General features: G+C 39.8%; 8 protein-coding genes across 11 annotated transcripts; 5 read left to right on the top strand and 3 right to left on the bottom strand.

Annotated features, from left to right (window-relative positions):
- Nucleotides 1–7769: 7769 nt before the first annotated feature.
- Nucleotides 7770–68526, top strand: PLPP1 (phospholipid phosphatase 1). 3 transcript variants are annotated; one of them, XM_021534311.4, is made up of 6 exons: nt 7770–8050; nt 35912–36063; nt 39395–39675; nt 54106–54163; nt 65812–65988; nt 68072–68526. In XM_021534311.4, the coding sequence occupies exons 1-6, from the start codon at nt 7993–7995 to the stop codon at nt 68195–68197; spliced, it is 852 nt and encodes a 283-aa protein (XP_021389986.1). In that variant the 5' UTR covers nt 7770–7992; the 3' UTR covers nt 68198–68526. The 3 variants fall into 3 exon arrangements, with proteins under 3 accessions (XP_021389986.1, XP_021389985.1, XP_085422562.1); XM_021534310.4 differs by lacking the exon at nt 35912–36063 and adding an exon at nt 23967–24121 and having other exon boundaries at nt 7829–8050; XM_085566436.1 differs by lacking the exons at nt 7770–8050; nt 35912–36063 and adding exons at nt 12929–12968; nt 23967–24121.
- On the bottom strand, nt 66977–110702 carry MTREX (Mtr4 exosome RNA helicase). Its single transcript, XM_021534309.3, has 27 exons — nt 110564–110702; nt 109729–109860; nt 108570–108636; nt 105809–105871; nt 105206–105318; nt 104305–104479; nt 103272–103362; nt 102759–102883; nt 101475–101573; nt 100561–100663; nt 100290–100421; nt 99031–99110; nt 98310–98420; nt 97561–97662; nt 96088–96213; nt 85296–85446; nt 83343–83515; nt 82989–83057; nt 78720–78848; nt 77607–77717; nt 77120–77308; nt 75923–76086; nt 74465–74570; nt 73195–73251; nt 72627–72789; nt 68960–69064; nt 66977–68643 (listed from the first exon to the last, which is right to left on the bottom strand). Exons 1-27 carry the CDS (start codon nt 110677–110679, stop codon nt 68591–68593), a joined length of 3105 nt encoding a protein of 1034 aa, XP_021389984.1. The 5' UTR covers nt 110680–110702; the 3' UTR covers nt 66977–68590.
- Nucleotides 110703–111032: 330 nt separating this feature from the next.
- DHX29 (DExH-box helicase 29) lies at nt 111033–139876 on the top strand. Its single transcript, XM_021534308.3, has 27 exons — nt 111033–111213; nt 113793–113866; nt 114679–114792; nt 115361–115490; nt 115896–116038; nt 116807–116932; nt 117362–117488; nt 117758–117919; nt 119364–119529; nt 120487–120610; nt 121022–121618; nt 122299–122442; nt 122537–122713; nt 123311–123451; nt 124772–124916; nt 125136–125256; nt 126233–126317; nt 126923–127011; nt 127649–127777; nt 128554–128629; nt 130259–130483; nt 132200–132336; nt 132951–133044; nt 133774–134076; nt 135345–135476; nt 137016–137112; nt 137817–139876. Exons 1-27 carry the CDS (start codon nt 111048–111050, stop codon nt 137870–137872), a joined length of 4080 nt encoding a protein of 1359 aa, XP_021389983.1. The 5' UTR covers nt 111033–111047; the 3' UTR covers nt 137873–139876.
- Nucleotides 139877–140141: 265 nt separating this feature from the next.
- CCNO (cyclin O) lies at nt 140142–142301 on the top strand. Of its 2 annotated transcripts, XM_085566435.1 has the most exons (4): nt 140142–141144; nt 141228–141413; nt 141559–141717; nt 141852–142301. In XM_085566435.1, the coding sequence occupies exons 1-4, from the start codon at nt 140902–140904 to the stop codon at nt 142035–142037; spliced, it is 774 nt and encodes a 257-aa protein (XP_085422561.1). In that variant the 5' UTR covers nt 140142–140901; the 3' UTR covers nt 142038–142301. The 2 variants fall into 2 exon arrangements, with proteins under 2 accessions (XP_085422561.1, XP_021390133.1); XM_021534458.4 differs by having other exon boundaries at nt 141559–142301.
- Nucleotides 142302–142446: 145 nt separating this feature from the next.
- MCIDAS (multiciliate differentiation and DNA synthesis associated cell cycle protein) lies at nt 142447–159837 on the top strand. Its single transcript, XM_085566438.1, has 6 exons — nt 142447–144365; nt 144689–144774; nt 145087–145159; nt 145544–145758; nt 145882–145992; nt 146416–159837. The coding sequence occupies exons 1-6, from the start codon at nt 144053–144055 to the stop codon at nt 146875–146877; spliced, it is 1260 nt and encodes a 419-aa protein (XP_085422564.1). The 5' UTR covers nt 142447–144052; the 3' UTR covers nt 146878–159837.
- Nucleotides 159305–166847, top strand: LOC144248193 (uncharacterized). The gene is made up of 7 exons (XM_085568031.1): nt 159305–159448; nt 159820–160114; nt 160205–160384; nt 160581–160651; nt 161839–161878; nt 163504–163767; nt 164838–166847. The coding sequence occupies exons 1-6, from the start codon at nt 159305–159307 to the stop codon at nt 163599–163601; spliced, it is 828 nt and encodes a 275-aa protein (XP_085424157.1). The 3' UTR covers nt 163602–163767; nt 164838–166847.
- On the bottom strand, nt 166543–170352 carry GPX8 (glutathione peroxidase 8 (putative)). The gene is made up of 3 exons (XM_021534466.4): nt 170128–170352; nt 169260–169521; nt 166543–167296 (listed from the first exon to the last, which is right to left on the bottom strand). Exons 1-3 carry the CDS (start codon nt 170332–170334, stop codon nt 167133–167135), a joined length of 633 nt encoding a protein of 210 aa, XP_021390141.1. The 5' UTR covers nt 170335–170352; the 3' UTR covers nt 166543–167132.
- An 11003-nt stretch (nt 170353–181355) lies between these two features.
- Nucleotides 181356–203194, bottom strand: LOC110472615 (granzyme A). Its single transcript, XM_085566437.1, is given in 6 exon segments — nt 181356–198662; nt 199435–199707; nt 200370–200464; nt 200467–200507; nt 202178–202322; nt 203037–203194. Coding segments are annotated over 6 exon segments (774 nt in total). The 5' UTR covers nt 203098–203194; the 3' UTR covers nt 181356–198503.
- Nucleotides 203195–243793: the final 40599 nt, after the last annotated feature.

The following is a 243793-nucleotide window of genomic DNA, read 5'->3' as shown; positions in this document are numbered from 1 at the left end:
TTATCTGCTAATGCAAATGTCCCAATACAGGCATTAACACTCAGAAGCATTATGTGGATTTTAAGCAATTCCTGGAAGAGTTGGGTCCCATAAAAGTTATTCTGACAGATGTAATCCTTCTCCTCACCTTTGCCAAGTGCTTTGCTCTGACTACAGGAGCCAGAGCACATCAAGTGAGACTCCTGCCTGCTTCCACTTCTTCTGGTGCTCCAGACACAACGTCCTTGCCTAGGGCTGACTTCACTCTTATGTTGTTATTATTCTGGTTGGGAAAGAAGAAGCAATATGGAGGGGAAAGATAAATCAGGAGATAAGAGAATATTTTTATGCTTTCTTCTGTACAGATGACTCATTTGAGACAAGTTTATTCCTCTTCTCTCTTAGGGTTAATGCCTCAAGGAGAACAGCAACAAAATTAAGGCTCTTTTTGCTGCTGTGGGAAATAATTCTTTCTCTCACCCTGTTCTGTGAGGTCTTTCAGGCAGTGGCTGTGGGTGTGCACAGCACACAACACAATTGGCTTCAATCTTACTGGGGCCTCACAGTATTAGTGTAATGAAAGTAAATACCAAGTGGTCAGGGTTAATTATCATCTGGACATTCTGTGCTCTGGCAGTAGATTAGAGGAGACATTGACTTGGGTTTTACAGCACTCAATCTGCTATTGGCATGAGGGTGAATCTATCTAGAAAGACAAAACAGCAAAGTAAAACCCCATGTTTTCTGCTCAGGGTGTAGAATGCAAACTAAGAGGAAGTGTAAGGTTTCAGTAACTGAACACTCTGTATGTTGGAGCAGCTCCAGATGTGGCTTTTTGCGTTCAACTCTGATGACTGTTTCAAGGAATCAAATACTATTTTATAGAACATGGAGAAGCAAAAGCTTCCATTAGATAATTATTGTATTAGAACCCAAATTCTCACATAATGCTTTGAGGAAGATTTCTACATAATTAATGTTGCAATCATCTGTTGATCTCCTGCATTCTTTATTGTGCTTTGAGCAGGAACTGGCTCTGATCATGCTCTATGAGAAATAACTCGGATGTACAATAAATAAATATGCTCTGCAATCTGTACTGAAGCAGGTTTCCTTTTTACTTAATTCTTCCAGTTTTAAGTTCTGGTGACAATTTGTCCATAGTTATTTCACTTTTAAAGGCCCCTCATAATTTATTTTTCTAGTTGCCATCACTTATGTGGCTAGGCTATTGTAGCTATATTATATCAGTAAAGGAGATATGCCCAAGGTTTAATTTTATCAATACAGTTACAATTTCTTGAAAAAACTTTAAAATTATATCAACTTGTGAATAAATTTCTTCAGACCTAGACACTAGAAAAGAAAATCTAGAGTGGAGAGGAAACAAAAGCAGCCTTATAGCACTGTGACTAACAGTGTTGCAAAAGGTCTGCTACAGACAAATTTCCATAGTCATTCTGGGTATTTTGGCTTGGCCTTAGCTTCAGAGTGAATTGTGGATGAATATGACTTCGGAGTATTGTAATGGCTCAATCCACTGTGTTAGGTAAGGGATCACTGGTGATTGGAAGACTTACATAAATGAAGATATGTAGTGCTGAAGGGCAGCAGTCAGGTGGTTCATTCTCCTAGCAGCAGCAGCATAAGCATTGGGCCAGGAAAAAGCCTGGATCTACCTTTTTTGGGTCTCTCTGCTTGTGTGTGCTCCCATGCTGTACTTCTAGAGGTACTTCTGCTGGCAATCCAGGCCATCCTCAAGTGCTATAGGACTGGGAGCTCCTGCCTGGCAATGGTTTTCATGTAGTTTGCTGCCTGATTGAAGCACAGGTGTCAGATCAGAGTGGGACTGCTGCTGCCAAGCAGGATGAAGCAGCGGGAACAGACTCCTTAGCTGCTGCAGTCCAAACACACAGATTTGATCAGCCAGTGTAGCACACCTAGACAGGCTTGCAGGGACACACATATTCCCCCAAGCTTATCTTCTCTCTGTTGAAATGGATATATGGGTACCCAAACATGCACAAAACCAGGCACAAGAGGCTGAATTGCCACTTTTAGGTGTGTGATGGGTCAAAACTGGTTGCCTTTAATACATCAGTGGCAAATACTTCTTATGCAATTGGTTAGCCTGTTAGAGGTCATCTCTTGAGATGTATGACTGCTGCCAGAGTTACCTCTGTTTTGCTAACAGTTTTGACAGGAAAGCATAATCAAGAAGGGAAGAAAAGGGAAATCAGAAGCCAGAGGACACAAATTCTGCAGCCTCTAAATCACTCCAATTTGCAATAGTCATAAGACCTTTTTAATAAAAGATTCACTCAGACATGAACATTTTGTGAGTGCCCTTGAGAGATTCTAACTTTCAGAGTCTCCTACTGCTTCAGAGCAATATTTGTAATTGAAACAAATAATGAAATCCAATGAAGAGCAAACTGGGAGAGTTTCTTAGCCCTAAGGCAAACTGGTAGAACATAGCTGATGGCCACACAGCTGCTTTTTCTTCCTATCCAAATAGCATCTCTGTATGCAAAATTGTCATGGGTAATGCTCCCCAGCCTGTGATAGTTAGTTCTGAACAACACAATTTCTGAACAGTTCTGAACACCAGTTCTGAACAACACCATTTTCACCATAAAAACAGTACCATCACGTGCCAGTACCTATTTAGTGTGAGTTGGGCCCACTTAATTAACTTGGGTAGACATAGCCTGAAGTGTTTTCTCTAGAATATGCTATATGATCCTCTGAGGCTGTATGATACACACCATAAAATATAAATAAAATTATATACTTGGAGTTTAATGCATTTTTGCTCATTACATGGGCATGAATATTAAATATGTTATTATGTTGCCTGGTGAGGTCTGCTTGATTCCTTATTTCTGTGGCTAATCTTTTGAAATAACTTTTATTTTCCACTAAAACAGATCTCTTGTGGGAATGGTGTACAACTTTGACCTAAAATTGCGGGAGCAGAACCCTTCACATATCTGAACTTGACTGTAGGTGACAACCTCAAGTCAGCCTGACAGCAGGACCTCCTGGGGAATAGTTCAAGAGAGATGTGTGGGGATGAAGATGACCCAAACAAGTGTAATCTGTATTTAAAATAACAATAATTAAAAGAGAGAAGACAGGGAAGTCCTCAAACTTTGTTTATTAGAAATATAAGTGTCCTTTATTGCTCACTGCCCCCTTATTAAAAACAAAACAAACATGAGACATAAAAGCAAAAGAAAGAAAACAACTAAATGGCCAGACCAAACAAAAGAAGAGGTATGAGTCTAAGATATTTTGGTGGAATCTAAATTCTGTTTCCTGAAATAGTCTGTGCAAGGGGTTTCACCTTTCTTAAGAGTTCAGGTCTCTCCTATAGCAGAGTATGTAATTTTGTTAGAGGCAAATCCTGTGTCCTGAATGATAAATTCAGGGAGACTATCTTGCAAACTCTTCTCCTTGTCCTCCTTACTCCATGAGTGGGGTTTTGGCAAATAAATTCAAAATAGCCACAAAAAAGGGTTGCAGAGTCTGAAACTGATGGAACATTACAAATATGTCTGAACTTTTAAATATCTACTATTACTAATGCATTTTGCAGTGTTACCCTGTGCACACAGACTGGCTGTGAACATACGAAGACCTGACTCAGTTCAAGTCCATCCAGCCAAAAACTGTGCAGCAGTGCCCAGGAGCAGATGTTATGGGAGAGTTTAAGAAACAGGCGCTATGGAATGACTGTTTCCCAGCAGTTCTTTATAAATGTGGGAAATCAGAAGAGGGATGTTTCTAAAACTGCCATGATCCACTGTTTAATTATTGACCTATCCTCTATGAATTCACCTAGTGCCTCTTTGCTCCTCTGTAACTTTGTGCCCCACAGCATCCCAAGGCAAAACTTTACACAATATTCTGATGTAAAAAGCCCTGTGGTCTGACATCTTGTATAAGTTTCCCTAGTTCTTAGCTGATACAAAGTACTGCATGCTGGTTACCCATTTAACCTTCTCCTGTACTTTACAAAGACTTTAAAAAGATTTGTACTTTATAAAGACTTTTCCTCTCTGTTTAAATGTTGAAGTACCATGTTCCGGTTTTGCTACATTGAAACTTGTTATATACCAGTTCTAAACATGCTTCCTTTTCTGCTTTACTTTGTGCTTTCTGCACTTCTACTTACCCATTTTGATGTGGGATTTCTGGCATTCAGGAATGTGTCATAATGAGATTTGTCACATTGCTCTCTTTCCTAATAGCATTCCAAGCGCTATGGTTGGAGTGGTGTTCTCTCTCTGAGCACTCAGAAGACAGCTTCCCAGAACTATCCACAGTGACCCTCTCATCCCTTTCCTGAGCGGCAACAGCTAATTCAGAGCTATTGACTCCCACCCCAGAACAAGCTACAGAGAAACAAGCCTGGGAAAGTCCCATCATTTACTGAAGCTGCTGATCCATATGAATGTTAATTGCAGTTAAGAGTCCTGTTGGGTCAGTACTAATTAATTATCACACAAGTACCACTAGAGACTGATGATAAACTTCCTGAGAGTTTAATCCTTGTACACACAAAACTTCTAAGAATGGTTGAAACACTGAAGATCACAATTTGTAGAAGAAACAGAAGAAAACAAAGACATTAATAAGGCTTAAACTTGGTCTTGGTGTTTGGTGCTGCTCACTGCCCTCTGTTAAACAAATAAAAAGATATCATTTTAAAAACAAGCAAACAAAACAACTAAATAACCATATTAAAGAGAAGAGGTGAGAGGGGAAGATATTTTTAAAAGTCTAAATTCTAGGGAGTAATATTAAGACTAACTTAACATGTAAATCTCATTAAGGGATATGAAACAACATAGATTATGAGCTTTGTCTGCTGCCTTCATTTTTGCTTGCATCCAAAATTGTTCTTTAGCATTTTTTTAACCATATGAGTGGTTCTGACTTGATCTCACTGGGTCAATATAGTGGCTAAGAGCAGTGGCAGTAGTTAGCACTTTATTATGAGGGACAGCTACCAAGCAAAGCCTATGCAGTAAAAATGCCATGAAGTTGAGAAAAACCACAATATCAGGAGATACTGAAACTTAGAAGCTCTGGTATTTGTGTTGTATAGTTAAAAACCCTGAACCTCCAACTAATGCTGAACATAATTTCTATTTGTGTTTATAATCAACCAACATCCATCCCCTCTGGAACATACTGCTCCAGATGCTCTCTAATAAAATGGCATCAGTTTACCCTTTCTGCCACCCTGGGCTTTGTTGCTACTGCAGACACCCTTTTATTTGTTAAAGGTACTAAAGTATGCAGGCTTTGGTTTTTCATTCATTCTTCAGTTTACACCAAAACATCCTTTTTGTATGGAATGACAACATATCTGAAGATGCCAGTAACATAGCCCTCATGTAAACCACGACAGTAGGGTTTTGCTAATCTGAATAGTACTTAAGTCTGGAAATGCTTGGGTTGGCATGCTTCCATGGTTAATACCTGCATGCATAAGGAGGCCTGGAAAAGCCTTCTGAAAGCCTATAACTGTGCACTGCTACCCAAACCCCCAAACAGTGCTCAGCTTGGGTTTTCCAACACCTAGCAAGCCAAGTGGTGAGAATAGGGTTGCAACAGCAAGGCTCATATCCCTTGTGCAATGGAAAATTTGGAGAGGAACCAGTGACTGCTTTCTTTCCTGAATTCTAGTAGAAGGTTGCAGAGATGCCTCTTCCCTCAGGCAAGCTGCATCTCGAGGGTGAAACAGAGATGTAGAAACTGCAAGACAATAAAGCATGATTAATTTCTGTCAGTGAATGCTGTGCTGCAACCCAATTTTCAGGTGTTTTTAAGTGTAATCACTATCTTGCTCACATTCTTCTGGGAAAAGATCCATTTCAATTAGTGCAATCTCTCAGGTCTCTAATTTACTGCATAGGGGTGTGGACCAAGGGGGCTATTTGCAGTTTAGCCTGAATAAGATTAGCCTGATGCTTTTGGCTTGAAGAAAGCAATTTTGGCAAATGTGTGTGAAATGTTTGCATTGCTTGTCCTCTGGGTTTTCTAACCACCTTGCAATTTTGGGGATGTTATCTACTCCTGACTTAAGACCTCGTGAACAATTCCCTGCTTTGTGAGGAGCAGAGCAGATTGCACAGTTTCAGCAGCAGTTCTCATAAAGATAAGCCCAGTTCTCCTCATTGCCAGGTTGTGCTCCAGTTTGTTCCATTACTTAATGCATTTTAAGACAACAGGAATTTCTACATCCATTAAACCATCCCAGTACAGTTGCACAGGAAAACATGCTCTTTAATTTACGCTGCACTTAAAGAAATAAGGTAGTTTTAATCTCCAGATTAAAGAAAATTAGGTAGTTTTAATCTCCAGAACTGTCCACTTTGACGTGTACCTAGGTTGATGCTTAGTCATTGAGATAAAACTGGGATCTCCTGTATAGTCTACTATGTAGAGTTTCCTTGTATATATTATGTGGAACTACTTTATGTACCTTTTTAGGCAGTAGAGTTGAAGATACAACATATTCACTGAGGCACTTCCACCTCAAGAATTTGTCTCTTGTTGATCCCCCAAACCTGTTATTCAGCTGTTAGGATATTGTACAAAGTGAAGCTGTTTCAGAATTAGGGAGTGCAATACACGAAAAATGGCTGAAAAGCTTATGTCTGGTCTTCTGTGGGAAGTGCCACTCATCCCACCTGCAATTGCCTTGAACAAAACACACATGTGCTCTGTAGCAGGAGCTACATGTTTGTGCCCAAGAGCCTTAACACTGGTGAATAAAATCATTGGGTTTGTCGTCAATGGTGCTAAAATAAAAATGTGGCTATGCAGAAAACATTTTCTTAGTGTCTTCTTTCCAAATAAAAAGTTTTAACATGGAAAAATATGCTTTGGGTTGGATTGGGCTGAAACTGTGCTTCCAGCTGTTTTGTAATTTTTTTGCAATTTTCCATCACTCTTCCAGCCCCACTACTCAGTCCTGATGAGGCCACATCTGGAGTAGGCTGTCCAGTTCCAGGCTGCTCAGCACAACAGAAACATGGAGCTCCTGGAACAGGTCCAGCAGAGGGCAACAAAGGTGATGAGGGAACTGGAGCATCTCTCTCACGCGGAAAGACTGAGAACTGAGCCTGTTCAGCCTTGAGAAGAGAGACACAGCCGAGAGGGGAACTCGTCAACATGTATAAATATATAAAAAAGGTGGGTGCCAAGAGGAAGGAGCCAGGTTGTCCTCGGTGCTTGAGCAGGAAGGTTGGACCAGATCCAACCAGAATCCTCTGGGTTGGACCAGACCCTTTCAACCCAGAGGATTCTGTAATTCCAGAAGTAGTAACAGCTTTTTCCTTGTATACTAATACTAATACTAATACTAATATTAATACTATCTCCCCGTTCCCCGCGGAGGACTGACCGTCTCCCTCCCGGACCCCAGCCACCGGCAGGTGAGGGCAGGTGGCGGCTCGGCGGGGCCGCGCTCGGGGCCGGGGCCGCGCTCGGGGCCGGGGCCGCGCTCGGGGCCGGGGCCGCGCTCGGGGCCGGGGCCGCGCTCGGGGCCGGGGCCGCGCTCGGGGCCGGGGCCGCGCTCGGGGCCGGGGCCGCGCTCGGGGCCGGGGCCGCGCTCGGGGCCGGGGCCGCGCTCGGGGCCGGGGCGCTGCGCGGCTCCGGTGCGGCGCGGGGCGTAGCGCGGCGCGATTGGCGGCGAGGGCCGGGGCCGGGGCCGCGGCGGCGGCGGGCGGGGCGTCGCTGAGGGCGGCCCGAGGCGCCGCCGCCGCCCGCCCTTCCCGCCCTGCCCCGCCGCCCGTGCCCGGCCTTAAAGGCGCGCGGGGGCCGCGGCGGCGGCAGTAGCGCAGTGCGGGCGGCGGCGGCTGCTCGGCGGTGCCCGGAGCGCGGGGGGGCCGTTCCCTCGGAGCGTCTCGCCTGGAGCCCCTCCCTGCCGCCTCCGCCGCGCTCCCGCCCCTCGGGCCGAGCCTGTCACCGCGCCTGCCGCCGGGCGCCGCCAGCATGTTTGACAGGACGCGGCTGCCCTTCGTGGCGCTGGACGTGCTCTGCGTGCTGCTGGGTAGGTCGGGGGCCGCGGAGGAGCGGGGGGAGCCGTCCCCGGGGCGCCGCGCTCCCCCCGCGCCGCAGCGCGCTGATCGCATGCTCGCCTCCCCCTTGCCGCCGCGCCGGCACCGCCCGGAGCGGGCTCCTGCCGGCCGCAGCCCCGCCGTGCCTGCCGCCCCTCGCCCGCTCCCTCGCCTCCCGCTCCGCGCCGCGCACGGGGATCTGGTCGCTGCCGTGGGCCGGGAGGGGATGGGAAAGCCCCGGGGGAGGGAGCTCCTGCAGCTTATCCACTGACATCTGTAGCTCCCTCTTCTCTCTGATGTCCTTACTCTTCCTTCCCTAACCACCTCTGCTGGATGAAAACCGGTTGTGGCAAAAGCCAGTGCTGGAGAGGTAGCTGTCTGGTGATACCTGCGCCCTGGGATGTGTTTGTTACCCCGAGTGGGTCGGTAAGCTGTCCTGGAAGGGGCCATCATCACGGAAACACGCCTCATCCATCCAGGGTGCTGCAGGGGCGCGACGGTGCTTGGCAGCAGGGCAAGGATTCAGCTCTGAGGCTGAGCTGAAGGCGGTCTCGGTGTCACCGAGCCGCCGCTGTCGCTGTAGTCGGGTACTCACTAGAGCGCAGGGTCTGCGCCCTCGTGTCCCCGTGCAGCGGGGAGAGGTCGGGCCGGGAGCGGTGCCTCGGTGATGGCCAGCGGTTGAACCGACACAGCCGCAGCGCACTGCCGCAGCGCTGCAGTGCTTGTCCTGGCCAGCCCAAATATTAGCTTCCCAGTGTTGCTTTAGTCTATTTCAGTCTGTTGAAAAGATTTTATGTCCTGCCATTTGTATTAAGTCTCCTTTTATGTAATGATACAGTGTAAAGAGCAATGATGTCAGTTACTGATCAGAGAAGGCGCAATTTCACTTCGTAAAGAAGTGGCACCTCTCAGTACTGGGAGCCTGGGAAGTGTCTTTGCTCTGGAGATGTACTTCTGGTCTTAGGAAGTGCTGATTTTGGATATTTGCTTCTTAAGCAAATATTGTCAGTACTTCAGTAATCTAAGCACTTTCTTGTCATGTTCAGTGGATAGTGTTTAGGCCTAGCTCATGAGTTTCTGCTTGGCTGAATTTTTTGACTGATGTTTGTATCATCAGTATAAACATAAGGGCATTTTTCTTTTGCCAGATGCTTCAAATAGCAGCGGTACCTGTAGCTAAATGCCATTAAAAAGCAAAATGACAATGAATGATACATTGCTCTGCGGTAATGTTGCAGGAGAGAGAGCTTTTGCAAAATTATAGTGGATCCATGTAATCCACTGGGAACAACCTTTATTAAGATCGGGAGTTTTATCAAACCCTGCTTTTGTGAGGATTAAGCTTTCATGCTGTCTTTATGGTGAGTGAAGCGGTTTTGTCTGTCTGGGTAACTGTCATTACAAAATCTTGTAATTAGACAAAAATTTTGCACTACGCATATGCAAATGTTCTGCATTAAGCATATGGGTATATTGTAAGTAATCTTGAGTAATCAAGGAAAGCAAAATACATTGAAAGTATTGAAAGTTATATGTAGAAGCATATAACTTGATGGCCATCCACCTGAAAGGATGAGGGTTTCCCTGTCCCAAGTCATTATCTGAGAAAGCAGGTTCTTGACCTTGCCCTGCAGTGTAATATCAGTTTACACACCTTTCCCTTCTCTCCCCCTCACCCTGTGTAGTATTTGGATCACAGATGCACTTATCTGGTGCCTCAGTGTGCTGGAAAATTGCCAGACTTTTTATTTTCCCTTGGGCTTGTTTACTTCCTGAAAAGTCTGAAAAATGCAGGCAGTGCATAATATGAAGTTTCCTGACACCTGCAACTTTAAACACATTGAGTTACAGGTTTCAGTGAAACTCTAGCTGAGATAAAAAGATTTTCCATTTGCAGAAAGATGGGAAAGATACTGGATGTAGGACGAAGTTCTTTTCCTCTTCTGCCTTACTGTCATATGGCTGAGACAGGGCCTGAGAAGAACATAGGTCTTACCTGTATCTAGTGGGCTGTTTAATTTTTTTACTCATAAAAAAATAGTTCCTGTTGATTGTGGACTTTAACTCTCACTTTTTCCCTTGCCCATCCCCCTGCCCGTGCACTTTGGTATCTGCTCAAATGACAGAGGTAACTGCCCAGATAAAGTGACTTGCTGGTATGGATAAATGATACCTAGTATCTCCACTGCAGAGACTACAAGGCCTCCAACAGAACTGAAGGCTTAAAAACTAGGAAGACCAGTTTCAGCTGGGGACTGAGCCTTCAGTCTTGGCGTGGTAGCCCATGCTACCACAAAAAGGGGTACCAGTAGCATCCTCAGAATCCCCAGGATAGCTCTTGCCACTTAATACAGAGCTTTTCTTTTTTCTCCTCTTTTTTCATGTTTATATCTTCTCCAAAGTAAGTGTAGATGGTGAAGAAGAATTACTTTAATTATCTCAGTAATGTTGGACTTGAAGCCCAAGTGATATCCAAGCATACCACTTGAAGTTGCAGTGATCTGACACACCCATGAGCTCACTGCAGTGGAAGTGCATGATTCTGACTGTGTGTCTGACTTATTCACTCCTGGTTTAGTCAAGCCTTTTTGGTGTGGTTTCAACTTTCCCAGCATAAGTTCTCCAAAAGAAAGGAAAGGAAAAAAAAGACCTATCCTGTGATTTTTGTGTGTGTGATTTAGAGAGATTTGTTGAAAGGTGTGACATGCTTAAGATGGAGCCGAGGTAAGAGAATAAGAAAGACATCAAAGAAGAGGAGGTGGGGAGAGGGGGGAAAACGTAGGATGTAAAAACATCTTAAAATTAGCCCAGTTTGGTTGACTGAAACTCGCATCTAAGTTTTTTTTAATTACCCTTCAGAAAGATCTCTCCCTCATCTGCCTTTTTACCCACTAAAGGAGAGAGAATTCAGGGAAAGCGGTCTTTAGTGCCCTGAGAAAATAATTCCTTCCCTCTTATCGGCATGATAATTTTCTTCATCTAAAAATAACACTGGTGTTCCAGCATTAAATTAGCTTTGTATTCTGCAATCTAAAAAAAGCAAAAGGTGCAGGTTTCTGCAGTATCTGTCCTCAGATAGTGTGAGGAGGCTGTGTCTGCATTCTGTGTGTGCTGATCTGCAGTGCTGGGGGTGTGTGTGTGCTGCATGTCCGCGTGCAGCTCTGCAGTGCTGCAGGCAGCACCTCCCTTACTCCTCACGCTCCAGTGGATAGTGCTCAGCTGCTTCTGGCACTGGAAAGCATGAGTGGCTTGATCTGCAGGATTTCTTTCTCCCTCATAGTTCTGTTACTTGGCTCCTAGGTTTCCTGATAGACATTTTATATAGCATAGAGATTGGCATTCTAGACAGTAGTAAAACCGTTTTTCACAGATAGATACTGAGGTTGGTTCTTATGGCTTATTACACTTCCAAACTGTCATGCAAAAAGCGACAGCTTATTAGCTTAGCTTAATTAGCTTGCAACTGGTGTTTTCAGTAGCCACTATATATATATACACACATATATATACTGTGCCACTCTTACAGGTTTATTGTTGGTTTCATTGTAGATCAGGTTCCTTTCATTAAGGCAGGTAAACAACACTTAAAGTACAAAGTTGGGAAACACATGGCAATATTCCTGCAATCAGTGGAAGAACTGTTAAATGCATTTATCTTTAGATCAGACTCTCACAAAGACTAAGATTCAAGGAAGCTCTGCAGAGGTGACCAGAGCAATAAGGAAAACACTTTCTGTCACAACTCTGGGATGACTTTCATCTGGTCTGTACTTGTTGGAATTAATGCCTAACTTAAGTGCTGGGGTGCAATACAGCACAACTTTATTTCTTCAGTCTCTTGTCTGTGCAGTTACTGACAAGCTTATTACTTGTGTATTTGTCAATATGGGATTGCTGATGTAATGCAAGAATATGTCCAACCCAAGATTAGAAAAACTGAAGCCTTCTAAAGAATTAAACCCTTGTTGCCCTGTTCACTTTTCTGCAATATATTGGAATTAGTAAATAATTACTTAAACTTAAAACTGCTGTGGAATATAGTTATGTTTGTGTAAGGATTTATTATTTTTTCTTCCTCTCCATGTCCTACTCTGTGACTGTGGGAAGGTGAGACTATGGCAGTCTTATTTATACATGATGATGATGATTATTTTCTTTCATGAAACTACTTCTGAGTAAGAGAAGGACTTACAGTTCTGCCAAACAGAAGGACATGTGAACTGAATCCAGAAATAGTAAACACTCACATTGCTTTCAGCTTGTTGTTTAAAGACTGCTGGAATGTTTTGTGATACATGACAACGTTTAAACAGCAGATGCATGTGTACAGGACACAGTGAATTTGCTTTTGCAGGGTGTGACCTGTGGGGGTAGGATGGCTGGACCACCCTGCACAGTATTTTGCATTCAGTGCTATTCTTCTCTCTTGGGAGTGTTTACTTGTGCTGCTGCTGAAGGCTGCAGTCTCTGTGACAATTAAGGTATTGCTGTGCAGTCAGGGAAGGTTCCTTCTATGTGGGTTAGCACTTCCCAATTGGCCTAGTTCAAATAAAACCTCCTCCGGTATTATTTGTGACTCACTGACATATGTGTCACCGTTCTTATTTTCCACATCATGTGGGTGCTAAATACTTTTTCTAGTGCATGAATACATTGTAAAGCTGTAACAGGTACATGTGAAAGAGCAGTTTGCCTTCCGTGACACTATCCACCAGGTACCATGACCTGATATGTGTTAAGTTGACACTCTCAGTTTTTTGGAAACATACTTGTTACGTGAAACTGGGAAAATCTTTCCTCTCCTAATTCTATCTTCTTTGCAACAGTTACTTTTTATTTTCTGCAACATAAAGAAAGATGCTTTACCAGAGACTTGCTCCCTCTTGATGAGAAGCCTGCAGAAAAACTTAGGTAAGAGATCAATTAGTTAATGAACACTATTCAAAGTCAGCAGTCTGGTTCATGTTCTGCTAGCTTTTGTTGTTGTTTATCTTATAGTAACTTCTGACACAAAACCAGCACTTCTTGCATTTACTTTTTTACAGCAATGGGTAAATCCTAGTTCACCTTCTAGTGCCTTCCCAAGACCCAAATTGTGAACTCAGGACTATATTATTTTTTCTTGACATAGTAGAGCAAGATGCTTATCAGCTCTTGGGTTCCTTACCAGCTGCTTGAGTCCTGGTGATTTTTTTTCCCTTAGCCTTAAACAGTCAGAAGGGCTCTTGCAGCTTTCTTACATGAGGGCAGTGACCTTTGCGAGGAGGGGCTTCTGACATTTTATTCACACTAAAATTAAATTATAAAATAGCTAATCTCTCATAGCTGCCTCCCCTCTATACTGCTTGAGTGCTTGTTTATGCTGTGTGCTGTGCTGAGCTGATGCAACATGTCTCCTGGTTTTAAAGGGTTAGGCAGTATGAACTGATACTGACTGAAAGCAGCTTGGTCTGAAGGCTGCACAATCACAGCCCTGGTAGGAGAAATAAAGAACTGATTACTGGTTGCCTGCTACTGCATAGTTTTATGTAGGAGCACTGTTGCTGACTAGATGCTGATGAGGGGATTAAGCTGTGGTAATCCTTTATCTGTGACTGTGTTGCAGCAGTGGAAGGCAGGTAGACCTGACTCTTGAAAGTACCCAATAAGAAGAGAACTTGAGCCTTGTAGTATGCCAGCTGACTCGGATTTAGTATCCCCCACAATTGATAATCCTCTTTCCAGAATTAGTCCAGGAGAATTAAAACAAACTCACCTTGGGAGGAGGAAAAGAGAAAAAAGTGCTGAACAGAAATGCATAGAAACCCATTGGCAAGACATGCCACCCACAGAAATATGGCTTTAAAATGAGCTTGATTTGTTGCTATATCTGCTTGGTTTGGTGGGGGTGATTCTCGTCCTTAGCCCCTGTCCTGCAAAAGAAGCTCATAATTCTTAGGTTTTATTCAGATAAAATAGTTGATTGAAAACAACTGAAAAATCTACAGACACTAGAAATTCAGATAATGGATGACTAGCAAACAGCTAGTTTTATGACAAGAATTAAAATAATTTAAAACTATTTTGAAGAAGCAAGATATCCTTAAAATACTTTCTGAAACTGTTTTGGTTTGTTGTTTTTTTTTTTTTTTTTAATAATCCATATTATTGCCACTACATCTGGAAACACTAGTCATGGAATGATAAAATGTGTTGGAATAGACCTTAAAAACCATGTAGTTCCAGTCCCCTGTCATGGATAGGGACATTCTCTACTAAAACAGGTAGTCACTTCAGCTGTAACAATAAATGTCTTAGCCCTGTCAGTGAGTAGACTTGTAATCACTTTACCAGCCAGAATACTTTAATAATGCAATTTTAAAATGAAAGAAATTGTCCTACTTATATTAAGGTTCTGATGCCTATCTCTTCTTGTTTAACAATTGTCTACTAATGACTTGACCCACTTTCTGTGAGGAATTTTCCTTTTTCAAGTTATGAGACAGATCTCAAAGGTACAGAATCAAAACTGTCTATTGATAAACCTGCGTTGTGTTTTTGGCTCTACTTTTGCCATGTTCTCTGGTCCATTCATCCTTCTCATACAGACAAATAGAGCTGTTAAAATCAAGACTGTTTGTCTTACTGTATGTAAGACAAAAATTGACTCAAGTAAACTTCTTTAACAAATTGTTATATAGAAAGATAATGTTTAAACTTTCTTGTGCACTTATCAAACACTTTCTGTTACCACATTGAGTTAGAGGAAATGACCAGTACAAGAACAGGCTGCTTTTGCTCTGTTATAGACTTTACTAATTCATCTTTAAGAAACTGTGACCAAGAAGTGGTCTAACTCAGAAGTTTGGGAAGGCACTTCAGTTTTACTTGTATTGTGCTTCAGCTCAATTTTGTCATCTCTCATTCATGTGGTGTCTTGATATTTGGCAATAGGAAAAGGAGGATTTTGAAAATTTTAGATTAGAAAATACACGTGTGTAAGGTCAGGACACCCGTCTTGGAATGTCTATCTATCAGATGCTGGTAAATGAAACAAAGGTATGGGTAAGCCATATCAGTACACTGTTATTTCTGTGGTGCTGCTGAGTACATAACAGATTTTCTAGAAATAGCCTAGATTTTAGTGCCTCCTCTCCTTTTTCTGCCTCTGCTAAATAAGCAAGTTTCAGAGGAGCTGTGTGGGGTTTCCTTGGGTCTCATATAATGTAGCTTCAGTTTGTTGCTTAGCCATGCCTGGTTTGGAAGAAGGGTCACAAATTTTTTGTGATCCCTTTCCTAGGAAAGGAGAAAACTACCAAACAGGAATTAGGCTTAGTTTTTGCCTTAGCGTAAAAGGAGTTTCTTACCATATTTCAGCACCTCAGGTGACTTCTGCCTCTCTTAGAATACAGTGACATTTTAACCTCAAATTAATATTAATGCATTTTTGTCCATTTAACTTAGTTCTGTTATTGCCAAAAAGTCTTAGGTTGATAAGTCACTGAAACTAAGCAATAGTTGAAATATTTTCTGAAACTGGAGTACTTGGGATGGTAAGGCAAATGGATATGTCTAAATTTGTCTGCCTTGTTTTCAAGCATGGAGAGGCAGTGAACTGTGCTTATCTTAAGCTGAAAGGGTGGTTTGGAAGCTGGTGGTGGAGAGACCTGAGAGAATAAACTGCTAATTATAACCAGGGAAAACTTCTCATATGCACCAAGCTCATGGCCCTTAAGGAGTGCAGAAGGCAGACAGTGAGATTGAGCCTGTCAAAAACTATTCTCTATTAAATTCCAAAAGTCATCTTAATCATCATTTTACTTAGTGTCTGCTTTCCTTGGTGTTCCACTGAGTGAGTTTTTTGTAGTTTTTGCTGAATTGTGGAAGCTGGGCTTCAATTTTATGTTCTTATGTAAGCCTATGCTGCCGTACTAGTATTCAGCTAAAATACTCCACGCCAGTGTGATGGCTTGGTCTAACACTAGTGGAGATCCTGGGAATGCAAGTCAGGTCACTATTTCTGCATGCAGACTCTTTTCATTCTTCCCATCTCTTCTTTAAATGCAAGAGTCCAGTCATCAACACTAGAAAATTGTATACCTTAAATGCAAAGAAACTGAGATCAGAAATTTAATGATGGTAACTGTTACTACAAATGGAAACAGCACCTGGTATATTATATGTACTGTAAAACTTTCTATGCTGTGGCATTATTCATTGTATTCAAATGTCAAAAGCAATGTTGTATAAATATTTTTTCCAGATTCTGAAGTAATGTACTTTTGGAGCAGTCTCCTGAATCAGTACAAAACAAACTGCACTGATAACTCAAGAATATATGGGGTATGGTCTCTTTTTCCTTTAAAATCTGTTTAGATTGAGCTTTTTGTAGGGTTTGTTCTTAGTGTACTACTAGATACTACAGAATACAGTGTCACATGCAAACGAAGTTCTGTTCTCTTAGACATGGTGGCATGCAGCAGTGTGTGCAGTGTAAAGTGACGTTGTGGGGTATGATGGGGTGTACAACGTCATGGAAATTCTGATTGCCTCTGTAGCACTGTTGACTTTATTAAAGACTGTTTAAATAAAATACTGTTATGCTTGCAGGATTCATTGGAAAATGAACTTTTAGGTTCCTGACAACTAATTGCCTATTATATTTCTAGAGACTGAATGGTATTTCAATTTAGGGTGTGTAGGCTGAAATACTTTGAAAGCCTCCTATTGTGCACTCCCACAAAACAATGATGAAAATGGGAAAATAGTTACAACTTCTGGTGTTTAAAAGAGAAGTAGTCTTGAATGACATTCAGAGTTGGTGTCACCTATGTTAAAAAAAAAGCAAAACCCTCCCTGTCTTGCTTGACAGTTCAGTTTCTTTGTCTGTGTTGCTGTCCTGGTCTGTAAGGTCTGTGATTTAGGTGGGCTGTGTGCAGAAATCTACATCTTTAGGGGCATGTACATTGTTTTTAATTCTCCATACAGTACCATGAAAGCCTTTAACTGAATTTGGTGCTGAGCACATAATGCAAGCAGTGAGGAAATATTTCATTTCCTCTACAGAGGAGGGGCTCTAGTGGGAGAAGTCACCCTTTGCTCTGGCTACAGCCAGCTGGATTCGTCCTTTAAGTAACAAACCCCTTGAACAGCACTGCAGTACAAAAAACTGCTGACCTCTCCTGTTCTATCCCTTCCCTGCTTGTGCCCCGATAATGTCTTTTAGCTGTTAGTCTGGGGTCTTTAATGTTTTCAGGTCTGTCAGTAATGGGGCAGTTGGCCTCAGCCAACTGGGTGAACTGCTAATGACTTCCAGGTGTGTGTCCATCCCTGGGCCAGCTTCAGCCTCCTCTTCCCCTTGTCCAGAGCGGAGCCCAGGGCACAGTCTTTACTTGCAACCTCCAGTTGACTCACTTGTCCTGGTGAATGCTCCTCTAAGTAATAGAGCAGGATAGGGTATATTACTGTCTTGTTTCTGCATTTTTTAATTTGCATTTGCACTTCCCTAAGTGCTCACAGGAGAGACAGTTGCATGGGTTTTAGAGCAACCTGTTTTAGTGTTTGTAAAAGTCAATTTTTAAAATTGAAATGTAGATATAAGGGAGAACACTCTTATCCATGCTAATGTTTTTAAACAAGAGTTTTGTCCTGTTCTAATTAATTTGGACTATAGATAACTGAACTAGTGCTCACATGTAGTAGACTGCTGAATGCAGAGAAACTGGAATATGTTGTAATTGTGTCTTAGTAAATGACTGGACTAGAATTTTCTTGTGTTGAGACTGTTCGAGCTCAGAGGAAGGTTTCATTTGCTTCCTGCCTTCATCACTCTTGCCTGGCATAACAAAAAGTGGCGAGGAACTTGTTCAGTTGCTGATCTGGCTTCTCTCCTGGCCAAATTATAGATCAGAGGACAAATAAAAATGTATGTAGCATAAAGTTGCAAGTAGAATTGCAGGAGAGATTAGAATGTTGTTCATGCTTTTAAATGCATGTATCCTGTTTACTGAAGCTTATCACAGCTTCTGGCATTATCAGAACAATCAGTTTGCTGGTATTAGAAATACTTCACATTCCTTAGTGTAGAAAAGTAAGATAAAGTTCTTTAAAGCGGCTAGGAGGTAAGTTGTGGGCTGCCCTGTCTCAGCTACTGCAAATAAATAGTTCACTGATTTTTCTCTTGTACACTCCTTACCTCTAGTTATCAGAAGTCTAAATATTTTCTCTTTATTTCAATTTCTTCTTCCTCTTGGTAGTTTTGTGTATTCCCAGAACCTCCTGTTTTAAGGTGTTGATTCTCCCTTGACTGTTCATAGAAAAAAAAATTCAGCCTGTCTCCTTTTCTGCAGAGAGCAGTACTTTTTACAGACGTTTCCAAACTCTCTCCAGAAGCATGAAGTTGACCTGAGTTTCTTTAGATCTCTTGCCTACTTCCTCACATCATCAGATCGTACACTGAAAAATAAAAAGTGAAGACAACATGGTTGTCCTGTCTGAAAATAAAAGCAAAAATACATGTGTAAGAGCAGGAGGACTTAAATTCTCTCTTGCTCTTGGTAGCAATTGACAGCTGCATAGGTTTAGCTTGAAATGACTCTGTGGGGTTATTAACAGTATCATCTGTCTAGTAAGAATGTAAGCTGTAAAAAGTACCTCATCTGTTTTGAGGATATAATTGTGTTTTGTGGTTTCTCTGGTACAGCTAGAATTGGTTTTTGACACTCCCTAACTATAAACTGTGAATTTCTTTACAAAACGTGAAGCCGATTTTGTCAGTATATCAAGTGCAGGGTGTGCTGATCATATTCTTCAGGGCAAGTGTAGAGAAACAAAAACCCTTCTCAGTCTTATGTTAGTCCTGTACAAGTTTTTTAATTAACACTTAGTTACGAGTTCATTGCAGCATGAAGAAAATACTTTGGTTAATAATCAAGTTAGAAAGTTCTCATTTACTGTAGTATTGCTTAGGAGTAGCTGCTGTTCTCCCAGTTCCCAGATATTAATTTGCTTTGTTGAAGAAACTTCCTGATTGAGGACCACAATAGGACTACAGAGTAATATTGCCTTGGAGGACTTGAAACAGCAACTCAGTGTGAGTTTGACTGCACAGAACCTCAAGTGGAGATTCAGTCACTTGCACAGATAAGGAGGCCAAATGGGTTAATTAACCTGTGTTTGCAAAATACAGTGCATTCCTTTTTAATGTTTAAAATTGTGGCAAAGAATGCACCACTGATCAAGATGCAATTTCATAAGTTGTTGAAGCTGATCTGTCCCAGTCTGTCCTTGTCCTTTATTCGTCACCCTTGGGTACATGTTCTTACTCTATCCTTTAAGCCAGTTCTTAGAGTAATACAGTTGGCCTGATGAGCAAGCGGCTCTGAGAAAACAGTGTTGTGTAGGTGTGGGTTTGTCTTTTTGGACACATGGTGTGAAAACTAATGCCAAGGCAAGAAAGGGGTAGTGGGAGATGGCCAGAGGTGGGAGAAGGACAGGACAGTCTAGGTTGTCTTGGGTTGTTCTTGAAGGCTGAGCCAAATTTTGTGAGCGCTGCTTCTAGCCGAGAGCTAGGTAGTACAGTATTGCTGAAGTGGTTCAAACTTTAAGAATTTATTTCCTTTCAGACATAAAACAATAATATTCTTTGCTGAGCTTAAATATTTATGGCAACTGTTGTAAAATACACTAATTGGGCTCTAAATGCTGTTCTCCTGTTTAAGAAAAACATTTAAGAAAATGTCCAAAGTTATATGGACACCTGGAAGTTTTCAGAATCTGACTTCAAGCTTAAGCACCCAACTCTAAAATTACCAGTGTGATAAATGCCACAGATCAGAACAGTAGTGCAGTGTTACACACATTGTAAAAAGATGATGGATTGGTACTAATCACTTTCATTTGTAAGATAAACATGAAATTTAATTTATTTTTGTTTAGTCTTTAAAAAAATTCACTAAAAACATAGCAAATCAACATTTTTTGATTAAGCAGTTTTCCTTTGGAAAAAAAAATTCACCTTCTCCCCTTGGGTACTGGTATTTTATTTGTAACATTTTCTTTCTGTGGGCGGAGGACCATTCTCACTTGGACTTCCTCCCTATTCTCCTACCCTGGACCTCCCTTCTTTCCCTTCTTACAGGCATTTGTCATGCTATGTCATCCAGTCAGATGTAATCAAATAGTTCCTGGAGGCTATGTGTATTACTGTGAATTTTTGTAGGTTGTCAGTGGAAACTACACTGCAACTGGCTTGAACCTACAAATTAGAGTTGGAAACTCCTTGTGAACTCAGAATACCTCATGTAACTGTACAAATGTGTTGTCCTGTTCTTGCCATTCTAGCCCAAAACTTAGAGGCTGTTCCCATCCCTGCAATCCCTGCTGAGTAATTCAAGTGTTGTTCTCTGTTTTGTCTCCCTCTTTACTGTGGGGTTTTTTGTCTTATTCATATGTATGAAACTTGTTTACCTTTCTTTTATAGGCAAAGGCTTCAAATCTTTGGAGTCTCTTTCCTGTTCAACTTTGTTACTACATCTGTAGCTTTCAGGGTTATAAAATCATAGAATATTTTGGGTGGAGGCAATCTTAAAGCTTATCTCCTTCTAATATGCCTGCCATGGGCAGGAACACCTTCCACTTGACTAGGTAGCTCCAAGCCCCATCCAGCCTGGTCTGTGGGTTAGCTAGAGTCTATTTGTGTGAGCACTGCAGAAGTCTGTCCTTTCTTTAAGTCACACAACACTGGAGTGACCAGGTTGTTTTTTCTTTATAATTAGAGGGGAGAGAAAGGTCAGAGGACTGCTGTCTGCTACTGTCTAGCAAAACAGCCCAGAATCTGTTGGTCACTAGTTCTTGACAAGATAAACTGCATAATTTTTACCAGAGAGTAGATGAAATCCAATTCTAATATGTTCCAATCTGAATTATGTTGACTTCAAGTAATAGTCTTTTTACAGCTGAAGGTCATGCTTTATAGGGTATGAATAACAACTAAGCCATTATGAGCCCTTAAGGTATAAAGCTCCCTGGTTCAGAAGAGCGCTTTGAGATTACTGCTGGTACTGGCTAAGTATAAAGGAAAAGAAAGTATAGTGAGCAGAGGATAAGGCATGAGAACTGCTCTACAATCTACAGGATTGCCTTTTATCCTGGTGGTCTTGCATGACATCTTGGTCACTCTTTGCTCCAGTTTGTAGAAACTGATATAACTGAACGTAATTGCATTCCTCAGAATTTCAGCTTAAAAAGCTCATGGAGGTGCTTCACACCTCTGATGGCAGTACTGGCCTGGTTTGTACATTAGTGGTGGGGTTTTTTTCTGCTTACAATGAAAAGTTCAGGACTGTTTGCTTACATGTACTACATCTCATATTCTCTCCCTGTAAAATCAGCAGCAGTAAAAACGATGCCACTGTTTGGGATAGGTTAATGATTAATGAATACCACTTCACAAAATCTTCTAGTTGTAGTCCACTGTTGGAAAGCAGTGCATCATTTAGATTGCAGTAAGAATTTTAACAGTGATGAAAAAAAAATGGCAATAGTGTAAGATGTGTAACCAACTTTGGGGTTTTTTTTGTGTTCTTTTAATGTAGGTGATACAGATGAGTTTTGCAGTCACTTTGAAACTGTTCTCATCTGCCTCCTTTATTTGCTGCTTTTCATTTTTCCCCCTTCCCAGGTCAAAAGTTCTTTATGTATTAGTCCTTGATATTAGACTGTAGCAGCTTTTTGTGGGAGATAGGTATTTATGTCTGTGAAGTATCCACCTATGCAAAACACAAGCTGCTGCTGAAGTTAATCATGAGCTTGTCATGTTTCCGTATGTAAAAATCTGGTGACCTGTTTGAGAAGATATGATCGTATCAAATAGGTAATGGGATTATCACTCTGTCATCCTGCTCGGTATGCAACAGCCAAGGTAAAGACAGGAAGCATGGAATCTACATTATGTTAGTGGAATCTTGCCATGGCCTTGAGAAGAGCTGAAACTTGGCTCCAGGCATGCAGACATACAGCAATCCCTGTGGTCAGTGTGAACTTTGAGTTCTTCAGTGTAGCTCCCTTCATGTTTGAAGGGCTGCAATTCTTTCATCTGCTTCTGTCTGCCACTTGGAATAGTCAAGCTTCAGCCCTTTTCTCATCATTAAAGCAGAAGGAAGAAGAGAGACTGTTGCGATGTAGTGGATTCAATAGTAATACCATGCTACATAATGAAAAACTTTGTGCTTGAAGTTGAATAAGCTTAATGCCATTTGTATTTTGGTTCACTTTTTCTATATGGTATGGTAAGCATCAGTAATGTGGACAGTTTTCGTGTTTCAGATGATTTGTGAAAAAAAATTCCCTCTGCTCCATAAGAGGATTTAAAATACTCCCCATCTGCTTCCTTGTAAGGAAGAGGAGTTGAAAGCTGGGGTCCTACCAACCATGTACAGTTTCATTATGCACTTCACAAGCCTTTGCACCGCAACTCAGCAGCCCAAAGAAGGGGCCCAGATTTATCACTCTATTCCTACTGTTTCACTCTTGATGTCTTTTCTTCTAACAAAGTACGTAGCAATAAGTATACTTTAATCACCTTTAAGCTACTTACCTGGTAGTCAACAGGTGTCAATAGAAATCAGAATCACTGATCATGTTAACTTTTTTGAGATGTTTTTTTTTTCAGTACAGTAAGCCATTTATATACGGAGTAGTTTTTTCTGCTTCAGTAATGGCACTCACCCTCTAATTTACATAAAGAATGTCTATTTGCAGAATTGTGTATTTCATGGATTTTCGGGAAAATGCAGTTATTTGCCCATTTTTACCATGTTTTAAAACAAAATTTACTTTTTGTTTTGTTTGGGGATTTAGCATTATGTAATTTACCCACTTTAATCTATTGGTTACTCAGCTGATCAAAACAAAGTGAGAAAGTGAGCATGGTGTTATTTGGCTAAAAGCTGGACTTGATGATCTGGGAGGTCCTTTCCAACCTTAGATTTTATGAGAAAGTAAAATAAAAATAAAAAGTTAGATTTCCTGATGTTATTGCTCCTGCAAATGTATATTACATGGCACATGGTTCTTATCAGAAATAAGTTAGACGTGAATATAATTATCAGAAGTTTGGATGGCTTCTCTTGAATGACTATCAGTGTAATGCAAATTATCTTGTAAGAGAGGGAATTGGTAATATATCACAGTGTGTAAATTCAGAGAGCTATAATTTGTACCCAGGTCTTAGCTGCAATATTAATAACTTGTATATTTTAATGCAGAAATCTTCCAAAGTGTACAAATGCTATGTAAATGCAATCTCAAAGTATAATCTCATTACCTGGAGATGCAATCCATTCAAAGTGTCCATTAGTGTCCCTGCAGTTTTTTGTTCCCATTACCTGCATGAAAACTACTTGCATGAAATTTATAACTCCCTAAGCATGACAAAACCTGTGTCTATTCTTTGTCTTATCTGTAAACACTGACCACATTATAGCATATATAACAAGGCTGGAAAATCAGATACAAGCTGTGGTTGTGGGGTAGTGGAAGAGGGAGGAGGAGCCTTTATTTTCTAAAAGGCTGCCTGTCCTTAATAACTGTTTAGTCATGTGAGGGGCAAAGGCTTTTTCTTGAATGTAATCTTGGTTCGGTGTGGTTTTGTGGCAGCTCGCCTTATGGATGGAAGGCTTTAAACTTTGTATTTTTTTTTAACATCTGTACCTGATGGATAACCTCAGAGTCCTTCTGAGGTAGTGTTCTGAAAGAGAAGTGTCTATAAACAGAATTTGGTAAGTGTGTGCATTGCATGATACTTAGGAAATTTAGTTATGCATGTTTGATAGCTTCCTCCATGCATGATTAGAAATGTTTTTTGTTTTTTTTTTTTTATTTAACCACATGTATTTCTTGTTTTTGTTTTTGTTTTCCTTCCCCCAACAGCTGGCTTACCCCTTGGTGTTCTAAACTTGGCCAAAATAAAGCCGTATCAGAGAGGCTTTTTCTGTAATGATGACAGCATCAAGTATCCGTTCCATGACAGTACCATCACATCCACTGTCCTCTACACAGTGGGGTTCACCCTGCCCATTTTCTCTGTAAGTAGCTAATATATAGGGAGCTTTGGTGATGGGAGTAAAATGTATGCCTTCTAAGAGCTCAGCACTATAAATGAGTTGAAGACCAGTCTATATAGGCAAAATCCTATATATATATATAGTCATATGCATGTTAAAGGTGCTGTTGATACTGTTTGCAGAGAAAGTCTAGAACTAATCTGATTGCTACTTTAATTTGCTTTAGGAACAGAAAAAAGTGTATTTAGACTAGGCTTTTATCACTGGAGGGGAAAAATGTCTTCCAAAATGTTATAGAATGATTACATCTCTTGTTCAGAATGGGTTAGTCTGCTAATTTAAACACGTGAGATGTTAAAACTTGGCACTGTTATGCAGTGTACGCACCTATAACTGGTGACTGTTGCTACCATATAGTTTCTCTAAAAATAAACCTAATTTTGACTTGGAAGCTTTTGTTAAGCTTGAAAGTAATGTGATTACTCATTAAAGAAGAGTGGGATAAAGTGGGATACAGAAACTGAAAATCTAATTGCTTGTAGAAAATGGGCTTGGTGTTTTAAAGACCATATGATTTTGACAAAGAACAATATAATTCTTCACTAGTTTTTTCTAACAATATTTGAAGCCTGCTTGTATCCCACTTTTTAGTGAGGCTTGAGCTGATTTGGAGAATCAAAATTTGACGGTGCAGAATAGTCGTGAACCTGAAGCTACAACTTATTTGTCCCTGCAATACTTGATCAAGCTATGTGAAAGATGATTATATTTTATTATCTGATAATTGTGTAAGATTAATTAATCAGTAAGAAGTACATGAAGTGGTTTAAGGATGGAAGACAGTAATTTAAAACAAATGAGCATGTAGAACTTCTGCATGCATTACTCTGGTTTTCCCATTAGTGCTTATTCATTAAAGCTTCCATTAGACCTGTGCAGTAAATAGGAGGCTGACATAACAAGTTATCACTGTTATAGTTTCACTTTTAAGGAAAGCTTGTCACTTCGACAAGTATGATATATATGTTCAGCACACCTTTGGGAAAATTTATTTTCCAATAGGTTTCCTGTGTATCTTGGTTGATATGGGTACAGGTGAACTAACAATTGCAGCTCTGAAGAAGCACTTTTAGACTTCTAAAGAAATGTTCTAGCTGCAGTTCAATAAACTGGTGAATTGCTTGATTTTTTAAATATTGTTCATTTTTAGATTTGAAGGTGTTGCTGTAATATAAAGTCAGTGGAGGGTGTGTTTTTTTCTTGGCTCTAAAGCCATGGAGAAACGTCTGACTTAGAGGTAATGCACATAAAAGCCTACACATTTAAGGAGTAACATGGGCTATTATAATTTTAGGTACCTTTGCAGTGAAAGTTACAGCTTAAAATTAGATGTCAGTAATTCTGATATTTTTCTGCTATGATACTTTTATAGGAGTTACACAGTGGGTTTTCACTGCTAGTCTTTGTGCAGGAGGCTGATTAGAACAACCACTTCTAGTCTCTGTTTTAAAACCTCCAGGAGAGGTTTTAAGAAAGAAAAAGTTCTAGAGCACAGTTGTTACTGTACAGTCTAATCAGGTAATTAGCTTTTCAGTCTGAATGTTTTCCAGACCTTAAAGCAACTGCTCAGTGTAGTTAACATGTTAACCTGGCTCTCTTAATCTCAGTTTCAGATGTAGAGAGCTCTTTATTCTCATGCAAGAGGTAAAAATTTTTCCATAGCTGCTGAAAACTAAGGGCTAGAGTAAGCTGTACAGCTAGGGGGTATGAGACATGGAATATTACAACTCTGAATTCAAAGTGGGTTCCAGTTGAATGGTTTATCTCTTCAAGATTGCCTTTATTCAAAATGGACAGGGAAAATTGATCAATCTGAGAATCTGAATTCAGAATGTTTTTTGTTTTGGTCTGACTCACTGGAGGCTTGAGGCTTTTTCCAAGGCGGTTTAGGTTTTTGGAGGTAGTGTGTTCCAGATTCAACACCCTCAACAGGAATACAGCTCACTCATGAAAGATTTTTAGGCAATAACTCTGATTATCCCACATCTAGTGAAAATTGTTGTGACATGAGACTTTACTGAAAGGGACAGAATCCTCAATGAAGGAATTTATGAAAAAAATTTCATCTAGAGTTGATAAATCACACTTTTGTACAGACTTTTCTTCTCTAATCAGACTACATGAAACAGAATACTCATTCCTAAGTGGTATGACTCTTTTTAGAGTTGCACAATAGGCCTGCTTGTCTTCAGAATGTAATAAGAAATGGCCTGAATATCTTGCTGTATAATAGTAATTATAATACTAAAAGGCTTTGTTGGGGGTAGGCCTGTAATAGAATATAAAATAACTTCAAAGAGAAAAAACTCAACCCCAAAAAGCCTCAAAAATACATAGATATTTTATTAATATTATTAATAATATTTATTAACTCTCCTGTACGTAAAAGAAACTAGGTTGCATGAACATGAATTTGTTTTTATGACATTTTATGAAGATTTACAAAATGTGTTAGAAACTCAGGAATATTAAAAAATAAAAAAATACTCTTATGAATCATTATTCTATTTGTAGCCTGAACCCTTTGTGTTGCCATTGCCACCTTTTACCAGGAAATAAAATGTTGAGAAATCAATGTTTATTCTTTTCCAAGTGCCACTTCTTAATATGAGGCTTCTCAATTTTCCAAATTGTTCTTTGTCTGGATGGGAGCCAGATTTTTTGTATTAGAATCTTTTGAGATTTAGGGTCAATCAAGTCTTGGTAGTGGTCTAGAAGACTGAATCTCTCTAGATGGCTTAGGCCAGTGTCTAGAACAGTGCATATTCATTAGATCTGACATTTAAGGAGCCCCAGGAGATCTTTCTGATACTTCTACCTTACCAAGTCTTTTAGATAGATAGTAAATCTGTGTAATTTAAAAGCCATGACTAGGCATTGTCCATAGCTTGCAGCTCTAGGAAGAGCTGGAAATGTATTTGGTCTGGCATTTTTGGTCTTCAGTTGCCAATATAAGACCAACTTTTTCAAGCTTAAATGACAAATTAATGTCAAAATATCTTTCCTGCCATGTCTATTTGTAGGTGTCCCGTTCAGTTTGGCTTTTCTGGTAACTTTAAATCCAAACTGATTTTATTTTTTTTCCCTTCCAGTCATCTTTTTTCTTCAGACTGCTACCTTTAGTGACATGCAGCTTGCCTTAGCTCCAGGGGTAGGTGAAATGTGGGAAGGGGGAAGCACAGAATAAGGAAAACCTCTCTGAAAAAAACATCCTTCTCACCAGAGCAAAAGAAAACAGAGCAACCTGAGAGTTTCTGAGTTTTGTCTGCTCCTTGTTCTAGGATTTCTGTCTGCTCCTTGCCAAGGCTTTGCTTGGCAATTCTGTCCCAGAGCTGAAGGCTCACAAGCCACTGGTCAGTTTCTATTACTTGATGGACTGATGTAGAGAGAAAAGTTCAGAACTTCTAACTCGGCCAAAGGCCTGCACTGAATTTCTGGGAGACAAAGCAGTTTTCCACAGCTTGTTGCTACCAAAACAAGTAATGCAAATGCTGATGTTCCTTACAGAGAAGTGTTCATTATAAAAAGAGTTTTGGTTAAGTCACTTCTCTGGGAACTTCACTGCTCTTGGGACCTTCTTTGAGAGAAGGGAACATGATTATGCCTGTAGGACCTAATTTCTCCATCTTGAACCCAATCAAAAGATATCTGGGTAGCTAGGTTATATTGATTTCTAAGTAGTTTAAATAACAACAAAAAAAGGCTGAATCAAAACATTACTAGGTTTGATGTGGCAAAATGTCCTCTGTATCATTATGACTTCCCAAAAGGGATCTAGGTAGCTTTGCTCCTGTGCCAGCTTTAACATTTTAGGCATTAGGCTTAATGTTTTTGAAAATGTCTGCCTATAGCATGTGCAATAATGTCTAAACTTTCCCTCCTACAGATTAGCACAATCATACTTTGGAGGCAATTTACTTATTTCTTTTATGGTAAAAGAAACCGATCTTTTAAGCTGTTTATGGAAGGGATGCATTTTGAAGGGAAACTTTTATTAGATTGACCAATATAAGCACTTACTGAGCTAATTTTATATGCCTTCATGGACAAATGTAGTTACTGCTGTGATGAGATTAATAAATCAGGGGATTAGCAAAACCTGTTGAAGACTGTTAATTGGTAGATGTGCTTTTCGCTTTTTCAGCAGGGTCAAAACTTTATGACCCACTGTTAGTTTTGCATCTAATTGAAATTAAAACTGTTGTTTGACATTAGAGTGGACTTCAACTTGACTCTTAAGTTTCAGGTTACTTGTAAGAGGTTTGATTATGATCTGAGCAAGACTGCCTCTTACCTGGTAAACTTCTTGAAAAGATTTTAACTTCATTGTGTTTTTTGTTGTCTTTATGGCATTGGAAACTTTTTTGGGCAATGCTGTTGAACTTCATAATCTGTCATAAGTTCTACTTGATACTAACTGTTCATCTTGTACTACTACAATCGGCATTATCTCTGAACCCAACCTTATTCTGAGGAATAAACTGCTAATTTTTTGGTTCTTCTTTTAAAGCCAACATAGTAATAAGTATCCATTGTTTTACTCTGTAAAGGTTTAATGTCAGGGTAATGCACTTTATTGAGTTGTTGAATTGGTGAATAATTCCTGGCTGAGATCAGTGCTGTGGGGCCAGATGTTGAGAAGTAGAAACATCTAGCTTTTGACTTCACTTTTTGATGTGTCTGTGGTGTGGGTGTTCTGGTGGGCTTGAAATCAGGTGAGAAAAGATCTGAGGAGCACCATGCCTCTGTTATTTTTACAAATATACTAAATACAGTTGTATTTTAAGTAAAAAAACTGTAGCAACTTGCTTGTTAGCCCTGTGGACTTGTATTTCCTTAGCCCTTCAGGTACATTTCTTAGTACAGTGATGAAGAATGCACATAGTGTCTGAGCGAGACAGTTGGCATTTTGACAGTGGGAGGAACTCCAGACAAGGTCCTTTAAAGTGCTGAGTTAAGCTTGATCACAGCTATGAGAAAGCAGTCATGCTGGTATAGAGGGGGCTTTAAGGTATGATTTAGAAGAGTATTCAAAAGGGTAAAAGGGAATATGGAGAAATGTAGGTAGCTGGAGTTGCAACTTACCTAATCTTGTAACTTAAGGAAAAAACCCCAAACCCAAACAGTCCATGGCATAGATTTTTCTTTCTCTTGGGTCTGATACACAGTTACTAATATTGTACTGTTGACATTTAGGACTGAGATCAGAGACTGGAGGGGGTGTCAAAAAAGGGAAGCAACTCAACTAGGAACCAGAGACAAACAACAGGGAAAGTAAGGCAGAGAGTGTTTCTTGCTGTACTGCCTTGTCTGTTTCCCTTCATCTGGCTCACATTATTGTACCTCTTTGTCTTCTGCCTTGTGCAAAGAAATTCTCATGCAAAGAGATGGTTTTTACCCACCTTTTCAGGAGAAAGCTGAATGTCAAAAAATGGAACCATTGAACTTAGTGATCTGTGGAGTGATGGTTCATTTCTTGGTAGGTGCTCTCCTGAACTCTAAAACTCCTATGGAAATGGAAAGTAGCCCTGTTCTTATACTGTGGAGAAGCCAAAGTCTTAACTTACTCTGCAAAGGGGTTCTGACACCCTACCAACCTTCACAGAATGTGAGCATTAGTATCAGCTCAAAAGTTTTAACTAAGCTTGCACAAAATGTGTGTTTTTCCAGGCAGTATTTCTAATGTTGTAATGAATACTGTGGATGTTTTTGCTGATGGAATTAGTAATGCAGTATCTACAGCATATTGGGGGAAATGTTAACTTCTACTTTGTATCTGAACTATAAGGAGACTTAAACTTCAAAATATTACTTAAGCTTTTTAAAAAATAAATCCGGGTATGACTTCTAGTTTAAAGCTACAGCAGTGAAGTTGGCAGTAAATAACAGCACAAAAGTGGTGGCAAGTTTTTTTCAGGTGCTGGGAGAGAAGACAACAAAATCTTTTAAATTTTTTTTTGTTTCAGAACTCTGGAGGAAGATTATTACTATCCACTACTTAAGCACAGATGTTGAAAGCTACTTTGTCAGAAACGTACTCACTGTTTCCTGGTGTCAGTCACATCTGTTCTTATCTTAATCCCTGTGATAAATGAGGAAAATGGAACTGAGGCCAAAGCAGCATTTTCTTTTAGAAAATATCATTATTTAGATGTGCATATTTAAATGTTTACTTCAATCAAATATTAAGAAACTAAATAGTTATGAGATTGGAGAAAGAATCCTGAAATGAACAAACAATTCACTTAACAGTGAGAAGTGAGCAGTAGGAGTAAGTGCTCCTTGTCCTTTGCAAGGAAGGAAGATGTCAAGTAGAGCTCTCTGAGAGTCTGCCCTGTTCAGTGTAGTCATAAATGCCCTGGAGGAGAGAGAGCATGTGCAGTGAGGCAGCAAAGTAGGGAGCTCAGAGCAACAAATACAAAATATGGCAGGAACAGCTGGTGAAATACAGCCTGGATAAATGCCAAGGATATCATATCCTTCCTGAGGAGAGTGGGAAGGATGACTCGAGGGAGGTGTACAATCTGATGTTCTCTTCGGGGTGGTAATGTGTCCAGCTTTAGTGGAGGGAACTTCATGCCCAGTGAAGAAACCTAACCAAGATTAGAAATTTGGACAGAAACAGACCTGTGTTATACAGGATATTTATGGAAAAAAACCTAACATAATCAGTCAGAAATAACTCCAGCTTATGAGGAAATCTAATCCATTATACTGTATGAGTCGCACTTCTGGACACGGGTATAGTAATTGTTTAAAATATGTTGTCTTATCAGTTGAGCTACTTGTGTTTCTACTCCATGTATTCTGGCTGAAACATTTTAGAGCCTGCATTTCTCCCTATACCTTTATTACTGATTGTGTTTGTAGTTACTTAATTCTTGGTTCCTTGTTGGATCAGTATTGCACTTTTTTTAATATCTACTGTGTATGTGCTTGGCTGATTTACAGCCTTTAGACTCTGTTGAACTATGCAAAACCAAACTCTTGTTTTTGAGGTAATAAGGAATGTATCCTAGCAGTCCTTCTCTGTCTGCACTTAAGACAGATGAAACCAAACACATAAATGCATTTGCCAATTCTGACTGAATACTATTTCAGAGGAAATTTATTGTCAAATGTGTTAGAAGCGTTAATGCCTTTGAAAAGACTTGCCTAATGGTCACACTATTATACTGATAAACAACAACCACAAGAAGTATATTATTTTCCCCCTGCTAGTTTGAACTGATGAGCTCCCAAGTCAACAGAGTTGTTTAACCTCAAAATGCATGACTCCTAAGTCATTACTGCACAAATCTCCATATGTTCTCCTGCCTCAGTCTTTAAGGGTTGTTTTGCAGGCAGAACTGGCTGGCCTTGATCTTCCACTGTATCAGAGTTGCCAGCTCTGTCAGCAGTACATCTGCTAGTTATTAATTAAGAATGCACATGCACTGCATAACACCAGCTTGTTTGCTTTATCCTTGAGATTACCCTACAGGTAACCTCTTCCCAGCTGTGTAATTCCTCCTCACATACATGTTGTCATTTTCCCTTTAGGCAATTTCCTCACTGTATTACAACTAGCTTAGAAGATGGAAGTGTACATCAGGGAAGCTTTTTGGAATTGTCATATGAGAAGTATTCAGTAGAGAGCCTGTACTGCTCCTCTGCTGTCTCCACTTCTTACATAAAAGGAGTACTTAAACTCTCAAATTTCTTCTGCTCTCAGGTAAAATGGAGCAAAATGGGTATTTGTAGGATAGTGTAGGACTTTTCTTTTAACTGTATGTGGTGTGTGGCTGTGGCAGATGAGCAGGATTTCTTCTCATAGTGATCTGCTGTTGAATATTTTCTACTTTTTCTTGAGAAACTGCTTTAGATGTTTATGTGAATAAATCTGTTGTCAAAGTACAGCATTTCTTATACTACGTTTTTATCCTCATTTGTATCCCTGTCTTCTGAAATTATGATATCTGTCAGGATAAAAAAGTTTCATGTCTATCCCAACAATAGGAAAACTCCGCTGTTTACTTGATATAGTAAGAAGCTTTTTCTCTTTATCACTTAATGTCAGTTCTTCTGCTTGCTTGTTCTGCTTGCAGTAATGAAAAAGCTAAACTATTTTTTCCTGTTCCTTTATTGTCTTAAAGGGAAACTTCCATTGCAGAAAATACTCAAGCTTATAAATTTCAAATAATTTTGATTTGATTTTAGAAATGAAAACACCTTGAAAACCCACAAAAGCAGATTTGATGATATATTAAAAACAGAAAAGAACCCTCAGTATTGTGAGATGGTTCTCTTCCTGGTTTGACATGCCAGAAACACTTGATGCCCCTCTGGTTTGACTTCTACTTTTCTGTTCTCTCCCATCAGTTAATAATAGTGAAGTCAATCCATGCATGCTAAAAAGAAGTAAATAAAACCTGCTCCATGGAGCATGTTCTGAGGGATTAGGTATTGACATTGGAGGATACTTTAATCCAAAAAATATCCAAAGCCCCTACTAAAGGCATGGTTTTTCAGGCTAAGGACTGCCATGAATTAAGCCAGAGGTAAATTACAGATGCTGTAATTCTGTGACTTAAGTTTGCAGTTTAACAGTGGTAAATTAATCTGATCAATTTTACTGTAGTCTGCTGCTGGTTAGAAATTAAAACTTTTCTCTTAAGCTTTCATGGAGCATGTATCCTTTCAACACTGAAAGGTGCTGAGAACAGCAATTAGATAAATGACTGGTGGAACTACTTCTTGCATCTGTTGTGCAGTTGGGGGAAACTGAAGAAAGACTTGTTATGGTTACTATATATTTTAGTGCATAGCTCTTCCAATTAATGATAACTTAATGGCTGCCACATAGATACTCAGAACTTTTCAGACTCAAAGTAAAGGAGGTGAAAGGAAATTATGAAAGAGAAGATGCTAATTTTATTTTAGCTGTTCATACTTGCTTACAAAACAAAAACAAACCGGGAGTTGTTTGGTATTTTGTTTCCATGATCTGGATACAGGAAGGTGCAATTACAGGCTAATCACATCATAATCTCCATACTGCTGAAGAATGAGCATGCACATTTCAAGCAGTTTCACTCAGTGTGGAAGAACACAGGTCTTCACTGCATGAGGGACTTCATTCCTGTGATCCACACACCTTTTTATTTCTGATTTAGTAGATGGAAATTTACATTTAAAAAGCTTGCTGCAAATAACCCCATCATTCTGAAAATTTTCAATCTCTCACCTTGAGAAGCTGAAACATCCAGGTGTGGGTTGGAGGAAATGAGGAGTAAGGTACCATGACAGCATTATTCACAGAGCAGGTCTTTAAAATGGGTGATGCAGAGTTAGTGATTCGATGCTGGTGACACAATCTAGCTATAACCACAGGTGTTTGTAGCAACATGCTGAAGCTGTGAAAATGTTTTTTTTTGGGCTCAACTTAATTTTGTGAACTACTGCTTTACCATGATAATCAAAACTACCAACTCTAAAGAAGTAACCATGTAAATAATTAAGAAACTCCTATCTGTATATGCCTAATTCTCTACACTTGGAGGTCCAAACAATGCATTTTTCTCAAATACTCAGTCTGGAATGTTGGTGTTGATGTGTGCAGGGCACATGATGAAATTTTCATTCCATATGTATTTTGTAGGATAAATGGTGTTGGAAACACCACAGCATTATGTTGACAAGTCACTTTCCCTCAGCGTGGCTGCATGTGCTTCTGCCTCAACCCTGACCCAAGTCAGCTAAATTCTAAACAACTGATGGTGTAATTATATCTATCACAAAACCAACACAAGGGGAGGGGAAAAAATAATCCACAGTGTTTTTCAAAACACTGATATTCTTCCTGTTAAGAGAAAGGGAGAGGAGCTTTTTCCTAGTAGGAAAGGCTGTGTTTTTGCACTGTACTGCAGAGTCCAGCTCCCAGGCTCAATGCTGGCTGGTATCTGAATGGTGCAGTGTTTTGGTGAGGCTCTGGCTTGGCCCTTAGCCCATCCTGCTGTCCTCCTGCTTTGTGGGTGTGCTTGGATGGCTTCCAGAGATGTGTCAGTTGTAGTCATGTTGGCATGGAATTGGAAACAACCCCTCTTGACAATGGCAGTGGTCCTTTTCTAGCACTTTTGGAGGGGAGGTTTTGCATGCTATTGGTTTAATGACAGCAGCAGTACAGAGGGTACCTGGTTCTTTGCAACAGGCTTAGCTGGAATGCTTGGGCCCACATGATAGACCCACATATAACAGTGATCAAGGAATAAGGTTGTGTCATACACCAGAGTTCACTTCAGGGAAATTATCACCTTTTGAGCCATTAGTTTATTTGCCCTTTTGTTTTCAAGCTGAAGTATTCTTTTAAGCACTTTATGGTGTGCAGAACAAAACTGATAGCAAATTGTTAGTAAAATCCCAGTTATATCACTTGTGATGGTCCCAGGAGTCAGGCTTAGTTTGGATGACTTCATAGGTGGAGGGAAAGAGGGAAGAGGATTGGAAAGGATCCTAGGTCTCTTCCCTAACAGTTCTCTTGATGCTTGGTATCTTTTTTTGTTCACTTCTCCTGCTCTTTACATCTTTAGTTCTATTTGCACATGCTTATTATGGGGCAAGCTGTGTATCTTGAAAGGGAGAGAGGCTATGTCTTAGCACAGAGGTCTTGAGGAAAGAACTGAAACTACAACAACATTTATTTCTGCTGGGAAGGAAGGATGGAGACTGTTTTTTTTCTTTCTAATTCCTTAATATTGGATGGGAGCATTGACTCCAGATAATTTTTGTTGTGTAACTTTAAAGTGGCAAGCATTTTATGTGCAACACAGCTGAATATTGAGGATAAAGTCAAGGGCTTTTATACTACTGGGCTCTACATGCCTAAGCTAAAGATTATTTTTTAATTAAATGGTCTTTGTAGTCCTCCACTGCTTGTTTTCCAAGAGATCCTGTACACAAAACAGATTGTGCAGATGTTGTATGTGTGTTAACAATGGAAGAACAGGATTTAGAAATGGTATTCTACCAGTTTATGGTAATTTGCATCCTGTTTTGTGTTTTTTGAAAAAGTCTTTGCTGTTCAAGTGACTAATTTTGGTTTGTGTTGTGGGTACCTTGACATGCAATAGTGTGCAGAATTGTGCAGTGTAGTATTGTGTCCTGTAGGTATTAGATTAAGCCAAAGGCATCCTCTTTGGTGGAAGAGGTGGGAATAAAATCTCCCTGCCTTAAGGCTGTAGGTCCTTCTAGGAAAGGACCCAGTGTGTGAGGAAGTGAGGGAATTGCATGCATGTGTAATTTCCTTTTCTCCATATTCCCAAAAATTCCCTCTGCACTTGCACTCTTTTTCTGCTTTCATGCAATGCAATTTATGCTCTTCTGACTTGGAAAGCTGTCCAGAGAAGGTGTACAGGTGCAGCTGTTGCTTGCTGGAATGGAAAGAAAAATTTGATAATTGTGCCAGTAGCAGCAGATTGAACACCTCAGTGGTTGTCACTGAACTATTTACTCAGTCATGGTTTTGGCATTCTTCCATACTTGAAGTGCCACAAGCATGAAGATGAGAGGAATCCTGCCTTGCTCTCCTTCATTCAGCAATCCTTCCTGGAAGCTGCAAAGTCAGGGCAGTAGTTGTTGGCCAAGGGAAGTGCATAAATGTCTAACTTCCTGCATGCCCATTCCTCTTTATGCACTTCTCTTTGGAAATGTGGGGGTATGATCATTGCCAGTTTGTTTTGGTTTTGTAATGTATTTTGTATTCCTTTTTGGCAGCTGGCTTGCCTTTTGCAATTCTCAGTTCACGACGTACCCCCTTCCAGAGAGGCGTTTTCTGTAGTGATGAATCCATCCGGTATCCATACAAAGAGGACACCATTTCTTATAAATTGTTAGCAGGAATAATTATTCCTTTCAGTGTAATTGTTGTAAGTTAAACTTTTCTTCATTGCTTTTCATTTCAGTGGGGGTGGGGAAGAGGGAGGAGGGGTAATCTGTTAATACAGGTTGACAAAACTATTCTGTGTCCTTAGGCCAGGTGCTAAAGCAGTAGAAATGGTGGTCTGGCAAGAATAACTAAAAGGTTTTCTTTAAGTGAAGTCAAACAGCTAGAATTATAGAACAGAAAAATAATACCTTAGAACCTTATAACTATGGTGGCTTAATTCTATAATTGGAGAGATAAAAACTTCTTAACATATTTGTTGAAAATAAGACTAATGTGTTGTGACTGTCGCAAGTCTTATTTCAGGACCTGCTACTTTCAGAATATCATTGTGCAAGACCTATTAAGTCAGTATTTTTATCTGCCACAAAATCTTTGGGAATACTTCTGCATGTGGAAGTGTAACAACAGATACTAGCCTATTTAAAAGAAAGATTATGGTTTCCTGTCAGATGTTATCAAAAGCATAGAGTAAAAAGAATAAATAGATGTGGAGTTTTTCCCTGTGTTTCCCTGAAGGTCAGGATAAAACTCTGGGCCCATTTGTATTTAAATACTGCAGGGGCTCTCTTTCATACTACACCTACCCTGGCTGGAAACAGGGTACTTTTCTTTTTTTCCCTCTCTTCACTCCAGACCAGTGAGCTGGGTGTATTGTTTCTGTGACTACCAATTTGGGATCTCTCTCTGACCACAGCTCCTAGCTCAGATGAACTGTCTCAAGCATATAGGGATGTTTTATCCCTAATATTTAATTATATGCTGTCAGCTGAGCTAACCTAATATCTTACTATGTATGGACAAAAGTTGAGGTCCTGCTATTGCCCAGTCTGTTGCCACCTCTTGTGGCTTGTCTGAGCCAGGATCAGCTTGTAAAATTCCTTAGTCTGGCAGAAAACAGCAGGTTTTCTTGACTACATGGAGTGCAAATGGCTCTTTGAATAACAGTGCTGGGGCAAAAAATAGCTGGGACATGTCCTCAGGAGCAGAGGGGACAGTTGGACCTCTTCAGTTTCCTATTTCATGTCCTAAGTCTGCTGGGACTGCACTGCAGTTCCTACAGGGGCCTCAAGATCCCTGTCCAGATGTGCTAAAAAGCTTCAGTCTCCACTGATGGTTCTATTGGGTGGCATCCAAACTCATCAGAGCCACACTTTGAACAGAGTTAAAACTTTCTTATGCCAAATAGGATTTTTAGGCATATAAATATTTATCCAAGTATATTTAGGAGCCAAAAATGAAAAGGCACAGCTAAAGGTAATCCTCAGTATTGACCAGCTGTTTCTCTGGGCTAATGGGTTTCAGTCAGGAGGGGTATTACAATAATCTAACTCTGCCTTGCATAGGGACTGCATGGATTTTTATCAAGTTTCCAGCATAAAGGTCAACTTTCAGCTCATATTTGCTTTTGGGTGGAATTTTTTTTGCAACTGTAGAAATATGTTCTGAGAATTAAAGCTGTGACTTGCCTGGTTTCCCTCTTCTTGGAAAAGCTGCTTCAAAAACTTACAGAAATGCTTCTGAAGCAGATGAAATTTTTGGGTGGGGGGAGGGTTTTGTGTGTTTTGTTAACTGACAAGTGGCATATGCTAAAGATCCTGCCTTCAAGATAAGAATATTTTTTTCTCACCCTATTTCTACCTTTGAGTAGTCATTATTACCTGAGAGCATCAGTGCTTGGTCACAACTGAAGCCCATATAGCTTATTATTTCATTTCTAGAGCAGCTAAAACAGCTGAGTGAGGAAGAACAGAATAGAGCATTGGAAGATTGATGTATTGCCCTCAGTACTTGGCTACCAGCCATTTGCAGCTCAGGGGCCTCCTGAGTCAGAAAAGGCTCCATTAAATATAGTTTTTGTAATGGATATTCCCTTTGAATTAACCCAATTGCTAACGTTTCTTTTGCAACATCAGGGTATATCTTTTAGTTGTGAAATCAGGCTTTTCTGTCAAGATTACTTCATAGTCAGATGGTAAAAGCAAATACTGGTGTCCTTTACTCAATGCTTAGTCAGATTGTTGAAGATGAATATTCTTTGATGTCTGTCCAGTGTAGTAATTGCACTAACATCAGCTAATTTTTTGGTACCTGAGATGAGTGACCTTCTTGCAGGTTTTTCAACAGTATTATTTAAAAGGGATTCATTATTTACCTGTCATGGCTATTGGTGCTCAGCCATTTTCCTTAAGAGGTTACTTTCTGGATTAGGTGTCTATGTACTTTACCGAAAACTTTCTCTGCTTTATTCCATGTTCTGGTATTTCTCTGCTTCAGTCCATGTTTGGGTATGGTGGAGGGTGTAAATCTTTATTGTCACCAATCTGGCAGTATTGTCTGTTGGCCTTCATGAGCAAAGCCCCTGGCAAGCTGTCACTCTGTATGCCTGAGTGGCAGTGTCTAAGTGATGGCTTCATTCACAAAAGTTCTGCTTTGCTGGGATCCAGGACCCAGCATCTCAAGTGACAGACAGAGCCATCATTTTAATTTTTACATGATTTTTCAAGGTAACTTTACATATATGCACATCCAGTCCTCCCCACATCTGATTAAAAGTATTAACTTATCCTTTCTATACAGAATGGGACCAATTGGTTCAACATCCAAATTATCTGGAGTGAAGTTCTGTATTTGGCATAAGGAAAAATGTACTTTCTGCAAAGGATGAGTTGCAAGAAAATAAAATTAGATCTGCTTTCTTGCCAGCACTTGATACATGTATCTTGGACATGTAGGGTGAAAAGTACTTGGAAAGACCTCAGTAAGACCTGTCTTTCCCTACCCTCATTAGTTTTCTTTTTCTCCACGAAGGATTTAATTTCCATGAGGAATAGGAAATTTCTTCGTTGAAACATCTCGCCTTTCAGATCTGGATATAAAGCCTCAACCCTTCAGAACAGTTTCTGGTTTCATGAAAAACTTAACAAGCTTTGAAAAATTTTACTCAGTAGATGTTAGCTGAAGAAGACTCCATGTAAAATGAAGTTCTGCAGGAGGAAATGTTTCTTATTAGGGCCACACCAAGTAATAAGGTTAAATGTTATTCTGAGAAGGCTTTGTTTTAATAAGTATTCTGAAAATGATATGATTAAGTTCAGCATGAGGTAGGGGAAAGTGAAAGGGTGTTTCTCTTCTGTGTGAAAGTGTTTATAATATTTGGACATGATTATTGCTGACTCTTGGAAAAATTAAATTTGCAGCTTAATGTTTATAAAAAAATAGTTTCTGAAACAGTCTGAGTATTAACAAAAATATCATAATACTTTTCTTTTAATGTTATTATCTTTAACTTTTTCTCCTTATTTCTTTTTCAGATAATCGTAGGAGAGACTCTCTCGGTCTTTTATAATAATTTGCACTCAAATTCGTTTGTCAGAAATAACTACATAGCCACTATTTACAAAGCCATTGGGACCTTCATTTTTGGGGCAGCTGCTAGCCAGTCATTGACAGACATTGCCAAGTACTCCATAGGTAGACTGCGTCCTCACTTCATTGCTGTGTGCCAGCCTGACTGGACACGGATAAACTGCAGCCTGGGCTACATTGAGAACTTCACTTGCCATGGGGACAAAGCAAAAATCAACGAGGGAAGGTGAGTTTGACTAACCTTGTATTTGGTTGTATAACGTATTTGTTAACCTGGGGTAATGAGTTTGGTAATGCTGCTGCAGTTTTTGTGCTTTTCCTAGAATAAATTTATTGTAATGAATTATAAACATTAAATCCTGTCTGGACCCTGTTTTTTTTTTTTTTTCCAGTTTGTGAAAGCTTGTTATATTAATGTATGGATAGATGCCTAATTGTGTATTTGTTTCTGCTTATGGGAGATTGTCTTTTTTTTTTCTGTGTCAATTGGCTTTTATTTGTTTCTGAAGTCTTTGTATCCCAACAAAGAAAAAAATTTGAAATCTGCCTTAGAAATTGGATAGCAAAGGATTTGTTTTAGAATAGCAAAGGAAATGTTTTAGCTGTGGCATGAAAGCAAATAAAAACTGTGCATCTATTTAAGTATATGCAGGAATATTAAAATCACTCTATCAATTTTTCTCATTATTAAGAATTTTTAAATCTTGGGTACTTATCTGCCAGTTCAATTGCAGCAAGATACTGTGTAAACAAGAATAAAGCCTCTGACACTTCAGACTTCAGTGCTCTAAACTCAGTGCTTGAGTGTTACTTGAAATGTTAGAAGTATGTTCAGAATAATTTGGATGGCTTGAGTGCCATTACCTTTACAGAGACCTCTTTTTCCAGAAGTTCTATATACCATCTTAGTTAAAACATCTCTCTCTGTGTAGTTTTTAAGTAGATGTGTGTAGTTGTGCTTACTGTTTTGTGTGCTCCTTTGCTCTTCTGGCATGTGTTCTGTATAATTTTCCAGTAGCATGCATGGTATTTTTCAGTAGCCATAGGAAGACGAAATGTGAATAGCTGTTGGTGGTAGAGGAGCAAGTGCATGGATAGGCAGTAGAGCAGTACAGAGTATGTGTGGCAGGGGATACAGGGGTGGTTTCTTAGAGAAGCTGCTATGTCCCAGAGCTAGTGCCAGCCAACTCCAAGTATTTAGTTTAACTTCTTTGGGAGTCTTAAAGTGTTTCTTAAGTGTTAAGAGGAGTGTGGAACAAATTTGAATTGGTTGTGATGACTGAAATGGTCCTGAAACAGTCTTTCTGGGTTTTGGAGATGCTGGAAAAACAGGAGTTAGCTTATGCTTAAAGAAAAAAATAGGATTTTGTGTATGAGAAGAGACTGGGGGAGCAATGGCATAGTGATTGCTTACCTTGTATTCTTCCCTGTGTTTTGGCACCTCAGACTTCTATATTGGAAGCAAGATTTTTTTTTTTTAATCTCTTAACTGATCAGCTATTAGGTTTGTATTTCCTACTGCTGACATGATCCGCTTTTCTGTTACTGCTGCAACAGAGTGATAAGAGAGGGCTCTCCTGTTTGGTCAGAGCTTGCCTTGGAGTGCTCACTTGAGCATGTACTTGCTTGTGGGGCTTACGCTATCAGATGAGGCTTTGGTGTGCACAGGAAGCTGTAAACAAGAAGTTAGCAAGTGGTCAAAGAAGGGTAGGATAGTTTAAAGGGGGATATTGTCCTGTAGAGGTGTATGACCTTAATGCAGTGATCCAGTAAATCTTCCAGGGTTTCTGATGATCTTAGGTCCTGTGCCCACACAGAGGCCAGGTGTCCAAGGGCATTAACCTTTCACTTAATAGCCCACTAAGAGGAGAGAGGTGGATTGCAGGAAGTTTTTTACAAGAAGCTGGAAGAGGTCAGTAGTCTCTCAAGCTGTAACCCAGAGTAATTTCTGCATCAGTTGACAAAATTATTAGTGGCACACCTAATACCACCTACTTTTGTTTGCATAGATTAAATAGGCAGGTAGGAATGTAAAAGAAGAATGAAAACAGGACAGTTGTAGTGTTGCATGTAAAATCATGTTCTGAATTGAACTTATTATTCCTCTATAGTAGTAAAACTTGAGGTTGCATTTGAATGTTTTTAAAGATTCATGCATGATTCTACAGTCAAAAAAATAAATCTAATATTTTATTATTTCATTGCAAACAACAAGAATAGTGTAAAAATCCCTTGTGGGTTTCCGTTATTCATATTATATTTTGTGATTGGTTATCTTATCCCTTCTCATTTTTTCTTATGATTTTTTTATTAATCAAAAGTATAAAATAGTTTCAGTATGGAGCATCCTCCGGTAGATTGGACTCCTTCTTCTAAAATAGAGTAAGTCTGTGTGTGCTGAACAGATGGGTGTAAGATGGAAGCTTCTAAAGTATACTTTGGAAATGGTACAGAACTTAGGTAATCAATCCGTGCTTCCATTTCCTCCTTAACAGTAAAACTGGAAGAAGAAACATTTGAAGTAGTTGATTTTTTCCCACATGAAGATTAAGGAACAAGCTGTAGCTGTGTAAGTTCTTTATAGTGCTGGCATGTGTATGTTTGGTTCAGAGTGGGTTGAAAACACCACTTTGCAGGAACTTCTGGAAGACTAAGCTCAAGAAAACAGCCTTTATTTCTGGAAGCCCATAAGTTTTATAGTTGGAGGCTGAGAATGTTTGAGACAAATACATTGCATATGGTGTTTCAGTACTGTTTCATGTAAGTCTGATGATTCCAACTGTTTGCATATTCCTACTATGTTACAACATGGGTGCATGAGAGAAAAACAGTAATTAGTTTTTATTTTTCAGTGGTAATAAGTGTTACAATACATACGTGCCATATCGGGAATATAAACCAATGAATTTAGGATTGATTGTCTAAAAGAGTAAAGTGCCCTTAAGTTATGATTAGTTTCAGTAAGGTTTCTGTGAGAAATGAGACTCATTCTTTAAAAAATATTTTAAAGGTCAAATAAGGGATAAAAGGGACAGTAAACAGTGCTGGGTGCATAGCTGTAGCTAGAGGCACCCCAGTTAATTGCGACAACTCTTCTTATAGACCTTTCCCATTGTATTGTTCAAATACATATCCATAAAAATGATACATATTCAAATATTTCTTTAAACTCATTTACATGTTTTGAGAATTCCTTACCTTGGTTCAACCTTAGGCTTGGTTTTTAGAGTACATGCAGTAATGTGTATTGTCTTTTTGAGAGTCATGTGTCACTTCCTCACCATGGCCTTCATTTCATGTTTTCAACAGGCAACAGTTATCAATAGCCAAATGGTCAGTGGCAGGAATCCTTATCACATCCATTCCTTGAATGTTACCTGACCATGCAGGCAGCTTTAGTTATTTCCACAAGTACTTTCAATCAACATTAGCTATTTTACAAATATATCTGAATTATTTTCATTATTGTCAGTTAGTTACAAAAACAGAAGCCTTAGTTATTTCACAGCTGCAGTTACTTCTGTTAAAGTTAACATTTAGTGAAAGCTAAAATATATGTTTATCATACTGTTCACAAACTAAAATATAATCTATAAATGATGTTCTGAGAATACAAGCTACATAAGGGGCCAGAGCATTGGCCACAAAAAGCTGACAAATTATACTATATCAAAAGCAGTTAAATGTGATTACAAACTGTACTATATCAAAATAGTTAATAATAATTTGCAAAGCCAATACACAATAGCAGAAGCCAACAACTACTTAATTATTTATAAGTTTCTGTTTTCTTACCTGAGGTTAATAAAACCATTTTTGCGGTCTGATTCATCTTGTTTGCTATAGGTCATGCTGAAAGCAGCCCTTTTTAGATTTAAATGCCTTAGGCTCTCCTTGACAACTTTTATAGTATGTATGCACTTTGCTTTGCTGAACCAGCAGCAGTAATCAGAGGATCACAAACATGGTGTGCTTAGCAAATCTGATTCATATTTGTTGAAAGATGCATGTAAGAGTGGGCACATCATTCAAGTTTGTAGCACTTAAATATCTGTAAATTATGCATGACAATCACTGGTTATATAAAAATATTCTAGTTAAATATTAACATGTGCTTTTTTTCTGTGCCTCTTTGTAAGACAATCCATTCCTAAGGCAGCGTTAGACATTTCATTTAAGCTAGACACAGAAGCTTGCAATGAGCTACTGCATGGCACTTTCCTGGGGTGAATGACTTGTACAGAAGTGCCATCTCAAGCTTTTATGGAGATGTTGCTAGGTTTGTCAGCTATTTGTGTAGAGCCATGTAGTATTCCCTCTAAGTAAATATTAAGAGCAGTAACTCAATAAAGATACCTGACCTGGCTTGTTTTAGTTACAGAAAATTAAATTTGATATAGAAACACAAGTTCTAGTGTCTACAAATGGAGAGAGATCAAAGTTAAGGTGTTCCAGTGTCACTGATGCTTGCAATTAGCATGTCACTTTTAGTGTACTAGTATATACTTTACTGCTGCTGAATTGCCCTTAGGGTACTTTCCTTAGCACATATAAAGATAATGACTAGTCAGTTGGCTGTTTCACCTTTCAAATAGGCACAGCAGGGCTTATAGTGGTGGTGTGAGTGAGCAGTGTTTACTAATCTCTTTGGCTTTTGCAACTTCCATTTTTACTCTGCTTCCTTTTCTTTTGGCTTCCCACTGCATACCTGTGCCTGGCCTTGAGTGGATTGGCAAAATACCCAAATTTCTCAAGAAGAAGTAGGTACATAGGACACATGATGTCTTCTCCCTTGGTTATTGTTAGCAAAGGCATATTTCCCAGACCTGTCTGCTCTAACCAGTCGATGGCAGATTGCCATATGTCCTGTTTGTTAGCTTTCCTGCATCAAAAAGACTGAACAAAAACCATAGTTGTGCAGCAGCAGTTCTGAATTAGTATTTCAGAATTCCTCTGGTGAGTATACTTTGCTGTAGTTGCTGGTTGTCTGAAATGAGTGTCTAAACAGTGAGGCTTGAGAGTCATAGTAACAAAGGAGAAGATCAAGAGCTCCTCTTTTCCTCTAGTATGTGGACACTTGATCAGTCTGGAATAGACTTATTTTTTAGCATTTTGCAGAGGGGAAAAAAGAGAACTTTATAAGATATGCAGTTAAGCTGAACCAGGGCAATATTGTGCTTCAAGATTTCAAGACAGTGATAGTGTGCCTTCTGACTCTATCATTGGGTTGTACTGAATCATGGTGTGCCTCTCCAGCTGTACCTTATGGTGAGCTAAAAGAAAAAGGGTCAACATATGGTTTAATTTCTTGAAACCTTCAATTCACTAACTTCTACTCTGAAGTTTATTTATTGAGCTCTTATTTAAGGTGTAGATTTGGAGGCCTTCCTGTCTCTTAAAATATGCACTGTTGAGGTATTGCTGGCTTGTTTTGGTTCTTCTTTTAAGATGCACATATGAGGGCTTTTTGTTACATTCATATATAAAATCTGGATCTTATAAATGCCAGATGTCCCCTTGTGATGGAATTTTATTGTCCTTTTGGACTGCAACTGAAAAATCTGGATTGAATTTCAAACCTGGGTAATTGCTGGGTTCAGTTTTTGGGGGTTTTTAAAAAATATAATAAAACTTATTCAGAAATGCAATTCCAAAACTTATTTCACATTTTGGAACTGCTATAATGATACTACTTCTGTAACAATGCACTTTCAGTGTTGTATAAGGAGACAATTCAGGTTTCTGTTTCTGAAAGTGGAGGGGGAGTACTCATTAGGGCAAGAAGACGCATGTAGAAAACATCTCACCCCCAGTTATTCTATGCCCTTTAAAATGGACAAAGTGGGGCAATTATACACACTTAGAGGGATCTATACTCATCACATAAACCAAGCAGCCTTTTTGTTCCAGGAGTGTAAAGGGCTTAGACATGGAACAGCAACAGATGGGAGGCTGTATGCATAACACATTCTTCCTTAGTCAATACATGCAAAACTGGGAATGGGAAGTAAAGGTCCAGATCTCTTCTAGTGAAGGATGTGAAAATATGTCTAAACAGACCTTTGAAAGACTAGCCCTTTAAGCAAACAGTTTTTGGTATGATCGCAAGTTTCTAACTGAGCAGTGAAGAGTGTGTGTATGCAGTGCTTTTGTGCATACATATCCTATTCTGCTTAAACTCTGTCTGAACACATAGCAGTGGAGTAGGTGATCTGCAAATGATTCATGACAATGGATGTACTTAAAGTGGTTGCTGTACTTATCTTCTCTAGTATATATTATAAGGAATTTGTGGTTAAGGCCTTTTGTAGCTGAAGTTTGAGTCATGTTGTCAAGCAATTTGGAGCATGTTTTAATATTTCAGAGCTTTAGAATGACGTTAGAACAAAATCATTATTGTTTTCAAAAATCCACCTTTTCCCTTAGTGGGGCAGGTGAATATGAAGGAGGAACAGAGCATAGTATGAATATTCAGAAAATGAACTGAATGCCAGCATAGTCACACAGATTGAAAATGGTCTTCTCTTCTAATGATGCTAAATTTGGTTGCAGTTTGCAGTACAGTTTGTTGTATCTTGTTGCTTTAACACTAGTCAAACCAATTCTCCTCAGTACAAATTCTTGTACAGTGTAATATTTTTTCCCTATATATAATTGTCCATTATCTACCTGTTTAGTCATTCTAAATTTAGTATGATTTTTTCTTGAAAGCAGTACTCACTACATTTTAGCTGAGCAGTGTAGGTTTGTTACATGAATGCAGTAACTAATTTCGAGATATTTTGGTTAGATATTACCTTTTTTAGCTCCTTTTGCTGAGTATGGATGTTGCAGTGGGACCTAAAAGTTCAGAGTTCAGGGTTGGGAGCAATACTGAAAACCTCCTGACAAAGCAGATCCAGAAATCTGTCCAGGAAACTACCCTTCCTTATTTGTCAGATTATTTGTCAGTTCACTAAGCACATGCATAGAAATTAAACCTTTGAACCTGAAGTGATAAATATTACACTATATTGTAGAAGGCTGCTGCCTCGGAGACACTGTGAAGTCTGAGCATTGAGCCTATGCTGACTGCGCTCAAAACAAGCTGTGTGTAGTCTGCCATTGCAAATTAAAAATGTCATATTCAAAGGAAGTTTTTAGGTAATTAGAGCTTACTGTTTTGACATTGATAATTTATTTCAACACAATTGCCAAAGTGGTGCACTTTTACCAATCATTTACCAGGAATTTGTCAGCTTTGTTCTTAGCTGCTTGTCTGGTTGTAGCCCTGCACGAGCTGTGAGTGCAGTTAAATCACTCAGCAGTTCCCAGAAGCAAGGCACCCCTGCCAGATACCTGATATAGGACTAGTCCATATAATTTTGTTTGAAGTTCAACCAAACTTGTGAAACTCCTAGGTTTTCTATTCTATGTATCCCTTCAAAACTGTAACTGGGTTTAAACAAAAAACAACAAGCAAAAAAAAACCTTTGCAAAACTTCCCAGGCTCATGCATTATTTACTTCTATTTAAATGAATGCTTTTGTTTTCTGTTGTTGCATTAGATAGCGACTGGTTTGTGCTGGAGTTCTGAAACTTATGTCAAAAGTCTGAACATTCACTTAACCCATCTCTATTAAATGACCTGTATGTCCCTCTCCTTATCTGTCTCCCTGCCTGTCAGTACGGGGAGTATTTCTATAGTGAAGTATTATTTTGCATTAAAATTACTTGGCTTTTATAAAATGTACCAATATTCTGGTTTGGAACTTCTTAAAGCTTTGTTGAAAACCAAACTGCATTTAATGATTCAAGCATAACTAAATGTATTGCTTCTTATCTGGCAGTTTCCATCAGCATCATGAATGAGAAATTTGATGTGCCAGAGACTTACTATGTGTTTACTAGGGGCATACTGTGTTTACTAGGGGCATACTGGTATGTTGTATATAGCACTGATTATTTCTTTTATGGAGCTTTCAGCCTGTGAAGTGCTATGCAGTACTGAAATTTCTATGTATAGAAATTTTCATCAGAGGCTAATTTACTGTTTTTCACTTCTGAAAATGTACATGCAACAAACCGCACAAAAAACAATTGAAGCAGCTTGGATATCAAGGCATTTGAAAGGAATAGAAGTCCACACATGTACTACTATTCAGATAGTGCAGCTTTTTCCTTAAGCACTGCTTTCACCCTTACGCCATTACTATTCAAGATCTAAAGTGTTTGGGAACACTTACAGACCTAGTGAAATTATTCATCACATTTGAGAAGTAGAGCTTAGGGCAACTACACATAATTTTACATGGAAGAAAAAATGAGTCATGGTATTGACTAAAAGCCGTTAAATATTTAAGCTTTAGAAGCTTCTAGGCTGGCTGTGCATGTTGAAATGGGGCTGTACTTGATCTAGGAGCAAAAGGAGCTGCCTTTGCAAAAGAAACTGACTGCTGGTAGGGAGAATTGAATCTGAGAAGTGAACATGTTCTAATCAGATGTAGTTCTGCAATCTGGATCTTGTTTCTGAGCTTACATCTCCTTTGCTTTGTGTGAGTTGGACCTTTTGAGTAGTGATAGGTAATGTTCATTTTTGTGACTGAAACTAGAACTCTTCCCCTTTAATGGTTTTCAGACAAAGCTGGGCTTGAAATCTGTTTCAGTAGTTTATCAAGCTTAAAGTAATTTGAAATCAAAATACGTACCTGTGTTTAGTGCATCCTGAAAATTATTTGGGAGCTAGCTGTGACCAACCAAGCAGGTAGATGCATCTTCTCATTCACAGAATTTCAGTGGTTTGCAAAACTTATATCTGAGGTAACAGGAGGAAAAAATCTCATAAGATAAAATTTGGGGTGTGTTTAACTGTATCAACCACATAGTACTGCAGGAAAAGGTATCCTCTTAACAGTTCTCCCATTGCTTCCTTTCCTTTTCCCCTATGAAGATTACAAGAATCTGCTGAAGGATGTGTTCTGCGTACTTGTGAGGCACTTCTTACCCAAAGCAGTTCCTTAAAGAAGGAATAGCACATAAATCCCTGCTTTAAGAGATTTTAATTTTCTGTCTTCATTCCCTTTATGTAAAATAACACTACTGAAAATCAAATACATATTATGTGGGTAAGTTATGCAGACATAATAAATGTGATGCAAGAGTGATCTAATGCATGTGAGAGCAAACTACTGGTTTTTAGAAATGTTGGTCTGAGTACCCCTTGCTGCCATTTTCATTTTTAGTCTTTTCCTGAGCTGAAATTACTAAGAAGAGAAGTAAACAAAGTCCTAATTTTATTTTCTTCCCTATTGGAGAAGGCTACCTAAAAATGTAGTGGAAAGTTAAACTTTCCTTTTATGCAGTGTTGAGTTAAATGGAATGATAAAATCAGAACTGTTGAAAGATAATTTGTTTTTTTATGATTTTGCAATGTATGTGAGGAAATTGCAGTATGGAATTTTGTTGGACTTTGCAATATAGAAAGCTCAAAATGTACATGTTTTTGTGTGGCATGAATGACAGTATTTGGTAACTTCTTGCTCCCTTGCTAAAAAAAAAAATAAATTTGGCAGTTCCATGTGCAGACTTACTGCTGCTTATTTTAAAAGGAAAAAAACAGTAGCAGTATTAATTTTTTTTTTATTACTTGTTATTTTACAATGAAGTTTATTCTCCTGGTAGCTGCTGATACAAACTTCTGCTGTCAGATGCAAAATAGATAGCTTAGGTAGTCATTGCTCTGTTAGGTTGTTCCATCAGTGTGTAATACTTTTCTTCAAATAAAAATTTACAGAATATCTGCATGCCTGAAAGTATCATCAGTAAATTTATTCAGTTCCTGGAGAGTAAAGAAACAAAACCCCAGCAAATCATGCCAGCAAAATCTTTTAACCAGCTTCAGAATCTGGTCAATCTAGCACTTAAGACAACTCTTGCATTACTCTACTGCTGATTAAAACTAGTTCATGTTGATGCTGAGCTTGAAGAAAAGTTACTTTATACCCTTGTTTCTTGCACAATCAGCAGTGTTTGTTTCAAAGGCTTGGTCGTTAGGATGGTGGTTAGAAATTGGTAAATACCTCTCTCTTCTTAGAAACTGTTAGATTGGGTTTATGTCAGTAGACTGTAAAAGGAAAAAAGTGGGAAGTCTGCAAAAACATGGTTGTGGTATCAAATAATGTCTTAGCTGTCATTACATTACATTGGCAGTTTCCTCACTATCTGCCACTGCATAAAGAAGAGATGAGTGGATCCACCCTTCACCCCAGACAAGATTATAGAGTTGTGCAAGATACTTACTTTTAAATTCTAGGTCTCCTGTTGAAAAAGCTGTCAAAATTTTCCAGATGAAGATTACTGAATTGGAAATACTCTAACAGTGTTTTCCTATGTGTAAATGTATAGCTTTTTACTCAAGTATGGGTATAATTACTGACAGACTAGGAGAAAAGTGGAGAAATTGGGAACATGCGGTTCTGAGTAATTCCTGATATTGTTCAGTAGGTGAACTCCTTTTGTATTAATTTCAACTTTTCTTCACAGTAATGACAAAAGTGCTTAATTTCAGAGTCCTCAAAATGCCCAGCCCACAGTGATCTTTTAAGTTGTAGTGGTGCAAGTCCAGCACATGAGGAAAGAGTGAATCTTGTCATAACAAGTTGATTGTTGAATGCAGAGAAAATTGACTTTAAGGAATGTGGTCCTTAAGTGTAGAACTAGGACTTTAAATCATGGCACTGAAATACTAGGAATATTTAACTGACAAGCATGTGGCTGGCTTGTCACAAGCATTGGCTTACTCAACAGAGGCATGCTGCAGCACTCTGGCATTTATTCCCCTCCAGATCATGGAATGGTAACACAAATGTCAGTGGAAGCTTTGAGTCAGACTGAGAGAATCCAGGGAACTTGAAGATGGAAAAGACATGCTGGCTAATCCAACTGGTTGTATTTATTTGCTTTGATATGAGAGTGTGTATAATGCTTTGCCAAGCTTTCTGTTTTTCTCCAATGGATTGTTTAATAATTCTGTACTTAATGTTGGGAAGATGTCCTTATCATTCAGCTTCTGACAGGTTTTACTGAAGCACCACAGGATGCCTTTTCTTGTGGAATATCTCTTTTTACTGTAATTTACTATAATTTCTCACCATTTAATGCTCCACTGTACCATATGTATTTAGCTGTTCTCTAGCCTTGTCTTTCCCAAGGCTGTTAATTTCCCTGTCAGATTCCTGCATTTGTCCTAAAGCTTCTGCACATTCAGGTGTTCATGTGAAGATATTAAATGAAGACAAGACATCAGGCGTGTTTACTGAGTTCCAGTGCACAGTAATTCACTTAAGAAGTTGTGTGCTTTACAAAATAATGTCAAGTAGAACATATTAAAACATGCACTTCCTTCTAAGTCACAGTCCAAGAAAAATGATCCTTTTATCTGCTGTGTACTATGTTCAATTTTTCTACTAATTGAAGAAACATAACCTGTCAGGCTGGCTCTGCTCCCTGGGCTAAGCTGGCTTTGTGCATGGAAAGTAATAGAAGGTTGTCAATGTCAAGTCCTCCAAGGCAATCTCTCTTAGTCTTGCTTATCTGGGCTTAGAAATCCTGGCTAAAATAACAAAGTCATTCAGCTGATATGCTTCTTGTAGGAATTGTTTGTACTTTGATTATTTTTCCAGGTAGTCTTTAAAAATGCAGACATTCAGAAATAAGCCATAGTGATAAATTGTAGTCAATCTTATGGCAACCTTTTAAAGAACTACCATGTCATTACTTGTGTCTTTACTTTTTTGCTGTCTCTATCTTTATTGGAAACCATGTGAAATTCATGACTAAGCTAAGTTTCAAGAAAGCAAAACAGCCCTTAAATTACCTTGTTTTAAGACTTTTAATGATGTCCAGCTCTACTGTGTACACTGGAAACTAGGAGTATACTTGAAACTTCAACTGAGACCTGAAACTGGCTTTGTTACTAAAGGCATTTTTCTAACTTGGGAATAATATATTATCCAAGTGGAAGTAATTAAAGTTTGTTTTTTTCCTGTTAAAATGAAGTGCTATTTCTGATGTAGGAAGACATCTTTGAGGTAGGTATTGATAAAGTGAAAGACATGGACCTCTAAAAACACTTCTTTGATATCAGAATTGGCCATTTTGGAAACAAGCAGATCAAGACTGCACTTGCCAGTTCTATTTCTGATACTTCAGTTTAACTGGATATTGTTCTAAGACTATTTTGAAAAGGATATTTTGAAATCTGATGTGTGAATCCTACTGGGAAAAGTGAGCCTTTCTTTCACTGGTGAAAGGTAGGGATTTGGAGAGTTTTCTATACCCCTTTACTGCTGGCTCATGGCAAACCAGCACTTGCAATAGGATCACAAAGAAGTTTGGCTGATCTGATAGACATGACATTCTCCAGGCTTTGGGAGGACATTATTTATGTGCTGATAAATTGTTGGGAAATTTTTCATTGTCAATCTTAATGTTTTGAAAGGACTTTAAGATTTTTTTTAATGTCTGTTTTTTAAAGAAGTCTAGAGACAGCAGTACTGCCAAAGAAGTTTCACTGGGATTGCACAGTGCAAGTTGGATCAGTACTTTGTCCCATGTTGTATTTCTGGCAATACTTCATGTGCTAAGCACAATATTTTCAATCATGTACAGCATATTTATTGATGCCTGATAAGAATGCATTCAAAATTTGTAACCTTCAGCCTGGGACAAGGCATTCTTAATGTACCTTAGGCTAATACATTCCTGAAACAAAAAGACCAGTAGTCAAAGAATACTTTTGAAAGGCTATGGGAATCCAAAATAAACTTAAAGAATAGTATTTTTTTTCCTTTTATCACTTACTAGTCTTCTAAATTCCTTTAGCTGAGAACTGGTTGCTTTCAATAATTGCAGGAAATATAATTTTATGTCCATTCTATTTATATGGAATAGCCCCAGAGCTACTGGATTAAATACTGTCATAGGAGCCAAGAATTCCTTACTCTATATTTTCTGTAGAACAGCATGTTTTGCATTCTCAGATGACATGTTTGAAGGACAGGGCTCTTCAAAATGCTTGTTGTGTTGGTTTTCATAGTGGACTCTTGCCCATAAATATTAGTGTTGAGTACAAGAATAGAAAAGGGATATCTAGCTTAATGGTTTTGAACTTTAAACATCTGAAGCTAGTACATTGTCAAAGTTTTTCTTCTTAAGAAGCTAATTGGGAAATATGTTGGTGAAACAAAATTCATGTTATTTCAGATGGCTTATTAAGTACCTCTGAAACCAAAAGCTATTGCCAGTGCTTTATATCAACCACAAACCAAAAGCTTTAAAACCTTTGGAATAAACCTATGTAGACTTTTTTGATGCAGTTTCTAAATGCTATATGTGCCAACTAATTCAGCAAGTTTTGCAGTTTCACTTGTGCACAAGACTGTTTCATTGCCTTCTTTGTGGTATTTGAGCAGGGCATCTTTAACCTCATTATCTCGCTGCATGTCAGAGTTGCCTTTGTTACTCCTAGTCTAAAGGGTGGAAGTGTTTCCTTTGACCAGGAATTTCACTGAACTCGGTGTCTCTGCCTGGCAGAGGCACCAAAATAAGGGACCTGGTGGATATGGTAGAAGTCACTCTGCAGAGCTATGAAACTTTATTAAGCTGGCCATGTTTTTGTATGCCAAACTGCTGCGGGGGGAGTGCTCTGGTTGTGTAGTTAAATTGCATGGAAGGCTGGCTGAAACCTGGCTGGTGGCCTGTGAAGCAGCACCACTACAAGGCTCTGTGCATAAAATGGAAAAAAGTAGTGCTAAGTACAGATCTTTCATCTCTCTGCTTAAGAATAAATTAGAAATGTCTTTCCATTTTGCCTTCTTTTCTTGAAGAGGTGGGTGGCATTTATTTTACATCTGTGGCTCTTCACAAAACCAGCTGTGCAGGGAAGGACTTGGTCAAAGGAATCGGGACTGTCAATGTCAAGTGTCAGGTCCCTTCAGCCTGGACTTGGTAAAAGCCTTTGGGAGCTGAAGACAATGTTGACACTCTCAATGATATTGCCAAGTACGAATAATTTCTACAAATATTAGATTAAGTGTCATCTTTTGCAGTTGACTGGCTAATAAATTGCATTCCTGCCTGTCCCCCTACCTTTCAATGGTAATTGATCAGGGTATGTATGAATCATACATTTCACAAAGGCGTACAAATGTAATATAAACTACTAGATATAAGTTGTTAACTACTGCTTTTTGATGCTGACTGATTGCAAGTAATAGTAATTGTTTTGGGGTGATTAATGTAATTCATATTCATACATATGCTGTGACTTTTAAAAGTAATTATATTTAAAGTATTCTGGCATTTTTCAAGGTGAGCTATTAAAGAACACTTGATTACTGTCTTTGAAGATGTGTTCCCTTGCTGTTCAAACTTCAGTCAAAAGTCTAGTACTTACTGCCTGACTTAGAGATCAACTTAACTCTGGAAAAGGATAACTGCTGAGTAGTGTATTCTATACTCTTTGTCAAAATCTGTGTGATGTGCCTAGGGAGCCTCCTTGAAGAGTAGTATGGACATGTTTGCATTTTAACAGTTCACTTGTATAATATCTGTTACTGTTACTGCAGACTGAATGTTGTAAAAGAAAACTGATGTTTTCTGATGTTTTCTTTTCCAGACTATCATTTTATTCTGGCCATTCTTCATTCTCCATGTACTGCATGCTCTTCGTAGCAGTAAGTATGCTCTTTCCATCTAAGTGATAACAAAAGCCTGTTAGCTATCCAGTACTGAATATTTACTTGGAAGGAATATTGCTTTTGTAGGGTGCTTGTCTAATACAGTTAAAGACTAGGAGTTGTAAAGGTGATGATATGGGACAAGAAGTAGAATGATGTTCAATATGCCTAAGAATACTTAATATGGTACTTGGCTTGTGTGTCATGTCTAAAATGAGCCCAATGACAAGTGTGATTTGGAAAGAAGATGCTACTTAAATTTAGTTACATTTAAAGTATTATAAATCTTATAAAATTTATAAGGTTTATAATACTTTTAAATTTATAAGCCTTATAAAAATGTATAATGAAACATGTCTGATTGAATGAGATGTGCAAAGCCTATTTTAAAATAAAGCAAACATGACCCTTAAGCACTGAGCAAGTGTGGCTGAGCCCATAAGCACAAAACAGCAGATCAAATTGTATTTTCAAATTCCTTTTTATTTTTCTGCATTTTTTAGGGACAGAGAGGAAAGAGTGAGGGAAGCAAAGGGATGGTAAATATTAGTGATAAGATCGATTTAGAAATGCTTCATTTAGGGATTACTGTATTTTAGTTGAAATTGTTCCAGCCAGTTAGGACAAATTATCTTCAAATTACCTTAGGGTAAAGTTTAAAACATGAAAGACTGATTTTGTTTTTTTCCCCCTGCTAAGTGGTAGCACAGAAAACATCAACAACTTTATGGACTTTTGTTGTTAATGTATATATAAAATTAAACTCTAGTCCTGGACATAAGTTGCTAACTTAATATGTACATTCCACAATTTTTACAGACCTCAGATTCAGTTCACTTTTTTTGTATTTGTTGTATTTTAATATTTTCACTCTCTCATGGCAATAGTATAATATACACTGTGAGTGAACCAGTTGTTCAAACTAAACAAAACCCCCTACATCTACACACAGAAGGAGTGGCTTTCAATATGGTATAGGCAGTTTTTAAGCTTTTAAAATAAAGCTTTTTACATGGTTTTGTTAAACAATAATATAAAGTGATACTTAAATCTCACAGAAGGACAAACCTGGAGATAAGAAAAACCTTGGTAGGTGTGTAGCAATATATATTGTTTATAATTCATACTGACAGGATTACAGTTGTCATGGATCTGAAGCTGTCTGAGCTTTTACCTCTGTCCCAATAAGTGTAAGGCATGTTCTGCTACAGCCTGGGTAAACAGTGGTGGCTTGGAGGAATTCTTAGCTCATATTAATTTAAGGTAATGGGTCACATTAGATAATACAACTCTCTAGATGCATACAAAACAATAGATGATGTCTTGAACTGCCTGGACTTGAGACCTTGTTTAGCTAACCTACTAGGCTTGGAAAAAATTCAGCCTTTGGCAAGAAAGTAAAGAGTTCTTTATTTTGTAGTTACTAACTTCTTGTGGCTTGAATATTGCTTTCTGGAGTGCCTGCGGCATATTCTTTTGATTGCATGCAAAAGAATTTGTCTGGAAAGATCTTGAAGAGGAAATTATGAACCTTAGCTGTCTTGGGGCTTTCTGTGTATGAGTTTGATTCATGGCAACCTCCCACGTGGGCAGGTGGCAAGTTAGTGCAAATCAAACCCTTCCTATGCAAACTACTTCAAAATACCATAAATCCTGTCCTTGTGTCCTGGTTCAGACACTTGCTGTGCTCAGAGCTGTCCTTGTGTTCACTCAATTATGTAATAGCTGCAAAACATGGCTTTGCATAGTACCATCCTTTAATTTAGGGGTACAAATGCCTCCTACTCTTCTAAGATGACATTTGAGCAGGAAGTATTTCATTGGAGACAGTTTGTTAGTCAATGAGTTTCCAGAGCCATGTCTGTTTCTGCACCCATTTTTTGTCTTTGACTGAGCTATATTGCCCAGTAAATATAAGAGGCTTTGTGGAGAGGAGACTTCTACTTCCTTCTGTCTGATAAGATTTGTTCATCTAGAAACTGCTATGAGGCCATCTGGCTCCTGTGCAGTATGCTTTTGTCTTGCTGATTAACACAGCCTTAGTGCATACAAGAAACCAGAGTTCAGATGTCTTCAAAAAGACAGCTAGTGCAGGAAGGTGAGGAAAACACACACACACTTGGGCCTCTGTTGCAAGGCAGAGTGCTGCTGTTGGCTCCAAGCCAAACCTGCAGCACTTGATGGCTTGTTCATTTTCTGATCTCTGATGCTTGCTTCATCTGTGCCCTGCAGACATTCCGCAGCCACAGGCTGAGTCACCAGCAGGACAGGCTGTTAGCAAGTGGCATTACTCAGAGGCTGTGTTAATCATAACCAGATGCTAGCATGCCACTTTCTGGAGCGGCTGGAGGAGTCTGCTCTGTGTGTGTATGTGTACTGCAGAAAGTGTGCTCTTAAGAGTTAGCTGCTGAATGCACTTGCTGTGTCAGGTGAATCCATGACTCAGTAGAGAACCAGTCCTCAGAGGAGCATCTGAGGGAGCTGAGGGTTCAGCCTGGAGAAGAGGAGGCTCAGGCGTAACCTTATGACTCTACAACAGCCTGAAAGGAGGTTTGGAGCCACGTGGGGGTCCCAGGCAGCCAGCAATAGGATGAGAGTAAATGACCTCAAGTTGTGCCAAGGGAGGTTTAGATTGGATATTGCGAAAAATTTCTTCTTGGAAACATTGTCAAGTATTGGACCAGGCTCCCCCAGGGAAGTGGTGGAATTGCCATCCCTGATGGTAGTTAAAAGAAGTGTGGATGTGATACCTTGGGATATAAATGAGTGGTGGACTTGGCAGTGCTGAGTTAACAGTTGAACTCAAATGATCTCAAGGCTCTTTTCCAACCTAAACAATTCTATGACATTTTTGACTTGGCAACCATTTGGATTTCTTCAAGAGTCTGAATATGCTGAGTATTCCTTTCTTCTGCTTACAGGAGATTGCCAAAATTATCATAATCCTTACTGCATGCCTTTGCTAGTATCAGGAGAAAAAACTGCAATTTTGAACATAAGCCTATGCTGCATGTCCCCATCTCATAGCAGGGGCCACACATGGAAACACCACTCCCTGTATTAGTCATCAAATTGTCTACCTTAATTCTTTGTTGCATGGAAATGTTAAATAGTTTATATTATCCATCTGTTTAAATAAGCAGCAGTGTAACAGCAGCAGTACACTTCACTTACTGCTCTCACAGCACAGAGGTAATCGCATCTGTAAAAAAGCTGTTGACTCTAGGTAGACAAATGTAAAGTTTGGGTTTTCAGCCCACTTCCAGGTTAAAGCTACCGTTTCTTGTATTTCCTAACACAGAATGAGTGAAACTCCAGAAAAAAAACCTGCTTGCAGGCTGTCAAAAAAAAACCTGCTTGTAGGCTGTCAATCTAGAAAGCTATGGTAGAGAATATATTTTGAGACTCATTTGGCAGAGCTAGGTGAGTTAGTTTGGATCCAAGCAGAGCTGTTATCTCCAGGATAAGAGCTTCTGCCAACAGCAGCTTTGTGTGCAAGAGAGAGGGAGTTTGACCGCAACAGTATGTGGGAATACAGTGATCTAGTAACAGATGATGGATCCCAAATTATCTGTGTTTTCCTCTCCCCATGCTGCTTCTTTTTTTCATAATTAAGCAACTGGCATGGTCTCTCCTGTACCAAAACTATTTTATCCTGGTTTGGAGAATGGAGAGCAAGTGTAGTGGAACACCTCTTCTACCAGTGTCCATGTGACCAAACCAGTACCTTGGCCCTAGAGGGGGAGATGCTACAGGCAGTTTTTGCTTTGACTTTTCAAGGTAAGTATGTTAAAAAAGCTATTTTAAGTTAAAATGCTAAATGCATGCTGCCGTCAGTAGTAAGAACAGTTGGCAGAAATGGGTGTGGCCCTGAGGATTAAGTTTCTGTACAGAATCAGTTTTGGCTATAGCTGGCCTGGGCACTTCCCTGCTGGCACCAATCCCAGGATGAAGAATAGGGCTGCACAAACCTTGCCAAGAGGCACTGCTATTCTGGGGATGGCAACGTGTTTGTGCTGCTTAGACTTGGGACAAAAAGGGATGATGAATCTTGCAGGATGTAACTTGAGTGGGTCTCCTACAAGTCATTGGGAACATTGTATATATCCAAGGTCACACGGATCACTGATGGGATCAGGAGAGTAACTGGTGTTTCAGTGGCTGGGGCTGACAACTTCTTTTGCAGAGAGATCATAGGATAAACACAAGTGAAAATAGGCTTTAGGCTGCTTTTGGTACTCATGCTCCCAAATGTGCCAGTCAACCTCTGCTCTCAAACTCTGATTTTAATTGTTTATGTTGGGATGGGAGATTGAGTAAAACAATACTCAAACAAGAGTCTTTAACATAGTATTTTAGGTATGTCTGTTTGCACAGCACCTATTTCTTCATTTTTGCAAATGCTTTTGACTAGAGCTACAGAACTGTTTTTATTGTGTTCCTGCCCACATAAAAGTTGAGGACTAGTCTTCTAAAACTAATGAAAAGACATGTGTTAATGAAAATGCTTTGTTTGGCTGTAGCTGTGCGTAGTATCAAGTACCTTACTTTCAGCAGATGAAAAAAATAAAGTGTAACTGGTCATGCTGCAAGGCTCAAGTATGGAAGCATTTGTGCATCTACCTGTATGTGTTCCTAGTATTCTTTTAATATTGTTACCTAGACTTTTTATGGTGAGCAAACAAAACCCCTGATTTCTCTGTGGTTTGCTTGGAAGTTAGGGCCACTAGTAATAATGCCAATATTGTAAACTGGCTCCTCTAGGACTGAGCTGAAAGCAATACATTGCAGTGCTTTAGTTCTTCTAGTAAATGTTAAAATACTAATTCTAAGGGGTTTTTTTTCTATCAGAAAAGAGCTAAGTGTTGTATTCAATTTGCAACAGAATAAAATGTTACTGTTTATTCTGCTCTATGATAAAAATTATGTCAACATGAAACTGTTGTGACAATGTACAGCCAAATTATGCCCATTGCTTAGGAGGCAGCTTTTGTACATCAGTTGCCTTTGACAACAGGATGCATGCAGCTATCTTAAAAAGAGCCCAGACTGGTACATAACTCTGCCTTTTCTCCCTAGTTCAGCCATTTCCCCTCCAGTTTAGTTCTCCCATATATCAGTTCCATGTAGGGCTGTTCAAACATCAGAGCTGACACAGGGAAGACAGATATGGTCAGAGTAATGGGACTATACCATCCCTTTGAACAGCAGCTCAGGCATATCTGAACACTGAAGGCACTGCTGACTTGTGTCCTTTTCCCGCACTGGAAGGGAGGGGAAGAACTAATTCTGAACTATTGCTTCTTTTGTTTTTATTTTCTGCCCAATAAAAATAAAACTAAAGGACATATAATAATGCAGATATACCCATGATCATAAATATGTATTTATGAAAAGTAGGTGATGTCATTAAAAAGGCAAAATGTGTTGACAGGCATCAAAGTCTAAGTTGCCTTTTTTTTATTCCTTTAATTTTTTAATTTTTTTGGGGAAGCCCAGCTCATAAGTGACTAATGAAGTCTTCTATGGCTCTGTATTCCGTTTAGAGTTTTCTGTTTGGATATGAGCCTGCTGTGTTTAAAAGTACATAGGAGATACATTATCCATATTTCTGGTTTGCAGGCAGTATCTTGTTGGCTGATACCTATAGCTCTGTGTGTATTCATAGATGTAGTGCTTCCTGATACAAAATAAGCTGCTACACTGCCATGTAATATTTGCATAAATGCAAGATTGTGTATGATGCACATATTGTGGCTCTTTTGTGCTCAGAACTGCAATTTTTAAACTGTTTACTGGATTTCTTATATTTCCTTGAATTCCAGAGTTTGTACTAGCTGAAATATGATGAATCACTCTTATACAAAGCTATTTGAGTAACAGCTGTTATACAAACTAGCTTTTATATGAAGGCATCTCTCAAGTTTCCCATAACAAGCAGAAGGGGAAGAGCTATTCTGCAAACATTTATAGATGTAGGAGAAAGCTTTGAAAAATCTCTGAAGGGAGCCTTTCTCTCTGCTGTTGCCTAGTCTGAGCAGGGAAGAGGTGTCTGGATTGCTTAACAGGACTAGAACAGGGATGGCTGATCACTTACCTGTATCAATTATCACTGTGTATCTGTCTACATTTTTAGTTTCAGTTGCTTTATAACATTATGCAAGAATCTAGCCTGAATGTCTCAGCTTGTCCATTCTCTTAGAGGATCATATACAGGCTTTTATCAAACATGCTCAGATGCAAACTGTGTCTGCTGCACTGTCCTCTCCTCAAGGAAAGGTGACAATGTCTATTTACTGGTGGAGTTGGAGGGTGCATAGTTACTTTGGCACTCCATGCATCTGCCCAGCTTCCTAATGGAAGCCTTCACAGTTTTAGACAAAGGGGTATTGTCTCTTGTAAGGATATTCTTGGGATATCTGTAGAAATGAAATTTTCCTATTCCACAAATGTGCCTGGATTCTCAGCTCTTAATGCCTAATTCCAGACCTCCTGAAAAGCTTTGCACCTTATTTTCATATTAGTTATGCAAAGGCTGTTTTTCTGAGACTTCAAAACACTGGTGCCTCCTGTGCTTTCACTTCCTTCCACTCCTGCCTCATTAATGAAACCACCTATCCACAGTAGCTCCATATCTACTCCCTCCAGCTCTGAAATCCCAAAGCAAACCACATACTTGTGTACATGGACTTGAATGTTCTTAAGCATTCCTAAATCAGAGCTTCTTGGTTTGGGAAGAATCCCTATGGTTTGTGGCTCTTGGGACTTTTTGGGTCAGCAGACTTGCTTTGAAGTATGAGCTTTCCTAACGTGGTGACCAATAATGGATCCAAATACTAACTGTAACCACAGCAGTATTTTGTGCCTCCTAGAACAGTAACGCCATGGGGCTCTTCTGTACTGCTCAGGCAGATACTGTAAACCAAAGACAGACATGACTAATAGTAAATGCTAAGTAAAGTAAATGCCATTTACTTGCTCATTTCTAAAACTTGTATCAACTACTAATGTCTCTCAAAGTAGAGATTTATTTCAAGAGAACAGACTTTCTGCACCTCTGTTTTGTGTCCAGAGTCTTACTACTTGTACTTGAACAAACTGAGAACTCTCATTTCTCTATGTCACAGGTGAATTTTCTCTCTTGGAAACTGTTTTCTCACTCTCAAGTTAATGATGCTGTGAGTCCATTAGGATTGGAGAGACAGAAATAAGAGTGAAAATAGGTATATCTCTAAGGGGAAGGTGTGCCTTCTGTTCTCTAGGACAGGACCCTTGTAGGAAATGCAATTACTGGGCCTTTTGGATCAGGAGAAAATCTATTTTTGAGAAGTATCAGAACAAATGAATTGTTAGAAGTAGTACTATTACTTGGTGAGAGAACATCACCACAATACCCCCCCCGCTCCAGATTTCTTCCTTTTGACTTCCATTCTTGAACAAGTGCAGGAGGCACTTGTTATTTTGCAGTGCAGAATTTCTGTATAATTGGATTTTGGAAAAAATAAGAGAAGGCATTGAATGAAAAATAACAAAGGAGTTCTAGGTATTGAAACTAAATATCTAAATATTATCTTGGTTGATGAACTGGGTAGGTTTTGGTAGATTTAAAAGAATTTTGTGCCCTATATTAACTGTTAGGAAAATTCCTTGTGAAGCCACACGGTTGCACCTCCAGAAGTCCATCTAGGAAACACAAGTACTTCCAAATTAGGTAGGCATGTGTTTATGTAAATTAATACTGTTCCTGTGAAAGAGCAAATGCTCAAAAGCCATGCTAGAAATGTGAAGTAGCAAATAATTCTCCAGTTGCAGAGACCCTTCCATTCATGTCTGTGGCTTCTTGCAAGAAGCCACAAAGTAGCTGAGAGTTTCTCTTCATTGCTTGTATGTATTTTTAGAAATGAAGTACTAGACCATAGATTAAGAGGACATTTGTGTTCAGGATGTGTGTGGCATAGAGGACATATTTTCATTATGGAGTAAACTAGTAGGGGAAAAACCTGAAGATTAATCCCATTGAAAAGAAGTCTTCTGAAATATCTTTGCACTTTAAAAGGAATGAACGATGCAAACACAAGAAGTAGGATGGGGGAGCGGAGAACCATAGAGCATAGCTAAATGACAACAGCTGAAGGATCAGAATGCTCAGAACAGGGTGGAGGGAAGCTGGCATGGTCAAAATGCTGATGGGAGCATGTCTCTACCAGAGCAGTTTGGGATGCTCCTGCTGTGTTCGTAGGCTCACAAATTTGTTCTCAGCAATATGTGAAATGGCTGGTAGGAGGTATTTCAGTAGTATTAACCAGATGAGATTTCCTAAAGTTCCTGTGGTTTTATAGATCACACGTTTTACTTACACACTTACACTTCTTTCTAGAAAAGACGCTTGGGTGGGGAGACAGGGATTTGCTTCTGGTTTCTTTCTCTAAGGCCATGCTATGACTTCAAAGAGGAGTAAAGGAACCTCAGGTATGCCATAAAGGAGGGGGTTCTGTAAATAGCATGAAGCCATGTTAGTTAACAGGGTCAAAATAGTAGCAAGAGTTAATAGTAGCAGTGTTGGGGCTAGGACATCTCCATATTGTGCATTTAATGCCACATAAGGACTAATGCTATCTAAAGGAAAGTTGGAAATACTTCCAGTATTAATCTTGACTTGCATTTAATGAATTATTGGCAAAAGCTCCTCCTCTCCTTGGCTGCTGTATTTTGCTGCATGACATAATGGCCTGTTGCAGGCAGACATGTTGCTGGTGGCCTTCTAAGAGCAAGTCACAGTAGTGGGAAGAAGCATGGCAGGGTAGCACAACTCTGAGCCTGTTAAAAGCAGCATCAGTTTGAAGTTACCTGCTTAACAATAAGATGGCATTTGCTATTGCAGCAGCTGGTTAATAAGCGATTATTTTCAACTTAACAAAAAAAACCCAAAAAACCCAAACCCAATTGTAACCAGCTGCTATTTCTGAAATTAAACATGGGAGTGATCAGTCAGCCTAACACTTATCTGTGGTATAATTTCTCACACTTCTCACACCTAGTTTTAGAACACTGTAAATCTGTTTGTTAGTATAAGGTGCAAGAAGGCCTTTGGCCATGTCCTGTGCAGATAGAGAAGCTGATGGTGTGAAGAATCACCTAGAATTTGTAAAGTCTGTAGCCAACTGCTTGTGCTCTGCAGCTGAAAGATCAGCTCCAGATCTTCTCTGTGATGGGAGATTACTCTCAAAGCACAGAAATCAAGCTTTCACATAGATGTGTCCTGATTTAGGGCAAATTTCGAAGACAACCCCCAAAAGGGCCCCCCCCCCCCCAGAACGCTCCTCCCACCAGAGACCAATTTCCTCAGAGAGAAGTGCAAAAAACCTGTTTATATAATAGGCAAACCATTCCCCAGCACACAAAATGAACAATACCAGATGACAAAACTAATTTGCTGCTCTAAAGAGATGATAAATTTAGAATGTTTCTCCAGTAGGTAGTTGCTCTGTTATCAGTCCTCTGGTGCTTGGGAAAGGCTGCTGCTGCCCAGAGCAGGCCCCGGTGGGCCACAGAGTGTGAGCTTGGGAGCAGGTTCGAACAGTTCCAAGAAAAGGGAAAAACAGTCCAGTGAAAACTCCACTGCCTCAGCTAGCTAAACTAGCTAGAAGCAAAGGAGGGCTCTGTTCTGCTCTGACTGTGCCCAGACAATACAGTCAGGGCCGAGTGTGGAGTGAGTGCAGGTGATAAACTGTGCTACTTCTTCTCCCCGCCTTTGCTCTCAGAGCCTGTCTTGAAGACACAGACTATAGTATCCAGCATAAACAGAACACATGACTGGGGATATGAGCATCATAACATCACCCTAGGATAATGTCAAATTCAAATTTCTTGTCTGATGCTTTGTCAAGCAGAAAATTTGAATACATGCTGCGTAAGGGCAAAGACTGCTTTATTGATCAGTGCACTGAGCTGGCATCCTTGCAAGTTGGCATTTGCATGCCTTGCCCCATTTTCTTCTTCTGTTCATAAGTAAACCTGTTTTCTCACATATCTGCAAAAGGGTTCATAACCTTTTTTTTTTCCTACTATGGCTATACACCCTTTGCCAACTTCAAAAAATGTTTATATGGAAAAAAACTTCATTGCAGCAAGGTATTTTAACTGCCTTCAGGAAAATTTAGTAGGAACAGAGAAAGAGCAAAGAACAGCCAATATTAAATAATCAGCCAACTCTTCAGGCTACCAGCACATGCTCCTTGCACCTTCCTCTGCTCCATTAGGCACTTAGTAGTGTTCTGGTCTACTGTTGGTAAATCCAGAAGTACTGTCACTGTAAGTCCATTAAAACACCCTTTGTTAAAAGAACTTTGTATGACAGGTAATTTTTGAAGTGGCTAAATGGCATTTTCCCTAGTGGTGAGTTTGAGGCCCAGAGAAATATGCAGTGCCCACAAATTTGAAGGGGAAAAATTATTTTTCAGTTTAGGCTTAGGTGCAGCTTCTTTAGAGTCTGATTCTACCCTGACCTTGCTATTAAAGAAAATTGTTTATGGATGGGGTTGATGCTCCATTTATAGCTGAAAATGCCAGCATGCCAAAATTATGATGTAAGTTACTAAGAGACATTTCCCAAATGTTTAACTTTGGAAAGTATCACCTCTGCATCTACAGTGTCTTCTCTGTGCCTGTATTTACATTGTGAATGTACTGCTTCTCAAAGATAGCCATGGCTTTTAAAGTCAGCAGTGGAGGGCTTTACCAGGAGTTTGGTGCGCTGCCTGGCTGTTGGTTTCTACATTTCTCAAGACTGTCAGCTAAGATTTTGTCTTTGTCCTGAAGTTTCTAGGTGTCTCTGAGAAGATGTACTTGAAATGTTAAATTTAACTTCCAAATTATTGCTTTCTCAGTGAATACAGTAACTGTGGTGCTTTCTCTGGTGATAGGATTAAGTTTCAAAATAAATTTGGTTATGTTTACAGAATGTATTTGGAGAAACTAGAGAGGTAGACAGATGTAGACAGTCAGATCCTAGACAGACCAGAGAAGAAACAAAGGCAGGGTCTTGGAGTAGATTAGATGGGAAAGTAATAAATACTGCAAAATGGAGATAATACATCAAAAACACAGATATACACAACAAAAGCAGAGCTGAGAGGAGGGAAAATACCAGTGACAACTGAGAAATGCTAGCATTACATCACGTTAGTTCTGACACTTAGCTACAGCTGCAATGCTGTGCTAAAAGCTGATCATACTTAAGGTGACTGAAAAGGAGAATGAAGTTAAAAAATTTGTCAGCTCCATGTATAGTAAATATAAACTATTTTGTATAAGGCTTACCAGTAGTTCATGCAGGAGTAAAATACTAGTTTGACTTCCACTGGATTATTTTTAAGCCTTAAGTAGCTCTAATATTACCAGGACCTTTATCCTGAAACATTTGTCATATTGGTACGAATGGAACAATATGATAGGGTTATATATAAATTGAAGTCCAAAACTATCAAACCCTCCCTTGGCAGCCTTAAGAGTTATACCTATAGCACCTAGAACAGCTGTGAATATTATTTCAAAAAAATTTCAATCAACTCTTTGAAAAGACCCAACATAATTTTACTGCATCTATGCTTTCTGCATTTTGTAACAAAATTTTCTTTTTCTTTCAGCTTTATCTTCAGGCAAGAATGAAAGGAGACTGGGCAAGACTTGTACGTCCTACTATACAGTTTGGTCTTATTGCTGCATCTATCTACGTGGGTCTCTCACGTGTTTCTGACTACAAGCATCACTGGAGTGATGTTTTAACAGGACTTATCCAGGGTGCAGTGGTAGCTGTGCTCATTGTAAGTAATTCCCGAGGGGGTGGGTGTGTGTGAATGCTGCTTTTATGAACAGCACCTTCGAATTGCAGGCTGTGTTCACAGGAAAGCAAACCTGTATTTTTAATGCTTCAGAAATTGCTGAAACAGGGAAACAGATCCTTGAACTGGGTTTAGCAATAGTACTTTGGGGAGTGAGGCAGGCTCTGGCCCAATGGGATTATGGTAGTTTTAGCCACAGGACAACATGAAATTGTCTCTGCTCAACAGCTTTTCAAATAACTAAGATGGAAATGGTAACTGCAATGCATGTAGGCCTCTCTATATAAATCATGCTTTTTGCTTCTAGCCAAATTTGAAATCTCAAGTACAATACCAGAACATAATATAAATAATGTTTTATAAAGTAAATGGGGGAAAAGGCCTTGAAGAATAAGGAGAGCACCAAAGTGTCTGTCTTTGCCACCTTCCACAGTGTGTTTTTTCAGACTGACAGGAAACTAAAACCCTTCACCACTTCTTGTGTGCATTCCAAGTACTAAAAATGTATTCGCAACAAGGAACCTGTGAACTTAGCTGTACTGAGGAGTACAAAGCTATCCCGTGAAACAGATACTTGCCTAAACTTGTCCCAGTTGACTTAGTGACAACAATTGTACTGGGTGGCACCAGAGTGCTATGGCTAATTCATCCATAGATAGATTAGGACTTCTGCAGCAACGACAGCAAACTGAGGTCATACTGAACGATTCAGTTACCAAGAACTGAGGCTTAGCTGGGAAGACCCACTTCCACAATAAATGCTGTGTCAGCTTTCTCAGGTCAGAAGGGTTCGAGACAAAGCTGTCTACTAGTTGCAATCAATAATCCAATCTTGGAGTAGCTCTGGGAAATCATACAGGCTGCATTAGCTGTTACTAAATGGCTACATGTTGGCATAATCCTACTCCTCATCTTTGTCCAATCACTTTTTTCTAAGAAACAGAGTACAGAGCCTAAGAAACGTCAGAGATCAAAGAGGTGAGAACACTTTTATTAGGAAAACAAGTTTAGTCAAGGATGTTGGATGATTCAGAAGGTGCTTGGTAATACAAGAAAAAGTAGAAAGTAGCATTGCAGCAAGTGGAGTTGAAAGGTCAGGAAATTATTTTTAAAAATATACACTAGCACCAGCCACCACCCTCAGACTCTCATCTGAAATAACTGATGAGCTCCTCTCTAAAAACAGCAAGCTGAGGTTAGAGCATAGCAGCACAGCAACTGCAGATAGATCACTAAATTGAACTGAGGAAATCTGGCTTTAAGTGGAAGCTGAAATTCCCCTGGTCTGTGGCTAAAGCAGTGTGCTGGATCATCAGCTGACTGCCAGTGTGGTGGGAGATTGTTTCTTCTGCCATGGACAGTGTTCTGCAGTTCTTGGGGTTGCAGTGGGAGGGGAAGACACAATACAGGGAGGAATCATGTGAGGCTCTCATTTATTGCGCTCCATGCAGCACTGTGCCCAGCACATCTGCTATGGGACTTGATGAAATGAGCAGTGGAAGACAGCAAGCTGCAGAATTGAATCAACCACCTGTCTTGTAGTGAGGGAGATACCTCCTAGCTGTGAAGAAGTGAGGTGTTATGTTTAAAGGTCTGCAGAAAAGGACTACATACATAGAGCTGGCCTTACAGCTGCTGGGTCCAGCTAAAGCACCATCTCTCCTGTTCTGTTCTAACTAAACTACAGGAAAAAAAATTAACTAAATTAACTAAAACTTGCATTATGGGCCCTCAAAAAGTATATTTTGCTCCTTCATTTAGAGCTGTTCAGACTTAAGGCTGTTGTAAGGGAGCAGTGCCTGGTAAGACAGTCAGCAGAAGCCTTGAATTTTGCTTAAACCATCAGTGGCTAAATGGTCAATGGCAAGGTGAAAAAACTATCAAAAGAACAGATGTCTGAATTTTGTACAAGACTTCCCTGACATTTTCTAATCTTTTAAACTGATTAAGCTTTTTATTAGTTTTGGTCATAGAATTTGCCTGCTGCAGAGTTCTTGTTTCAAAGACTTGTGAGTGTAGGAATAATCTGAACACTGATTAACACAACACTATTTTTTTCTCTTAGGTTGTGTATGTGTCAGACTTCTTCAAAGTGAGAGGATGTACATTTCAACCAAAAGAAGATTCCCATACAACCCTACATGAGACTCCAACAAATGGAAATCACTTTGGCAGCAATCATCAACCATGAAGAATGACCCACATTACCTACATTGCTCTGAAAGAAAACACTTTCACAAGTCTAACTCTGTAATATAAGTAATTGCCTTTAAGGGACTGCTGCTGCTGCTCTTGGCTGCTCACTTAATCTGTATATAGTAACATCTACCACAGTTATTGTACATCTAAACTTTAAATTTCTGTTGGTTCAAGCTCTTGCTTAAAAGAAAGCTATTACAACTGTAAATTTTTATTGAAAACTGTAACAAGTTATATTACATACACTGCTGTTTGTACATGCCTTGTTGAATCAACTGTGGTTTAAGTAAACACCATTAAAAGGAATTGCTTGATATGGAAGCCACATGTGACACTGATGAATTTGTTCCATCATGTCAGTATAGTTTCTGGAAGACATCTGCTGTTACAGGTAAAGGCTTGCAGCAAACACAATATCTCTCTTGATTTTTGTAATCCCTATTAGGAAGGAAAAAAATATTAATATCTAAGAGTCTTAACTGATACAACCACTATTTCAAGTACAGTTATAAGCATGTTACAGGTTATTAAATGGAAGTCATTGTACATCCATTTTTAGGCACCCTTTAAAGTAGAACTTTGTAATAAAGATGTTATCTGGAAAGATAACAGCAATAGTGCTGTTTACTATGATGTAAACATGAGAACTTCACATTACAAAACTATTCACCTTCAGTCCTCACTACCTGTGCAGCCCCCTCCCCCATCACTTCTTTTAAAATTGCTTAATGTACTGTGAAAGTGAAATACATACCCTCTGCAAACTTATTTTCCAGTTCTGTGTTCCCAATGGCTTTTGCAGCCTGGCACATCTGCCGAAGAAGTTCTTCTAGACGCCTCATGCAACGAATTATGCTACCTGTATGAAAGAGCAAGGGACAACTTTGTGCCACATCATGTAACTGGTCCTGAATTACTCTAACAGTTCCTTCTACAACTCTGTTCAATCTATCTAGAAGCTAAATGTCTTAAACTTAGTGTCAATGTCGAGGCAGGACGGGAATGAGAAGACTCTGACTCAGAAGGCTGCTGAGAGTAAAACTCCGATTTATTCAAAATACACTGCTCTTTTATACAGAGCTTCAGAAGAACCAAATCCATTGGTTCTGAACTGAAAACAACCCACACCATTGATGCAGAGTGCTTGACGCACAGTGATAGAACTTAACTATAAACAATGTGAAAAACAAGAGAGATAAAGAATTATTTACATTCTTTCCCAGCTCTTTCCCAGGCTTTTGCCTGGCTAGAAACTCTTAGTTTCTTTCTTTGACTGAATCTGAGACCCACAACTTAGTTTCTGTCTGCACAGGAAGTTTCTCTGTGAGGCATTTCCTTGAAGCTGTTTCCAAATGCTTGTCCTTTCTACTGTCTTTACAATCTCTACCTAATACCAAATCACACTACTTTCTGGGCTGTTGAGTAATTCCTAGCTGATTTTTTTATTTCAAGTACTTGTTAAGACTTCTTCAAAAACCATAGACCATTAGGAGATTCACAATGTAGCTGCTTTAAGAACTACCCTTCAAGAACTACTGCAGGTTTATTTTGGGATTATTTTTTATAAACGTTAGTTCTTTTATTGGCAAAGGCAGTAAAACAGTATGTGATCTGTGTTACTACTCCTGAGCTACTCAAGAGTCCATGGACCACTCTATCACACCATTGCATGGATACAATAACGTACACAAGCACTGTGCCACAGCTCCTACACTGCAACCTAACACCCACCTTTGATTTACTATTTATCTCCTCTTTGAACTTTCCTCACAGCTCACCCTAAGTCACTGCTACAAATTTCACAAAACAAGGCTAAATGCTTCTGCTCTTCTGGCCACAAGCAAACAGTATCCTGTTTGGTTATTTCCTCCAGCAGGATCTGACAGTCAAAATTACTGTAGGCAAAATAACTGTTATTGGGTAAACATGGGATGAAGGGCTTGAGAGCGGCCTTGCTGAGAGTGCCTTGGGGGTGCTGCCAGATGTCAGGCTCTCTATGACCCATCAATGTGCACCTGCAGCCCAGAAAGCCAATTATGTCCAAAGCAGTGTGGCCAGCAGGGCAAGAGAGGTGATTCTGCCCCTCTGCTCTCATGAGACCCCACCTGCAGTGCTGCATCCAGCTTTGGGGTCCCCAGCACAGGAAGGACATCAAACTGTTGGAGTGAGTCCAGAGGAGAGCCACCAAGATGATCAGAGATGGACCAGGTCTCCTTTGAGGACAGGCTGAGAGAGTTGGGGTTGTTCAGCCTAGAGAAGAGAAGGCTCCAGGGAGACCTTATTGTGACCTTTCAATACATGGAAACATTCAAGGTCAGCTTGGATGGGGCTCTGAGCAACCAAATTTAGAGGAAGATGCCTCTGCTCACTGGAGGGGGTTTGATCTCTACAACCTTTCTATTACTCCCTTAAGGCATAATATCTGGAGAAAAAAAAATCAATATGGAAAGAACATTGTTCAAAGCTCTTGGGAAAATGAGACATGATAAAGTAATGCTTCTCTTCTAAAAAGCATTCATAGGGCCTGACTAGGCTATGTCAGTTTCTACAATGAGAATACTCTGTGTAAGAGCAGCAGTTAGTAAAACCTGTTGCAATGACAGGAGATGGAGAAACCCACCCATAGCCTATTGAGCACAGAGCACACACCAACACAAGTGAGCTCACAGCAGCTGCCCTGAGCATGGCTGTGCTGTACTGTGGCAGGCTCTTGCTCATCTTCACTTACAAGGCTGACCCCGACAGCCATTCCAGGGAGTACTTGTTTACAGGCAGCGTAGCTGGGCTTGTTGCAGACACAGTTTTTTGTGCCAGAAAAAGAAAATTGCAATTTTAAAATGGATTATTATTGTTTATACTTCCATGAAGCAGGAGTTGTCTACAGTTAACAGATAGGATACTCAAGTCAGTTTAGCTTTCTCTCCTAGTGGCTTTAAAAAGCTGCTCTTATTTTTATTTCTTCCCAACACACATTTCAGCTTGAAGGTATTTTCATTAGCAAATCAATGCTACTGCACTTTGTGGCAAACACACGTTGAACACTCAGGCTTATTTTGTATTCTGATTTTCTTTGAAATCACTACAGTTACTTGGATAACCAAGTAAACTACTCTGGGATTTAGGAACACCACAATCCATTTAAGGTACACATAAGCAACAATGGATGCCTGAAGTACTTCCCTTCCTTTTGGATAAAGCACAGAAAACCAGTCTACTGAAAGTTAAGGGAAGAATTACGCATTAACCCCTGTTACAAGAGATGACCTCAAAACAGACCACTAAGAACTAATTTTGAGGAAGCCGGCACTATTGAGTAGAACAAAACTGTCTTAGTACAAATATGATAAATGGAATACACTGCACAGTGTATTCTGAACAGTAAAGTATCCATGTAAAGCATAAGTTTTAATGTTCCTCATACTCAAGGTGGCTCCATAGCAAATGGAAGGCTCAATGGATACTCATTGAAATAGGAGGAATCTGCTGACTGCAGAAGCAGACTGCCAGGATTTGTGTGGCTCAAAAGTGACTTTCTTTAGAAAGATCCTAGGTCTATGCATTGGTTTACATGCACAAATTATGTGCATGAATTCCTTTGTTATATGGGAATCTGCAAAGAAATCTTCTTTGCAAAGAAGGAAACAGCATCTGAGAGAGGCAGCAGTGACAGTTACAACTTCAAAAAAGAAGACTTCTAAGAGTGGTGCAGCTATCCTACTCTTCACAACTTCCAACAGGCTGGTTTTTCATTCTGGTTTGACCTTTAGTATTGACCATTCTTGCTTGACAGCCCTTTGGATGGTTTGTTTTTACAAAATACGAGGGCTGTAAATCATCAAACTTTTAAAAGTGAAAACAAAGTATTCTTCCTCAAGGGGCAGTTTCTAGTACTCCAGTTTTAGGAACCAAATTAATCCGCCTGACATGTTATATCTAGGCTTTGCAACTATCTCCATTGCACTGCTGTGCAAAACTAATCTAAAGAGAATTGGTTGCCAATTCTCACTTCTGTCATCATTAAGTCAGCAGGAAGAACTGGTTATACGAAATAAATTAAAAACTTAACTATAATGAGGACAAATGCAAGAGCTGTACTACCTGATGACAAGCATTTGGAACATGGTTTCTTTTCCCTTTAACTAAAAAAAGTAAGCATTATCTTTTGTTGCAATGCTCAGAATTTCTGAGCTTTATAAAAAGTTTTTAGAATACATAGATATCCCTTTAGAAAATCTTAATATTCTAAATCATCAACAGTGTGTAAGTATAAATTAAAATAAATAGTAAACATTTTCCCCACTTGATTTTGGCCATACAGACGCTTGAATACATCTGAGTTTATAATAAGGTTATCCAGTATTACCATTTTCTGTTGTAGAATTACCAACTCATACCTTCTAAACAATAACTAATTAGCCTACCTTCAAAGACATCTGTCATTTTGCAGATGTGAGCAAAGTTAGCTCCATTTGCCCATGTATACACAACATCCATTAGGTTGGGTCTGAAAGAATTCAAATAATTTTCTTCATCAATTTCCAGTTTTGCTTCTGCTGATACCTTGGCGATTCTTTTTGCACACTCCTTTAAAATAAAATATTTTATATTTATAATATACTTAACCAGAGTAAGAATTTAACTGACAATGCACATTATTAGATACTGCATTACAGGATAAGGTTTTCTTTTTCATATGAAATTACTCAGAATCAGAAAGTAAACCACTGTTTATATGAAGTCTGCCTACACTAAGAATCTGCAGTGTAGCAAGCAAGCTTATAAAACTTTTAGAGGCATGTCCTAAATTAGCATAAAGATTTCTTGCAAACATATAATGTATTATTAATTACACATTGCAAAATCACATGCAGTGCCAGCTGAATTCACTGATGATCCAAAATTAGGTCTTTACCGTACACTTATTATACATTACTTATGAACTTTGCTCATGTTAACATTAACCCTGAGCTCAGACAGATTTCTAATTACCTGCATTTGCCGAAGTGGTCCTGCCAGCTGCTCAGTCAATTTTGGCATTTCACTGGACTGAAAAAGAAGACATTAAACAATCTCAACTGCTCTCATACATTTGCTCTATACCAAATTTAATACAAAACCAGAAGTTCAATGTGTGCTACCCTACTTTATTCCAATAAATTCTCAAAGGTGTTGCCAAACACTAAAATTACTGAATTCCCCAAATGCTTGTTCCTCAAGCTAGATCAGAAAACAAAATCTTTTTGTATAGTATACCAAAACAACAAAATCTTTCTGTATAGTATATTATGAAAAGCAGCACCTGCTTTCTAGATACTTCCAAAATTCCCTCTATTTAGCTGTATCATAGTTTTAAACTGCCATTAACTACTTCAGCAGTTACAAGCTTTTCTTAAAGAATACAAAATGTTTCTAATAACTTAAGCATCAGTGGCAATATATGAAAATATGGCTTTTCAAAATACAGGAACATCTTTATGCCCTAGCTGTTTAGACTCAAGTACTACTACTGAGTGAATCGCACTATTCTAATTAACAGTGGCTTACCTAGGTTTCCCTTCTACTAACAAACGGAATGCATTAGCAACTGCTGCTAGTGTTTTTTCCCATATTTAGAATCAACCCGAGTGATACATCTTGCTACCTATTTGCAAAAATATTTCATATAGAAGTTTATTTTTACTAATTTTCTGGGGTGATACTAATCTTGTATGCAGTTTGCAGGTGGGAAAACAATAACATCTGGTATTAAATGCCCATGTTTTTGCTTTTAAAAACATATAGTCTGATTTTAACAGCCTTTCTGCTATCAGTTCCATATGGTACTGCCATTTCCATCAGTGCTCAAGGGTACTGACCATGTAACAACACAGACACGTCTGAGGATTAAATATATGCTCAACCCAGAGTGTATTGCTGAGCATCTTCTTGAGATAATCATTCTACATTTTCAACTATATGGATGTATGAGTGTGTATTAATAGCAGCACATATGCTGAGAACCTATTGATAGTGCTTCATTGCAATAGGAAGACTGCACTTTAACACAATCTTTTGAGTGTCTCTCATGGGGAAAGAGATGTCAGCATTGAAGCTGAAATGTTTTCGCTAAGTTCAATGGGAGTTCATGTCAAACACCTTAGGAAGCAAGAAAAATGTGCAATGGCTCATACTGTTATGACCAATTTCTGAAACTCAATTAAAAACAGTATTGTTAGAAGACAGGACTGTCTAGAATTCTTTAACTGAAGAAGTAACTCACATTCTCTTGAAACACAAAACAGCTAAGAAGTGCAGTTGCCTGTTCTGCAGACAAATCATTGAAGAGACCATTGAACATCATTTCTGTAAGGAGTAGCTCATCAGCACTGAAATAAAGAGAATGAAGCTTAGGGGAAAGACATCTGATACGTAATTTTTAAATGAAGAACTATTAATCTGTTTTGTGAAGCAACTGGATATGGGTTAAAAAACCAGTATCTTAATTTTACTGTCAGGGACACCAAATACACACACACACACACACACACACACACACACACACACACACACACAAATATATTAGCTTTTTAAGGAGAATGCTAATTAATAAGAAACTGCAATAGTATTTTAAAGAAACTAAAGGCACTACACTACAATAAAACTCTCCTGACAGATCATTTGAGTTAGTATGAATAGTTTATTTAGTCAGTTTCTACCAGACAGAATATCAAGAGATCAGAAAGAACCAGGGAGTGAGGTAACTTACAAAAAGGACTAAACTAGTACTGTCACTGCTTAGAAAAGATTCAATTGGATATTTCCAAAATACACACTTGCTTCAACTTACTTGAAGAATAAACACTTAATCATTAATTATAAAAGTAACTGCATGATGCAGATACAAAACTCATTTATTTGGATAAAATGCCTCTATTTTTAGAGCTAATAAAAAAGTCCGTAAGATGGGAGAAAAACAACGTATCATTTGTTTTTGAGAGATGTGTAACTCGAACAGTTCCAGGCAGTCAGGAAGTAGATAAAACTCAGATTCACCTTCCCCACTTGCTATCAGATTTTGCAAGGCAATTAGTTATCAAACAAATACCAGTAGCAGCTTTCAAACTTACCTGTAAGGCAAGGAGTACAGCAGTCACTGTGACTTTTAAAAATATAAAATCCTATCAAAATCTGAGTTACACTGTAAGATATGCAAGTCTGATTCATGATTTTTTCACCTTTTTCAATATATATGTACCTGATAAATGTATTACATTAAAATGCACCACTTCACAGATTCTTATAAAAGCAATTTTGCTCTACTGTAAACCTGTCAGTGACTTGGAAACTGCTGACAATCACTGCTACACTCATTTGTGAGTGACTGTACCAACAGTCCTGGTTCAACGTCAAACATAGAAATGAAGACCTTCCCCTCATACAATATACAACATTAAATAAAAACACATGCTATTACCTAAGCCAGGCACAAAACTAGCCAGTTTTGGCATTTTCATGTCTACATTTTAATTTTAAAATCTATTGTATTTTGTCCTTAAGTTGTTACTTTACTTACACTGCTTGAATCAGTATATTACCTTTATTACACAGAACATAGTCTCTAAAGAACCCATTTTCTAATGGTCTCAAAACTTTAAAATATAACCATAATGTACTAATTTTTAGCAAAGACAATAAAGTGTATACATAACAATGAACAGTTTGCACAGAAGCTGGTTACCTGCTGATTTCACAAGCAACCCGTCCTTTCATCTCAATAACATCTGAAGACGTGGCAAACCCCAGTCTTCTCAAAACACGCTTGCGGCATTTGAGCTCATCCATTTGCAGGACAGTTCTGGCTTTCTTCAGTTCTCGCTTTGCCACTTTAATATCCATAGCAATCTGGGGGGCCAGAAGGAGAGGAATTACACCTTGCTTGTTTATTAGATTGTTTAATTTACATAAAGGCCTCAGAACAATGGTATATGAACATCCTACTTGGCTAGTTGACTTGCCTAAATATTCTAAGAAGAAGGTTTAAAACAAATTTAGTAGTAACAGTGAAAATAGTAGCTCCATTCACCTACTGAAATCTCTGGTAAGCTTGGGAAGTTAAGCTATTTACCCACAGTGGGCAACAAACCAAACCAGCCCACACTAAAAAGACAGAATTCTCTGTTGAGAAATGAGTGTCATGTTCTGAGATCTATACTAAGTCTCAGCTAACCAATTATTCAATGAAATGTAAGCCAAAGGCATTATTTTCTGCTATTAGAACTTCTCCAGTGGCTTGCAGTTTGTCACAGTAACCATCTACATCCTTACAGCAGACATCCTTGCAAAAAGCTGCTCAGTCCATCAGGTCTTACCACATGTAACTCTGTGCTGCCCATACAAGAACCACCTCACTTCTGTGAAGAGACTCCTGGAGAACCGGTTTTCTCAAGCAGCAGAGAAACATGAAGGCTGGTTTTATGTACAACCGATTTCAGTCTGAGAGGGTACCACTCTGTACAAAGTAAGTAACTGCACTGCTTCCAGGCTGAGAGTCAGCTCAGGAAGTGACAGCACAATGATTTCTCTGGTACGCTCTAATAAGCCCTATCAATTCAACTTAGGTTTGCACAAATATATTAAAAATTATCAATTAAAACTATCTATGAAGACTTTTCCTACACTGCATTGTGCTATGTCAGTGAAAAAGACCCCTGTAACATTCTAATTCCTGAAAATTTACTCTGAAGTTTTCCTTTTCAGACATACTTTGCATCTGTAACAAGGAAGGGCATACTACCAACTCAGCCATTTTGTCAGTGAGATTCAGTAATTTTAAGAGTTGATTTGGACTTTGCAAATAAAAAGAACAGCAGGTAAGAAGATAACCTCCCTCCCCACTCTGCAGCTAAACACAAGATAATTTGGTTTGTATCTGTACCTGTGCTTTCTTTTCACAAAGTTTGTATATGGTTTCCAAGTTTGGATCATTGTGAAGAGGATGTGAATACATCCTGTGCTCAAATGCCTCTATTTTTTGGATTACTTTTTTCAACCCTTGGTCTTTGATGCCCATGTCATCAATAGGGTCTAGTAAGGGCACTCCATCAGGAAACCGTTTCTGTACTTCCTAAAATGATGAAAAAATATTTTTTTAAGGGTAAGTAACAGTAAAATAAGCTGGCATAACTGTAGAGACACAGGAGGCTGTAATGTAAGTCATGTAATGTTTCAGTAGTTTTCAAAATCAGTTTAAAATTACTTAATAAGGAGAAACAACTGATAGACATTGTGGCTTCCAACCCCTTTAAAGAATAAGGCTGAAGATGTGACAGAAACTTTACTGTTCAAATTTCTTTAGAACAAGTTTCCTTGGGTTTAAGAGTGCCTCACTTAGCAGAGTACTTACACAGCCTAGTGGAACTTACCTGTACAGATTTTAACACACTCTGCCTGTTATCAATAGGCCTCAGGTCTTTTGGTATGTAGAGTCGGACACTGCTGATAGCTGAGACAAGATGCACCAAAACAGGAACAACCTATCAAAGAGAGTGTAGTTACTCATAAATCAGTAAAGAACATACCTCTTATTACTGGTCCATAGTAAAACTTTTTCAAGGGAAAAGGAAAACTTGGTGCTCAAGGACACAGCAGTGGGTAAAGGAGTATCAGAAAGCAGGAAAATGTTGCTAATGACCTAAAGTATTCATAAAGAAGAAGAGTAATTGTCCAAATGGGAAAATTCTGAATGCAGCTACATCTGAAGAAAGACTACAACTGAAAACAAAAAAACAGCTTTTCTATTACCTTGTGCTTTACCTGCTGGAATACCTCTCTTCTGATCCAAACCAGACAAATTATTGTCATATACTTAACTAAGAATACTACCAGCATAGAACATCAAGACAGAAAATACATCTTCCTAAGTATGAAAACCATCATGACACTATGATGAATGACAGCTGCATTTTTCTCCAAGGTTTAAATGGAGTTTCTGAGAACAAATCTGCAGACAAATTACACTGCCTTTGATCTGAAAATTGTGTTTGTCTTGCTACAGGGTTTCAAATTTAAAATTTTAAATAATACAAATATTTTCAAATTCAAATTAAAAAAAAAATTCAATTTAATTTTAGAATGAGAGTTTTGCAAAGCTGTCCAGAGAGGTGGTGGAATTACCATTTCTGGAAATATTCAAGAAACAACTGGATGTGGCACTTTGTGCTATGATGTAAGTGATAAGCTGGTGTTCAAGGGTTGGACTAAATGATCTTGAAATCTTTTCCAGCCTTAACAATTTTGATAAGTAAAAAAGAAATTCTGTTCCCATAGACAAGATACTGCGGAAAAAAAAGCATCTGTCAAACAGTACTACTAAAAACACATTAATTTATTAAGAAGGCAGAGTTAGATGTACATACAGATTCTTTCTCTTCCTTGAATGCATCCGTCCCTCTTTTACCAGAGTTTACAAATGGTTTGGAAATTACAACTTGGTAAAGTTTATAAGAAACTACTGAGAATAAACACATGTAACAAACCTGCATCTCTCCTCTCTCATCAGGTCTGGCTGGTTTTGCAGACTCAGTTGCAGAATTTTTCAAACTGTCTTTGCTGCAGTGCAGGAGCACTTCAACTACATACAATGGGTCCAATTCACTGGAATTTGGCTGTTGAGGGTACAGAAAAAGAGCAGGTCTGTAGCGGTTATTTTAAAATACAAGCAGGAATGAATGAAAAAACACATGATCTCTCCAACATTAAAGGTAGAAATGAGGTGTGTCTCTTACAGAGTATCAGCTCAGTGTTGCAGTACATTCTGAAAATCCACACTCTGGTGAATTCATTGGAAGATCTCTCCCACAGAAAAATACACTTGAAAAAATTACCCTCCCCCATCCTCCCTTGCCAGAGTAGCCTAAAGTCTGCTTGAAGCTTCAGCTGCATCTGCATTTTCTTCTACATGTAACTTGTTTGAAGTAAGCCAGTGTTTTAAAACCGTAATGCATATTTGCATCATGCTGGCAGTACCAAACTTTGCATTTGAAAAAATAAAACAAAACATAACCAACCCAAAATTCAGGGGATCTCTTTCATTTGCAGGTTCAATTTTTCATTCACAACAAAGACCACAGAAAAATCTTTCAAGCATAACAGCTGGTATCTGTGGCAAGTGGAAAGCTGCATCTTGCAGACTGCATCTTCACACAACCCAAACTGCACCCATAACATCTGGTATTCATTTAAAGAACACAAACATGCAGGTGTAGTGATTAGAGACTACTGTTCACAAGGCCATAAATTGTTTTACACACTGCTTTAAAAAACACTGGCAATAGTTATTTGGATCAATATGCACTAGGGCTGCTCAAATACAATCCTACTACAAACAAGTATTTTTAGGACTTTGAACAGAACTAAGTTATAGACCTAACAAAAAAGGCAGACATTATCTTTTCAAATACCATGTGTAAGCTTTCTGATTTCATATACAAGAGAAAAAGAAAACATTATTTTCAAAATCCCATCTTAATTCAGTTCATTTTTACTGGGCAGTATTTTTCATTACAAACCTACAACATACTATTTTATTTCAATGCATGCCAACTAGCATTTCTACGAGATTCTCGAAAGTGCTATGAGAAAGTGACATCATAAACTAAAGAGAAAAGTTTATCCTGTTGTACAGGCTAAACTATTTCTTCAAGAAATGCCAATTACTTGCTGAGGAAGAAACTGTTCCTCTGAATTGTATCCTATGTTTGCAGAAAGCACTCTCTGAATTGGAATTTTAAAATACCCATATGTATCAGATCAGTATTCAGCGAAAGCCAGGGAAGACACAATGCTGACTTGAAAGAAGTAGAGACTAAACTCATAGCTGCACAAGTGTGCTACAGAAAATACTACAATTGGAGATGTCTAGAAAATTCTGAAAGGAATAAATATTTATACTTGTGATTGTATTGTAAACTTACTAATAAAGCAGGAGTATAAAAATCATTAACATCTGCTGCTAATATTACTCTTTAAATTTACATACACCAAGAGCTTTTAGAAGATGCTGACTAGACGTTACTCAATCTACAACTGCTTTTTCAACATGTACTATTTCCTCCCATGGGTTTCCTACAACAGTACAGGTATTAAAAACCACTACACCCTAGAACAGCAACAGACATGTTTCTGTATGCAAGAATAAAGGAGACTAGGACCCTTAAAACACTTGTTAGCTTCCCTGTCATATGAAGTTCAAATGATTCTTTAATTCATGGTGCATCAATTCGAATGCTTCAAGGACAAAATTAAGCCCTTTTGGGCAGAGTACCGCAAAATAATTTGAATCCTTAGGATATTATATTTGCCCTGAAACATCTCTTACTTCAAGTGTCTGGAAACAAACCAAAATGAGAAAGATGATCGTACCCAGGAACCAAGAATGACAGAACAAATAACAAATTCAGAGTCCCCGATTAGTAAAATCAAACTTACTGACAATTCAATGATCACCACACAGCACTAAAAGAGATGCTTACATAGCAAACATTATAAATATATAAGGATTATAATAATCTAAACATAGAAGATGGAATTGCAGCATCTCAAATTTTGGTATCAATAATTTTTAGGAGACAAAAATTTCATGTCTAGAATCAGGGATCAAATTATACTGACTATCAACAGCACAACAGTATCCTTAGTTTACTGCTGACACAATCCAGTGGAAATAAAATTTCTCCCTCAAAAATATTTGGGATTTTTATGAATTCCAAAGGACACAGTTATTTTGCTGCCTACTATATTGCGAATATCCCTGCTTGAGATAAATTCTATTCTGAACAACAGTAGATAGGAAAGTGCTATTTGCATTGACAGTTTCATGGAACACTGATTTGTTTAATTATGTTGGAAAAGCATCTACACATAATTAATAATAAACATCATTTACACGACTCATACATTTGCTTTCACAATGCATGAGTCAAAGTATTAAGGAATATTATATGAAATACATACCATAACCCAAAATTCATAAGGATAAGGAGTATTATGCTAAATACATACTATAAACCAAAATTAATTATTAATTGCATAGATTTCTCATTAGAAAAAGGATTTAGAAACTACGACATAGCAAAGAAAAGTTTGCAACTGAACTGGTAATATATTAATTCAGCATAATTCCTAAAAGTAAACCCAAATAACTGTTCCACTTTCAAGTGGATGAAGGTTTAAAGATACAGCCTAAGTAATATCTTTCTGGTACCAAGTAAGTATATTTGTATACTTTAAATAGTAACGGGGAATGACATCTGTGTCTCAGGACAAAAATGCATTGAGTAGACACTAAAATATGTAAACAACAACTTCTTCAAGTAATTTGTTTTGCCTCTTCTCATAGAAACTAGTCTTTTCATACTGACTTTAAGAGTCACATAGCTTTAGGTTTGTTCCTTAATTTCCAGCACCTATTGTCATTCTTTCCACAAACTCAGAAGGAAAAATTCAACCCAGCTGCTAGAACAACTTAATGAAAAAAGTGCTGCTGGAGCCATATCCATCTCTGGCAAAACAGATCATAATTTCAAAGATAATATTCAAGCCCAAAGGTTTATACAATAGGGAGACAGGCCAGATAGGGAAGGCAAATATATATGTGAATAAAATATGACACAGATAGAAGAAATGCCTCCAACTGACACAGAAGTTGGCAATTTTACAGAGAAATCTGGACTAAGGGACAATCTGGTTTATTACTCACATGACACTATGAGAAAACCAATCTAAAACCAAAGATTTAAGGAACTGCAGTAATGGCCAGTTTTTCAACTTGAAAAAAGAAGGAAATGTGAATTTCAAAAGGAAAATGGAAAACAAAAAATCTCTTTTAGTAAGTTCTGTATGAACACATTTTTCTCATTTCCTCTTTAATGAATATATATTAGAAAAGCATCAAAAGATGCCACAATGATCAGGCGCCACCAGAATTTAACAGACATAACTCTGCATTTAGACACAGCAAATAAAGCCAATGCTCTGCTAAAATTACAGCCTGCTAAAATGCTATCACAGGAAAAATATGGTTGTAACTTAGGTTTTCATTTACAGAGCAGATTAGCTAGTCAAAACAGTTCTGAAAGGGAGACCAACACATCATCTAAGGGTTACACAGAGACCAACTACCAACTATGAGAATGCATTTCTGGAAGTCTGGCTTCTATTGCATCACTGTCCTCTGTTTTTTCTTCCAAATGTCCTCAGATCCATTTCTATTGTTTTGCTCTCTTTGTATTTCAATTTTCCAACTCTATAGCAATGTCTCAGAGGACAAGCAATTCTATGCCTCACACCCTAACTTACGACTCAAATCACAATTTGCCAGTTTAAGATAACCTTCATAGAGCTAAAAGTCAGTCTCCCACTGTTTCAGCCTTCACTTAGGGCTTCTATAGATTTTCCGAGAGAACACAATACAGTATCTTTCTCATGAACAACCTAAATTAGCACTGGCAATGTCTCAGAAACAACTTAGTTTGAAACATTTTCATTGCTATGCATATTCAAGCAAGCAGTTCCTTCACAAATACATTAAAAGTTAAATACTGAACACAAGACTTGGAGTTTTCTTCATCTTCTATAGCTTTATTTCTTTACACTTTCATTTCAGGAAGTTCAGAGCTTTTGCAAACTTGCAGTACAAGAAATTTTTTTGCCTTTGAGAACTATAAAGAAATAGGAGTTTTATCTTATTTTCAGAAAAAAAACCAGTCAGATATATATTTTGGTAATGGAGAGAATGTGTATTTTACCTTAACATTTGATTTCTTAGAGAAATTAACAACCACTCCCCATCCGTAGTCATCACCTTCATTCTTCACCTGGAAATATTACAAGATGTTATAATGTATATAACAACATCCTAGCAAGCACAACATTTTTTATTTTTGATATTTACAACAGCAGCTGTGGATGACTAGTCATCATGAAAACAGTATTGATTTTAATGCATTATTGAATACTTAGCAACGAAACATAAGTCAAAATTGGTGCTTAGTGTGACACAGGTAATTTTTCACTATGGTAAACTGGCAGACACAAATGAACCTTGCAGATTTCACAAATAGACAGAAATGAAAAACATAACGTAAGAAAAATCAAGTTACCTTTACCAGTCTTCCTGGCTGTAGAAAGGGCAAGCAGTACTTTGGTTTGTGAATGTACTCTTCAATATCTTTACCCAGTTTTGCAAGCTGCTGGCGGATTCTGTAGTATATAACCACATTTTCTTCATTGGGAATTACAATTTTGTTGTACTGTGCTTCCAAATTATTGACTCCTATAATGAAAAGTAAAATCTCATGAAAATTAATAGCTTCACAAAGATTGAGGAATTAGTGTTTCACTTTCAGATCTCCATTACTAATATTTTGTGACCATTTTTAGTACTAATTTTTTACTTACAATAACCCATTCTCTGGAAAGCCAGAAATCTGTAAATTTGTCCACTGAATTAAATACCAGTATTATTTTCTTAAAATAAACAATCTTGAGAAACTGGAAAAGGCTGATACCAAATTATCCAGGAATAACTGATCTCTAGCTTGGCACAGAAGCCACATTAAAACTTGCAATGATTTTGTAGAAAGGTCTACTACTATAGAGTCTACCATTGCTTTTTATATCCTCCTACAAAAAGTAAGATTGCTCACAGATATGTTCTAAAAAGATGTGTTTCAACAAGAAGGGAGTTGTTAGATGCTCCTCCTAACTTGTTTGAGGCTCTGATCAATTGAAAATCAGTATTTTCTTACTTCTACATTTTTATACCTTATTTAAGCAGATCAGTTTTTATTCCACACAGTATGATTCATTCTCTTATTCTGGTACTATCACCAGCAAAAAAACCCAAAGAACACATTATAATAAATATCTTTTTCCTCTCTACCAACTCATCCTCTTGCATGCTGTTTTTAAAGGCTCATAGGTGGCCTGGAAATCCCACTTCATTGGGACTTGAGAGACAACTCAGGAAAGTGCTCCTTATTTTACCTGCCAATTTTTATAAAGAAATAAGCTATCCATTCATACTCATGGTATACTTTCTTCCTTAGTCTAAGTAGCCAATTGTCTCCTTTGTGCTTTGAATTGCATCTGAAGGGATTACAAAATTCTAATGCCCAGTACTGTGCCTAAACTGAAACTGTCCAAAAACAATGAAAAATGTTCTTCAGCTCCATTTTTCTATTTAAACAGCAATGCTGGAATGACTGAATAAAGATCTAGGCATACCAACTGGAACAGGGAAATAAAGGAAGGAAATAAATACTATATTGAACTACTACTACACCTGCAAACTAACAGAAAAGTAACTGAAACCCTCCCTCTGCATGGCTATCAAAGCTACATGCACATACACACTTTCTCTCTTAACAGTCAGTTAACAAAAGAACAGAGAAACTGCTCAATAATCATAATTACCTCTCATGTTCTTAAGATTCTCCTGGATTAAGTTTTGAAAGAAGCCTTGCTCTTGAACACCGGCTGAAATTTCCAGACACTGACTTTGGCTCATGAAAACTCACTATTCAAAGATCATGGCTCAAAATGTACTTACTTAGCTTACTCAGTGGAGTGCAATTAATGTCCCAGATCCCTCTGAATTTTTATTTGTATTATAATTAAGTATTTCTTACCTACACTACTCTGAATGCAGTGCACTTAAGTTCTTTTTACAGCTTGTACTGAGATATGAAAAGGTGAAAGACTTTCTTCCCTAAGATTTTTCTTCCCTCCATCTCAAATGAGCCATGGGAAGTTTTAAATTGTTTTTCTTTCTTCCCATCCTATAGTTTAGCAATGTGACAATCATTTTTGTCTGACTCACAGAGGAAAGCTCTCTTCATAAACTGACAGTGCATATAAGTATAGGTCTAAAAACAAGAGGAAATTACTGAAACTATAACATGGCAAGAAATGGTGCAGTGGCAACTGTGCACCTTCCCTGTTGGCAGGGAAGACAAAAACCGCACAGGTAAAAACTACTATGAGCATAATAAAAATACCCAGCCTTACCATGTATTATACCTACTCACATGAGAACATGCAGCAATACTTACTTTCCACTATTTCTGGAATAGTTCTGTAATGTTGGAACTGATAAAATGATTTTTCTAACATGTATTCAGGGTTAATTTCCTCTACTCGAAGTAAGTTCAATACCATGTTGTATGTCAGGTGGAAAGCACTGTTTAAGGGATCAGCTGAACCCTGGAAAAGATACAAGAACATTTTTCATTTGAAAAAAATATTAATTGTAGCATATAAGAACACACTGGATAAATCATGATGCAGTATTTCCTATAAAGAGCTGCTCTGATGAATTGCACAACTTGTCTTAAATTTAGATTACATAATGCATAAAATCCTAAACAATTTTTTAATGCTGAATATATAAAAGTATTTGTGTTTTATAGATACTTATCACAGCTAGGATATTATAAATTACATTTGAATGAAAAGTCCAGGTAAAAAATTTAGATGTTTCCTGTAGTTTACACTTTGGATTCCATCATGTTAACTTTAAAATAATAGTTACTTAGCTATTTAAAGCAATCCATTATTTTAACACTGGGAAAAAAAAACTTATTTGCAAATCTAGATACACTGGTATCTAGGGAATTTTGTACAAAAATAGGCAATCTGCTAATTCTTTAACTTGAATTAGATCTCATTATAAAATTAACGTAACTTGAAGGTAGCTTGTCCTCTGGATATGTTCCTGTTCTATATGCACCCTGCTTTAGAGGACCCTGATAGAGCCATAGTTTTGGAAAAGATAACCTCCGCAGGTCCTTTACAACCTCCACCATTCTGGGAAGTTAATTTTGGTTGTTTTTTTTTTTTTTTTTACAATGTGGCATGTACAGGTATTTTGATTAACCTAAGAATAAAAGATGCTGAGAAAGCATTACAGGGAACCATTACCTTCTTTTTCTATTTTTACTTTTTAAGAATGTTTACTACTGTCCTCTGTCAAGAAGGAGTACTGGACTAAGTAAATGCATCTTTGGTCTGATTAATCATTGGCTGTTACTATGTTGTACCCAAGAGGACAACCTTCTTATCATAAAGGAGCAAACCTTTAACTGATATGGACTAGAACAACCAGTTATTCAAAGAACAAGCAAAACACTTGACAGTGTCCAAAGAAGATCCAGAAGAGCTCAACACACAGCCTCTCCAAGCAAGGGCAAGCCTGAGAAACTGTCTCTCACTTAAATGTCAGCACAGAAGGCCATCCACATACACCAAATCTCTAAAATCAGGTGAGAAAGACCCAACACTTCTGAAGTACAGAACTGCCCAACTGCAGTGCATAACCTTTCATCCAGGTTGCACTAGTATCAAAGGAGCAGGTATCTGACAGTCCTTCAGAAAGGATACAAGGGAAATTCAGGGATTATGAAGTAGAAAATTAAAACTTGTGTGCAACTAAAGCAGTGAATAACAGACGCACCAGACAGATGGACAGAATACAGAAGAACAGCTTTTTATAAAACCAGGACAGATCTCACTAATATTTCAGAGCTCTCTGAAGGTGTTAACAAGTATTATCATACTTCCTTGATTCCTGAAATGCTTATGACAATACACTCACCCCCAACAATATAACATACTTAAGTGCTTAAGGGATTTTTAAAAATGAAACTCTTCTGAATACCTAAGAGAATTAAAGAGAATTCCAGAGACTTAAAAAGGTCTGGACTTACAAGAAATGTAAAAAAGGCAAAGACAGAAAAATAGCATGGTCTGCTAAAAATTGTACTAGATGTCTGAAGCCATCCACAAACAACAAATGACAAAGAAAAAATAGGCAAGTGAAATCCAATCTGAAAGTATAATAAAAGAAAATGGGCAACAGTTTGCAATGGTTGTGTACCTCTCATTCTCATCAAATAATGTATATATTAAATATAAGAGAATTACTAAAAAGAATTGTCATTTCAACAAGGTCTACAAGTAAATTTAGTTATGATTAAACATTAAGTAACAACTAAAATTTAACAAGAAAATAAGGACGTTTCAAGATATATTTTTCATGCAACTATATGACTGTTAAAGTCCCACATATTTTATCAGACATTTTAGAAGCCTAACACTAGAAAACATGCAACTCTGCACCTTTTGTAAGCTCAAAAATTGCTTTACCTAAACCTAATTATATCTTATTGCAATTAATTTATTTGCTCTTCTCTATTAGCAGATATTTCCTTGTCATACCTAATTTAAAAAATAACTGGCTATTAAAAAATTAAAGGATTATTTATTTATATATGCAAATCCTTAAATTCAAATCCAGTGGTCTTCTAGATCAAGCTAAGTGTACTAGACTTTAAAAGACAATACTACAATGCACACACTTTTTTTTTCAATTTAAAGGCATTGTCAGGAATTCAGGTCCTACATCCATTTATGCATTGATATCAGAGTAAGTGGTAGTTTGAATCCAGAAGTCCTTCACATGTACAAGACTTAAGAACACTGTAACCACATTTGCTTTAAGTGAGGCAGAGCTTTATGAGATTACCTTACAAATGCTAGAATCCTACTCACTGCCTCATTATTTTATCTCAGAAAAAAACACAACTGTTACAGAAAGGCCTTCAGTTTATGTTTATACTCTGAAAGTACCAGCACAAATACATGTAAAACAAGTTTTGGATAAAACATATTCTAATGCTTTGCTTCCCATGACCACTCATTCAGTCATTCTAGATTACATCTCTGAGTGGATCATAAATATACATCTGTTTTCACTTACAGTGATGCATCTCAGAGCAGAAGTACTTCTTAAATTAGACCATGAAATGTATATTTAAAATACTGTTAGTTCTGAAATCACCACAGATGGGTTTCTACTAACTGAAATGTCTCACTAATTACAGTATCAACAACTGAGCTGCGGCGCTCAAGTTTCTACAGACACCTCTGATCTGATATATCAAATTAAGATGACAGAACTTCTGTTGCTGATGCTAACCAACCAAAAGCTACCTAGCATACCAAAAGCTATGTAGTACAGCTTTTTTAATATACCTGATAAAAAGACTATGTATGTACCAACCTCCTGCCCATTCTTCTAAATATATTACTTATTCTAGGAAATAGAAATTATCACTCCCTAAAAGGTTTGCCTCTCTATAACAAAAAACGCTATTTAAAGAATGGCATTTACTAAAGAATGGCACAGCAATTATGCCAGTGTCAGCTAACAGGGGTCAGATGCTGTCTGAGTAGAGCTGTGGACATTGCAGTAGGAATCAGCTAAAGAAACTGGAATACACTCACCAGCTGGCTACAGGCACTAGAGATCTGGCAAGAAGCTGCTGCATGACTGCTCTGATCACACAATGAAACAAATCCTATTTCCATTCCCAACATCTTGGAGTGAAAACCTTCACTGTGTGCTTGCAAGATTTATAAACTATTTCAAAGAATAGAACCATGTCACACTAAATGTGGGACAATTTACTGGAGAGACAATTAGTGCTTACCTAAAGTCACCTGTCAGATACATATGGTGGAGAGAAGCAAGTAATAGGAGGGGAAGGAAGATGAGCTATATTACTGATAGGAAAGTGGAAAAGGTAGGCTTTTCCTTCCTAACTTACTTTCAAAGAGTCTTCACAGTATAAACTGTGCTGCATTTTGCTGGTTGCAAGATATAAATCAGTTTCAATTTACATTTTCTCCAAGACGATTATCTCCTCTTTAAAACCCTTTTTCTGCTCAACCCTTTTGCCACTGTCTCCCAGATTGATTAAAAATACTGTGAAGCACTTAGTTCATCCTCCACCAGAGGACTTGTCAAAATACATCAACCTTCTCTTCAACAAGCTAGGCTACACCATCATCCGCATCAATATCTCTCTGTCTCTGAGAAAGCACCATCCTTCTCTCCATACAGAAAGCTCCATATTAGAGAAAGGAAAAACCAACCACTCAATTCAGAAGATAAAGTAAAAGCCTGACTTTTTCAGAGCTGCAAAAACAGTTGTTGAGAAAGACTGCCTTAAACAGGCATCAAGAAGTCACTTTCAAATGTACACTGCCTCCATGACTTACTGCTTGTTGAAGAATTACCGTTCCAGTTCTCCAGCCTCCTCTTCTGCATGTAATCCTGCCTCTCATTCCTTCATAGAGGACAGTCCCCCTCACCTCAAAAACTTAACAAGACTGCAGGATGAGATTTTTTCTGAATAGTTTTGAGAAAGCAGAGTAACTTTGCAAGCTTTTCCATCCCTCTGGATGACAGTTGCCTGGATACATGAGAACAGTCTGCATATATCAACTAAAGTTCTCAGAAATCAATGATCCCCTTGGCACTTGCAACCACTTCTCATAAAATTTTAAGCTAACTTAACAGAAGCATGCTTTCAAGTTTTCTGATATTTGGGTTATTAGATGTATGCAAAAAAATGACTGACTGGATTAAGCTGATAATGTTAAAAATCAGGAATGTAATCATAATACAATACAGAAAAAATTTAGCCAAAAGCTAAAAAAAAGTACAAGAACCTGAAAACTGGCTGCTATACAGCATTCCCTGTTTAACTCTGATTAATTTCAGAGCGAATCCTCTTCTTAACACAAGCAAACAATCCAACAGGGGATTCCATGTTACTGGTATAACCATTTCTTGCCCACATAAACTAGAAAGATATAAAGATTGGGATGAAAAAGATTAGTGTATGGAATTGATAAATGTCAAACACTGTCTGAAATTAATTAATTTGCAAAGCAACAATGAACTATTTTTCATAATGATGAAATTAAGATACTATATAGGACATAATTTACACCATTTTGGTCCAGTGACACCTCCATTTGCTTATCAATGTTTCCAGAAATAAACTGAATCAATGCGTTTCCAGAAACGAAATAACAAAACATTGTACAAAAAGAGCAAAGAAGCAGGCAAACTGATAATAACTAAATGATCTTTCCCTTTTTTTAGTCATAAGGGGAAAATAGGTAGATTTAGATGTCTGTAACAGTCACCATCACAAATTTCTATTAAAACCCTTATTAAATAGAAACAAAAGTGACTGCTTGATATGTCTGTAAGACACAGAAACACTTCTTGTGAAATAGCAACATGCTTTTTTCCATATATCAGTAATAAAATAATCACACAAATATTCAGTCTCAGAAATATAAAGAAACCCCTATACATCTACAGTGATAGCAGAATTACCCTGAACTACATTAGCACAAGTGCAAAATCAATAAAAAACTCTTCTGTTTATTTTTAACAGACAATGGTAAATGGCTATTTTAAGCATAAATTTATTACCAATCTGGCTCACTGCTTTGCCCCAAAACCAGTTACAACAGGACAAACAGAAGCCACTGTGGGTGGCAAAACACTGCTCCAGCAGGCTTTGCTGGTGAAAATACCTCAGGACGGGATTCAACAAATGCTCCAATTGCAACAAGAGACTTAAAAGGAAAACAATGTAACTCTGTTTCTCTTCCTTCCAAATACTACCTTCTCAAGCTAGTTTAAAATGATGGAAATTTTCAGCCCTTTACCCTGTCTAACAAAGTAGGCTACTGTTGTAGCCATCATTAGTTTCACTTCAGGATAGTAACTCCCAAGTTCTGGTCTTCGCCCTATTTTTGGAAAAATGGTATTTCTGCCTTCAAGAAGAAACTAGCTGCCACCATCAACAGAATCGCCACTATATGTATCAGAACAGTGACGTATTTATTTTATGACATTTTACAATTTCAGTAAATGTGCAGTATGTCTTAAATTAAAGGAAAAGTGTACCCTAGAAAAGACTACCTACTTCTATAAAACGTTAATATCAAATTAAATTTTAAGAAGTACCTTGCCAACTGTTAATCTCCTTTTTATTTTAAGAATACAAAGGCAAAGAAAAAAAATCCAGCTTAGCCAAAATACATTCACATTCGTAGTGATGAGTTTACCAAAGTACATTTTCAAAAAATCTGAAGGAAAACTGCTTTCCACAAACTGAACTTGAAGTATTTTGTGGTATTAAAGCAGCAACCACAATTAATCAATAAAACCTATTAGTTTAATCCTACAGACTCTTGAAAATCCTGAGGTGAAGTTCAAGAATGACAAACCATTTTACACAACATTTGATGCACCCCATTTTGATACATTTTGGTTGCAAACATCAGCAAGAACAGCTATTTGCTGTTCTCTTCCATCTGCTGTCTTGCATAATTATATGCAAAACTGTGATCCTCTTTACAAAGGTATTTGATTATCCATTTTCCTGATCTCTGTGATTTCATGCTAGAGTCTTGTTGACTTCAAGGTGATTTTAAATTAAGGTTAGAAGTTAAGTACCTTTCTGTATCAAAGCCTGGAAAATTCCTGCAATGAATGCCTCATAAGGATAAGAAAAGGCTGGCAGTTTACAGTAAAAACAATTACTTCACATTAAAATTATTTTTATTTAAATATATTTTTTAAAGTATCCAAAATACATGTTTCATTGTGATTCTCATCTATGTCACAACTTTACAAGAATATTTACTGTCCTCAAGCCACTATCTATAGTGATAATCTATTACTTTAGATTTTTCAATGTCTTTTCCAACAAGTATTTATGCCTACCTCCAGGTGTAGTATTTCTGTCCTGATGTAAGATTTGGTATATTCCTCAACACCTGAGGCATTTGTTCCTACCTAGAAGTAACTTCTGAGTCAAACCAAAGTACCATAGCATGATTAATATGGCATACTAAGCTGATGTTTGTAGAGAAAACTATTGAACTGTCTGAATTGCTGTTGAGCTCACTTGCCTGGTACAACAAAACAATTTAAGAATTAAAATAAAATGCAACAAGACTTCTAATACAGCAGCATACAGGCCAAATAAGGCCAGTACAGCCAGCTCTATAAAATGAAGGCCCTGCCAAGGAACTACATGTAGCTAGTGGAGTATCTCCTACAGCTTGGCATTGGGGCACTTTATGTTCCATAGACAAAAGACAAGAAAGCAAATTAAAGTATTTTTTTTCCTTGGCAGACAAATGCATTCCTGTATCAAAAATAGTGTACAGCAGGGCTGGGGAAAGGACTGGCATTGATGAGGTCACATGTCAGAGTCCTGTGTTCAGTTCTGGACCCCTCACCTCAAAAAAGGACTTTGAAGGGTTGGACCATGTCCAGAGAGGGACAACAAGGCTCAATGCAGCACCTAGAGATCATGTCTTACAAGAAACACCTGAGGGAGTTGAGGGTGTTTATCCTTGAGAAGTGGAGGATCATGGCAATCCTCACTGCCCTCTACAACTGCCTGAAAGAAGGCTGTTAGTAAGGTGGAGTCCAGCATTCTCAACTATCCCTGCAGTGAGAGGACAAGAGAAAACTGAGACAGGGGACTTTCAGATTAGATATTAGAAACAATTTTTTCACTGTTAGGGTGGTCAGGCACTGGAACAAGCTGCCCAGGGAGATGGGGGAATTACCATCCCTGGAGGTGTTTTAGAGATATCTGGAACTGGCACTGGGTCATATGGTTTAGGACTTGCACTGGTTTGACAGTTGGACCTGGTGATCTTAAAGGTCTCTTGCGACCTTGATGATTCTAAGTTTTCCTTGAATTTTTCAGTCCGTCTCCTCCTGTGATGGAGTAAGTAGATGCAATGCACTGATAGGCTCAAATTCAAAGTTCAAAAACCTATTTACATACCACATTTTCAGAGTACAATCATCCATTCCAGTAACATAGTTCGAGATTATGTTACAATCTTATGTTCAAGATTTTTGTCTTTTAGAGACACAACAAACTACCACTGTTGAGTAACTGAACTCTCTCTGTAGGAATGCATCCTTGTAGCATGGCCAAGTTCCAACTGGAGAGATGCTACACTCATTTCAAAGGCTATCTGGCATCAAGAAAAGGCTCTACACTTCCTACCTAAATCAACATAATAACTTCCTACCTAAGCAGCTTTTAAGTAAGGAAAAATAGATTTTAAGAAAGGAAACAAAAAAATTTCCAATCAAATACTTCTTAGTATCACACAAATGTACAATTACAATTTACCATCTTCAGAAAGCTGCCCCAATACTCTTGTAAGCATTTGAGTTTACAGATTCATGCAAGTCACCAGTTTACTAACTATTAAGTGGTCAAGTATATGCTAACTATAAACAAAGAAACCTAGTTACACTGCAGAAGACAAATGCACATTACCGAGTTTAAGAAATATTTACAAAGGTCCCTTGTAGGAACTCCATCTAGGAAGGGAATGCTGAATGTTAGTCTGGAGCACTGTACACAATGTTGCAATGAACAGCGCACAGCAAATCAGCACAGCTGCAGCAATGCTGCTGGCACCAATCTGCTCAAAGCTCTCACTTCACCCACCTCCGCAGGAGGCGGCTGACAACAGCATTCCTAGATGTTTTGCTCTAGTGCTCAGGAAATGGTTTGGATCAGACACCCCCCCATTAGGGTTGAAGAGCTATGACAAAAATGTTCTATGTAAATGTTCTATCAATCTCAAGAAGGCTAATTTATTTCTTCTGGAGTTTTTCCTATAAATCTAGCTTATCCTGAAAGCAGAATAGTACCACTAGGCATGACCATCATCTTACTACGAACAAACACCAACAGTAAGGAAACTCTGGGACATACTTAATAATGACTATGAACTGTAAATATTCTGTATATTATATAAATATTATGTATATTATGTAACTTTTAGTCTGCATTGATTTTGTTGGCCTGTTTGACATGGAATTTCATCTAGATGCTTTGTATCTAAGAACAAAAATAAGAAGGGTTTTTTTTTGTGCTGTGCTGATCCTTTAATAAAAAGACGAATTGTATTTATAGCAATTGGCTAAATAGTTACAGAAGCTACAGAAACATTAGTATCTTCATTTTAGCCACTTCAGATCTTTTTTAGAAAATTCTGAAATTCAATCTTTGCTCATAGGTGAAATAGTGTCAAAAATTAATGAAATAAATGAATTAATTTAGATCAGTGGAGAAGTTGCAAGATCAAACATCAAAAGCAAAAGCCGTTATTTTTTCCATTTATTTCCTTATAATTCAAGAAGTGGAAAAATCAAAGGTCTTGTAGTTTCAATTAAGGAAATACACTTTACTATTTCTTTAAGATCTAGACAAAAGTAAGTGATCTTCTGTCTTAATTCATTCAGATTGAGTTCTATAGTTCTCAAACTACTGAATTTTCAAACTTTAAAAAAACCCTACCTTCTGAATGGGTGAGTTTATAATCCCTTAAAAGTACGAAGATAAATACTTGAAATATTTTTTCTTAAGCTAGTAACAATTATTTAATATAAATTAGCCTTTTTGGGGAATTTTTCTAAATATTATTTATAAAGATTCTCTTTTGCTTCTCTCATTTTGTATAATATTTTTATTTTTCAGCTAAAAGAATGACACAAAATTACATCTGTTTTCTTCAATAGTATTAAAAAATTGACAAAAACACAGTTAAAAAACTTAGTCTTCATATATCTCATAGATGTACAAATGCATTAAGAGTGCATGTGGAGAAATAAATATATGTACATTCCAATGACAAAACACAAATCAAATCAAGATTAAGTAATTAGCACAAAACCTAATGCTACCATACCATGAATGTTCCTGAAATACATTTTACTGATTTCTGGGTAGTTAGCCATAATGTAGCATTCATGAAAATTCTGACTTAAAGGACTTAAATACTACCTTCTTGATGTATAAAAGGTACATGTAATGTACATATTTTCAGATATACTATAATATGGATTAACAGGTAGCACTGACACATCAAGACACACAACAAAGAATCCTCATTTACATAATTAACAGCAGCCACATAGGTACTTTTCCCCTTGTTCTTAATTTGCCTGAAAAAAAAAACTGGCATCTCCTTTTTTTTTTGCAACAACTACATGCCTTTTGTTACCATAACTTGATGCTGACTTGAGATGATTCCCACAATTTATACTAAGTCTAGTAATACTGTAAATGCTGTTTTAACACAAATGACCTGCTACTTGCACCAAAGCTACCAGCTCCTAAATGGAGTGCAGTGCAACTGCCCAAGTTTTCAATTTTAGCATGTCTGCGCAATTAATGTAAACAGCCTAAGACAGGCAACTCACATGACAGACACTTCTTCGTGGAATTTAAATAGAAGTGTAAAGAGTACAGTATTTCATATTAAGATTATAAGGCAAGAGGGTATTAGTGTAATAATCTGTAACAACTCCTATTACAGTTAGGGGAAGTCCTGTAATTTAATGCCCATCTCAACTATGAATCATTTTTGTAACATCTTAATTTCCAAACTTCAATATTTTCTACAAGAACTCAATTTCTCCATAGCTGATTTTCACACACTGACAGCCACTTCACTCCTCCTTAATCTATGTACTTCATTTTTGCATGACCTTGTTCGTTTTGTCTATCACACTGATAGTCCATTAACGAAGTTTTATTTCATCACAGAAGCAATAATTTACTAACTCTTGTGAAAGCTGAAACCTTTTCCTAGTTCACACAACCCATAAACTGATGACAGTCAGCAAGAAACAGAATACTACAGTAGTAGTGCTATCACTAGAAAAACAGCACAGAGTTCTACTTGTCCTGTCTGATAGCCCTTTTATTCAAAGGATGACACTACTTTTGTACAAATAGGGATGATATTAGTTTTATGACTTTGTTTCACAATAGAAACTTGTATGAGAGTTCACTAAAAGCTACTTTCAGGAGTTACCATCTTCTACCTGCATGATCTTCTTGTCTAGGGTGAATGATTTTCCACATAACATTACTCAAGTGAACATAATCTTCCAGGAGAACAGAAACAAAATAATGTCTCTCCTACCTTCAAAAGCTGCTTGCCAATTGTTGGACTCATTTTTTCATCCACCATAAGAATTACTATTCCTCTATCATCCATACCTCGGCGTCCTGCACGACCTGACATTTGAATGTATTCACCTGAGGATATCTACAATAAAATGAGAAAAAGAAATTAACAAACATCAAGAAAATAGCAGGAACTCATACTGTGCTGATTACAATTGCACAGTAAGTGATATGATGTACAAAAATTAGCAAAGAAGAGTTATCCAAGTTATCAAAGAGTTATCACAGATTGACTTTATTAGTCATACCATGAAACAACAACAATATAAATCCATGGCTATGAACAATATAAGTCAGCAGTAAAAGCTAATTAATGCTCTTACAGCTCTGTATCATGGGGCATCATTTTAATAAGCACAAAAACCATTTTACTAATGTCTTTTATAATGGAAGGTTGCTGACCATGCTGAAGATACAAAAGATCTTCAATATACCTGATAATGCATCTCAATCATCTTCAAATAATGCATCATTTCATTCAGATTATTCAAGAGTAATATTAATATGCTGATACTTGCAAAAGGAGTATTTTTATACCTCCTAACTGTGAGATGGAAGAGTTTTAAAAAAACTGGGACATGGACAAGAGGCAGCTACAACTGGTTATCTATGTCTCAGCAAGTTATAAACCAAGGGTTTTGTAATCTGTGGAACTGCATTCTAGGGTTTCACTTTAGGTCAGATTTTAAAAACTACTTAAAGCAAACTGTGCTAAATAATTTCAGAAGTTCCACATTTCTTCTATCTCAAAGCAAATCCATTCTTATATATATCTTACAGACACACAATCAAAATAAACACTTATATTGAACAGTCCAAACTAAGTTTGAAAAAATGTTTACTTCATAATTTGCATTGGTCAAGTCACTTGTCCTGTTCACAACAATTTTCCCACCTTTGAAGGATGAACCTTGGCTCTTATAAAGCTTTGCTGTGATGACTTGCAAGGCATGAGGCCTATTTCAAGTAAACCACATACCTAGTTTTAATGTCTAAAATTTTAGAATTATGAAAAAATCCTGCTGTAAGAAAATAAGACTCTTCCAAGGTCAATTAACTGTTTTCTTTGGTCTGTCAAAATTAGTTATCATTATGAGAGGATATGAAATCCATTTATTCTTCAGAGTTCTCTGATACAGAATGAATTATCTGGATATCAATTCTGGAAAACCTGTGCAGAAGTCCTAGTCTAATCAAATGTCTGCTGCTAACCTGTATTTCGTTCCTTTTTGATGTATCTATTATACAATCTCATGGACAATCTGAAGAACCTTGTCTTCTGAAATCTCTGTATTAACTATAAATGGATGAGACACAAATACTTTTGAAAGAAAAAGTACTTTCTACTACATTGAGGTGAACACACTAAGAGTAAATTTAATAAGGTTTATATAATTCAATTATTTTACAGAACCTCTCTATCACTTACCCATCGGAAATCTTTTCCATCAAATTTACTGGCACTTGTAAACAGCACAGTTCTGGCTGGCATATTAATTCCCATAGCAAACGTCTCTGTTGCAAATAAGGCCTAAACAAACAGACTGAAGTTAAGCAAGCAAAAAGAGAGGATCTCAAGCAAACACAAAAATAGTCAAAGGTTGCTCGACAAAATCACTCTGGATTTTACTATACCTGTGCAGTCAATAAAAGGAACACAGGCATATTCAATACTTAAAAACTGGACCAAAACCATTTTTTTGCCCTTCCTTATTTCTCCTGGGAAAGCATAAAAACTAAATAGATGTGTCCATGTGAAAAACTCAAAAAGAAAACATAATGGAGTGCAAATTATATTAATCAATAATAGTAATTCTTTTCAATATTCAAGTTCACAAGAAGAAAGCAGGAGTTAACTATCCAAAAAAACCACCACAACTTTCACCTTTACATTTTTTTTTTACTATTTGTCCTTAGTACAACCAACAATCAGCTTGGTAAATGTCCACGGTAATTTACAGGAGAAAGATGTAACATAAAATAGTTGAAGAAAATATTTAAATTAGACATTGCAAGTTCCAATACTTTAAGTAAATAAAAGCTGGAACACTTAAAATTACAGCTGCAGTGTAGATCTCCACTGTAATACTAGCATACACCCTGAGCTAAGGCGTACTTGGGTTTTCAGGATTACCAGCCACATATTCACAACAAACTACAGATGGACTTGAAAATCACCTTTATAAGGCCCTCTGAGAAAAGGATTTCTATGGTTTCTTTCAAGATAGGAAGCAAACCACCATGATGAATACCAATTCCTCGCTTCAGAAGGGGAAGCACATGTTCAACCTGGGAAGAAACATACAAAAGACCAGCAAACAAATTTTAGGATTTGTTACTAAATGTTGTACGGAAAGCCTCAACACTGCTCTAAGTGTTCATGTAATTCACTATTCCCCAATTTAAAATAAAATAACTACCCATTGAATCCCATAATATCCTGCTTAGAAGCTTGTATTTTTCCACTGTAAAGATGGGAAAACATCTATGCTTAGGCGTTATACAATCAATTAGACTGCAGATAGATGAATGCAATGCAACTTTTTGAAACCCTCAGCAATAAATAACTGCTAAGTGCATACTGCACTCCCACTTGAACTATTTCCAGACCTTTTTAACCCAGATCTATGTCTTTATAAACTCTCATGAGGGGTAGGAACTCCACTGTTAATTCTGATACATATTATCTGCTGGTATTGCAACTGGAAGGAATCCTCAGCACCTCTTTCATAATGACAAAAAGCAATGCAGGAGATACTAAAACCTGGGGAGACGAATGAGATTATCCACTTTTATAATTTCTGTACCCCTACAAACACCCACAACTTCAGAAGTTGCAGAAAACAGGAAAGCAGCAATTCAACTCTATTCAAAGGAACCCTTTTCAATCTCCACTCACCTGAGGAAGCTTTTTGTCTTCATCTGAGAGACAATCAATTGCATTATTGAAGACTTCTTCAACCATTTTTTTTTCTTCATCTAAGAAGGCAATTTTTTAGTTATTACAAAATAACTAAGGTTAATACCAGATGTAAATAAAGTAGCACCACATTCTAACATTTACAAAAGTGTACAAGAAAAAATGAGTGGAATACTGTGAAGTCTATACAAAACCACCCACACATGGTCAGGCAATCAAGATTCAATAAGCCTAGAGGAACCAGATGGTAACCAGAAGCAGACAATCAGAAAAAAGAAAAAGAAAACTAGAACAAACTTTTCAGAACAGTCCAAGCATCAGCCACTTGCAAGCTTGGGATTTATCAGTCTTATGTGCTCCCTGTCTACTTCTTAAACCTTCCCTGCTCCTCTTCTACCTACTAGTCCCTGTCTGCATTGATATAGAGGCTTTTTCCTGTTAACTCTTAAACCCTTACCACCAAGTAGTACGAATATCAAGAATATACATTCAAAGGTGTGCTTCTGAAGAAAATGTGAAAATGCACCTCTGCATTTACACATATCTTTAAATTTTCTGAAAGAAACACCTGCATTATTCTGCCACACCAAACCAAAATGTGCAAAGACTGGAGCAAATAAGCAGGCAAGAACCTTGAATAGCTCAAAAAACATGAAACAGTAAATTGATTTACAACAAATTCCTTACTTTTGTTAAAGCTCTTCAGATTTCCAAGAAGTAATGTGTTTAAATTTATTTGCAAAACTTGGTCTTAGCCAAGATGAAAAAAATCTTTGTTTTAGCCTTTGGTTTTTACTTTGAGAAGCAAGGGGAAGAAGGAAATAAAGAAAACTGGATTGCGTTGTCAAGAAATACCAGTCCAGTGGTTTGTTATACAGTTGTTTGGACTTTGCAAGTATATTATTTTTCTAATGAAAGTAACATGAAAATTTTGTGAAATACTTTTTAATGATCAGTCTTCTCCAATTATAGACAAAATTTTCTAGGAATTTTTGTGCTATTAGTACAATAAACAGCACACTGGAGCAAGAAATAGTTCAAAGTCGATGAACAGTTCAACACTGTGATGACCAAGTATATGACTGTGCACCTTTCTACTGAATACAGCTTGAGGTACCAGCACAGTAAATTAAAAAATCAGTATTTATGTTCCTTTTGGTTTTACACAAAATGTTCAACAGGAAAAGTGGTACTTCACATCAAAATTAATCTGTAACTAGAATTTAATTTATCTGTACCTGTATTGAAATCTAACTTTGTCATCTGAAGTGCATAAGCTTCACAGTCTTTCTTACTGAAGCTGAAAATAATCACAGGTTGGAAATTCCTTTCCATGATCATCTTCACAATCTTAAAAACATTTGAAGGACCTGCAGAAAGATTTCATTAATTTAAATTAAATTTTACAACAAAAAGTATCTTATGGAGTAATTGAGACGCAAGCACAACTTCCATAGCACTTTGAAAAAAATTCATACCAAAGTTTACCTCAGAATGGGTTAAACTCACCTTTTGTTCCTCCTTTCCTGCCTTTCTGGTCCCCTTTTGCTAAGTCTCCTGCATCTCTAAGCACTTGCATTGCTGTATTAAAATTATCTTCTCTGAAATCTCCCTAGATATAAAAGACAGACTTTATAAATAGTTACTTACTTTGAAAATAGCCCTCTTAAAAATACTTAGTGCTTTGCACAGCCAGTACCATTACCCCACATATACACATACACAGGTAAAAAACAATGCATAAGCTATCAAAAGAGTTTACTAGGTCATTGTCACAGCTCAGAACTGCACTGGTGTGTCTCTGAAGTTACTGCCCATTGTTCTATCCAGCACTCTACCTGCCATGCCACAGCTGCTGAATGACACAGTACTAAAACTGACTTTTAGGAATGTCCACACAAAACCACACTGCCTAATGAAAGCATATCTTCCAAGTGCAGCACTACTGTTAATGCCATTAGCAACTGATGAGTGAGCTAATGATAATCAAGTTTTTAGTTCAAAAACACCTTAAGAAACAAAGATACTTTGTCCCTTGACTAAGTCAAATTTATGTGCCACTATGTTTTCTTTAGAGTGAGAAACAGTACAAGAAACTTCAACTACTTTGCAGATTTACAGAAAGCAGCATGCTTTCTGTAAACAACAAAAAAAAAACAAGGCTGTAAAACAAACAAGGCTGTGGACACTTAAGATATTTCAGGGAAGTATTACTCAGCTCACTGCATGACATCAGATAATAAAACCAATTTGTTGTGTAAGACTCCAAAAATCTAAAAGCAATTCAGAGATCACCATTACTCAGTTGTACTTAATTTTAACAAAAACATCCTTTATACAGCCTATCCGAATTTTTCAAGAGCTCAAGCTTTTGACTGTTCAGTGAAGAAAACAAACTTTCAGGCAAACTGAGCATTCCTTACATTTTCATCAACAACCAGATGGAGTCCATCTCCTCCTGCTGGAAATATATAGTGCTGCAGTGGAGTGGGTCGATAGTCAGTGTAAATCACATGGCAAGGCTATAAAGAAAGAAATCACATAAATATTTCATAATTGCATTGTAATATCACTTGCATAATGGAAAATCCAATACATTACTATTAAAATACAACCTTCTAAAAACCAGAAATTAAGGCTTTCAGAAACTAAGATAACAAATTTTCTTTCTTGACAATGAATTTTGTGCTAATGACATTGCTTAAGAAAATGCAACTGTTTTAGAACACAAGTTGGGTACAAAAATTCTTTCTCATAAACACAAAAAGTAAAGATAGCCAGTATTTCTTTCAGCATTAGTAGACAGACTTGAAATATTAACATCTTCTAAAAATCAAAGGAAAGCCTGTTCATTTGTACTTTGTAGAAAAAGAAAAAAAAAGCATTATTGAAACACCTAAAAAAGACTCACAGTAGACTTTCATGAGCATTTAAGGTGTTGATGCATTAAGAAAGCTTGTTTAAGAAAAAAAACAACCACTTCCATTAAAACATTAAATATTACATAAATCTACATTTTAAAAACCCACACATGTCTGCAACACAAAGTCAAGGTTTTGTGGGCAAAATAAACATTTTATATTATAAATAGACATTTTTCTTATATTATACTCCCTGCATTACAAACAACATAAGAATCAATCTCCAGAATATTTTTAAACTTGGACTAATCTCCCCAGTTCTAATTCACAAATTCTTTGCTATAAATGCATGTCTTAGAAAAAAACAGAATAGAATTTAAAACCTAAAGGATACAGGACAGGATAGATTTCTTAAATAACACTTCTCTCACTTGCTTGCAAATATATATAGTATTTCCCATGGATATAAGATTTGCTTTCAATTTCTACATGGCATTTTACAGGGATCCTCAGCAAAATTCACCTAATAACCTCTTGTCTATTAGCCCTCAGAAAATCACTGTATGTTCACCATATTTCATAATTCATAATGTTTGCTGAAATCAGGCAGGTGGCTAAATAATTGTGAAAATAAACATTAAGAAACAGTTCTAATGTTGCCATTCAGAAGCAACAGCCAATATACCTGCAAAAGTAGGAATACAGCTAGAGAAGCCAGGAGTGACCTATACTATCACGTATATGCAATAAAATGACTAAAAAGATACTTGGAGGCCCAGTTATCAACCAGACAGTATTATGTCACAAGACAAAAAGCACAGAGGTACAGCATATTGGAAATATTACCTGTTTGTGAAGATGGCAGATCCATTCAGCAAACTGACGGGCGTTTGGAATAGTTGCAGAAAGGAACACATAGTGTACATTATCAGGAAGCAAAATAATAGTCTCTTCCCAAACCACGCCACGTTCTGAAAATGGAAAAGCAGATGGGAAATTTATGTGAACAAAGTATTTTTCTTATTCCTGAAGCCAAAGAACAACATGCTTAAAAACAAAGAGAGACAAAAAATAAAACAAATTTTCTCTACACAAGTGGGGTTTATCAAAGGCATCAAAGTGGTTTCTGCTTTGTTGAAGAAAATACAAACTGCAACATATAATTATATAATTAAACTGCAAATATAATTATATAAATAATAATTCAGATGGAAACAAATTGTGAATTATTTATACAAAAAGATAATTTTTACAAGAGAAAATTAGACTTAATTCTTCAAAAGAAAAAGAAATTGTTCTTGGGGAAAAAATGTATTTGAAATGTGAGATTTGAAAAGACAAACAGTATATATAGGATACCTGTATCTCTCATGTAGTGAATTTCGTCAAAAATAACCCATGCGACTTCACGCATAACCTCAGAACCTCTGTAAAGCATACTTCTCAAGATCTAGAAAAGGAAGTAAAAGTTGAATCCCTTCTCATGAAGTAACAACAGTCATACTACATAGACATCAGTAAGAAACTGACAGAATTTTGGATTCACTTTTACATGAATATATGAAATCGTATTTTGCAAAAAACAAAAAAGCATTTAAAGGTAGGTTTTGAGATGCTTTCCAAGTTCATTCCAATCTAACAATCTCACTACCTGAGAAAAACTGGTTTCTCTGAAAGGAACATGAAAGAATGAGGCACTGCATTTCTCCAAGCTTCCACTGTCAGGTAACTGTTACATCTTTACAGATATACATCTGCAAGACCCCTTTTTACCTCATCCTAATAGATAATTTCTCTGTGATTAAAAGGAAATCTTTTGTCAGAAATCAAATCATTCCATCTCTTTAATATTTCCCTACTAAAATGATGCCTGCTCCTTTGATAAAGGCAAAAAGAGCAAAATTTCAACTCATAGCTGCATTTCTACAACAGAAATACGACAAAGCTTTGTAAATAATAGTCTGTTACTAAAGGTGAAAAGCCAAGTATGACTGGAGTTCTAGCACCTATTGTGAACAACTCAGCTGTCCTTCAATGATTTCACTCTTCCTACTTTGCCTTTCTAGAACAAAATACTGACCACGGGATTTAGGAAATCTGACTTTCAGCATTTCACCTCTACAGAATACTCAATGTCTTGAGCACTCAGGAAATTAAATTCTGACTTTCTCCACATTAAAATCTGAAGTTCCCGACTTAAGAGTTGAAAAGCATAAATTCACAGAGATTTACCTAACTTTTTAAATAACCAAAGTTAAAACATTCAAATAAGTCATAATGAACTTTAGAACATTTTCAATCCTAACTAGGCCACTTTAGTATCTTAAAATTAGACCTCCCCAATCAAAGAGGGTAGAAGAAAACACAGATCAAGAATTAATGCCTGTCTTACCTCAGTTGTCATTACCAAACAAGAAGCTGTAGGATTAATGGTGACATCCCCAGTCATCAAACCAACATCCTGAAATTCTTCATACATCTCACGGTACTTCTGATTACTCAAAGCTTTAATTGGACTTGTAAATATCACGCGCTGCTTTTCCCTTAAAGCCAGGGCAATTGCATACCTGTATTCAAACAATATCCATATTATCCGCTGCAATATCCATACTAACAGCTGTCAGGAAGACAGAGCATATTACTTCACTTAAGAACAAAATAAACTGTGCAATTCAGAACACCAAGAAACTGATCCACAGCATTTGAATCCATGCTCTAATACATCTAGCATTTCCTATCCAGATTATTAAGTTCAGGGCAACTACATATGCATCTCTGCAGAGTGAAAGATGTTTAAACACCAAGTCAACTGATTTCTATAGAAAAGAAAGAGTACATGTAATCTAATTAAAAAACTGTGTCACAACAAAATTATTTTTATTTGAACCCATGCTCTAATATATCCCCATGTACATTTCACTTCTTATTTCAGGTCTGAACCAAACCCTGACAGAGAAGATGCTGACTATATCAAACCACTGCTTCTAGCAAAGCAAAAAGCCACAGAAGAAAGTCCTTACTTCTTCTAGCCAGGGGCTAGAAAAACCTTTTTTCACGAATTACAGAAATCTGTTTTGAAGTAACTCCCATTTCAATCTATACAGTAATACCTTGATAGTTTAAAAATAAAAGCTAAGCTTAAACACAAATTAAGATTTTCGCTTTTCATTACTAAATGACAAAAGATGTAACTTTTATATTCAAGAGCAGCTAATTCAATGCTAACACTGATGGACTGAATATTCTACCAAGAAATTGGGATGCAACATAGAGCCTGTTAGAAAAGTACTTACTCAGCACAAACAGTTTTACCAGCTGATGTATGAGCTGACACCAACACAGACTGGTTATTATCTACACAAAGAATAGCTTCCCTCTGGAAGGCATCAAGAATAAATGGATATTCCTAGAAAGAAAAGACCAAAATATTACAGAAATTGAAGACAGACTTACATCTATCCACTCTTCTGACTGACCTAGTATGCAAATTGGAGGCAGAAATTAAATCCTGCAGAGACTTGTAATTTCTGCTGATCTTAACCCACTGTTATGCAATGACTTTGTATTTAAGTATTTTTATCTCATATCATACCTAAGATTTTTGCCTGTGCCTTGTTGCTATAGCAAATGAAAATCTTGCCCTGATGACTGAATTTTTGCTCATTTACCAGCTTAGGAAGAGAACCAGAATGCTACCCCTGCCTGATGTTACAAAAAGAATAGACATCGTAACAGCCTATCCACCTCATTCAACCACATATTTTTTCTACCAAATTTTAAATACAAAACAAATTTTATTTATGACAGACCTTTTACAAACCTTATTTAGAAAGTACCTAATTTTCCCCTCTACTCTCACTTACTATGTACAGCATGTAAAACATGTAAACACATACTTTTGCAGCTTTTCCAGTTCTTGGCTTCAGACCTGTGAATTCTTCATTTGCTGGAAGTGCAACCTATAAGACATTTAAAATAAAATCAGTTGCAGATTTCTGTGTCCACGGCAGTGACATTTCTGGCAATGTGAAATGCATGAAAACCAATTTGAAATTCTGTTATCCTGTTTCTACAAGCTCATGTGTCAAGGGTTCATTCCTTACTCTCAAGAGCTTTTCAATCAATCTTTATATTCTCTTGCCTAAGCAATGCTGCTTCTCTCACTTCTCTGATATCCCTACTGTCTTGTTGAGACATTACTGCTTCACCTGCCTTGAAACACTAGCTTTTCAGCCAAGACACAATCATGTGCTCTGGACAGTGGACATTTGAAGTAATTACTGAACTCATATCAATAATGTTCTATTTCCAAATACACTGTATGTATAGTAACTAATTGTAACATTCTCATTCCTGGCCAATATCTAATATTTATTCCCTTTAAATACATAAGCACTCTTCAGTTACTAAGTAACTGAAAGGCAAACCTTTAATAGACATCTCAGAATAAGACAAACTGTACACAGACGAGCTTTAGAACACTGATCAGCAACTGTATATACTATTTCCTCATTACCAAAGTCTGATGATACAGAGCCCTTGAATGTGACCCTAATTACCTTGAACTAGATCTGGAAAACAGCACAGAAAATAAAAAGACTGTAACAGTAAACGGTGGTTAAAATTTACATATTTGAAACCAATCAGCGGTCAGCTTTGAATATTGACACCTGGTGTAACCACTGAAGACACTGGACACGCCTCTGAGAACATGTTAAAAGCAGAGAACCCCAGGGGAATTTCCCCATTTGTTCTGGTCAGTGAAGAGTTCAGACCTTGTGTGGGGGGTGGGGGAAGCCATGTGGCCTAAGAAGTAGGCCCAGGGTGTGAAGGGACTGGAACCCATCCCACCCTTGCGGATGGAAGGGTGGAGAAAAACTGAGATGTCTTCATTCCTCTCCCTGCCCTCCTCCCAGTCCCAGAGGGAGAAAGAGACAGAGAGCCTATGCTGTGCTAAAACACCTGGAAATTTGGTATCATGTGGGAGCCCCAGACTTTTAACCCCTTATTGGACAATGAAAGCTTTGTGAAACATTAATCCTCCTTGATCTGAAAGAGAAGAGAGACAGCCTGAAACATGAGATGTTAGAAGAAATCCTAGGTGGGAGGAGATGATGGAGTGGCTGGACTTGCCTTGTATAGCCATAGACTGAACCAATTTCTCCTGCAACAGAGACTGCATTTTTAGGGGGATGCAATGACCTGAGCCAGGAGAGTGGTCAGCTTCAGTGAGTGGTGTCATACACAGGAGTGGAGTGAAGAGGGAAAAGTTGAGGGTGTGGTGGTGCCCTATGTCTTCAGGGATGAAGATCTCTGTTCTTGAGACCTCAGCCCCAGGGGAGGAGAAAATGGGGGGGGACTGTTGTCACGAAATTAGAAACTGTTGTTCCTTGGTCCTTGGCAAAGCATCCTTAAAAGAACCCTATGAGCAGTTTCAGTCCATGGATGGTGGTGAGAGCACCGTACATGGAAGGATGACATATTTTCTCCTGGCGGTGCCATGTATGACATGGAAACACAAGAGGCTGCAACTGTGTTTCCTGGGGGAATCTATGGTGCAAGAAAGACTCCTCTCTCCCTTGACGGACTGGGAATTGATTATCTGAGGGGTGGTAACTTGATCAAGAATCCAAGATTTTCTCTCACAGTGTTTTGTTGGAAATTGGGTGGGGGTCGGGAGGAATGTTTTGGAGGGTTTTCATTCTGAATTGTGTATTCCTTTTATTATAGTTATAGGTTAATGAAGTTTTTTTTCTTTATTTCTAAGCTCAAGCCTGCTCTGCTCTGTTTCTGGTCACATCTTACAGCACTCACTTGAGAAAAATACATTTTCATGGGTGCACTGGCATTGCGCCAGTGTCAAACCATGACAGAAGAGAAACCTGTTTTACCAACCAGTAGGTTTTTCTCCTCAGATGTTCTTGGTGCCTTACAAATGTAGAAACCTATCAATACTACCATCAAGTTTTTCAAAATCATTCATCTTATTGAAAGTATGATTGAAACTCCTCTGATAAGATAGCCTACTAATTTTTCAAGTGTGTTTTGTGCATGCTCAGTGTCAGATACAGACTTCAAACTCTTCACAATCTTAAATATAATATGAAATACTGTATCTGCTAGAGTGCAAGAAAGCTTTGCAGAGGGATCGGGACAGACTGATCAATGGGCAAAGACCAATGGTGTGAACTTCAGCAAGGTTAAGTACTAGGTCCTGCCCCTGTGTCCTGCTGGGCCATAACAACTCTAAGCAGCAATGCAGGCATCCCCAGGTGGGGAGTGTTTTTTTTCTCCAATGTAACAAGCAAAAGAAGAATATGAAATTACCTTAAACTGTGAATAGGGATATTGAACATTAGAAAAGAGTTGTCAAGCATTGGACCAGCCTGTCCGGGAAAATGGTTATCATCACTAAAGACGCTTAAGAAATGTGTAAATGTGGCACTTGGGGACAAGGTTTAGGGAAGGACTTGGCAGTGCTGGGTTAGTGGTTTGACTCAATGATCTCAAAGGCCTTTTCCAACCTAAAAAATTCTTTGATTCTGTGGTATAACAATTGCAAGAAGAAAAAAGAATACTGTTATACTGGCAATGACACACACAATTAGGTGTAACAAGTCTGTATATTGTTTAATGTGCTTTTTTCACTCCACTCACCTCATGCGTACAACCTTCAACCGTTTCCACAGACTGCACCTTTACTTGAGGCATCAGATCTATCAGACTATAAAAAATATGAGTTAGGATTGCCAAAAAGTATGAAAATATCCTGTTTTTATAAAAGTGAACATATAGAATTTCACCTGTGCTTAAACTGCAACACTAAAAAAAATGGATGTGCAGTCTTGGCATGGACAGACTGCAGAGGTTTACTACCAGCAAGTTAAAATTTTGCTACCATATAAATCTACTTTAGCTATTGATCAAAAATTGCACCACAAAACAGCACCTGGGTCACATTTACTCACATACACTTTTACAATTAAATGAGGACTTTTTTCAAGATAGAGTGAAACAAAATTCAACACTTGTACTCCTACTACTAGTCAACACAGAGTAAGAACACCTTGAAGCATCCCAAGCACCTGCCTGAGGACAAGGCCCCTCTTTTCTTCCTTAGTTCCTTCTCTCATGGCCACAAGAAAGGACTGGAGTCCCATTCCATGAAACTATTTATTTCTGATGTATACATTCTACTGATACCACTAACACAGAAAATTAGTTAGAACTTTGGCTCTGGTTCTGTTTTGTTTCTATGCACTTACCCTTTACAGTGTTTTGAGAAGTCTTCAAAAGAACTTCTCACAGAAATAAGATGCTGAACTTCACAAAAGTTATATGAAAGACCGAATGATAATGCAATTATCACCTTACATGCCTCAAAAGCCTTTTTTGTCTTATTGCCGATTTATTTTTCCTGTATCCCAAGCCAAATATCTCTTTCAATGTCATGGTACACAGCAAGCCTGCCTCCTTTCATGTGCTTCCATCTCATCTCCTGCTCTGTGTGAAATCAACACAATGGCTTTGACTACAAGTCACTGACTCAATGAGTAACTACAAATCCGTTAACATTTTCTACTGCAGAGGTCTACAGGTGTGCAGTATTATTTTAAATATACCCAGCTTTCATCGCTGCTGAGGCTGCACTGGCAACACTTCCTCATTTGAACAGATAATGGAAAATCGAACTTGTGTAAATTCACTTTTACAGGAAAACACTGCAAAACTCCTTTATGTCAACTGTCCCCAACTAGCACATAACTAATCAAGGTGGCTTGCTAAGACTACCTTACACATTAAGCTAAGCACTTACTTAACATCTTCTGATAAAACATCTTCCAGTTTTGGTTTTTTTCCCAAAATGACATTTTCAGTACTATCCTCAACTTCCCTTTTTGGCTTGACTATTGCTGCTGGTACTGCAGGTTTTTCTTCCACTCGTTTTCTGCAACATAAGCACACAAGAAATTTAAATTTTGCCTCATTTATTTATGCATTTTCAGGAAAGAAAATTTCAAAGGCAACTGTGATCCCACTGCACTTCGGGAAAAACCCAGGTAACCTGACTCACAAAAACTGCCATAGGATTTCAAACCAGTACCCAGATAAGCTGGCCACCAGGTCCCCACACTCCCCAGCTGGCCACAGAGCCAGGGATTTGGAAAAGTGCGTCACAGAATTACAGAATGGGTCAGGTTGGAAGCGACCACAGCGGCCCATCTGGTCCAACCTCCCTGCTCAAGCAGGACCGTCCTAGAGCGCATTGCACAGAACTGGATCCAGATAGGACTTAAATGCGTCCAGTAAGGGAGATTCCAAAAACTCTGAAAAATCTGTTCCAGTGCACAGTCACCCACGCACTTAAGAAATTCTTCCTCACGTTCAGGTGAAACTTCGTGTACATCAGTTTCGGGCTGCTGGCGCTTGTCCAATTGCTCGGCACAACCAAGAAGAGCATGGCTGCATCCTCTTACTACTTTTCCTTCAGATACTGACAGACATTCCCGAAACTGACAGACATTCCCGAAGACCTGAGGCGGTTCAGCAGCTCAAACACGCCGGAAGAAGCAGGACCAAACGTTACAGCCCTCATCCCGCCGCCAGAGCACCCCCGGTACTGCTGTCCTAGCCCGGCTCTGTACCCTTACCCCGGCCTCCTGGCACCTTCGGCGGGGCTCGCTTTGCTCTTCTTGGTGCCAGAAGCAGCGGCGGCCGCGTCCTCCTCGAACACGCTGAAGAGCTCATCCCCGAAGGCCTCCGCCATCTTAGCCGCCGCGCTCCCACAATGCCCCGCGCGGGCCGCACAGTTCGCGCGAGAAGGGCCCTTCCGAGCCCGCCCCCCGGCGGGGGCTCCCGCCGGCCTTGGAACCGGTAGCCGCCCACACGGCCCGTGCTCGATGTCAGCCTCGGTTTCTGTCCGAGTCTGGATCTCCTTCCCGATGCCGAACCCCTCCGCAGCCCCCCCGAGGGCACACGTGGTCCTTCCCCCCTTGGGGCTGGTCTGCAAAAAGCCGACACAGGCCGCGCGGCCCGCGCGCGTGCGCTAGAGGCGTTGGCCAATGGGGGGAGGCGGCGGCGGCGCGCCGCGCGCGGTGCCCGGATGTGCGCGCGCGCAGAGCGGGTGGGGGCGCCATGGGCGGCCGCAACAAGAAGCAGCGCGCGGGCAGCGCGGCTCACGCGGCCGCCGCCGCCGCCGCCCGCGCCCGCGCCGCGCAGGCCGGGGCGGCCGCGGAGCCGGGCAGCCGCGCCGCCCCGCCGCGGCCGGCCCCCGCCTCCAAGGAGCCGCGTCCCAGACAAGGTAGCGTGGCCCGCCGAGCCCTGGCAGCGGCCGTGCCGTGCTGTGGCGGAGGGGGATGCGCTGTGCGCGTCCGTGGCTGAGGGTGCTATGGCTGGAGAGACAGAGCCCTCAGGGAGCCCCCGAGGATGCGGCTGCCGCGGACTGCCGCGTTTCGAGGCGAGGCCGGCCATTGGAGTGGTGTTTCTCAGCGTTGGGAGAGACAGCTGGAATTGCTTCGCTCCTAAAGTGGTTGGGCCTGGCTACAGCCCGGCTTGTTTGTCTAGCTGGTTAAGGGAAGGGACTCACTCTCATCTACTCGGCCGCAGTGAGGCCACGTCTGCTGTTCTGTGTCCAGGTGTGGGCTTCTCCGTACAAGAAAAACGATGAGCAGAGCGTTCAGTAGAAGGTCACGGTGATGCAGCTCCTCTTGAGGAGAGACTGAGGGAGCTGGGCTAGTGCACAGAAAACTTAAGAGTTACCCACATAAATGTATATAAATATTTCAAAGAGGATGATGCCAGACTCATCACTGGTACCTGGAATGAACAGAAATGGGCACAAACTGAACCACTGAACGCTCTGCTCATTGTCTTTCTTTTACGGAGAAACCCACAATTGCACACAGAACAGCAGACACGGCTTCACTGCGGCCGAGTAGATGGGGGTGAGTCCCCTCCCTTGACTAGCTAGACAGACAAGTTTCACCTCAACAGGAGGAAGAACTCCTGTACACTGAAGTTTGCAGGGCACTGGAACAGGCTGCCAGGGAGGTCACAGAGTCTCTCTGGAGACGATGCAGAACTCACCTGGATTCATTCCTGTGTCCCCTGCTCTAGGTGATCTGCCACACCAGGTTGGATGGTCTTTAGAGGTCCATTCCAACTGCAGCTATTGTGTGATTCTGCTGTCAGGGGTGTCTCTGAGCAGATAAATCTTGGTGGTATTGAAGTGTGGAGTTAATTACAGAAAGTCTTGTTACTAGATTATCAGCAGTTCCTGTGAAGCAAGTGTTTGGAAGTCACTTCCCCAGAGCTTCTGATGTATTTGTTTTGTATATTATCAAAATCAAAGTAACGTGGATTTTGGATTATTTTGGGCATTTTTTTCTGTCTTGAAAGACATGTTAAAGGGTGGGAGACTCTTCTGTGGTGTTAGATAAGATGAGGGATGGCTGTTCTGAGTGCAGTCTGAAAAACTATTATTCTGAAGCACTGTGACATCCCTATTTTCAATAAGCTAGCTTTGCCAGAAGTAGCTCAGATATCATAAAAGATTAGAACAGCTTGTATTGCAGATGTGAGTAAAATCATGCAATGGCCAGGGCATCTGATATTCCCACTAGTTAAGAAAAAGTCTTGTAATCTGGTAATATAAGCCTCCTGAACCTATGCATGCGTTCTGCTTTTACAAATGTGTGTTCTACTAAGTGTATCTCTTGATTCCTCCATTCCTACTATAACCGTGGTGCTGTGTCCTCTTCAGAAAATATCCTGCTTCTCTCTCAGTTGTATACTGTGGTGAAAAATCAGTCAGTGTATGTGAAAGCTAATTTGGTATATTTTAAAGAGCACACTGTAAGTTCTAGTGAGTAGATCCTGAGTGCTGACAGCTGTTTGCATCCTCTGATCAGAGGGGACCATACCGTTTCTGAAGTGCAGTTATCAGAACCTGGTCTGATCTCAAAGCAGGCTCTCCCAGAGCTGTTCTACAGGCAGGCCCACAGGGATGAGCTGCCCAGCCCACCTGCTGGGGGGTAGCTGTGCCTCCTGGAGCAGCATGCGCCACACAAACTGGTAGAAACTTTGGCCTTACTCACTCAGTTTCTTTCTGCCTGTGCAGTATACGTGCTCTGAAAATGGTGGAATCCTACAGCAAGCTGTGTGTTGTCATTCTAATGACAATAAATAGTTTGTGAATTAGGGTTTGGTTTTCTTAATACCTGTTAAATGAAAAGTATTTAAGAGTGATCAGAGCAGACCAAAGGTTTCAGTAACCCAGTGTCCTGTCCTAGGTAGGGGACCAAAGCAGATAACTAGGTAAGAACAGATCAGACATGTGGTGATACCACTGTAGGGTATTCTTACAGACTCCACCGGCTGTGGCTTAGGGTCTCCCTGAAGTATATGTAATTCTTTTTTCAGTGCTCTCCCATATCAGTTGATTTCTTCACTGCAAAGTTGTTCTGTCTGCCCTTGGACCTCAGTAAATATCTACTGTCTATAGCTTTAGTGGCAAATGGTTCTGTTACCTAGCTATGCCCTTTGTAATAAAAAATCCTCAACAGCCTTGCTTGTTTTGAGATTGCCATTTACTGTTTTGAAATTGCCTTTTACTTCCCTATTTGGCAATCCTTTTTCAGTGTTCAGAGAGTGAGCAGTCAATCCCATTTCCTCTCATTATAGCCTTTGAATTTTGTGTTTTGTCATAGCCCTCTTCGCTATTCCTTGTTCAAGGCCTTTCTTGATTATTGTGATTGTTGTTTAGTACCTGCAAGTTTCTGGCAAGTTAGTTTGCACTAATCTGTGTTATGTCTGCTTTAGCTGTGTTAAACAATGTTCTTTATGGATTGTGTGTAATTGATGGTTATTTGCAATTTGCAGGTCCAAAAACTTACAGTTTTGGTTCAACAACAGATTCCAATGCTGCTGCAAATCTAGATAAATCTGTTCTTAAGGCAAGTATCTCTTTTACATAAAACAACTTTGATTTTCATAGTACTGCTTTAGCTGAGTAAATATTTCTTCAGCTCTTTTTCAGTATTAGGTTGTGCCTGTAAACTGCACTAATATATGAGGCACTTGACCATTTAGAGTTTGATTTTGTTTTGGGTTTTGAATTTTGAGTGTCCTTTAAGTAATAGGCCTAAATTACCATGGTAGGATAATGTCTTTTTTTTTTTAATAACAAATAATACTTTGCATGCAAGACTATTTTAGGAGTTAGGTCTAGGCTTCTGCTGTGCATCTGCATCTTTTTTCCTGTCAGAGAAAGGATATAGATTTTATATAACAAACTTACTAGCAACTAAAGATAAGTGGAGCATCCCATGAACTCTCCCATCACGGTCAATTTCCATAGGTTCATGTTTTAGAAAAGCTTCAGATATTAGAATTATTATACTAAGTTTGTTTGTAAAGGTGTTTTGGAAGGAGGAAATCACAGATTGCATCTTGATGTTCAAATTATTTTATGTGAGCAGAGGATAAAGGCCTTTACTTACAGTATTTCCCTTAACATACTAAATTTCCTTTATAATGTAATTGGGCTTTCTTACTTTTCTTATATTTCAAGTGAAAGTGTACAGCTTGCAGAAGAAAAAGTGTCCTTCTCATACGAGATGTTTAGGCCACTTATAGAAAGCTTGAATAATTGGAATTTAAATGGCAGAGAGATTTCTGCATTATTATGTCCTTAGTCATGAAGTGCATTGACTTGTCATAAAAACTTCTGAAGTTTACCTTGTATCAACTCATTTTTTCTTTGCAGGTAACGATAAATGGTAATTTGGAGAAAAGGATTATTGATGTGATTAATAACCATAAAAACCAAAACGAGGACAAAGGAATGATTTCCAAACGACTAACTGCGAAGAAACTACAGGTAGAGTTCAAAACCTTATTTTTCATTATTTATTTAAAATTATTTGTCTTTTGTAATCTTTATCAAGTGTCATATTACACTTGAGTGTATTACACAATTGTATTGTGTGTGGTACAAGCCAATACCGCATGCTTTTCAGTAGTTATATTAATGATTAATCAGTGAAATCAAAAAGTTAGTTTATTAGGAAAGGCACATCTTTTTGGACTCGGGAACTAAAATCAAGAGCTTTCAGACAAGATAGAGAAATAATACTTAATCTGAATGTTTTAGGTTTCCTACATTTTTTACTTCATATACCTGGAAAATTGCAGGTATGTCTTTACTTAGCTAGAAAACACATTGTATAGAGAGAGGCAGGAATGTAGATTTATTGATACCTATGTGTGCATGTTTAAAAAGAAAATAAATTCTGCAAAACAGAATTATCTGCTTAATTTTTTGATATCTTAATGCACGGTGTTTATTTCCCTTTAATGCTGGCTTTTTGATAGGTGAAATAGAACTTTACAAGTCTACATTAGATTGCTATATTAAATCCTAATCTTTTTGGCTCTCTTCTTTATAGGATGTATACATGGCTTTACAAAAATTCTCTTTTAAGACTGAGCACATTGAAGAAGCAATGAAAAATACACTTTTGCATGGGGGTGACCTCCACTCTGCACTTGACTGGCTTTGTTTAAACCTTCCCAATGGTGAGTATGGTTACAGAAAATAGGACCTGCTAAGCAGTAGCATTACTACTTCATAATAATAATTAAATACAATGTTCTTCTAAGACTAGTAGTTGCAACAGTGTTCCTCTCCTAGATGCACAGCTGTCTGGTTCTGGTGTATTCTACTGCATGAAGTTTTGTCGTTTTCCTGCTCCCACACTTGGAGTTCTGTGCATGTCCAATGAGCAAATATACTATCTTACATATATGTTAAAGCCTAAGTTTTATTTCAGTTTGTATATTTCAGTCTGTATATTTCAGTTTGTGTTGTTTTATTTCAGTTTAGTTCAGTATTCTAGTTGGTTTCCAATACAGTTTAAAGTATTTTCCTGTAATTATTATTGATATTTTCTGTTACATGTTTTTTCTTTTTTCATTTTGAAGATGCCTTGCCTGAAGGTTTTAGCCAGCAATTTGAGGAACAGCAGCAGAAACCTAGAGCAAAATTTTGTTCTGCTGTGTCACAGTCTGGAATGCCATCTCATTTAGAAGATAACAAAAAGAAAGAAAATGGCCCTCGAACTAAGGTAATCTGAAAACCTAATTGGTAGTTACTTAGGTCGGGAGGGGAAGAGACTACAAAACTTTCTGAAATACAGGAGTTGCATTGATTTCCAGCACTGATGTGGAAAGCTTATGAAAATGTTGCATGATTAATAATTTTCACCTACATTTGAATTTCAGTGGAATGGTAATTTGAAGGCATTTTTCCTGTGAAGTCTAGAAAGGTTCTTCATAGTTCATTTTTGTGGTAAAGCACAGGGAATCTCTTAAGATTGAGATTAGGTATGAAGAAGAAATTCTGGCAGTTTTCAAGGCCAGGCTGGATGGGGCTCTAAGGTCTTTCAGACTATAGCAGGGGAGTAGGAACTAGATGGTCTCTAAGGTCCCTCCCAACACTAGCCATTCTATGATTCTCTAGCTTAATTTCCTAATTTTATCTTATAATGGGTTTATTCTGTTATGTGTATGTGACACTCTCTATGACTTATGAGGGCTTAAGTTTGCCTATGTACTGTCAGTGTTTTGATTTCTGTGGATATTTAATCTTAAAACTAGGAAACAAAAAGATTCCCTGCAAATTATTTCATTCTTTATAGTAATTATAGTTACTCCAGTGTTAAGATCTGTTTGGGTGTATAGTGGGATATTCACCCTGGTTGGGAAAGCTTTTTTTCCTTGTCATATATATATTCTATGTATAAAACCTTAATAGTAGTTCCTAGGTACTGGCAGAAGAAAGCATTGCTTGCACATACATTATCATTACTTTTAACTTATATTGGTCTTCTTAGGAAACAAATGTGAGGAAAGAGAAAGAATTGACTATGAAGGAATGGATTTTGCAGTATGCTGAGCAACAGAGTGATGAAGAGAAGGATGAGTCTGTGAGAGAGACAGAGGAAGAAAAATTTGACCCAGTAAGACAGAATAATGCTTCACGGAAGTCTTTCTGAAAATTGATATGTCTGGTACATCTGCATGTGGTGGATCTGAGTTTTCAATTAGAGATTGAAAACTTTTTTTTATGTTAGCAGTAATGTGTCAGGGTACTGAAGGAAAGCCTGTTGAAGCTTCTTCTTTTCTAAGTTGCTTTTCCTTTCCCATATTATTTGTACTGCGTTCAAAATGTTGAATGTAGTATGTGGGAAAGAAAAATATAAAATACATTTCCATAAGATGGAGTGAGTTACTGCCAAATCCTGGTAGGTTTTGACTGTTAGCTAAATAAAAACTCATTGCTTCTCCATTGCATAAGCTTGGTATAAAGGGTAAAAAACCCACACTTTATTATGAAGGCCATTGAAAGACCATATTTGACTTGTAATTAATAATTCTCTTTGAAATAGAATGAGAGGTATATACATCTGTCTGCCAAACTTCCAGAAGAAAAAGAACAAGCAAGCATCTCCAAGCAAGACAAAGATAAGCAAAGCCAGAAGGCAGCACAAGAAAAAATAAGAAGAATTCAGCAAGGTAGAGATATTCAAGTTGGCTGTGTTTTATTTTCCAGCCTGCATGTTTGTTAGGCAATTAAATCTTGGAGTCAGGTTGAATTGAAGATAATTCCATTATCTTTTATGCCACTCTATGGAATGAAGGCTTTTCTGGATCTGTTCTTTCTCAGTCAAATTCTAAGTAGTCAGTAAAATTTCACTAGTTATGGTTTTGGGTACTCAGTATGAATTAATATACTGGTTTTTTAAGCAGTTGGTGGGTATAAGTTTATATTCTCTCTCTGACAGAAATGGCAGCACTTGAGGAACATCCACTATTTAATCCAGCTATAAAGATTTCAAATCAACAGCAAAATGAAAAGAAAAAAACTTCCTCACCTAAACCTCAAGAAACCACTTTGAATTTGAGTTTGCTTGAAAAACCTGATGGTGCAGCAAAGGAAGATAAAGGTGCGTTGGAAGTTGTTCAGTACAAGCTTGAATCATACCACAAATTTCCAGAATTTATTATTGTTTTTGTAGGTTTGCAGTGCTGAGTGAACAAGCTCTGATTGTGGGAAAGGAAGGTGGACTATTACAGAACTAATTAGCTTGAAAAAGACCTCCTGAGATTGAGTACAATCTGTGACCAAAAAGCAAATGTCCACTAGACCATGGCACTGGGTGCAAAGTTCAGTTGTTCCTTAAACACCTCCTTGGGCAGCCTAGTGACCCCACCACCTCCTTGAGCAGCCTAGTCCAATACTTGTCAGCTCTTTCTGTGAATAAATCCCTCCTAATGTCCAGCCTGAGCCTCCCCTGATGCAGACTGAGGCAACATCCTCTTGACTTTCCCTGGTTGCCTAGGAGAAGAGACTGACCCCACCTGGCCACAGGCTCCTTTCAGGCAGTTGTGGAGAGTGATAAGGTCACCCCTGAACCTCCTTTTCTCCAGGATAAACACCCCCATCTCCCTCAGCTGCTCCTCACAGGACTTGTGCTCCAGACCCTTTCCCAGCTCCATTGCCCTTCTCTGGGCTCACTCCAGCTCCTCAGTGTCTTTTCTGCAGTGATGTACCAGAGCTGGACACAGCACTCGAGGTGTGGCCTCACCAGTGCCCAGCACAGGGGGACAATCCCTGCCCTGGTCCTGCTGCCACACCATTGCTGATCCAGGCCAGGATGCCATTGGCCTTCTTGGCCACCTGGGCACCCCCTGGCTCATGTCCAGCTGCTGTCACCAGCACCCCCAGGTCCTTTCCAGCCACTCTGCCCCAGCCTGTGGCACTGCCTGGGGCTGTTGTGACCCAAGGGCAGGACCTGGCACTTGGCCTTGTTGAACCTCACAGCACTGGCCTCAGCCCATCGATGCAGCCTGTCCAGATCCTCTGCAGAGCCTTCCTGCCCTCCAGCAGATCAACACTTCTACCCAACTGGGTGTCATCTACATACAGCTTGTCTCACTGACTAAGCTGACTTTAAAGGATCTGTGCTTGTTTTAGCAGATTATATTGAAAGCTATGTTTTTCATGCTATCATGTCTTAAAAATTAGTTGTCTTTTTTTTTTTTTTCAGTTGTAGGGCTAGTTGCTGTTTTAGTCACACTCTCATATTTTTAAACTATTTTAATTGTAAATCTTCAAACTGTTAAATTATTTTCTAATGACCAAACTTTAATGAAACTTCTAAGATTACTGGGTGATCAGAGATAACAAAATACTGTCATTAATTTTCTGCCAGATACTTCTGTAGGAAAAGCAGAAGTTTCTGTGATGTAGCATCAATACCTGTGTTTCTGTAAACCATTTCAGAAAATTGTGCTCTCTGGTTAAATAAATTTAAATAAAAGGTAAAAATTACTTCAAAGGACTGTAAAATAGAGGAAACTTTAGAATGTATTTTTCTGCTCTTGCAGTGAAAAAGAGAGAACCACTAGATGTAAGAAATTTTGATTATAGTGCTCGAAGCTGGACTGGTAAATCTCCAAAACAGTTTTTGATTGACTGGTGCAGAAAGAATTTTCCGAAGAGCCCAAATCCCACTTTTGAAAAAATTCCTGTTGGAAAATATTGGAAATGTAGGTATGTATTTCGTGTAATGTTTACATTTGTCTTCTGATTAATTGAAAATAAAAATTCTGGTCAGTTCTCTCTTGTTGCTAGAGATTTATATTAATACAGTCTGTTTAGCCCAAAATATTTGTTAGTCCATCAGGGAGGTATTTTACTCTCAATAGGTCTGTAAAAGTGATGCTTAGCCTAGAGAAAAATTACAAAAACCCTTATCCCTGATTTATGGGATCATTCATTAGAATCTTGATTTTATTTGTGTACTGCTGAATGAAAGATTAGTCTGAAGCAGCCCTGTGAGATAGATTTGAACAACTTATGTTTGGTATTCAAAGTAGCATTAAATCAAAGATTCAAGTGTATGAATACCAAAACCCTTCTGAAAATTGTTTGAAACAAGGTGAAAGTTAAAAATTTGTGTCAATGCTACCATAAATTTATGAGCAAAACCATGTAGTATCTTACTTCTAAATTTATTTTAGAAATCAAGTTTAAAATACAGAGTTGTACAGTAGAATATTACCATGTATGAATAAAGCAGATACAAACTTACAAATAAGCAATGTTTCTTGAAGGAACCAAATAAAAGAGCTTGTTTTCTTGCTCAAGCTAAAAACTACTAATAGACGGTTACCCTAAGAATATGGGAAATTTGGCTGCTGCTCTGACAGCTATTTGTCTGTTAAACAGATGTTTGTATCTTAGTAGATCATTGAATGTCATTTTGGTCTATCCTGGATAGCTACAAGTACACAAACATTGGGTCCTTCTTCCAAAGCACCTAACCTTAATGGTAATCTGTATATATATAAATGGTTCTGCCTTGAAGAAAATTGAGCTCTTTGTAAAGAGAGAAAAAAAACCCACAAATTCACTGCTGGCATGCTTGCTGAAAATGTTATGTCATGCAGGTATTTTTATGTTTGTTGCAGAAAATTGAGATAACTGCTTTTGAAATTTTTCATTAAGGGTCAGGATTATCAAGTCATCAGATGATATAATGACAATGTGTCCTACAATTGTAACAGAAGATAGTATGCAAGCGCAACATCTAGCTGCTACTTTGGCACTCTACCATTTAACCAAAGGGCAAGTAAGTTTAACAGTATTGCTGTTCTTGGCCTCGAATCTGCCTCTGCATTTTTTTGCTATAGTATCTATAGTTAAGTTCTAAAAGTAGTTTTATTTAGTATATACTATTAAATTCTTTGCTTTCATTTTATATTTGTTTGTTTATATCAAAATGTGCTTATGCTTTGCAGCATACAGAAGAGATTTTTTTGATAAAGCTGTACTTTCTGTCTTGTAAAAACTGAAAGCTAATTGAAAATAAAGATGTATTGTTGACATTTATATTGTTGCTTTCATAGGTTCTGTATTTACAATGGTTTTCTACTTGTTTTTTGTCAAATCTTTTGGCATTTGGGTTTGTTTACACATAAAGTATTAGTGATACCGCTAAGTAGTATATAATGTAATTTTTTTCTGCTTTTTTCACTGGAAGTCAGTTCATCAGTTGCTGCCTCCTACCTACCGAGATGTCTGGCTAGAATGGAGGGATATCGAAAAGAAGAAGGAAGAAGAAAGCAAGATAGAAACCAACAAACCACGTGATACCTTTATTGCTAAATTGCTAAACAAGCTGAAACAGCAACAGCAGCTACAGTCTGAAAACCAGCCAAGACTATCTGAGGGTCCTGAAGATTCCTGGGAAAACTTGGTTTCTGATGAGGACTTCAGCAGTCTCTCCCTTGAGACCTCAGATACAGATAATTTGGAACCTTCAAGGATTTTGTTTAAGAAGCTGCAGAGTTCCTCTAGATATCAGAGGCTTCTGAGGGAGCGACAGGAGTTACCTGTTTTTAAGCACAGATACTCGATTGTAGAAACTCTTAAAAAACATCGAGTAGTTGTTGTCGCTGGTGAAACAGGCAGTGGGAAGAGTACCCAGGTGCCCCATTTCTTGTTGGAAGATTTGTTGCTAGATGAAGGATCAAAAAAATGCAACATTGTTTGCACACAACCCCGAAGAATCTCAGCAGTGAGTCTGGCAACAAGGGTTTGTGAAGAGCTAGGCTGTGAATCAGGACCAGGAGGAAAAGTAAGAAGTGTCTTAATTCCTTTGCTTGTCTTAATCAAATACAGGGGCTGGATTGTTGACAAAAACAACAATGTGAGAACATTATTTCTTATAAAACCAAAGAATTAGATGTTTTCTCTTGAAAAGGACTTTATGGTATGTCAGTTGTTTCTTTCTCTCTTGTCACCTGTGAACCTGTAGGTATCCATGTATGATTTTTAAAATCTTCAGAGGCTTGTTTCATAGCTGGAATGGTCAAAGATTTGAGCAGACTGCTCAGGGACTGTTGGTGTCACTACCACTAGGGTGAAGCAAAGTCCCCCAAATAAGGCTCTGAGCAACCCAGTCTGGCCTTGAATGAGGCCATGATTTGAGAGAGGCCCTTTCCAGCATAAGTTGTTTTGTTACTTGAAGAAAGCCAAAGTGCTGTATTTCTTAGGGTAATTTGTATAAAAATTTTTTTGAAATTGTCAAGAGTCCTGAAAACAACCCTGATTTTACCAGCTCTTTGCCTCTCTGAGTAAGTTTCATGGTTTTTTCCTTTCTTAAAGTACTTGTATGAAAGTGTGGCAGTAATTCACTTAATTAGCAACTTGTGTAGTGTTGGAATCTGACAGCTAATGAATTTCATTTAATTTTGAATGTTGTTAGCCTGTATGTTATTTTGAGTTATTCTATATTTTCAATGTATTTTTTTTAAGAATTCCCTGTGTGGATATCAAATTCGTATGGAATCAAGAACAGGAGAAGCCACCAGACTGCTGTACTGCACAACAGGTGTCCTGCTTCGAAAACTTCAAGAAGATGGTCTCCTGTCAAGTATATCTCATGTTATTGTTGATGAGGTTATCAGTTCTTTACTATTCTGCAGAAATTACAGTTATTCTGGGCTTTGATCTGTACTAAATTCTTGCTATAGATCTGTTTTTCTAATTCTAGGTACATGAAAGAAGTGTCCAGTCGGATTTCTTGCTAGTTATCCTGAGAGAAATCTTGCATAAGCGCTCAGACCTGCACCTGATTTTAATGAGTGCCACTGTAGACAGTGAGAAGTTTTCCAGCTATTTCTCACACTGTCCCATTTTAAGGATCTCGGGGAGGAGCTACCCAGTTGAGGTAGGTAGATATTTATTTTTATTGTGCAAGATACTTTGTATGTATGTATATAGTGTTTGTCTGGTTAGTATCTAGGCAGTATATCGCTATCACTTTTTTTTTTTTTACCAGAAATGCAGCTCTTAAAGTAAGTATTTCAAGGACTTTTAGTCCATTTTCTTTTATGAAAATATAGAACAGCTTCAAGGCTTTGGAGTGCATAGCTGTACTATTTTTTGTGATGGATTTATTGATTATAATCAGTCCATCAGCTACCCTTTGACTTTTCTCTGTTCAACTTAGATAGAAAGGAAAGCATTAAAGAATTCTTCTCACACCCCGTGTAACTTTGTCACTGCAGTTTGGTGAGTTTTAATTATGCATACTATATAGGTTATGGTACAGGTTATGTCTTGATCAGGTGGAGAGACTCCTTAACAAACTTGTTTGCTCTAGCATTTGGTTTTCAAAAAATCATAGAACAATTTGAGTTGAAATGTGCAAGATTTATTACAACATTAAGGTTCTGTTCTTTGTTATGCAAGATTTTAAAAGTGAAGAAGGTTGCTGATTAGTTTTTTACATGGCTCATGTTTTTTCTTTGAATATTCACTAAAGATTTTCCATGTTGAAGATGTAATTGAAGCAACTGGCTATGTTCTGGAGAAGGACTCAGAATATTGTCAGAAGTTCTTGGAGGAGGAGGAGGAAGTAACAATAAATATTACGGGTAAAGGAGGAAGCTCTACAAAGCACCAGGTGAAACAGGCATTTTTAGTTTTGTCTTGGAACCTTTGGGGTTTATTATTTTATCATTTTGGTTCCTTTGAATTTATTCTGGTTGGATTGTAGAATATCACCTAAATATTTGATAATCAGTTTATAAAAATCAGACACAATGGCACTCATACTAATATTTATGAATGCTTCACCCTTTTGATTGTTGCTCCAACTCCTATATAGATGTTTTGATTTTGCTGTATTTGACATTGAGGTCTCTTGTAGATTACCAGCTCTGGATTTATAAGCAGCAGCAGGGAAACCATTTCTTTTTTTTGTTCCCAAAGAATTCTCCTACATAATGAACCTAACAACAGAAGAGACAAGGCCTTATCCTTAGCTGAAAAACTCCCAAGATCCTCCAACTTGGCATGCCAAATGAGATTATTTACCTGAGATTGTGTAAAGCCCTCATTAGTTTAACAGGTTATGATAAATTTTTAGGTACTCTTCAGTGACAGTTGTATGTGCTTTTGGATCAAAACTCTTGAAGGAGAAATTCTATCAGTGCCATCTGACTTTGGCAGCTTAGACTGTTAATTTAGACTAGGTATTTTTGGAAGATACCTGGCTGCTGTGACTTGGCAAAACTTCTGAAAATTTAGCTTACTACAATTGAGCAATTATATGTTGAACATAGTCTGATGTGCTCTGCTGTTTTCCTTCCGTACAGAAGGATATGTGGTGTCAAGCTTCCTTAAGTATTTCAAGCAACTGTGAAGTAGTTTACAATAGTGCCACTTAATTTAGAAATACTATGCTATGTATGTAAGATGTCTGTTAAAAATCTATGTCTCTCCTGCTAACTCTTTCTTTTTTCTGGTTCCAAAACACTGCAGTAGTTGCCACCTAATTAATTCTTAATTTTCCTTGCAAGCATTAGTTGAGAAGGGTGAAGTGAGGGAGAGGGAAAAGCTGAAACTAGTTTCTTATACCCCAAAATAGGGGTTTTGAAAGAAGAGTATACATCTTGTTATCCCAGTCTGAACTGAAAGCAGTTGAATGTCCGATATGGACCTGGGGACTTTTTACCTCTTGGACAGACTTTAATTTTTATCTCTTTTTAAAATCTGGAATGTCATTTAATGAGTGTAGATACTTCTACACATTATGTAGGTGGTTGTGATTTAATCTAAGTCACACGTGTTTTGGTGTGAAGTTAGTTAAATTTCTCTTATCCCAATCTCTGTTTCAACTGAATGGTAAATTCACTTTCTGCTGTCTTACATTCTTCTGAAATACTAAGAATGTGATTTAGTGATTTTTTTTTTTTCTTTTCTGCTTACTCTTGTTTTTTAGGAGTATGTCCCAATCCAGTCTGGATCTGGTATCAATTTGGCTCCTTACTATGCGAAGTTTAGCAATCGTACGCAGCAGGCTGTCTTATATATGAACCCTTACAAGATCAACCTTGAACTTATTTTGGAGTTGCTTGCATACTTAGGTACTTCTAGTCCACTTCTTAAGAAGTTTATATACTTGGGGTTTCCTTTGAATCCATTTTCCTCTGCTTTCTACTAATAATGAAGTACTTGACTTCATTCTTATAGGAAAGATCCTAAGAAGCGTTAACCACAGGACCTAGCATTCATTCCTCTTGTTAGGTGAAATGGTTTGCATTGCATGTTTGTTTTAGCTATATGCTTGTGCTATTATTTTGCAGATAGAAGTCCCCAGTTCAAGAATATTGAGGGTGCTGTGCTCATCTTTTTACCAGGCCTTGCTCATATCCAACAGCTGTATGATCTCATTTCAACTGACAGAAGATTTAACTTGCATGACAGGTAATGCAGATATTTTTTATGAAGTTAATACTCTTAAGTTACAACCCAACAAACATATTCATTAAGGTTTGCTATTCTTGTATAAGGCAAGTGGGAGTTACACCTCTGAGTGAATTATGCCACAAATGTACTTTTACTGCAATGCAAATGTACTTTTGCTACAATACAAATGTACTTTCATGGCTATAGTCTAAAAGTTATACAAGCAAAAATGACATACTTAAGAATGGTATGATACATTTTTTTTTTAATTTTCTATTTTATTCTTCAACAAATTTATGTAATCAAAAGCATTTGACTACTTCTTTTCTGCTTCTTAGGGTATGGAAGCAGCCATACCTGGGATACAGATTTCTGTGGCTTACTGTTTACATGGAAGTGACTACTTCCTGAGAAGAGCTCCAGAGTATCTGGATCTACCAAGAGAAATGGCCTAGGGTTGTAGTGACAGATAATTTCAAAATTTTTTTGGATAACTAAAAGTTAGCAACACAACTGCATAAAAGGAACAATTGCAGTCAATTGCTAGATACTTGTTTATGGATTGAGATGTAGAAGTCTGGAAGAGAAGATAAATACCAGCCTCTGTGGCTGTCTCATCTCTGAAGGCCTCTATTACTCAAAATTGCACATATTTGTAATGGTCCTTTTCTTGAAAGCACTGTTTAAAGAACTTGGATTTACAGACACCTAGCTCCCTTTATTGCTGTGCTGTTACTGTAAAGTAACCAGCAGTTCCGTAGTATTAGTATTTTTCCTTCATTTTTACTGAATGGGAGAACATCCCTATGAACTAATTAAGTTATTTTTCTAGCTATTGTAATAAAACAATGAAGCAGACTTTCATACCTAATAATATGAAGTTTAATTCTTTCAATTGTCTATCATTCTCCAAATGTTGTCATTATACTGGTCTTATTTTTTACTCTGTGTTATTTAGTAAGTGTGTATTTATTGTTACAATTTCTTGTTCTAGGCATAGATTGATAGCTTTGCATTCTGTTCTTTCAACTCAAGATCAAGCAGCTGCCTTTACAATACCTCCTCTTGGTATTAGAAAGGTAATATTTACAAAATTCATAACTGAAAAGAGAACTTTTCTGTTGGTGCAAATCTGAATTGTTACCATACAGAATTACACAACAATTAGGTACTCCTGGAATTTCCTCTGAATTTCTAGAATTGCAAAGAAACAATTCGGATTTGGTAGTCTGTAATAGGTAGAAGATAATACACTGTGAAAATCTTGACAGTATAGGACAAATTCTTAAACCTAAAATTTTCTGTGAACTTCCTGAATTATAACTTACCTGTATTTTAACTATTGTTAACCAGTAACTATGGCTTTTATCTTGAATAAATACTATTTTATTTACTGCCAAACTATGTAATTAAATGTTGATCAATTTTGGCAGATATTAACCAGTAATTTTGATGGATTATAAAACAAAATGTGAATGTGAAATTATTTCTTAACTTTTAATTTCTCTCCTTGGGGAAAACTAGACCATTTTCTAAGTCATGTAGCTTTTAATTATTTGTCACATGATTTAAGGAGACATTTCTGGGTAAAAGAAATTTAACCAGACTTACTCCATAATACTGAATAAAGGTTGAAACCTGCTACACATTCCACTTCTTCTGTTTGTTATTTTTCTCTTTCCAGATCGTTTTGGCAACCAATATAGCAGAGACAGGTATCACAATACCAGATGTTGTCTTTGTAATTGATACTGGGAGAACAAAAGAAAATAGGTGAGAGTTTGATTTTCATTAATCATGCTGTAGTTACTGTGAATATTTGGAGGATAGAGCTGCAAGGATTTTGTAGTATCCTTAGTAAGTTAGAGTAATACTTTTTGTAATTATCCTTATTAATTAGAGTTCTGGGTGCAGAAATGTGCTGAGCTCATTTAAAAGCTTGCAGTTTTGGGTACAGGTTTGGGATGTATGTTTGGAGTTTCAAATGGTGAGAAGAACAAGGGAAGTTAATAGATAAGATATAATGTATGGAAAATTATGACTAAGTATGACTTAAAAATGAACAAAGTGGTTTTTATGCTATCTTGGTTTTTGAAAGTTATTTTTACTTCACTTTAAATGTGAAAATCCCTACACAATATTTTAGAATGATTCTGAATTGCCAAGGAGATTAAACTGAAAAGCTTTTGTTTTCCAGTTTTTATACTTTCTATAGTGACCTGTATTCAATGTAATATACAGTTCCTCCCAGATATGCTTTTCCCAGATTTTCTTTCCCAGATATTTAGGTTTTCCCATCTAAATGTATTTTCAGAAATTTCTCATTAGATTTGTTGTCAATATGCTGTTCAGGTTATATGCACATGAAAATTCTATTTCTGAAATCTGAATTTGCTTTATAATGTTTAAGGTATCATGAAAGCAGTCAGATGAGTTCCCTGGAAGAGACCTTTGTCAGTAAAGCTAGTGCTTTGCAGCGGCAAGGAAGAGCTGGGCGTGTTAGGGATGGGTTCTGCTTCCGAATGTACACGAGAGACAGGTATTGTAAATGTAGCAGAACTGTGTAAATCACATAGATGCAGTCTTTTTTTTTCTGTGCAAGACCGAGAATTCTTTTGAAATTCATTTTATTTACAGCAAACTGGAAAAACTCAACCAAAACAAGAATTTGAATATCATATGTGTAAAGTCTTACAGTCGTCTTTCACACTTCTAAAAAAAGTTAATTTTATTATTAATATTTTTGTAATGTGTTTTTTAAAAAATAGTCATAATTAAAGGAAAAGTGCAGCACAGGAAATTGTAGAACACCTTTTTAAAACACCTGATTAGCTTACATCAAATGTATGGAAACCTTACCTCCTAAACATTGAATTTTTTGTAGGCTTCTGAGGAAGTCATCTCTATGGATAAGATGCGGGCACTGCAGAATTAGTTTCTGTTACTGCAGCGTAAAAACCTTTTTCCTGCTTCTGTGAAAACCTAAAGTGACTTTCAGCTGAGAAAGAATTAAAGTCTTTTGATATAACCAATGAAATGTGTCTTTTAGCCCCCTAACAGACTTTTCAGTTTGGAAGCATTTTACAGACTTGTTTTGAAAACTGGGGTTTCCTGCTTTCTCTCTCTGACTAAAACTTGTTTTCCAAGCCACAGCACATACTTTAATTCAAAGTATGAGTGGCTTATCCATGCTACTCCCTTCCCTGCCCCTCAAGAGAAAAACTGCAAAGAATGACCATGTAAAAAACATATTTACAAGTTTAATTCAAAGATTTAGTTGAATATATATGTTTTTATGATTTTGTGATGTTGCAGGTTTGAAAACTTCATGGAATATTCTGTTCCAGAAATACTGCGTGTGCCTTTGGAGGAGTTATGCCTTCATATTATGGTACAGTGTTTGGTTTTAGAATATCTAATGTTGTGTGGTGTGTTGACCATGGCTGGATGCTGGGTGGCCCCAAAGCTCCTCCATTACTCTCCACCTCAAGTCCATGGGAGAGAAAATATAACAAAAGTCTCATAGCTAGAGATAAGGACACAAAGAGATGACTCACAGTTACTGTCCCAGGCAAAACAGACTCGATTTGTGGAAGTCAATAGAATTTATAATCAATTAAGTTAGAGTAGGTTAATGAGAGGTAAAACCACCCCTCCCTCTTTCCTGGGCTTTACTTTATTTCCCAATTCCATACCTCCTGTCCTTCATAAACACAGGGAGATGGGGAGTGGCAGTTTTGGTCAGTTTATCAGATTTCTACTGCTGCTTCCTCCTCAGAGAAAGGGAGGACTCCTTCCTCTGCTCCATCTTGGGGTCCCTTCCGCTGGATACAGTCCTTTACAAGGCTTCTGCAGTGTGAATCCATTCCACAGGTTGCAGTTTTTCCTGAACTGCTCCGGCATGGATCCCACTCAGGGTCATAATTCTGCCAGCAAACCTGTTGCAGTGTGGGCTCCTCTCATCATGGCACAACAGGTCCTGCCAGGAGCCTGCTCCAGTGTGAGGTTTCCACAGGGTCGCAGCCTCCTTCAAGCATCCACCTGCTTGCATGTGGCCTCCACCACAGACCTCCATGAACTGCATGAGGGACAGCCTTGCTCATGGGCTGCAGCAGCTGAAGAACCTCCTCCCCTGCTTTGTTCACTGATTTTGGTGTCTTCAGAGTTGTTCTCACCTCCTCTTCTCTGGCTGCAGTTTGTGCAGTAACTTCTCCTAGAGGCATGATCACCATCACTGATTGGCTCAGCCTTGGCCAGTGGGTCTGCCCTGGAGCTACCTGGCATTGGCTAGACGTAGGAAAAGCTGCTCTCAGTTTCTCATCAAACTCACCCACGCAGCCCCTACTACCTAAACCTGGCAACACAAGCCCAATACACCTTGTTAGCTAAAAATACTATGCTTGCCTCTGGAGGAATTACACCTTCATACAATTGCCTGTTTTGGAATTATTGACCCTAGTAGCTGAAAAGGATTGTTACTACAGACCTGATCCAATGCAATTAGTGGGGCTTCTTATACAGGTCAGGGAGTAACGTAGCACTTGATTGCTGTAAAATCATGTTCAGAGAGTAGTGTACTATATTATTCCAGTTTGCCTCACAGTGACAATTTTAAACTCTGTTAATAGCCTTCTAATTGATTTCTGTTTAAGGGAGGAATTTCATTACCTCGCACTATGTCTTAAGTGAGTAGAATGTGTATGGGAAAACTAGCAACCTGGCAAATTAGTGCTGAATTGAACTGCAGCCCATCAGGATTGAGAGTCCTGTGCTCATCAGTGATCACTAGTAACGCACTTCTCTGAATAGTGGTCAAGCCATATGAAGCCCTTCCAAACAATGAAGTTTTGTTAACCTATTGTGAAGCATGTAAGCCTTCCAAGAAGCAAGATGCTTGTTTGGTGGGGAGGGAATGTGAACTTTTGATGTAAGATCAGCTTTCCAGTTTTCTGTGTAGCTGTTAGAGAACTTTTTTTATAATAAATTTTTATATTTAAATATATGTCTCTTTACTTCACAGAAATGCAGTCTTGGCTCTCCTGAAGATTTTCTTTCCAGAGCATTAGATCCACCACAGCAGCAAGTAATTGGTAATGCAATGAATCTTTTGAGGAAGATTGGCGCTTGTCAGTTAAATGAGCCCAAGCTGACGCCATTGGGCCAGCACCTTGCAGCCCTTCCTGTTAATGTAAAAATTGGCAAAATGCTTATATTTGGTGCTATATTTGGCTGCTTGGATCCTGTGGTGAGTGAAAAAAAAAAATTTAAAAATATTGAAAATGTTAATTCTTTGCAATTATTCTGTTTTTTTGTAATATGGTATTTTGAAAAGGTGGTGCAAGTTAAAATGTTTACTTTAGGGTGAGGGCACACAGATGCCATCACAGGGAATAATATAAGTGTTCTTTGTGGTTGGACTCAAGACTTTAAAGTCTTTCCCAACTCAAAGTGGTTCTATCATTCTAATCTCCTAGGTACTCTCCACAGTGGGTAATCAGGCTTGGTTTCCAGGTTTCTTCCTCAGTTATCAATGGCAACCACTTCTATGGCAGTCAACTGAAGTCCTAGGTGACTGGGAAAGGGGAAAGATTGTACCTATCTTCTTTTAAAAAAGGTTGAAAAGAGGGGCTTGGGAGCTACTAAACTGTCAGGTTCAATTCTGTACCTGAGAAGATCATGGAACAGATCCTCTTAGAAATATAGAGGACAGGAAGGTGATTTCAAGACACCAGCATGAGGTTAACAAGTCCTGCTTGACCAACCCAGTGGTCTTCTGTGCTGGAGAGACTACATACTTGTTTATCTGTACTTCTGCAAAGCCTTTACAGTGGTCCCCCATCTAAACTGGAGAGGGATTGATTCAAAGGGACCTATTAGATGGATAAGAAAGTGGTTGTACAGTCCCCTCCAGAGGCTCATGGTCAAGGGCTCAGTGTCCTGATGCACATCAGTGACAAGTGGTGCCCTCAGAGGTCTATACTGGGACCAGAGTTATTTAATATCTTCATCAGTGACATAAGACAAAGGGATCAAGTGCCCCTTCAGCAAATTTGCAGATGACCCCAGGCTGAGTGGTGCTGCTGACACACCTGAAGGATGGGATGACATCCAAAGGGACCTGGAGAAGTGGATAGATGTGGAGCTAGGTGCTGGTGCTGCACCAGGGTCAGGAGAACCCCAGATACCAGCACACGCTGGGGATGAACAGATCCAGAGCAGCCCTGCCCAGGAGGACTTGGGGGCACTGTGGGTGAGAGGCTGCACATGACCCAGCCAGGAGCACTCACAGCCCAGAGAGCCAAACGTGTCCTGGGCTGCATCCAGAACAGCAGGGGAGGGAGGGGATTCTGCCCCTCTGCGGTGCTTTTATAAGGCTCCCCCTGTAGTGCTGGATCCAGCTCTGGCAGCTCCAACACAAGAAGGTTGTGGACCTGCTGAAGTGAGTCCAGAGTTTATCACAAAGATGATCAGAGAGAACTGGAGTACCTCTTTTTTGAGGAGATTGAAAGAAGTAGGGTTGTTCAGCATGGAGAAGAGGCTTCAGCATGACCTAATTGCAGCTTTTCAGTGTCTGAAGGGCATTGAAGAGGAACTTCCTAAAGGGGCATATGGTAACAGGACAAGAGGTTTGAACTGAAAGAGCATTTGGTTTGATTTGATATGAGGAAGAAATTCTTCACTGTGAGGGTGGTGAGACACTGGCACAAGCTGCCCAGAGATGTTGTGGATGTCCCATTGCTAGAAGTGTTCAAGGCCAGGTTGGGTGGGGCTTAGGCAGGGAAGATGTCCCTGCCTAAAGCAGGAGCTTGAAACTAGATGATTGTTAACTCAATGTAAATGATTTGCAGCTCAAGCCTATCATTCTAAGATAATCATAAGAGAAAATTTCAGGCTATTTGTTTTATGAACCTGTAAGCTTATAACAAGATAGTTCTAAGTGATGTGTACTGAAAAATTGCAGGCAACTTTGGCTGCTGTTATGACAGAAAAATCCCCATTTACTACACCTATTGGTCGAAAAGATGAGGCAGATCTTGCAAAATCATCTTTAGCTATGGCTGTTTCAGACCATATAACAATCTACAATGCTTATCTGGGGTAAGTGATAATTCTTCTATGCTCATAACTAGTAGCAGATAACACATAATGCAGTTATGTAAAGAATCCTTAATATCTCTTGAGCTGCTTTCATTTCAAGTTTTTTCTGTTCAGAGTAACAACAGATTGCCAAGTACTGTAACACAAATGGGTAGTTTCCTTAGTGTTGTGTTCTTCAACACCTTTTAGCTATGCTTGGAGACATACAGAGGTTTACTGTGTCAGTTTATCCTAGTGTTCAAAGTATTTTGTTTGCTGTTTGTGGTATTTTGACCAAAATATTTTATATTTGATAAAGCACAAATTTATAAAACGACATAGTGGTTTTTTCCTAAAGAGGAAAAAACTAAGTCTGAATTTTGTTTTGACTGTCAAGACAGAAATGTGTGGGGGTTGAGAGTAAATCACCTTGTATTTTTGTTAGTATCTATCATATCTACATTACAGACATGTTCTTTCAAGTGTCCTTAGACCAGGCAGAATTCATCTTCATTAAAACTTACTTTAGAGTGGAGAATGCTTGCCAAAACATTTTTCTTTTTAAACTTAATGCCTCTTCTGCTGTTATAGTCTTGATGGGTTTCTTTATGTGTAAGACACTATTTTTTCCGTAGGTGGAAAAGGGCCCAACAGGAAGGGGGGTATCGTGCTGAAATGACTTATTGCAGAAGGAATTTCCTTAATAGAACTTCACTGTTAACTCTGGAGGTAAAACTTATCTTTATGCTCTGTACTCATAAGTTATTTGATAAAATTTCCTTCTGAAAATATTGTTCCCTTTTGGAGAGATGATATATCACAATTGCTGTTTAGACAAGATGAAAGCAAGTGGAATTTAGGGACTGATGAAATGCACACTCTCAGTCAAGGTAGCTGTGTCTGTATTTGAGTTTTGGATATGCATACTTTGGTAAACAGCTTTGTAGTCAATGGCATTGGAGAAGCTAGGCCTTACTTTCATCAGAGAATCAAAACTTCATTAATTGAAATATTTATATTCTTGATATCAAATAACATATCTATTAGCAGTTAATTTGAAGGATGAGCCACAAACGTACATGAATGGCCTCTTATTTTTGGTGAGAAAATGTTTTAATTGATCTTTCTTTTTAAGGTGGGTACTGAGTACTTCTAAGCAGAACTGGATTTTTGATGCAAATGTATCTTTTCATTTTAACTGCAGGTAGAGATTTAGTATTTGCAGAATATATATTTCTGTATGTTTAATCATATATTCCAGATATTGTAATGTTATAAGTAATGTTTTTATCATAGAAATAGCTTGGATTCCAGTGTGGCTGCAGAAAATACAAGTGATCATTCTAGTAAGGGGCTTTCCCCTGGAGGGCATGAATAATTCAGATCAAGTGTTATTTCCCTTGTTGGAGTATGTAACTTTTTATATTCAAAACTTTACTAATACCATCCTAATTTCAGGATGTGAAGCAAGAACTCATAAGGGTGGTCAGAGCAGCAGGGTTTACAGCACCTTCAACACAATGCAGATGGGATGGAAATGGAGCCACGCAATCTCTATCTCTCAGTGAAATAGCTCTTCTTAAAGCTGTGTTAACTGCAGGGCTGTATGACAACGTAGGAAAAATACTGTATACAAAGTCTGTGGATATTACAGAGAAGCTGGCTTGCACAGTAGAAACTGCTCAGGGTAAAGCTCAAGTTCATCCTTCTTCCGTAAATCGAGACTTGCAGACATACGGATGGCTGCTTTACCAGGAGAAGGTAAGTTTCAAGATAGTGAATGTAAAGTAGTTTGTGCAAAGGTGGAGTTCTGCCTCTAGTATACTTCAAACTAGTCTATGTTATTTAATATCTAATTGTTTTATGTTAAAGATTCTTATTATCTAATTATTCTAATGATCCTAAAGTCCATGAAAGTGAGTCAACTGAGTGCTGAAGAAAAAGAAGGTGAAGCTGAAAATCATGAACAAATCTGTTTATCTGTTCATGGTGAAGCTGGTAGCTGTAAATGGAAGGCATTTTCTGTGTATCATTTAACTTAATAGTATAATTGATTTTTTAAAATACAGTCTTGTTGATTTTAGTAACACTTTATGCAATAATATGTAGTAGTAACTTCCCAAAATCTGCCTTGTTACTGTTCTGAGGTTTTGAAACTTGGTACTGAGATACACCAGTAATAAAATAAAAGAGCCAATTCTGTAATGGACAGATAAACTCCCTAAGTGAGTTGCATTTTTATCTTCTTTCCCCTTCAATTGAGAATCTTGTCAGCTATTTGCTAAATTGAAGTGTTTGTATTTAGTTATACTGCTGGTGCAACAAAAGTTTGGCAGTTGTTTAATGGCCAGATTTACTGTGGAGAAGCAGGAAGTATTAGACTTTTTAACGAATATAAAGTGGTAGTATTTTTTGAGAGTTGAAAATATTTCCTGATGCCCAAGAACAGCTAAGATAGGTATTTTTTTCCCACTTTTCATGAAATAATTTAAGCCTCCACTTTTGTATGAAGATGCACTCTTTTTGTGTCCATTCTTCCCACTACAACTCCTTCTACCTCATTCTGTCTTTTTCCAAGATGTTCCAAAGCGAGAAGCAGCACATGCTGAGCTCCCATACTTCATGCAGTGTGTGTGTACCACATTTATGCATATTCCCAAGAAGAATGTATAATGAAAGAGTTTTGCCTGCCTTTTGCTTCAGTAGTGTTACTACTTTTCGCGTTGCTCCTATGAAAACCACTAGGTTAATGTTATGTCTCTGTTTGAGCTTTAAGAAGATAACTGTGGCTTTAGCTAACTTCTAGCATATAAGTCTGTCACTTAGAGTGAGTTATTTTATGTGGTATAAGGCAGACAAATAGCTACTGATTGTTTACAATAAATTGTTTTGGTTGCATTTTGAAAAAGGAAAAAAGTGTATTTCTTGCTTGTAGAAGTAGCAATTAAATTTAGTGTTACAGAATGTAATGTGGTTTGCAATTTTTTTGTTGTTGTTGTTTTTAATTGTTGGTGTTTATTTATATGTAGGTGAGGTACGCCAAGGTGTATTTGAGAGAAACTACTTTAATATCCCCCTTTCCCATTTTGCTTTTTGGTGGGGATATAGAAGTCCAGCATCGCGAGCGTCTCCTGACAGTCGATGGTTGGATCCATTTTCAGGTGCATTGGAGTTATAAATAAATTGCCTTTGTGATTCCATGAGCTTTCATATTACATAATTGGTATATTAGCTTGGTTCAGACCACCGTATATGGGAGATGGAGACAAGAGAGAAGAAAGGGGGAGAGAATTTAAGATAATGATGGAAATTTTATATACATGTAAAGAAATCTTAATAAATCACACTCAAAAGAATAGACTTGCCATACATGGTGTGCAACAAATCTGTTCCCTCTCTCTTCAAGGAGAAAGTATTCTTTCAGAAAAGGTATTGAAAATGGATGCAGACTAAACTTTTTTTTTATAGAGCTTGTACTAAAAGCAGAGGAGTATACTGTTTTTATATTACTCTTTCTTATAATTTTACAGTCTTGTAACTATGTGTTTATCTTTAGTACACTACTATATATACTGTTCTATAGTGCAGACAGAATTGTTTGGGAAAAAAAAAATCGAAATTGTAAAACAGCTGCTTACTTGGGTTTGGGGTGTTTGGTTTTCTTGATTAAATTTTTTTCCTTTCTGCATGTATAAGTTTTACTTGGAAATTGGAAAATAGAGAGCACTTTCCTAGCATATCTTTGCAGACAAAATAGTTGTCATAAAAGTTCCTCTGTAAATTCTGGTAAATGGCAAGCAGTGGGTTTTGCTATCCAGGCAGCTATTTGTTATGATTTTCAGTGCTCCTTCTGTGCTCTGGGTCTTGTGCCCCTCTTTAAGACAACTATAACCAACAAAACAATTTTTTGCAGTCTGTTGATTCAAGTAAGCAGTCATCTAATTTAACTCTGATTATCCTGAGCAGGGAATTTTAATAATCCCTTGTGGATTTGTTAGAGATTTTTTTTTTTTTGGTCCCTGGATAACTACAGTTATGCAGTTGTTGTGCTAATCACATCTTACAGAGTGTTTCAGAATTTCTAATTTTCTACTGAGATGCTAAGCAAAATACCTTGCATTTTGTGCTTCTGCTACAGCAGCTACTTATTGTACCAAAGGCAGCATATAAATGAAATAAAGATTGAAATAGGGAGGAAAGGAGAAAATTAAATATTTTTGGGAGAGGGTTCAATTTTAGGTATCCAAATTCATGATGATATTTAGAAAAGGCTTGTGAATGCCTTGTCAGAAGGCCTGGCAGACCTCCCAAGAGGTAAATGGTGTAGCTGTTTTATTTCAGGTGTAAATGTAATTTGAACTTTGTTACCTTGGGGGGTAAAAAGGCAATTAATTGCTCAGCTTATTGGTAAAGTAATTATTTCCTCTTATGCTGGTTATGTGGGAACACATTATAAGTTACCCTTCTCAACTGCTGTTCTTCAGGCTTTGATACTGTGAACAGCTGGTACTTAAAGCTAAGGCATAATGTAAGCACAGTCATTTAATTAGTATACTATCCATCACAATTATCATTACCATTAAAAATCACATATTTTGCAGGGATCTTGTTATAAACTCCTATTTGTATGTAGGGTAATATTTTGATGTGTAGTTTGGTGTGAAATATCTGATGACTAAGTGTTTGTCTTTTCTTTATAGGCTCCTGTTAAGATAGCAGTGATTTTCAAACAGCTGAGAGTTCTAATTGAGTCTGTTTTGAAGAAGAAGCTTGAAAATCCCCAGATGTCGCTTGAAGGTAACTCTTTGTTAAATGGACTTTGTAGCGAAATTGAGGAATCAGTAGCACACTGCATCCTCACACAGTAGCATGTGTGATATGAAAGTTCCATTAAGAGGTGTCCAGAAAGTCATTTCTAACCCTGCATATATTGTTGTCTTGCCCCAGATGTACAAAGATCTGCTGTTTTAAAGATATCCCTGGTAACAGCATTCAAGATAGTGGTAGTAATGGTGAGACAAGCATCTCCAAGTGGAATTGAGGTTATGTGTGGAGAATCCTAGGCATGGATGATTTATCAGTGTTATGCAAGTTGTCTCAAAATCTGGGTTAAAAAATGTTGGTTCCCAAAAGTAGGGGATAGCGGAGCACAATTTAAAATTTGGATGCTGGATGTTCAGGAGCATGTTGTAGGTGGGGAAGAAAGGCAGTTCCTGTATGCTGATGTATAACCCACAACTTCCCCAATCTCATTTGAGGACTACTGAAATGGTCATCAGCAGTTCATCAAATAATTTTATGATAATGTACTGCGTACGTATGGTTTGTCTTTTTGCTTACCAGATAATAATCTCTTCTTTTGCTTTAGATTCTGGCATAGCCTAAAGCATTAAAATTTTAAGTTGCTGAGAGCTAGACTTCTCTTACGATTTTTGTAATTTTGAAAATCAGTTTTTAAGCTTTTCTTTTTTACACACTGTTTTTTTTTTTTTCTTTTCTAGATGACAAGGTCTTATACATCATCAAAGAGCTGATAAAAACAGAAAGTGGTAACTGAAATCAGAAATCAGTAACAAATCACAGCTTCAGTAATTGCAGGAGAAATATGCAAACCAACATTAATTGGAAGAATTTAAATTCTTAGTGTGGTTGATACCAGCCATGATGGGGATAGACTGCATGATTTTGCATAGGATCAGCCTTTCTTTTTATCAGTTTAAAGATGAACATTGGATATGTTTAGCCTTTACCATATATTTTATGCCATTTGTCCTGACTGAAAGATAACTGCAAGCAGTTTTTTTAAAATAGGAATTGTTCACAGCCATTTCTCTTTTTAAACTTAATATGCTAATCATATCATCAATACAGTGTGTACTGAACTCAGTTGAATAGAATTCCATGTATGCAAACTGAAGACAAATGTTTCTCATACAGGTTTCCTAAGTGATGATTTTTAAATTTTTTTTTGGAACTGTTATTTACAGTATTAAACCAAGACCTCTTAGAGGAGTCTTAATTTTTCTGTATGATTTACATTGAGAAGATGCTCTATAAGTATCTATAAGATGATAGCATGGACTGCCGTGAATGAGTGCTCAGCAAAGTGTGTACTGACCAGCAGCTTTTCCCACAGAGGATGTGCCTCTTCTCACATTTGTTCCTCCCTGTTTACCCTGATCCTTGCAATTCCTGCAACTGTACTAAATGTTGCTTTCCCTATTTTGTATGTTAAGTTTTGCATAGTTCTCCAGGTCCCCTTCAAGAGATGATCATGTGTTTTTTTTTCTCTTATTAATCAAAGTTCACATTGACCCTTTCTAAGGAAATACCAGAGAAGCTCCTAGTGGAAACTTCACTGGCTGTTCTCTCCTACCCTACTCACTCACGATGACTGGATTGTCTGTGTGAGCCTTTATTTCTTGTTTCTGTAATACTGAATAATCCTTAACTGAATTGCTTCATGAATCAGATGGTCTGATACATTCCACCTATCCACAGTGTTTCTAATTATGAACTGCAATTTTAGATTGCCAACTTAGTTTTCAAGAATAAGGAATATATTGGTAGGGAGGATTTGCCATTAAACAGTTGCAATTGAATAGGAACTGTCTTCACAGACAGAAGCACAGTGCAGATGACAACTTTTGTTTAATCTGAAAAATTGAAGATTTTATACAGCAGAGGTTAATCACGTACAGAAAGGGCACTCAGGCAATTGAATGCATAAAAATGCAAAATATGGAGCCTATCCATTTAGATTATCCTAGTGGGACTGAGATTGCTGTCCAGTTGGTGCACACTAGCTTACAGCAGTTCTGGAAGAGGAAAGCTGTTTGCTAACAGCTCTAAAGGAACAGGGATCATATCTGTTATTGTTTTATGCATTATGATAATGTAGTGGTAGTCCTGATTTCATAGGAGACAGGAATTGACATTTATGGGTTTTTTGCAACACATTTATGCAAGGAAGCATTTGAACAGGAAGTTTTAATCTTAGACCTTAAGATCTCAACTTTTACTTCAGTATTCCCACACTGAAATAAAAATTTTCAAATTATATTAATTGAAGATATAAACTAAATCTGTACCCTAAACAAACTTCCTAGGTTTTGTTTTGGTTGGTATGTTTTATTTGTATCCTTTGGAAATGGAAAGTAGAAAAGCATCTTGGTAATTCAGTAATTAGCAAGTTGCTTTTTCTTTTGGATTTGAATTTTGCAAATGAATTGTTGGTCTTAAATGGTTAAATCCTAGGGAAAGTGTGAATTGTGTTTGAGTTCTTCTCCCTTATTATGATGAATAAGAGGTTTTTTCCATTTATAAGTGGTAATGTTGAATTCAGAGTTATTCCTTGTGTTTCTCTAGCATGCTGTGCTTTGTGATCTTCTAAATAAATAACTGAAATAAATTAAGGGGATATATTGTAGTAACTGGGAAATTGCACGATCTTCTGTGTGAGCAACAGTTTTCTGTAAAACAAATTAAAGCGATCACACTGTGGTGTACAGATAAGCACATTTATCTTAAAAAAAAAACAAAAAAAAAAAAAAAAAGAAAACCCAGATGCTACACTGGCTTTCTGCTTCTGCAGTCTACGTGAGCAACTCTTGTGCCTGTACTCTTTTGGGTGGATGAACTTCCTCTTTTGTTCTATTTATTTAATAAAGACTTCTGATAACAACGATGTGTTATTTTTCTCAAAGCATTTGTCAGACACAAGACCATTCAGTATCTCTGGATCTTAGCTGTGGCCTGAAATGTGTTATTTCTTTCTGTTAAAGTTAGCATGTTCTCCTGGTCTCTGACCTCACCTTAGAAAGGAGTTCCTGTTCCTGCCATTCATGTGGTAGAATTCCCACCTCCTCCCTTTTACTTCTATCCCCTCCTTGGCTTCTTTAAGCTCTTGCCATCTTTCCCAGTGCTTAACCCAGAAGAGGTTTTCTTTCTCTAGGTCTTTACACATCTACAGCACACAATAAATGGGTGGTTGGAGTGCAGGACTGTTGTAATTTCCCTGCATTCAGCTGTTTAAAATAGTGACCCATCACATAAATAGTCAATGGATGAAAGTGTAACTGAGACCCTGATTGCATCGTGAGCTCCGGCATTCCTGGCTCTCTCCCCTGCTTTCCTCCTGTGCTGTTTCTGGTGACCTGCACTGGAAGTGTTACTTATGGGCAGTGATAAGTCGCTGTTAAAGTTTACGAGGTTCTGAGTTGAACTGCTAGGAGCTGGAGAGACGCCTGCGTTGGTAATGGCAAAAATCGATGCAGCAGCTTCAGCTGGGTTGACGGCACTGATACCTGGTTTGCTCTCTGTGCCGCGCGAGAGCGAGGAGGCCGTGGTCGGGGGCTCATATGGCGACTCCACCATAGCCTTCTGGCCCGAGGGCAAGCGGCAGAGAAGAGAGACGTTTCGGTGGCTGGGATTTTGTTTTGGAGACGGTGGTCCCCTAAGTGCCCAGACGACGGGACGGGCGGGGCGGGGTGCCCGGGAGGCGGGCCATGACAGCTTTGGCGGCCACCGCTCCGCTCAAATAGCCCGCGCCGCGACCAGAGCGGACCTGGCACGGCCGCCCACCCCATGGTGACGGCGGCGAGCGTGCGATGCGGCGGCACTCCGGAGCGTCGGGGGCCCGGCGGCTCCCCTGGGGGCTGCCCGCGGCGCCCGGCACGGCGGCGGCGCCTGGGGACGGGGACGGCGGCGGCGGGAGGGAACGCTCAGGAGCTGCAGGCTTTCCGCGACTACGGAGAGAGCTGGTACCGCTCCCGCAAGGGGCTGGAGAGCCGCTTCCAGCCGCGGGAGCCGCTCGCCCGGCAGCCGCAGGTGGGGGCAGCGGGGCCGGCGGCGGGGAGAGGGCGGGGGAGCCCGGAGTCGGCTCCGCCTGATCCCCGCTGCCTGTGCCGTAGGTGACGGCAGAGGCGCGCTGCAAGCTCGTCAGCTGGCTCATCCCCGTGCACCGGCATTTCGGACTCTCCTTGGAGGCACTCTGCCTGGCCGTCAACATCCTCGACCGCTTTCTCGCCACTACCCCAGTGGCCGCCGACTGCTTCCAGCTCCTGGGGGTAACAGCACTGCTCATCGCCTGCAAACAGGTAGGGGCGGCCCCGGCTGCCCCGCCACCGGCGGTGGCGGCCCGCTGAGCCCAGCCTGAGTGGGCCACACACGGGCCGGGCTCCGCGCCAGCTTTCCCGCACTGCTTCCCGGCGGAAGCGTCCTCACTCCTGTCCCCACCCGCAGGTGGAGGTGCACCCTCCTAGCGTGAAAGAGCTCCTCTCCCTCTGCTGCGACGCCTTCACTCGCCAGCAGCTCCGCAATCTGGAGTGCATCGTCTTGCATCGCCTGAACTTCGACTTGGCGGCGCCCACCGTCAGCTTCTTCCTGGAGCACTTTAGCCAGGTGCGGCTGGAGGCTCGTGGGGCCAACGCGGGGGAGGCGGCAGACGCCCGGAGCCTGGCGGCGGGCGTCGCGGAGCTCAGCCTGGCTGACTATGCCTTCACCAAATACGCGCCCTCTCTGCTGGCCGCCAGCAGCCTGGGGCTTGCGGACCGGCTCCTGCGGCACTGCAGCCCCCTGGACCTGCGAATCAGTGGCTACCCGGAAGAGCTCCTGCGGGACTGCATGGACCAGCTTCAGCTCCTGGTGTCTCTGAACGGGCGGTCCCTGTCTCTCCTGCTGCCATCGGAGGTGGCCCAGAAGTGCCCCTGGCTTGGGGATGACCGCTGACAGCGGGTGGTGGTGGGGACGGCTCTGGCTCGGCGTTTGTGCTCCACAGAGTCGGTGCAGTCTGATCCACTAAACCTTAATGTCACTGGTGCTTAAAAATTAGATGGCGTCTTGCAAATGATTTTATGTGTCATGTCATCTGCACTGTCCCTTTGCTGTATTTTGTTTAAGTCCAGCATGTAAATAATTTACTGAATCTCACGTACTGTGTTATTTAATTGGAGGGTGGTCCATAAAGATGACGTTGTAAGGACCAACTGAATGCTGAATCTTTTTTGCTTGTTACCTCTATACGTTTATTTGCTGGCGGTGTGCCAACACAGCTGGGAGAGGAAACACATTGGCACATAACGAATTCACCCTGTCAGTTAACTCAATCCCCCACAAAATAAAAATGCCCAACAGTGTCATTCCCTGTGATACCTATATAACTTGAGTCTAAGTTACAAGACATTTATACATCTTGCGTTATAAGATACCAATATAACCCGAATCATGACTTTCTACACAATGTAATAGCCAGTATATGGTTCACTAGTTGCTTAATGCATAATTAAACAGAAACTCACCAGGTGAATAGTTTCAAAAATAGGTAAGTAGTTTAAAAAATAGACAGGTATAACTATACTGAGAAGCAGCAGGATGTACTAAATAGTAATTAGCAAATGTAAAGCAAATTAGCCACAAAATGAAGAATTTAGACCACTTAGATACAAAACCAAGGAACACCATAACAGTGCATGCTCTGAAGACAAATTTGAAAAGTTCAGGTGTGAGGAACACCTTACGCCTTCATTGAAGAAGACCTTTAAGACCACCTAAATTGGGGAAGCACAAGCACAGTACAGAAGAACAATTTATAACCATGAGATAACATTATGTAAATCAGTTCCTGTGCATATATGATGACATTATAATGATGTAGCAATATTAAGCAATACTTACTGTATAAATAAACCACAACACTTGAAAAAGGTGGGTGAGTTAGGTGAAGAAATCCCCCTCATCTCCAATTAAAAAGTACCTGCTCTATGGTCAGTCTATGGGGTTTTATTTCACCCGTTTCAAACCGACTGGCTTGGTCATGGCTCAGAGGGAAAACAAAAATAGATACATTGACGTAAGTGTCGGAAAACAGTGTAGAATAATAACAAGAGCTGGGTTGGTTTGTTTGTTTATTTAGTTTTCTAACAGGTCTATAATCCAGATGCACGCTCCTGAGTAGGTTGGCACATTCAAAGGCAGAAAACACTCATAGTGTTGTAAAATACTTAATTTTCTTTATGTGTATCTGCGAACAAAAGTAGTGTTAAAAGACATAGACATCTTGAGCTGCCCTAGGGAGTGCTCACCTTTCAGCGCAGGGGGAACCCGGACGCCGGGCGGCGCTCCAAGTTCTGCCTGCCGTCAGGTATTGAGGCAGAACGGGCAAACCTTGTCCACGCTGCTGTTATAAAAAATACCTACAAGACCACCACTGGGGAATAAAGGGCAACTCAACCTCCGCCAACCCCGTCGGTGATTTCAGCTGGACATGCCGTAGCAGCGGGTAAGACCCGCTGCCGACGCGAGGATATCCGCTCCCGGTGCGCGGATCGGTGCATTCAAGATGCCATGGACAGGATTTTTTTTCCTACGTAACATACCCCCCCACCCGGCCCCCCCCGTTCCCCGTGGCTTTCAACACAGACGGACCCTACCTCTTAGAGAGCTTTAACAAACACCATTATGAAAACCAGCCCAGCCCCCAGGCTGGCGCCCGCGCTGCCCGGCAGAGATCCGCGGGGGTGAGCACGGCACCGAGCTGCTGGGGGCACGGCGGCCGAGGTGGCGGGCCGGCAGGCAGCGCCTCTCCTCCAGTTTCCCTCCGGGGCAGCCCCTCGGCCCGCCCAGGCTCCACAGGCGCGGGGCCGGGTTCCGCGGGCGCGGGAGCCGGCGGCGCGGCCCAGGGAGGTGGCGGGAGGTTTCGGCGCCCCGGAGAAGTGAAGGCGGGCGGGCAGCCCCCGCCATGGCCGTGGTCCCCGCGCCCCTGCTCGCGGGGCGGCGCCGAGCGGCACGGGGGGCGGAGGGCGCCCGCCGGCACCGGAGCTGGAGCCGAGGCCGGGGCCGCGGCGCCAGCATGGAGCAGGGCGGCCGCCGCCGAGCCTTCGGCAGCATCTGCCCTAACACAGTCCAGGGCCCGCCCGCCCGCCTAGCCAAGAAGCCGGCCCGGCCCGGCGGGGGCACGGTGTGGACGCCCCCGGCCGCCCTGAGCCCTCGAGCTCCCCCGCCCCGTCCGCGCCGCAGCGGCGCCTCTCCGGCCGCCGCCGCGCCCGCCCTGGGTGAGTCAGCCTGCGGCGGACAGCCTTAACCCCCTGGCGTGTACCCTTCCCCGTTCCTCCTTCTGCGCCCCTCTGGCGTCCCCCACCGTGCTCCCCAGTCTTGATACCCCCACCTTACCCTCCACTGTATTCCCCGGCCATGACCTCTCTCCATGAATCCCTCTGTATCCTCCTTGGTGGCTTTGCATACTGTTTCCCAGTCTTGTATTCCCTGGCCGTGCACATCGAAGATGCTCCCCAGACGTGCTTCTCATTTTGCCATGCTCCATTCGCTACGTCCACCTCTGCCCGTGCTACTCATCTTTGTCTCTGACTGTCCCCAGTGCTCAGCACCATCAACTGGCAGGATTTGACAGCCTCTGCCCCCATGCTTCCCACCACCCCAGCTGGCCTTGTGACCCTGCAGCAGGTAAACCTACTGTTCAGAGAAGCCTAGGCTGCTCTTTGCACCTGAAGGGGGTAGCTCTCTCAAGCAGATGGATGCTAGCAACTTCCCTAGCCTCAGGTTTCCCATCTGAGAAATGGGCACAGCAGAGGACAGCATCTTGTCCCATGTGTCAGATGGGTTGCAAGTGGCAAGGGGATGGTGCCTGGGGGTGCTGGAATTGTGATGAGGTGCTGAGCACAGGTAGCAGACACTGTTGAAACAGTATGGTGAGTGGTGTAGGCAGGTCTGAGCCCTGAGCCCTGCTCACTGTATCATTTCCTTCACCCCTGGCAGGGTCCCTGCTTCCAGGATGGGCCAGAGTTTGATTTCCAGGAATTCAGGGATACTGTCGGTGATTTTATACCTGGCAAGTAGATGTTTTTCCTTACCTGAGCCAAATGTACCTGTGTGTGCACATCTGCAGTCATGCTGCATTCAGATTCCTTTTTTGCTTTGCTTTTGGAATTTTAGATGCCCACTCACTGTGTTTGTCCCACCATGGGGTAGTCTGTGAGATAGTGCATTCCTGCTCACTTCCTTAGAGACTTGAGCTGTCGCTGAGTTTTTTCACACAGGAGACAAATTAAATCCAAACAGATTCAGGGTGCACAGCTCTCTAGAGTAAAAGCATTTCAGAGGGACATGCCCAGAGTGAACATCCAGAGGGGTGTTTAGAACCAGAATGGTATGCTGGGGTTGGGGAGAACAGACATTAATAGCTCCACTTAACACTTGTGGCTATTCCTTCCAGATGTATCCACCTTAATGCCACCACCACTGGACTGTACTGACTATGATTTCTCACTTGGTGAGGAGGTGACTTTTGGGCCCTGCACTCCGCAGCTGCAGAGCAGCACACTGGTGCAGATTCCCCCACAGAACCTGTCTTCCCCTGAGCTGTGCTGGAGGGACCTGGCTGACCAACACCAGAAAGCACTGGGAGATGCCCTGGAAGCAAACAGCCAGGTAGAGACCCTGAAGCCCCCAGCCTGCACTGTGTTCTGTTGCATCCTGTTGAGGCAACTGCAGGGCAGGCTCCTGGACGATGTGGCTGTCTCAACCACCCTTTTCCTCATTTGTCCTTTGCAGCTGCAGGAGACCCTCACGCAGAAGCAAGAAGAGCTGGTGACACTGAGGGAGAGCAACGTGCAGCTGAAGGAGCTGGCAAGCCAGGCCAGGCAGCTGGCTGCTGTCCTTGATGTGAGTGCTGCTCACCATATGGCCTGCCTGCCCCACGGCCCATCTTGTCCCTGGGGGACAGTGTGATGTCGGGAGCAGAGGAGAATAGGGTGCAGGGCGAGGCAGCATGGGGTGGGACAGGGCCTGGGTTGGGGGGAGATGTGGAATGGGATTGTGAAGTGTGGTGTTTTGGGCATCGTGTGGTGCAGAACAGGGTGGTGTGGGGCAGAGGGCAACGTGGATTGGTACGTGGTGTCGGGTAAAGCAGTGCGGGGTGGAGCAGGGCAGTGGGGGTCGGTCAGCATGGTACGGCTCGGGGCAGGGCAGCGAGGTGTGGGAGGGGGCCATGCGGTATGGGATGGAGCAGTGGAGAACAGTGTGGTGCGGAACAGGACGGGGCTGTGCGGCGCAGATCTCGGAACTCGCGCTCCCTCTCGCCGGCAGACGCTGATGCTCCCGCAAAGCGCCGAAGAGACAGTCCCTCTTCCTCATTTTCATCCTTTGCCTCCTCCTCCCGCCGCTGCTGCCGCCGCCGCAGCCCCGGCCGGGACCAGCCTGGAGGACGCGGAGGGCGTGGACGCCATGCTGCGGGCTGTGTCGGAGAAGTGCCGCGCCGCCCTGCGAAGCCTGGGGGGCAGCGCGGGGGACAGGTCGGGGGGCAGCCCTGGGGGCAGCCCCACCGCCAAGCGGCCGCGGCCGGACCCGCGCCTGCACGGCGCCTTCCGCGGGCTGCGCACCGGCCGCGCCTCCCCGCGCCCGGCCGGCCGGGAGCTGGAGGGGGGCGGCAGCCTGCGGGCGGCGCTGGGGGAGGCGGGCGCCATCCGCACCCTGGCCTTTCCGCAGGGAAACGCCTTCACTCTGCGCACCGCCGCCGGCGGGCACCGCTTCCGATGGGTGCCGCGCTGAGACCCCCGCGGCTCCGGGCACCTGTGTCCCGGGCCTGTGCAGAGTGAGGCTGGCGGCACACCCCACACGTCGGCACGCTCCCCGTTTTCTCTTGGAAAAGGGATATTCTCGCTTTCCCCCCGCGCTGCCGGGGAAGCGACGAGCGCTGCAGAGGCCACCGTGCCCCAGCGAGGGTCCTGCGCCGCAGGCTTCGCACACCGTGCCGCCGTGGCTCCTGGCCCGGCAGCTTGCCACCAGTAGCTTGCTAATGAAAGTAGAAATTAAACGAAGACCTGCCCGGTTTTATCCAGACGTTTTTAGTCAGCTGAGCAGACAAGTGTAGCTGACAGGACTGTGGTTGGAATTGACCAGTGTGAAAGCAGAGTGATCGTCCCAGCTGGTTAAACAGCTGCTCCATCGTGGAATTTTACACCCACAATGTTTACAAAGTGCACTTGTGTCGTTCATGTGTGCAACTGTATGTGTATATTTGTACATGTTATGATGATTAAATGGTGCTTAAAATTGACATTTTATTTGTACAGATTTACTGTAAACTTAATTTTGCATCAGGTATGCATATTTAATTAGAGCAGAGATAACAGAAAACATCTCTGACAGAATAAAGATAAGTTTTAGAATAAAACATGCTACTTTTAACATTAGTTAGTGGTACTAACTTCCGTAAAGAGAAATGTAAATAATAACAAATTAAAGGAGATGTATAGAATGTGCTGCTAGAAATATATTTATAGCCTAACACCATAACCATGTTGCAAACCAAACACTTTTTATCAGAGTGTATCTGTGTGTCTGATGATGCTCCTATGAGTCTCACTGAGAAACATTTCATTTCATCCACTAGTTTGAAGTTACTGCTTTTGCACCATTCAGCTTTTCCAGTATCCTTGCATAGGTCCATGCACATTAACAGCAGTCCAACTGTGACAGGCCTGTATGATGGCTAATGGTGACAGCACATCATCACCTCAGTGGATTTCCTAGGGGAGTTGAAACCCTGCACATACTGTTGTGCTTTTGGTAAGCAGAGATGTATTTGGAAGGAGAGTGGTTGTTGTTGCCAGCACATCATGTAGTTGTATGGCTGCTAGGAGACCGCAAAAGTGGTCATTGAGTATCTGAGATCCTTCACGTCTGCAGCACTGACATTTTTCTGGCAGGAATGGTGCTGAAGTCCTTTCTGGGATGCTATGGGCTCAACCCTGGGATGACTTCAGAAACATTTACATTTTTGCAGAAGACCCTTTGCCACTTTGACCAAAATCCTGCATGAAAGCTCTGGTTTGACAGCAGACAGAAGAGACAAATCCTTCCTGACTGCACTGTATTCAGCAGGGAATAAATTAATAACAAGACATAGCATACATATACAATTATGTAATGCTCATAAGAATATTATGAAGAAATTTCTGTGTCACCTCAGAAATAAAGTGACACACTAAAAGTGTACACTTCTTGTAGGATGCAACAATGAAATAACCACCCTGCTGGATTGTGAGTACTGTTGATCTTGCTGCTACTTCAAGTATTTTTGAATTACAAATATATTTTTACACACTTTTTCAGTGAACTTGCTATGGCATTTCCACTGATTACTTTTACTCATAGTTTTTTATGGTAAGAGAATCCTTGATTAATTTTGAGATGTAATCTAAAAGTAATAGAAAATTGTCATAAATGGACTTTTAAATCTATTTAATTTGAAGACCTATTAATCAGAAAGGCTGAAAATTAGTTAATGATAACAAGATGTTTCTGAGTGAGACTCACAGGAGCATCATCAGACATACAGATATACACTGATAAAAAGTGTTTGGTATGCGACATGGTCATGGTGTTAGGCTATAAACATATTGTTAGCAGTACATGATATAATTTCCTTTAATCTATAAAAGTTTATTTTGAATTGATACTTATCCATCCACTTCCATGCAGGAGCTGCATTAAAAATGGGTGAAGTTCTTGCACAGATTAATGTGAGAACCCCAGCCTTGCTTGGGGGTCTCATGTGGTGGTGAAATTCCTCCTCCAACCCGTGCTTCCAAAGAAAAACTCCGCAGGCTTTGGCTGTTCGGTCTCAAGGCAGTTTATTGCTAGTTATCTAACAGATTATGTTCTTGGACTGCGGCTATTTGATCAGCGGCCTGGGTAGAGGCACACACACACACTGACATCATCTCTATCTGCTGTCTTCTTCGTCTCTCTCCCCGCCCAGGGCTGCTGCTATCTTTTATAAGATATATTACGTATAACATGTTTACAATTATTCCCCAATACCTACTACCTACGTTGCCAAGTGTTTTTCTACTCTAAACCAATCTGTGAGTGCCAACATCACCAAGAACATGGAGGTAAGGAAGAAGAAAGAAGAAGGATGGGTTCAGCCCACTTTCCTCCATCTTAGAACTTCTGACCCCCATGTACAAAGTAAAAACCCCCCTGTACATGCACTAAAACCCCCCTGTACACTACCAAAAAATATTTCCCTCTACTTTGTGACTACATTTACTATACTATCTAGCCTTTTGTGACTGCTTGTTCCACCTTCAAAGTTGGTAATTCATTCCATGGTTCAAACTCGAAATCACAGCTAAATCCAGCTGCCTGCTGGGGTCCAGACTGCGTCTGACCACGGCCTGGAACCTCCAAAGTGTCTGAGAGACATTTTGAGTTCCCACATCTTAGAAGGACTCCTGTCAGGCAGGAGTTGATGGGATCATAGGGAATGAAGCCAGGTCCCTTGACACCCATGTTTCATGCTTGTTTCATCAGAAGTTGACCTTGGAGAAGCTGGAAGTCTACCTCTAGGATGAATCATATCAAATTTTTGCTTTATTTTGTGTTTTTATATTTTATGCTTATTGTCTGGGAGAGGATCTGTGCAGAGAGAGCCCCTGGACATGCAGGTGTGGTGAACTAAAGAATGTGCTGGTTTGAGGTTTATGCTCACTGTGATTTTCTCTCTCTGGTGGTGCATTGTCCATGCAATTTGTGAAGGGAGCAAGTCAACACCACAGCAGAAATAAAGTAAAGTAGATGCAATAACATTTCATGAACTTTTTACCTGCTCATATTAAGTAACCATTCTCCACCTTTCCCTTCCCTGCTGGTGCCAAGCCATGAGATGTGTGGCTGTGGAAGTCTGATGGTACAGAATTCCAGACAACTGGGATATTGTGAGGTGAAAGAAAAAATACCTTTTAATTTGGGGGTGCCAGGGTGAGGGTTTACTGAGTTTATGTGTTGGAGACAAGTACACCGATTTAATATATGCTTTGTCTGGGATTTTTTTTTTAACGGGTAAGATCTTTAGGTGTCATTTAAAAGAAAACACCAGACCTCAAGGGACAACTTGATTCAAATTACATTCTAGAAAGACAGCTAACTTCTAGTAAGTAGATGCATATTAATTAAGTCAGTAATTTTAAGGATGGAAAGGGCAGAAGAGATCTGGATAGAGTTATTTAGAAATGGCATGAGGTTTTTGTTATAGCTAGAATTTATAAAAGCATTTTTTTACCAGCAATGTTGCTCATCCCTTGATCAAAAAACAATATTCAACACTGAGTGTCAGCATGGCATTTTACAGCAGGGCTTGTCAGGGTTGTTCAATGGATCCTAAAGAGAAAATATTGCCCATTCACAAGTCTGAGCTATTGTCCACATGCCAGTAATAGATGTGTTCTTGCTTTGATGTTCATTATCAAGTTGTATGTAAACACAAGCAAACATTTGGTGTCATTTAATTGCTCTGGTCACTGTTTTTGAAGCACACAGGTTCATGCAACTCCCATTAATATTCCATCACAAAGATGCAACTGATGTTCTTGCTGATTTGCCACAGATCCTGTGTGGTGGCAGGCAGGCATTGAGGTATTGAGGTGGCTTGGGCTTTTGGTGATCACGTAGAGACCAGACTCTAACATAACTATCATGTGATAACAGCAGTACTAAACTACTCCTGTTGACTCCTCAGTGATGGCAGAGAGATTGAATATCACTGATATTTATTCCCTTGTTTTCCTGAATATTTTTCTAAATAAAAATACCCCTGTGTCTAACTTCTAGAAAAAGGCAAACATTTTTCAGTTATTTTTATATGACAGCAGCAGCACTCTCTCTTCATCTTTTCTAAACATTGACTTCTGGTCAGCAGCCATTATTTGTATTTTGCATTGCACAGCCTCAACAAACAACTAAAGCTAATGAGGTCAAAAAAGGCTGTAGTTTGCTTTGGCAAAACTATTTCATAGCTGCAGCAAAATCAGTCTTAAAGTCTGCCTTGCACTTAGCACCTGTTCAAACTCTGATAGCAAGTGACTATGTTCAATATTTATATCTTAAATAAAATACTATGAAAAAAATCAGTAAGAGTCTTCAAGATTTTTCATGTGTTTATGAAACAGTCTGGGATAACCAGGGAGAGAGTGTCCAGGGTTAAGTCCACCCGTCGATCACAAGCCTATCCGGTTGTTGCATCTTTTCCCTAGTGACCTGAGACATCATGGGTACATAGAGGCAGAAATAATTCACCCTTCCAGATAACTCACACCAGTCCAGATCCACCTGAGACACTTCAACCCTGGCAGCTCAATCCATCTTTCCATTGTTTTGATATTCTTCAGTAGCCCAACTCTTAGGTATTGTGCACCCGCACAATGTACTTTACAGCCAACTTCTCCACCTGGGCAGAGGTGCCACACTTCTGCAGCCCAGATGGGTTTCCCTTTGTACTGCCAACTGGTCTTTTTCCATTGGTCCAGCTACCCCTACAGAGCATTTGCCACCATCGGCAACTCAGTGTAGAGGTAAAGCACTGGCCATTTCTCTCATTCAGTGATACCTAAAGCCAGCTGGACAGCTTTCAGCTTTGTGAACTGACTGGATCCACCTTGTACTTCAATAGTGTAGGACTTCATAAAGCACCTTTCCACTTTCAATTTGTCCCTACAGTATATAAGAAACCATCAGTGAAGAGAGTGCATTGCTTTTCATTTTCTGGCAGCTGATTGTAGTGTAGGACCTCCTCAGAATGTGCAACCTTTTCCTCCTCTGGTGATGATACTCCAAAAATTTAACTTTCAAGCTAGTTTGTGATGACTTCTGAGATCCCTGGGTGACTCGGGTTTCAAATTTGAGCTTGCTGTGTGGTCAGAGCAATCCAGTCCTTCCATGTAGCCATGATGCGTGGAAGGCACTTTCCCTTTGCACATCCAGTCCAGCACTGGCAGTCAGGATGCCAGAAGAAGCTATGCTTTGGTACCAATCACTTCTGAGGCAGCTCAAATCCCATCATAAACTGCAAGGATCTTTTTCAGCTGGAGTGTAGAAAGCCTCAGATCCTTTGCATCCCAGACTCAAGAACTCCAGCCCTCATCCCCTAGTCTCCTGGATACATTTCACCAGGACTCCAGGAAGGACCATTTTGTCTGACTGCATTGTAGGGCAGATTTTTCACATCTTAACCTGTCCTGACTGGCCCAGGGACTACTCCATGAACAATCTCCTGTTTCATTTGTTTAAAGGCTTGCTGTTGTTCAGGACCACATCTAAAATCATTCTTCTTTAATGTCATGTGATGGAGAGGGTTTATGATCTGAGGGTTTGTGATCTAGAACATACATTCTGCAAACCCCACAGCACCTAGGAAAATCTGTGTTTCCTTCTTGCTGGTTGGTGGGACATGGCTGCTATTTTATGGAGCACATCCATTGAAACCTGCCATTTACTCCTAAAAACTGAATTTCCCAGGTAGATCCCTTGACCTACTTGGGTTTATGACAAAACCAGCCTTCAGCTGATGTTGAATGCCTGAGAAGTTTATTTTTCAGTTTGCTCACTGGCTGTGAAGAGTTTTCTCTTGAAAGCAGAATAAACATGCCTACCATTATACTCTAATGGTCTTTCTCTGTCTGTCAGTAATGCTTTGTGTGTTTGTAAATCCTTAACTCGGTTGGATCTCAGGCAGAAAAAGGTGAAGGAGCTTTCCTAACATATTTCAGTTTGACTTCCAACAGGTTTTGGTCTTGGGACATTTTGCATCATTTTTCAAGGTGAGACGCAAAGAGTGCTAAAAAATCTCTATTGAGCCCATGACATGCCACTGCTCAGCTTTCTAGTAGTCCTAAATAAGGTCTTTTTTTCTCTTATGAAATTCCTTTGTATTATTTTCTTTGCAATTTTTTGGTGCCCTAAGGATGATTGCATTGGTGATAAGAGGTAGGGACCCAGCACTTCTATACACTATTCTTCAGAAGTCTAATTAGAGCTATCGAATATACCTTCACATGATTGGAGTAATGGGCAACACATACTTCAGGATATTCTGGGATGTGCAGTGCAGAGCAAGTGGATAGCAACAAAACAAACAGGAAAGGAAGAGATGAGGGTAAAATCAGTAGCTGAATCTCTCATGTTGGCCTCTTTGTGTGAAAGGTGTTATTAATAAAACAGATACAGAGATATTTATGGAAAAAATGAAGTTATACAATTTTATTATTGTTTGATCTGATTGTCTCTAATATAGTTCCTTTTTTGTGTATGTTCATAGTGTGCCCCTCTCTTTTTAATTTTGCAATCAAATTTGTATCTCCAAGTGAAATTCACAATCTCCTTTGTCTCAGTGGGCCTTTGAGTGGGTTCAGGAATCCAGCAGTTCCAAGGTCCTTGCAGGACTAGAGACTCACAGGGTCTCTGAGAGGAGCTGGAATGGACTCGTATCTGTTGTGAGGGAAAGGGATTTTACAAATTGTGGGTTTACAGGGATTATTTGACATATACCTACACCCTGAATATCAAGGAAAGGTTTTAGAGGCTAAAAAAGTGGAAGAGTTGAAATAGATGAGCATCTCCTACAGAGTAAAGTACAATTTGGGTTTCTTTGACATTAAGTTTGTAAGTGCTGAGAGTACAACTTAATCTGTGTCATCTAAAAACTGCACACCTAGTTTGCTGAAGTCCTTATCTCAACAGGGAGGCGAGGGATATTATCTTTGTAAATTTGTAGATTGTAAAGACCTCTTTTGATCTGATGATTGTAAATGAATCAGTTTTGAAAGAGTGAAACAGAAAAGCAAACCTAAAAAAACATTTTAACTGAAAACTCAGATTGTACATTCAACTATATGGAAAATACAGTTGGACATGATTTCCTAAACACTAGTCTTCGGAAGAGAAACCAGGGACTAATTTTCATGGCAAATAATATGCAGATTCAACAGAATTTTAGGAACTCACAGGTGTTGAAGCTGGACCTGTCAGCAATTACTTGAGTGAAACATGCTTGCATTTAGAGATGACAGTGCTTTTTAAGCTGCATAGTTAATTACCCTTATACAGGAAAGAATGTCAGAAACCTTGCCTTGTGTCCATGACAACATGAGAGGAATCACCTACAGCAGGTGTCTAAAGCCTTGGATATAGTTGCAATTCATAATTATTCAGGTCAGCAATTACTTTTTGCAATACTTAACTGTGCAATAACATACAGAATTTTGGTACTAGTAATATAGAAATAAGTATTGCATTATCAATATAAACTGCTAGGGAAGGTTTGGAAAGAACCATGTCTGAGTGCTATTATGGCAGTTTATTTGTCCAGACTCTTGGGATTCCAGGATGAAACATTGTTTAGCCACACAGTTGGCAGATGGCAATGAACCCAGAGGTTCTTTTGTTCAGTTGGAGTTTATCCAAAGCTAAACAAAATGTAGTTTTACCTTGTATGCACTCTCTAATGCCAGTACAGAATCCCAGTATATTGGAAGCCTTGACTTAGACTGTAGCAGTGGTGCTCTGAAATGAATTTGTAGTGTGCACAAAAAAAGGGATAACATGATGAAGAGTGAAACTCAGCAGAAAGGCCTGGGATGGATGACTTAGCAGGACACCTTTTGATCTGTCCATGGAAAAGCAAAACAAGGAAATTACTGTAGTGTGCTGATGAAGAAATAGACTATTGTTTTATGAAAGGTGAAGGTCACATTAAAACTGAAAATCCTGGGAGTCAACTGTGTGTTACATGAAAATTAATATAATTTATCAAAATGCACTAATCCCTTGGTGCCCTGGTTTTCTTGGCATTTTCATTTCCACTTCTCTTTTTAAACCAATAGAACCAGAAAGTAACTTTTTAAACCAATAAAACCAGAAAGTAACAGGTGACACGAATTCCTCCCTGAGCCAAATGGAGCTTTGATCTACTTTTATATGCTTGCCAACTAAGGTTGCTATTGCTAAATTTAGTGTTGGAAATAAAAGAGGTTTAGATACAAAGCTAAAAGTGTGGCACAAATGGGAAAAAGTCAGAAAAAAATTGTATTTATATTGTATTCAATATTTTATATACCAGTCTATGCACATAATACATTCTTGCTGTGACAGAATGCAGCACACAAGTAACAGTTACATGGTTTTTTCTTTGTTTTCTCACTTGTTTGCATAGGAGATGTAATTTTCCTTAATGTTTGAGTGCTGGGGTTCATCTGAAGAATAATAGTGGATAGTTATTTCTAGAGCTCACTCCCCTCATGTTCACAATCACTTTTACTGTGCAGGCAAAGATATATGTAATGGGAGATTTCTAATGAGCAGAGTACTCAACTGAGATGCTAATTGTTGGTTTTAATGCAAGCCTCAGCAAAGAAGCAGGGACTATTTCCTCCTCTTGTCCTCCTAATTATTTCTCCTTTGTACAGCTAAAATGAAGCTCTGAGTTCATTGTACAGCTAGAAGGAAGCTTTGAGTTCATTGCCAGAATATTCCAGTTACCTGGTCAACAACATTTCATTCTGGCGTCTAAACAACAGCTGCTCACTGCAGTGTGAAATGATGTGAGGAGAACAGCCACATGAATTGAGTCCCCATTTCTTTCCTGATTCCTTCCTTCTGCTTTCTTGCTTTGCTTTCTGTTGCAGGTAGAAATACCTGAGAGTCAAACCCCCCTTTAATAAGTGATAACCACTATCAACTACAACTGTCAGCCACTTAGAAAGGCCCAGTGTTTTGTCTGTACCACTGTGAGAACTGTTCCTCTAATCCACTCAGAGGAACTTAAGCACTGAACAGGCAGCAAGATTGGGATCTCTCTGGTATACTGGCTGAAAATCTAGAGAGAACAGTGAAGAAATACAGGAAGAAAAATTAAGTTGTTCCCATGTCTCAGGATCTCTGCTCAGTGAGCACTTAACAATGCTGGGACATAATTTTTTGCTCTGGCAGGAAATTGAAGGCCTTGGTTCCCAGAAATCTCTCTTGATTGCAACTGTAAAATTAAAACAAAATTTCACCTCTGGATATTCAACAATTATTCCCACCTATTTCAAAACTCAAATTGGTGGTAAATCTTAATCAGACTCCTCACACTGTTAAACAGTAATCTTTTTCTCTACACAATTTGTTACACCTTTCTTGGTTTATCCTGGGTGCCACTGGCAGTGACAACATCATCTCTGGATAAGTATCCAATACGCCCTTGATATCTAAGTTCCTGTGCCCCTTAGCTAGCCAGGTTTCTCTAAGTAGGCTTTTATTTAAGCAAAAGTTTCCTAAAAACTTACCTAAAGACTAGTTTTTTCACTTCTCTCTTTCTCTGTCATAGAGACAATCTGCCACCCATTGCTTTGAAGGCAATGTTCTATGACCAGCTCTTTAGATCTCCCTACTTTCCAGGACCTGGTGAAAGCTACCACCATGTCTTGTCAAAAATCATTTGGCAAGGAACACCCTCACTTTCATATCATTAAATGCTTGGGTTCTAAAGGTGTTAGTGGTCCTTGTCCAGTAGCCTGGATGTGATGAATCCAACTTCTCCTAAAATGTGTTGTTTCAGTCAGTGCTTAATTGTTGTGAGTTTGATGCTAATGTCCAGACTTCCAATTCAAACTACAAACTTGCATTTTATCTTGATAAATTCTGACACATTATGATGACAGCAATTTTATAGTAAAAGACCTTAGGGGTAATGGATGAGAAAAAGCAATGTTACCATGGTATAAATAAACCTGAATACCAGCTTTCAAAGAAGTACCAGGCACAATATATCAGCACCATCTGCTGCCAGTGAGGACAAACTACATGTTTTCTTACATAACAGTTTGGAAATATTTTTGCAGTGAACTACAAAATTTTTGCCATGTTTCCAGTACTTAAGTGAAATAACTGAGCAGTTGGCTGTATAGATTCCATAATGAGAAGCCTAAAATTAATCCATGGTGAGAAAGAAATAAGGCCACTTAACCCAGATTACTTCATTTCACTTTGTAGACACATCAGTGAGATGCTGGAAGCATTATAGAAGTGATACACTTAGCTATGTACAACTTTTCTAAAACAAATCTTTGTTTAAATTTCTTTTACAATCTCAAAGTGACAACAAAGCTCTTATCTAGCACATAATTTCCAGAATATCATGCGCTTCAAGTGAAGAAGGGAGTATCAAGGATGGTGCTATAATACCTTCCTGACAATCCAACACGCCTTCCTTCACAAACACAACGAAGCTTGGACTTCCCCATGTCACTCCTGCTTATTTTTATTTACCACTGCCTTCACCCAGGGAGCTACTTACATTAAGGCTGCTACCAAATATAATATCTTGGCATATATCCCATTGCTACTCAGTATTCAGTAGAAATTTTATTCAGATCTTTTATTATCATCTATTCATTGCGCATGTGTGCGTGCATTGAGCTGAAGGTTCACAGGTAGGAATCACTGCTTATAATACCAGTTGCAGTGGGTCATATTATTTACTCTTTGTTGAATTGCTCAGCATTAATTAATCCTAATTCTAATTCACTCAAACAAAACCTTGTTGACTTTGAAAGACTTTTGACTTTTATTCTAGTTTACAGCCATAACGTTCTCAACTGCAACCTCTTTCCTTCCACTATAAAATAAACTGCACGGTCACAGGTTTTCTCATCTGAAAGAAACTTTTCAGTGTGAGAAAAGTTTGTTAAGAGCCTCAAACACTGGTCTGATAGGTAACAGTTCAATTCACTTCACTTGAGTATTGCTGATTTATTGAGTGTTCAAGCGAGCTGGCTTTGCAGTGCATGCCAGAGTCTGCTATTAGGCAGGGTGACGATATTTGGCCGTGCTTGTTAAACCTTAAGTCTTGTAGGAAAAAACTCCCATTCAGTTAAACGACCAACTGAAGCATTGCAAGCAATCCTTTGTGAAGCTATGCTAGCAGTGCCTTGTGTGCTGTTTGTTTTAGAGAATGCATTAAGAAGGCGCTGAGTGACCCAGCCACTTTGTATGCTGAGTGTGCTTAGTTATGTCCTTACCAGCACAAAGGGAGGTAATAAGGTGACAGTTTTTTTTGAAATAGTTTTACTTTGTTTTGGCAAAACAGCTCCATCAACTGATATTTAATTATTGCTTATTACACATGGATCAATAAAAATATAGTCCTCCGTCATCTTGTTTACATACTATTTTTTCTGCAGATGTGAAGTGTGCAGCTGCAAAATAGAATTAGGCAGGGAATAAGAAATTATATGAGAAGCTTTTTGCAGAAGAATTTTTTTTATTGATTCAAATAATTATTTTCCAGTGGAAAATTTGGAAAAATCTCTCCTGGTTTTCAGAAACAGTAAGAAACTGAAGAATACTTTCAGCATATTTAAAAAAGTTTCTTAGTCTTAGAAAACAACACTTTTAATGCTGTTTCTAACATCCAAAAGCTAGAAATAGGATTATTATGATTTAAATGTACTCTTTTACATGTTGTGCATCTGCTTGCATCTGTCTCTTGAAAGCCTAGGTGGTGTCTCCCTGAATTTTGACACTATGACAAGAACTGAAAAAGAATGGTTCTGAACTTACATTGAAAAAAGGACAAGTTAAATATTCCAGTAACTGTTCTTTTTTAAAGTCTTTTGATTTAACTAAACTCTCTGTTTTAAAAAAACGTTTCACCTTTCTTCTATCAAACTTGTACTCAAGTTTACACAGATGAAGTAAGTTGCCTAAGTATGTGTGCTGTCCCTCTGGCATGCAAACTCCATAAACACATACGTGAACAACTCATCTGCTGGCATTAAGTGATTCTTCAAACTTTCTCCTGCAACTTCCTGCCTGTCACATAAAAGCAAACGATAGCATGTTATTTTTGGAGTCTGGTAGTGTAAGATGGTGGCAAAATGATGAGGTTTTGTTGACTTTTGGGTTTGGGGACCTCGTTGGAGGAGAGTGTGTACAGGGCTGCAATGCCGTCTGCTCAGTCTCGTCTGACAAAACGGCACTGCATTCAACCCTCAGTTTCAGACAGCCTGGCTTGGGTGCCTCAGTATGCCCCCCAGACCTTGCTCCCTGTGCGGCGGTGCCCGGCTCCTCGCAGCAGGAGAAAGTGGCGGTGGGGAACAGCTGATGTGAGACGTGAGGGGGTTTGTGTAGCATGTGCTGAAGAGACAGGCAGAGAATGACAACAAAGCTGGTGAAGGGCCTGCAGCACAAGTTCTGTGAGGAGCACCTGAGGGATTTGGGGGTGTTTATCCTGGGGAAAAGGGGGCTCACGGGAGACCTTATCACCCTCTACAACTGCCTGAAAGGAACCTGTGGCCAGGTGGGGGTCGGTCTTTTCTTCCAGACAACCAGTGTCAGGATAAGAGGAAATAGCCTCAAGCCATTAGGTTTAGGTTGGACATCAGAAGGAATTTCTTTAGAGAAAGGGTGATTACACATTGGAATGGGCTGCCCAAGGAGGTGATGGAGGCGCCGTCCCTGGCGGCATTTAAGAATGGATTGGATGCTATGGCACTTAGGTTCCTGGTCTAGTTGACATGCTGGTGTTAGGTTATATGCTGGACTTGATGATCTCAGAGATCTTTTCCAACCTGATTGATTCTGTGATTCTGTGAAGTTGCCCTAGCCCCACTACCGAGGCAGGGAGAAGGAGCCGAATGATGGCAGCCCCAAACCGTGGCACGGCCACAGGGCAGCCCCAGCGTGCACGGCTGGGGCGGTGACACAGCGGCCTCGGGGGAGTGTCGGCCGCCCGGGGTGTCGGTCTGGCGGGCTGCCCGTGTCCGATGCCGAGCCAGGGCTCTTTGGCAGCGGCCGCCGCCGCCGCCCTGCCCGCGGAGCCGCGGGACCCGCCGCGCGGTGCTTTGCCGCCAGCCGGGACCGCCGCCGCGCAGCCCGGTCCCGCCGGCGGGACGGGACACGGCTTCCCGCCTCGGCGGGCGCGCCTGCGGGATGCTTAAAGGACGGAGTGAGGCGCCAGGGAAAGGTGCGGTGGGCGGCGGAGCAGCTGGCGCCGCCTACCAGCAGGGCCCGGCGCTCCGAGGGCTGGCCGGGCTATAAGTTTCCCTCCGCACAGGTTGCTGTGAGAACGGGCTGCTTTCCACGCACCTGCCCGGAGCCGACCCCTGGGAGGGATCCTGCTCCAGGGTATCTCTCCTGAGGCGGCGGCAGCGGCTTCAGCCAATCCCGGCAGAGACCGAGCGGAAATTAGACAAACCCGCCCGGAGGACGACAGGAGGGATGAGAACTTGCTTTGGTAACAGAGTCCCGTGGTGGTGCAGGGGCTGCCGGTGCCTTGCGGAGGACCGGTCCTTCTCGGCGTCTCTGCCCTGTCCTCGGGGCCGTGGCTCTCAGGGAAGCCTCGCTAGAAGCAAGGCTGGATGGAGAGTTATTTAGGGTGCATAAACTGAGCTGCGCCGTTGCTAAGTGTTGTGTCTCTGTTTTTTTCCAAGCATGGCGCAAAGAGAACGATTGGAACATACTTGAAGTGGAGCAGAATCAAAGCCCACCGAGAGCGGCTAAGGTAAGGATAGGCACAGACGTTTGAACTCCTTTGTACGCACTGAACTGAGAGTTCCTCTGTGCATTTCTGGGGTACAGAGGGAGAGAGGAAGGAAGAAGGGAAGGAAACTATGGAAAATAGGTGATTTTGAACAGAACCCCACGACATGTAATTTTTATTCTTTTCTATTAATCCTTATGACACTTTCTCAAGTATAGCATCTTCAATGTCAAAAAACCCCACAAGTTATGGTCAATTGACATCTGTTCAGGGGAGGAAACAAAACACCTTTGGGCTTCTCTCCTGGTGCACTAGAGGGACTGCTTACTCTTTAAAAGCATAAGTTACTTGACCTGGTTGAAGGGGTTGTATAGATTTGCAGAAATCTCTTTTCACTGGCACTGCAAACTCAATTACCTACATTTAGTAGGTGGTGTATGATAAAGGACACAAAGAACTCACAAGTACAGTACAAGTACAGTACATAGGAAACTTACTAATCACAAAAATAATTGCTGAACAGTAATCAACAGGTAAAATACAGGTAACTTGTGTCTCAAGGAGCTGGCATAGATCACAAAACCAGGTAAGACCTGTAACATGCAAACTGATGGAGTGGAAAGTGAAGGTGTCCTTGGAAAAGACCATACTGAAAAACACTGAAGCAGGAGATGAGCAGTGTGCCATTAAATATGACATGTAGAAATGTAATCACTAGCATGCTGAGAATGTTGCTTCAACATATGTATTTTATGTAAGTGACCCCTTAGGAAAAAAGCTGTGTTGCTGAATTGAGCAATGGCTGAGCTCTGGGAGAAAAAATCTTGGGTTTGGTGGTGAAGGGGAACTAATGGCCAAAACTGAAGAGAACAGTCTGGCAGTGCATGTTAGCTGGCTGTTGTCCCTGATGTGTCCACAGCTGCTAGCTGCACTCCATATTGTTTCATTCAAAAGCATCATGGAAAACTCAGAGGTGGCAGGTGGCCACTTTTTGCTAAGGAACAAGAAGAACTCAATTAGCCAGTACTTTCTGTGGCTGCTAACAGCAGCAGCATTCAAGGAAGTAAGTGTTTCATGTTTTGTTTTGTATCGAGTTAAGATTTATTTTGAGTGATTTAAGACCAATTCTGAAGAAAGAAAGTGAAGGCTTCAAATACAATATTAATTGGCTTTTATACAAAGTGTCTAACTCAGTAACTCCTTTCCAGAGTGACTTCAAAGGACTTTCAATCAAAATGGATGTTGGAGGTAAAATTTTATCTCCATCTAGAATAAATTCACAACCTTCAGTCCTGAAACTTTTGGTAATTTTCCATGAGGTGGCTGTAAAGAGATGTATGCTGTGGCTTGTAACCTACAGGTAAGTTGAACTATGTAGTAACCAATTATAATTCTAATTTCAAAATGAAATTGACGAATCTGAGTTTGACTCTGGGCTCATCTAGACTAAGGGCAGGGCTGCAATAGCGGCCATAAACAAATGTCCCACAGAGAAGAGGACTGGAATAAGTGTGTATGATACAAATAAACCAGTGGAGGTAACATATTATACAGGTAGTCTTACAACCGAGATGAGAAACTGTTTGCAACACTATACAGTTCCTTTTGGGCAGCCTAGGAACTCTGCACAGGGTTTATACTATTGCTCTTAACTCTGGTCTTCCCGAATCAGACACCTACCTGTGACATTTATCTCTTGACACTATATATTGTTTGAACTTGTATATATATACATATGAAACATGAACCTTAAAACAGGTGAATAATGCTGAATTTAGGTAAAAAATAAGGAATATTTCTAGGCATATTATTTCAGGAGGCTTCTCCCTCATAAGGACTCTGTGTCTGGCAGGCAGTGTATTGCTAGTTGACTGCTGTACCTAATGCAGCAGTCACTGCTACACTGTCACCAGCTGCAGGGCTGGCTCACTGCTGTTTCAAGGCAATTCCTTCGGAAGGTGCTGGATTCATGCAGGAATTCATGCAGGTGGTGCAACTCTGTGTGATGGGATGGCAGTGTATGTTGGCTGCTTGAAGTTCTGACAGCAGCTAACATGCTGCTGCTCTCTCTTCCCACATACCTTGGTCATCAAAATGGAGAGCTACTACTTTTGTATTAAAAAAATCTTTTTGTTTCTCCTGATTATTGCTTTCTTTGACTTACAGGCAAATACAAGTGGTATCTTGTAGCTTTCTATTATTCTAACAAGAGTAAGATTTTTTTTCTTTATTTAGACTCTGGTGTTCATCTACTTTTAGATACCAAGGTAACAGGAAGTTTTAAAATAATTGAACCACGTAAATAACTCAAACATTTAAAAAACTTTTAAGCTCTTGGGAGGTTATTTAAAGCAAAAGCAGCATATCTAAAAACTTCACAGGTGTTTTAAGTTTGACTTTAATTTTTTAATAGTAATATTTGGCAAATGCAGCTTGATAGTTTTTTGAGAGATGTTTTTGTTTGTTTGTTTGCTTTTAATTGAATAATTAGAGTCTTCAATGGCTTAAAGTCACTTTCACTAACTTCCTAAATACTATATCCGAAAAATAATTACCTTTTCATTGTATGTGATTTAAAAAGTCAATTTTAGAGTTTTTCCTTTCTCATTGCTTCTCCAGATAACTTAATTTGTTAACATCAATGCATTAAAACAACTGCACGTAGTCTCACCAACCACACAGTGAACAGCACATAGCACTATATGCAGAAGGATAAAGGCTGGAAGTACTTTGATCTTTTTGATTCATGTTATACTGTGAACTTGTCCAAACATGCTGCTACAGCCACCACAGTGTTAATTTTATTCTTCTCTTGGCCCTTTAGGCATCTACAGAGTGCTGAAGACACTCTCTTTTGTTACTGTTTTATCTAGGTGCTGCTGTACGTGCCTTGGACGTGAAGAGAAAGAGCACCAATGCTGGTGAAGGTGTGCAGAGTCACAGCCATCCCACTGCTGCGTGTGGTGATTAGGCAGTGTATTGTTAGTTAGCTGTTCCTCACACACCAGCAACTGACTACACTGTCAGATTAGCACATTGCAGTCCAGACAAGAATATAAATACTGCTGTTTAATCTCCTTGGCCCCTAGCTGGTCCAGTGCCTGCCTGGTTCCCCTGACTGAAGGAAGATGCGCTAGGTAATGGAGACTGAGTGAATGCAGGGTTTAAAATAAGGTGTAACTGAGAGTATAGAAGTAAATGCAGCTGTATGTCACCCAGTTATACAGCTACCCCAATTGGTTTATATACAACCTACTGGATAATGTAAATATTAAGTAACAGTTTCAGGTTTGAGCCTTATGTAAGTATGTTTCTCTCACAGCACTAAATATTGAAGGCTCAGCAAACAAGTATTTTACTTGAATTTACAAGAATATATACTACTGGTGACTGAAATGGATTTAGAATATTTTCACTCCCATGCAACTTTTTGGAAAGAGAAGCTCAAAGTTCAATGGTATTTGTTTGAGAAAATAAGGATATGTCAGACCTAAGGAGTAAAGGAAGCTTGAGATGGGAATGAAGGGTTAGGTTAAAAGATACAATAGGTTATGCTCAAATGAAAATAAAATAACTTTAACACTCATGGACTGACCTTTGTTAAGCATCATAGGAGGATTATTCAACAATCCAAGAAATAGGTTTCAATCTGTTTAAAATGTTGGAGTTTATATTTTAATATAAGCTATATTTTAAATTAATTCTAAGTGGATATTTATATAGACATGCATTCACACTACTTTCTTGGTTTTTGACTATAGATAAATGTTTGTTTGTATAACAGTATTCTGACTTTAATTTTTTTTTTTTTTTTACTTTCCAAATTTGCTTATTTGGTCATGAAAGTTGCTTCATTTTTACCAGATAACTGGCAACATACTTTTAAGAAAGGAGTTTATTAAAGATTAGTTATTATATCTTATTAAAAATTAGTTTATTAATGATCTGCCCTAAATATTATATTGCAAGAACTGTCATGTCTCATGATGTATAAGTAATACCATCACATGGGAGTTTTTGTTAAGGAAGAATGTTAATTTGTGGAATGTTAATTAACAGTAAATTTTGAAAAACTTAAACTGTAGAATCAGAACGGAATGGTACCTATATTGAAATTTCTTCAGAAGATAGTTGTACTGCATTGTGACTAAAGAGTGGAATGAGAAGTTCCACGACTGTTTTCTCAGACAAAATCTTCTTTCTCTAGGACTCTGAAGAGAATGTGATTCAGGAAGCCGTGAGTTAAGTAATTCTGTCCATTTGTTTGCTAATATCACATGCTATTTCTGAATACCAGGAAAGACACTTGATCTTAATGCTGGCATTGAGATATTCAAGATTACACTGTGTCCTCTGGAAAACAATATGAGCTTTAGTGAGTGAGTCACAAACAAGGTGTACATATTTCTTCCCTCCCAGTCTCTTTCAAGCAAGAAAATCATATCTCACTGTTTATCTTGAGTGTTTTAAGGACCCAGATGACATTTCCCATATGCTGAATAACTCTCAAGCAGCACCAGGACTAAAACAGTTTTTTTTTTTTTTTTGGATCTTCCACTAGCAGCACCCAACATTTCTTTCTAACCTACCTTTTTTTATTCAGTGATACAAAAATCAGGGAGTTTTGGTAGTTCACATGATGCATGTTTTAGGTTTGTACATTTTCAAGTTAAGAGATTCACCTTTTATGGGCAAAACATAGTGTCCTGACACTTAATTCCATGGACCATTGACTGTTCCCAGTGAGGGGAGAGGGTCCATATCTCAGTTTCCTTCCTGCTCCATCAAAGCAGCAGAGACATGTGACAAAAATCCCCTGACATATCCCACTATGTGTTCTCACACTGTACAGGCAGGAGGAGACAGGAGTAAAATGCAGGACCTCAGCATAAAAATAGGAACAATTTGGAGGATTTGAAGTGGAATCTTGCAGAAAAATGGCAAACAGTGCAGAGCCTGGTCTAAAGCACCAGCAGCAGGCTCATTTGGTCTAATGAGACTTTTACACAGTCCTTAATTGGGCTTTGAAATTTTGAGTGGATGAAATTGTCATGCATTAAGTTTGAGTTCCTTTCCAAAAAGATGTTTGTCATTATTGAGAGCGACTTTGTTTAATCTTTCACATAAGCATCATTACTCAATCTTCATAGATTTTTTTTGTCAAATTCTCAATTAATTTAGTAAGTGAATGAAAAAACCCTCTTTAAAAAAATGCTCTTGAATTTCTCACCTTTTTTATACAGTTGTGTGGCTGTCTTTACTGGAAAAAGTTTTAAAGCACTTTAAGTATTTTCAATCTGGATTAGTTTTACAAGAGAGCAGCACTAATTATATCCATTCTTTTCATGTAGAAAATTCTACTGAGACACAAGTTTTTCTCATTCCTGTTATCTCAGCCCTTCTTCAAGGCATGGACAGCAGGAGTGAAGTTTCTTAGTCAAGTTTTCTATTTCCCTTCATTCAAACAGATAAATCAAAACACTTGGCAGATTGTAATGGAAGAGTGGAAGAGAACTGGAAATGGATTAGTAGTTACATGCAGGACTGAGGAGATTGAAAGGCGAGAAGACTGGGGCTTGAGCAATGAACCTGCATCTTCTTCTTCTATCTCTACTTGAAGATTGACATTTTATTCTAGAGATGAGAGGTAGAGGGGTAGCTGGGGAGCATTGTTTTGGATTGTCTCAAAAAGATGTCTCCTAGAGTGCCAGGCTCTTGACTTTTGCTGCCCCTTGAATCCCTCTGTAAGCAACCATGAATATTTACACAGGCCCTGCCTTCATCCAGGTCAGAAGAGAAAGAATCCAACAGGAGAGGAGCTCATATCTGAGGCACTGTACTGCAGCACAAATGTATGGAGAAGTTTGAAGACTTTAAAGGTGTTGGAAAACTGAAATGTAAAATAATCAAAATATGAAGCAGCAAGCAAACTTTATTTCAACTTTTTTTCTTCTTTTAATAATTTTATATTCTATATACAATTTTTTGCAACTGGCAGCTTTGCAATTTAGTAGTCTTCTTTGAGAAGATATTGCAAAGATGGTATCTTCTATTACATATGTGTCTAGAAACCCTGCTATAGCTGTTTCTGAGTCCCATGTGTTTCATGACAGGGCAATTATGTGTTAACAGAATATAAAATCTTTGTGTTACTGGTAGATAGGGGGAAAACCTGTGTAAATATGAGTAAATTATTAATAAAACTTCTTTCTAACTATCTACCTCTTGATGACAATTTAAATTAGCTATTGTCAGCAATTCAGAAAAAGAAATCATAAACCCCTTATACAAATTGGTGGTCCCTGCCTGCAAAGTAGTGAGTGCCTTGCTCTGTCAGTAACCTCAGTTGTCCTTGAGGCCACTGCAGGAGCCAATCCAGAAATAACAGACAAATTTCAAACACCAAAGTTAAAGAGTAGCAAAATCACCTGATGGTTTAGCTTCTAGCTACATTTCTCAGGAATGTAGAAAGGCTGTATACCCATGGTGTTGAGTGGCCCTTTCAGAGGTCTTCTCTTTTCTTCATGATAATCTGCCTGATTAATGATGTTACTTCTGGTTTGATACTTTCTATTGACTCTTCGGGTCTCCAGAATTTCACAACTTTACCCTCAGGGCTGACAAGGTACTTCCAGAAATTCCATCGAGGCTCTTTCTTTGAAGAATCTGTAAGGATGAAATCAGATTATTTTAGTGACTTACATCTGGAATTGTCTCCAGGCCCCGCATTGATTCTTTGACAATTTATGCAGAAGTAATCCCACTATATCCTTTGCTAGTAGTCTGAGCATGGATTTACTGATTGCTGCTAATGATCTGAAAAGCTGGAAGTCATTTGGAAGATGCTTCCCCTTTCCCATGAAACTGTTAAAGAGGTCCTACTTTTACTATGCTATACTTCCTAGGGAAGAGGATACATGGCCTGCATATTTATTCAGGGAATCCCTAGTTTTATGTCAGTTTTGGGAAGTGAGATGGGAGGAGGAAGTTATACTGGTGATGGCTTAATTAGGCTTCTTTCACAAAAAGCTCCAGTTGATTTTGACTGGAGAATAAGTGTTTGCTTGGCAATGGTGTTGAACCCTAAACTGATTTTATGAAGCAATGTATTGAAGTTTGGCACCACACTTGTACTGCAAATGGACTAATTTTGCACTAGATAATTGGACAGTGCTGTTGCCATCCTGTTGCTAGTAGTCACAGGTATAAAAGTGTGGTATAGCATGATATTCAGCCTTCTGATTGTCAAAACAGCAACATATATAAAACAGGTACTTGAAACAGGTAATTGAAAATGCACAGGAATTTAATGTGAAACACAGGAATGCAGGAGGAGAAAAACTTTATTTCAGAATATTGAAGTACCAAAGGATCTTTCTCCTTCTTGTGGGTGAACAGCATGTCAAGTAAGAAAATTTGAATAAAACTTTTTTCTTTATAGGTATGAATGTTTAACACTGATGTTAAACATTCATATATGTCACTGATATTTAGAATCTGGATTCATCACACAGAGAGGATGCCTTTGTGCTCTAGTCTTTTCTATAAAGAACTGAGAGAAAACCCTCAATGATTCCACTGGACATCTGGAAACTCAGGGCATTAAAGTTACCTGAGGTTTTTATTTGCATGCCTAAGAGGAGGTAGAAACAAACACAGTTACAATGGCAATGGTGGCCACTTAAATGATTCCTCAATAAAAACAATTTTCAAGTACATAGGAAGTATCATGGGGGATAAAGCACACAAGAGTTCTGGGAAAGATTTCATTTAGATATTGAATAGTTCTCTGACAAGAGGTGCTATGAGAGAGTGAAACAGACTCTGAAGGCAGGGAAATGGAATACAGGTTTGGGATCCCTGCTACTTTATTTTCTGGGTAAAATGGTGTGCTAGAAATGGGCTATGCTTACGCTGTTTTTTTCCTTCACATATCAATATGGTTCAAAACCTAATCAAAGTTCAGGAAAATTCAGAAAGGCTTTTCAAGTTGGCTTTGAGTCTATGAAATCTTTAGTCAACTGAAGGGAGAGAGAATTTAATTTTGCTTATGAGAATATGAGGTTCTAAGTCTAAATGCTCGATGTATTCATGCAGGATTTTTCAGGCTTGGTCCTGAAGTTGACATGACAAATTAATACAAATCAGTGGTTATATATAACTAGGATATATAAACATGCTTTACAATACAGTTTACATAAAGGTGGACATAAGACCCAGCTAAAAATCTCGTCTGCACATGTTTATATAAAATCTTCTGGTAATTTTATGACTCCTGTAGCTACATTTTTGTCTATAAGAAAAGTATTTTTTAAAATAAAAATCACATAGTTTGGAATGGGATTTTGTATGTGGGAGTTCCTACCTCTAGTGTTTCTAACAAAATTGATGTTTCTAGCTGGGCTGGTCAGAGGAGACTGCTTTTATGAGGAAAAACTGATGCTTTCAGGATACAATTCTTTAGCCCACATTGTTGATATCCAAATTGAAATGAGAGTAACTGTATACTAAGTGCCTGTTTCTCTCTATAGTTTATGAGACTTCAATGTTTCTTGAAAAAACATGCAGCCTGGATTCAATGAGAGTGCCATGGTTACAGGCAGCTTGATACATAAAATAAAACAGTTACCTATTAGAAATTTAAAGGCAGGATCTGCTTCTGATCCTAGGATCTTGATTTTGTGGAAAACAGGGAATGTAACTCCATAGTTTCCTTTGGCAAAAGATTCTATTTCCTGGCTTGAACTAGGCTCTGATTCTCCGAACTGGTTGCAGGGAAACGCCAGCACAGTGAAGTGGGAGGGACCAAACTCTCTGTGTAGCTCTTGCAGTGCGATGTAATTTTTTTCTGTGTATTGGCAGTAACTGGCCACGTTTACAACCAAAGTTGCCTTCAGAAAAATAAAGTTAGAATAATATAGTTATTAGCTTTTTAGTTATTAGCTATTGTTTAGTTTAGTAAGGAAAAAGCCTATAGGTATGGTAGAGATCACAAATATTAAACTGATATTTCTCATTATCATGCTGGTTTCTGTTAGAAGGCTAAACATAATGTCTCTGATTTGATTAAACAAATAAAGATGAAAGCAGCTGAAGATATTTACTTTCAGACAATCTGTTTTAAAAATACAGTAAACTCATAAACGTCATCTTACAGCTTTGTTTATATATAAGCATTTAAAAAAGCAGATATTTAGGACATGCACTAAAATAATATTCACTAGATAAACCTCCAAAATCCAAACCAAACATTCTTAACTAAGATTAAAATCCATCAATTTGCCTGTTAGGCTGTATTGACTTGTCCTAAATAATATAATTTATTTTCTTCATTTGTTAGATCTAATACTTGATTCCTGTTCTTTCTGTATGAAGAACAGGAATTTAGTACAAATCTCTGCCAAAAACTCCCATAACCAAGCCTTTTATTTACCTAGAAACATACAAATTTTTTGTCAGTTTGGATTCAAGACATAAAAAGTGAAATAATAACTTACTTTCCCTCTGTACTTCTCCAAGGAAATAATTCTTCCTCGTGAATCCTTGACTTCAAAAGAATAAAAATCTTTGATTTTAGGTTTAAAAAACCTGAGTTGCAGCAGGCAGAGAATGCTGGTGCACAAAATCATTGACAGAAAGACAACAAAGATCCTGGCTTTGTGCACTGAATATTTCAGGGGATAACTAGTTGTGAGAGGCTCCATTTTTGAAATCTTTGGAGTGGAGCCTGGGCAGGCCTGGAATGTGAAGGAGGAGCTGAAACATGAGACTCTCAGCTCAGACCGGAAAGAACAAACTGCTCATTTTTGTTCCTGTTGCAGAAGAGCTGTTGCACGCCACAGTGCCTGCTGGGCTTCTGAGCACTTGTGTAAAGTATCGGGATCTTTTGAGGGGTGGAAGAGAGCTGAAAGGGAGAGAAGAAATGAATGAAAAGGGTCTAACTATCACCTAAGGAGGCTGATTGCTCTGTCTAACTGACCTGTGTGGGATACTCCGAAGTGTGTCTGCACTGTCTTGAGAGCTGCTGGGGAGAAAAATGAGTTTGTAGTGCAGCTCCAGCACATCCCGGCCTCTGGTTGAGTTGCTCTGCAGGAAGCAGCTGTGCTATCAGGCAGACTTGGATAAGCATTTCGGGGGACAGCTTTTCAGGTAGAAAAAAAGCAGGATGGCTGAAACCACCCTACTTACAAACTCAGCACTGCGTCTCATCAGCTGTCATAAAGGAAGATAATATAATGAGGATTTTAATTTTTTTTTTTTTTTTTTTTTTTGCATTGAGAGTGGGGATGATAATGGAAAATGGGTTGCTTTCTTAATTGCTACTGGCTACCTGGCAACGATTTGTACTGAGATTGAAGGTCTGCATGAGAGAAGAATTAGCTGAAAGTCTCAGGCCTAAGCCAAGCTCCTGTGGTGTTTTGTGCTTGTGAGTCTCTGCTTACTCTCTTTCCCTCCCAGTGCAACCTACCATTGAAGAATCATTTCTGTCTCTGTTGGTTTCTTTGTCACCCTGATTTTTTGCTGCCCTTAGATGATGCATTTTAAAGGATGGAAATAGAAGAGGCTTTTCTGAATGTAAAACCTGGAATCTGGTTGTTTCTTCCTTTTTAGTGAATTCAGCATTACTACCAGTATAATTGATTTGTATGATATCATAGTGGTATGTTCAACTCTTTCTATAATCTCTAAATAGTTAAAATCAGCATTCATTTTGTTTAACAAGACTATTCTGTTCTACAAAACAGAGGGATGCTTGGGAGACACTATGAAATTTCAGTATTTGTATATGAGGACATGTTAGGCTTCGTCTCTGCCTGGCAGTGAGGCCTGTGAGCATGGTCATGGTGTTTTGATGGTAGGGAAGAAAACACACAGACTTCTGTGCTGAAATGAACAAAGCTGTACTCAACAAACAAGCACAGGTGACTAAACTGACCTTAAAGGCAAGAACAAATGTGTTTGGTTACAGAAAATCCATGCAACATCCTGATATCTAAGCTACATCTCAAGTGTTTGCAATTTGCATCTAATATTATTTCAGAACAAAATAAAACAAATGAACAAAACGTAATATATTATAATACTGGTGTACCTAATATTTACCCAGAAGCCCATTGTATTAACTGTGTCTCCTTTTGTTACTCTCAAATAAAACCTCATTCAAAATCTGTCTGGAAACCAAAATATGTTGTTTACTATTGTCTGGGCTCTTACGTTTTAAGTTGTGATAGTTTTTCATGTTTTAGGGTTTTCTGACACAAATTGCTCTCTGAATGAATTTGAACAAATGCAAATAAAAAGACCAATTTAATCTTTACTTAGTATCCCTTAAGATATTAAAAAGGACAAGATAACATTATAAGTAATGACATGAGTAAGTACAGTGGTGGTAACAAGGTTCAGAAATCAGAAGAGATCTAAGTCCTTTTTTAAGGGTGGAGATCAGAGAACTTGCCTGGTTCCAGGCAGACAACCAGTCCCTCTCTCAGGAACCACCAGACACCTAAACCTATGTTGCCATGTGGCTGAAGGTGCCTTGGATGGTCAAAGGCCAGTGATGTGGTGATTTAGTGCATAAGTGACACAAATGTAGGTTTTTTGTTTGGTTTTGGTCTTTTATTGTGATTTTTTTTCTTCCCTGCCACGTGCTTTCTGTACTAGTGTTGATTCAGCTATACATATCTGAACAGAAACATTTGATTTGCACTATTTTCCTCTGTCTGCTCACTCTTGGCGCGTTTGACCGCCTGCTGGAGCCGTGCTCAGCCCAGCATCCGCGGCTGCTGCTCTTAGGCAGGGGCACGGCAGAACTACAACCAGCGCGAACTAAAACCAGGCTGACATGAAGCCTTGGCTAGTCTGGGTTTTTGGTGTCCTGTCGTGCGTGCAGGTGGCAGGCTGGGAGCGGACAGGGCGCTGCAGTTGGAAGCGCTCGGTGCGGCGGGGCGCGCTGCCGGCACACGATGGCAGCGGCTCCGCGGAGCCCCGGAGCAGCGGCACGCCCGGGCGGCTCAGCGGCAGAGAAACACGACCATGCGGAGGATGGCTTCCGGCAGGGATTTCTGGAAGAACCTGAAGCAGAGCCTTTGTGCGAGGTGAGCGTCGGTGTTTCTCTCTTCCCGCTGCCGAGGCTCCGGCAGTGCAGACCTGCAGCCTGCTGCGCAGGCTGCCCAGGCAGAGCAAACTCCAGGACAACATCCTCTCATTTTTAAAGTTCATACTGAAGTACTGGAGCAAGTCCAGAGGAGGGCAACAGAGCTGGTGATGTGTCTGCCGCACAAGTCCTGTGAGGAGCAGCTGAGGGACCTGGGGGTGTTTATCCTGGGGAAAAGGAGGCTCAGGGGAGACCTTATCACCCTCTACAACTGCCTGAAAGGAGCCTGTGGCCTGGTGGGGGTCGGTCTCCTTCTTCCAGGCAACCAGTGTCAGGACAAGAGGAAATAGCCTCAAGCCATTAGGTTTAGGTTGGACATTAGAATGAATTTCTTTAGAGAAAGGGTGATTACACATTGGAATGGGCTGCCCAAGGAGGTGATGGAGGCACTATCCCTGGAGGTGTTTAAAGAAAGATTGGGCATGGCACCTAGCACCATGGTCTATTGCCATGCTGGTGTTAGGTTATATGCTGGACTTGATGACCTCAGAGGTCTTTTCCAACCTAATTGATTCTGGATTCTTTCACAGGAACATGCTGCTGTCGTGAAAACTGTGCCCATGGTTCCCCTTCCCAGTGTGCAGACAGCTTAGGGCAGCAGGCTGTATAGACAGCTAAGACTGAGTGGGGTGAAATGAAAGAGGAAAAAACAGGCATCATTCTTAGCCAAGAAGTGTCTTTGGCAGACTAGCCTTTATTTTTACTGTGATGTGGGTTGTACAGGTATGGTTTTAAGTTCCAATGGACTGCAAGAAGCCACAGAGTCTTCACCAGCACCTTCACATCTGGAAAAGTTATCAGCAATTGACAGAAGGGCAGAAGATCTCATAGGGGCTTCTCATTTGCTTCCTTCTGCTTCTCCTTTATGGTATGTGCAGCTCCTGTAGGTCCAGCCATAACTATAGAACAGTCTGGAGGACTGGAATTGGTGTGGTGTGGACCCATGGGAGGAGGAATTTCTTTTTGTGGTTGTTTCTTCTCAAATACCTAAGGATTAATGAATTGACAAAGGGACACCGCCCAGGGGACACCCACTACTCACCTTAGAAGAGATCTACTGGAGGGCACTTCAGAGCGCAGATCAAACTTCCAGTACTCCGAGTCCGTCTGGAAGAGACATGATTCTAGGGGAGGCTGTTTCTCACCGTCAGCAACAGAGGGAGCTGATGGAACGTCGAATGAGCTTTGAGAGTGCTCACTCCTGCTTCCAGCAGTGCTAGGGGAAAGTGGGGAAGGGTTTGCATGCTGTATGTCCACAAAGGGCTTCCTGGAAGATGTAGGGAACTTTACACTGTTGAATTCTTGATTAATAATTAAAATATTTAGAAAACGAGTAAAAGATGTACTGGGCATGTTCCTGTGATTATGGTCACAAAGTTTAATTCTATTTTCTACTAAGAAGAATACCAGAGCTTTTCAATAATGCATGCTTAGGTCTAGGAAACTCTGGCACTAAAACAGTCTGAAGTCTTTCCATCTTCTAGAGCAAAGTTCTGCTTGCTGCCTCTACAAGCAGTGGAGAAAGCCTGTGTAATCCTGGGAAGTTAATTTTCTAACAAGCAGGATTTTCTGTAACTAGTCAATAAACCTAAGGCCAGACATCAGCTGCAGTAGTAAACAGGCATTCTTTGTAAAGGGAATGATCAATCTGATCTTGTTTAGACATCTCTGTTAGGATAAAATGAATAGTGCTGTAGAAATATCTCTATTTCTTACTGACAAAAGGAAAGCAGAGTGACTGCTCCAAATATCAGTATTTGTACTGTCCCACTTAGTGTGCAGATCTGCTTTCTGAGTACTGTTCTTATGCAATCAGAGTTATTCTAAAAAGGTCTTGACATATATTCCCATGCATATTTTTAAAAGGATTTTTTTTTCCATTAAAACTGCTTTCCAGTAACACCTCAGGTGCTTAAGAAACTCTCTGTCATAAAAACTACTCTACCTAGCAGTCATGCTGCAACAGGTTTGGAAGGAAGGAATAACAGGAGAGATGAAACAGAAAAGTAATAGGTGACTTATGTCATATTCAAATGCACAGACAGGAAATTTGCTTTTCTGATGTGGTTTTTCACTTTGTCTTTGGCTTGGAATCAGTTATGAGGATACTGCCTTATTGACATGGATAACATATCAATACGAGAATGTCTATTTAGGAAACATCTGCTGGACAAAAGTTAGGAGTAACATTTTTGTCATTTATTTGATTTTGCTTTTCTTCTTTTTCTGTAGGTTACTGTCATGTAAACTAAAATCAAAACTAAATGAATGAAGCCCCCAAGATGGGTTTGTTACCTCTGAGAGAAAGCATACACTGTAAGAAAAATGCATGAAGAACATGAATGACTCAGTTTTCCACTTGCTTTAACAAGCACTGTGTGTGAAGAAGATAATTGCTTCAGTTCTTCAGGATGTAGTTGTTGATTTTGTCATGCAGACAGAATGACGTACCATGAAAAAAATTACCAAAAAGTATCTTTCTGAGGATACTATTGCTAAAATAGGTGGTCAGATTTTGGTTAATGTTGAAAGAAAACAAGGAATCTGCTTAACATGTGAAACAAGGACTTCAGAACACTTCTGTTTAGAGTGTTATTTTCTATTGCTGTACATTTTATCAGTTTATTCTTTGTAATGAATACTGGAACACCCTTTTTTACTTTTTTAGGCAGTATCCATGCCTTTTTGAGCCATAAATCTATGCTTCAGCTATATGCTTTCTTAGTGAAGAAGTTTCTCTTCACTAGAAAATTTATTTCTTGTGTGAAGCATTGGTACTTATATTAGAAAATCTATTACCATAATATGACACTCAAAATCTCTTCTCTACTTTACTGCTGTCTCCTTGTGACTGTTCAAATGTTAAGATGGAACTCTTTAGTCAGTGATTACAATTTCTGCTGTTCTTTCCTTCCTAGGATTGCACCAGTTCCAAAGTTGATTTGAAGATGTTAATAGCTGTCTTCACATAATTAATCTTTTGACCATAACTATTGAGTAAGCTTGTTTCAGAAGTGCATACCTAATGTCTTTGTTATAGCATTTTATAATCCTTAATTCATATCACTGAGAAGTTTCTGTGAGGGTATTAAGATGAACTTCTAAAAAACGGAGGTGATATCAGCATTGATGGACTAATTAGGGTTGTTGTCTGATGCTTTGTAGTAGTTGTACTCTTGAACATCTCTGGATGTTAGAAGGAGACCATGCTTTTATACCACTCTGGGAAACCTGATTCTTCGGACAGTCACTTAATTTTCTTGATAAATGAACTAGTCTTGAAATTCTTCCAGCAGAGGAAACCGTGTTTTTTTTTTCTCTTGCTCCCCTCCAACAACTGATTGGAGAGTCAGTAAATTTTAGATATCTTAAAATAAACAACTCAATTGTTTTAATAGTCTTAGGTCAACCTAGCCAACAGAGAAATTGAACGTAACTACTCTTTTTTTTGATGAGATGATAAACTCTTTCCATGAAGTAATGTACAGAAAACATTTTTTTCTTATAATGGAACATCTTTTAGAATATGAGTATGTGTTGGTTCTGTTCAAATGGAGTCATGGAATTATTTGGGTTGGATGGGACATTTAAATATAATCTAGTCCAAACCACCTGCAATGATGAGGTCCATTTGCAACTTGATCGAACTGCTGAGAGCTCTCTCCAACTGGGCCTGGAATGTTTTCAGTGATGGGGCATCCGCCACCTCTTCAGGTAACATACTGCACTACTTCACCACCCTCATTGTAAAAAATCTCTTCCTTATCCCTAGTGTCAACCTCCCCTCCTATAATTTAAAACCATTACCTCTTTTCCCATCACTGCAAGCTGTTGGGAAGGATGGATAAATATAATTATTTATAAATAGTACAGCCAGGATGAAAACGGTCCCCCCTGCTGGCTGGACAATACCCTTGCCTATGGATGGGTCCAGGGGTCAAGTGGACTGTTCCATCTCACCCCCCAAAATGTATGGTTCACCCCGCACCTGTACCCTCCCCTAAGACATCAAGTGCCTGTAAATCCATTGGCCCGAGCCTTGTTCCAGCCCACCTTGAAGCCCCCTGATAAGGGGCTCCGAGGGGCCAGACGCTCTCTTGGAACTTCCCCTCCTCTTGGAACTTCCCTTCTCTTCGATCTTCCCCCCTCTTAGGACCTCCACCCTGTCTTATAGCACCCTCTTGTCTCTCCCCTCCCCCATCCCTTCAAGCCTCGCCACGTGCTGCATCTGGCAGCTCGAAGCAGGACCTTTCTCCATCCCTAATAAACCTGATATCCTAAGAGCAGCTTCCAGAGATCTCTCGTCTCCATTCATCTAAGCCGTCCTGGAGCACAGTGCTCCCTACAGCAAGCCCTGCTAAAAAGTCTGTACTTCTCTTTATTATCAGCCCTTGTAAGTATTGAAAGGCTATAATAAGGACTCCCCAGAGCCTTCTCTCCTTCAGGCTGAACAACCACATCTCTCTCAGCCTGTCCTCAGAGAAAACTGCTCCAGCTCTCTGATCACTTTTGTGGGTCTGCTCTGGACCCAGTCCAACAGGTCTTTCTTGTGTTGAAGGCCTCAGATCTGGACACCACATTCCAGGTGGGATCTCACCAGAGTGGATCAGAAAAGCAGAATCACCTCCCTTAATTTGCTGGCCACATGGTTTTTTTGCAGCGCAGGATACATTTTATTTTCTGGGCTATGACTGCTCATTTCCAGCTCGTGTCCAGCTTTTAATCCATGTGTGCCCTCAAATCTTTCTGGGCAGGGCTGCTCTCAATCTGTTCATCACCCAGACTATGTTGATACTGAGGCTGCCCTGAGCCATGAGCAGCACTTTGAACTTGGCCTTACTGAACCTCATGAGGTTCATATGGATTCTATGTGAACCTAGATTTATACTGTAACTTACAAGTAGAAATTGAGTTAGATCAAATATGTTCAGAGTTGTAGATCCAGGACTACAACCATTTTCTAAATTGTGATATGGACATCTTTGCAATACATTGTGGTGTGACCAAAATATAAGTTCTTCCTTAAACCATTTGAAAGTCAGTCTTGGCTAAACCCATATGAAAATATACCTATCTCTCAGATATAGTAATAAATGGTTATATACTTTGTGCAGCCTGTTAGTATAAAGAAATGGGATCTGTTGAGAACAGTCTGTTGAAAATAGAATATTCTCACATACCAGTGAGTGTGTGTGGTCTCTCTGTGAGACAGAATATTACTTCCTTGCATACACAATCAATTTTCCACAGAAATGTCTGCACTAATTTCAGAGGGACACATATCCAAGTAATGTGATTAGCTTTCTGCCAAGTTGTCTGTGTATATCATACAGAAGATGCCTTTCAAAGCTGAAGATCTGCTGTAGAACAGCTGGAATATATAAAGGAGAAACACTTCTGTTTTTCAGTTATGTTTTTGTAAGACCTTTCTTGTCATGATTGCAGCAGGGTTTTGAAAAAGAGTAACACAGATTGTGCGTGGAAGGGCAGATTTCACAAATATTAGACACAAAACATGCACAAATCTTGAGTTGATGAAAATAGATGCTGCATTTCCACATTAGTATATATAAAGAATTAGAGGACAAACAGAAAATTGGCATCAGAGCATTCATCTCAGTGACCATTGTGAAGAAATGCATATTATTAGGAATTGATGAAGATATTCCTGTCCTGTATGAGCTGATCTGAGTCTTTGAATCTTGGTTCAAGACCTAATGATTCAGTTCTACATTTCCTTATTTTTGTTGCATCATCTCTTTCCTTCATATCCAAGGAAATACTAATGTAATTTTTAAAATCATATTCCTGAGAGATACCTTGTATCTGTGTTCCACTTTATATTGTAGCACTGTTTTAGGGAATAGGATCATGGAGTCGAGTGTCTGTGAGCCTGGTTTGAGGGAGGACTCTGACATCCAGGGGTGTCATGCTGTAATCAATGGCCCTGCACTGTATGCACCAAGGAACTGCTCTTCCCTCGCAGATAGATTTATTGACAGCATCCAGGAAACATCATTGCAAGCCCATAACACTAGTCCAAATGCCAATTCAGAAGAGGACAAGAGGTCACTAAGGTTTGACAGGTGACCCAGGCAGTAATTCCAGATGTACAGGTTTGGACCTTCTTCCATTGCTAAGGTGGCCTTGTTCAAACAGCTTTGTTGAAGTGTGTTTGATCATTAGCAGTGAAACCATACTTTATGGAAAGAAAAATATCTCAAGTCTCTCAGGTTAGAGCAATATGACTTGAACATGATTTGATATTCTGTATTTGTTGTTCATTTCTCATCCCAGAGACAGGGTGTTTTGAGGCTTTTATGTAATGACTGTTGAGTCCTTTGGTGGGATTGGTGTTATCCATGATATTTAAATATGTTTCTCAACTGACTTCTTAATTCAGTAATATTTTCACTTCAGTTTAGCTTCCAATGATCCCAGAGGTTGGATATAGCATTGCAGAAAGTGTGATGTGAAGGTCTGGGAAAATACTAGTTGCATCTGGAAAGGTATATTCCAATTTTCAGGCACACTGAACAATAAGATAGTACAGTATACATCTACAGTGGAAAAGCAAGTGCATCTACCTCTACCAGTAAGTGTTACAGAATAATACAAAGTGGCTGAGACCTGCCTGCCTACAGCTATTGCTAGAATTCTCACAACCTCTGAACACATAGTATTCCAGCTTTTTCTGTTAACCCCTAGCATTTTACCTGGCTCTCCTTTGGTCCCCATCTGATACACTGGTGGTCCTAAAACATTACTTTCCTTTTACCTTTTCTGTGAAAAGAACACTATAAACAGTATAGGGTTGTGCTGTGGAAGGGGCAGGGAATATATATTATATGGACTGTTTGGTACATGAGAATGCAGGGCATGTGGAGATAGTGGAGTTTTGTTACACTTGCCTGTAGGAAAAGGTCAGACTTTTCCTAGCACTGCTGCTGGTTTCATCTGTGGGGGAGTTAATTAATATACCATGTAAAATATCCTATGAATGACTAGCCATTATGGGGTATGAATGGTCAAGTAATTTGAAAAGAGAGGGACTCTGAAGAGATAACCTGTGAAATTATACAGGCATTCCCATACTTATTTGAGTGTGAGACAGTTAATTATCAGACTAATATTTTGGTGTGTTCTGTCTTGGACAGATAATTTGTTTTAGTGCTCTGGCTATTTCTCTTTATGAATCTGGATTTCATCCCTTGTAGAAGCAATTGGTGTTTATGTGATAAATTTGTATTTTCTTTCATCGTTTTCCTCAGTGCAAATAAACCTCATTTCAGAGCAGTTAATAGCAACAGTGTAGGCATAAATCCTAGTGCTTTTTCCTCTTTATAACAAATTAATATAGGCTTTAAGAATACCAGGTTTGATGCCACCCACCTACTTATTAATTGAGTAGTTTGATGTTAAGTACTGACTTGATAAGTACTGACTACTTATCACTTCCTGAGTCTCACTTTGAGAATTGACTCAGGCATGTGAGCACCAGATCTTATCAAAAGTCAGTGATATTCACTACTACCCAGGCAAAATAACAAAATGGCACAATGAAATTTAATTTCCACTAAGAAATTCCTGTTAACATATGCCTGTTATGCATATTAACATGCCTGATAAACATATTAATGTACCCATGAAGTAGGTGAATAGAGTTGAAAGGGTTACCAGTATAATTTGGGGTAGATTAATTACTCATAAGAGAGTCCTGAAATGAGTTAGAGATGATTTCATCTATTACTGTCATTTTGTATTACCATCTAGCAGCATTAAAGAAGAAAATTATATACAAAGTTTCAGAAGTATTACCATTCATTGAATAGAAACAATTATTTGCCCTAAATTTCTTGAATTATTTTATTGGTGAGGTTCAGAATGTCTTTGAAAATTTTTGAAAAGTAATCAAAAATCTAGATATTAGAAGTATATTTTTTTTTCTGTAGTGCAAAGTTTATTTTCCTTTTTAGGGTTAGAATGCAGTGTTATAAATCCCATTGTGCAAGTCTGAGGTCATTCCTGCTAACCTTGATTAACTCCACAAAATTTTCGACAAAGGAGAAAATAGCTGTAATCTACTTGCTCATCTTCAGGAAGAAGGAATACCACAGCTGAGAGGAGAAATATTTGCTGTCTATACAATTGAATTTTGGGACAGGGGATAAGGTTAAGGACAGAATATGGAAGGGATGCATGATGTAAATTTTTCACAGCTGTCACTGAAATTTTATATAAGATGTGTATGTGTATATTTACAAAGTACAGGTATTTTATCAGTGTTGAATTCTTTTTTGAACCAGGGAGGTTAGTTGTAGAGGTAAATATCTCTATTTATTAGAGATAAATATCTCAAGTCTGCCCTTGAAACTTTTAAGATTCATTGTAATTACTACTCTCTGGGGAATAATTTGAAGAAGGAAATTAAAACACAGATAAAATTGCAAAAATGTGGATCTTCAGCATTCTGCTCTATACACTATAGCAATGTAATTTCTTATATATAAACACCAAACATTAAATTATTCAAAATGCTAATGATGTGTCTTTTTTTTTCATAGTGCTGAAGAGTCTTTGCAGCCTCATGTAGACAGTGACCACAAAAGATGACTCTTCTTTCTCACATATGTATTGGCTTTTGTTTCTTGTTACTGTGCTGTCATGAGCTTAGTGTGGTGTGATCAAAGAGTGTTTGTTCTAAAAACCTTTTCCTGTGGTTAGGTGTCAGTGGGGCAGACATCTGGGGGGAAATAAACCCCAGAGAGTAAAACAATTAATTACTGTATGAGGGGGTTTTGGGATGGGAGAGCACACAGGAACAATTCTGTTATAGCAAATTCTGGCAAAAATAAGCCAAAAAAAAGAGAAAAACCACCATATTTTATATTCATCATTAAATAAAACATACTGGAACCTATATCTCAGCTCTACCTGACTGAATGCATGGAAGTTTCAAAAAGCTGGTGAAATATGGTTTCTACCTAGTCCAGTGTGTCTAGTGTTTTGAGCCTACCCAGGATAAATTAAGCCTTTCAAGCCTCCTCTGAACTGTGTAGAGGCAAAAATAATGAGAGTGTGAAAGGCTTTGGCCTCAGAAAAAAATGGTGCTGTTTTGTGTTACTGATCTGTGTGTGATGAATTTTTAAACACAGGATGTCAAGAGGGGACCCAAAATGAGTTTTGGAGTGTTACCACCATGAAGCCATTCACACATTTGGAGCAAGAAGTGAGGCTTCATACTACTGGCTGATGCAATGATTACTCTAAGTTAATTCCTCCAATGTGTTGTTTTTTCACAGACTGTGAATTCTTCTGTGTGTTTCAAGAAAGATGGTGATATGTCCCCTTCACATAAAATGGAAATGCTGCAGGACATAACTCTCATAGAGCTTCTTTCAACTACAGATATCAATACAACTTTCAAGTCAAATAGATCTACCTCCACCTAAAATCAGGTTAAATGTTTCAGCAATCATCCTTGGCTATCTAGTAGCCAGTAGCCACAGCAGCAGTTTCATTGAGTGGACTTCGAAATATCCTTTTTTGGAAGACAGCAGTGACATAGTTTGTGGTTTGGGTGACACCTTCTAAATTCTCACTTAAGTCTTTTTGGAGAGGAGGCAAAACCAAAGAGAGGTGTCTCTGGTTCCAAAAGTTATGTATGAACACACATAAACCTCAGGTCTGAAGATTTTGAGCACTTCCTAAGATCTAACAAACGATTTATGTGTATGTGTTTATAATTGTCCCTGGGAAGATTTTTCCAACATACCTTTGTGAGTGTCCATGTATATAGATGAACAGGATAAAAGTTTGTTGGTATGATATACACTGATAATGCACAAGGTATGTCCCAAGATTGACAATATTAACAACAGTGGTCTATGGAAATTATTTCTGCTGCAACAGTCAGGTCTATAATTAAACAGACTGATGGATTCAACTGTTCTCCAGAGAAATTTCAGTTACCAAAAAATGATGCCAGACCTTGGATTATGGTAGCACATTCTGTGCTTCAGGGGTCATGCAAAATGAGAATGTCCTTGTTTGGTATTACATGTTGCACACAACAATCTGCTTCTGACCTACATGACATAACAGGGTGTTCTGAAGCTAATTATTGCAATGATTTGTTTTGCAAGTGCAATGTGCCCAGCATCAGGGACAATGGAAGCAGTACTCCCATCATACATTTACTGAGCAAGCCCTGAAGACGAGAAGCAGAATTTCCTTAATAACTTTTTGCATTTCCCCTACCATCTTCAGCGTAAATGTAATCATTAACTCAAAGATGGTGGAGAAACTGCACCATATGTCTTTCTGTCAAACTGTCCTATATCTTTCTCAGTCACGAGAAAACACAAGGTGTTTTTGGGTCTGTATCTGTTGGAGAAGGAGCCTCATTTCTGGTGGAAGAAATTAGGATGAGTGATAAGGCAATGTAAAATACTGTGTGAGAGATTAAAAAATTATAGTGGGTAAAGTGTAATTCAGATGCTGCTGTGCAAACATACTCATTTGAGGAGACTAGACTTACAAAGACCTTGGCTTGTCAGAGATATTCTCCTTCATGTAAGTGGAATGCTTGCCAGTAAAGGCTTCATAGAAGTATCCTATAGATCTTTTTCTATACGTCTCTCCCCCAGACCATACTGCCCCTTTCCCCAGCTTATTATCTACTAGTTTTTTTGCAGTAATTTTTACTAGCTTTCTTCTAGAGCTAAACATGATGGGCTAGAGCCTTGAGAATCTCTTTGCTGTCACTGTAGGATCTGCTGCCCATATCTGAAATGGATGAACTCTACAAGCCGCTGAAGGCATTGATTTGGATTCCAATTCCAGACACATTTCATGTCTGGCTTGGATAAAAAAGGAATATGGCTTGCATTTGGATCAGTGATGGAAAAGTTCAAATACTAGATAGTTTACTTTTTTTGGTCTTTCTTTTCCCATTTTTAGCTAAAGTGGCTACCAAACTATTTTATATTGATTTTTTTCTTTTTTCTTTTATTTTTTTTAAAACGGAAACAAATGGAAAAGGTTGACAGAAGAACTCTGCTGAAAACATATGTAGCACTTCCCAGTATCATATTCTACTTTACTGAATATCCAGACCTAGTGACATCCAGAATTAACTGTAATCTCATGTAATAGAGCTTCTAAAACAAAAAAAGATGATGACTGAATTAAGAATTCAGTTTTCTAGTGACAATCTGATTATTTTTCCATCAGTAAGAGGAACTCTCACTAGATTATTTTATTCAGAACAGGTTATGTTTTACTTGTACATCTTTTGCTAAGATCACTCTAGCTGTCAATGTCTTTAGAGTTCAATTCAAAACACTCCTCATAGGTTCACATTTGAGAATTTGCCTTCAGTCTGATTATACACATATATGTGTACCTGTTGTTATGTGACACTCCTACTAACAAGAGGATTTTGTGTGACCATAGCTGAGGTCCTAGATAAGAGCTGGCCCTATGTGCTGCAGTCATGAATCATCAATATTGAGGTACTGAAATACAGTGCTTCCATGTATGAACTCATAAAGGCTGCTGTGTAAATAAATAGCTTTAAACTCACAGGTATGTACCCATTCAATTAAGTCTGACTTCTGCATCACTGATAAGGTGTTGAAAATTGGAAATATTAATTGTCTTACTTGAGAAATAAATGAGCTTAAAGTTTTCCTTATGTTAGTTCAGAACTGGGGAGTGGCCAAATTGTAAACAGATGAAGGGAATAAATTTTTCTTTCTTCCTGCTGTCAAATTTTTATTTCTTGTTTGTTTTGGATTGGCAGTTGTGGAACATTGAAACTAGAAAGAGGCTGAGAAACATGTTTGGCCACCTGTCTGTAACTGGAGCTGGAATCATTGTATTCTGAGCAGGTGAGTAGTAAAATCTATTCCCAGAAAGAACCTTGCTGCTTTTACTCAGGCAAATGTCCCATTCATTTTAGCTGATTTTCTTGTCTTTTTTCAAATGTGATTTACTTCTTCCCCCATCTCTCACCCATCTCAGAAATCATCAGATTTATTGTATGACAGGAAAGCAGCCAAAGAGAATTTGACCTGTTTCTGCAGTCTCTGTTTCTTACCTTCCTTCCAAAAAACTGTCACCACTTGCAGAAGTTTACTATGCCTTGGAGACTGTGACTCTGGTTTTGTGCAAAGCCTGAGCTTGAAATAATAATTTTGTCTCCAGTGGGACTGTGCTGGGGAAACAGTATGTAATTTAGATGGCCCCTCCACTCATATCAAGACTCCATTTGTCTTTCCAAATGCACACAAAGCACAGCTGTTAAGAGTTGCACACCTCTCTAGCTGTGTATTCCTTGCTTTCTAGAAGGAAAGGCCAGGTCATTGCTATCTACAGCCCAAGAAGGGATGGAGTGGTTGACCTTTGCATTGTCAAGAGTGTATTTTTTAGTAGTAAGTGAATATTTTGCATTTAAGTATCATTTCAGTATGTGGGCTCAGATGACAAAAATCAAAAGTACTCTTGTATTTTTTTTTTCATCCCACTTTCTGTTTCAGATCTTTGACTCACACGTGAAGGGTCTGAGGAGAGACTTGTGCATGATGAATGCTTCTGTGATTTTAAAATCATATGCTAGTGTTCTGTTTTATTTTAACAGAAAGATAATAGCAAGGGTAGGTTGACTTCACTGTCAACTCACAATGAAACTAGTATCTCTTGGTAAAAGCAGCAGTGGTAGATTTATTTTGGCTTCACAAGGTGCTCTGGTTGTGATTGTATGAGGTCTGCAAGGTAGAGGTACAAGGAGGTACAGGCATACCAGCTGAAAAAAACAGTTAATAAAATGCAGTTGCAATAATACTGTGTGGGTTAGGTTACAAGGATGCAGGTGTAACATCCTGCCAGTGCCAAGTGGCATAACCTCACTGCAGTAAGAAATAGCTTTGGTTCACGTTCCCTCTTGGCCAGAGCAGTGAAAACAACAAGAACGTTGGAGCAGAAATAGACAATAAAATTCAGTGTCAACCTGTGAACTACATTAAGTTGAGGTAACATTTATTTATTTTTCTAGGTTTGAAATTAACCAGATAATTCTAATATTAGGGCAGAGTTAAAATAACTGCACAAAGAGAAAAAAAATTACATGGAATTAATATTAATTGTTACTAAAATTAGAGCAGCATTCTTACACTAAACTTTGCTGTAGAAGTCTCCAAAGTATCAATTGACGTTGGGATTACATTGCAATTGTTGTGGTTAAAAATAGTCCAACAGCACAGCATCATGAATCCATAAATAAATTTCAGTACCATAAAGTCCATTATACAAACACAACACAATGACATTTCTTGCAGTAGGTCAGGTTTGTGTGTGCATTTTTAGTTCTTCCAAGTATTTCAACATGTATCTGAAAAATCTCTAAGAGCCATTGTGGGAAAATCTCCAGTTACCAACCCTTAGTAACATAATTAAAATCCTTAAATAAATCTGTTGCAGTAATGTCAGATACCTGTTTCTCAGATACCCAGAAGGATTACATTTAACTTGCTGATTTTATTTCATCATACTAGTTGTAAGTGTGAATTTCAGCAAGAATCTGCTCTGTTTTGTCATAGGATTAATGTAAGTAACAAAAAATGGTAAAATGCATTGTAAGTTATTTTAAGTATTTTCAGTTCAACTCCCATATTAATGTGCAAAAGCTGTATCTAGGAGATAAACAGCAGCTGTGCTTCCAGAGTATTCCTTCCTGCCTTTGGTAGACTGATGATACTGGAACAGTGAACCCAGTTCCTAACAAGCAGCTGGGGCAACAGGGTCAAGCTTGGAGTGGGAGAGAGAAACGAATCCAGAGAAGGGACAGAACCAAAGAATATGTAGTAACTTGCCAGAAAGCCCTTTAGCAGTAGAATGCATATTTACACTGCCTCGTTGGTCATGGAGTCATATTTGGCTTTGGCAAAAACTACCTTGTGAAAGGATTTTTCATGAAGAGCAGGAAATAGTTTACATTAAATGGCTCAGCAGTTGAACAGAGTATAGATTAGTGGCATAGACTATGTTCATGGAAAAGAAACTTGAGAGACAACAGGTATTCTGCCCAGCTGGAATGGTGTGGCTGCTTGGCTCCTTCCTGTTGTCAGTCAGGGTGTGCTTTGATAGTTGTTTTGTGTTTCCTCTTACTAAAACATTGTTGTTCTGCCAACATGTTTCACTCTGATGTGTTTTGCTTCTGAAGAAACATAGTAAGTTGCTTTTAATGTTCCTTTAACATTAAATGGATGCTGCCTTTTCTCGTCTGCAGTGGTTCACTGTGAGATTTGTCCATCACCGTGAGATTCAGGTTGCTCAGCACCATGTTGTCAAAATAAACAAAGCATTTGCAACCTCTAATTGTCACTAGCCAACCTGTTGCTGGCAATTTGGTCTAGAGGTGGTACACTGAGTATCTTGCCTAACAACCTTGGGGTAAAGACACTGAAAACCATACTTCCTTTCTTAGCAGTTAAAGTATATGAAGAAGGCATATTGCTCAGGCAAGTTTTCAAATTATCTTACTGATGTCTATTAGTTTCTTCTGTTTGTCATGCTATTAATTTTAAAACCAGTTCTCTTCATAGATAAGCTTGATAGGGCTTTGATACTGGATTAGTAGGCCTTTATAAATATATTTCCAAACAGAAATAATATTAATTACATTTTCTTATATCTATTTACCTTCATAGAAGAGTTTGGTGGTGTAATAATTACAAGTTTGCAAAAGATTTCAATTTGTGGAGTTTTGGAGAGCTACTTCTGCTGCAATTAAGTTGATATATGAGGTACCTTTTACCTTCCTGACCATATTTTCATGCCATTGTTGGTGACAAATAACCTGAAGAAGGAAATTTTAAATGAAATTATTTATGAGTCTTTATGTAGTCCCTGTCTCTGTGGAAGACAGGTCAAGCAATAGTAATAAAAGGCAGGAGAGTCCAGTATTTACAAGCTGTTTGTTCTCCCAAAAGTATCTGAGGCTGGATTGTAGTGCTGGGGTTAAAAGGTCAGGGAAATTTATTGAATCATGTGGAATTGAGTTCTGAGAAGCTTTTCTTCAGGTAGATTCTGGGCCTTAGACATATCCTGGAAATACCCTGGGAGAAACCAGGTCTCTTGTAAGTCCTGTAGGCCACTTTGCTTAGACTTCATGATGGCTTGGCTTAGGAAGTAAGACTCTATCCTGCTCGGTTCTTCTAGTACTGATGTGTGGGTCTGTGGCCTCTGAAAGGCAAGCAGAGAAGATAGAGTTTTATGAAGGTATGTGCGACAGTGTAGGCTATGAAACAAGGGCAAGGGAAGCAGCATTTTGAGTTTTGGGATTCTACACTGCCCTGAGTGTACATTCTGGGTGCCTGTTGTTCACTTTAACAGCTAGACTCCAAGCTAAAATGCCTTTGTTCTTCCATCTGACCTCCTAATCTATTCTTGCGTCTATTTTCTTTTTATTTTTTAGGCTATGACCTGGTGCCCTTGGCAGTCAAAAGTCCTTGTTACAGAAGGTGGAATGAAAGATGGAATTTTGTGTGTCTGGCACATGGATTGTGAGAAAATCATCCAAAGTGCAATTACAGATTTGCAGGTGAAATGATGAAATGTCTGCATACTTAGGCTATGTTCTTTTTATATAGCTGTGCTCATTTGGCAAACTCCCACTGACTTTGAGGGTGGTTCTGCAGTGAGAGGAACAGCAGGATTTTCTCTGGATGTGCAACTTTGCTGCATTCAGCATCACCATGTGTGATTGACTCAGAAGCAGTTTGTTGTTTCTCATCCACCACTTCTGTCTCCATGCAGAAGTGATTGAAGAAGAGACAGCATAGAAGCCAGACAATTTTCACTATCTTTCCTTGCTGGCAATAATAGTTTTGGCCAAAACTCTAAGTGCAGAGAGAATGCTGAAGGGGAAGAAAAATTCCCAGAGCATTGGGGTGAGGAGAGGTGTAAGAGTTAGAGAGAAAAACTTCTGCTTCTCTGGGAGTTAGAAACATCTGGGAGTTAGAATATTAGGAGACAGAGGAGCACGTTCTCAGCTGTAGTAAAGCAGCATAACTTGGTTTGCTGGAGCTATTACAACCTAAATGAGGATGTGTTTTGAGGGCTTCTTTATACTAATTGGTTGTTACCATGTTTAGATAGGACAATAAAATGATTGTACTTTGAAGAATTGAAAATAATTAAATGAGCCTTCTAAGTAAATAATACTCTGCTGGGACTATTTCTCACTAGCTTGTTTAAGCATTGTAGATTAAATTTTAAATCTCTGAATGATGTATGTTAAGCCCTTCTGAAAATGAAAGCAGAATTTTAAATTACATTTCTTCCTTGATCTTGCTACCCAGTGAACTGACGATGGGATAAGGCCTTCCTGGAAATCAGATGAAATATGGAAGTATCACATGCTTGTCAATTAATCAGAACTCTATGGCAAGTACTTCTGTTATTTATCTGCCAAATAATTCTGGTTTTGCAAGTACATACCTTATGTAAAAAAAAATCAGAAAAAAGATCAGTCACATTTGTATTAATGTACACGATCCTGATTTGTAGGATTGTAAAGGCTGACTTAATAAGACTGAGTTATAAATTACTTCTGGGAAATGACTTGTTTTTATGATGGGATTCTTTCCTATAATTCCTAAAGCCATGCCAGGTGCAGGATATGTATTTCCACCTCTTTCTGAGGCTGACTAGGCCAGGGTTGAATGTGTTTAATGCCAGGTGGCCTCCAGTGTGTTCTGGCTGATGACCTTCTAGGCAATAAAAACCAAATATTATTGCTTTTGCATCTCATGATGTAATGATACTGAACCAGCTTTCAAATGATGTCTAAACCAAATCTCCATGTGTTATTTAGACATGTCTGTGCTTTAACAAAGGATTTTGCTGTGAAGAAATGTGGTGCAGTGTGTTTCCCTTGCGCCCTGTCAGAGAAAATGGAGTTTCTTTATAGCTCTGTGTTGTTCTGTGGTGTTGTAGGGCTACACCATATGCAGAGGTTGTTTCTTGCTATTATTAAGTCTCCTTGTCTCTGGTGTTATTCACAAACAGAAAAGACCATACCATTGATACACAGACATATTCCTGCTTATGAAGACTCCTAATAAGCTACTATAGCAATTGAATATTGAAAAAAAATGTGGATGTATCAAAATATGATCAGAATAAATACTGCGATGGATGATTGTGACTTAGATGGTTCTAAGTCAACCTCAGACACTTTTAACCATGTAAGTTTTACACCCACAGAAACCATGTGACAAACTGTAACTGAATTTAATTTTTTAAGCCTCCTGGAAATGCTGAAGACCCCAGCTAAGAATGAAGACCTATCAGCACCAGTTGAGCACATTAGTAATTAAGGCTGACTGTCACTTAGCATATCCAGAACAGAATGACAACTGAAAGATAGTAACTTTTTTATAGCACTGAACCAGTTTTTGAGATACTTCTGATAGAACTATGAGGGTAATTTACTATAAAAGGAAAAAATAAAAAGAATAATTTTGGATGTAATGTCCTCTCCTTAGGAAAGTTGTTGTAGATCAATGAAAACATACATGCAAGCAAAATATGTAATTGCTTTGAAAATTTCCTGACCTGAACATGGTACTGAAACAATGAAAGAAACCCAGAAAACTCCACTCAAAAGCCATGTAAATGAATAATTTCAACCTGTCTGATTTCTCCCTAGTGCCCTTCACTGCTTTTTGACTTAAAATATTAATCAAATTTCAATCAGTGTTGTGGATAGTTTTGGGTGCTTCCAAAGATTACAACTCAACATCTTCCTTCAAAGTCGTTACAGACACTGAACAGACACAGCATAAAAATTTCACTGAGTTTTAAAATCTCACTCCTCAATATTGATAAAGATTACATTTCAATAACTTGCGAAGGAACAAAGCTAAAAAATTGATCTCTGCTGAAATAATTTAGTGGTGTTGAAATTCAAGTAAAAGAGTTTAGCAGGAACTCATGTAGCTCAGCAGCAAGACAGCAGGTATTTGCATTTAATCATAGTGTTTCCAGAGAGCCACTCAGCTTCACAAATTAAGAACAGACTTTGCACTGGCAACAGTCCTGTGGGCCTTCATCATGTACCACCATTTCAGAGGGCTTTACAGTTCCCCACAAGTTTATCCTTACAGTATCTTGGGCTAGAGGAGTACCATTCTTTTGTGTTCATGGAGAACTCAGGTACAAGTAGGATGACACTGGTTGCTGACATTCATTTTAGCTGGTCACACATGATTTCTTACTTTCATGCTTCCTTTTAGGATGTGGTTTATCTGATCTGCTTTAGAAACTACTACCTAGAAGACTGGGGGTTTAGCTTACCAGTGTGATTGTCAGTAACTATCCAGCCAGCAAAGACAAGTCCAGTAACTTCAAAGAAAAAGGCTTCAAATTTATTTTGCTGCCATGGGCCTAAAAACCTCATGTGTTTTCTGGCATTGGCATAGCTCTCGAAGATACAAGAAGTCTTGTATCTCAAGATACAAGAATGAGGTAAATGCAGCTCTCAGGAGTCTCAATTTAATTCCAGACTCTTTCTACCTTCAGTTCAAATTCAGTGTCTGCTTGTGGGTGAGATTTTTGTACAACTGCATTAATGAGTTTGGTACATTCTTTGTGCTGCTAGACTGGGTAGGTTTCTGTTTTCTGTGTGTAGCTCCCAAGATGTACTACAGCTGCAGAAAAACTCAAAACACAATTCCACTAAATGACTTAGTGGAGTCACTGTTAAAAGATCTCTTTAACAGTAATAAGTGAGCAGCTGGAGAGAGCATCTCATTATTGTTGGATCAGCTGCTGCAAACTGTTTGCAGGGCCTGTGCAGTCAGATGGAAAAGCTCAGCAGTGAAAGATGTTACCAAACTCAGATGAGACTGACATTGTGAATGCATGGAGAACAATAGTTCAGGTTCAGTGTGTCCCTTTGGCAGAAGTATCTCCTCAAAGTTGTGCAGACAGTTAAAGCCTACTCCCTATTAAGAATATATTTCCTTCAGTTCCTAATAAATACAAAAACAGTCAAATGATGTAAAAGGATGATAGCTTCCCACATCCTATGCACCATGTTTCTCTGCTGAAGTAAAGTGGAATAAGCCATAATGTGGGTGGTGAAGATGACTGGCATAATCAATGTAAAATTCAGATGTATCTTTCCTTTTCTTTTGTACATGTTTTATTTTATAGGTCACAAAGGGAGAATTTTGCATATAACCCTGAGCTCAGATCAGGATAGGTTCATTTTTGTTGCAGAGGATGGGATGTCTTGTCTGTGAAAACAATATGGGTCTTTGGAGAGCATGCACAGCAACAAAGCTTTTCAGTAACAGTTATTTGAGCTCATTCTTGTAACTTCTTTTTCTTGAAAGCCAGTAATTAATGTATTCAGCCCATTAAATAATTTAAACTATGTGTCTTCCAATAGAAACATGGCACAGGACAGTACAATGTATTTAAAATAACAAAATTTCCTTATCAGTCTATTATGTGAAATGTTAGTAGCTTGTCTTGCCCTAAAGGAAAAACATCCTAATTCTGAAGAATAATGTAATGTATATTTTGATAATAATAGCAAACATGGAAGAAACCCAATCTGTGTAAAGCATGAGCATAAAGTGTTAGGTCCTGCTTTTATCTTTGGTTCTTGCAATAAATTTTACATTACCTTAGCAGCCCCATTGGTAACCACATTCTAATTAATGTATATTGCCATGAATCTTTCAAAGACTATGATGAGCACAGACCAATTCAGGGGTCTACCTTGTTCTGTGTATCACCTAATTTGTCATATAGAATCTGTTTAAATTCTCCTAGAGTTCTAGGTTAAATATATAATTAAATAGAAATTATTTACAGGGAATTGCTTATTGTTTTCATAATTGTAATGATAACTAGCATAATTAGGAAAATGTCTTAACTGGATTTTTAATAGTTTCCTTTCCTTAAACCCACCAACTATATTTGACAGTGATTTGAAATACAAACAATTGCATAATAATTTTATTCTTATGCATAGTTATGTAATAAACAAATTAAGAATTCAGATGGACATAGTTAAAGGAGCATGCTATTTGGGCCAAGCACAACTGTTAGTTCATTTCTTAAGGGTACCAGTTCGATTCTGGTTGCCAGCAAACAGTGCAGGGGTCACTGTATTGTGAATTTTATTTAGTGCTCACAGGGAAAAATACCCTTGGACTTTGACATAATGTTTGTCTTGCAAGACTTGAAGACTGCTAATAGCTAAGTAAGGCTGTCAGGATTGGGCCTCAGAAGCTATTCAGATACCGAGCAGTAGTGCTATTCATTGTGTTCTACCTACAAACACCTTTGGAGCTTTGCTTTCATTGTTAAGAATGATCAGAGGCAAGGGGTAAGGATTCATTCTTACATTTTTATATTAAAAGTCCTCTAAGCTCAGAAGCTTGATTGTTTGGATTCCTTTCTTTTATTTTCTTTTTACAACTAGAAATTTATTTAGAATATTTCCTGTAGCTGGGAAAGATTAGGATATTAGGGGACTAGAACATTCTGTGGAAAATTGCACTGTGGTCAAATGCATGAAAAGAGATAGACAGGGGCATAAGTTATCTCTGTAAATGAATGTGAAGCCATCATGTCTTTGGTTCACATGATTTTTAAAACCTCATCTTGTGCTGCTCACAAGTCATGTGGTTGCTAATTTTAGTTCTGGAAGGTTGAGACCACTCGTCTGTTTTACCTAGTAAGAGACTGCAATAAACCTGCTACTCAGTTCCTGGCTTCTCATGTCATGTCATGTGGTCTTAAAGCAGATCAGAAAATGGTAGTATTGGCTGTCAATTCAGAAATTGCTATCAAGAAGCTGATGTCTAAGTATGGGAAATAACTTATTCTGTGCCTATCTTCTAATATGAATGAGTTTGTTTCTGGAGATTTTATCAAACAGAATCTGATTTAAATATTTGAAACAGTATTTTAAATAATTTAAAAGATTTTAAGGAATATTAAATACATATTCCCCCCATTTTGAATGTTAAAAAATGAGTAGAATAAGTCGCTTGTCTCATGCATTTTTATTTGCAGAAATTATCTCTTTCCTTTGGCAGCATCTAAATGATATTTATATAATTTACATCCAGTATAGGAGGAGGTGCATGACACAAGATGGGAGGCTGCAGCATGGAAGGACCCGACCAATACTGAAACTATGCACATTGTGTTGGATGCTGAAGTGACAAAATAAGAAAGTTTCTCAGCCTAAGAACTTCTCATATCTTAGTCACTTACTGTTCATTGTTGACTAGTCAAGCTGTATTGCCCCAGATGTATATAAGCATAATACATAAAAGTGGGAGAAGCCACTGATTTCAAAAACCCTTAACTATGAGAGGACCTTATTTGTGTGATCTGTACATCCATTATGTGACCATGTCTAAGAAGACATCTAAGTGTGCATTCTGGACTGTAACTAATTTGAAGTGAAATTAGATGTATATTCTAGTCCTTTTTTTCTGAATGTGCAGAGTGAGAAGCTGCTGAAAGTTGACCATGTTCTGGCAAGCTTCCTCATTCTGTCAGTGCAAAGGTTTTAACATATGAAGTCTTGGTCATAATTTGAAATCCTGACTTCCTCCCTGTAGAATATGGCATTCCTTTAGCTCATTGCCAGTTACATGGCTGGTATGTTGCTTATGCCCAGGATGAGACAGAAATCAGAACCCATTTCTAAGAAGTCAGCTTGTTCTTCATCTGTGTTCTGTATCCACTAAAAGCTGAGTTTTAGGGGTGGCACATAGGTTTAAGAGAATTTAAGTTGACTAAAATCAGATTTTCATCCCTACAGTCCAGTCCCAGGTGAGGCACTGTACAACATATGGAATCAAAATTTCAGGTCAAAAATAATTTTTGCCTGAAGAAAAACTTCATTGCTCATACAGTACATGTGTCTTTCTTCTCAGTTACATCAATACAAGAAAACAATTGTCTGGAATATAATGACTGAGGAACCCATTTGTTCCCACACACAAAAGCACTAAGCCTAGTGGACAGTGCCCTGTTCTGTCCCTATATGACTTGACTTGATGCTATCTACATATATGTTATGTGAGTTTGTGTTAATGCAGTTTATACCTGTTACTTCCCTCCAATTGTGTTATACAGCCAGACTGAGAAGAAAACAATTACATCAAATTACCACAGCATTTTTCTTAACTAGTGTGGGTTCCACTCCATAGTGGTGAATGGGCTCATAAAGGCAATTCTCTCTTGCTCTCGTTACTTCTTATTTCTGCAGTAATGGCAGTAGTGACGGAGGTTGAAATTTTGTTTTTACCATGTAAGTCCAACTCTACAGATTTATTTTACACAATTCACTAAAAACATCCATGTTAAAAAAATTACGTTTTTAAAGTGTTTTGGGGTAGTTCCTAAAGAGGAAGGCTGCACATTTTTCTGTTGCACATTTCTTCATAGGTTCTTGGTCAGAACCTATCCTTCCTGATCGCTAAGGTTCTCCAACATCTGGTTCAGAACAATCATCTGGAAAATGGAGGAATACTGAGTTACAGGATGTCTTGGCTTAGAGAAAATTTGGGAGAGAACCCCCAAAGGGGTTCCCCTAGGAAGTAGATGCAATCGGCTCTTCCTTTTAACTGGTTTGGGAAAAATACCTCCTTGGAGAAAAGTGGAAGAAACCATTTATTAAAGAAGAAAATCTAAACAATATGAAACAATAAAACCTCTTGCTGCTCCAAAAGAGGGACAAACTCAGAAAGTCCCTCCACGGGTGCAGCTCGGCTCACTCGGTCTCCGAGCAGCCCCTCCGGTGCTGGAAACGCCGCGGCCCCGGCCCGGCGCGGTGGGGCACAGGTGCTGCTGCTGCTGCTGCTGCTCCGGTGTTCATCCAGAGCAGGGCTGAGCAGGGCCAAAGAAAGGAAAAAACCAGTCCAGGGAACTTCTTCACCTCGGCTAGCTAAAACTAACTAAAAGCAAAGGAGAGCTCTGTCTGTCCGGCTGCAGACAGCACAGCCCAGGAGCGGGAATGTGGAGGAGGGGGTGGGAGAGTTTCTGAAAACAAACTCTGCGCTTCTTCTCCCCCCCTACACTCCTGGAACAAGTCTTAATGGTGCAAAACTATTATTCAGCACAAACAGAACAGACGACTGGGGATACAAACATCATATAGTCAACCCAGGACACAGGATTTGAGAGGGATTTTGAACTCAGGGTCCTCATAAGACAGGAAAGCTGGACAGGACAGAACACACTTCGAACCAATACGGTTAATGCTACGTTCTTCATTTATTAGTGAGAGGATGGCAGTTTATATACACTTCCATATAGTTTACAGTTTACAAAGGCACTCTGATTGGCAAGCCAACAGTGTTTACCTTTGCCTTAAGGTGTTCAGGCTTTTCACACTGCAGTTCTACCCTAATTCACACTCAGATAGTTCATTACTTTGTAGTTACCTTAACATAATTTCTAACTGCGCCACAACTAAATTCTTACTAAATTCAAAGGCTTCCAGGCCCCACCAAGTCCACTTATCAGAGGCCTAGTCTGAGGGGTAGCTCAATTCTCACTCCAGACATAAATCATGCCCTCTCGCTCTCAGGAATTCTGCAACAGGATTTACCACCGACAAGGGTGCTGTTCATGAATTTTGGGGAAAAAAAATCAGGTTGAAGAGGAAGCAGAATGATGAAATAATGCAACAGCAAGATGAAAGAAAGGCAGTGAAAATATGAGCAAAGAAATGAAGTAAGACTAATGTATGGAAAAGGTGAAAGTTCTACAGGTTGATTGTCACCCTGATTCTTAAGACTTCCTAAAGCCTTCTGAGTTTACATTCCTTTGGAGAACTTTCCCACACAATTTCTGTAAACAACGTATTGTTTACATTCTTTTATGGGGGTGGAGAACACTTGATGTACTGGTGGTTTGTCCAATGTCTTTGGAGAGGTGGCCCATTCACTCTCCAATCCAATGTCACCCTTGGGAAGGTATAAAAGACAGAGTCAGATAATAAACGTCCCTTTTTTACCTTGCAAGCAGCAGGTGGTCTGCGTTGTGCTTTCACGTGTCCCACAGCGACAGTTGATGAGGACCTTTCTGTTTCCTGAAGGTTTTTAGAATTAGTTTTTGCCTAAGCAGGTAGTTTGCGAGAATAAAAAAGGTCTGAAATGTCTTATTTCCTGTGTTTTTAAAGACAGAATCAAGTGACTGCTTTAGGTGTTGGTAGCAGTCAGTGGGCCAAATTCTCCTCTCAGTTTCTCTGATGCAATCTTATTTGCCTGAGAATATTTTTCTCTTCTCTTGCTTTGCTTTTGTGTTTGTCCCTTTGTGTGTGCATATTGTATGTTCATCCAAGAGTGAGAAAAAACATTTATGAATAAGAATAGAAATGTGGAAAATTTTGACTGTGTAATGTTTTGTAATAAAGAGAAAAAAAGATGTTTTTTCATCATCAAAACTTCCAGTAGAGATCCCTGTAGTCTAGGCCTTCTTTATCTTCACCCTTCCTTACTTCTCTGTGAGAAAACTACTGTCTCTTCTTAATGAGATCAGGTAAAGGCAGTTGTGCAAAAGTTTTAGTTTGTGCTTTCTCATTGTTCTTGTAGGTAGTGCTTAATTGTTTAGGCTGGACAGAGCAACAATTTTTAAATTAAAATCAATGCAAAAAATGTCCACATTTGAATGTTGCCTGTTTTTTCTTAGCTAATGTCTACTTCCAAGCAAAAACCTCTTGAAGGAACAGAAAATAAATCCAAGCCCTTTTTGAGGTGCTCATGGCACTGAAAATGCCCATGTCTGTTAATACAGAAGCAGGCAGAAACATTTTTCTCAAGAGGTCAATTTGCTACTTGACAAATTGAAGCACCTAAAAATTCACTGCATGCCTGAAGCAGCAGTACTGGCATCAAAAAATTAAGAGTGCTTCATATTATCAGCAGTATCATATTGATACAGTCATGTCATTTCTCTGAAGCATGGGTTTTCAGAAGATTTTTTAAATACAATGCTGTTTCTTTTGGTATGTTTTGCAAAAATTTAACATGTATGGAACATTGCCCAGATAGTAAACAGATCCTACAGATAGTGCATAGGCTATCTATGTTGCAAAACACAGAGCTTTCCACATAAATTGACAGCTGAAAGCAGTAGATTTTTATTGCCATTGCTTTATTAAATGCAAAGTACATAAAGGGATAAAATCTAGAGGTTTCAAATACAAGAGAGTCAGAAAATTAATACTTATATTGCAAAGTTGCTACAACTTAATTTTCTGAAGCTTAGCAATCCACTACACCTATAAAACCAAGAGCTTTGCTGCAGAGGAATGAAGTTTTTTAGGTGTCTGTACCTAGCACACCACTAACATCAGAAGATGCAGAAGTCCTGGTACAAAAGAGTGCTATATATACTGAACAAGGAGTGAGAACCCAAACAAGGATTAGATCTGTGATTTGAAATACCAGTCCATGTGGAGCTCTGTGTGAACATTCACTACAGGGCTGCTGGAATCCTCAGTCCCAAATACCCCCAATGACTCCATACTTGATAGTATAAGCTATAAATGGTGTTGTAGCAGAACTCCATCAAGCTGCCAAAATTCAGCATGAGAATACCTCTTTTACCAGACTAATGAAGCTGTTTTTAAAAGCCCATTTCATTTACATGTGGCCCAAACCCAAACTATTAAGCCCCACCTATGGTTTTCCTTATCCACTCAATGTGTCGCTTTGTGAGTCGAGCGTAGACACCGGGGCTACCAGCAAAGCCACATTTCTTCAGCTTCCCAAATGAAGTGATGCCTCTCATAATATTATTACATCTTAAAGGTCCACCAGAGTCCCCCTAGAAAAAATGGAAAACATAGTCAATCAAATCTACAAAAGCCAAAAACTTTTCCCTTAAATAAAATTTTCACTAGTTAGAATGGAGAAAGTAAAATTGTAGCCAATGTTATTAAGGATAATTTTTTCTTTCTTGGAAATTAAGACTTCTGACATCCAGAAAAATGAAAAAGAAAGGTGTCATAGAATTCAATCTAATGTTTCAAGTATGTGTCATGGAGAATGAATCTAGCTCAGTGCTAAGGAAGAATTAATCTCTTTGAAAATAAAGAAAAAAAGCTGAAAACTTTCCTCATGGAAAGTGTAAGTCTCCAGAAATTTATGCCTTTTAAAATGCAATATTTAAATCTTTTAATATGTGGTAGTTCTTACACAGTTGTGTATTTGACTTGGGACCCAGTCAAAATGCTTTTTATCAGCAAAACCTATTTCAAAGTTTTCTTACATCAAATAAGTTGTTCCACTGAGATCAGCTATTTGTGAATGGACCCATAAGCTGTTTTGTGGACATTTTAGTATTAAACTAATTTTATTGAAGATGAGGATAGCTATCTGTCATGCCTGGATACAACTACAATATCAAATGGCTGTGAAGGTGAATTTACTCTTGAGTTTTGATTTTAAGGCTTAGAAGAACAAGCCTTGGTAAATTCACTTATATTTGATAAAATTCCTCATTGATTTTAAGAGAGATAGATTATAAATGTATAATGCTGGTACATTATATTTTGTTGTTATTATACAATTTATGCAGTCACAGTAAATATACTTACATTACATGAATCCTTTCCTCCATTCTTAGCCCCTGCACATATCATGTTCTCTGTTATGACAGGTTTGCCATTATAATGATTTTTATCATTGCATATTTCTCTCCTGATGACAGTGATATTGACTTCCATCAGGGCAGTAGGGAACTTGCCTCGACGATTACCAGTCAAACCCCATCCTGCTACTGTGCAAACTGTTCCTGGTTTGGGATCATCATCTGAGGGAGGCAGGGGGATTGGTTGCACAGCTTTATTAAGTTTGGCTCTTCCCTGAAGCTGTAGAAAATATGGAAAATAGATATTATGGCACAGAGTCTAACTGAGGCCCTTGCATATTATCCATTGGATCTTTCCCATTATGGTAATTAATGCAATCCCTTTCTGAGATTCCGCAATTCTTTGCAACAGTATTTATGTCATCAATGTAAGAATGAGGAAAATGAGTATTCTTTGTCTCATGAGAACCCACTTACCTTCTGCTGATCTATTAGGTCTAAAAAACATCTTATTTTACTTCTCTGTCTCTTAGACCATTTAGAAGACAAAATAACAGTAATTACTGGTGCTGGCAAAATTTAAGATCAGAAAAGTCAGACATTTTAAATTAGAACTCTTTTCCAGACAGAATGTTAGTGCTTTTAACCAAGTGTTTTATCTGCCTGAATTTTTATTGCTTTTTGGAAAAGCCAGAAACTGAAATAGCTTGATCAAGCTCCAGAATTTGTATACTAGCTGTGGCAACCATTACAGAAATTGCTGATTGCCTTAGTTACAAGTGCATCTCCAATTCCCCAGGCTGCTGGATTAGTAGACCAGACTATATCACCCCAGAAAAAAAGCCACCAGAAACTCTCTTGGCTCATCTCCATAGATGAGAAGAAGAAAATGATTCAGTGTAGTGTGTATATTCTACAAGTGATATATATATAAGTCAATACCTGCAACAGCATAATGTCATTTTCCTTGGTACTGGGATTGTAGCATGGATAAGGAATGTCTTTTGCAATCTGAAAAACTTGCTGTTCTTCTTCTCTTTTTTTGATGAATGAGCTCCAAGAATAACTTTGCTTTTTTTCCTGAGGAGAGGACTACATAGTTATTTGGATTCACTTTGATGTAACCCTAAATTTTTTTGCTGGTTAATGTGGTGCTATAATAACCAGCTGCTACAGTCTCTTTTCCTGTGCCTGAAAAGCAACAGTAATTTAGAAATATCTAAGATTACACTCTTCATACAACAGCTAAAAATAAAAATATGACTCAGTGAATCAAAATTCATACTATCTTATTTTCATTTTCCTAGGAACACAGAAAAGTTTCAGGTACTTGACTCTGATCTGTCCCTGTCATTTTCTTTTGGGAACTGAATGACTGGTGGATGCATCAGATTTGCTGTGGGTACTTGTCTCACCAACTGTGCCCTCTGTAATTTGTGCTGAAAATTTAGGAAAATAGGCTGCAGCACTGTTAGTTCAGAGATATCCTGACTGTATTGAAATGTATCATTACTTTACTCTAACAGATTTCAACACCATTTTCTGAATCTGTGTGAGACACAGCTCATTCCTCTTCTCCAGGTTTTTCTGCAACTTCCCGTACTTACAAGATCCTCAAGTGGTGGCAGAGCTGTGCTGGCTGTGGCTCTCTGACAGAGACCAGAGACCAGAGACCACTCCTTGGCTAAACAGGTCAAACAGACCACAGGTAACTAACTGACCCCCTAACTGACCACAGGTGCAGCTGGTTTTGGGCAAACAATGCATTCTTATAGTTGAATGGGAGAATATTCTAGGAGATGTGTATGTTGGCACTCATTCATGTCTTATTGTGGAAAATGCAACCCTAGGAAAGTGGTTGCTCCTTTTCTTCATCTATTGAGAGCTGTCTGTTGACTGAGCCATCATTAAGTTAATAAATAATTGTATTTTCTGTTAAATGCAATCTCATTTGGAAACATTCTTCACCTTCTGTTAATACACAGCTTTTGGGCCCAGTGCCCTCTTTTAGGTCCCACAGATCTCCCTGTCTGAACAAGGACATTTCACTGAAGTTAGCAGAGTCCAGTGGCTCACTGGTCTTGGTCAGGCTGTTGACAGAGCCTGAGTGAGGTCTGACTCAGCAGCAGCTTCTGTCCTCCCCACAAAAGCAAGTAGGGGTGGGATGTGTAATTCAAAACTCACTTCTTGCCTTGCTGAAGGACTTAGTAGAGACAAATATGCATTTGCATCTTGATTTGGGCAGGAGAAGAAAGAATGGCTGGCAAGCTAACATACCAACTAAGGCAGATATCTCTTGTGTCTCCTGTCATCTGTTCGGAGGATTTTTGTTCTTGTGTTAACCATGTGCTGTCTCTGTCTGTGGTGAACTGCATATCTCTTACAGAATAAAATTACAAGAATTTACTTTTGTTCTCAGAGCAGCAGTTTAGAATGGACACTCCTCTCATCTAGTGTACTAGGTTGACTGAGAAAACAGGAATAAAACTTTCCCTCAAATCACTGCTTCAGTGTTGCTATTCTATGCTAATGCACATTATCTCTTCAGAAACAGTGGAGATCAGTATATTTTGTAGTATTTTTTTACTCACTATAACAAGCTTGCTGATAGAAGCTATAAAGCATAGTAATCAGAACATGATTATGGTCATGATAAATGTATAAAATTACCAGAGATACTAATTCTCCTGCTTGAGCAGGGGTATCAGAGACTCACTAAGGACAATCTCTGAATCAGAGTAAGAACTTACACCTTACAATGTGCAGCTGTTAACACCCAGTTTTCCTTAATTAAAGCTCCTCCACAAATAATTCCTTCAGATCCCTTGATTTGGGCCATGAATGGTCTCGAGTGTGGTTCTACTTCATATCCTCCGATAATATCCACACACAAACCTAAAAAAGTAAGCCACAAGACACACAGCTGAGCTAACAAATACTGTAAGACATTCCAAGTCTCTTAGAAAACACGGCTGTTGTAATTAGAAAGCATACAGGCACACAAGTATGCATATATGTCACAATGATGGTCTTCAGGGTAGAATTTTAAAACTGTTCAACAGTATTACTTCATTACATTTCAATAATACTGAAATGAGATCAGTGGGATGAGCTTGGGCAAAAACCCCACACCAAAGTTTTGCTGCTTTTGCACAGATTTCTTTTCTTGAAGACTATTGATATGGTTAATTTCTTAGCTTTCTTTGTGAATAACAACCTCCGATCTCCCATATCATAAATATTGTGCATGGAAACTGGACTATGTAGTGTATACCACATTATGTGAATCTGTTTTCCAGAAACAGAGAAAATAAGCAGTTTGTGTATGGCTCTGGAGAGAAAGATGAGATAATCATCTTTCACATAATAATAATTATGTTCTCTACTCAGAACTCCAAACAGCTTGGACTTTGCAGCTTTACTTAAGACTATCCATTCAGAAATTATTTTGTTTGTGTGGAAGATCAAAGGCATGCAGACAGTGGAGAGGAAGTAATTATAAGAATTTAAATAATAATTATGACTAATTAATTTACATTATACATGTTAGCTTAACTAGAATTCTGTACATCAGGATTTACCTTCAAAAGTATTAAACTGCATACTTACCTCCATGAATTACAAGGAGAATGACAGTGGTGAAGGTGTACCAAGGGAGGAAAGCACCCATGATATCTGTCTGATGTTCCTTCTTATTCACTCTTTATTATATCTCTACCTACCAATCTATCTATATATATATACATAAATGAAGAGGATGTGGGTTTTGTTTTTCCTCTTAAGGGGGTAACCACGACAAAGACAGAAACCCTCCCCAACGATGTACCTTACAGCAGAAGTGTTACTGAGAATTTGCGTCATCTGCTGTGGTGTGAAGACAGGCTGTACCCCACTTTGTGTTCTGTCTGTAGCATTTGCAGAGAACTGATGTATAGGGGTGAAACACAGTGGGACTCAGCTCACATATATTTAGGCTGATTCAGTTGTACACATGAAGTTGTATAGTTTCATTCCAGACACCTCCGGTGGCTTCCAGGTCAGACATGAATTCCAGTCCATTCCCCTTTAATGAAAGATCTTTTTTGCTCAGGAGACCCTCAGGGCCAAGGAATCTGATGTTTTCTCATTTCAGGATCTGATCCTGTGTCATTAGATTTGCGTTCATAAAGCACTGAGTGTGGTTTCATGGGCTATTGCTAAGGGTATAATGATATTTAAAGTGTCTTAAAGTGTTTTAGGTCTGGTGCAGAAGGCTGTCAGTCTTCTGAAGATTCTGTGCCAGATTTGCCAGCTCTGTGTCTGTGTCTGGAAAGCCCAGAGTATCTCAAATGTGATTAAATACTGAGTTTTATGCAACTGAATTGAGTCCTGAAAAATCACGGTGGTTGGGCACTGCAACAGGCTCCCAAGGGCAGTGGTCACAGCACCAGCCTGACAGAGCTCAAGACATGTTCAGACAATGCTCTTAAGCACATGATGTGATTCTTGAGGCATCCCGTGAAGAGCCAGGAGTTAGACTTCAATGGCCCTTGTGGGGTTTCTTTCAACTCAGGATACTCTATGATTCTCTTGTAAAGGCACACTTTCTCCCTTACAAATATACACCCAAATAATAAAAATAACTTGCATCAATATTAAGTCATTTGGTGTATCAACTATTCTATAACCTATATATTCTATAACTAGTGAAATGTCACTGTCACACAGAATGGAATGTTTCTTGAAGTCTTGAGCCTCATAACAAGCAACCTGCAGAAAGGAGTCCACAATGAAGAGCTTGCAGAAATCTTCTGGGCTCTTCCTGTATCATATCTTGAGCTCTGTTGGCCTAGCACTATGTGAGTTTCACCTGTAGAAGACTCTGGGAGCCCTTGCTCAAATTTGCTGTTGCTCTCCCTTCTGAGACAGAGGATAACTTGGTAATTTTTATGAAGAAGTGGGTATAGATCTAATTTTGTAGACTGTGGAGCTCTTTGTCACGGATGTGTCTTTGCTTAGACACAGTCATGTATGTGACAAGGTGGCAGCTCCATGCACTGTTAAAACGTACCAAGATTTAATTTTCTTAAATTTTTCTCCTCATTACTAGCACATCCCCTGTAATTATAATCACTTTGTAGCACTGATGTTCTTTTTTACACTGTTCTCCGGAACACAATATCACCAGGTATCATAGGTACAATTCTTTCTTTTATCAGTCAAACCTTTTTGACAAAGTCTGATTTCTGCTATTTTAATTGGCACTCTTATCATATTGAGGCTGTTTTGTGTCAGGACTATGCAGACACATGATCAGGATGAACACTTGTGAGCAAAAATCCTGCTCAGACATGCTTAAAGTTGTAGTGCTAAAATGATTCATCCTTGGATGGTCCTATTTGAGGTGCAATGGCCAGTAAAAAGAGGTTTAGTACGTATCATCATATGTTTGCCTGATCTGTTTTCAAGGAAAATTTCTTTGAAAGACTTGGAATAAAACATTAGTAAATGTTCCTAGATGTTTTACAAGTAAATAGATGCAGATAGATCTATGTCTGCTATCTAAAATCTAATATTCTACGGTCTGTTTATAAATTTTTTTTCAATTGCTAGTTGTATGTCTGTTTACTTCTAAATTATACTTCTAAAGATGCTTCTTCTGAGACTCCATAGGTACTAGCATATCCATGCTTCTTCAAAAATCCCCTCCAATTTTGAGAGATCCATTGACATTGATAGTTAGAATTAGAAATATGGAGTCTAAACTATTGTTCAGTATCAACTGATGACTTTCTGTGCAGGCTCCTGAATGACCTCTCTGACAATCTGCAAAATCCCCAATGGCATGGGTATTAAAGATCAGATTGATATGCACATAACCAGTACCAATCTTGTACACAAATGCTTTGTCAGAGAGTTTTCTTCCTCTTGTAATTTACATCATTGAGACTGAAAATTTGACATAAAATTTTAGGATGAGAAATTAGTTGGCTGGGCTCCTTTGGTTATGGAAATAAGTTAATTTCTGGTGAAGTTTAGATTCTGTTGGCCTTATGCATTTAAATGGAAACCCCAAAGCAAAGCTTCCTTCTTAAGTTAAATTCTTTTATTAGCTCGCCTGTTGCTTACCCACTTGTTCTTCAAGAGGAGTGAGGCATTGTAAGCAAAACACTCCATCCTTTCTCCCTACAGCACTCACAAAGCAGAGCCACTTCCTCAGCAGAAGGCACTGCCTTAGTAAAGGATAAGGTGTGTACGCAGTTCTATGTCCAACCTCTGCCTTTGGGGAGGTTTCCTATGAGCTTCAGGCCCATGGGTCAGTGGATCACTTTCAGATCTGTGCTGAGGTCTTCTATCCCTTATCTTATATTCTGTCATTTTGACCATTTTCCTTCTGCAGTGACTTTGTTCCTTCTTCCTTCATGCTGCTTTCTTTGGTGCTTGAGTTTGAGCATCAGATGTGGTTTTAGGACACTGGTTCAGGAGACCAACTCAAACTGTGACTCTAAACCCTCCAGGTTTGCTGGTGCTGAGTTCAGGCAGTCTCGGCTCAGCTGAAGGGCTGCTTTCTTGGGCTGGGAAAGGCAGGGAAGGACAGAAGTGCAGAGCTGACAGCTGCCAGGAACACAAAAAGGCAGAGCTGCCATGCTACACCTGTCTGCACCTTGGGCTGTCCCATCCCCAATCCCACCCCAGTGTGTCTGAATATATGTCTTAGTGGCTGGGAGACAGATTCCCAGGGACTTGCTGGGGAAGGGGCAGAATATATGCTGGGGCATACGTATTTTTTTTCTTCTCTGGTACCAGTGCTTCATGGTACTTAGCTAGTTGTCATCACATGGTACTTAGCTAGCTGTTTTTTCTGCCTCAGCTGTTCCCTCAATGTCCCTATTTCCATTTATTTGCTACGTGATATCAGTGGAAAATGTTGTAGCAAAGAAATACAAGTAGATGTAGTAAACTCAAGGAATCCTCAAAGCCTTGCAGCAAATCACCATTCCTTCTATGATGTTGCTAGTACTTGGCAGAAATAATCCAACATTAGATATTACTCTCTGGGAAAACAAACCTTCTGTTTGGCCAGAACATGAATCTGTTTCCCATTCTCTCATGCTGCTTTTGAATCCAACTATTTATTGGGAGGGCAAAGCCATAAAAGACAAACATAATTATGTCTTAAGGACTCTCTTTGAAGAGATTATCTGTGGATAGTCTCCAGTGAGTGAATAATTCTGGGATTAGATGGATAATGGAGAATGATTTTGGAGGAACTGGAGCTGGCTGTTTTAAGAGCTAATGAATATTAATAGTATTTTTTTCTTTTAAAAGATCTTTGGAAGAGTCTTCTGAAACAGGAATTGTGCTGCACCATGTGCATGTTTTCAAACTGGGTTCTAACTAATAAGATTCTGTAACACAGAAATAAACATTTTTATGTTACAATCTCATTCAACAATGAGATCAAGACTGAGACCTGCCATTCTGTAATCCTTAAATAAAAAATGAGACCTAATTATATTGGGCAGATTTATTCAGAGTATTTCTAAAACTAATGAATATGGTAACAAGTTTTGTAACTTCTTCACAAAAGGAAAGACTGTAACACTGTAGTGGTTTACCAGCAAGGTTTGCAAGACATGCATTCAGACACAGAGGTCTACAATATAGAAATGTCTTTCTCACCAATCTATCTTTTTTGTGTGACCACAGATTAGATTTTGTTTTGCATTTGGCAGTTTCAGAGTCTAGGGTTTTCTGTATCTGAAAGCTGCACCTCCCAAAATTATTTTTAACAAAATACAAATTGCTTTGTTTTACATGTGAATAGCTGGTATTGGCTTGTCTTTTATATCCTATATTCCTTAGCTTATAAAGTAACAGGTGTTTAACAGCTCTCAATGGCTCTTGTTAACTTACATATGAATATTTTTCAGTCTTTCAACTGAAGATGTTACCTGGGCAGTGGAGTTCTGTGGAGCAATTGCTGGCTACTGATGTACCTTGGTCCACAGGAGTGACTTTTGTACTTTATGTGCCCCAAGTTTACTCAATCTGGATCCATAGATTATGAGCAACTTTTGAACTCTACATGTCCTGATTATTTCTTCACACTGGTGTTCTCTGAAGCCTTTTCAGGTTGCCCTTACATTCATTCTCCCATTTTTTCCCCCACCAGTTTAAGGATGGCCAGTTTAATTATTCTCACTTTTTTTTTTCCTTTTTTTTTTTTTTTTTTTTTCCATTTGAAGCCCCAAAGTGCATTGAATACCCTGAGACATCTAGGTGTTATTCAGGGATTAGGCTTTATTTGAGTTTTATTAAGAGTTTCAAGAATCAGAGGTTTTAAAGAAACTGGAAGAGAGAAATCTAGAGAAATCAATCTTCAATATTAACGATGTAAAGGGAAATTTCAAGAGAGGGAGCTATTAGTAAAAACTTTAAAACACACTTCCTATGGGGGACATTTGAATACAAATGAGTGCATGGCAATTTACAGTGCTCCTGACAGCAAATAGCAGCAGCAACAACACCTGAAAACTGTATAGCTCTCTTCCTCTCTGTAATTGCTGTTACCCTACTAACAAGATGCAAGTACTCACCTAAGAGTAAAAATATCAAAATTCCTAGCTCATCTGGATACCACATAATATAATTGCACTTCAGGTTGCAGGGACATTGTTGGAGGACATGAAGTGCATCCTCATTCCTGGCCTTATATGGCTGCTATCCACCACAAGAGTTTAGGTGTTTTTTGTGGAGGAACTCTTGTGGAAAAACAATGACAACATTGACAACAACACCTTGTGAGTAAGTATCTTAAAATGTGGCAATTTTAATTCTTCATTGAATTGAAGCATGGTATGCCAGACTCTAAATGAAGAAAAGTGAGTATTGATTTTTTTGATAAGTTGTTAAAAGCTGCAATTCTCTCCCTGGAATGATCCTAGAACTTGTCATTGTTTTCAGTTGCGATAAACTACTAAACTGCATTGCAGAGTTACCTTTGTTAGTGAGATCCTGCCAAAGTTACAGTATAAATACTGTGCTGTTAAAAGACCAAATTAATTCTTTATGCATGTGAGAAAGCAATGTCTTAAAGAAGGGAATATGTCCCAAGGATTTTCAACAAATCTTATGTGTGTGCTTGGAACTAAGCTTCAAAATACCCTGAAAGATGAATTTGAATTAGATGTGGACACTATTCCTCTCATTTTAAGTGACCGAGGCTCATAAACCCAGAATGTCACTCATGACTATGACAAGGAACCTTGTCCTTTTGACAAGTTAAATGTGAGCAGAAACACCTCTTCCCCAGGTGGGATGGTCTGCTGTTGAACAGCTGACTCAAGGTAAGGAGGACATCTGCTGTTCACATTAGGAAGTAAAATGCCCTATTTTTCTTAAAGTGTTCCCCGAATTGTATTTCAATTCTGCAATTTTTCCTTCTTATTTTGACTATCTAAAGGGAAAACAGTTACAATAAGCCTGTGGAAACTTGTCCCCTTTAAACACAGTATGGGCAGGTTGGCCAGCCTTATTCTGTGAGTTAGTCTGAAACAGAGTTCCTTCTAAGTGAATTTGAATTTTACTATTTTTCAGATGAATCAGGTTTGGTTGTAAGGGTAGAAATATTAATTCCTAGCATTCTCTGTTTAGCAAATTTAAAAAACATAACCAAGTATTCATTTTTGGAATTAAGGGATTTTTTAATGGGATCTGGAGTCTCTTATTCTTCAGTCAATATGTCAGAGATAGCCAGTCAGATATATTTATAAAAAATCAGATTTGCTAGCTGTTCAGTGGAAAGGGCACTGTCTGTCTCTGATCCTGAGGAGAACATGCTCTGGTAACAAAATGAAAAAAGACAATTGTTATTAATACATTTGTTGTGATGCTTACAGAGTTTGGAATGTAGTGGAATTTATTGGTTGCTTAACTATTGATGTTTTTTAGCAGGAAGTGAATGCATAATTCTGTGAATTTTAAAATTCTCCCTTTTTTTTTTTTTTTTAATATTCACTACTGGGATGTCTTGGGTTAGGCCACACATATCCTTCTTCCTTAATGTGCTGAATACTGTGTTTAGAAAATTAAGGACAAAATGTTTATTAATATTAAAGACACTCACTTTAGCAGAGCATTTACCTGTATGCATAATGCTCAGGATAAGCACTGAGTATTTATGTGTGTTCTGATGTGCTACTGATGTCAGCAAAGTTTCAGGCCTTTGCAGGATTAGGTCATAAATCCAAAGGAGACCTTTGGATTTACTGATGAAAGGCATCAGTAGCAGCTGTCCTTGTGCAAACAACTCCCCTTATAAAGATGGGAGGCTCTTTCAAAAAATAAATTCCAAACTCTGAAAATCTCTGGAGGTCAGTCCCACAATTATTTCACTAACTATATTTGCAGTAAAGAAACATTATTTTATAGAGGCAAAAAGAAGCTCATGTCAAAACATTGAAATTAATGATTTCCTGCTATGTTTTAATCATGTTGTTGTAAAATGAAATGCTATTGTGTTACGTCTCTTTTGATTATCCTCAGAGATGTTGCTCAGTTCCTGTAGTGACTTTCTCTTCCTATATTATCTATAAGTTACAGAATAGATGAATTGTAAAACAGTTGTTCTTGGAGCTCATTGGACATCCATTCCTGAAGAAGAATAGCAGATATTAGAGAGTATGGAAACCCTTCCTCATTGTCAGTTTGACCGGCTTCCCTTTGATAATGACATATTGCCCCTCAAGGTATTGTTTTACTAACTGCTAAGTTTTGATGAAAGGAATTTTGCTGATGATCATTTTGACTACTCTGTGATTTTGAGGAGTACATTGTTTAGATAACAATATCACAGAACAGTCTATTTTTGGTTGTATTAATCTAGATGACTTAGAGGACCACTGGCTCTGTGAGCAGATATGATATTTCAAGACCATTCTGCTAAAACGCTCTTTTTAATCCATTCACTGCAGTAACCTCTCCAAACCACAAAGCACATTCTTCAGAAATTTTTCAAAGGCAATGCTGAAGAGGTGCAATGGAGTCTGGACATCTCTATCCCCAGAGTTAGATCTTGTGCTGGACTAAGAAAAAATGGAGATGAAACTTACTGTTAATTTTCTAGTGTAAGCTAGTAAAGTGAAAGTGTGGATAATACAGGATATACAGAGACAGCTCTAGGAGCATAGAGCAGTCAAAAAGTGGAGGAGACTCAGGACACTGCAGAATGAAGCATGGAAATTGTCCTGTCAAACATTATCATCTGATGCCAAAGTGGGACAGAGTGGTAAGATTTTATAGGGATGTGCCCCTACCTGTGGCAGGGGAGGCAGGGACTAGCTGGTCCCTTTCAACTGTAACATTCTATGCTTCTATTTTCCTGAGACTGAAACCTGGCTTTTATTATTTAGGTGGCATCACTGGTTGGACATGGCAATGACACGGGGAGGAAGGTAACCATGTGTGTCTCTGTGCTAGCTAGAACACCTACAGGCATCTGTGGCTCAAGCACCTGATGACAGTTCATCTCGGAGGAGCTCCTTCCCCCAGGTGTTAGTGAGCATTCTACTTCTGCTTCATTGTCAGTGTAGACTAGGCTCATCTCACTGCCTTCTCCTGTGGCCACTTGTCAGGAGCACCCGAGTATCTGTGAACACAAAACCAAAATGGATCACTAGGAAGTAATATTTCTAGAGCTGAAAATCACAAGTCCAGAATGTGATGAAAATCACGCGTTCCAGAATGACAGAGATATCTCAAAATACTTTGTATCTGACACAGAATCTTGGCCAGTACTAGTGCCAGAGCTTACCTCCCATCTCTACACTTCTGCGGTAATGGAGTATTAAATGGCCTGGAATAAGCTTTCCATCTTTGAAACCTTCCGGCCGCACTGGCAACAAGAACTGCAAAGATTTTTTCTAAAGAAATTGTTGATTTGTTGGAATGCATTTTTTGAAAGGTATAAAGTCAGAATTGTTTAGCTGAGAACCATACAGCAGCCTGTGAAATGAATCATGGTGCAGTGATCGTAAGAGTGAAAATATCTGTTCAGGAGCTAAGAGCCCTTAAGGGCACTGAGGATATATGTTAGGGTTTGGCTGTGTTTTCATGTACTGACTTCTGATGAAGAATGGATCTGTCAGGCAAAGGCCAATAAAAAACAGTGAGTCCGAATCATTTAACCCCTTTAGAATGTCTCAGGGCAAACACTGGCACTCTGAATGGGCTGAGATCTGATTTTCCCTCAGTCATACTGCTGCTTTCATGTCTAATTGCTTATAGCTTTTGGTTTCATCTTTGTTTGTGGCCACATTGCACTGTGCTTTGAGACTTTTCTGTCAGGCAAGCACCAGAATCTAATTTCAATGCCAAAACTTAGTGGCAAGTTGGCTTTGTGAACAGGACAGAGATCCAGCAACCTGACTCCCATGTAGGTTTTACATTTCCCACCATATCCAATGGAAAGCTGGGCTTGAACTCACTACTGCTGCTGTAGATGGGAAATTGCTCTACTGCGACTATGGAAAGTCTTGTGAATGTTCAAAGGGGCAATTAAGCTGAGGATCAGTGCCCCAGTAGTGAAGAGTGATCTTTAAGGGAAGTGTTGGTAAAATGAGACTACATGACAAATGAAACTATATTATATTTCCCTTCCTTTCTGAATAAGAAATCAAGTTTTCCCTTGTTTTTCCTTCTTTTTCATTTTTTTCTTTTTAGTTGAATGATACTGCCAAGCTGAATAAATATGTGCAACTTTTGCCTCTGTCTGACTTTCTGCCAGGTGACTGGCTGGGAAGACACATCACCAGAAAAGCCACTGAAATGTCTGCAGAAGGCAACCCTTAAAATTGTCAGTAGAAAAAGCTGTGACAAACATTATGCCAGTGACCCAAAAATAACCAACAAGATGTTGTGTGCTCCAGGGAAAAGTAAATGATATCTGAGGGATACTTGTGAGGTAAGAAGCAAAGTTACAAAGGGGGGGACGGGACATATATTTAGCAATGATTCCCTTTTCACTGGGAACAAAGCAATGGTAGACATCTTAGGAGGCTGATCATATTTGAAGTGATTTTAACTGCATTTGTGAGAGACTTTATTGCTGCGAAAAAGACCTGTTAAAACTTTGTTTAATTTAGGTCAGTGTGCCAGTCAGGATAAAGAGTATGGGAATTTGAGCTGGGATTATCTATTAACTTCAGGTATATTTCACTAGCTATGGTGCTCTCCTTAGACACCATGTGTAGCTATGGGAGAAAAAGCAGAGCTATCAGGGTCTCAGTCATCTGATCCTTTCCAGAAGTCAATATCTGAATAGGACAGATTTAACTGTATACCCAAATGGGCTGTTTGGATCTTGCTTGTGATGCTCTCTGCACTGAATCTAGAAGAGACAACTGATAAAAATGTGACAATCAATTTATACCAACAATAAAAATGTGTTTTAAAATAGAATTATGATAGCACTCTGCTGCTTCACAGCATTTGTATCAAAGGCTGTAGCCTTGAGGTTTGAAAAGCAGCCCTTCTTTATTCCTCACCCAACTTCCATGAATGATGTAAGCCAACTGCTCCATTTCATAGGCTAGAAAAGGCTGGAGGCAACGTTCCAAACATGCTTGTGCACTGCACGTGGCACTGCATGCTCCTCTGGTGAGAAATGGGCACACTGACAGCTACTTCTGATGTATCTTCCAGGGAGACTCAGGTGCACCATTAATCTGTGCTGGTCAGATCCCTGGGACTGTTTCTTCTGGAGAAGAATGTGAAAACACAAGCATACCTGGAGTTTATGTGTGGCTGACTGAAGAATATATTGACTGGATAAAAAGAAAGGCTTTCAGTTACACAGATCCATGAAAGAAGAGCATTTTAATAAATATTGTGCAACATTTGTTACTGTGTACTTGCACAAAAATTCAGTTTCAGAATGATAGTGAATGAGAGGTCTGCTGAATGAGAGAAAAGAGAAGAAAAGCTTAAAATCTTCAAATATTTATCTGTGATGTGATTAAACCCCAAACATGTAATTTTACCATTATTCAGTATTTATTTATCTAAATTCAATTTCAAAGCATTAAAATATTAAACAGAGAGAAAGAGTTTTCCAATTAGTCTTCATTATAAAGGTACAAATCTAGAGATAAAAATAATGTCTGTCTTTTTTTCCCTAGATGTTTTCCTTCTTTTTAATTTCTTTTTTTTACTTTTGTGCAATTTTTTTGGGGGGCACGCGGTTGGGGTGGGTGTTGGGTCTGTTATTGCTGTTTTTTTGTTTGTTTGTTGATCAAATCAAAATCATCTCCCAGCTTGGTTCATAATCTCACTCTTTCAGTTAATAGTTTGCTCAAAAGTTATAAATACTGATTGTAATAGATGTAATTATAGCTCTTTAACATAGTTCCTAACATCTGTCAAAACAAAGAGGACTCTAGCTATGGATTTCCACAGGCTTTTAGTGAGAGAAGGACCTGGTGTGTTTCTGAAGGAAGCTGTGGTTAGCTCGCTGTACTTCCAAGTATTTTCTAGATCTTTTGTAACTAACAATTTTGAAGAGACCACCTGCAGTTTTTCTCTGCTTCTGTGCTTATTGCACTAATATGTACCAAATACTGTAAACCTTGAGATGTTGCAGAGGCATGAATAAACAGGTCCAGCACAACAACCCACTGGCCTTGATTATTGACCAGGAGCTGTGTCACAGTTCTGAGCAGAGCAGAAGAAGGCTATATCCTTTATAACCATAAAGGATATATATGTAGGAAGGAAGCAACTGGACACCACAAAACGGAGTCAGTCATTGGCCATAGTGCAATAAAACCTGCCACTGTGGTGTGCGTGGGCTTAGAGCCAGTTCTTGCCCAAGGCTGTGCGAAGGGAGATGCCAGTGGGATTTCCCAGAGAAAACTGGGAAAAACTGAGGGGAAAAACCCAAATGATACATAAAAGTGAAAAGAATAATGTACCATGGTTCTCACTTTCCAGCTTGGGGTTTCAGAGGAGGGAAGTGCCTCTCCTCCTATCTCTCTGTGTGAGGAGGGGCAGGAGTCCTGCAAAGTATCCCGCAATTCTGCATTTTGTTAGCACCTCTGAAAACACATGGTGGAAGGATAACTGTTTCTGCAGCCAGAGATGGGCAGAAGAAAGGTTCAGGAAAAGGAGGTGACCACTGCTGTCATTCACTGCTAAAAGCACACCTGGGCTGATTCTCAGAACGGAGATCAAAACAGGAAAGCCACAGAGAAGAGCTCCATGTATGTTACAGTTCTGCAGTGGCCAACACCAATGAAACACTTGAAAAAATTAGTCTGGAAGCACATTCCTTACCAGATTGAGAAGAGCTAATTTTCAGCATCTCATGGCAGTTTCCTAAACATACTAGCACAGCATTTGCAATTCCACTTTCACTCAGTAACAGAAATCTAGTCTTGTCTCTTTCAACCCAACATACCTTAACAGTAATCTCTAGGCGGCTGTGAGGTGTCCCCTTGTACCTCCCAGTTCCTATACACTGGTTTCTTCTACCAGATCAACTCTCCTGGGCTCTTTTTAGCTTAACTGGAAACTGATGAGGGGATTAAGGGATCCTGCCTCAGAAAACCTTCAGCCCTTGGCCAGGCATATGCTCCTGTCTATGCTCACACATCATAGCTCTGTCTGTGCTGAGCTGAGTTCTCTGTCACACTTTTGCCTCTGTATCTGTTTTTACTGAGGTATTCCAAGTAAGCAATATTTCTGAAGGATTATTTTCTGAGAGGTCTGACTTGCTTGTTGCCTGTCACATAGTCATGGCTGGGCACAAAGAGCAGCCCCTAAGGCTGACCAAGCTGTGTGCTTGACAGAAGAGCTGACAAATGGCACTCACACGTGCTGTAGGGCACTGGGCAGAGCACACGGTGCTGGAGCACAGCCCTTACCTCTATCCATGAGAGGGGACTGACGGCTCATTCACATCCCACTGGGGTGCAGATGCCAGTCAGGTTTGGTCCTCAGGTTCATGCTGCTCTTGTGCTGGGCAGTAGTGCCTGATGTTTTCTACTAGTTTTGGCTGTACATGTAATGCACTGCATGTTCAATATTTTTTTTAGATAGCCTTCTATTTCTCAGTACAGAGGGTGTCATCATCGATTGTCCACAACTGTTGTTTCCTGAAGCTGTGGTGGTGTGTTTGAAGCATGGATGCCTACACAGCTTCTAGTCAAGGCCTGTGTTTTACCTTCTGACTACAGAGCTGCCTGCTATCTAGCAAACTGTAGAAGTAACCTTCCTCTTGGGCAATGCAATCTGGCATCAGGAAGAAGCATCTAGAAAACAGAATTAAAACAAATCCAGCCATCAGATTTTCAAGATAATTTCCTGAATCCTGTCCAGAAGAATCAGTTCATCATAGCCAGATAAATTAGAGCAAGTAATTTTCATATGACTGCTATATCTTTTAATTACAGATTGCTAATTTAAAAAAGTGTATCCTCATCTTTTTAGTGACCTGGTAGTTGGTTTAGACACTTCTACCCCAGTATGCTTATAACCCCACAATCATCTGAACGAGCTTCTTTTGGATTGATTTATGCATTTCATAATTAACATCTAAGAGATTACAAGTAGGTGTGATGTAATCACAATTGAATTCAAGGTGGCACAGGTTTTTTTAAAGCAAGGAACCCCAGAAAGATAAGCAAAAAAGCCTTTATTTTAAAAAGCCCCCATATAATAAAACAGTAGGAACTTATATACCTTAGATACTTTCAAAGGCACGCATTCGATTTAATATATAAACAATGGATGTAATAGCTAAATAACCGCATATAAACAATAGATTTAATATATAAACAATTAGAGACTTCATGCTTATGAATTATTAATATAATTTTTGGCAAAAAGCAAGAAACAGCCCTATAAATACATTCTTATAACAGCTTTATTTCAATAAATAAACAAGTCTCCCTGCAGCCAAAAAGAAATTCAAGATAGGAATATTTAGAATAGAAGCAATATGAATAAATGAAAAATTAAATATTACTTTAATCATTCTAAGTTGCTACTGTATTAAAAAGTAATAGTTATGATTCTTTTATTAACTATGAATTAAGAAGTCTAGAGAAAAACCGTGAAGATGATTAGAGGGATGGAGCATTTCTCCTGTGAAGAAACCTGAGAGAATTTGTATTGTTCATCCTGGAGAAAACGAGGCTTTCGGCTCAGCTAATTGCTGCCATCCAGTACGTGAAGGAAGCCTATAAGAAAGATGGGAAGATGTGGATATTCTAAGTTCAGTCAGAAAGAAAAAGAGAAAGATTTCCGCCAGGCTAAGCCTGGGAAAATATTTCTGTTTTTCCCTCTGACTGAACTGAGACTATCCACAGGGAGGGCCTTGTTACAAGAAAGATGGGAAGGTGTTCAGTCTGAGGGAAATTCTTCTTCAATTCTGAAGAGATGCTGATGTTTTGTGAACAGAAAATGGAAGAATGCTCCCCCAAACTGAGAGAGCAATGTGACCAGAGGAGAGTGAGCTTGGTGTTTCACTCGTTTGCTGGAATATGTGACCAGTGGAGATTGGTATTTCACTTGTTTGTAGCAAATGAGTGAATATCTGACTCGTTGTTGGTGTGTGTGTAGCATGCAGGGTGGGAAGGAAGCAAGATTTGCTCTTGCTTAACATTAGGCAGGAAAGCAGTAAAACTGGCTGGGTTTTGTCATATGTGGGACCTAAGTATTAAAACAAACGTGAAGGCCATTAGTGTGGAAAAGTAATTCTGCTTGTGTTAGTGTTTTAGAGGAATCCCAGAGTTTGGAGACGAATGTCTAACCTCTTCAAGGGAGCTGGAAGATAGGCACAGAAATTCTTCATTAATGTTTGCTACAGAAAAATGCTGTTGGCTTGTCCCTGTGTGTGTGTGTCCCCATGAGTTCCCCTGAAAAGCATCCTGTATCTCCAAGTTTCAAGGAAGGAGTGTTGAGGTAAGAGAGGGAAAACAGCAAGTGATATTCTTGGGCACCAGTCAATTGCGCAAGGGGGGCAGGGCTTTGGAGCTGGTTCTCCACTGAGTTGGTCCAGAGAAGTTCTTCTCTTCTCTGACCTTGTAACCTCTTGCTCCTGTCAGAGCCGGAGAAGAGCCTTCTGCTTCAGAGCCAGGAGCAGTCCTTCTGGTTCTCCAGTGCAGGCAGAGTGCTTTGACAGAGCCAGGCTCCTGCGCATGTTCAGCTGGAGGTACCTTGCAGAGAAGCACGGAGAAGACCCAGAGGTGTCCCTGCACTGCTTTTCCCTGCCCAGAGGACTGAGGAGAAATGCCCCAGCGGGAAGGTCCTCAGAGCAAACTTGCAGCAGAAGGAGTAACAGAGGCAAAGGTGGCCCTTTGCTGTTTCTGCCCCCTGGGTGCCCCGGGGTTCTGCATGGAATGTTGGAATGTTGGGCTGTGCCCGTAGCAACTGTCGTTGTCTCCTGCTCCTGCGGCCGTTGGTGGAACACTGGTGGAGCAGCGGTGGAGCAGCAGCTGCAGGATCTGCTCCTGGGCTGTCCCTGACCAGCCGCCTTCTGCTCTCAGAAGCGTCAGATCTGGCCTCTGGATCTACATCCTCATCTCCTTGTCTGCTGCCTGGCATCCCCACGGCACTTTGGGACTGTCAAAGGTAAGCAAATGCCCATTTGCCCTCAAACCACTAACAGAATGGCAGGAGGATCCTCTTGGCTGTCCCACCAAGCACGACAGACATAGTCTGTGGTACTTTCCCCTGACAAGGTTACACATGAAAGTGTTATTCCAGCATCTGTAGGAATAATGTTGCCTCCAGTGGAAATACAGACCTTTCCATAGAGGATATAGAGAGCTGTCACCATGCATTTGCAGATTCTCATCCACTAGTGACCTGATTAAAAGTTCTTGGTGCCCTTTTAAATCCTAAACCTATGTTGTGGTTGCCTCAAAATATTACTGAGGAGGTCAGGGGTTCAGTGGCAACGAATCCTGTTAAGCCCTGACTCTGGTCACGCCTCCTCCAAAGCTTTAAAAACCAGAAAACCAGGAGGATGGGACCTCTCCTCTGTGATCCCTGTCCTTCAGGGCATGGAAGCAGTTTTCCAGGCTTGCCCTCCAATACTGGCTTTCACCTGCAAAAATGATCTGGTTTCAGCGAGTCTTATATACTTACATACTTACATCATGTAAAAAAAACAGTTTCATTTTGTATCTCTGTAAGTATTTTTCTCCCCTCTTGCATTGGATCTCTTTTCTATGGAGATATTGGTATAGATGTGTCCATGTTTTCCCATGCCTGTAGGCACCTCATGGTCAGAGGCAGCCATGGAATGCCATCTGGAGTGGTCCTTCTCAAGAACACAATCCCAGTGTCACAGAATTTTCTGGGTTGGAAGGGACTCACAAAGATCATCAAGCCCGGCTCCTGGGCCTGCCCAGGGTGGCCTCGAGTACCACACCCTGTGCCCAAGAGCAGTGCCCAGACACTTTTTGAACTCTCTCAGGCTTGTTGGGCACTGGAAGAGCTTCCCTGGGGAGGCTGTTCCAGTGCCCAACCATCCTCTGGCTGAGGAACCTTTTCCTTATTTCCACTGGCACATCTTCCCTGCCATTCCCTTGGGTCTTCTCACTGCTCCCTGGACTGAAGGCAGTAGTGCATGGCCTTCTGCTTCCCCTCTTGGGGAAGCTGCAGACTGCTAGAAGGTCCTGCCTTGGAAATTCCAAGTGAAAAGGCAGCAATTGCACCCAGCTGAGGGGAGCTGGGACAGCACAGCTTGTGGCTTGCAATGATGAGGATGAGAAGGAAGGCTCCTGACACCTCTTGGCAGAATGATTTCTATCTGGAGCATTGTTTTGATCTCTTTCAGGTGGAAAGGAGAGGCACAATGAAAAGGAAAGCAAGAGCCAACATTAAGCCGTGAGTTTTAGCAAAGGGGGTTAAAGGACAGCAAACTTGAGGAATGGTGAGGAGGAGAACTGCTATTTCAGAGTCAGGGTGGGATTGGTTGAAGCCTGTGGGTCCACGGGAGGTTTTTCTTGACCATTTGACTTTCTTACCCTTCTTGCCACCTCCTTCTTCCTTTAGGCACATCAATGTTGGCAGTGACTTTCAGGCTGAGCTCCCTGAGCTGCAGATCAGACCACCAAGTGAAGATGAAGAGCCTGCAACCCTGGTCTGGAAGCCCTGGGAGGAAGATGACTCAGACATGGAGAAACCGGACAGAGGTAGCTGTCAAGCTTTTTTTTTCCACCCCTGAGATACTCGGGTGTGTAAAATGCTCCTTTTTTGGAGAAGAGCCCATTTTTGCAGGCTCTGCTTCTCTCCTCGTCTTGCCCATCTTCCCGCATGTGAGGGTTAGAGGCAAGGAGGATGCTTTTGCAGCAGAGCAGGAAAAAGAGCAACCGTCCTGCTCTCCAAATTGGTCAGAGTCATTTGCCTCTGGAAGAGGGGAGATTGGCCCCCACTTCTTATTACAAAATCTGCTTGGGAGTGAGGGCCAGCACTGTGTACACCCTTAGTTCACCTGCCCCTTTCTTTGCTCTCCTTTTCATGCTCTCCAACCTGTTGTCTTAAGCTCTTGTGCTTTCCTTCTGCCTTGTATGGCAACCTTTCCCCTTCCTCAGCTCAAGCCTGACTTTCAGTGGGTTTTTGTTGTGCTTGCAGTCAGAGAACTCTTGGACATGGCCAGCGCCCGTGGCATGCCCAGGGCAGCAGCTAAGCTGGAGCTCGCCCTGCACTGCCTGCACCAGGCACGCGGCAGCGTTCCGGTAAGAAGCGGCTGTTTGGGGCCAGAGAAGAGTGGACAGGGAATTAATAAGGCCCGGGCACTGGGACAGTCTTTCCTGGCTGCTTTTGCAGCAGGGAGTTGACAAGAAGCAGAGCACTTTTGCTGCCTGTAGTGTCTCCTCCAGCTACATCAGTGGTGAGCCCAAAGGGCTCGAGCAGGGAGAATGTCTCTCCCGGAGACACTGACAGCAGGTCCTGCAACCTGCACCCTTGTAAATTTGCTGGAGTTTAGTGTTGTCTAAGACATTTTGAGGTGCATAGAGGGGAGACTCCCAGAAGCCTTAGTGAGCTGAGGCAATTCTGGGTGCAGGAGGATCAAAATCATTGAGTTGGTCAGCAAAATGCCACTTTTGGGGACCAGGATCCATGGGATAGGCAGGAAAATGAAAGGACTAGGAGCTAACCACAGTGTTTAACCCATATGAGATGCAGTGGCCAGAGTCTTTGAAAAGGCAAAGTAGCTGAAAGGCAGCATTTCTATTTTCTGACTCCTTTTTTGTGTTGTGGGGCAGCTAGAGCCTTTTTCCATTTGATCTTGCAGGAGGCTCTGGAGATGTTGCTCTCAGGAGGGCCACCGGTGCCTCAAGGCCATCCCATGGCTGATTATCACTACGCAGGTAACCAAAGCAGAGCTTGTTTGTTCACTGACAGATGCTGGTGTCCCCTTAATTGCCCTGTAAAACATTTCTGCTTAAAGATGTAACACCAGCATAAGGGCAGCAGGGAAAGAACCACCATCTACTCCTTCAGCTTGTTGTCCATGTTTTTTTCCCTGGGGAATGCCTGCTCTTGACTTCATTACCTTCTGAGAGGGCAGGCATGTACACATGTGAATGATGGATGGCGCTGATTTTGTTTTGGCAGCTAATGGGATCTACTTCAAGGGGAGAGAGGGATCAATTTACCTGCTGCTTTTTATTGCCAGGCTCTGATAGATGGACACCTGAGGAGAAGGAGTCCTTCCAAAAGGCTTTCCACACCTATGGCAAGGATTTTCATCTCATCCAGAAGCAGGTAAAGCCACAGCACATTCTTTACTCTGGCAGGTGATCAGAAGGAAAATGCTCCTCTTTCTGATACCAAATACTGGAATTCAGTCTCTCTCTTCTCAAGTACCCAAAATGTTAAAGTAGGAATGAAATGGAACATCAAAGGCCTATGTGAAAATGATGATTCCGCCTCTCCAGCCCTTTTCTCCAAGCTGTTTTGGAAGACGAAGGTTTCTTCTGTCAGACTTGTCTCATAGGTTTGCTGGTGCTTCCACAACACACTATGCTGGGGTAACTGGAGCGAACAGTGGAAAGAAGAACTACGCTAGATGGATTTGGTTTTGATCTGCACATTATATCTCTTACCGTGTAGCATAATTCAGGATTTACTGCAATGTATAAGGCCTCTCTTACTGCATATTGATCTCATTTTACACCCTACTCAATTTACTCCATGATTTTACTTCCTGGTGTATTCCATATTCTACTTTTTCTCCAATGCAGCCTAGAGGATGGCCATTTTTAGATTCCTTCTTTTTCTCTTCACAACAGATTCAGACTAAGACTGTGGCACAGTGTGTGGAGTACTACTACTCCTTGAAACAAGAGCATAAACTTGTCCTTGTCGGTGATCGTGCTCAGGTGAGTGGGAAGGAGTTCCAGACATGCCAGGAAGGTCAAGAAACTGGGAGAAAGGGACAAAAGCTGCTGGCGAGCCATGCGAGATGCCCCTTTGCCAGGATCACATTGTCCCATGCACTGGGAAAGGCACAGCAGATGCTGCCCAAGGCTTCATTGTGCGGCTGCCCTGAAATCCTGGAGCATAACTCTGAGCCAACAAATCAGCACTATCAGCAGACTGGTCTTTGACTCTCTAGAGATTGGTTTCTCAAAGGCTGGCACCCTCGCTGATTCCAATCAGATCCTTAATTCCCCACTACTTGCTAACATCAGTAATCTGGGCTGCATTCATGGGGATGCTGGAGATTTTCAGGGATTTTTTGTAGCATCCCAGCATACTCCCCAAGAAGGAGCTGCTGATGCTGTGGCTCCATTAACTTTCCTTACTGCCAAACAGGAATTTGTTTCAGAGAGAAAGAGAGAGAGAGAGAGCTTATTTTGGGTAGTAAAAAATGTGTAACCATGTGTCTTCACTAATTTGACTGAATTTAATTTGACCTATTCCCTAGACATTTGTGGAGGAAAAACAGAGATAAAAATATGTTTGTCAGAGAGGTATAAATAAGAAATGTAGAACTATTGATACCCACATTTTTATGCCACCTCTTTTGGCTGTAGAAAGGAGGAGTATTTTCCTGAAAGTGCTGCGTTGTTGTCTCTGCTCTTTGGGGTTTGGAGGAATTTGCTGAGACGGATAGATTTTAGTGCTGGACGTTGTGATTGCCAGCTTTCTGAGAGGATGGAAAGATTGATAAGGATTTTTTGCTTTGCAGACTGTGGGCAGAGCAAAGAGGAGCAAAAGCCCTCCCAGAAAGGAGAACGGGGAGCCAGGGAAGAGAGGCCGCAAGAGGGCTGGCAGCGCCGAGTGTCCCTGCTGCCAGCCGCAGCAGCCAGCCCGTTCGGCAAGAGGCCCCTTTCCCTGCGGGCTGTGCAAACGGTGCGCAAGTTCCTCCTCTTCCTGCTCCAAGCTGCGCCTTTGGACTCAAACAGGCTGAGCCTTTTCAAAGGGACCACTGGGGAAGCTGGGGGCATTGGGGGATCGCCCCTTGCAGCCATAGTCAAGGTTACAACCCACTTTAAACCCAAACAGCTTAGTTAAATCCCAGCATTCAGAATGAAACCTTGCTGTGCCCCAACAAGACACAACTCATACAAGTGGGAGTAGCTCCATCAAAGCTGGGTTTGATGGGGCTGATCAAATTAAAACTAGCATGAAGCATAAGGAGGAAGAAATGTGAATGAACTGAAACAAGATCAGACTCATGCTACTGATAAATTTACAAATGTGTCACAGCCTGAAAAGACAGAAATTCATACAAAAAGGGAGATCTCAGCGCTTGGTTTAATGGTGTGTCTTAAACTGACAATGGATGGTTTGTCTCCTATCTTCCAGGGTGTTTGAAACCATGCAGGAAAGGAACAAACACAGGAGAAGGCATCGCCCACGGAAGGAAGCAGGGCCTCTCCCCAAGAAGAAAAAAGCAAATTAGGCCTGCAGCTTTCCAGGGCTAGCAAGAGTTAGCTGTCAAGAGGACTAGATAGAAATAAGATTAAGTTTTTAGGGTTGTTCATTCTTCTACTTAGTTTACTAGATTGTAATATCTCCATTTATTAGTTAAGATTCATTAGTGCTAATTTACTAGAGTGTAATACCTGCCTTTATTAGTTAAGATTCATTACTGCTTTAAAGATGTATTAGTATTATTAGATTTATCAATAAATGTTAGAGGTTTGGTGTTCGCTATTTTTTGTCACTTTGTCTTTTTTGAGACACAAGCTGTCTTTATCATTAAACCAAAGTTTGCTCCATGTTGTCTTTTTGTCTGTATGAAATCACTCAAGCAATGTTCGTTACTGTTTGTTAATGATTAAAGAAAAAGCAGCTCCCTCTATTCCTATTCCTAGGGAAGTAGAAGCTGCAGTAATTCCTTCAGTATGGGAAATGGATATACCTGGGAAATCTAAATTAGCACAACCAATACATGTTGAATTAAAGGAAGGGGCAAAAGCAGTACAGGTTAAACAGTATCCTATAAAACCAGTAGCACAGCAGGGAATAGGAAAAATTATTGATAAATTCTTGAGATACCAAATTTTAGAAGGATGTGAATCAGAATATAATAGACCTATAATTCCAGTGAGGTAAACCCAATGGTGAGTATAGATTAGTGCTGGATTTGAGAGCAATAAAATGAAATAACCAAGGACATTTATCCAGTGGTTGCCAATACCCTACACATTGTTAACATCCATGGAAGAGACATATAAATGATTTACAGTAATTGATCAACAAGATGCCTTTTCCTGCTTACACCTTGACAAAGAAAGTAGGAACCTGTTTGCCTTTGAGTGAGAAAATCCAGGAAACGGAAAAAAGTTCCATCTCACCTGGACACGAGTCCCACAAGGATTCAAGAGTAGTCGAAACCTATTTGGAAAGCAATTGGCAAGAGAGCTGGAGACCTGGACTGCAAAGGGGCAAGTTTGAGAACCTCGGGTTTGGTTTGAGGTCTCATGTGATGGTGAAGACTCTCCTCCAACCCGTGCTTCCAAAGAAAAACTCCGCAGTCACTTGTTGTTCGGACTCAAGGCAGTTTATTGCTAGTTATCTAACAGATTATGTTCTCGGGCTGTGGCTGTTTGATCAGCAGCCCAGGCAGAGACGCACACACTCCTGACACCCTGACTGTCCGGTGTCGTCTTCTTCTCTCCCCCTGCCCAGGGCTGCTGCTATCTTTTATAAGATATATTACGTATAACATGTTTTCATGTTTTCCCCAATACCTACTTCTTATATTACCAAGTGCTTTTCTAGTCTAAACCAATCTGTGAGTGCCAACATCACCAAGAACATCGAGGTAAGAAGAAGGAGGAAGAACAGGATCAGCCTACTTTCCTCCATCTTAGAACCTCTGATCTCCATGTACAAAGTAAAAACACCCCAGCACAATACTAAAAAAATTTCCCCTCTACTTTATAACTACTTTTACTATACTATCTAACCCTTTGTGACTGCTTGTTCCACCTTCAATGTTGGTAATTCATTCTGTGGCTCAAACTCAAAATCACAGCTGTTTCCAGCTGCCTGCTGGGGTCTATAATGCCTCTGACTAAGGCCTGGAACTTCTAGAAATGTCTGAGAGACATTTTGAGTTCCCACATCTCCCCTCCGTGTTTGAACTAGAAACACCTGCTTTGCCACTTTTTTCAAGACCCTTTGAATACACATGAAAATGCATGGCATAACAAGCAGAAGAACTACAACCCCTATAAGAATGTAAAATATTATTTTAAAAATTTCTTTCCACAATGGTAAGAGATCAAAAAGGTTAAAGAAATCATCCTGTAGAGTTCTGCCTTGCGAGATCTCTTAATAGTAGAGAATCGGCTAGCAGCTTTTCTACGATGGTGAATAAGTAAGGCTCATGCCAGGCGGGATGACTCTTTCAAGCTGCTTTATTTCACTGAGGGCTGGGTGTCTGCTGGTATCTGTGAGCCGACCTCACAGCAAGGGAGCAGGCCCAAAGAGAGCCCCGAGCAAGGGGCGGGGTAGAGTTTATAACCAGGTACAGAGTAGGAGGGTCAGGATACAAAAGATCCAATAGGAACAGGGTTAGGGTGAGGAGTTAGGATGGGGTGATGGGGATACAACAAATGAGGATGAGGGAAGAGGATGGTAACTGGGGAAGAACCAATTATAATCAGAGAACTTAAGAACCTTCTAGAACACGGGCAAGTACAAAGGGGTGATTGACATAACCAAAAGGTGGGAATAACTGATAATTGCATAACCTGGGGGGAGTGGTCGGTTTTGATGGACATCCTGGGAGGCGGGCATCTACACTACAGCCTCCTCCCATGGCATGTCTGGGGGAACTTCTCTTAAGTCTCCTACCACATCATCCCTCCAGGATCCTGTTACTATTTTCAACTTGGTGATACTACTTTCTATCTGTTTTATATTTTCATGAATGGATTTTGAATGATCGGACAAGTCCATGCAGCACATCCCCTCAAATGCTTCACATCCGTGCCCATGTGACAGCAACAAATAATCAACTGCCGCCCTGTTTTGAAGCACTGCTTGTCTTGCACTGCTGATATCTGTTAACATGTCACTCAGTGCAGACGAAATGGCATGACTGTGTTTGCTCAACCAGCAGGCTATGTGGTCCAATTGTGTCAAGGCCACCCCTGATGCTGTTTGGGGTGAGAAAATTGCTACTGCAATTCTCCGAGCCTTGTCCCAGGTATAAACATCATCATCACAATTCGGACTATATTGATCAAGGGATCTTTTTTCCCTGCATGTCTGCTCCTTTAAAGTTTTCAAATCAGGTGTTATCAATGCGAGTTCCCCAATGCTGCATGGACCGCCCTTGACTTTTGCAGGGATAGCAGGCCAAACTCTGTTCCCGCAAATCAAAAACACTCCCTTCGGTAAAGTGACTGGGTGTTAAAGGGATGATTTGCTCGTCACCTTGGTGTAATTGCACCAGGATGATGCATTTTTATAAAAAGGCTGATTTGGAGTGGCATCTATTGTATGATTATCTGTCTTTGCCACTCCCAATGGATTAAATTTGATGCAGTATTTCATTTTTGTTGGCCCAAAAATGTCTAACTCTGGGGGTTCCAGGTGAGCCACAGGAAGGTATTGCATCCAAACATGCCATCCTTCCATAGGATCCGAAAAAGTTTTCAAAACCTTTGGAGGGATATTTTTTGGAATTGGCCACTCTTCACTGGCACACCTACCAAACATGTTGAAAATGGTTTCTCTGGCTTTGGATGAGTCAGACAAATACTGTCCAGACCTGCTGCCTTTGCCAAAGTTTCCCACACATTTTCCCTCGGTTGTTTCATGGGAAAGTCTGTCCCATTGCCCAAGGCAACAGGCAAGAGAATGAGACACATGAACACTGCCTGTCTAAACTCCATGTCCCTGTGCCTGACCTCTGTGAAAAACCCTGCAATTCAGCAACACCCAAATAACTCTTAATTTCCCTGAAAAAACCCCAAGTCTCTGGGTAATCAATCGTTGTCTGATGAGACGTCCGCAGCATCATTGTCTGCCTCTGTCTGCGTGCTCTCTTCTTTGCTCCTCGGGTCCGCGTCCACTTGCATCTGCCACTGTTCCACCCAAATAGGATCATTTGTTTTCCAGGTCAATTTCAGAGTGGCGAGTGCCACAGTGACTCCTGTTAAAAATCCAATTCTAATTTCAGTCCCCATTGTGCCAAAAGTTCCCTTCCCCATACTGTGATGGGCTTTTGCATGATGAAAGGATGGATAACTGCTGTCTTTTTTCCCGGGTCTGTGAGAACAATTGCATTCTCACTCTGCATGCATAGGGAACTCCCCCCTATGCCCGTGAGAGAACCCAAAGGTGCAACCAAGTCCCATTCCCGAGGCCAAAAAATGTATGAAATAACTGTAACATCCGCTCCTGTGTCGAGCATCCCTGTGATAGCAATTGTCTTTTCGTTACAAGTCAACTGACAAGTAACGATGGGCCGATCCCGGCTCAAATGTTTCACCCAAGATGCACGCACCTCTGCTTGATCACCAGGAAAAGAGTCCCGTTTATTGAACACCGGCATGGCTTGCCTTTCTGGGTGAGATGGCAAATCCATAGCTCGAGCAATCGGTGTGTTTTGTGGAATTGTCAGAGGTGGTCACAAGGCTTTTGCCGTGACCATCAGCTCCCCATTATGGTTTGCTGAAATCAAAGATGGATAAACAACAAGTCCAAGGACACTGCTTCTGTCCCTGGCCATTATTAAAAAATCCTGCCTTTTCCAAGAAGTCCCTGTGACACCTGTAGGTATCACTGCATGGCTATTGTTCAAAAGACACGTCAGTTTGGAGGTTGCCAAGACGCATTGGAATCCGGGTGGTACCAAGTCTGGGTCACTGGGGATTTTGTGATTGCTCTGCCGAGGGGTTCTGTTTGTTGCTCCCTGAGGATTGTTCCTGTTGGTTCTGTGCCACTGCCAGGATTTGTGTCTGAGCGCGCTGGCATTGATTCGTGCTCTTTTTCCCGATTCCCGGAACTGCAAGAAGTTTCCCATCCACATCTGTTTGTGAATGACACTCACTTGTGAGATGTTTCCCTCTCCTGCATCGAGGGCAAAGGTCTGGTGGCTTGTTGGGCTTTGCCAGTTGTGGGCAGCTCCTTTTAATATGTCCTTGTGCCCCACACCCAAAGTAGCGTCTCCCTGCATTGGAGTTGCCTTTTGTATAATTTGCAAGAACTTCCCTAACACGTTTTTCAATTCGATCCCCCAAGTGTTCTTCCATGATGGAAGCAACATGTTGTGGTGTCCCCACCTTGCTGCACGCCTCGATCATGTCTGCCAAGGTGGCCTGGTGTGGCATCGTGCTGATGATCTGTCTGCACTCCAGATTGGCATTGAAGAACACGAGACTTTTGACCAGGTGTGGTTTCGCTCCCTCCTCTGTCACGTGCCTCTCCACCACCTGAGAAAGACGATCCACGAGTGAAGAAAGTGGCTCCGAAGGACCCTGTTTGATCTCGGTATAGATGTTGTCCTGAAACCCCGCTGGAGCAATCTGAAGAATTGCCCTCTGTGCCGCCTCTTTGATGTCACTGAGCACATGACGCGGGAGCCTCACTGCCTGTTGAGTTGGATCGTCCTCAGGAGGATTACCAGCAAGCTGCACCATGGTGAGGTTTGCATTTGGCCCACCCTGGTATCTGGCTCTCAGCTCCTCCAGGGATCTCCTCCACGCCTTCTGCCACACGAGAGCTTGGGTGTCTGTAAGAACTGATGTAGCAAGATATTTAAGATCTTATGGTGTTAAGTCATATATGCCAAAAATACTTTTTAACATCTGCTTGAAATATGGTGATAACAACCCATTGTCCCGAATGGCCTTAGCTAAATCTTTGATTGCTCCACGATCCAGGCGTTCCCATCTCGGGTTTTGGCCCTGAGCGTCATAGTTCACTGGCATCATTATGTTTCCTGAGCCCTGTAATAAACCCTTCTCCTTTTCCAACTCTGCTCAAATGTCCTGCCAGTCCACTTTTGTGCTCTGCAAAGCTGTAAATTCAGTGGGTACTTGCCTGTAGAGTGGAGTCATCTGTTGTGGCTGCAGCTCCGGTGCAGCAGCACTCACCGATACCAATGGAGTTTGCAGCATCTGCGAAGATGAAGGCTGGGAGTCTCTGGAGAAAAGAGAAGCATCTTCTGTGGAGGAGAACACATGACTGCCCTGCATTATTTGGAAAATTTTTGGAAGATGAACCAACAGTTCTGGCTGTGACTCCAAGGCTGTGCTTAAATATCATAAAAGAAACTCAACAACCCCCTTTGATATTAAAATTGACTCTTCCTGCCCCGAAATTTTGTCAGACCTTGATTTTGGAATTGTCCAAGCTGGGACACCCTCCAAAGCAGTGATGCGTATCGTTTCATCTTGTTGCTGTGCCTCATCAGAAGTGTCCTGAGTCCCGCACTGCTCTGGTGTCAGTGAGGCTCCTGCTGCCGTGCAGATGTGACCTTTTTCACCCTGGATTTTTTCTGATAAGAAATTGGAAAAAAGTCCTGCAATGTTACAGTCCTACCAGTGGGTGGCGCAGTGCCTTGACCGGACGAGTTCTGTGAAGCCTGTTGCAATGTTGTGGTTCAGCCACCAGATGGCGCTGCTGCCCCAACTGAGGTCGGAACCGCACTCTGCTCTTCAATCTGCACTTCTGACAAACATTTTAGCATTTCTTCTGACAATTGATTTACATTTGCAAATCCCACACTAATTCCTGATAAACCTTTGAGCATTTCTCCTGATAACTGATTCACGTTTGCAATCCCTGCAGTCGGTGAAACTGATTTTTGTTGCAATAACTGTTCTATTCTGGCCATGTCTGAAGCTGACAGGGATTGGCCGTGGGCTTGGGCTAGCTGTTGCCATGGGAACGGTGACGGAAGAGTGCCCTGAGGAATGTTTACATCCTGGCCATGCCCCGTACCTGCCTGGGTCATCACGGGGGTGTGGACGCTCCTGCTCCAACCCTGGCTATGCTTTGGCCTCACTCTGCCCCGCACCGCCTCTGATGAGCAACTGTTGTCCCCCCAAAGGCTGATGAAACCACCCTCCTGTTCCCATTCTGGCCCTGATGTCTCCACCTCGCTTTGCCCATCTCCTTGCTTCGTGCCAGCACCCACAGCCTGCGCGCACCTGCTCCGCCTTGCCTGCGCCCGTGCCGCGTGTTCGAGTTGCGAAAAATCCCCTCCACCAATGGCTGTTCGGTTCTGCTCGACCTTCACACGTGTGCCTGCCACCTGAGCTGAAGCGAGGAATGCCTCCCGCTGTCCCTCTGCCGCTTTCTCAGCAGCCCTGGCTGCCGTGGACAGGGAGCTATCCTCCTGTGCCTTTTGGGCAGCCGCCTCTGTGGCCTCACGGATTCTCGACATTGAACGGGTCACCGGGCGCTCCAGGCGTACCACCGTCGCACTCACACCCCCGGCTTTCGCCCCGATCCGTCCCACCCTCGCCGCTCTCCCCAGCCTCGCTTTCTGTGCGGGCTGTTTTGAACCCCCAGCCTGCACAGATGTGAAAGCACTTTCCTCTCCCTCCTCCCCCTGCTCTGCACTCACGTTTGCACCCTCCCCCACCGGAGCTGCCACCGCCGCCACTGCCGCTGCCCCCCCACCGTGGGTTTGGACTTGGGCAATGCCTTCCTCCCACTGAGCGTCGCGGCTGTGCATGGCTCGTTTGCCTCCGTCTGGGGAGTTTCTGCATTGGAGAAGCTTAGGGACTCTTGGGAAACTGAGGAACAGTGAGAACCTGGGGACACGGGACGCGATGCGGTATCATCTCCCTCATTTTCCACAGGAAGCAATCCTGCGTGTCCTGTGCCTGTGTTGAGAGGGGATGTCCCGACCTGCTGGCTGGACTGTCCCCCCACCCCTGTTTTTCACCAGGAGCCTCAGCTGCCTGGCTTGAGGTACCGCGTTGTGAGAGTGACTCTAAAACTGTTCTTGCTGAAGATAAAAGTTTTGCGGCAAGTTTATTATTCCTTATAGCTTGATAATATTTAATTTCCTGACAAAAATTTGGCTCAAACAACAAATCTGGGTCTGAGTGTGGGAAGTCACACCGCACCCACAATGATAAATCTTTCAGTTCCTTTTGAGAGATCTCCACTGGATGGGCAGAGGTGATGCCCTGGAAGGCAGATACAATTTGATTTTCCTCTTGGGAGAATTCCCCACCCATGTTCTTAATTTTGACCTTTCTCACCAAAAGCTGAGTCGGCCTGAGGTCAGTCCAGAGATGGCACTGATCACCGTCCAGCAGGTCACAGGTGAGACATCCCAGGCACGATTCTTGGTCGTCTCCTCCCTGGAAAGTCCCCGAGACGAGTTGTTTCAGTGAAGGTCAGATTCTTATCTCGAGCTGTCTGCTCCCTCTCTGCTTCGAATTTGCAGCTAGTGTGTGTGCTCTGCTCTTCTTTTTTTTTTCTTCTCTGCTGATGAAGGTTGGAGGTTATTTGATGTTTCTTTTCATTTTTCTTGGTGATCCACACCCAGGTACACCAGATGTGAGAACCCCGGGCTTGGTTTGGGGTCTCGTGTGGTGGTGAAGACTCTCCTCTCAAGCCGTGCTTCCAAAGAAAAACTCCGCAGTCACTTGTTGTTTGGTCTCAAGGCAGTTTATTGCTAGCTATCTAACAGATTATGTTCTCAGGCAGCGGCTGTTTGATCAGTGGCCCAGGCAGAGACGCACACACTCCTGACACCGTGACTGTTTGGTGTCTTCTTCTCTCTCCCCGCCCAGGGCTGCTGCTATATTTTATAAGATATATTACGTATAACATGTTTACAATTATTCCCCAATACCTACTACTTATATTACCAAGTGCTTTTCTACTCTAAACCAATCTGTGAGTGCCAACATCACCAAGAACATGGAGGTAAGGAAGAAGAAGGAGGAAGAACAGGATCAGCCCACTGTCCTCCATCTTAGAACTTCTGACCTTCATGTACAACATTAAAATCCCCCCTTTACATGTGCTAAAACCCCCTGTACAATACTAAAAAAATTTCCCCTCTACTTTGTAACTACTTTTACTATACTATCTAACCCTTTGTGACTGCTTGTTCCACCTTCAGAGCTGGTAATTCATTCCATGGCTCAAACTCAAAAGCACAGCTGTTTTTCAGCTTCCTGCCTGAGTCTAGAATGCCTCTGACCAAGACCTGGAACCTCTAGAAATGTCTGAGAGACATTTTGAGTTCCCACAGGCAAGTACCGAGAGGACAATACCTGCTGCTACAGTATGTTGATGATATAGCGATAGCCACAGAGGAGAAAGCCACCTGCATATTGGTAACAAGCGAGATTTTAAATTCACTGGGAATGGGAGGCTATGTGGTATCTAAAGAAAAAGCACAAATTGCCCAACAGACTGTGATTGAGCTGGGATGTGAAATCTCAGAAGGGCAGCGAAAACTGGGTACTAAGCGTATTTATTGAAGAATGGTTGCAGGAGAGGGGTCATGGATAAATGGAGCAGTTGTTCATTGATACCTCTGTCTAAGACCCCAGAATCAGAATTGGGATGTGTCTGGCCTGGGAACAGAGCTTGGGAAAATAGGCTCTGTGTCTAGGCCTGGGAAACAGTACAAGGTTGGAATGAGATAATAAGGATGAGCATATCCTTGGAGATATGCTTGTACAAGAATAGGCTGTATGACAAGATGTGCCCAGAGAAGATGGGATGTACCATGAAAACGTGACTAGAGATGAGAAACTTGGCTTAAGAAACCTGGCTATGGTTGTAAATGCACGTAGGCTAAACAGAGCAAAGAGCTTTGTAAATTGATCCATGAGAGCTGTTGCTGACTTTGCTTGTAGCAAACCCTATATAAACTTACAGGATTTTTGAATAAATGAAGCTTGCTTATCAATCATACTGATTGTGCTTGTCTTCCCTCCACCTATGGCTTCACCTATTCAAGCTCTTTGTGCCATTCCAGAGCCCCAGCATCTAATTGAGCTGTGAGTCTTCCTTGGAAGGGCGGTGCCTCCTGTGGATCATGGACTATGGACTAATTGCAGAATGAGGCCCAGAAGATGCAGCCATTTACCTGGGGCAAACCACAGAAGGAGGCCTTCCTCAAAGTAAAGGAGGCCTTGACAACTGCTCCTGCATTGGGGTTACCTGATTTGTCCAAAGATTTTCAGCTCTTTGCACATGAAAGGCTACATCTGGCACTGGGAGTCCTAACCCAGCGTTTGGGAAACTGGAAAAGGCTGGTGGGCTACTTTTCCAAACAACTTGACAACGACAGTGCCGGATGGCCTTCATGTCTGCGGGCAGTCGCAGCCACTGTGATCCTGATACAAGAAGGCAGGAAGCTCACCATGGGAAGGCACATAGATGTCTATGTACCACATTGGTAGCTAATGTGTTGGAGCAGAATGGGGGCCACTGGCTCTCCCTGAGTCGAATGATGAAATTCCAGGTAATCTTAATGGAGCAAGAGGATGTAGCATTAAAAACAATAACCTTTTGGACCCAGTCTTGTTCCTAGTTACAACATCTGAAGAAAGCCCATTGGAACACGACTGCGTGAAATTAATAGAACACACCTGTGCGGCTAGAGCAGATCTGAAAGATGTCCCCCTAGAACAGCAAGACTGGGAGTTGTTCACAGATGGAAGAAGTTTCATGGAGAACGGAATCAGACACACTGGATATGTGGTTACAACAACCAGTACAGAAAGCATTGCCACGAAATAGATCCTCCCAGAAGGCAGAATGGGTTGCTTTAACCAGAGCAATAGAATTAAGTAAAGGGAAAAGGTGAAAATATGGACTGATTCAAAACCTGCATTTGGAGTAGTGCATGTGCATGGGGCCTGTCATGGTTTGACACTGGCACAATGCCAGTGCCCCCATGAAAATGTGATCCCTACCTGGAATGCTGTGAAGTGGAATCTAGAATAGAGCAAAGCAGGCCCAAGCTTGATAACAGGAAAAAACTTTATTAAACTACCACTACAAAAGAAAAGAGAAAACTAAAGAAGAGAAAAAAAGCCACACAAAGATCCAAATGAAAACCTTGCAAAACATTCCTCCCCCCCACCACCCAACTCCAACAAACCACAGTGAGACACAATCTGGACCCCAATCAGGTTTCCACCCTCCAAACAATCGATACTCAGTCCATCGAGGGAACAGAGTCTCTCCTGTGCCACAGACCCCCCAAGAAACAGAGCTCCACATCCTGTGTTTCCATGTCACGCATGGCACCGCCCGGAGAAAAAGTTTGCCATGGTGACCCTTCTCCTTTCCATGCACAGTGCTCTCACCACAATGCATGGATGGTCAGACTGCCTTTAGGATTTTTCCTTTCAAGGACGCCCTGCCAAGAGGGGAGAAAACAACAGTTCAGTTTTTCATTGTTTGGGACCACAGTCCCCCCCCATTTTCCCCTGGGGCCGAGGGCTCAAGAACAGAGATCTTCTTCTCTTCTCTTTCCTTTCCAGGGCAAGAGGGCGCCACCACAAACCCCCTAACCTTTTCTCTGTTCACTCCACTTTTGTCTTTTTCCCAGCTGAAGCAGGTCTCTTGACTCACTGGCATCCTCCCAAAACACAGTCCCTCTTGAAGGAGAAGATTAGGTTCAGGTTGTGGCTAACATGGAAAAGTCCAGCCAAAAGCCACTCCTTGTCCCCCTCCCATCCAGAATTCCTCCTTCCAGCATCCCATCCCAGGGTCCAAGGTGTCCCTCTTCTTCTCTTTCAAACCGAGGAGGGGAAAGGAAAATTCACAAAGCTTTCATTTCTCAAGGAAGGGTTAAAAGTCTGAACTCCCAGGATGGCTCGATGCCCGGACATCCAGCAACTCCCACACAACTGGGCACCTTGCAGCAGCTCCCCCCGCTCTTCCTCGCGGCTTTCTCTCTCCCTCTCGGGAGAGGAACTCTTGGGGGGGGAAATGGAGACATCCCAGATTTCTTCCACCCTTCCATCCGCAGGGGCCAGCCCGGTTCCAGTCCTTCCACCACCCTTGGGGCTTTCGGCCTACCTTTCAGGCCACGGGGCTTCCCCTCCCCTACCCAGCTTGTGGCTGGGCGGGGGAAGGTCTGCACTGCACGCTGACCGGAACCAAAGAGAGCGAGTTCCCCTGGGAATTCTGCTTTCAACCCCTCTGTGTTCTCAGAGGCGTGTCTACTTTCAATTGGTCAATATCTAAACTGACCTCTTCCTTCCGGAAAAAAATTATCTTTCCGTGTCAAACCACGACAGGGCCCTATGGAAAGAACGGGGCCTGCTTTTGTCTCAAGGGATGCACATTAAACATCAAGATGCAGTTCTGCAGCTGATAAGAGCAGTACAAAAACCTGAACAAGTGGCAATTATGCACTGTAAGGCACATCAATCAGGAAACTCTAAAATTTGTGAGGGAAATGGAAAGGCAGACTGGACAGCTCGACAGGCTGCTCGAAAGGTGCAAACAGCAATGGCATTGGTACCTTTAAAACTTAATGTATCTCAATTCAATTTACCTCCACAGCCAAAATATTCAGCAGAAGATGAGGAACTGGGACATTTGCTGAATGCACGGAGGAATCCAGAAGGGTGGTATGTAACTGCACATGGACAGATAGTGGTACCCCCCGTTGGTAATGAGAAAGGTTCTACACATTGAACATAATGAATGTCATTGGGGTGCAGAGGTGCTGGTAGATTTTCTAAAACGTTATTTGGACTCAGTACGAATGATAACAACGGCAAAATCAATAATGTCAAAGTGTGAGATTTGCTTGAAAAACAACCCAGTGGCTAGACGACAGGCACAAAAACTAGGAAGGGTTTGGGTAGGGATAGAAGCAGGAGATTATTGGCAGGTAGCTTTAGTAGAATTATCATGAACTCAAGGATAGAAATACTTGTTAGTAGGGGTTGATACATTTTCTGGATGGCCAGGAGACCTTCCCTGTCGCACGAACCAAGCAAAAGAAACAGTAAAGTGGTTTCTACAAGAAATCATTCCCAGATCTGGGGTGCCTCTAGGGATATCATCAGCTAGAGGACCGCATTTCATAGCCACGGTGGTAAAAGAAGTAAGTAGGGTACTGGGAATAACTTGGGACCTCCACAGACCATGGAGACCCCAGTCAAGTGGACAGGTGGAGAGGATGAATCAGACACTAAAAAGGCAAATCAGTAAAATATGTCAAGAAGCCAAACTGCAGTGGCCACAGGCTTTACTAATAGCATTGCTGAGAATCCGGATAAAGCCTAGGAGTGGCATGTCAGTCAGTCCTTATGAGATATTGTATGGGAAACCATGCAAATCTCCTGGACCCAATCCAAATCCACATGTCACGGGAAAACTATGTTCTGTCTCTTGGGAAAACTTTAGCAGGATTTCGGAGCACCCTCGTGTGGAATAGGCTCCTGACCCTCGAGAATCCAGTTCATGACATGCATCCAGGAGACGAGGTGTGCATTAAGAATTGCAACAAAGAACCATTGAGAGAAAAGTGGACTGGACCCCATCAGCTACTACTGAGCACCTTTACAGCAGTCAAGGTAGCTGGAGTGGACTCCTGGATACACTACACTTGAGTGAAGAAAGCCCATCCCAGACTGAGGACTGTGTCAACTGTGGGACCAACAAAGCTGCAGATAAGATGTGTTTAATTATTTCAGGAATGTTACCAAATAATTGTACCAATGCTCATGTCATGGTCTTTGGAATGTGGAATGCAAAAAATCAATTAACCACTCTTCATTCTAGAATGAAGAGAGAAGTGCAAGCAGAAACACAGATGATAAAGTTTTCCAGTGCAATTTGGGCTGAGAATGTAATGCCTGGATAAGTAAAAGATTTTGCCAAAATGCAGAACACTAGCAGAATAACTGACTGCCTGCCAATACCAAAGGCAGGGGGAGACCCGATAAATTGGGGAATCATCATGACATAACTGCCTGAAATACAAGAGAACAAAACAATTGCATGCAAACAGGTACCAGAATCAAGACAGGTAATCAAGGTAACCTGGAAAGTAATAGGACAATGGTTGCATCCTCTGAGTCAACGAGACTGTTTTCAAAATAATGGCACTACTGGATATCCAATAGAATGGGAGGGGGGCATCCCAAATCAATGGCAATGCCACTTACCACATTATAAAAAGATTACATAAAATGTTACAGAAACCATTCTGGTGTGGAAGTGTGAGGCAAAAGATCACAAAGGTCAAATAGAGACTTGGGACAGTGCATGGTCTCTGAGCGTACTTCAGAAATTCCAGCACATGGCTACCACTCCTTGGTTCATTACATGGGAATGTTCAGAAGATGAAATAGATCCAGCGGTAGTGAACACTGCCTCTAGTAGTCGAATAAAGGCAGACAAAGTAACCTGGTGGGCATGTAATAAACCTTATGATTGCACTTCTGATGATATAGAAATAAAACAAATTCCACCACTGGCAGTAGCCTTACGAACTCATTGTGCCTGCAGAGGTATCAAGCACAAACAGGGTAAAGTGAATTATAAAATACTTATAGGATGTACCAAGAATACAGTCCTGTGAGAACCCCAGCCTTTCTCTGGGGTCTCATATGGCGGTGAAATTCCTCCTCCAACCCGTGCTTCCAAAGAAAAACTCCGCAGGCTTTAGCTGTTCGGTCTCAAGACGATTTATTGCTAGTTATATAACAGATTATGTTCTCGGGTTGCGGCTGTTTGGTCAGCGGCCTGGGTAGAGGCACACACACACACTGACATCCTCTCGATCTGCTGTCTTCGTCTCTCCCCCTGCCCAGGGCTGCTGCTATCTTTTATATGATATATTACGTATTACATGTTTATAGTTTTCCCCCAATACCTACTACATATATTACAAAGTGCTTTTCTACTCTAAACCAATCTGTGAGTGCCGACATCACCAAGAACATGGAGGTAAGGAAAAAGAAGGAGGAAGAACAGGATCAGCCCACTTTCCTCCATCTTAGAAATTCTGACCCCCATGTACAAAGTGAAAACCCCCCTGTACATGTGTTAAAACCCCCCTGTACAATACTAAAAAAATTTCCCCTCTATTTTGTAATTACTTATACTATACTATCTAACCTTTTGTGACTGCTTGTTCCACCTCCAAAGTTGGCAATTCATTCCATGGCTCAAACTCAAAATCACAGCTGTTTTTTCAGCTGTCTGCCAGGGTCTAAAATGCTTCTGACCAAGGTCTGGAACATCTAAAAATGTCTAAGAGACATTTTGAGTTCCCAAACACTTTGAAGTCCAGGACAATTTGTATGGGCAACAAGTGATGGTACCTGGACAACCCATCTCCCTGTAGATGGGAAAGTCAAAGAAATTACTTTAGGCCTCCCTGCTTTGTGTGCAATTTGGAGAAAGTCCCCATTTAAGGGAGAAGATGAACTTGTGCAGATAAGAACAAGATGAGAAGTTCCAGATAATGAAAATCAAGATGAAACATGGCAAGATCCCTCTGGTGGAGTGAAATTTGGGTGGGCCTTAAAGTCTTTGTTTGGTCCTTTAGCAAACTATCAGAATAAAGAAATGTTGCACAAACTATCAGGTCAGGTAGATAGACTGGCTAGAGTCACTAGGGAAGGATTTAAAGAACTAAATGTACAATTGCAAGCCACCACAAAAATGACCTTACAAAACCGATTGGCCTTAGATTTGTTGCTTCTGAAAGAGCAGGGATTATGTGGATTCTTAAAGTACAGATTGATCATTGCTGCATCCACATCCCAAAGGTAATTGCAGACGTAGAATATGACATCAATCAGTTATAACAATAGAGCATGGAGCACAAGAAGAGCAGAAAATTTTACTAGAAGCTTGTTAGACAAAGTCTTTAAAGGCTTAGGGTGGAATGTGACCTCATGGATTAAGTTTATCACTGAAAGTGTAATAATCCTATTAATTGTGTTCTTAGTAATTTGGTTAGTCTACAGTGTCGTAAAAGGAGAGATACAGAAGAGGACATCCTGGAACCTGAAAATAATCAAGACACTGACAGGGGATCCACACCCATCATCCTCTGATCCTCCAGTCCATGGCAATGTTTACATCAATCCTGGATTTGTAGAACATCATGTATAAACTCAGAAACGAAAGAGTGTATCAAGTGAAAGTATTTGCATTTGTAATGAAGTGAAAATACTTTCAAAGAGGGCAAAATGATAGGAAAAGCGTTTTAAAATCATGGGGATTTAGGGTTAAAAGGAAAATTAAGCTTAGTAGGCCCTGGAAAAATAAATTCCCTAAGTACATGGAGGCCTTGTACCTTGCTAGACCTGCACCTGTGTAGCTAGTACATGATAAATGATATAATTGCTAGATGTGATGATTGTTTAGTAATTAAATATTACTGTTTAATGATAAGAATAATCATGAGAAACTCTGGTCAGGGGCCTTATAAAGATAATGAGAAACTCATGTCAATGTCTAGAATAGAACAATATAAGTTTAATAATTAATATGGAAGTTATATAACTATAGAACATAAAATACATTCAGCTCGAAAGCCGTGTTGGAGTCAGATTTGGGTCTGTACCCCTGATTCCCAGAGCTCTCAATAAAAGCACCTGCTTATAATCATATCCCATGATTATGTGTGTTCCTGAACGCTATCAGGGTGGTAAGAATTTATAGGAACGTGCCCCTGCCCGTGGCACGGGAGGCAGTGACTAGCTGGTCCCTTTCAACTGTAACATTCTATGCTTCTATTTTCCTGAGACTGAAACCTGGTTTTAGTATTTAGGTGGCATCACTGGTTTGACATGGCAATGACACGGGGAGGAAGGTAACCATGTGTGTCTCTGTGCTAGCTAGAACACCTACAGGCATCTGTGGCTCAAGCACCTGATGACAGTTCATCTCGGAGGAGCTCCTTCCCCCAGGTGTTAGTGAGCATTCTGCTTCTGCTTCATTGTCAGTGTAGACTAGGCTCATCTCACTGCCTTCTCCTGTGGCCACTTGTCAGGAGCACCTGAGTATCTGTGAACACAAAACCAAAATGGATCACTAGGAAGTAATATTTCTAGAGCTGAAAATCACAAGTCCAGAGTGTGATGAAAATCACGCGTTCCAGAATGATAGAGATATCTCAAAATCCTTTGTATCTGACACAGAATCTTGGCCAGTACTAGTGCCAGAGCTTACCTCCCATCTCTACACTTCTGCGGTAATGGAGTATTAAATGGCTTGGAATAAGCTTTCCATCTTGGGAACCTTCCAGCAGCACTGGCAACAAGAACTGCAAAGATTTTTTCTAAAGAAATTGTTGATTTGTTGGAATGCATTTTTTGAAAGGTATAAAGTCAGAATTGTTTAGCTGAGAACCATACAGCAGCCTGTGAAATGAATCATGGCACAGTGATCGTGAGAGTGAAAATATCTGTTCAGGAGCTAAGAGCCCTTAAAGCACACTGAGGATATATGTTAGGGTTTGGCTGTGTTTTCACGTACTGACTTCTGATGAAAGATGGATTTGTCAGGCAAAGGCCAACAAAAACCAGAGAGTCTGAATCATTTAACCCCTTTAGAATGTCTCAGGGCAAGAACTGGCACTCTGAATAGGCTGAGATCTGATTTTCCCTCAGTTATATTGCTGCTTTCATGTCTAATTGCTTATAGCTTTTGGTTTCATCTTTGTGGGCACATCACACTGTGCTTTGAGATATTTCTGTCAGGCAAGCACCAGAATCTGATTTCAGTTTGCCAAAACTTAGTGGCAAGTTGGGTTTGTGAACAGGACAGAGATCCAGCAACCTGACTCCCATGTAGGTTTTATATTTCCCACCATATCCAATGGAAAGCTGGGCTTGAACTCACTACTGCTGCTGTAGATGGGAAATTGCACTACTGCGACTATGGAAAGTCTTGTGAATGTTCAAAGGGGCAATTAAGCTGAGGATCAGTGCCTCAGTAGTGAAGAGTGATCTTTAAGGGAAGTGTTGGTAAAATGAGACTAAATGACAATTGAAACTATATTATATTTCCCATCCTTTCTGAATAAGAAATCAAGTTTTCCCTTGTTTTTCCTTCTTTTTTATTTTTCCTTTTTAGTTGAATGATACTGCCAAGCTGAATAAATATGTGCAACTTTTGCCTCTGTCTGACTTTCTGCCAGGTGACTGGCTGGGAAGACACATCACCAGAAAAGCCACTGAAATGTCTGCAGAAGCAACCCTTAAAATTGTCAGTAGGAAAAGCTGTGACAAACATTATGCCAGTGACCCAAAAATAACCAATAACATGTTGTGTGCTCCAGGGAAAAGTAAATGATATCTGAGGGATACTTATGATGTAAGAAGCAAAGTTACCAAAGCTGGGAAAAAACATATATTTAAACATATATTTAACAATGATTCCCTTTTCACTGGGAACAGAGCAATGTTAGACATCTTGGGAGGCTGATCATATTTGAAGTGATTTTAACTGCATTTGTGAGAGACTTTATTGCTGTGAAAAAGACCTGTTAAAACTTTGTTTAATTTAGGTCAGTGTGCCAATCAGGATCAAGAGTATGGGAATTTGAGCTCAGATTTTCTATTAATTCCTGGTATATTTCACTAGCCATGGTGGACTCCTTAGACACCATGTGTAGCTATGGGAGAAAAAGCAGAGCTATCAGGGTCTCAATTATCTGATCCTTTCCAGAAGTCAATATCTGAATAGGACAGAATTAACTGTATACCCGAAAGGGCTGTTTGGATCTTGCATGTGATGCCCTCTGCGCTGAATCTAGAAGAGACAATTGATAAAGAGGTGAGAATCAATTTACACCAAGATTAAAAATGTGTTTTAAAATAGAATTATGATAGCACTCTGCTGCTCCACAGCATTTGTATCAAAGGCTGTATCCCTGAGGTTTGAAAAGCAACCTTTCTTTATTCCTCACCCAACTTCCATGAATGATGTAAGCCAACTGCTCCATTTCATAGGCTAGAAAAGGCTGGAGGCAACGTTCCAAACATGCTTGTGCACTGCAGGTGGCACTGCATGCTCCTCTGGTGAGAAATGGGCACACTGACAGCTACTTCTGATGTATCTTCCAGGGAGACTCAGGTGCGCCATTAATCTGTGCTGGTCAGATCCCTGGGACTGTTTCTTCTGGAGAAGAATGTGAAAACACAAGCATACCTGGAGTTTATGTGTAGCTGACGGAAGAATATATTGACTGGATAAAAGGAAATACTTTCAGTTACATAGATCCATGAAAGAAGAGCATTTTAATAAATATTGTGCAACATTTGTTACTGTGTACTTGCACAAAAATTCAGTTTCAGAATGATAGTGAATGAGAGGTCTGCTGAATGAGAGAAAACAGAAGAAAATCTTAAAATCTTCAAATATTTATGTGGGATGTTATTACACCCAAAACACTTAGTTTTACCATTATTCAGTATTTATCTAAATTCAATTTCAAAGCATTAAAATATTAAACAGAGAGAAACAGTTTTCCAATTAGTCTTCATTATAAAGATACAAATGTAGAGATAAAAATAATGTCTGTCTTTTTCCTTAGATGTTTTCCTTCTTTTTAATTTCTTTTTTTACTTTTGTGCAATTTTTATGGGGGGGCACGGGGTTGGGGTGTGTGTTGGTTCTGTTATTGCTGGTTTTTTTGTTGGTTGATCAAATCAAATCAAAATCATCTCCCAGCTTGGTTCATAATCTCACTCTTTCAGTTAATAGTTTGCTCAAAAATTGTAAATACTAATTGTAATAGATGTAATTATAGCTCTTTAACATAGCTCCTAACATCTGTCAAAACAAACAGGACTCTAGCTATGGATTTCCACAGACTTCTAGTGAGAGAAGGACCTGGTGTGTTTCTAAAGAAAGCTGTGGTTAGGTCGCTGTACTTCCGAATATTTTTTAAGATCTTATGTAACTAACAATTTTGAAGAGACCACCTGCAGTTTTTCTCTGCTTCTGTGCTTATTGCACTAATATGTACCAAATACTGTAAACCTTGAGATGTTGCAGAGGCATGAATAAACAGGTCCAGCACAACAACCCACTGGCCTTGATTATTGACCAGGAGCTGTGTCACAGTTCTGAGCAGAGCAGAACAAGGCTATATCCTTTATAATCATAAAGGATATATATGTAGGAAGGAAGCAACTGGACACCACAAAACAGAGTCAGTCATTGGCCATAGTGCAATAAAACCTGCCACTGTGGTGTGCATGGGCTTAGAGCCAGTTCTTGCCCAAGGCTGTGCGAATGGAGATGCCAGTGGGACTTCCCAGAGAAAACTGGGAATAACGGAGGGGAAAAACCCATATGATACATAAAATTGAAAATAATAATGTACCATTGTTCTCACTTTCCAGCTAGGGGTTTCAGAGGAGGAGAGTGCGTGTCCTCCCACCTCTCTGTGTGAGGAGGGGCAGGAGTCCTGCAAAGTGTCCCGCAATTCTGCATTTTGTTAGCACCTCTGAAAACACATGGTGGAAGGATAACTGTTTCTGCAGCCAGAGATGGGCAGAAGAAAGGTTCAGGAAAAGGAGATGACCACTGCTGTCATTCACTGCTAAATGCGCTGCTGGGCTGATTCTCAGAACGGAGATCAAAACAGGAAAGCCACAGAGAAGAGCTCCATGTATGTTACAGTTCTGCAATGGCCAACACCAATGAAACACTTGAAAAAAATTAGTCTGGAAACACATTCCTTACCAGATTGAGAAGAGCTAATTTTCAGCATCTCATGGCAGTTTCCTAAACATACTAGCACAGCATTTGCAATTCCACTTTCACTCAGTAACAGAAATCTAGTCTTGTCTCTTTCAACCCAACATACCTTAACAGTAATCTCTAGGCGGCTGTGAGGTGTCCCCTTGTACCTCCCAGTTCCTATACACTGGTTTCTTCTACCAGATCAACTCTCCTGGGCTCTTTTTAGCTTAACT

This window comes from Lonchura striata, chromosome Z (assembly GCF_050655825.1).
Source record: "Lonchura striata isolate lonStrDom1 chromosome Z, ASM5065582v1, whole genome shotgun sequence".
Lineage (NCBI taxonomy): Eukaryota > Metazoa > Chordata > Aves > Passeriformes > Estrildidae > Lonchura > Lonchura striata.
Note: the sequence above shows the minus strand (reverse complement) of the source record. Positions and strands in the feature narration are given on the sequence as shown.

What these genes read in the sequence shown, in the direction of transcription:
- MTREX (XM_021534309.3), bottom strand. Translation starts at nt 110,679, where the DNA reads ATGGCGGAGGCCTTCGGGGATGAGCTCTTCAGCGTGTTCGAGGAGGAC. An exon ending in AAGACAAAAAGCTTCCTCAG is followed by an intron (nt 98,421 to 99,030) that starts GTGAGTGGAGAT and finishes GTTTCTTCCCAG; the next exon opens with GTTGAACATGTGCTTCCCCT. An exon ending in AATGACAGATGTCTTTGAAG is followed by an intron (nt 69,065 to 72,626) that starts GTAGGCTAATTA and finishes TCTTTCATACAG; the next exon opens with GTAGCATAATTCGTTGCATG.
- GPX8 (XM_021534466.4), bottom strand. Translation starts at nt 170,334, where the DNA reads ATGGAGCCTCTCACAACTAGTTATCCCCTGAAATATTCAGTGCACAAA. An exon ending in TGGAGAAGTACAGAGGGAAA is followed by an intron (nt 169,522 to 170,127) that starts GTAAGTTATTAT and finishes ATTTTTCTGAAG; the next exon opens with GCAACTTTGGTTGTAAACGT. An exon ending in TGCCTTTAAATTTCTAATAG is followed by an intron (nt 167,297 to 169,259) that starts GTAACTGTTTTA and finishes TCATCCTTACAG; the next exon opens with ATTCTTCAAAGAAAGAGCCT.
- DHX29 (XM_021534308.3), top strand. Translation starts at nt 111,048, where the DNA reads ATGGGCGGCCGCAACAAGAAGCAGCGCGCGGGCAGCGCGGCTCACGCG. An exon ending in GAAGCTCTACAAAGCACCAG is followed by an intron (nt 123,452 to 124,771) that starts GTGAAACAGGCA and finishes CTTGTTTTTTAG; the next exon opens with GAGTATGTCCCAATCCAGTC. An exon ending in GGGAGAACAAAAGAAAATAG is followed by an intron (nt 127,012 to 127,648) that starts GTGAGAGTTTGA and finishes ATAATGTTTAAG; the next exon opens with GTATCATGAAAGCAGTCAGA.
- PLPP1 (XM_021534310.4), top strand. Translation starts at nt 7,993, where the DNA reads ATGTTTGACAGGACGCGGCTGCCCTTCGTGGCGCTGGACGTGCTCTGC. An exon ending in CGTGCTCTGCGTGCTGCTGG is followed by an intron (nt 8,051 to 23,966) that starts GTAGGTCGGGGG and finishes TTCCCCCAACAG; the next exon opens with CTGGCTTACCCCTTGGTGTT. An exon ending in ACTGCATGCTCTTCGTAGCA is followed by an intron (nt 54,164 to 65,811) that starts GTAAGTATGCTC and finishes TTTTTCTTTCAG; the next exon opens with CTTTATCTTCAGGCAAGAAT.
- CCNO (XM_021534458.4), top strand. Translation starts at nt 140,902, where the DNA reads ATGGTGACGGCGGCGAGCGTGCGATGCGGCGGCACTCCGGAGCGTCGG. An exon ending in CGCTCGCCCGGCAGCCGCAG is followed by an intron (nt 141,145 to 141,227) that starts GTGGGGGCAGCG and finishes CCTGTGCCGTAG; the next exon opens with GTGACGGCAGAGGCGCGCTG. An exon ending in TGCTCATCGCCTGCAAACAG is followed by an intron (nt 141,414 to 141,558) that starts GTAGGGGCGGCC and finishes CCCCACCCGCAG; the next exon opens with GTGGAGGTGCACCCTCCTAG.
- LOC144248193 (XM_085568031.1), top strand. Translation starts at nt 159,305, where the DNA reads ATGACAACAAAGCTGGTGAAGGGCCTGCAGCACAAGTTCTGTGAGGAG. An exon ending in GCCCACCGAGAGCGGCTAAG is followed by an intron (nt 160,652 to 161,838) that starts GTAAGGATAGGC and finishes ACTCCTTTCCAG; the next exon opens with AGTGACTTCAAAGGACTTTC. An exon ending in AATCAAAATGGATGTTGGAG is followed by an intron (nt 161,879 to 163,503) that starts GTAAAATTTTAT and finishes TGTTTTATCTAG; the next exon opens with GTGCTGCTGTACGTGCCTTG.
- MCIDAS (XM_085566438.1), top strand. Translation starts at nt 144,053, where the DNA reads ATGGCCGTGGTCCCCGCGCCCCTGCTCGCGGGGCGGCGCCGAGCGGCA. An exon ending in CGCCGCCGCGCCCGCCCTGG is followed by an intron (nt 144,366 to 144,688) that starts GTGAGTCAGCCT and finishes GACTGTCCCCAG; the next exon opens with TGCTCAGCACCATCAACTGG. An exon ending in TGTCGGTGATTTTATACCTG is followed by an intron (nt 145,160 to 145,543) that starts GCAAGTAGATGT and finishes TATTCCTTCCAG; the next exon opens with ATGTATCCACCTTAATGCCA.